The following is a 288,358-nucleotide window of genomic DNA, read 5'->3' on the forward strand; positions in this document are numbered from 1 at the left end:
ATACTATTGTCTGGTCAGATGAGACCAAAATTGAACAGTTTGGATGCCATAATACAAATAATGTTTGGAGGTCAAATGGCATGGCACATCACCCCAAATACACCATACCAACAGTGAAGTTTGGTGGTGGGAACATCATGGTGTGTGGCTGTGTTTCAGCATACGGTACTGGTAAACTTCATATCGTTGAAGGAAGGATGAATGGAAAAATGTACCAAGACATTCTTGATAAAAATCTGCTGCCATCTACTAGGACGATGAAGATGAAACGAGGGTGGACGTTTCAGAAAGACAATGATCCCAAACACAAAGCCAAAGAAACTCTCAATTGGTTTCAAAGAAAGTAAATAAAGCTGCTAGAATGGCCCAGCTAATCAACTGACTTGAATCCAATAGAAATCTATGGAAAGAACTAACTGTCAGAGTTCATAGCAGTGGCGGCCCATCAATAGGGGGAGCACGATTGTGAAAGTAGCCTTACCGTGTCGGGACACTGAGCTGATATGTGGGAAGCTTGACTGTTGAAAAGCTTCATTGGACACTCTTTGGAGTGTCCTTGAGGCGCAAGCCATGCGCCCAGAACCCTCCTCACTCTACATTGATTCCTACAGTTGCATGTTTTTGATTGGCAGGTCCGGAGGATTGTAGGCGGTGCTTTTCATGGAACTAGCCCTTCCAGTTTCCCAACACTCGTCACTCGGATGTTGGAAGCAGAGCACGGCTTGCCGGACCAGATGGGGTAAGCTAAGCAGCACCGTTGGTCTCCGTGCCGCCCAAAGGGTGAACCAATGCCATGATGAATGCTTATTCAATTTCCCACTGACAGCCACCGCCCGCCACTACGCTTCGCGCAGGCACACACTTCCCGCTTCTCTCCACCACATAAGTCTCTGTGGCAGGGTAGACTGGGCCCAGGCATGATCATGCGGCTGGAGGAGTAGTGTATGTGTAGAGATTGGCTGGCCCGGAGGAGAGAGAGAGCAGAGACTGAGACCTTACTACATCATCTGTCCTGTGGTGTATACAGCAATATTCAGCCATATTCCTCCTTCCTGTATATAGATATTCCTCCATCACCACTGTGACTGCAGATATACGTCATCTGTCCTGTTACTGTGTATATAGGACAGATGATGTATATCTGCAGTCAGTAATGATGGAGGAGGGTCTCCATATACAGGAAGGAAGGTGGGTGTATATATAGCTGTATACAGGACAGATGTATATCTGCAGTCAGTGATGATGGAGGAATGCCTCTATATACAGGAAGGAAGGTGGTTGTATATATAGCTGTATACAGGACAGGAAGAAAGGTGGGTATAGCTATGAAATATCAGGTTTCACTATCAGCAGCAAGGAAAACACAGGAGGAGAGAACACAGACTTTTATTTTATTGCTCCAGTTTAATTTTTATTAAAATGTATACATTACTTGCTGTGTCAAAAGAATACATCCAAAGTAAAATATACAGAAGGTATCACAATAGCAATTTGAATTGGTTGTAGTTGGTTTTCCAGCCTGTTATTTGTGCTAATGTTTCTTTATGTAAAAACAAACTATTGTGCTATGGGCTGAAAACCTAATTACAAAGCACAGTAATAGACAGAGCTATTAACAGTTAGAAGTAATAGCACACTGTGGGAAACAAGAAGAAAAAAAATCTTTAGTTGCCTCTTGATATTGCTACGCTTTGCTATACTGTATGTATCGGTCTTTTTAAATGTATGTATTGTACTACCATTGCATGTGGCGTCTACTACTTTTTCATCACTATGGCAGATGGTGGCATTAAACTATATGACCAGAAGTTGGCGGACACCCAACCATCACATCTATATAAGCTTGTTAGACACCCCATTCCAAAACCATGAGCATTAATTAAGAGAGTCACCCGATGATGTCAGTGTGCGACAAAGCCCCTTGTAATGTCACTGTCTGGGGCATGCTGGATTGATGACGTCATTGGGTGGCTCCACCCCTTACCTATATAAGAAGCATCGGGTGAAGGAGCAGGCAGTTGGCAGGGTGCCTTTGATGAGATTGAAGTTTTTTTGTTTGTTTTTTTGGGTCCAGCGGTGATTGATCATGGATCTACATCTGGGGACATTGTTTTTTATTTTTTAGTAATGGAATTGTCAAAAACTTGTGTACTGTCTTTATTCACGTTTTTGGTGAATGGGTAGGGGTACTATGTAGCCCATATTCATTTACATGGGAGGGGGGGCTGTGAACTTGGGGTTCCTTTTTAAAGAGGGCTTCCAGATTCTGATAAGCCACCTGCCTGCAGACCCCAAAACTACCGCCCAGGGTTGTGGGGAAGAGGCCCTTGTCACCCCACATTTTGAGGTCATGTGGGTTGGTATGGTTCAGGAGGGGTGGCACTCGCTTACCCCTCCCCCCTCCCTGACCTGCCGGGGTTGAATAGGATATGGTATGGATTTTGGGGCGGTCACACTTTATTTTTATTTTTTTTGGAGTGGGGCTCCCCTTAGAATCCATACCAGACCCGAAGGGGTGGGGCGGGGGCACACAGTTTTTTTTCTGACTTTGCTATTGCTGGTGTTCTGTTGATATGTACCCACCATCGAAAAGTGCCTGCACATGTGCAGAACGGAAGGGCACTCCAGCTGAGTTGCCATAGCGCTGAGTTGCCATAGTGCATGCACACATCGTAAGAGCCTTTTTTCGACGGGAGATATAATTTCTCGGGCACAATTTAACGCTATGCAAACAGCGAGGTAATACCGTATTTCTCATATTGTGCCTCGCTGTTGCACCGCGGGTTTACAGCGAGGCACAACGTGACATCTACGGTGTCCCTCCGCTCTTTGCATAAATTTCAATTGTGGTCGTGAAATGGTATCGGCCATTGAAAAAAACCTCCTACGATGTGCGCATGCGCTATGGAGATGTTACTTTTCGACGGAGGGCAAAAAAATAAATGGAACACCAGCATTCTCTTGTTTGTATTTCAGTTTTCAGCGGGGAAGCCCACTAACAGCTGATGAGTCATCGGTTGTTAACCACTTGCTTACTGGGCACTTAAACCCCCCTCCTGCCCAGACCAATTTTCAGCTTTCAGCGCTGATGCACTTTGAATGACAATTGTGCGGGCATACAACACTGTACCCAAATGAAATTTTTATCATTTTTTTCCCACAAATAGAGCTTTCTTTTGGTGGTATTTAATTACAGCTGGGAGTTTTATTTTTTGCTAAACAAACAAAAAAAGATGCAAAATAAAAAATAAATAAAAAATCATGTTTAATAGTTTGTTATAAAATTTTGCAAACAGGTCATTTTTCTCCTTCATTGAAGTGCGCTGATGAGGCGGCACTGATAGGCTGAACTGGTGGGCACTGATAGGCTGCACTGGTGGGCACTGATAGGCATAGTTAAGGCGGCACTAATAGGCACAGATAAGGTGGCACCAATAGGCACAAATAAGGCAGTACTGATGGGCACAGATAAGGCGGCACTGATGGGCAAAGATGGGCACAGATAAGATGGCACGGATGGGAGGCACGGATGGGTGGCACTAAGGGGCACTGATAGGTACCACTGATAGATGGGACTGCTGGGCACTGGTAGATGACACTGATGGGCACGGATATGTGGAACTGGGTGGCACTAAGGGGCACTGATAGGTACCACTGGGCACTGGTAGATGACACTGATGGGCACGGATATGTGGAACTGGGGAGCAGCACCGTTGTTGAGGCAGATTGTGGGCACTGATGGGTGGCACTGTGGGCACTGCTGGGTGGCACTATTGGCACTGCTGGGTGGCACTGATGGGGGCACTTATTTATTAATGAAGTGGCACTGGCAGGGGGCAGGTGGGCACTGGCATGGCTGGCCGTGATCGGGACTTATGTCCCGATCACGGCCGCCGGTGATCGGCTCTTTTTTTTTTCTCCTCGCGCTGTCAGCGAGAGGAGGAATAATAGCCGATTACCGGCTCCGTTGTATCACATGATCAGCTGTCATTGGCTGACCACTGATCACGTGATAATGGGTCGGGATAGACCCCTTGCTCGGATCCGTGACCAGGGGGTGCGCAGGCCGCTCGTGCACGGGATGACGTCAATAGACGTTGTCCCGGCAAAGGAGGTCCGCGCTGTAGCCGTCATTTGGCTATAGCGCGGATATCTAGTGGTTAAGGATGTGGCAGCTGGCGTCCTGGCCCACTCCTTAACAACCAGCTATTTTTCACACAGAATTTGAATAAAACTATTAAGCAAAACTAATATTATGAAATTTCAACAAAATTTGTTATTATTACACCCAATCTCTGAATAACCAAAAATGTCTCAGAATTTACAGATTGCACATGTCTAGTTGTGGCTAAGAGAATAGATTATCAAACTAAAGGTCATAACATGAAACAATCGATAAAGTCAATTATTGGTCCAGTTTTTTTTTTTGTTTGTTTTTTTAAAGTAGAATTTTATTTCTTTTCATACACAACAAAGAAAAACGACAAAAAAAACAAACAAACACAAAAACAAAAAACTGTATATGGAGCGAACATCGCTCAAACCATTGCACAATCTGGTAATCTGGTATACATGTAATGGATATGTGACACATTAAAGCTTAAATGTCTATTCTGCTTAATTGGAACTGATCAATGAACAAAGGGCTCCATTTAGACTTTCAAGGAGATGGTGGTACGGTACTTTCGGAGCTGACCCAAGAGCCCCAAATCTTAAGGAATTTTTTTGGGCATTCTCTGGCTTCATACGTCAACTTATATAATGGTATTGCATGGTTAACGGTAGTGATCCAAAAAGCTATAGTGGGTGAGGATTGAGACTTTAAGTGATACCCTTTATAAGCTAAAGGTGCAAGCTGCACTTTCAGGTAACTTTTTTTTAAAATGTAAAGCTTTTGTAAATGTAAAAAACTCATGAAACTAATAATAGCTTCTACATTGTTACAAAATTCTACTACTGCACTGCTGACAAATCTATCATTAGTTGTATTATGAATAAAGTGAATATTATTGGGACCTGTTTTTCCTTTTGAACAAATAACAAATGTAGACGTTGGTTAGCATTGCTTGACTAGACCATTGTGCAGGTAAATTTTGATGGCAAAAGAATTTTACAATGGTGAATGATGCAATGGCCATACTGGAGCCACCATGCTCAAAGCATATGATATACTGTGTGTCTTCAAGCTTGTATCAGGTCATGGTTTGCAAAGAGAATTTGCAAAGGCAATATACAAACTGTAATCCATTGTAGTTTACTGTAGTGCTACAATTGCACTTCGTGGGTTAACTGCTTGCTTAGTTTAGAAAACTGTGCAAAGAAGTTTGGTCTACCCAATCCTCCACTCTGCAGCCTTCTCCACACTGTTATGCCCTGTACACACGGTGGGACATTCCGACCACAAAATCTGTCGGATTTTTTCCGACAGATTTTGTCTGAAACTTGTGTTGCATACACATGGTCGCACAAAGTCCGTTCTGAATGAAGTGACGTACAACACGTACGTCGGGTCTATAAACGGGCCAGTAGCCAATAGTTTTCGTCTCTTAGTTTATTCTGACCATGCGTGGCACTTTGTCCGTCGAAATTGTCTACACACGATCGGAATTTATGCAATCTGATTTTCTTGTCTGAAAATTTTAGATCCTGCTCTCAAACTTTGTACGTCGGAAAACCTGGCAGAAAAATTCTGATAGAGCCCACACACGATCGGATTTTCCGACAACATAATCCGATCTGACTTTTTCCATCGGAATTTCCGACCCTGTGCACGGGGCATTAGACCAATTCTCTACTGCACTCTGACAGGGTGAGTCATCTCTCTTTCACAGGCTGTGCACAGATGGGGATCACATTGCAGCTTACCACGTGATGCCCCATTCCACACTGCATCTCCCTGATCCCCACTGTGAGTGCAGGGCTGAGACCTGTGAGACCCTCTGAGAAAAGCTGTCCTTGTAAACATAGAAGGCTTCTGTGTTTACAAGTGACAGTATTGAGAGAGTAGCAGAGGACAAGAGCCAGAGGTGGCGGCTGAAAAAAAAGCCCTGGATGCAAGGGCCACTTAAAAAGGCCTGGGGGCCGGGTTTGGCCTGCGGGCCTTGTGTTTGACACGTGTACACTAGGCACAACGAGCAAGAAAAACTTGCAGTGCGAGTGGAGTGCAGTGCAGAGTTTAGCTTTACCACTGCTGCTGGCTGAAGTTACTGCAAACTTGTAAAACTTCTTGCACTTAACGCTTTCCTATTGAAAAAGCCAGATAACATACGCATTCCATAGCACTAATGTACAGTATTTATAGATCTGTACACTTACTAAGTAACTACCGTATATACTCGAGTATAAGCCGAGATTTTCAGCCTCTTTTTTGAGGCTGAAAGTGCCCCCTCGGCTTATACTCGAGTCGCCGCTGTCTGACTGCTCGATCAGCGTATCGAGCAGACAGACGGCGGACATTAATTTTCAAAAGCCGCGCCTCCTTCTCCGCCTCCGCCTGTGATAGGCGGAACACTGAATTTCCCAGCAGTCAGTGTTCCGCCTATCACGGACATCCGCTCATTCTCATACTACGGACGAGTATGAGAGGATGTCTGTGATAGGCGGAACACAGGCTGCTGGGAAATTGAGTGTTCCGCCTATCACAGGCGGAGGCGGAATTTTGAATTGTAGAATGGCCGCCGAGAAGAGCGGCGATCCATCGGCACGGGACGGAGGAGGCACGGCACGGCACGGGACGGAGGAGACACGGGACGGAGGAGGCACGGCACGGGGGAGGCACGGCACGGGACGGAGGAGGCACGGCACGGGACGGAGGAGGCTCGGGACGACGGCGGCTCGGGACGGAGGCTTGGGACACAGGTAGGCTGGACACACACACAAGGCTGCACGGACACACACACACACACACACACACACACACACACACACACACACACACACACACACACACACACACACACACACACACACAGGGATGGATGGATGGATGGATGGATACACACACACACACACACAGGGATGGATGGATGGATGGATGGATACACACACACACACACACAGGGATGGATGGATGGATGGATGGATGGATACACACACACACACACACACACACACACACAGGGATGGATGGATGGATGGATACACACACAGGGATGGATGGATGGATGGACACACACACAGGGATGGATGGACGGACACACACACAGGGATGGACGGACACACAGGGATGGACAGCCATGTCTCACCCTCGGCTTATACACGAGTCAATAAGTTTTCCAGTTTTTTGGGGGTAAATTGGGGGCCTCGGCTTATACTCGGGGCGGCCTATACTCGAGTATATACGGTAAATATAATTACAGAAATGTACATAAAAGGCTTTCGCCACATAGCATTGATAGGATATTGGAATATTCAATCTGGCTGGGTCAACCACTCATATTGGCTTGGTCATTTAGTTATATTGGTGAAAAGTGAAAAGTAAGCCTTATGCCGCGTACACACGATCGGATTTTCCGACAACAAATGTCCGATGGGAGCTTGTTGTTTAGGCTCCATCGGAATTTTTTTGTACAAATTTCCGACAACAAAAATTTGAGAGCTAGTTCTCAAATCTTGCAAAAACAAAATCCGAAATTCCGATCGTGTGTACACAATTCCGACGCACAAAATTCCGCGCATGCTCGGAATTAAGCAGAAAAGCCGCACTTGAACTTTATTTTTCTCGGCTCATCATATGTGTTGTACGTCACCACATTCTTGACGATCGGAATTTCCAACAACATTTGTGCGATTGTGTGTATGCAAGACAAGCTTGAGCCAACATCCGTCGGAAAAAAATCCCAGGATTTCGTTGTCGGAATGTCCGATCGTGTGTACGCGGCACTAGAGTTCCCAGCTCCAGCCACTCCATCCATTACAAATAGAACTAATGAGTTCTTTCACTGGGGAAAAAAAAAGTTTAATGGAAATTCTGACTGGGAGATCTGGCCAAATGAGTCTAGACATAAATGACCAGTTGGTAATCTGGCCAATGACTGCCTACAAAAAAATATATTTTTGGTGTACCGAAGCCTTAGTATACCGTAGTTAAAAATGAATTACCGTATTTATCAGCATATAACATGCACTTTTTTCCCCTTAAAATCAGGGGAAAATCGCGGGTGCGTGTTATGCGCTGATCCTCCACCGTTTGGAGTCTCTGGAATCTCTTGATTCTTTGGGCTCTGACCACCTTATTTGCTTACTATCTGTTACCCAATTTCTATATTCTCATGAGCTTTATTTTGGGACTTTATAGATTTTGTGATCCTCCCATCTTCTTTTCCTTTGGGAGTGATTGGCCTCTATATTTTGCGGGTTCTTTATTACTACTCTTTTACCCACTGTACCTGTGTGTTTCGCCTGATCAACTAGCCCTCCCGTTTCCCAAAAATGTAGACCCTGGCTCCATTATTTTATTAGGTGAGTGGATATTATTAACAACACATGTTGAATGGTGCACTTTTGGTGATCTGGGTATATATTCATTTTTTTTCTCTCTCTCTTCCTCTATTCTGGTCGTTTGGCTTCTATCATCTGGTCATTTGGAATTTTTTATTATGTCACCTAGGTTGTTTTGTTTTCTATCACTTGGTCACCTTTTGGGCATTTCATCACTATGCTATACTGGCTGTGCACCCCACTACCTTAGGTTAACATCTCTAATCTATTATCATCTTGATGTCAGAGTTGGTCCGTTACAATCCCCGGCATTCGCCGCTGGGGGAATTTTGTGGGTCCTGTGATCAACTGCTTCTGGTTGTACTGATGAGCCGGCCTCCTTATTTATATCTGAATGTAACTTTATTGTGCTAATATGCTTCATATTTTGCTGTTTTCTTGTTCCATTTTACTGTATGCTATTTTTTCATCATTGATTTTGTAGATTTCCCTCCTGAAGAAGCGGTTGTGACCGCAAAACCGGTAGAGGAACTTCGTCATTCCACTTCTCAACATAAATCCTACGGGGAAACCCGCTAGAAATTGTTTTGTTCGTAGTGGATATGGTTTTATTTTGTTAAATGTTTACATGTCTGTATATACTTTTTGGTTGTTATTAAACTTTTGTACATTTTTTTTATTATATTTTATTGACATTTATTATCAAGTACCGAGATAGTCCATAAACTCCAGACAATCTTGTAGGTTTGGAAATGCCGGGTATAGTATCAGCAACTGCCCCGCCATTCCTATAACCTCCTGTTTACAAAAAATAGGTTGTGCTAGGGATGAATGAATTTCGAATTGAAGGACCATGCTATAAAATTCACGTCCAAATACTGTACAAGTTTATTCCAATAATAAAATGTTTACAGAGCAAATTAATTTTGTCTGCTATAACTAGAAAATAGACAAAAAGTATACATTATTGGAATAGCTAAAAACTAAATTAGGAACCAGTAAAGTTAAAATGAAGATAAAAGCATATGAAACTGTTATTAATAATGATAATAAAACCAAGTTATGTTTTACATTAAAGCATATTTTCATGTTTTGTGTTGCATTTAGCCCTGATGAAGGGCTACAGCCCCTAAAGTGTGTTGGCTCTGTAAACATTTTATCATTGGAATAAACTGGTGCTTTATTTTTAGATTCAGGTAATCATAGCTGTATGTGTTCAGATCGGGAATGTGATTGTCACTTCCTGTACATTTGACTGCTGTTGTCAAGTCCAGACATTAGGGAAAAGCTGTCTGGTAAAAATACCGACTGCAGAAAAAAAATATAAAAAGTGGTTCTCACCCTATGAAATAACTGAATTCCAATACGTTCTGCACTAATAGGGTCAGTCTACTGAAAAAATTGATTTTAGTCAAACATAGAAATTACAATCTTCACCGTGCTTTTGTGAGTACATAAAAAAAATAATTAGCTTATTCCAATCAACCCACTATACAAATATGGTTCCAACAAACCAATAAAGCAGCCGTATTAAAAATCCCTTAAAGTAAAATATTAATAAACCAGAACAAAAAATCCAGTTCAATACAGTGCTAAGTGCATATTATCCCTTTCTAAATGTGTCACAAAAAAAAAAAATTATATATATATATATATATATACATATACAGTGCCTTGAAAAACTTTTCATACCCCTTGACATTTTCCACATTTTGTTATGTTACAACCAAAAACATGATGTATTTTATTGGGTTTATATGTGATAGATCAACACAAAGTGGCACATAATTGTGAAGTGGAAGGAAAATGATACATGATTTTCAATTTTTTTTTACAACTAAACATCTCAAAAGTGTGGCGTGCTTTTGTATTCAACCCCCTTTACTCTGATACCCCTAACTAAAATCTTGTGGAACAATTCCCTTAAGAAGTCACCTAATGTGTAATTTAATCTCAGTATAAATAAAGCTGTTCTGTGAGGTTTGTTAGAGAACTTTAGTGAACAAACAGCATCATGAAACCATCACCAAAATGTTTTACAAATAAATAAGTGAAAAGTGTGACGTGAATTTGTAATCAGCCCCTTTCCTCTGATACCCCTAACTAAAATCTAGTGGAGCTAATTGCCTTCAGAAGTCACCTAATTAGTAAATAGTAAATAAATAAACCTGTGTGTAATTTAATCTCAGTATAAATACAGCTGCTCTGTGAAGCCCTCAGAGGTTTGTTGGAGAACTTTAGTGAACAAACAGCATCATGAAGGACAAGGAACACATCAGACAGGTCAGTGATAAAGTTGTGGAAAAGTTTAAAGCAGGGTTAGGTTATAAAAAAAAAATCCCAAGCTTTGAACATCTCACGTAACACTGTTTAAACCATTATCCAAAAATGGAAAGAGTATGGCACAACTGCAAACCTACCAAAACATGGCCGTCCACCTAAACTGAAAGGATGAGCAAGGAGAGCATTAATCAGAGAAGCAGCCAAGAGAGATGGTAACTCTGGAGGAGCTGCAGAGATCCACAGTTCAGGTGGGAGAATCTGTCCACAGGACAACTATTGGTCGTGCTCGCCACAAATCTGGCCTTTATGGAAGAGTGGCAAGAAGAAAGTCATTGTTGAAAGAAACCCATAAGAAGTCCTGTTTACAGTTTGTGAGAAACCATGTGGGGGACACAGCAAACATGTGGAAGAAGGTGCTCTGGTCAGATGAGACCAAAATTGAACTTTTTGGCCTAAAAGTGTATTGCCCAAAACAATTCTTCTCCTTCCATAGTGACCCAGAAAGGTCAGCAGGTTGGACACTCCTGGTGTACATAAATCCCATAAGAACTCAGTGTCCCAGATTGAGCTAAACTGATACAAAGTGATACAGTGTCCAAAAAAGTAAAAACAAATGTAGCCAGGTGCCTTTCTTCACTTCTGTGTGGTAGTGACCAAATAGCCACACTTTGAACTCTAAACTAAATACCACATAGTGTCCTCCACCCCTACTGATCTTCACTTACCTAAAGATATTGCCAACTTCCACAGTATGGCAATTGCATTTATAAGATCCTAAAAAAAAGATGAAAGCCACCTCTTCAATCACTGAGCTGTTTTTTGATCTTTTCATGTGATAAAGCAAATCCATTATACTCACATTTGTATTGTATAACAAAGAATCCAAAATATCCACAGCGGACCACAGCATGTAGCAAGCACTCCTGTCTGTATCTCACACACATCTGGCTGCACTGTGAAAACAGACACTGGCATGTAGACAGTTAAATGCCGCCGATCCACACAAAAAGCTTGGTTCTAATCGAATGCGTTTCATTGATCTGATGGCTTCTTCCCTCTGGTGAGTGCAGATACATGTGGAGGGCAGTTCATAGTGTTTGGTTTGGCATTTGAGCCATGGTTCACAGTATGGGGGGGGGGGCTTTGAAATCTTTCTACTTTAGCAAGATTTCAAAGACGCAGATCAGTGCGATTTTTCACCTAAAATTTCATTGTGGCTTGCAACTTCTTATACCAGAAGTCTATACAATTTGAAATGAAATCAGCAAAAGGTAGTGAGTGACAGCAATTTGAATGGTTCCATTGCCAACAATGGGGTGCGACTTGTCATGCGATTTGGAACTGTCAAATCACATGACAAATCACACTGGTGTGAACGGGGGCTGGAGGTGAATATTTGGTCACCACCACACATGATTAAAAAGAGAAGCTTTGCTACATATTTGTTTGGACACTGTATGACTTTGTATCAGTTTAGCTCATTCATGGGCAATGCTGAGTTCTTTGAGGATTTATGTACACATGGATTATTTCTATGAGGTTTGAAGTGATATATTAATAAAGGGATACCTATTCACTTTATTGAACTAGAGTATTTGTTTATTTATATTATAGTAAAACATACCCCTCAACCATACCATATCGATTATGACTTTCAAGGGATTTTAATAAAAATTTTAGGGTCCCACTAATTAAAAAAAAAGGAATGATCCCTTGCTCCATGCTGCCTGCATAATTCCAGTGCCAATATGACTGGGGCAAGCAGAAGCAGCAATCTCCTTAGATAAGTAACCCACCGACCACTGTTCAGCAGAATTTTTGCACATGGATCACCAATGCTGGGACACTGCTAAGACATTCTTCCTCCTACTGGCCACTGACATTGGGGCATTCTCTCCTCCAAATAACCACTGGGGCATTCTTTCCTCCCACTGATACCAACATTGGGGTATTCTCCTACTACCCTCTGACATTGAAGGATTCTTCGTTCTACTGACCACCAGTTTTGGATCAATCTTTCCTCCTATTGACTTTGGGATATTGTTTCTCCTACTAAAGCCCCATACACACTATCAGATTGTCTGCTGATTTTTTCCATCAGATTTACCAAAACCATATAATATGAGGTCAAACCTTAGGGGTTTCAATGTGTATGCAATTAGGCAGGCCCTTGTACTACATGGTTTTGGTAAACCTGAAGGAAAAAATCAGCAGACAATCTGATAGTGTGTATGGGGCTTTATAGACAACAGTGCATACTTTCCTCTCACGGGTGGTGGGACATACTTCCTCCTGCTGACCACCAGTGCAAGGACATTTTTTTACTGACATTCTTCTGCGCCCTCCTGATCACTGCACCCTGAATGCTGTACATTACACAGTCCTGACCCTGCACTCTATGATATACTCCATAAATTAGGATGTACATTATATAGTCCTGGCCATGGTGTTCATTGTCTTAACAGAAGCTGATTGCTCAGTGGCTTCCAACTGTTAGTTCCCTCTCTATATTCTGTTTGCATAAATGTGAACCACAAGAAGATGTTCATTTTTAAAGTGATCCTTTGAATTTAGGCTCTGTTGGGCTTCCACATTTGGAGTAATCCTTTTTTTTTTTTTTTTTAACCTCCATCTGGTGATCCTGCCAGTAACACACATCCTATGCTAGGATGACACTCCCTTACTTTATTAAATCTATGGAGGAATGGCTATGTCATTCTAGCCGGCTCTCCTGATTTGGACTAGAGAGCACCCTCCACCTTCTTTTCATGTTTATTACATGGTGGGTGTTTTTCAGTTTACAGAAGAGAAGCAATAAGAGCTGATAGCCGTTTTCAGCTGATAGGGGGCTGAAGTGCACTGTCAGCTGATGTCACAGAGGTGATCAAGGCTGGGGCAAGATCATGACAATAAAGTCAGGCTCCACCCACAACCTTGGAAGGGCACCTGGCTCAGCCTTTCAGTGAGCCACTGAGAGCATGAGCTGGCTGCTCCCTCCCCGTCCACAGCTCAGCGCTCCAGTGAGCATGTGGGGGGGGGGGGGCACAACAGAGAGCTGCTGACTGACAGTCACCAGCTGTTTGCTCAGGGGGCTCTGAGAACTGAGTGATCATCGATGTTTGATCGCTCGTTTCTCAGTGTTAGAGCGGACGGGGGACAGATTCAGCATTGGGGCGATGTTGTATCCATCTAGGTAAGTATGATTCGGGGAGAAAAAAAAAGGCCATCCTTCTCTTTTAATTTCAATGCACAGGATGTTACAAGCGCACTGGGTTTCTGGCAGGATCAACATGTTTTCATCAGTTGCAGTAACAAGGAGGAGGATTTTGTAGGGAACAAGCACAATAAAGTTTTGACTATTTCTCGCTACAGCATATTGCATTTAACCACTTCCGGACCTCTGCACTCTTAGAAATAGGAGGTATGGTTCTATACCGAGTGTAGTGGGTTAAAACAGCCTTTTTAAGTGTGATCTCCCTGCCATAATTCCCAACTTTGCTCTTATCCAATCCACCTGTGAGTTTTGGATGTTCCCACCAGGGGTGGACTGACCATTGGGCCACTCGGGCACTGCAGGGCCACTAGGGGGCCCCATCAGGGTTGCCAGCCTCAGTAAAACCAGGGACAGTATGTAAAAATCTGTGTTTATTTTTACATCTGTCTCTGAAATGTCCCTTACCGACATCCTTTTGGTCTAAAAATCCTGAGATTATAGCTGCCCCACCTCTCCAGTACCTTCTCAGCCAATAGAAACATGTCTGTGTATACTGTGTGTACATGTATGTGTATACTGTGTGATTGTATAGTGTGTGTGTATAGTTTGTGGCCCCATATTCTCCGATTGCCTGGGGGGCCCATAATCTCCTATTGCCCGGGGGCCCCATAATCTCCTATTGCCCAGGGGCCTCATGAGTCCGCCCGCCCCTGGTTCCCACCAACTTTTGTGTTTTCCAGATTCTCCTGTTATTATAAATAATAAAATCCAGCAGTGACAGTCAGAGTCCATCAAAATCACCATGGCAGGCGTGTAGAGGGCAAAGATCTCTCCAACAGAGTTCTCAAGAGTGAGAAGAAAGTATACATATATAACTAACGTTCTAGCACTAAAAGTGAAATGTCAATTTGGGTGAACTGGCCCTTTAAGAATTAAAAAGTCTTTACTAAATAAGGGTGATTGTGTGTGATTGTGTGTGATTGTGATTTGCAGTCGCTGTTATCCAGACCAGTCCACTGCTGTACATTCGTATCTGACAATAACACAATGGAAATCAGATGATATTGTACAGCTCTTCTTTTTCTTCTTTATAGAGGACACACAGGAAACACGCACACATAGTTACACCAATCAGCTGGAAAGCAGAAAAATGTAATGTCATTGTTATTTACATTGACTTGTCAATGTTCATATACATTAGAGCCCATAAGCAAACCAGGATTGCCCTAATAAAATAAATGAAATCAGTAATCCTGGTATAATCATAATAATTACTAATAAATAATAAAACTGATCTTTGCGCATATAGAAAAAGCACACATTATTGTAGCTGTGTCATACACCTGCTATTGGGGGGCTGCTTCTTCTTTCACTGTCCAGTCACTGGGTGTGGTGAAGTTCAACTCATAGGCATGCGCACAGGGTGTGTCGGATGTGCCTGGGCACATCCTAATCACCCCATGTGCATTAGTATTATCCAGGAGTAGCACCAGGTGGGTGGTTGGGGGTGCCAGTGGCAAGTGTAAATGCCCCATTATGTTAAAGTTTAGGTTTAACTTTAGGAACATGTTACACCTGTATTTGGGGTGTACAGTAATATACGCTCAATCAACTGTATCCCACCATCAGAGCACCCTTCCTGTGACAGCAGGTGGCGTTCATGTGTGTTTGATATTTGGGGTGTACACCCTAATGCAATAGGCTGCGTACACCTATGTGTACCAGGTTCCTTTCCTTCTAGTCGGGACTATGCTGCAAGGCAAAGCTGAGTAAATCTCAGGGCTGGCTGGACAGAAATACAAATCCTTTAGCAGGAACAACAGCTCCAATATATGGATTTCAATAAATGACTTCTAGCTCCTTGGGGTTCAGCTTTGACCTAATATTATTCAGCTTGCTATTTTAAAGTGGTTGTAAACCCTTAAAAACCACATTGACCTACGGGTAAGCCTAGATTAAGGCTTACCTGTAGGTCCAAGAAATATCTCCTAAACCTACACGGTTTAGGAGATATTTACAAAAAGACAGGCATTGCTGTCTACGGCGCATGCCGTTAGTGGCGGTATGCCGTTAGTGGCGGCTCCCGTGCGCATGTGTGGGAGTGACGTCATCACTGCTCCGGCACTGTGAGTGGCCGGAGAAGCTATACCTGGAAGAAGATGGACGATTTGTGCTACAGGGGACAGCGGTGATATCCCTGGCTCCTGTGTCAGGTAAGTGACACATAATACCTGCATTGCATAGTAGCCCATTATGCTTTACCTTTACCCATCAGGGTTTACTTCCTCTTTAATATGCTAAAATGATCATCTAAACCACTTCATCTAAAAATCTTCTGTCACTATTTTTACATTTGAACTAAAATGTTGCTGCTGATTCTCTGATCTGATCTGTCTGATGGAAAACAGACCCCTTGCAGTTCCCAATGACGTCAAACGCCTACAATGCACCTGTAGCTAGAGATCATGTCATTTGTTGGTAACACGATAAAGCTTGGAATGATGTTTTTATTCACAAAGGGCACAAGGTAATATTGAATTAAAACATAATATTTGGTAATGCCCTACCAATTCATGTAAAGTGTGACTTTTTTTTATAGGTCCACTATAATTTTATGGCTGATTGAAACTTTTTGATCCACTCCCCTCTGCAATTTTGGGCTGTTGCCCTGGTAAATATACAGTAGTCTTGATTTGTTATTCCCTTTCTTTTTTTTTTAATACATTTTCTGAATTAAAGTGGAATTTCACCTAAAAGGGGAAATTCTGCTTTTCCACCTCCTTCCCCTCTCCTCTTTAACTTTTGAACACTTTGTTGGGGGGGGGGAGTTGGAGACTGGCTAAGAACCGGCCCAGGTGAGGACATTGCTGGTTCCCTGGACAGGTAAGTGTCCTTTTATTAAAAGTCAGCAGTTACAGTTTTTGTAGCTTTTGACTTTTATTTTATTTTATTTTTTTGTGCGGGTGGGGGGAGACTGAAGATCCTCTTTAAAGAGGAACTTCAGTCTGCTCACATAATTTGTAATAAAAACATTTTTGACATTCTGAAGCTTCCCTCCAACCACTTTACATATTATTTTATATATGCTGTGATTCTGTACTTGCCAAATATTCTGCAGAAATCTCCCTCCACTGAGTCTGGCTGCAAACATTTTAACTGTGGGCAGCTGAAGTTGCTGCCTGATCACTTCCTGGATTCACACCTCCAGCTCTGCAGCTCTCATTGGCCCTGTTATGACTCATCCCCCTCCCTTTCTGGCAAACTCTCACGAGAGTGAGAGAGAGCTGTGCATGATGTCATAAGCCTAGACTTTTTACCAGACAAGTAACAGGAAGTGGGCTGTATAAGGTATTTACTGGCAGAAAAAAAATGTTTTACTATCCAAAATTAAAACAAAACAGGTGCAGATGATTTAACCACTTCCGGACCGCTGCATGCCAATATACATCCTAAGTTTGAAAAAGGAATATTGATGTTATGGCAGCAGCTAGCTGCCATAACCCCGGTGTCCTCTTTTTTGGCTGGCGGTCCGTTTTTTTTATTCAATTTTAGTGTTTAGTGTAAATATAAGATCACAGGTCTTTTTGACCCCAGATCTCATATCTAAGAGGTCCTGTCATGCTTTTTTTCTATTACAAGGGATGTTTACATTCCTTGTAATAGGATTAAAAGTGACACATTTATAAATGGTAAAATAAATAAGTAAAACATTTTTTTTTTCTAAAGGTGCCCTGTCCTGCCGAGCTCGCGCGCAGAAGCGAACGCACATATGAGAAGCGTCCCCATATGAAAAAGGTGTTCAAACCACACATGTGAGGTATCTCTGCGATTGGTAGAGTGAGAGCAATAATTCTAGCCCTAGACCTCCTCTATAACTCAAAACACGCAAGCTGTCGAATTTTTTAAACATCACCTATGGAGATTTTTAAGGGTAAAAGTTTGTCGCCATTCCACGAGGGGGAGCAATTTTGAAGGGTGATATGTTGGGTATCTTTTTACTCGGCGTAACATTATCTTTCACAATATAAAAAAAATTGGGATAATTTTACTATTGTCTTATTTTTTTTATTCAAAAAAGTGTATTTTTTAAAAAAAAGTGCAAGAGCAAATACGGTGTGACAGGAAGTATTGCAACGACCGTCATTTTATTCTCTAGGGTGTTAGAAAAAAATATATAATGTTTGGGGGTTCTTAGTCATTTTTTAACTTGTAAACAACAAATCTCAAAAAGAGGCTCCATCCTTAAGTGGTTGGAAAGATGAAAAAATGACTGAAGTTCCATTTTAAACTTTATATAGGTACACACTGTTATACTGCTTCATTTCCAGTAGGAGGAGCTGTTGTCATTCATTTCATTTCGACTGCAGTCTGGTTTTAAATTATTCAAACTCTGAATTCTAATTTAAGAAGCAGTTAAAGATAAAAAAAAAGTAACCTGAAATAATAATTTAGCAAAATGTTACTTTCTGTAATAACTAAATGAATCATTTAATTTTTAACTGTAACATATTTGGTTTAGAACTGATAGGGGGCAGAACTGCTGTGTGGCCAGGAATGGCCCGAGTTCCCAGTACCTGTATATGGTGCTTCCATTTCAGTTTCAGGCTCTACTGGGGAATACAGTCACTATTTGGGGTAACACTGAGCAAGTGCAAGATTATGCTACGGTGTTCCTATTTTATTTTTATTTTATTTTTATTGTCTAAAGTCATCAGTAAAATGATCGTCTTCTAACCAGAATTCTAGTTTCTTCTTTTGCTGTCACCAAAATTCTGATACGGCAGAGGTCCTGTAAAGCTGATATGACAGCAATATGCAAGAATATGATGTCAAAAGAAGTTCTATGATGAACTCCAGGCAGATATACAAGACACAGATTATAGCAGCTGTCTAATTGTTAATACATCATTAACCACTTCAATACCAGGCACTTATACACCTTCCTGCTCAGGACAATTTTGAGCTTTCAGCGCTGTCGCATTTTGAATGACAATTGCACGGTCATGCTACACTGTACCCAAACTAAATTTTTAATCGTTTTGTTCCCACAAATAGAGCTTTCTTTTGGTGGTATTTGATCACCTCTGTGGTTTTTATTTTTTGCTAAACAATTAAAAAAAGACAGAAAATTTTGAAAAAATAAAATTTTTGTTTTTGTCTCTGTTATAAAATGTTGTAAATAAGTATGTTTTCTCTTTCACTGATGGGCACTGATAAGGCGGCACTGACGGGCACTGATATGCAGCACTGATGGGCACTGGTAGATGGCACTGATATGCAGCACTGATGGGCATTGACAGGCAGCACTGGTGGGCACTCATGGGTGGCACAGGTGGGCACTGATGGGCACTGATAGGCGACACTGATGGGCACTGAAAGGATGAAAAGATGGGTACTTATGGTTGGCACTGATAGCCAACATTGCTGGGCACTGATAGGTGGCACTGCTGGGCACTGATGGGCATTGATACGTGGCACTGATGGGTACTGATACATGGCACTGATATGAGGCAATGATGGGCATCCCTGGTGGCACTGGCAGTGGTAGGAATTGGCAGGCAATCACTGCATTGATTGGCAGCTACCTGGGCACAGATGTGCATTTCCCTGGGGGTCTGGGGGGCATACCTGGTGGTCCAGTATGGTGACATCCCTGGTGGTCCTGGGCGGGATCCGAGGGGTGCTGCGCTGATAAACAATCAGCACAGACCCTCCGCCCCCGTCAAGAGAGCTGCCGATCGGCTCTCCTCTACATCGTGATTAGTCGTGATTGAACACGGCTGATCACGTGGTAAAGAGTCTCCGTCAGAGACTCAGTGTTGCGGGGTGTCAGACTGACAACCCGCAACAACGATCGCCGTGATGCATGCCCCCAGGTGGCGCGCAGCAGCTTAATGTCCCTAGAACGTCATATGACGCCCAGTCAGGGTATTGAAACCACTTTGCCACCATCATTCTACTATATGGCGGGTGGCAATTGGTTAAATGTATTTATTTATTTATTTTATTAAAGCAGTGCAAGTACTTAAATATGATCGGGTGTCTCTTGCAGTCTCATTACAGCAGGGCTGGAGTGTGAGAGGAAGAATCAAGGGACAAGGAATCGGTTTATGTACTCACAACAAGCATTTTGATAGGAGCAGAAAGCTTTGTGACAGAGAGATGAGCTTATCGCTGTGCTGCTTCTCTTTTTACTGTCCAGACACAGGAAGGGGGCAGGTTCAGGATGACCTGGGCTCAGAGGAAGTGGGTTGAATGATGCTGGCCCTCAGACTGAGGACATCTATCTATCAATAAACTTCCTCTCAGCCCAGATCATCCTGCACACTTCCTCCCTCTATGAGCCTGCGACTGGACAGCGAATGGCAGTGATGAACTCATTGCTGTCTCCTACTATTAGCATGGTTCTTGTCAGCACGTGAACTGATTGGTTCTTTGTGCTGCTGCTTTTTCTCACACTCCAGCCATGCTGTACAGGGAATGCAAGAGGCTGATACCAGGTTAAATTCACAAAGCTGCATTCATTTGTGTCTTTTATGGCTGCCTAATGTTCAGCCTTTAGCACATGGACTGCAGGAAACATAAATACAGAGCCTACTATTTTAAGGATTGGGTGGTACATATAAGCAAACCAGTAGTGGCAGGGTCACTTTAGGTACTTCTATATTAGCACACGTGACAACCATGTGCAAGAATTTTAGTATTTTTCCTTATACCCTCTCATAGAGTTCTGCTTCAATTTTAGTAAACATAGGAGGAGATCATACCTGGAAACAAGCAATGCCTATGGAAATCGCTCCGATTAACAGCAGATGTTCCTGAATAAACTTTTCCAGTCTGGTCATACATCCTCCCTGAAATTACAAAGAAAAACGTAGATAATCGCTGTTACCTTTACACAGCTTCCCTGTTAATGTTTCCTATGGCTTTTTAGTATCATAAAGAAGAACTCAAAGAGGATTTCCAGCCCCATCCCCCAAAAATGTAAAGTCAGCAGCTACAAACATTGTACAGTGCCTCGAGCCTAGGTTCACAATGCAGCGATTTGGCAAATCGCATGGCAAATGTCAAATCGCATGCCAAATCGGCGGCTATTGCCAGCAATGGCATTGTCCAAATCGGTGCGATGCCGCATCTGCAGTGCCGCACCGATTCCCAAAAGTAGTTTCTTTATTACTTTTGGTGACTTTGGGGCAGAAACCCACACAGATGTCTCTGAAATGACCCCCGAAGTCGCGACTGACATGCGGGAATGAAAGCGGGTGAGTACAGCTGGACTCGCGCAATTTAATTCCCGCTATCAGTGTGAACCTGGGCTCAAAAAGTATTCACACCCCTTGAAATTTTCCACATTTTGTCATGTTACAACCAAAAACGTAAATGTATTTTATTGAGATTTTATGTGATAGACCAACACAAAGTGGCACATAATTGTGAAGTGGAAGGAAAATGATAAATTGTTTTCAAAATGTTTTACAAATAAATATGTGAAAAGTGTGGCGTACATTTGTAATCAGTCTCTTTACTCCGATACCCCTAACTAAAATCTAGTGGAGCTAATTGCTTCCTTCAGTCTTAGTAAATAGTACAAAAAAAAACCTGTGTGTAATTTAATCTCAGTATAAATACAGCTGTTCTGTGAAGCCCTCCAAGGTTTGTCAGAGAACCTTAGTGAACAAACAGCCTCATGAAGGCCAAGGAACACACCAGACAGGCCAGGGATAAAGTTGTGGGGAAGTTTAAAGCAGGGTTATGTTATAAAAAAATATCCCAAGCTTTGAGCATCTCATGGAGCACTGTTCAATACATCATCTGTAAATGGAAAGAGTTTGGCACAACTGCAAACCTACCAAGACATGGCCACCCACCTAAACTGACAGGCTGAGCAAGGAGAGCATTAATCAGAGAAGCGGCCAAGAGGACCACTCTGGAGGAGCTACAGAGATCCACAGCTCAGGTGGGAGAATCTGTCCACAGGAAAAACTATTATGCCACGTACACACGATCAGAATTCTGGCCAGAAAAAGACAGATGAGAGCTTTTCATCGGAAAATGCGACCGTGTGTATGCTCTATTGGAATTTAGCTGTCCGAATTCCCGCCAGCCAAAAATTGAAGCATGTTCTCAATTTTCCCGAAGGAAATACTTTCTATTGGTAATTCCGATCGTGTGTATGAAATTCCGACACACCAAAAATCACGCATGCTCAGATTCAACTATGAGACAGAAGCTACTGGCTATTGAACTTCCTTTTTCTAGTCGTGTCGTACGTGTTGTACGTCACTGCGTTATAAACAATCGGAATTTGATGTGGCCGTGTGTAGGCAACACAGCTTGAGCTGAATTCCGTCGGAAACCATCAGAGTTTTTTCCGATGAGAATTCCGATCGTGTGTAAGTCATACACTCCACAAAACTGGCCTTTATGGAAGAGTCACAAGAAGAAAGCCATTGTTGAAAGAAAGCCATAAGAAATCCCATTTGCAGTTTGCGAGAAGCCATGTGGGGACACAGCGAACATGTGGAAGAAGGTGCTCTGCTCAGATGAGAACAAAATTGAACTTTTTGGCCTAAAAGTAACATTGGAAAACTAACACTGCACATCACCCTGAACACACCATCCCCACTGTGAAATATGGTGGTGGCAGCATCATTTTGTGGGCATGCTTTTCTTCAACGGGGACAGGGGAGCTGGTCAGAGTTGATGGGAAGATGGATGGGTCCAAATGTTAAGAAGAAAACCTGTTACAAAAAAAAAACTTGAGACTGGGTTGGAGGTTCACTTCTAGCAGTACAATGACCCTAAACATACATCAGAGCTACAATGAAATGGTTTCGATTAAAGTTGTCTCGATACCACTTTTTTAAGACCGAGTGCAAGTAGCGATACTTTTTAGTAAAGTAAGTACTCGGCGATGCCCAGTGGTCCATAAGGGCGCAGGGGGCTGTGCCCTCTCTCCAGCCACTCCCCTCTATGTAAAATGGATAGATTCATGCATTGCATGAATCTATCCATGGCCGCTGTAGACACCTCCTATTCAGGTGTCCGGCCCGTTTTCGGTTCGGTGAATTCCAGAGGCAGGGGGGGGGGGGGGGTGGATGTTTTTGAATGCATCTGATTATAGCCATAGGCTCTAATAGGCTTCAAAAAAGGTGAACTGCGAGCGCAAAGCATTATGTTCACAGTTCACCCAGGTGGGTCAGTAAAGCAAATTAATATTTGCTTTGCTAACACTGAACTGCCTCTCAGCCAATCAGGAGGCACAGATCTAATACTGTCACCTGATTGGCTGAAGGCACAGGTGCCCTGATTGGACGCCTAACATAACGGAAGAACAGGAGGACAGAAAGCCACGGAGGACACAGGAGCACGCTGCCATCATCTGCTGCATCTCCCACAGATCACCACTGTCATCCACCATCAGGATTGGGTAAGTGCGTGATGGCCGGACGGCAAGTGGGGGGGTCACAGTGACTGAATTTGATGGTCACACAGGCTACATATGATGGGCACACAGGTTACATATGATGGGCACACAAGCTGCATCTGATAGGCACATAAGCTGCATATGATGGGCACAGCAGCTACATATAATGGGCACAGAGGCTACATATGGGCACAGAGACTGCATATGATGGGCACAGGCGCTGCATATGAATAGCACAGTGGCTGCATTTTATGGGGCACGGTGGCTGCATTTTATGGGGCACAGTGTCTGCATTTGATGGGCACAGTGTCTGCATTTGATGGGCACAGTGGCTGCAATTGATGGCACAATGGCTGCATTTGATGGCACAATGGCTGCATTTGATGGCACAGTGGCTTAAATTTATGGGGCACAGTGGCTGCATTTAATGGGCACAGTGGCTTAATTTTATGGGCACAGTGGCTGCATTTGATGGGCACAGTGGCTGCAATTAATTGGCACAGCGGCTGCAATTAATGGGCACAATGGCTGCATGTTTGCGCCTCCACAAAATTTTTGAGCACCAGCCGCCACTGCCAATACCAATTGCCGATACTATTTTAATGTCACGTGACAATTTTCAAAGTAAAGTACAGATTAGGTAGCACTGATGAGCACTGATAGGATTAGGTGACACTGGTATGCAGCTCTGTAAAGCACTGACTGATGGCTGGGCACTGACTGATGGCTGGCACTGACTGATGGCAATGACAGGTGGCTGGCACTGATAGTTGACACTGGTAGGTGGCACTGACATGTGGCTGGCACTGATAGATGGCATTGACAAGTGTCTGGCACTTATGGGCATTGGGCACTGATAGGTGGAATTTTTGGGCATTGATGGGCAGGCACTGAAATGCAGCCAGGAATAAATGACGTGGGAGGAGAGGCTACCTGCAATGCCCATCTTGGTACTTCTTTCACTCGACCGCATAAAAGCAGCAGCGGCCATCTTGTTACACCCAGCCCGAACTATATGGGCTGAGTGTAACAAGATGTCCGCTGCTGGCTTACTGCAGCTGAATGCAGGGTGTACCAAGATGGGCACTGGAATGTCCAACTGATGACATCAGAGCATCCCTTCTGTTGTTTCACCCACTGACTTCCGGTTGCGCCACCGTTCCCAGGTATCGGATGAGGCATCGTGAGTAGGGATGAGCCGAACACCCCCCGGTTCGGTTCGCACCAGAACTTGCGAATGACCCCCGCGTTCGGTACGAACGTTAGAACCCCATTGAAGTCTATGGGACTCGAACGTTCGAATTGGAAAGTGCTAATTTTAACGGCTAATATGCAAGATAGTGTCCTAAAAAGGGTTTGGGGACCTGCCTCCTGCCTCAGGGGACATGGGTCACTGCAAAAAAAAGTTTTAAAAACTACCGTTTTGGCGGGAACACTGATTTTAATGACGATTAAAGTGAAAAAAAAAAAGTGAAATATTCCTTTAAATATGGTGCCTGGGGGGTGTCTGTAGTATGCCTGTGAAGTGCCACGTGTTTCCCGTGTTTAGAACAGTCCCTGCACAAAATGACATTAAACGGAAATAACACCATTTAAAACTGCTTGCGGTTCTAATGTTATATCTGGTTCGTGCAATATGGTTGAAAATCATTGAGAAACATGGCATGGGTAGCCCTCCCTGCCCATTACCAGCCTATTTGGGTCTTGTACGCATATTAAGGGGAACCCCGTACCCATATTAAAAAAAGGAAATGCGTGTGGCCCCCAGGCCCTATATACTCAGAACAGCAGTATACAGGCGGTGCAAACAAGACAGGGACTGTGTAGGTTTGTTGTGTTAAGTTGAATCTGTTTGTCATTTTCAACCGGTACATTTTTAAAGTGTAGCTCCAGTCAAAAAAACTATCTTTAAGCTTTTTGGAAAACATAGGGAAGGGTTATCACCCCTGTATAATTTGTTTTGTCGTCCATCTTTTTTCATCTCACTTGCTGCTGTCTCCTTGCGTTTGCAAGTAGGAGATGTTTGTAAGTTGGATGTTTGAAAGTAGGGGCCTGCCCTATATTATAGCGGTATGTACTGGGTACAGAGTACGCAGACAGCACGCACTATCTCCTAACACTACTGACTGCAAGCTCTATTATTAACCACTTGTTAGCCCAATGTTTGCATAAAGTGAAAGATGAAGTTATGCTGAGTAAATAGATATCAAACATGTCACTCTTCAAAATTGCACATGCCCGTGGAATGGCGCCAAACGTCGCTACTTAAAAAATCCCCATAGGCGACGCTTTAATTTTTTTTTTACTGGTTACATGTTTTGAGTTGCAGAGGAGGTCTAGGACTAGAATTATTGCTCTCGCTCTAACATTCTCGGCGATACCTCACATGTGTGGCACATGCGAGCACATGGGGACATGGGCGCTTTAATTTTTATTTTATTTTTTTATTGTTCATTTTACTTTATTTATTTTAGTTTGACATTTTTTTCCCCAAAAATATATTTTTGATCACTTTTATTCCTATTACAAGAAATGTAAACATCCCTTGTAATAGGAATATGGGGTGACAGGTCCTCTTTACAGTGAAATCTGGGGGTCAATATGACCCCACATCTCACCTCTAGGCTGGGAAGCCTGAAATAAAAAAATAAAAAAAGATTCTGGCTTTGATCGTACTGGCGAGTTAGTAGAAGCACCGGAGGGCGGTGAGGGGTGGGGGGCGTCTATGGCTGGGTATTTCAGGGTATCACCGAGTATGGCTGGGTATCTCTGAGTATGGCTGGGTATGGCAATTTATGGCAGGGTATTACAGAGTATTGGCGGGGTATTGGCGGGGTACTACAGAGTAATAGCAGGGTACTGCAGAGTATTGGGGGGTACTACAGAGTAATGGCAGGGTACTGCAGAGTATTGGGGGTACTGCAGAGTAATGGCGGGTACTGCAGAGTAATGGGGGTTACTGCAGAGTAATGGGGGGTACTGCAGAGTAATGGCAGGGTACTGCAGAGTATTGGGGGGTACTGCAGAGTAATGGGGGTTACTGCAGAGTAATGGGGGGTACTGCAGAGTAATGGGGGGTACTGCAGAGTAATGGCAGGGTACTGCAGAGTAATGGCAGGGTACTGCACTGCAGAGTAATGGCGGGGTACTGCAGAGTAATGGCGGGGTACTGCAGAGTAATGGCAGGGTACTGCAGAGTATGCACTGGTATTGCAGAGTATTGGCAGGGAATTGAGGGGTTAAATTCGGTGAGCAGCGATGTGGGCACTGCAGATGCAGCCCACATCGCTGCTGACACCGATCTCTTTCCCCTCCGCTGTACCGATCGGTACAGAGAGGGGAGGGAGGAACCGGCGTCATAACATGACGCCGGTTTGTTTCCAAGTGATCACTCCGTCATTTGACGGAGCAATCACGTGGTAAACGGCCGCTATGAGCGGCCGTTTACCGTGATCCGCGATGCGCCGGGTCCTGTGGACCCGGTGGTCACGGATGCTCTCGAGTGCGCACACCTCGGGGCACGCGAGAGCAGAATTCTGGGAGGCCGTTAATTAACGGCCTCTCAGAGATAAACAATCGCCCTGAAGCCGTTAATCGGCAATGGGCAGTTGTTAAGTGGTTAAAGCTAGATCACTAGCTATATAGGTGAGGTGAATATAGTGGTGTATACTGCAGTCAGGGCACAAACAACAACCACTACACAGCAGCAAGATAGGAAATCAGCCAAAAACGATTGGTGTGTACTGTGTTGAAGGTACACAGAACACCCACTGCTTCAGATGCTAAGTAACACACTACACGAGGCCGCCTCAAAGGCGGCCTTATATAGTGTGGGGCGTGCACTACACAGCCTGAGCTATGATTGGCCACAGGCAGGATGCCTGTGGCCAATCATGGCTCTCCTCGCTGCCGGCGCTGCGATTGGCCAAGCATGCGGGGTCACAGTGCATGCTTGGGCAATCATCGGGCAGCAATGCACTGCGCCAACGCAGTGCATTATGGTCCGCGCGCGTCACTCGAATTTTGACGCGAACGCCCAAAACGTTCGGAATTCGCCGAACGCACGAACAGCCAATGTTCGAGTCGAACGTACGTTCGACTCGAACACGAAGCTCATCCCTAATCGTGAGCATTTGTGCGAGCACAAGTACTTGCACAAATGCTTGGTATCGGTCCCGATACCGATACTAGTATCAGGACAACCCTAGTTTAGATCCAAGCATATTCAGGTGTTAGAATGGTCCAGTCAAAGTTCAGATCTAAATCCAATTGAGAATCTGTGGCAAGACTTGAAAATTACTGTTTACAAACGCTCTCCATCCAATCTGACAGAGCTTGAGCTATGTTACAAAGAAGAATGGACAAAAATTTCACTAGATGTGCAAAGCTGGTAGAGACATCCCCAAAAAGACGAGCGGTTATTTTTTTTTTTCTTAGCAGTATTTTTTCATGGGAGCAGTATTTTTTTCCTGGTTCAGGTCTACCCAGCTGTGATACACTTAAGGTCAAAAATTCCAACTACAGTACTCAGCAAGTGTAACCTTATCTGGTAATGAGAGAGTGGATCTGAAAGAAGTCCGTCCACCGTCTACAGACACCTTCTGTATCAGGCTAATTATTTAAATCGAACTGAAGCAAGAATATCAGTATGATAGCCAGGCAATTGACATTTTCTAAAGAAGTTTACCAATGGGCACCCCATATTCTTTCAGCAGATTTTCATTAAACAGCAAGTATGCAAGCAACATGTGTCAGATTTGCCTTTACTGCTTATAATAATAAATATAAAGAGTCCATGTCCCATAGGGAGAGTATGGTCTTGGCAATTACCTATTCCTGCAACTATAGTGTCTATGTTTGTAGAGGGTGGTTACCATTCTCCTTACCTCTACTCTGTATATATTAGAAGGGTGGTCTCTTCTCCCGCAGTCCGCAGTCATCGTTTTACAGCAGCTCTCTGGGACAATGTTTGCGCTGTTATTGGCCGTAATCACATATAAGCTGTACTTCCAGTCTTCATAACTGTTGCTGCCACAACACCTAAACTGGGGCACATAGAACAGAAGAGACACACTCAGTACTAACTCAGCACTGAAAATATATTTTGGTTTTCCTCAAACTTTCCGTTGATATGCTCCCAGGTCAGCTGGACCTGTTTAACTGGAAGTTAAAGTGTTATTAAAACACTCCATTTAAAAGTGATGTATATGTACAGTATGAAAAGTGCTGTGTAAATTGTCAGTGCTATATTCAGGTGCATCTCAAAAAATTTGAATATCATTAAAACGTTTATTTTTTTCAGTAATTCAATTCATAAAGTGAAACTCATATATTGTATAGATTCATTACACGCAGATATATTTCAAGCATTTCTTTCTTTTAATTTTGATGATTATGGCTTACAGCTAGTGAAAAAACAAAATTCAAAAAATTTGAATATTACATAAGAAAAAAAAAAAAGGATTTTTAATACTGAAATTTTGGCTTACTGAAAAGTATGTCTATATACAGTATACAGTGGTGTGAAAAAGTGTTTGCCCCCTTCCTCATTTCCTGTTCCTTTGCATGTTTGTCACACTTAAGTGTTTCGGAACATCAAACCAATTTAAACAATAGTCAAGGACAACACAAGTAAACACAAAATGCAATTTGTAAATGAAGGTGTTTATTATTAAAGGTGAAAAAAAATCCAAACCATCATGGCCCTGTGTGAAAAAGTGATTGCCCCCTAAACCTAATAACTGGTTGGGCCACCCTTAGCAGCAACAACTGCAACCAAGCGTTTGCGATAACGTGCAATGAGGCTTTTACAGCGTCCTGGAGGAATTTTGGCCCACTCATCTTTGCAGAATTGTCCTAATTCAGTTACATTAGAGGGTTTTCGAGCATGAACGGCCTTTTTAAGGTCATACCACAACATCTCAATAGGATTCAGGTCAGGACTTTGGCTAGGCCACTCCAAAGTCTTCATTTTGTTTTTCTTCAGCCATTCGGTGGTGGACTTGCTGGTGTGTTTAGGATCATTGTCCTGCTGCAGAACCCAAGTTCGTTTCAGCTTGAGTACACGAACAGATGGTCAGACATTCTCCTTCAGGATCTCTTGGTAGACAGCAGAATTCATAGTTCCTTTTATCACGGCAAGTCTTCCAGGTCCTGAAGCAGCAAAACAGCCCCAGACCATCACACTACCACCACCATATTTTACTGTTGGTATAATGTTCTTTTTATGAAATGCAGTGTTCCTTCTACGCCAGATATACTTGGACACACACCTTCCAAAGAGTTCCACTTTTGTCTCATCGGTCCACAGAATGTTGTCCCAAAAGTCTTGGGGATCATCAAGATGTGTTGTGGAGAAATTGAGATGAGCTTTGATGTTCTTTTTGCTCAGCAGTGGTTTTCTCCTTGGAACTCTGCCATGCAGGCCATTTTTGCCCAGTCTTTTCCTGATGGTGGAGGCATGAACGCTGACCTTAACTGAGGCAAGTGAGGCCTGCAGTTCCTTGGACGTTGTTGTGGGGTCTTTTGTGACCTCTTGGATGAGTCGTCGCTGCGCTCTTGGGGTAATTTTGGGCGGCCGGCCACTCCTGGGAAGGTTCACCACTGTTCCATGTCTTCGCCATTTGTGGATAATGGCTCTCACTGTGGTTCGCTGGATTCCCAAAGCTTTGGAAATGGCTTTATAACCCTTTCCAGACTGATAGATCTCAATTACCGTATTTTTCGGACTATAAGGCGCACGTAAAAGCCTAAATTTTCTCCCAAAAACGACCGTGCGCCTTATAGTCCGGTGCGCCTTATATATGACCTGTTGACATCGCTGGAGTTCTTTGTTAACAGTATCTGTCATCTTGACGTAAACCTTCGGACTATAAGGCGCACGTAAAAGCCTAAATTTTCTCCCAAAATCGACCGTGCGCCTTATAGTCCGATGCGCTTTATATATATGGAAATATCCATTTTATCAGCCGGTCGTTGCTAGTGCGCCTTATAATCCGGTGCGCCTTATAGTCCGATGCGCCTTATATATGGAAATATCCATTTTATCAGCCGGTCGTTGCTAGTGCGCCTTATAATCCGGTGCGCCTTATAGTCCGAAAAATACGGTACTTTCTTTCTCAATTGTTCCTGAATTTCTTTGGGTCTCGGCATGATGTGTAGCTTTTAAGGATCTTCTGGTGGACCTTACTGTGTCAAGCAGCTCCTATTTAAGTGATGCCTTGATTGTGAACAGGTGTGGCAATAATCAGGCCTGGGTGCGGCTAGAGAAATTGAACTCAGGTGTGGACAACCACAGTTATAGTATGTTTTAACAAGGGGGGCAATCACTTTTTCACACAGGGCCATGATGGTTTGGATTTTTTTTCACCTTTAATAATAAACACCTTCATTTACAAATTGCATTTTGTGTTTACTTGTGTTGTCCTTGACTATTGTTTAAATTGGTTTGATGTTCCGAAACACTTAAGTGTGACAAACATGCAAAGGAACAGGAAATGAGGAAGGGGGCAAACACTTTTTCACACCACTGTAGTATGCACTCAATACTTGGTTGGGGCTCCTTTTGCATAAATTACTAGACATGTGCATTCGTTTTCATCCGAATGCATTTTCGTCCGAATTTCATGTATTTTCGTTATCGTTTTGACAAGCGATAACAAAAGCACAGAATGCGAAAAACTAAAGATCCTACATAAATAAATGCTTTATTTTTGTTTTCGTTTTGACACAGTTTGATACAAATAGGAGATTCCACGTGACTCTAACAATAACAATCTGTGTTTATTGAACTTGTATCATAACAGTCCATTCATTCACACAGAGGCAACACGACTTCCAGCATGACTTTGGGAGGCAACTTGGGCACGACTTGAGTGTGAATCACAGCGCGACTTACAACACGACTTTAATGTAAAAAAAAAAACTGCATGGGTTCCCCATCAAGAGCATACCAGGCCCTTTGAGTCTGGTATGGATATTAAGGGGAACCCCGCACCAAAAAAAATGGTGTGGGGGTCCCACTCTTGAACTCCCATGCCACATGCCCTCAACATTGGGAGGTTGCTTTGAGGTAGCCCCTCAAAGCACCTTGTCCCCATGTTGATGAGGACAAGGGTCTCATCCCCACAACCCTGGCCGGTGGTTGTGGGGGTCTGTGGGCGGGGGGCTTATCGGAATCTGGAAGCCCCCTTTAACAAGGGGACCCCCAGATCCCGCCCCCCCGTGTAAAATGGTAAGGGGGTACAAAAGTACCCCTACCATTTCCCCAAAATAGTGACAAAAAAGTGTTAAAAATGACAGGAGACGGTCTTTGACAATACCTTTATCAAAGTCTCCTTTCATCTTCTTACTTCTGTTCTTCTTCCTTCTTCATCCTTCGGTTTCTTCCTCCATCTTCTTCTCCCTCTGATCCTCTTCTTCCTCCGATCCGCTTCTTCTTGGTCCGGTGTTCTTGTCCGGCATCTTCCTCCGCGGCGTCTCTTCTTGGTTCACGGGCTGCTCCACGCAATGGGAGGCTCCCGCTGTGTGACGCTTCTCTTCTTCTGACAGTTCTTTTATAACGGAGGGCGGGGCCACCCGGTGACTCTGCCCCCCTCTGACACACGGTTCCATGCGTCTAGTGTCTCCCATCTTCCTCTTGACAATACCCCATAGATTCTCTACAAGGTTTAGGTCAGTTGAGTTTGCTGGGCATTCAAGCACAGTGATACTATGAACATTAAACCAGGCACTTTTGGCAGTGTATGGTGCTAAGTCCTGCTGGAAAATTTAAATTAGTATCTCCTTAAAGCTGATCGGCAGAGGGAAGCATGAAGTGCTCTACAATTTCCTGGTAGAAGGCTGCGCTGACTTTGAACTTGATAAAACACAGTGGAGCAGCAGATAACATGGCTTCCCAAATCATCAGTGGTTGTGGAAACTTCACACTGGACCTCATGCAACTTGGATTCTGTGCCTCTCCACTATTCCTCCAGATTCCTGGACCTTGATTTTCAAATGAAATGCAAAATGTACTTTCATCTGAAAAGAGGACTTTGGACCAATGAACAATAATTCAGTCTTATTTTCCTTAGCACAGGTAAGACGTTGCTGACGTATCTGATTCAAGAGTGGCTTGACATAAGCCGTAGTTCACTCCTTGTGAATCTCCTCCAAATTCTTCAATGGCCTTTGCTTCACAATCGTCTTAAGGCTGTGATTATCCCTGTTGCTTGTGCACATTTTTCTACCACACTTTTTCTTTCCACTCAACTTTCCATTATTATGCTTGGATACAGCACTCCATGAACAGCCAGCTTCTTTAACAATGACATTTTGTGGCTTACCCTCCTTGTTGAAGGTTTCAATGACTGTCTTCTGGACAACTGTTAAGTCAGCAGTCTTCCCATAATTGAACCTTCTGAACTAGACTGAAAGACCATTTAAAGGCACAAGAAACCTTTACAGGTGTTTTGAGTTAATTAGCTGACTAGAGAATAGTTTACAATATTGACCTTTTTCGCAGTATTCTAATTTTCTGAGATACTAAATTTGGGGTTTTCACTAGCTGTAATGCATAATCATCAAAATTAAAAGAAAGAAATCCTTGAAATATATCACTCTGTAGTAATGAATCTATATGGATACTGGCCAATCCACAGACAACGTTCTTTTGTGACAAAATGTGCAGGGTGGGGCTTATGACGGTGACGTCATCACCCTATTCCTCTCAGGAGGTTGACAGACAAGCAAACCAGGATGTGAAGCAAAACTCGTGGGGACGCCGCGGTTTCACTCTAGGACATGCCACTCTTGATGCTTTTACTCTTGTAAGTGCAATCTACTTATACTATTAAAATTGATACTTAAAAGTACTGCACTATGGAAACATTTCTTTTGGTGGAAGGAAAGAAAACTGCTAGATTCCTCCATCAACACACTCAGTGTTGGTGGGGAATGCCTCCCACTGTGCTTCTGTATTCTGCCAGCAGGTGGCAAAGGTAGCATTCCCAAACCGTATGTGCAAAAGTTGAACAAAACTCTGGATAGCCGCACTCCGGATTGAGTAAAAAGTAAAGTGCTTTTATTTCTTCAAATGCAAGTACAAAATTCCATTGAACAACACATCACAACAAAGGGAAACAAAAAAATAGAACAAGATTGCTGATGCGTTTCACGCTACAAAGAGCGCTTACTCTTAGCTATGAGTAAGCGCTGTTTGTAGCGTGAAACGCGTCAGTATCATGTTCTATTTTTTTGTTTCCCTTTGCTGTGATGTGTTGTTCAATGGAATTTTGCACTTGCATTTGAAGAAATAAAGGCACTTTACTTTTTACTCAATCCGGAGTGCGGCTATCCAGAGTTTTGTTCAACTTTTGCACACTTGGCTTATGCAATCAGCCTGCACCTGGAACCCCCAACTACCTGGAGAGCTAGCAGCCTGTCAGTGGATTGACCTGGAGCGGTGAAATTTCTGTTCTCATTCCCAAACCATATGAAGAAAAATCCAACAGGCTGCCCTGTTGGATTTTTCGCCAGGCGTCAAGAGATCCTATTGGATGCCTAGTGCTGGGAGGAGCAGGCGTCCAATAGGATTGATCGAACATTCGGCCGGTCCCTGCTGAACCAGAGGAATTTCAATCCATGTATGGCTGACTTTAGCAGTGGACTTGCTGAGAGAGAAATTGGAGAGGAGAAGGAGTGGACAGCACTGGCAGAGAACTCCAGAAGAGGAGGTAAAACATCATTCTGTGCAATATTGTTGCACAAAGAACATAAGTTTAACATCTTTTTTTTTTTTTTAATTGTAAAAAAATGTTTTGCCTTTAATATCACTTTAAGAATGTATTATATTATAACATAATAATAATAATAATAATAATATAATAATAATAATAATAATATTATAATATTGTGCAGGGTTATATGGTGGATATGAATACTTTAGTGAAAAAATAGGCGGGTTTTAATAGTACTTTTTTATACCAGAACAAAATCATGGACCAGTAGAGATGCTACAAGTACATGCATTAAAAACCTCCACTTATAAAAATGAATTGTGAAAGTACTATAAAATTGTCTTATAAAATCAGGTCACATGATGATGAACTGCTGTTCCGAGCTCCAAGTATACTATTGCTTATGGCTATAACAAATGAGGACTGTAAACTTCTGACACTGAAAGGCTGGCTGTGTTTAAAGCTGGACTCCAGGCAAATAGCTAAATACAGAAAGAAAATGCATATACGGGAGCTAAAGGATTTTTATTTCTGTCCATCCAGTCCTGTAGCTAAAAAATATTTTCTTCTCTACAGCTTTAGTTACATTACTTATGTGTAATGAAGTATGTCCCAAGATGTGCAGGTTGCTGGATTCCATAGAAATCTTCACTTCAGACTTGTCCTCATCTTGCTGCTGTGCTTCTAGCGCTGTGGCGGTTAACAGTTTTTTTTTAAGCACCTGATTAGAGCCAGAAGCTCTAATAGGCTTCTCAATAGGGTGGGCTCCGGTCACAGAGGATGCGACCAGAGCCCACCCAGGTGTGTTGCAACAGCGAATGAATATTCACTGTTGCAACACTGATCCTCCTCCTGGCCAATCGTTAAGCAGGTATGAAACCCGTTTCCCGAATGGCCAAATCATCAGGCGATCCTATTGCACACCTAGCACCGGGAGGAGCAGAGAGGAGACAAACACACCATGGAAGCTGCTCCGGGAGAGGACACCGGAGCAGCTTTCCCCAAGCCTGCCACGCTTAAGGACAGGGCTGGAAGATGGCTGCATCAGCTCCAACCACCCACATCCAGGGTAAGGACAGCGGGTGGTGGCAGCGGGGGGTGTTAGTGACGTGCCGTGTCGTCGTGGCAGTTGTGCTAGTGCCACTCCACCAGCGGATTGTTTGCTGCCCTACCCCCCAAAAAAACACACCAGCCCCCATTAGGCAGAAGGGGGCATGAGGGGTGTGTCTCTATCAGATTATTTTTAGTGCAACTGAGCCTGGAGACCCAAAGCTGGAAACTCCCACAGCACCAGAAGCTGGCCATTAGGAAGAGGACAGGGTAGCCCTGCAGTTAAGCTATCTACAGAATACGGTAGACATGTACACTGCCGAAAAATTTGTTTTGTTTAGTTTTAGTTTTATTTGTTTGATTTTTGGTGTTTTGTTTAGTTTATCGGATCATTCGTTACTTCGTTACTATTGGTAACTTCAGATGCATTCATGTTCATTTTGTTCACCAATTCCCCTTACACATGATTGGACTATCCGCCGGACTCTCCAGAGGAGGTCCGCCGGACTTTCTGAATGAGCGGACTTGCCCACACATGACCACACATGAACAGACTTTTCCGACTAGGTCCAGCGGACAATCAGCGGACAATCCGCCGGACTTTTGGCGGAGGTCCGCCAGAATTTCCAAATGAACGGACTTGCCCACACACAAACTAAAGTCCATTCAGTCCATCGGCGATATTGACACCTTGCGAGCCCCGTCACCTGGCATGGATTTTAAGGGTAACCCCTACGCCGAAAAACGGCGTGGAGGTCCCCCCAAAGTCCATACCAGACCCTTATCAGAGCATGCAGCCCGGCCAGTCAGGAAAGGAGTGCCCCCCCTCCTGAACTGTTCCAGGCCACGTGCCCTCAACATGGGGGATGGGTGCTTTGGGGAAGGGTGGGCCCTGCGGCCCCCAAACCCCAAAGCACCTTGTCCCCATGTTGATGAGGACAAGGGCCTTTTCCCGTCAGCCCTGGCCGTTGGTTGTCGGGGTCTGCGGGCGGGGGGCTTATCAGAATCCAGGATATTAAAGGGGGCCCCCAGATCCCGACCCCCATCCTATGTGAATGAGTATGGGGTACATAATATCCCTACCCATTCACCTGGGGGGGAAAAGTGTCAATAAAAAAAATACACAGCACAGGTTTTTAAAGTAGTTTATTAGGCAGCTCCGGGGGTCTTCTTCCGACTTTGGGGGTCTTCTCGCCAGGCTCCTCCGCTATCTTCTGCTCTTTTGCCTCACTTTTGCTAGCGGAGGAGCCCAGCTTTGTTCCTATTTGTCGTCTTCTTCCAGCTCTTTTACTAGCATTGGCCCGGTCTTCTCGTTCATCATTGCCGTCGACGCCGCCATCTTTTTCTTCTTCTTCTCTTCTTCCGATGTTGAGATGACGCTCTCTCCCGATGTAATGCCGGGGACACGTTGCACGGCGACTTATATAGGCATAAGGGGCGGGGTCACCGAGTAATGTCACATGGTAACCCCGCCCATTATGACGTCACATGCACAGGGGATGCTGGGACTCTGACATCATAAGGGGCGGGGTCACCATATGACATCACACGGTGACCCCGCCCATATAAGTCGCCGCACAAGGTGTCCCTGGCATTACAGCGGGAGAGAGCGTTGTGTCAATATCGGAAGAAGAGAAGAAGAAGAAGATGGCGGCGGCAGCAATGACGAATGAGAAAACCGGGCCAATGCTAGTAAAAGAGCTGGAAGAAGATAGCGGAGGAGCCCGGCAGAAGAACGGGAGAAGAGGTCGGAAATCGCAGAGAAGTCGGAAGAAGACCCCTGGACAGCGACGACGAAGGAGAAAGCCAGGCTCCTTTGCTGGCAAAAGAGCAGAAGATAGCGGAGGAGCCCGGCGAGAAGACCTCCGAAGTCGGAAGAAGACCGCCGGAGCTGCCTAATAAACTACTTTAAAAACCTGTGTTGTGTGTTTTTTTATTGACACTTTTTCCCCCCAAGGTGAATGGGTAGGGGTAGGATGTACCCCTTATTAAAGGGGGCTTGCGGATTCCGATAAGCCCCCCGCCCGCAGACCCCGACAACCAACAGCCAGGGTTGTTCAGAAGAGGCCCTTGTCCTCATCGACATGGGGACAAGGTGCTTTGCGGTGGGGGGCCCCCCCTTCCCCAAAGCGCCCACCCCCCATGTTGAGGGCACGCGGCCTGGTACGGTTCAGGAGGGGGGGCGCTCACTCATCCCCACCCCCTTTCCTGACCGGCAGGGCTGCATGCTCGGATAAGGGTCTGGTATGGACTTTGGGGGGACTCCCGCCATTTTCTTGACATAGGGGTTACCCTTAAAACCCATACCAGGCGACGGGGCTCACAATGTGTCACTCTCGCCGATGGAAGCGGCGACATTGACTTCCTTCACTAGTCCCGTCGTACCTGAAGTCACATTCAAAATGAATGGACTTTAGTCCGTGTGTGGGCAAGTCCGTTCATTTGGAAAGTCCGGCGGACTAGCACACAGACGAGCGGATTGTCCGCCAGAAGAAAAAGTCCGCCGGAGCCCACACATAGTCGAATTGTCCGACGGATAGCTGCTATGGTGCAGAGACCTGACTAGTAACATGGCGCAGAGACCTGACTAGAATAATTGCTTACTTACCTATATTTTATTTTTATCTATTTTATATTTATATTTATCTAATATATAATATATATATATATATATATATATATATATATATATATATATATATATATATATATATATATATATATATATATACATTTTTTTTTCTTATATATAAAATGTATATTATATTTATAAAATATTTTATATTTTGTCTATAATTTAATAGTTTATAATAATAAAAAATGACAGTATAATAATAGTTAATAATTTAAATATAATTGAAAAATGAAATTATCCAAACGTAATCAATTTGGTAAACTCATAAGTTGAATAGTTTTCTGTTCTTTCAGATATTTGTATTTTTGTTCTTTCGGATTTTTGTTCATTCTCGTATGCATTAGTCAAAAGAGTCTTTTATTCATTCGGATGCTTCTGGATGAATGAATATGTCGAATTTCATCCGAAAACTAATTGCACATTTCTGGAATCCGGCAGCCTGCACATAAGTAATATAACAGATAAGTTGCCGCGTCATGGCAATGTAATGCCGCCAAAAACACTGTAGAGTGGCTGGTGCTTCTTCCCTTCAGTTGAAGTCTCCTGAGATTTTCATAGTCGCAAGTGCAGCCTGCCTCGTTCAACAAGCCTGCAGCCTACCCTCACTGCTTATGATTATACACATGTACGTTATGTGCATCAGGTCGATCAAGAACATTGCTGGTCACCATTTCTGCAGCAGGGCCTAGAGGAGCAGCACTGCCGGTGTTGTGACATATATAGTCCGGCCATCGAAAAGTGTCCGCCCCGTACTGCGCAGGTGCAGCACTTGCGCAGTACGGAGCAGAAGGAGATTTGGAAAATCGAAGATGAACGGCGCCTGCGCCGTGAGTTAAGGTGCAAACCCCACCATCCAAGTGGACATAGGGCTGCACATACTAGAGGGCCCCTTGCGGGCTCGCTTCGCTCGCCATGCTTCGCTCGCCACGCTTCGGGTACGGCCTCGCTTCGCTCGCCATGCTTCGGGTACGCCTCGCTTCGCTCGCCACGCTTCGGGTACGGCCTCTAGTTATGGTGGGGCTAGAACCTGGACTCACGGTGTAGGTGCCGTTCATCTTTGGCTATTTTCGGAATCTGCTTGTTCTGTGTACACTAGCGGACACTATCAGACGGGGGACACTATCCGACAGGACACCGGCTCCGCTCCACCTGTCAGCTGCACACCATGCTTACACACATGGATCACCAATCAGGATACAGAGAACACAACCTCTTATCAGACTACATACACTTTACTCATGTGCCATATGTGTGATCATTTTACTTGATTACTTATTTTAGTTACAATAAAAGATTTAACTGCACTAGGGCTGCGCTAACCTTTGTTACTTTATAACTTATCTTAGTACAATATAAACAGAAAAAAAACACTTACATCCTGTTGCAGATGGTCGATGGCATATGTGGCATCATTCATCCCCGGCTGTGCATAATTATTTATAATTGTCTTGTTAAGATTCTCTCTTAGTTCTTCACTTATCTGTATAATAGAGAAAAATCTGGTGATATATGGACCATTTGTATATGTACAGTAAAGGATAAAACAGTGCAAAGGGCAGAGATTGCGCTCCAAGTGCAGTAATACATAGTAAATAATGATATTTCAAGCCTTAGTGTATTGTTATAATTAAAATAAAAAAAACTTTCTGTGTGCAGCAGCCCCCCTAATACTTCCCTGAGCCCCATCTCGATCCAGCGATGTTGCATGAGAGGCTTGGCAGTCCAGACTCTCCCTCCTCATTGGCTGAGACAGCAGCAAAGATCCATTGGCTCCTGCTACTGTCAATCAAAGTCAGTGAGCCAGTGAGGAGAGAGATGGGAAGGGGCTGGGCCACAGCACTGTGTCTGAATGGATACACAAAGCAGCAGCTCGGCTCAGGTGCCCCCATAGTAAGCTGCTTGCTGTGGGGGCACTCAACAGGAGGGAGGGACGAGGAGTGCTGAAGAGGGACCCAAGAAGAGGAGGATAGGGCTGCTCTGTGCAAATGCACTTGCATAGAGCAAGTAAGTATAATATGTTTGTTATTTATAAAGGAGAAAAAAATTTAATTTTTATATCACTTTAAGTATTTACAAAATCTGAACTATCAGTAAAAGCAATTTAAAATAAGGCTTCATGCATTCTTGTATCTATAAGCATTGCAGAGAAATTGAAAGTGGATGTCCAGCTTACACCTAACTAGCCTTAAAACATTCCCCTCTCCCCTCCTAACACCTATGCTAACTATAGAGTAACAAATAGTGTAGCGTGTATTTGTTTGTTATAGCGCAGTGTTTTCCCTTTTAAATACTGTACCTATGCTAACTAACCTGTGTAAGAAAGATTCGGCTCCCCTCTGCCAGTCAACATGACTTAAGGAGTGAGCACCTGTGTTGCATTCTGGTCAAACGCTGTTAAACAGCTGTGTAAATAAGGGTCAACAATAAATAGGATAGGATAGACGGGTCCCTTGATAACGTGCATGCACACGAAACACGTCGGAAGTGGCCTACATGCTGACATCATCGTAGCCACATCCTTGGCCATCTTTGAGTATTACTTGGGCTCCTGCTGGTGAGTTTCTTTTGCACAGTGTCTGATCTCATTGGAGCCTACCACGCAATCAACACACAGGAGCATGACACCATTATACTTCATAACAACAGTTCAAGGCTTGTTACTACTTACCATCTGGTGAGTGTTTACATTGGTGGAGGTGTATCACTGTGGAAGATTATTCTTCAGCACTTTGGGTAAAGTGTGTTCAATGCTGGAATTTGTCTGATTTCTGGTGAGTAGTTTGGCATGTCACACTGACTAGTGTAGCAATTGTCTGAATTTATTGAAGATATTGTATAGCATATGTCACAGTTTCATCATTTGATCTTTTATTTACAGTATTTGACATATTTGACATAACAGGACTTTTGCTTTTCCAAGTGTACGCTGCACACTTTTTCCTATTACTGTCTGGAGGTTGTATATTTACCTTTTTTGTACCAGCTGCTATATAATCACTCAGTACTCGGTTTTACTTTGGTTTTAAGGGTCAACTATAGCATGGCCTTTTGATATATATAATCTATGCCATGTATAATACAATAGTGTCATCTAGAGGTTAAATTGGGAAATGTTTTACCCATAGAAAATGAATGTAAAGGAAGTAGTGAGATTGGGCCACAACCATGTAGGAATGTTTAAACTTTCTAAATAAAAGGCCAGCAACATAAGCTGAAGGGAGGACTCCATAATAACAAGGAAGGTCTGTGCCAGAGGGGACGTTACAGAACCAAAGGAGGAATTGCATCTGGAGATTGTGACAAAGTGACTTTTAGCATATTCCTACTGTACATAGTTACATAGTTGCATAGTAGGTGAGGTTGAAAAAAGACACAAGTCCAACCTATGTGTGTGATTATATGTCAGTATTACATTGTATATCCCTGTATGTTGTGGTTGTTCAGGTGCTTATCTAATAGTTTTTTAAACTATCAATGCTCCCAGCTAAAAAACCCCGCCTGTGTAAGGGAATTCCACATCCTTGCTGCTCTTACAGTAAAGAACCCTCTACGTAGTTTAAAGTTAAACCTTTTTTCTTCTAATTTTAATGAGTGTGTCTTGTTAAAGTTTTAACCCTATTGTGGGGTCACAAGTACGGTATTTATAAATTGAAATCATATCCCCTCTCAAGCGTCTCTTTTCCAGAGAGAATAAGTTCAGTGCTCGCAACCTTTCCTCATAACTAATATCATCCAGATCCTTTATTAGCTGAGTTGCCATTCTTTGTACTCGTTCCATTTCCAGTACATCCTTCCTGAGGACTGGTGCCCAGAACTGGACAGTATACTCTAGGTGCGGCCGGACCAGAGTCTTGTAGAGCAGGAGAATTATCATTTCATCTCTGGAGTTGATCCCCTTTTTAATGCATGCCACTATTCTGTTTTCTTTATGCAGGGCAGGACTTAGGGCTGTGGGGGCCGCTGGGCTTGAGTCACTTTCGGGCCCTACCTTCCATACATTACCGTATTTATCAGTGTATAACACGTAGCCCAAGTATAGGAGGGAATTTTAAGAAAAAAAAACTTTTAGGAGGGAAGTTTAAGGAAAAAACATTTAAATGCCCATTAATGCAGCCTTATCAGTGTCCATCTGCAGCCTTGCCCATCCATCTGTAGCCTTGTCCAGTGTCATTGCAGTCTTGAAGTTTAAAAATGGCGCCGCCTAGATACAGAGTTCTGTATATCTCGGCGGCTCTCGGGTCCTCTTGGCGGTGTAACGACATATTCAGTGACCCATCACAGTTTGCTACGTAAGTGGCGTTCCGTTGCCGCCACCTTGGTACACCTCACACTCGTCCACAGTAAGGATACACTAAGAAGGGGTTATGTTGTTACACCCACCGGAGTTTTGCATTTTACATGTATTTATAACAGTAAAGTCAATTTATATCGTGAAATACAGGACTTATAACTCCGTCTGACTACTTAGATCTTGAATTTTAAAAGCAGCGGCAACCCTGCCCATCTCACAGGTTTGCTAATGACAGAAATGTTCTGCTTTTAAAATTCAACATCTAAGTAGTCAGATGGAGTTGTAAGTCCTGTATTTCACTATATACTAACTTTAATGTTATAAATACGTCTAAAAACTCCGGTGGGTGTAACAACATGTCCGCTTTACCCCTTCTTAGTGCATCCTTACTGTGGACGAGTGTGGGGTGTAGCAAGATGGCAGAGAAGGAATGTCACTTCCATAGCAAACTGCGATGGGACGCCGAATATGTCCTTACAGTGGCTCTCAGGTCCTCTTGCAGTCCCGAGCAGAGCCGAGAGTAGCCGAGTGTACTTGGCTTGGCTCACAGTCACGCCCAGTCCCTGTGTTATGTCCATCATAGGGCGGGACTGGGCGTGACTGTAAGCGGAGCCGAGCCGAGTACACTCGGCTATGTATCTTGGCGAGGTCCGTGGGGCCCCCTAATGGGCGGGGCCCATGGGCTTGAGCCCAGTCAAGCCCAATGGTAAGTCCTGTCCTGGCTTTATGTAACATGTGCTGTATGTACTGTATATCTGTCAATCTTGTATTGTTCTCTGATAATTGTTAATAGTTTTTTATGTACAGTATTTTTGTTCAGTAAAGGACATTAATACACGACAGAGGTTTTCTATGCTTCCTTGCTTTACCGCAAAGTGACCTTAACAAACATAAAGCAAAACAGTGCTGTCAACAGATGGGCCATAGATGACATTATCACTCCAGGCTTTACTAGCCATTGTCAGAGTGCTCTCTCCTCTATCCTGCAGTTGACACTTGCTGACACATGGGGGCTGCAACACATGAACAGACCAGAAAGGCCTGAAAATAGTAAGTTTATACATCTTATTTACACCAATTAGTAAGTATAGGTGTTAGGAGGGGAGGGGACAATGCTATGAGCTGGAATTCCACTTCAAATATGAAGTTTATTCTCCTTATATAGTGTTTGCCTTTCCTGGTCCCCCCTGTAATGTGCTGCAATCCAAGTGAGGGAGCTGTATTGCCTTGGTCCGTTGGCAGCCATTAAATGAACGGCCCCACAACAAGCTAACGGACATAGCATGCATTGATATTCGTTGTGGTAATGTGTCCATTACCATAACACGCTGATTCATAAATTTGTGGCTGAGCCTCTTGGTTACATAATTAGGCCTCACCCACCATTACAGTCCTTACAGGACTCCACCTGTTTCTTCCCACCATGAAATATTGAATGGATGTTAATGGTGCATCCATTTCCAATATAGTGGAATGAGACAAGTGAGGGTCCTGGAGGTAGGAAAACAATATTCTCATCTTGCATCAGGGACAGTACCAAAATACATGCACACTTACCGTTTCATAGTATATATATGACAGGACACCTGCTGCAAGTTCGGCTGCATAGACTGAAATAAGAATGACCAAATACTGAAAGAGAAAAAAGGAAATACATTTTAGAATAAATATTGTTAAAGCTCAATTCCGATCAGACACAATATTTCACTAGCTTGTGCTCCAAGAAGAAAAGATCTTACTTATTCCTCACTCCCTCAACAGCCAACGCACTCTTTTGCTCTGGAAATGTGCACTGGCTCTTGATGTCTTCTTATACAATGCAGAACCTCTAGACGTGCATTGTATGTGATTTCTTCAGAGTGGGGACTGGTCAACATCAGGGAGGCAGCCTGCAGCAGTGAGCAATAAGATACGTTTTCTTCATACCTCCCATCAACTAAACAAGCTTCCAGGGGGAGAGGGGCACAAAATATTTAAAATATTTTAGAAGAGGAGATCCAGAGTATCCTTGGCCTCTGTCCCATTCTCCCTGTTTGCAAATGTCTCCTTTGATTGGCTTGGTGCTGAGAAGACACTTGGGCATGTGCACTCCCATCCAAGACCTGAGTCAAGCTGTGTGCATCCATAGATACACCACGCCCAGCCAGCCTGCTCCTTCTTCCTCCATTCTCCTAGCAATTAGAATGAGGAGGACAACATGGAGCTTATTGCTCCTCTGCCCTCAGTGTCTCTTGAAGGAAGTTCAGGGTGTGGAGCTGATCGATCTTGTAGCCAGCCATGGTGACAAGGACAGTAAGTACAAGGACAGTAAAAGAAACAATAGCTAGAACAAAGGGTAAAAGTGCATATGACTCAGAAAAAGACACCCTCACTACACTGCAGATTGCATTTCAGAGGGTGGTAAGGCAGTGGCATTTTTTTTTTGTTAGCCAAAGAGGGATTTTGCAATTAAATACTGCACTGGAACCTGCGAGTCAAATGTTTTGGTCATGGTTGCAATGAGATTCTTGTGACATCAATAGGCGACATTGACAGGCTGTGGCCCCATTAAACTCAACATACCAAGTAAAATTTCTCACTAACCTGAAGCAAAGCATCATGGCCCTTTCTGGCTGCATGTTATGTTTTAGGTGGGAAATCATGGGCCAGGAAAACTGTGGCTCAATCACCTGTTTTTACTGCCCACTTGCTGCCTGTCTTTAGGAGGCCTAAAAAACTACTCCTAAGAGTCCCATGAATGATTTTATTGGAATAGCATGGAATAGCAAGCTGTGTGACATCGCTAATCACCTGATTAGGGAAGTAGTATAGCATTTTATGTATATAGAATTGCATGAATTCCTATACTGCCTGAATTAGCAATGTGCTACTCAATCATGCTTCTTGCCACAGGCATGTGCAGGGGGTGTGCCAATAAACCAGAGCCCCTGTTTCCCAGGCCACACTGACACCATCAACTGCTCTACTGACACCGTCCATGTTTTTAAAATAAAATGTTTGTTTACATTTATTTCTAACTGTGTGTGTGTGTGTGTATATATGTGTATATATATATATATATATATATATATATATATATATATATATATATATATATATATATATATAAAATGTACAGTGGGTAAAATAAGTATTGAACACGTCACCATTTTCCTAGGTAAATATACTTCTAAAGGGGCTATTGACGTGAAATTTTTACCACATGTACGTAACAACCCATGCAATCCATACATACTAAGAAACCAAAATGAATAGGTTCAGAAATTAAGTTATGTGTACCGTATTTTTCGGACGATAAGGCGCACCGGATTATAAGGCGCACTAGCAACGACCGGCTAATATAATGGATATTTCCATATATAAGGCGCATCGGACTATAAGGCGCACTGGATTATAAGGCGCATTTAATGAAACACAACTCGGATGCGGTACTGTAAGTCAAATTTTATTCAACTCTTTAGCAATAACCATAAAATGGTCTATAACAATAACTCTTAACACTGTTCAATTAAATACAAAACCAGACACTCACTTTTTCACTTTATTCTTCAATAACTCTTAACACTGTTCAGTTACCGGTGAATACCGTACAAAACCAGACACTCACTTTTTCACTTTATTCTTCTCCCGCAAATCCATCAAATTCTTCATCTTCAGTGTCTGAGTTTAACAATTGGGCGATTTCGGCATCAAGCACGCCCGTATCCCTCTCATCATTCTCATCAGTATCCGAGTCAGGCTCGTTGCTGTCATCGGTACCGGTACTTAGCTGTTCAGTGATAATTCCGGACTTCTTGAAAGCTCGGATTACACTGGTGACTGATACCTTCGCCCAGGCATCCACGATCCACTGGCAGATAGTGGCGTAACTCGCCCGGCGTTGCCTCCCTGTGTTGGTGAATGTGTGTTCGCCTTCTGTCATCCAATGCTCCCACGCAGCTCGCAGTTTAACTTTAAACGACCTGTTGACACCTATATCTAGTGGCTGCAGTTCTTTGGTTAATCCACCCGGAATGATGGCAAGCACCGAATTAGTTTTCTTCACTTGGGCTTTGACAGTATCTGTCAGATGGGCGCGCATGGAGTCACAGACCAATAGGGATGGAGATTCGTGGAAAAAGCCACCCGGTCTCTTGACGTAAACCTCTCTCAGCCACTCACTCATCTTCTCCTCGTCCATCCAGCCCTTCGGGTTAGCCTTGATGATGATGCCAACCGGAAACTTTTCTTTTGGCAGAGTCTTCCTCTTGAAAATTACCATGGGTGGTAGTTTCTGGCCATTAGCCTGGCAACCGAGAACTACAGTGAAGGATGACTTTTCGTTTCCTGTAGTGCGTATAGATACCGTACTGGTCCCTGTTCTCTCGACAGTACGGTTTACAGGGATATCAAAGGTAAGGGGGACCTCGTCCATGTTGGTGATGTGCTCTGGTCGGATTTTCTGTTCATTGATCTTGTTCTTGCAGTAGGTATGGAAAATGGCCAGCTTTTCTTCGTAATCCTTTGGCAGTTGCTGTGACATAGTGGTTCTTGTGCGGATAGAGAGATTCCGCCTTTTCATGAAACGGAAGCACCAAGAGGGACCTCCTCGAAAGTCGTTGATCTCCATGTCGCGTGCGATCGCTGTTGCTTTGAGTCGAATAGAGACAGTAGAGACGCTTCTACCTGCGGTTCTCTGTTCAATAACCCACTGTTCAATTTTGTCCTCCAACCGTGGCCATCTTGCTTTGTTTCCTCGGAAACTCAGTTTGGTCTTCTTTACCTGGCGCAGGGCATCTTCTTGCTTCCTCCACTTTCGTACCATTGATTCATTAATGTTGAATTCTCTCGCAGCTACTCTATTTCCATGCTCTACTGCATGACTGATAGCCTTCAGTTTGAAATCCGCTTCGTAAGCATGTCTCTTAACAGGAGCCATTTTTGGGGCAGCGGGTATACCGTAGAAAATGAACGAATGAATGCGCACACCTCCTGACTAAGATGGCCGTAATGCCCAATCCAAGCAGTGCAGCTTCGTGAGCATTACGGCCATCTTAGTCAGGAGGTGTGCGCATTCATTCGTTCATTTTCTACGGTATACCCGCTGCCCCAAAAATGGCTCCTGTTAAGAGACATGCTTACGAAGCGGATTTCAAACTCATCGCTATCAGTCACGCAGTAGAACAACCTGAGAGGTTTACGGTACGTCAGTTTACGGTAAGAGACCGGGTGGCTTTTTCCACGAATCTCCATCCCTATTGATCTGTGACTCCATGCGCGCCCATCTGACAGATACTGTTAAAGCCCAAGTGAAGAAAACGAATTCGGTGCTTGCCATCATGTCAACAGGTCATATATAAGGCGCACCGGATTATAAGGCGCACGGTCGATTTTGTGAGAAAATTTAGGCTTTTACGTGCGCCTTATAGTCCGAAAAATACGGTAATAAAATGGAATGACACAGGGAAAAAGTATTGAACATGCTAACTGAAATGTATTTCAAGATGCCTCCTATATGGAGAAACTAGTCTCATGCATTGCTCAACTGTGATTTTGGCTCATTCTTCCACAAAAATAGTCTTCAAAGCTTGAAGGTTCTGTGGGCCTCTTCTATGAACTCCAATCGTTAGTTCTTTCCATAGATTTTCTATTGGATTCAAGTCAGGTGATTGGCTAGGCCATTCCAGCAGCTTTGTTTTCTTTCTTTGAAAACAATTGAGAGCTTCCTTGGCTTTGTGTTTTGGATCATTGTCTTGCTAAAATGTCCACCCTCGTTTCATCTTCACCATCCTGGTAGATTGCAGCAGATTTTTATCAAGAATGTCTTGGCACTTTTTTCCATTTTTTTAAACAATTATACTTGATAATTCTAGCTCTTTCTGAAGCTCTATACAATTGGTCCTTGGCTCTTGGACAACTCTTCTAATACTTCTTTTCACTCCTCTGTCAGAGGAGGACTGTCTCTGTCTGTTCTTACCACTTCCAGATTATGGCCCTAACAGTGCTCACTGGAACATTCAGAATTTCAGAAATCCTTCTGTTACCAATGCCATCAGTATGTTTTGCAACAAAAGGGTTTTAAAAGGTCTTAAAAGAGACCTTTGCTTTTACCCTTCATGAGATGTTTCTTGTGTGACACCTTAGTAACGAGACATCTTTTTATAGGCCACCAGTTGAGTGTGAATCAGGTGATAATATTTTCACAAGGGGCAGGATTGGTTTCTAATTACTGGTATATTTCAGCTGGTGTCTTGTCTTTCAGTGCCATTTTGTACCTCCCTTTCTTCATGTGTTCAGTACTTTTTCCCTGTGTCATTAACACATAACTTAATTTCTGAACTTTATTTGTTTTGGTTTCTTAGTACGTATGTATTGCATGGGTTGTTACCTACATGTGGTAAAAATTTCATGTCAGCGCCTTTAGAAATATGCTTACTTAGAAAAATGGTGACGTGCTCAATACTTATTTTAACCACTGTGTGTTTGTATATATATATGTATATATATATTTATATATATATATATATATATATATATATATATATATATATATATATATATATATATATACACATATATATATATATATAGTGTGGTTTGCAGTTGTATTCAGCCCCCCTCAATACTTTGTAGAACCACCTTTCGTTGCAATTGCAGCTGCAAGTCTGTATGCAACACACAGCGTGAGGAGAAAAAAAAAAAGCCGATCACCGGCGGCAGTGAGAGGGACTCCAGTCCCGATCACGGCGAGCTGGGGCCAGCTCATCAGTGCCCACCCGCCCCCTGCCAGTGCCACCTAAACTATGGGAAAAAGTGCCACCCATCAGTACCACCCATTAGTGCCCATAGTGCCACCCATCAGTGCCCACAGTGCCACCTATCAGTGCCCACAATCTGCCTCAACAACAGTGCTGCATCTCAGTGCCACATATCCGTGCCATCAGTGTCATCTACCAGTGCCCATCAGTGATGCCCATCAGTGCCACCAATCAGAGCCACCAATCAGTACCATCTATCAGTGCCCATCAGTCCCATCTATCAGTGGTACCTATCAGTGCCCATCCGTGACACCTATCCATGCCACCCATCAGTGCCACCCATCAGTGCCATCTTATCTGTGCCCATATTTGCCCATCAGTGCCGCCTTATCTGTGCCCATCAGATATCCATGCCACCCATCAGTGCCACCCATCAGTGCCATCTTATCTGTGCCCATCTTTGCCCATCAGTACTGCCTTATCTGTGCCTATCGGTGCCACCTTATCTGTGCCTATTAGTGCCGCCTTAACTGTGCCTATCAGTGCGCATTTAAAAAAAAAAATTACCTGTTTGCAAAATTGTATAACAAACTATTAAACATGATTCTTTTTTTTTTTTGCATCTTTTTTTGTTTGTTTAGCAAAAAATAAAACTCCCAGCTGTAATTACATACCACCAAAAGAAAGCTATATTTGTGGGAAAAAAATTACAAAACTTTAATTTGGGTACAGTGTTGTATGTCTGCACAATTGTCATTCAAAGTGCATCAGCGCTGAAAGCTGAAAATTGGTCTGGGCAGGAGGGAGGTTTAAGTGCCTAGTAAGCAAGTGGTTAAGAGAGTTATAAACTCATATGCCACGTACAGACGATTGGAATTGGAACCAAACCGTGGATTTATTTCTGATAGATGTTGGCTGAAGCTTGTCTTGTTTTCGGAAATTCCGATCGGCAAGAACGCGGTGACGTACAACATGTACGACGGGACTAGAAAAAGGAATTTCAATAGCCAATGCGCCACCCTTTGGGCTCCTTCTGCTAGTGTGTTTATCTCGTGTTAGTAGAAGACGATTCACGATTTTCAGCCTCGTGCTTTTCAGATCGTTACTGCTCTTCAGTTTGTGTTTGTGAGTTTGTATCTGTTTTTCAGTGCGTTCTTTTCTAGTTCTTATGTGTTTTTCAGTGTGTTCTTGTCCACTCGTTTCTGATTTTCAGGTCGCTCTTCTCAGACCTTTCTGATTTTTAGTGTGTTCTGTTAGTTTGTTTTAACCATTCAACCATTTTCTAACCATGTTTCAGGTACGTACTCGTTGTAGAGTTCGTGCTATGCGCATTCACATGTGTGTTAGAAAAGGGTTTTTGAACAAACCAACATATTTGTTAATAACATTTTTAGGTTTGACAGTACAAATAGCCTTTTGTTGTGTTAAACAGGCATGTTTAAAACCATAAAACATACACAACTCAGGAACTTGCAAAGTTCAACTTTGACAAAGTGAAGACAATATCAGAGATTAGTATGTGTCGATATTGCCTTCTTAAGATGGGGTGGTGTCACCCCTGTAAAAGCCAAATTTTGAAGATGTACACAAACTGCGAGTCAAAATGTGGATTTCCCTCTTGATCAACATGTGCTAGCTCCCATCTTGGAGGATCAATGGACGTGTTTCCGGGGCGCAACCCCTTCCTCTCATCTACTTTAGTTGCGAGGAAGGGGTTGCACCCCCAAAATGCATACATTGATATCCCATGATGGCAGATAGCACATGTTGACAAACTGTGTGCATCTTCAAAATTTGCCTTTTAAAATACTTTAAAACTTGATTAAAAAGAGAAATTTACACAACAAAACGGTACAATTTTTGTGTGTTTTAGATTCTGCCTAAAACATCAATGATGTTCTTCATTTTTTTTTTAACATCATTGATGTTTTCTTTTACCAGCTCTAAATCACGATTTCACACCATGATCTCCCTGATGAGGACGTGTGCACTGAGATTCTTCTTCCACAACATCCACATCGCCTAAAAATAAAAAACAACACCATATATTATAAATATGCAGGCATACATCTATTACCTGAAGCTGTGGTCTCAGACACTCACCTGTTGTGGTCACTATTTTGCCCACTTCATAAACCTTTCTTTCCTCCACATCCTGAGGTTGTGGTGTTGTGACTTCCCCTTTTTTAGGAGGTTGGGGATCCCTGGTGTCCTCTGATGTCCCAAGTCTTTTCTCCCCTATGTGAATAAAAAAAAGGTATACTTAGCACACAAATACTTGAGGACAGAATTAGGAATATGAAACATTGCTTGGAAGTGACGTACAATTGTCTGTTTTTGCAGAGTTCCAAGCTGAAGACATTATTTTGTTTCCCTTTCTAAAGCTAGAATACTTACCTGGTTTGTGCAAGTTTCACACATGGAGACACTCCTAGTATCCACTGGAGCACCTGTGTGTGACACCCTCAAAAGGGCGTTCTGGTGTCCCACACTAGTGCTCCTGCATCCAGATGTGTAAACAGCTGCTAAGTGTCCTCTCCTTACACTGAATCAAGTTTGCATTTTATTCTAGTGTCAGAGAGGTTACCTGACTGGATGGATGGCCGGCCGCTGTGGCGCACGCCGTTGTGCGCCGGCACGTGTTGGCACTTGTGTTCCTGTGCGCGTGGCTGTGCGTGCTCCTGTGGGCACACGTGCACGTGTGCTGGCTGACCCTGATGCGCATGTTGATGCACGGATGCACGCGCGGATGTGCGTTGGCGCGCGCATTTCTGTGGGCATCGGCGCGTGTGCTTCTGGGGACGCCGGTGCGCGTGCGGGTGTTTGGGCGTGCGTGTATGCAGGTTTGCGCGCGCCTGTGTGTGTTGGCGCACGCACGTGCGTGCTGTTTGGTGCCGGCTGGACTATTTGTCTGGCTGAACCCTTGTACCTTGCTGCCTGCACGTTGCTGAACTCGGTCTGTACCTGGACTCTCCTTACCGGCTCCTGCTCAGTACACGCTGCCTGCATTCCTGCTCTCCACCTTGCTGTCTGAAGACCCTTCTCTTCCAGCATCAAGACTCACCTACCAGGCTCTCATACTCCTCCGCACTCCTGAGCCACCTGTCTTCTCTACCAGGGGCCACGAGTCGAATACGTAAGGGAGACCACCCTCTGCCCAAGTGGACTCACTGGTCAGGTACGTAGGCTCTGATACTAGTTACAAACCCATCTAGACAACAAACTTCTTTTAAGAAATATAGGCATGAACAAATCTGCCAAAAACATCATATTAGTGAACAAACAATGTTTACTACGAACCATTACTGTGCCCATGAACCTGAAACTTGACATTTGAAACAACATTTTAAATTGTACAACAGTAAAGAAAAGCACATGGAGCAGCACAAAAGTAATAATAATAATAATAGGAACACACGACAAAATACATTTTTGCAGCACTCTCTTGATTCTTCTGTACTGATCCTGCTCCCTCAACTTGAGGTCTGAATATTGTTTCCTCAGTTGATCCTTGGATCGTCGTACCTCAAAATTCTTCTGCAGACTTTTCAGAACTTTAGCCATGATCTTGAACTTTCTCACATTTGGGTTTGGGTAAAGTCCATGCTTTCCATCATAGTTGGCCCTGTTCAAGATGTACACAATCTCCACCATCTTTACAAAGGACATATTTGAGGCCTTAAATCTCCTAGTTTGGGACGCTTGAGGCTCTGGGCTTTCGTCGTCCTCCTCATTGCTGCTCTACTTTGCATGCACTTGCTCTTTCTTCGTCATGTGCTCTCCCACTGCGCCGAAAGAGAAGGGGTGTGGAATATACTAGAAAGAATGTCAGAGGCAGATGGAGTTTCATGCATGTGCAGTGTATATAAAGCGTAGCATGCGTGCATCGCACGTACGATCTGTGAGCAGAGGACGGAGTAACGTAAGCACCAATCGTGCTAACGAAGGTACCATTTTAACTTGGAGCATCAGTGGCTTATACTACTTATAGATTGAGGCCTATATTGGGATACGATTAGAAGAGTTTAGCCTGACATTAAGGTTTGTCTTGTGTTGTGTCTTGCAGATAAAATGGATAGATTCAGTGATCATGACTTCCTCTCTAACTTCATTGATAAATACAGGGAGCTGCCCTGTCTCCCTTGTTATAGTAATAAAATAAAGAGGAAGGCAGCGCTGGATCACTTGCTGTAATTTGTGAAACTGGTGATTCACACACAACCATACCCTATTTGAAGTGCAAAATTGGTGGGCTGAGGAGCACATATAATAGGGGAAAAAAGGTCCAGGATTCCATGAGATCAGGAGCAGCAGCAGATGATGTTTATGTCCCCAGGCTCTGAGCCAGGTATGTTCAACATATTTCTTGTCCAAAAATGGAATGATGTTAACTAGATGTTAGTACTGATCACTAATTTCGGAATTAACAAAGTGATTTACATATCAATAGACAATAGTAGCCAAAAATTATTGGGACAAGAACAATAAAATGCTGGGGTCAGAATGATAGTCTTTTCTATTTGTTAGCATTCAATTTGCAACAGTCATGAGCTTGAAATTGTGTGTGATTGATGAACAAAGAACTAAAACTATGTCCCATTTTCATACAGAGGAAAGTCTCAGCCAGGAAGAGGCCGTGGAAAGTCTCAGCCAGGAGGAGGCTGTGGAAAGTCACAGCCAGGAGGAGGCAGAGGTAAGTGGCAGCCAGGAGGTGGCTGTGCCCAGTAGCCTGACCGAATCCCAGGTTCCTCCCCTCTGCCTTCCAACAAAAAGTACCAGGAAGGGGAGGAACATGGAGGAGTCAGCGCTTTCTTTGATTCGGGAGGCTACAGCGGCTCTCAGAACCACCCCCAATATTCAAGATGCCTATGCCTCCATGGTAGCCAGCAAAATGCAGGAAATGGAGGTGGGCCAATGCCTCATTTGTGAGCAAGTAATCTATCTGGCCCTAAATAAGGGGTTGAGGGGTGAACTCACAAGCAAAATCCACCCGTGTGAGTTGGACCATCCTCCTCCTTCTCCACCTCCTCCCACAACTCCAACACCAGAGCCACAGCCCAGAAGCAAGTGTGGAAGGAAGCCTGCAAGGACGTCTTGAGAGTGATGGCCTGGATTTGGTCTGGTCTGGCAAAAGACCCAGGCTGTTGTAAGACCACAGCCTTGGGACATATGTCATCTGCTGCTGTTCCTGATCTCTCAGAGTCCTGGACTGGATTGTGCTCCCTAATAAATGGACTCCTTAGGCTACCAATTTTGCCTGTCAAATAACTGATGTGTGCCCTGGGGTACAAAGGCTTTGCCAATTTCCCCAGTTTATCCAGCATTGCCTTCCTCTTTATTTTGTTATGACCCCTAATAAATGTCTATTTTTTTAGCAAATACTTGGCTATGTGTTTTAGTTGAAAAAATTTGTTTGACAGTTTGCTTGTGAGTAGGCAGGTACATTTCAAAAACACAATGTCAAATTAACAAGGGACACCAACACCAACCAATCTCCTTGAGGTAAAAAAATACAAGATGATAATGGTGTTGGTAACTTGACACACAAAACGAGAAAAAATATTATGGAAATCAATAGAAAAAAAAAATCAGGAGTTCTTGACCAAAAAAAAAGTAGATCACTAGAAAAAATAAACATTATTATGAAAATCTGGTGACGAGAAATCAATTTGTCAGAACTCTGTGTGAATATCAGCAGCAAAGCAACTTCATTATTCTAGCATTATAAAGAAGAAGAAAATGTGCTGCATTAAAAGATTAAAAACTTTGCAGCGTGACGAATGTGCTATCTCCATTACCAATGCTAGTTTTACCAGACCGAGCGCTTCCGTCTCGTAATTGATTCAGAGCATGCGTGAAATTTTGTGCGTCGGAACTGTCTACAAACTCTAGGAATTTACGACAACGGATTTTGTTTTTGTAAAAATTGAGATCCAGCTCTCAAATTTTGGTTGACAGAAATTCCGACAGTTGGTTCCGACGGTTGGAATTTCCGACAACAAGCTCACATCGAACATTTGTTGTCGGAAATTTCCGATCGTGTGTGTACGTGGCAATAGAGTTACAGCAGTTTTGGATCTGTCAGGTATAATAAGCATGAAAGTGAAACTCAAATATACTCTTTATATAACAAATCTCTCCTAGGCTGGGTTCAGTCTAGGAGAGATTTGCTATATAAAGAGTATATTTGAGTTTAACTTTCATGCTTGTTATACCTGATGAAGGATCCTGACAGATCCAAAACTGTTGTAACTTTATAGCCCCATACACACTATCAGATTTTCTGCTGATTTTTGTCTTCAGATTGATCAAAACCATGTAGTACAAGGGCCTGCCTGATTGCATACACATTGAAACTCCTAAGGTTGACCTCATATTATATGGTTTTAGTAAATCTGAAAAAAATCAGCAGAAAATCTGATAGTGTGTATGGGGCTTATGAGTTTATACATATACACAAATGCATGTGTGTTTGAGCTTTGGGGTGCACACCCTAATGCAATAGGCTGCACACAACTATGCTTCTTGTTATTATTTGAGAGCTGTTTCAGCCAATGAGGGAGTGACTACTATTAGACAAAGTCACTGTTGCATTTTGGTGGGCAGCTTGCCTCTCTCCTGCAGCATTTGTACCTACAGTATTTCCAGACACTCCATCATAAGCATTTGTGTACAGTAAATATCATTGTAGGACTGCTGACAATGGACCAACAAAACTATTTAAATACATTTTTATTACAAATTTAAATTTTCTGTTTACAAGGAAGTCTCCGCTTACCTTGCCTAATTAACAAATTTTTTTTTCTACAATGTGACAAGACAATGTGACCAAACAAGAGCTGGCTATAGATGTAACAAAATTTCACAGTGCAGCATATCACACGATTCCCTGATTTATCTTAGATTAAAGTGCCACTTGATTCCTCGTAGAGGGTTTATATGTATAGAACACAATCTAGCCGACACAGTCTGTTTTAACAGCAGACAAAATACAAAATGGGAGCAGATGAGTTCTTATTTGTGCACAAAACAAAGTGGCATGGTGCATTAGACTGAGAAAAAGACAGCTTGCTGTCAGGCTGCTATCATGAAAAATTTTCTTGGACAGTTTCCCCAAACTGAATTTGGCCCACACCTTAGCTCATCCCCACTATGGGGAAATACTGTATATACTTTTTTTAAGGCAACTTTATTAATTATAAAATCAAGCAAGAAAGAGAGTACAAATCTGAGCAAACATTGTTCACATAGCTGTAATATAATAAGAAATAATTGTCCATAAAATACATCATGAATACCTAATAAAGGACTAGAATCATAATATAGACATGACAGAGTAGAATAGATTCCGAATCCAAGAACTATTGTCTCAACATATACTGTAGGGAAGACCTAAGATTAGTAGTGTAACGCTACCCCCGTGAGAGCTGCTTACTGAATCTGTACCCCACTGGTTTCCCCGACTTTGCAAGTCCTCCAACGCCTCTGACACCCTGGGTTCAGACATTGTTGGTGATTACCAAGATAATTAGAAACAAGCATTGGTTCAACAAAACATAGCAGACACCCAGTAAGAAAGGCACCACATCCCAAAAATATTACATGAGTAAAAGGAAAACAAAGACGAAGGGATTTTCACGGTGCAACAATAAATTGGATTACAACATACTTGTTAGACGAAATATAAAAAAATGGTTTGTTAATGAATTTTAACTTTGATTCCAATAAACATTTGATATATAATTTTATATTTCGTCTAACAAGTATGTTATAATCCAATTTATTGTTGCACCATGAAAATCCCTTCGTCTTTGTTTTCCTTTTACTCAAGATAATTAGAGACACACACACAATTTAAGTGAAACAGTTGAGCCTTGTTTTACTGCAGTGTTAGAAACATTAGATTCCAGCAACATAAACTTAGCCCGTGATAAAGTCTTACTATGGCAAGTGATAACGATGATATAAGACAGTAGGATAGAAACAGTAAATGATTACAGGATATAAAGATTACTCACGCAATACTCTATTTAGTTGGAATGAGGAATGTGTTCATGTCAAACCACTCCCTACTGTACCTCAACACCACAGTCCCAGAAAAGACAGAAGGATATAACACGGTACTTAATTTGATTTGAATAATTAAACCTTTGAGTATTTAAACTCGCACCATTAGCAAATAGAGTCCTGGGTGAAAATACTTACCCTTATAGCACTAGCTGCTTTAACCACTTCAGCCCCGGAAGATTTGGCTGCTGAATAACTGGGCCATTTTTTTGCGATTCGGCACTGAGTCGCTTTAACTGACAATTGCGCTGTCATGCAACGCTGCACCCAAACAAAATTAACGTCCTTTTTTTCCCCACAAATAGAGCTTTCTTTTGGTGGTATTTGTTCACCTCTGCTGTTTTTATTTTTTGCGATATAAACAATTTTGAAAAAAACACAATATTTTGTACATTTTCCTATAATCAATATACCCATTTTTTTTTTTAAAAAGCAGATTTTTTTCTTATTTTAGGTCAATATGTACTCTCCTACATATTTTTGGTAAAAAAAAGTTGCAATAATTATATATTGATGGGTTTGCACAAAAGTTATAGCGTCTACAAAATATGGGATAGATTTATAGCATTTTTATTATTATTATCTTTTTTACTAGTAATGACGGCGATCTGCGATTTCTATCGTGGCTGCGACATTATGGCGGACACATCGGACAATTTTGACAAATTTTTGGGACCATTGGCATTTATACAGTGATCAGTGATTACCTTAAAAATGTCACTGGCAGTGAAGGGGTTAACACTAGGGGGCGATCAAGGGGTTAATTGTGTTCCCTGGGAGGTGATTCTAACTGAAGGGGGAGGGGACTGACTAGAGGAAGTGACGGATCATGGTTCCTAGATAATAGGAACACACGATCTGTCACTCCTCTCAGAAAAGAACAGGGCAGTGTGTGTTTCCACACACTCATCCCTGTTCTGTGTCTCTTGCTCATGATTGCTTGTGGCCGGCAGTCATTGCAACCTTTGGCCACAAGTATCGGCACCCCCACCTGCTATTCCGATCCCGTGAGCTGATGTATAGCTACGACGGTTCACGGGATCACGCCGACCTGCCGCAGTATAATGATGGCAGCTCGTCACCAAGTGGTTAATCCCTTTGTGGAGGGAGATATGTTGTAGTCCCTGAGAGGACAGAAAACCTTCAACAAGCTTTTTAGTGATGAACTTCAGGTATCCTGGTAATCAGAAGGAGGTGAAGTAGCCCGGTGATGCCTGTGGAAAAAGGGATGCTGTTGCTGCTCAGCAAAGTGTAAGTGTAGCACCAGGCCCTACAGGCTTAGGCAAAAGTACAAGACAATGGTGTCTGCATGCAGTGTCTCTTGCTGTATCAGAATGAGCAAGTGGTTATGACGAAGGCCTTATATACTGAAACACATCAACCTTTCTTATCTGCATTTGGTCACTGTGGCTTGTTAATAAATACTAAATTTTTTAAGAGCAATAACCGGAGTGGGGATAATCTTTTCCTCATTTCCCTACTCAGCCAACGACTGTGGATCAAGCACCTGGGAGCTCTGAATTCTATGTGATGTATGGGTAGTAGCACTGACTTTTTTGTTTATATCCAGAATGAGCAAGTGCCCGCTCACCAGTCCCAATGATTCTTGGTATTGAAAAGTGGCACGGGATTCCGCAATAGGCTACTGAGAGCCTGGCACAAGGGACAGTGCTGCCCTTTGACACATCGCGCTGCAGCTGTGCTGGACCTGGAGCGGACATGTAAAGAGCAGCCTCCAGGCAGCTGCTGGAGGGTCAGGCGTAGCTGGCAGTGGATGCTACTGCACCTGCACGTGATGACTCTCTCTCTCTATCTGTAGCACAGGCCGCAGCTCGGACACAGCACACACTTACACAGAGTAATTTGCCTGCAGTTCCAGGCCAGGAGTCCAAACAGAGCAATCCCACCCTCACACAGGCTTTTCTGTTTCAATATGTTTATTAAGTTTTTGGGTAAACAAGAAAATATAGCAAGCTTGTTGAATGCCCACACAGGGGCTTGAGACATGTTAAAATTACCACTGAACAATATCATTCACAATTATCACATAACACAGTGAGAGTAGGGGATGGTATAAAAAAAATGACTACTGTATAAAGTTCCCTGTCCCCAAAATCATCGCCGAAGGGGAGGCTCTTCTCCAGCAACCACCCTCCATAGGAGGCAATGGTAGGAGTCAGAATAATGAGAAACCAGAAAGAAAAGCGAGAAGAGCAAGAAGGCAGAGAGGAGTGGGTCAGAGATAGGAGAGGGGGGAAAGGAACGGGAGATCTCGGATGCGGGCGCCTCACAGAAGGGAGTCAGACAAGGCCCAAACAGGATGCTTGAAGTGTGGGAAACTCATAAGAGATCCATGGTTCCCAGATTTTGAGAAATTTGGCATGGGAATCATTCACAATGCTGGACATTCGTTTCTGAAGTAACATAGCAGTCATACGTGTCCTCACCCCTTGGAAATCTACTCGTTGGGTCTTCCAGGCTTGAGCTATAGTTTGTTTAGCCACTATGAAGAGGTAAGTGGCCAGCTTCTGCTGAGGAGCGAACAAACCAGGTATTGGATAATGTAGTAGGGCTTGCCTGGCATCCCTTCGGACTTTTAGATGGAAGAGTCACACAGGCTTTTTATCACCTCGCCCAGCATCCTGTTCTCCTCCCCCAGCTGACTGGTATTTGCAGTCCAGCTGAATGCAAAACTTGGCTCCCTAGACTACATGTCCCAAGATGCTTTGCTACACTCTTAGAACTCAATCATTCTAACTTCAGGATGTGATGACACACAGTCCAGGCTGACCACTAGGTGAGAGCAGCTTCACAGTAGCAATCCTGCATAGTGTCATCTGACAGTGCAGGCAATACTAGCCAGCACCTGGCTACAGCAGTAATAAAAAAGTATTCTTAGGATGTGAGCCATAATAATGTATATTTAAATGAAATGTTTTGTACCTGGACTTAAGCTTTAAAAGACAATAAGATTAGACAGCCAACCGAAATGAACAACAATATACTGTATATGCATGAATCATCCAGATCTATTAATGGTAAATTAACAGATTGGATTCCTGTGCGTTTTAATGCTGTGTTCTGAGAGGAGCTGTGTGTGTCTGGTACCTTATTCGGAGGAAGGAATCGCAGGGCTCCTGGTTTGGATGAGTGGGATCAGTCTGTGACAGCGGAACTTACTTTCAAAGAACCAGAATCGGCTTATTGCAAAGGCACCTGCAGTGATAAAAGAGCCACTTGTGGTATATTTAGCTCTCTGCGAGTATAGTTAATCATGAAATTCAATTTTGCATAATCTAAGAGAAGAGAGCAGTACCCGGGCTGACAAAACAACATCAGAACGTGCAATTATCATCTGTTAAATCACTTTTTTTCCTTTGTATTATCTGCTTCTTTGATGGAAAAATCACTGCATTCAAAAGTCACATTTAAAAAAAGAAAACCAGAATGAAACCTTGGTTAATTTAAAAGGAGGAATTAAAGGACCTCTCTGGGGAAATATGTAAAACACCCTTTAGTTCCCTTATGCTCTAATTATTCAATTTTGTCATTATAATTACTTGAACTGTGTTACCAAACTCCAGCTAATTTTAGTCAGGCTTGCAGTCAGATTACGTTTCATAGTCAGACTGAAAAATTCTATTGAGTTAAACTAAAAAGACAAAAATAAATTAAATAAAAGCCGCATCCTCAGAACCCCAAACCCGCAGTTTATCCTGAGTAAATCAATAAACTGTTATCTTTTACACATCATCCAGTTTCCTCCACCACTCCTTTCCATAAAGAAAAAAATGTCCTAAAATTTAGTTCATAGTAGTGGTTCGTGTAATTCCGCATACACACGATCGAATTGTCCGGCGGACTAGGTCTGCCGGACCACAGTACGCCGGACAATTCGATCGTGTGTGGGCTCCAGCGGACTTTTTCATCGTAAAGTCCGGCGGACTTAGAAAGTAGTTTTGACTCAAAATTTGTCTGCCGGACTTGGCTTTCAGCGGCCAATCCGTTTGTCTAGTGTGCTAGTCCTGCAGACTAAGAATGACGCATGCTCTGAAGCAAGTACGAGAAGGAAGCTATTGGCTACTGGCTATTGAACTTCCTTTTTCTAGTCCCACCGTACGTGCTGTACGTCACCACGTTAGAAATCACCGGACTTTCGGAGCGTCCGTGTGTGGCCAAGTCCATTCGTTATAAAGTCCGGCGGATTGTTTGCCGGATTGTTTGCCGGACCAATTCCGCCGGACAATTCGATCATGTGTACGCGGCATAACATTGTCTACAAACTGTATCTCCCAGAAGGCAATGCTCTTACATTGCTTTGTTGGGCAGCTCAGGAACAAGAGTGAAGGTGAATCTAGGATGCATCTTGAAGTTTGAAGTAAAAAACAGGTTCCTCAGATTGGGACTTTAAACGGACCACAAACAGTATAGTAAAAATATAAATAAATTTATTGAACATTGATACCAATCAACAACATAGGAGTGGGAATAAAAGCAACAAACACATATGTTGGGAACAGAAATGAAAACAGCTGAGAAGAAAGCACAAAACCTGTCAGACAGACAGAACGTCCAATGCGTTTCGAAAAAACTAAATGCAGATCTTCTTCAGGGACCGAGGGCTTACGAGTTCTAAATCTGTAGCTTATATCTATGATAACAGAATACATATCAACAGAAATATATATGGACGCACAAATCTGTAGCATCTGACATTTCAGATATGAATAGAAAACTATACATACATTTTAAAGCAAAAACAATAAAATCACAGCTGAGCATATTGACCCCAAATGTTGATGCTCCACCCATACAGAGAGAAATCAGAACTCAATAATGAAAAGAGAGCTATGTCCCTCAGAGCAGCGCACAGGCATCAGACCAGGGAGATGGCGACAGCCAATGATCCACATAGAACGGAGTAGTCCGACTACAAAGTTTGTGGTATATCTATGTAGATAAATAGATAGATCCACCAATTAGTTCAGATATAATATCCAGAACTGTTTGGCACAAAATAGTGTTCATAAAATAAAATAAATGAACAGGAACTACATATCCAGCAACCAAAACATCATACCTATATTGGCAATGACTCTAGAGGAAAAATATAGTCCTTGTTCCCCATAAACACGAATCGAGTCAGTATGGAGTAGAATCTGTGTCTGGGATCCAAACATCAGGTTATATGTGGTTACATGAGTCTACCTGATGGCTGGACAGGCCCTATTGATCTAAAAATAGCCACAAGGAAAGACTATTAGTTATAGAAAAACTGTAACTCATGGCGCCATTAGACTTGCGGTACAATGACCTTCAAGTTAGATAAATTGGAATAGCAGGCCATGGCATCTAAACCCCATGTTAAGCTTACCTTATAGTTGAGATGGAATGGTGTGGCTGTTTGTGTCTGCCAGACCTGTTTGTGTCCTGGCAGACCTGTTTGTGTCCTGTCGTTGATTGGTATCAATGTTCAATAAATTTATATATATTTTTACTATAATACTGTTTGTGGTCCGTTTAAAGTTCCAATCTGAGGAATCAGTTTTTTGCTCTATGTATTAGGGATGTGATCCACATTCAGTATAGTCAGTTAGTTTCAGCAAAGAGCCTATGTATTTCTTGAAGCCTGAATTTACAGAGTTATAAGTACCACTTGTGATGCTGTTCTTGTCAAAAATACAAGCCAGAAGTTTGTATTTCCCATGTGTCCAATGGCCAAAAAAATGCAGCATCAATTACATTGGGTTAGGGTAGATATCATTCTATTCATAACCACTTGTAGTAATGCTAACAGCAGCTGGCAGCATGATGGCACATCTTCTGTAGTCCAGAAGACTATAAGAGGTGTGTCTTTGCTGACCCGGGACTTCAGGACGAGTTTGGGTAATGATGGGTGTCATCCACCCAAGAAGTGGCATGGTAGCAGCATAGGATTGGGCAATTATAGCGGTGCACAGGATCACACGACATCCATCACCATCCTATTCCTGCAACAGTGGATGGAAAATGGAGCCATGTAGTGACCAGGGCAGTCACCAGAAATTACACCGCTTACACCGCTTTAGGCCTGGCCCCCCGGGGCCTGACAGCCAACATTCCCCAGGGCCTGCCCACTGGCCTTCCCACCGAATCCGACCACTGGCTATCTAAGTCCTTCGGTGCACCCACTTTTATTTTAACACTCTTATCCCAATGTATTCCCATACCCACCCTGAATTATCCACATTCCTCTCCAGGAGAGGGATGAATGATTCAGGGCGGGGATTGGGGATACATTGTGGAGAGGGATGGATGATTCTGGGTAGGGATGAGCATGATGGAATTCGGTGGTGGCTGGTGCTCTATCGGTAGGGGGGGCAGGAGACGGACCTGAACCCCCCACCCCCCATTTCTCCAGCACGCCACCACCTGCCGGTCACCACCCCCCACCCCCACCCCGGCTCTCCTACCCTGTATTGGAGATAAAGGTTACCAGATGAGGTCGGCGCCAGGTGGGGGTGGATTGTTGAGGTGTCATAGGGGCTATCAGTGTGTGCACCTCTCTTCCGCAGCAAGAGGAGGAGCTAACAGCACTCTGCATGGAGGGACCCGAGGATCAGACTTGGTGGATGGTGGGTCAGTCTCTCGTTCCTCAGACGTGTGTCTCCTCCCTCCTCAGATTGCTTCTCCTTTTGACTAAATGGGAAATGGGTCTCACGACCCACTTCCTGATTGGCTGGGAGGAGAATCAGTGTTACAATAGTGAATAATCATTCTCTATTCTCACACAACTGGGTAGGCTTTGGACACAGTGCTCTGCGCCATGAGCCCACCCTATTTTGAAGCCTATTAGGGCCTCTGGCTCTAATCACATGCTTCAAAATCCCCCATTGGAATTCATGCGTCCGGCTCCCTGCATGTAGATTAGAGGGCAGGATGCATGGATGGGGGGGAGGTGCCACTAATGTAAGGACTGCCACTGAGAATTACATCATGAAAATGGATGAGGATGATTCTGGGTGGGGATGAGAGTTACATTGTGAAGAGCCTCTCCACAATGTAACTCTTATCCCCACTCAAAATCATCCTCATCCATTTTCACTGGTCCACTCCAATCTACAACACAGCAGAACGCCACTGCACGCTGGGGACTTACCCTCCACGCTGCTCTCTGTCTTTCACCTGTAATGCATGCATCTGAGAGGGCTGTGTCCACTCCCACCACTGACGAGTCTGACCACATCCCATTCCCAAGTTCCACCCCGCACACAATCACAATAATAATAGTAACCTAGCAGCAGCAGGCTCCACCTCAACAGTGAAGGAAGCAGAGCGAGTGCAGGATCACTTTTGGGGAGGAGGCGGGGACATGGGGAAAATAAATCAGGCGGCGGCTTCTTGTGCATGTATGTGACATTCTCTATTGCAGGCGCCACGCGGCCAGCGGCTGCCTGCTGTGCTAGTCTAACAGTTTAATTCTTTAAGCTGCTGTATGAGGGTGCGGGCTGTCCCTGGGCCCAGCAGGCCCCTTGGAACGCTCGGGCCCCTTACAATTGTATTGCCTGTACCCCCCTGATGGTGGCCCTGGTAGTGACATAGGTGCTGCTCTCTGCAACATTATCTTGTGAGCTCAGTGTGGTTTGATGGTACACCCAAGGAGACGGCCACAGAAGGAGACATCCACAGTATGTAGCCTGCATGATGCTGGACCTCATTAAACCTGGAGTAGGATCAGTTCTGGACCACGGAGGAAGGCATGTGATGCAAAGCATGGGGAAGCACAGGAGCATGGAGAGGATATGTACTGCTCTAAAAAATATATTTAACATAGTACAAAGGTGAGCACAGAGGGGAGAGAAGAAAAAATTGGCACAATAGTTTGGCAAAATAATTTTTTTTTTTCAAATATCAGATCGAAAAAAAATAAGCACAAGCAAATTGCACAATTTTGTGTTCTGTCTCAAATCTTCCTTTAACAAAGGGAACATAGCATTATTATGCATAAATTATCTAATGTTGGCATATATTATCTCCTAATTGTCCTTTTTTTAATGATTTAAATATGTAAATTGCTCTGTAGGTATTTGTCACAACAACAGCATCCAAAATTAAAACTTTCTAAAAACAGATTGCGTGTGGTCTAGGGAACCGGCCCCTTAAAAAGTCTTGATGAGATTAGTAAGGAGGACATATTAAAGTTTTTTTTGTAACTTTACACTCCCGGGGAATCAGTGTGTCTTTTAATGCGAATTTTATCTTCCATAATTAGGGCTTCAATTTAGAGCCTCTTTTGTCGCTCATTTTTTCTAGGCAATTAGAAAATCAATTAATTTTAAGGCTGGTTGTTGCAGCTTTTCTGTCTCTTCTCATGTTTCTTGTTAATGTCTTCCACTGGTAAAAGCATTAAACAAAATAGACAGCAACAAAAACATATTCCTAACCACTGTATCCGTACAATAGCAGTTTACAGTGGCTTTGCCATGTTTAACCACTTGCCGACCAGCTAACTAGTTGTACTGCGGCAACATGGCTCAGCTGCGAGAATCGCCGTCATGTTCCGTCGCTTCTATTTGTAGTCACTAGGGGTGATGCGAGTTGCGATGACCATCAGGCTCCTCTGATCACTCGTGACATGCCGAGAACTGGGATCTCTGTGTGTAAACACAGAGATCCCGATTCTCTGAGGGCCGAAGAGACAGATCCTGTGTTCATACAAAGTATGAACACCGATCTATCTCTTCCCCTAGCAATTCCCATCCTCCCTTCAGATAGAACACATAGCAGGGAACACAGTTAACCCCTTGATTGCCCCCTAGTGTTAACCCCTTCACTGCCAGTGACATTTTTACAGTAATCAATGCATTTTTATAGCACTAATCACTGTATAAATGGCAATGGTTCCAAAAATGTGTCAAAATTGTCCGATGTGTCCACCATAATGTCGAAGTCCAGATAAAAATCGCAGATCGCCGCCATTACTAGTAATTTTTATTGTAGACACTATAACTTTTGCGCACACCAATCAATGTACTCTGAGAAACTGAAAAAATTAGCTTTTTTAAAAAAAAAATGGGGATATTTATTTTACCAAAAACTATAAAATATTGTGTTTTTTTCAAAATTGCCGCTTTTTTTTTGTTTATAGCACAAAAAATAAAAACCGGAGAGATGATCATATACAACCAAAAGAAAGCTATATTTGTGAGAAAAAAAGGACGTCAATTTTGTATGGGTACAACGTTGCACGACCGCGCAATTGTCGGTTAAAGCGACGCAGTGCTGAATCGCAAAAAATGGCCTGTTCATTTAGCAGCCAAATCTTTCGGGGCTAAGGTTAAAAAAAAAAAATTGAATAAAAAGTTTCCTGGAGTGGATGATTTTTTATAATTAACTATACTGCTGACCATTCTGATACACTTCTGGGTGTGTTAGAAGCCTGCTATCCCACTGCAATTTTGGTTCCATCTGCCAGCCCCTAGGTCACTACATGATAGATCACTTACATAGAGGCCAGTGGAATGAACCAAAGCATGCCATGGGGGGCAGAAGCATTCAACAAACCCAGAAGTGGTGGATTTTATTTAAATGACTGTAGCTCTTCAAGACAGTGACAATTCCAAGAAGTTAAAAAAAAAAAATGATTGAGCTGGTTCATACTGATGCTGGGAGCTCCACCCAAATGGGGAAGCTCTGCTTGTTTGCACCCTCTCCACTGCCACATTTGGCACTTTTTGGGAGGGAGCGGGGAGCAGGTACCTGGTTTTGACAGGAACTCACTCCCACTTCCGGCTCAGATAGCTGTGAACTGAGCCAAAAGTTCACCCCCCCCCCTCCTTCCCCTCCTTCCTCCAAAGCCTTCTGGGACACATCACAGATCCCAGAAAACGGTGGAACCATTCACAAGGCACCGCCCGATTTGTGCATGCCTAGTAGGAAACAGGCTGTGAAGCAGTAGGGCTTCAATTCTTCTTTCCCTTACTAGAGATGCCAACGCCTGCACCTGAAGTTGATTGTAGAATCAGCTCAGGTGAGGACATTGCGGGATCCCTGGACAGGTAAGTGTTCTGTCATGGTCGTTCCCGAGATCCAGCGGCCCATGGAAGACCTATCCACAGAATTGGTCCGTTGAGCGCTAATAGGTCTTCCTTGGCGCGCGTTAGCGCAAACGGACGCACGCGGGTGCGAGCAGGTACGAACGGGCGCACGCGGGTGCGTGAGGTTGCGAACGTGCGCACGCGGGGTCACGAACGGTTGCACGGTTTCACGTGGGCGCGCGCGGGCACGCCGTGCGACCGTTCTTGGCGCCCAGAGGGCTTTTTAAGAGATCCGTTCTAGTGGCCCGGTGCTGTTCTGTCTACAGCGTTCCTGTGAGTTACCTCTGCTAACCTGATTGTTCCTGCCTCTGATCTACCCGGCTTGTTCCTGATTACTCCTGCTTGCTGCCAGCCTTGACCCTCGGACTTCCTGACCACGCTTCTGCCTTCTCCTTCGGTACTTCTGCTGCCTGCCCGTTGACGACCCGGCCTGTGTTTGACCCTGCTGTTGCCTGCTGATCCAGTTTGCCTTCTGTGACCACTGTCGTCAGTTGCCGCCTGCCGGTCGCTCCAGTCTGCCTTCTGTGACCGCTGCTGCCTGTTGCCCGCCTGCCAGCCGTTCCTGTACTATCTCCTGCACCTGCTGCCAGCCGCTGACTGCTCACCAGCTGTTCCAGAACCACCTGCCTGCACCCGCTGCTGTCTGACGCCAGCTCCAGGGCCAAACCCACCATCACGGACTTGGCACTTGTGCCCTCTGACCTCTAGAGTCCCTGTTCCCACTCTCAGGGGATCTCGAGCCAGAGGCTTACGAGAGGCCGCTCCCTGCACTCCGGGCTCCTTCCACCAGGTACGTGACATGTTCTTATATTAAGAGTCAGCAGCTACAGTATTTGTAGCTGCTGACTTTTATTTTTTTCTGAAGAAGCCTCTTTAAACTGTATAAAGAGCATAAGCTTTTATATTTTTATTCAATATACTACAGTAGAATAAGTTCTTCTTTGTTTCAGACTCTCATTATATGCATGGATGCTGCTTCAAAGGCTACAGGATGGGAGATCCACTACTGTATCCCATCCTGCTAAAGCTGCAGGATGGGATATTTTCAATCAGATAATGACTGGTGGTGGTGAATGGTAGCTGAAGTAAGATCAAAAGAGGTCTGCATGCTTTCAGGGTTAGGTTATAAAAAAATATCCAAATCTTTGATGATCCCTAGGAGCACCATCAAATCTATCATAGCCAAATGGAAAGGACATGGCGTAACAGCAAACCTGCCAAGAGACAGCTGCTCACCAAAACTCATGGACTGGACAAGGAGGGCATTAATCAGAGAGGCAGCACAGAGACCTAAGGTAACCCTGGAGGAGCTGCAGAGTTCCACAGCAGAGACTGGAGTATATGGGCATGTGGGAGACTCCCAAAATGTATGGAGGAAGTTGCTCTGATCTCATGAGACTAAAATTGAACTTTTTGCCCATCAAAGAAAACGCTATGTCTGGCGCAAATCCAACACATCACATCACCCAAAGAACACAATCCCCACAGTGAAACATGGTGGTGGCAGCATCATGCTGTGGGGCTGTTTTTCAGCAGGTGGGACAGGGAAACTGGTCAGAGTTGAGGAAAAGATGAATGGTGCTAAATACAGGGATATTTTCGAGAAAAACCTGTACCACTCTGTGTGTGATTTGAGGCTAGGATGGAGGTTCTCCTTCCAGTAGGACAATGACTCCTAACACACTGCTAAAGCAACACTTGAGTGGTTTAGGGGGAAACATGTAAATGTGTTGGAATAGCCTAGTCAAAGCCTAGACCTCAATTCAATATAAAGTCTGTGGTCAGACTTAAAGATTGCTGTTCACAAGCGCAAGTAATCTAACTTGAAGCAGCTGGAGCAGTTTTGCAAGGAGGAATGGGCAAAAATCCCAGTGGTAAGATGTGGCAAGCTCATAGAGACTTATCCAAAGCGACTTGGAAGTGTGATAGCCGCAAAAGGTGGCTCTACAAAGTATTGACTTTAGGGGGGTGAATAGTTATGCACATTGACTTTTTCTGTTATTTTGTCCTATTTGTTGTTTGCTTCACAATAATAAAAAAAAAAATCTTCAAAGTCGTGGACATGTTCTGTAAATTAAATGCTGCAAATCTTCAAACAATCCAAGTTAATTCCAGGTTGTGAGACAACAAAACACGAAAAATGCTAAGGGGGGGGGGGGGGGGTGAATATTTTTGCAAGGCACTGTATTTTTTAGAACAGTAAAAAAAAAACTGACGCAGACCACAAATGTAGGGGTCGAAATGCATTGGGGTATTACTGTGCATCCCATGATGTAATGTCATTTGTAATAACTATTCTCATGATGTACAATGTTACCATCAATTTTGCTTACCTTGATTTTATGTCACCAACCAGAGCTCATATTTTAAATTCTTTTGTAACATTTGGATTTTTCCACGAAATAAAGTAATACATTTTTTGCAAATATATACTTTGTGTACTTTGCTGCTTAAAAACCCAGTGGGGAACCTTTCCATGTCTCCAAAGCTAAAGCTGCCCATAGATGGAAATAAATCCAGCGGTTTCAGAGTCTGGCCCAATTTCTCGTTCAAAAGTTTTTATTTTATGTTAAAATAAATTACATGTACAGAATATAAGACAAATTATGTGATATCAGAAATAAAAAGTAGACATATTGAAGTACGGATAATACAAAGCAAAGAAGAATTTCAAGATATTCTCGTGGGAATGACAATAAATAGCCTTATATATTTTAGAATTTGAAAACATTCTTATAGCTGAGTTTTAAACATTTTAATCCCAAGAAAATATAAATATGTCTAAAAGAAAATATATGATTTTAAAGTTTTGACCATAACTTCTAAAGTATGTTTATAGTAAGTATTATATAGTAAGGGAAGAACATAAAAGGTATATAGGAGGGGAAGGGGAGGGAATAATTCTCCGGAGGAGGTTTTATGTATCAGCTAATGTTGTAATTCTATAAAAAAATCTTAATCACCATAACAATAAAACTCGGTTGTCAATATTATCTGACGTATAATATTTAATCCAAGGTTTCCATATTATATCAAACTTTGTCATCTGGTTTTTATCTATAGCGTCCATTTTAGCATGGATGAAAGATTGATTCATTCTACGTTTGGTTTCTGCAATATTCACCACATCTGTTTTCCACGCATTGTCTATAGTCTGCTTTGCGGCTATCAGGAGTGTAGGAACTAATTTGAATTGTTTCTGATTCAGAAAGGCTAGTTTTAAATTAAGGAGAGCTATAATTGGGTCTGGAAAAATTGGACGATCAAAAAATTTTGTAATTATCAGAAATATATTTTTCCAAAATGATTGTACAATTGAGCAATGCCACCAGGTATGTATATAGGAACCTTTTTCTGGACAGCCACAAAAGCAGAGGCCAGTTTTGTCTGTTGAGAATTTGGCGATTCTCGCAGGAACCAAATACCAGCGTGTGAGAACTTTATATGATGATTCAGACGCCAATATATTTATAGAAGAAGATTTTGTGAAATACCATATGTTGGACCAAGACCTAGAATCGATCGTACAATCCAAATCTTTTTCCCACTTGAGTCTGGCCCAATTTCAAACCTTCTATGGCCGCGTACACACGCGCGGACTGTTGGCCCAACTTTGTCCGTCCAACAGTTTGAGCGAACAGTCCGCTCAAACTTAGCATGGACGGACATGGCCACATACGACGGACGAACAGTTTGCTGAAACCGTGCACGATGACGTGAACGGCACGTACGACGGGACGAAAAATACGACGTCCTATACACTGCAATGCAACCTTCCGACGTGGAAATCCTTTCTGAGCATGCGCGAGACTTAGTTGGCCGAACAAGCCTACACACGAGCGAACAGTCCGCTGAAACCTTGTTTCAGCGGACAGTTTTTCGGAATTTCCGTAAGACCTTGTTCGGCCAACTGTCCGCTGAAACTGTCCGCTGAAGCCCCACACACGAGCGGACTGTCCGCCCAAACACTGTTCAGCGGACAAGGTTGGGCCAACAGTCCGCGCGTGTGTACGCGGCCTATGGCTGTTCCCGCTCGACAGAACTTGACCCAACGACTGTTGGAAACCTTTCTCGATCAGCCAACTGCAGCCACTGATCAGTGTATTCTGACAGCGGAGGAGTCCCACTGTCAAAATACAATAGCACGGAGGGGTTATTCCTCCATCTATCCTGCAGGTATGGATGGGGTAATCCATTCTGGGTTATTTTCCGATTGCAAAAAAAAAAACAGGCATCCATGCCAAGCCTTTAAAAGCCTAAAACACTTGTATGCAATTTGAGATAATTGTGTTTTTAAAATACTAGAAGGCTGCTGTAAAACAGCAGTACTGGATACACAGTTATACCTGAGGCATACAGAAATGATTTGCATGGCTCTGCCCACTATCCTAAAATTAGGAATATTACTTCTTTGTGAGGATGGAAGTGAGATATACAGATACCTTCTGTTTTATTAGGATATTACATTGCTCTGCAGAGATCTTAAAGCCCAGATCTGCCGAAGACAAAAAAGTTAATGCAATTCTGCATGGTGGATGTTTAAGTAAGCCAAAGACCACTTTCATTTATCCATGTACTTAATATTGTAAATAAATATTCCCAGTAGAAAATCCCCTTTGTATAAAAAAAAAGAAAAAACAGTTTCTACTGGATTAAGAACTGCTATTTCTAATGCAAAGATAACTTTGTTAATTAACAAAAGCTCGCCCTTGACCCACATGGGGCTGGAACGCTGCCTCTGTACCCTGGGCATGTCCCTGTGTTACCTGTAGGAGTTAAACCATTAATATAAAACACGTTGTGTTCTTAATGGTTCTTTTATTCCCGCTCTGCCTATTTATGATTTGTCTACACTTCTTAAACCTTCACAAATTAGTCCCACAGGGCTATAGAAAATCCTGAGGACCCTGACAGGGTCTGGCTTGCAGGGTACTAATAATCCCTTAAACAACAGAATTTACTTCCTCATGGTTGCTCTGTGTCCAGCGGAGAAACAAGCGTGTACATCACACTCTGCTGCTCATTAACTGCAAATATTGAGAAGTTTTTGTTCCTCTTTTCAAATTAGAGAACCGGTTGCCATCAATTATTATTTTCTCATGCTGCACTGTCAGAGGCTGCCCACGCCATATATTATGCAGTTTTTTGTTTGCGATATATTATGCATTAATCATCCTCTAACCCTTTGAGTGAAAAAAACTTAAAAGGGTTAATGGCACAGGAACTCTAGCCAAACCTTCAGTGTTTAAGATGATTTAGTGGACAACATTTTCCTGCTGATTGGTTTTCATTCAATTTCTTTCTTGGCTCTCACCTTCTGCACCTGCCTTTCCCGCTAAGCTCTGTCCCTATGTTTGCTGGGCTCTAATTTTCTGTATGGTGTCTATTTTGAGCCTATATTAAAGTGTATGAATTTTGTTTGAGATGGTGTGGGGAATGATTAAGACCCATATCTGGTTCTTTTTTCTTGTCTGTGTCCCATTGGTGAGGTTTCCCTTTACTTTATGTCCTACAAAGACAGCGAGAAGTGAGAGGACATTTCTCCAAAGCAAGGGGAAAGCCTCTCTAAGGCTGGGTTCACATCTGTGTTGCTCTGCAGGCTGTGATATGCTCAGGTATGCCTCCTGAAAAGGTCCCTGCAGCTATTCAGAAATCGTAGCCCGCACGGGAACTGTAAGCGCAGTGTGGTTCCCAGAAAGGGTGTGATTTCCAGTGTATGCAGCGTACGTTAGGATTTTTTTATTTTATTTCGTCTTTTATTGAAAGTTTTATAAATATACAAACATGAATCATCACATTACCTCTTAACGTTTTTCATTTATACTACATATAACAATTTACTCCCTATTATCCCACCCTTCCTCTTCCTTTGATCTGTTGTCCTCTTATATTTCTACCTTAACCTATTTCTATCATTGCCTGCAAATATTTTTCTGTCGTTTTAAACATTCTCCATTTTTCCCAGATTGCCCTGTAATTTTCATTCTGTCCCTGCTCTGTACTGCACAGATACTCCATATTATTAATATAGTCTACTTTCCGTAGCCACTCTTTAATACTTGGCTTCTTAGCACACAGCCATTTTTTAGGAATGAGAGCTTTTGCTGCGTTAAGCAGGAACGGGACTAGAGTTTTTTTTTTATATTGTTTCTTTGTTTTGATTGTTCAATGGAACAGACAGTTCCAAGGGTATTGAGGGATCCTCTCTCCAGTTATTATCTCTGTGTGTTCTAATATACCTCGCCAGTATTCTTTTATCTCTGGGCATTCCCGCCATATGTGAAAAATGTTGTCCCTTGTTGGTTATAGTCCCTCCAGCATTGTGGTGGATTTTATGTATTTTTTCTGGTGTCAGATGCCACAGTAGCATGCACTTATAATTTACCTCTATGGAGGTTATATCGGATACATAGTTGTATACTGCACTTATCATTCGCGTTTCATCTACTTTTAAACCCATGTCCTGTTCCCATTTTTCTATGAAGGGTAGGGCCCCTTGCCCCTCTAATTCTGTTAATATTTCATATATTTATGATACACCATGTTTTTCTGAGTTTTTTGAATTGCAAAGCTTTTCCATTGGTAATAATTCTCACTCCTCTCTGATAGGTTGGGGGATTGTGTTTACAAAGTTTAATTTGTAGGTACTCCCATTCTTTAAAAAAAAAACCCTGTTTCTTTATTAGATGCTGCTTTGTCACAATATCCCCTTGTGATGTCATGTCTTAATTGTGCATTACCCATTTGTTTCCCCAATTGTGTTCCATTTCCTGGTGAAAAAAAATTTGTGACTGCAAGTGGGATTAATGGAGAGTTATATTTCCATTTTTCTTTATGATAAAGTGCATCCCATATTTTGAGTACTATGTTAGGATTATGGCACCAGCATGCATCGCCTGTGTTTGTGCGGGTGGTTGCAGCTGCACGTATAGGCGCAGACCCACAGCAGGAACTACCCACACAAGTGTGAACTTATCCTTAACCATATTTCAACAGAATAGGTTTCCCCATTGCAAGCTTTTCCCTCTCCTGTTTCTTTGAATAGAGAGAAGTTCCCAGTTAGAACACAGACAGCAATACAAACTTTTTGGAATCATGTTTTTTTTTTATTGGTATTGCCATTCAATAATTTTGCAGTGGTGTCTGTACTGAGTGTCTGCTTTCCAGGCTGGCAGCTTCTACATACTAAAGGGTGACCACGGTGTGTTCTACTGCTTAGTGTGGTCAGTTTTTGATAGGAAAACAAAGGGACTGGCAGGAACACCAGAAATTTCACACAAAGGAAACAGGATTATTTCTCATACATGTACAGAAGGCACATATCAAGAATATGAAGTGTTGGGCTAACAAACGCTTTAAAGCTAGGAAACAATGTATAAGCACTGAATTCAGGATACAATGTATATGGTATTTTGACCAATAAAGTGATGAAGTGTTTAAACCAGTTGATGATGAACCAAGTGCTTCATAACTTTACTGGTGGGTGCAGGGCCGGATTAAGAATATCATGGGCCTGGTACTGAGGATTTTGGTGGGCCTTTTTATAAAATAAATAAATAAATAAAAATGGCATGGAAAGAATCAAGAACACCATCTTGTTGTCTGAGGGGAGTCAGTCACCACAAGGCAGGAGAAGAGACTGGACTCAGGGGAGAGGTGTTGCCTTCCAGATCTGTCCACCACGTTGTTCCAAGCATCCGCCGCCGGTCGGGAACATCCAGCCTGAGATGGGATCCTAGGTGTATATCCAGGCTCACCTGCACTGATGGCATTAAACGTTCCAGTGTGAGGTGACCAGTCGGGTTATCAGAAGAGCCTGCCTGTTCCGAGAACGTTTGTTTTGGCCGAAGGATTGGTGAGAGGGCACTTGCCCAGTTGCAGGAAACAAGGACACTGCACAAAGACAGTGTTACTTCATTTTGTCCACCCTTGCCAGAACCTGGGTCTCATTGACACCCTGTTAACCATTTCAGCCCCAGAAGGTTTTACCCCCTTTCTGACCAGAGAACTTTTTACAATTTGCACTGCGTCGCTTTAACTGGTAATTATGTGGTTATGCAATGCTGTACCCAAACAAAATTTGTGTCCTTTTTTTCCCATAAATAGAGCTTTCTTTTGGTGCTATTTGATCACCTCTGCGGTTTTTATTGTTTGCGCTATACACAAAATAGAGAGCCAATTTTGAAAAAAATATATATTTTTTACTTTTTGCTATGATAAATATCCCCAATAAAAAAAAAAAAAAAAGAATTTCTTCATCAGTTTAGGCCAATATATATGTTTCTACATTTTTTTTTTTTACTAGTAATGGCAGTGATTTGCAATTTTTAGCAGTATTGCGACATTGCAAAGGACAGATCGTACACTTTTGACACATTTTTGGGAGCACTGACATTCATACAGTGATCAGTGCTATAAAAACGCACTGATTACTGTGTAAATGACACTGGTAGGGAAGGGGTTAACACTAGGGGGCAATCAATGGGTTAAATGTGTGTTCCCTCAGTGTGTTCTAACTGTATGGGGATAGAACTGAATAGGAGAGGAGACATATCGCTGTTTTTACATAGTAGGAACAAACATGTTTCTTCTCCTCTGACAACACAGGGATTGTGTGTCTACACACACAAATCCCCATGCTGGCATTCGTGCACGCGATCACGTGTGGCCGGCAGCGATTGTGTCTGCCGGACACGTGCATCGGTCCTCCGCCGCGCAGCGTGCGCACGCTCCTCCGGCGGCACGTGTGCTCCCTCTGGCGGCTCTTAAAGGAACCCCGCACCTGTACGGGGTTTCACGCAGGGGAGCCATTCTGACCCCCGAATATAGAAGTGAGCCGGTTGGGAACCGGTTAAACAGTCAGTGTCTGCCTTGCTATCCGTATACACTTACACTTTGTCAAGCAGAAATGTAATTGCACCAACTAAAGTGGCTAGCTGAAGATACAAGGCCTCATCCTTATTCTAAGGGATTGAAGGTGCTGGTGCCATACGGGCATGCACACACATACTCAGGGCTCTGTATATGTAGTGTGTCTGTGGGATAGTCTAACGTGGGAGTTACACCACTGACCACTGAATTGGGTACAGTGTTTGTAGTTGGGCCTGTGGTGTCAGGGGACAGAAAAGAGAGTTCTGACATAAGAGAAGGTCATTCTTCTGCTCTCCTCCTGCCTGGACTCATTGAGTCCAATTTGAGTAGAGGTAACCAATCGGGTATAGATTGCCATATTTATTGCTATTAAAGTCTTTGCCTCTGCTCTTGGGGTTATTCGCTGTTGTGGGATCCTCTAGAAGCAGCTTGATAAAATATATTGGGTTATATTGCTCTTGATCTCAGTGATGGCTCCCAAACAAAATTGATGTCCTTTTTTCCCACAAATAGAGCTTTCTTTTGGTGGTATTTAATCACCTCTGCGTTTTTTATTTTTTGCGCTATAAACAAAAATAGAGTGACAATTTTTTACTTTTTGCTATAATAAATATCTCCAAAAAATATATAAAAAACTTTTTTTTTCCTCAGTTTAAGCCCATACGTATTCTTTTACATATTTTTGGTAAAAAAACCGCAATAAGCGGTTATTGATTGGTTTGCGCAAAAGTTATAGCGTCTACAAAATAGGGGTTAGTTTTATGGCATTTTTATTAATATTTTTTTTTTACTAGTAATGGCGGCGATCTGTGATTTTTATCATAACTGCGACATTATGGCAGACAAGTAGTGTAGCCAAGGATGAGGATGACGTCAGTGTGCAGTTTCGATTTTATGTTAATAATGATCAACAAGTATTTATTAGATTTATAAAGCATATAAAACAAAATGCTTTCAATGGTATATTTGACAAAAATTAGGCAAATAAGAGAAGTTCACTGTTAGGGTTTATATGCACCTTAAAGTGGTTGTAATTACTTAAATATACCCAGTGAAGTTACTGGCCTCAGATGAGACACAGAGATGACACAATTCCGCCTACAAAAGTTGTACCTGTTTATATACATTATTCTCTACTCTACATATGTTCAAAGTCCAGAATTTATAAAGCTTGTCTGAAAGTTCAGAAAAAGGGGGCGGGGAGCTGAAGTCACACTCTGCAGAGCTCAGTTAGAAGAGCTCTGAGAGCTGATTGGAGGAAAGAGACACACCCCCTTCACACAGCATACAGGAATAGAGCTGAGGCTGTCAAACAAAGACAGAAATTACACTTTAGTGCTCTTAATTGAGACAAGCACACACTATAGTGGGATATGCTTTGTTCATATTTCATGTCTGAGGTTTACAGACACTTTTTAAGTAAAGGCACTGGAGACTGCCTAGCACAGGTAGGTGTTCATTTTTCATTTTTTTTTATTCCTGGGTACACTTTAAGAAAAATTCCACTCTGCAATTTTGTTACGAAGAAATAGCTCTTGTCAGGGGTTACTGTAACATGTACCTGCTCTATGTGGACAGATGCCTGGAGCATTTGGTTCAGAATAATATGTGTATCTGGTGTGAGTGGGGTTCTGAGTGGCAGTTCTGCTCTGTTCTATTTTGAGAATTGGAATTTGCGTCGGTCTTTCTTTGTGCCCTACTTTCTGTTCTTCTACCTGTAATAGCAACACTGAATTTCCTTTCCCATTAAAATGTAAGATGCTGACATCTATTAAAGGGATTTCCCATCTTCACAAAATGAAGGTTAATTGCCTTTTTATTGCTTTCCTATAACTTTTGCTGAATGCACTGCATTATTTCTAACTCTGTGATTTGGCCATGTACTATATTTCACCATGGATTTCCAAATTTCTCATAAAAAAAAAAAGTTTTTGGCCAGGATCTAATGCTGGTCATATGGCACATATTTATTTTAAAGGGTAAGTTCACCTTTGTACACTTTTTTTTCTATATTGCAGCTCTCTTATGCACCAATATAGCATTCATTTACTTTTTTTGCAAAAATATCAAAGCTTTCCATTAAACCTACAGTCACTTACTTTTCTTGTCCTAATCCACCTTTCCAGATGTTTCCATTAGTAATGTCTCCTGATCAGACTATAGGTCATGACACAGGAAGGAGTTGACCAGCTGACCTCATTAGCACACACCCTGCATCATCCACCCTCCCACTCTAAGCTGCACATTTTTTAAATAAAATGCAATCAATCAGTGATCACCCTTCTCATTAAATATACAATCAGATCGCATAGTGCATGCTCATCTTTATACAAGTACATAGGAGGGAGTGGACAGAAATATTCAACTGTCAAGCCCCATTCACAACTCTGCATAGCGGGAACTCACATTCCCACACGCATTTTTTTTTCCCGCGAGGGGGGAGGAGTTTCAGCATTTTCACTCGTCACACATAAGGCAGCCTATCCACCTGAATGGACTGCCCTACACACACACAGCAATCTCCCCAAAAAAGCTTCAGAACTTTTTTTAGAGTGGAGCTTGGTGTGCGTTTTTTACTGCGATTTTTTTTGTGCAGCGCATTTCTGAAATGCAAGGAAATGCACAGATATGAATGGAGTCTCATTATTATTGAGCCTCCAATTTCACTTTCATGCCCGATTCACATCTAGCATAGTGAACAATTTGGGCTGTTCGCGGCAAATTCGAAAAGCCGGAACACCCTATACAAGTCTATGGGAGAAATCTAAAGTACTAATTTTAAAGGGTAATATGCAGGTTACTATGTTTGTCAAAGGTGGTAGTCACGGCGCACACCTGCTGCTACTTATGCTAATTACAAGTATTCGCTAATCAATTTGTTATATGTGTACCCAGTTTTGTGTGAATATGTGAAAAAACCCCGGTCTGTTTGTATTCACCGCCGCTATGCACGAGTGGATACACCTTAGGCCACGCCCTACGCGTTTCGTAATCGGACGTCGTCTGGAGCCCGATGACGAAACGCGTAGGGCGTGGCCTAAGGTGTATCCACTCGTGCATAGCGGCGGCGGCGGTGAATACAAACAGACCGAGATTTATATTGGATTACTTGAAATGCCGGTTTTTATTCTACACTATGTGAGTAGTTTTTTAATAAACAATTAAATAAAATTTTATATACTGGATCACACTATGTTTGCCCCATCTTACTTTTTATGAGGAAATCCCTGGATACCTAACCGGACCAGCTAAACATAGCGACACAGGGGCTCACACTGTGAAGGAACATTAACCCCATAAGGGGATGGGGAGCTGGTGAGTGCGGATTACTGCCTTTTACACCACAATCGCACCGGTTGCTATCCAGGAATCTTGAAGCACATTGTCACTTTTGCTTAAGAAGAATTTGTGTTTAAGAAGAACTTTTATTTGATTTTATTGGAGTTTTATTGAAACTTTATTGTTTATGGTATTCTGACGTTGGACTTTTTACATATATTTAATATTTTTTAGCTTTTTTCTCAACTCTTTTTCTGCATGTCTCCACTTAGCGATTTTATAATCACATAAAGAGTGTAATTACATTTTGACATTTTAAACAAGCAAGTAGTACCTTTTGGCTTTCCAGCATTTTTTCAGGTATTTTTTGGAGCACTACGCACTTTTTAATGAGCACTTTGTAATTAATGTTTTGCACTATACACTTCTCTAACAGTATTTATATCAGTATTTTTTAGGAGTATTGTGCACTTTACCAAAATATTGTGCACCAGGCACGGAATAATTTCAATACCTTCGCCCATATTGTTAGTGATTTTATTGGTTATCACGCATATATATCTGTCACATTTTTTATTATTATTATTTTTATTATTATCATTTTTTCACTTTTTCACATATTCACACAAAACTGGGTACACATATAACAAATTGATTAGCGAATACTTGGAATTAGCATAAGTAGCAGCAGGTGTGCGCCGTGACTACCACCTTTGACATACATTTACGCCATTCACCTTTTGGGTGATTTAAAAGGTAGTGGCAGCCCCTGTTTTTCACCACTAGTGTCAGGGAATTATTAGACCAGACTGTGTGGACTGCACAGAGGAAACCCAGAATGCATGTGAGTGAAATAACAAGTGTTTATTATAAATAAAAGGAAAGTGAAAACATACAGTACACTACCAACCACAACAGCAGGAAATATATATATATATATATATATATATATATATATATATATATACAATAAATGGGAACTACCGGAAACGTCAATGAAAGCCAGGCCGAGGTCATACACCGGGGAATCAGTAGATGGGTAAGGACGGATGGATGGGCACAGGATAGGAAAGGCACAGGTCAGGTAGATACAGGGTTCAGGGTTCAGGTTCAGGTTCAGCAGTCAGGGCACATACAGAGAGCGATACCAAGGCAAAGCATGTTAGAGCTTGCTGGGTATATATAAGACTACTGATGATTACCCTCACGTAACAGCTGATCGGAGCAGATGCTGTCTGCTCCACACTGCCGGAGTACACCCGCTGGTGAGCGCCGGTACTACAGTCCAGGGATCCAATAGTGCCACCAAGAGGTAGGTCCTCTTGTTACAGGCCCTGGGTGTTAGAAGACACCCGCTGGTGGACACTGGTACTGCAATCCAAAAGATCAACAGCGCCACCAACGGGTGGACCTTTTCATGACAGTACCCCCCCTCAAAGGAGCGGCCTCCAGACGCTCCAACTAGGTGTAATTGTCCCAGGTTAATGGTCTCAAACCACACCATGGATGAGGGCACGTCAAGCTGGGTACCGGGCACTTCAAATCGGACAGCGGGCACATCCGGGCAGACAGCGGGCACATCCGGGCAGACAGCGGGCACCGACTCCGCAGACTGGGTAGCGGACACCGAAACTTCTGGCTGAGACATGAGCACTTCAGACTGGAACACCAGTATCCAAGCATCAGGCTGGGAAGCTGGAACATCAGGCTGGAAATACGGCACATCAGACTGGGAGGCAGAGACATCAGGCTGGCAAGCCGGAACGTCAGGCTGGCAAGCAGGAGCGTCAGGCTGGCAAGCAGGAGCGTCAGGCTGGCAAGCAAAGACATCAGGCTGGCACGCTGGAACATCAGGCTGGCAAGCAAAGACATCAGGCTGACAAGCAAGGGCATCAAGCTGGCAGGCAGAGACATCAATCTGGGAAGCTGGAACATCAGACTGGAGAGCTGGAACATCAGACTGGAGAGCTGGAACATCAGACTGGAGAGCTGGAACATCAGACTGGAAAGCTGGAACATCAGACTGGGAAGCTGGAACTTCAGACTGGGAAGCTGGCACATCAGACTGGGAAGCTGGCACATCAGACTGGGAAGCTGGCACATCAGACTGGGAAGCTAGCACATCAGACTGGGAAGCTGGCACTTCAGACTGGGAAGCTGGCACTTCAGACTGGGAAGCTGGCAGCAGGACATCAGACTGGAGGGCTGACACGTCGGACTGGAAGGCAGACAGTAGGACATCAGGCTGGACGGCTGGCGGCACGACATCAGACTGGAAGGCTGGCGGCACGACATCAGACTGGAAGGCTGGCGGCACGACATCAGACTGGAAGGCTGGCGGCACGACATCAGACTGGAAGGCTGGCGGCACGACATCAGACTGGAAGGCTGGTGGCACGACATCAGACTGGAAGGCAGGCGGCACGACATCAGACTGGAAGGCAGGCGGCACGACATCAGACTGGAAGGCAGGCAGCACGACATCAGACTGGAAGGCTGTCACGTTGGACTGGAAGGTAGGCAGCAGGACATCAGACTGGAAGGCTGTCACGTTGGACTGGAAGGTAGGCAGCAGGACATCAGGCTGGGTAGCCGGGACGTCAGGCTGGGTAGCCGGGACGTCAGGCTGGGTAGCCGGGACGTCAGGCTGGGTAGCAGAAACTGGGACGTCAGGCTGGGTAGCAGAAACTGGGACGTCAGGCTGGGTAGCAGAAACTGGGACGTCAGGCTGGGTAGCTGGCACTGGGTTGGTTGGTGCGGAGGCGGGTTGGGTTACTGGCAGGATTGTGCGGGTCGGAAAGAACTTTCGTTTCTTTTTTGACTTAGCCACTGCAGCTTTGTAGGAAGGTGCAGGGCTGTAAGAAAAGAAAGTATCTGGGCAAAAGGAAGACCAAGGAACAGTGGCAGGAGGAGGGTTTTGTGGGACTGTTACAGGTGGAGAAGAGGCAGGTGGATTGAAGGCAGGATGGGTGCAACACTTGGTGACAGGATAATAGTATTTGGTAGGAAGTGGAGTAGACTGGGCTATAGCTGAGGTTGCCATAGGCAATGGGGAGATAGATACTTGGGAAGGCAGGTGATTAATGACAGGGCTGGAAGGTTGTGGCTTGGCTAAACGCAGGAGATCTGACCATGCTTGTAGTACAGGTTGAACAAACACTGATTCACACACAGCCTGACTAACCAGAGATTGCACTGAATAGATGCAATCAGACAACACCTGCTGTGGACAAGAGGAATAACATTCCATGAAATAGGCTGGATCATCCTCTGAGGCTCGGTTCACACAGGACGCGGCACGACTTGCAGCGCCGCGACCTGCCGCGACCTCAGCGGCGACTTGCAAAACGACTTCTGTATAGAAATCAATGCAAGTCGCCTGAAGTCGCCGCCAAAGTAGTACAGGAACCTTTTTTCTAAGTCGGAGCGACTCGAGTCGCTCCTATTAGAACGGTTCCGTAGTACAGAACGGGGGAGACTTGTCAGGCGGCGAAGTCGTCTGGACAAGTCGCCCCTGTGTGGACCGAGCCTAACAACCATACCAGAGATTCAACTTGGCCCAAATTGAAGGGGGGAGAAAAATCATCACTTCCTTTGGGATAACATGACAGGGCTGGCTTTGCACATAATTGGATTAACCAGTTGCCGACCGCCGCACGCCGATGTACGTCGGTGCAATGGCACGGGCAGGCATAAGGACATACATGTACGTCCCTTGCCTCCCGCGGGTCGGGGGCCCGATCGGGCCCCCGCCCGGTGCCTGCGGTGGTCGGTATTCGTTCGGGAGCGATCCCGGACGAGGGGACGGCCATTCATTCATGGCCACCCCCTCGCGATCGCTCCCGACGAATAGAAATCCCCGGTGACATCACTTCCTCTCCTGTAATGTAAACACAGGAGAGGAAGTGATGTATTCTCTCCTCCGTGTCGGTATTTTTCGTTCCGACACGGAGGAGAGCGGATCAGTAAGTTGCACCAACACTCTACACACACAGTAGAACATGCCAGGCACACTCACACCCCCCCTTTACCCCCCGATCACCCCCCCAATTACCCCTGCCCCCCAGTCACAGTGACACCAATGTCATTTTTTTTTTTTTTTTTTTTTTTTTCCATTGGTGTCATTTGTGACTGTAATAACTGTTAGGGCAGTTAGAGTTAGCCCCCTTTAGTTCTAATGTACCCCCCTAACCCCCCCAATAAAGATTTAACCCCGTGATCACCCCCCGTCGCCAGTGTCACTAAGGCTGGGTTCACATTGCAGCGGTTTATGAGAACGAATGTGATTCGCACCGCACTGCAGTGCAAATCACATCCGATCTCTGTGCGATTCGAGTTCAGCCATTCGCCGCACCCGCCACACCCGCCGCACCCGCCGCAAATTCGCACGGGACCCTTTTTTTGGCCCGCAGCAGAATCGGATCGCATGGGTGTTCACACCATGCGATCCGAGTTTGCAGATCGCACTGCGATATGCGAACTGATCTGTGGGTGTCAGTAACATTTCACTGACACTCCCAGCAGTTCGCATAGGGCAGTGTGAACTGCCGCCGGGAGGCATGCGATGCGGGAACCCGCCGTGGATTCGCGGCGTTTCCGCATCGCTCCAGTGTGAACCCAGCCTAATAAGCGATCATTTTTCTGATCGCCGTATTAGTGTCACAGGTGACGCTAGTTAGGCAGGTAGGTATTTAGGTTCGCCGCAGCTTTTTATAGCGCCAGGGACCCCCATATACTACCGCATAAAGCCCCCTGATTGCCCCCTAGTTAACCCTTTCACCAGTGATCACCATATAACTGTTACAGGTGACGCTGGTTGGTTAGTTATTTTTTTATAGTTTCAGGGCACCCGCCATTTATTACCTAATAAAGGTTTAACCCCCTGATCACCCGGCGGGTGTCATTTGTGACTAATAACTGTTAGGGCAGTTAGGGTTAGCCCCCTTTAGTTCTAAGGTACCCCCCTAACCCCCCCAATAAAGGTTTAACCCCGTGATCACCCCCCGTCGCCAGTGTCACTAAGGCTGGGTTCACATTGCAGCGGTTTATGAGAACGGATGTGATTCGCACCGCACTGCAGTGCAAATCACATCCGATCTCTGTGCGATTCGAGTTCAGCCATTCGCCGCACCCGCCGCACCCGCCGCAAATTTGCACGGGACCCTTTTTTTGGCCCGCAGCAGAATCGGATCGCATGGGTGTTCACACCATGCGATCCGAGTTTGCAGATCGCACTGCGATATGCGAACTGATCTGGGGGTGTCAGTAACATTTCACTGACACTCCGAGCAGTTCGCATAGGGCAGTGTGAACTGCCGCCGGGAGGCATGCGATGCGGGAACCCGCCGCGCATTCGTGGCGTTCCCGCATCGCTCCAGTGTGAACCCAGCCTAATAAGCGATCGTTTTTCTGATCGCTGTATTAGTGTCACAGGTGACGCTAGTTAGGCAGGTAGGTATTTAGGTTCGCTGCAGCTTTTTATAGCGCCAGGGACCCCCATATACTACCGCATAAAGCCCCCTAATTGCCCCCTAGTTAACCCTTTCACCAGTGATCACCATATAACTGTTACAGGTGACGCTGGTTGGTTAGTTATTTTTTTATAGTTTCAGGGAACCCGCCATTTATTACCTAGTCTCACTAGTGTACCCCTAAATTTAGGGGTGTCTACTTTCCAAAATGGGGTCATTTGGGGGGGGTTTGTGCCATCTTGGCATTTTATGGCCTTCAAACTGTAACGCCCTTAGAAAGCCTGAAGGCGGTGCTTGGTTTTCGGGGCCCCGTACGCGGCTAGGCTCCCAAAAAGTCCCACATATGTGGTATCCCCATACTCAGGAGAAGCAGCAGAATTTATTTTGGGGTGTCATTTCACATATGCCCATGGCATGCGTGAGCAATATATCATTTAGTGACAACTTTGTGAAAAAAAAAAAAAAAAAAAAAAAGTTTGTAATTTTCCCGCAACTTGTGGCAAAATATAAAATATTCCATGGACTCAACATGCCTCTCAGCAAATAGCTTGGGGTGTCTACTTTCTAAAATGGGGTCATTTGTGGGGTTTTTGTGCCATCTTGGCATTTTATGGCCTTCAAAACTGTAATAGGTAGTGAGACGTGAACTCAAAAATTTACGCCCTTAGAAAGCCTGAAGGCGGTGCTTGGTTTTCGGGGCCCCGTACGCGGCTAGGCTCCCAAAAAGTCCCACATATGTGGTATCCCCATACTCAGGAGAAGCAGCAGAATTTATTTTGGGGTGTCATTTCACATACGCCCATAGCATGTGTGAGCAATATATCATTTAGTGACAACTTTGTGTAAAAAAAAAAAAAAATTTTTTTTTTTGTCATTATTCAATCGCTTGAGGCAAAAAAATAAAATATTCAATGGGCTCAACATGCCTCTTATCAATTTCCTTAGGGGGTCTACTTTCCAAAATGGGGTCATTTGGGGGGGTTTTGTACTGCCCTGCCATTTTAGCACCTCAAGAAATGAGATAGGCAGTCGTAAACTAAAAGCTGCGTAAATTCCAGAAAACGTACCTTAGTTTGTAGATGTGACAACTTTTGCGCAAACCAATAAATATACAATTATTGACTTTTTTTTTACCAAAGACATGTGGCTGAATACATTTTGGCCTAAATGTATGACTAAAATTGAGTTTATTGGATTTTTCTAATAACAAAAAGTAGAAAATATCATTTTTTTTCAAAATTTGCGGTCTTTTTACGTTTATATCGCAAAAAATAAAAATCGCAGAGGCAATCAAATACCATCAAAAGAAAGCTCTATTTGTGGGAAGAAAAGGACGCAAATTTTGTTTGGGTACAACATTGCATGACCGCGCAATTACCAGTTAAAGCAGCGCAGTGCCAAAGTGTAAAAAGACCTCTGGTCATTTACCAGCAAAATGGTCCGGTCTGAAAGTGGTTAAGGGCTGCACATCCTCAAATGACATGTAGCCCTGATCCACCAGGGAATGAGCTGATCGGATGGTTTCCATCAGCTGGTCACTAGTACACCCTTTTAGAAACTGGCGACAATATTCACCATCCTCTTCTGCCAGCAGGGAATAATACGAGATTTCATTGAAATCCATATTGGCCGACTAACAGGTCAGGTTCCTCAATGCAGCCACGTCTGGTCAGGGAGGCCTTGGTATACTGTCAGGGAACTATTAGACCAGACTGTGTGGACTGCACAGAGGAAACCCAGAATGCATGTGAGTGAAATAACAAGTGTTTATTATAAATAAAAGGAAAGTGAAAACATACAGTACACTACCAACCACAACAGCAGGAAATATATATATATATATATATATATATATATATATATATATATATACAATAAATGGGAACTACCGGAGACGTCAATGAAAGCCAGGCCGAGGTCATACACCGGGGAATCAGTAGATGGGTAAGGACGGATGGATGGGCACAGGATAGGAAAGGGACAGGTCAGGTAGATACAGGGTACAGGGTTCAGGGTTCAGGGTTCAGGGTTCAGGGCACATACAGAGAGCGATGCCAAGGCAAAGCATGTTAGAGCTTGCCGGGTATATATAAGACTACTGATGATTACCCTCACGTAACAGCTTATCGGAGCAGATGCTGTCTGCTCCACACTGCCGGAGTACACCCGCTGGTGAGCGCCGGTACTACAGTCCAGGGATCCAATAGTGCCACCAAGAGGTAGGTCCTCTTGTTACAGGCCCTGGGTGTTAGAAGACACCCGCTGGTGGACACTGGTACTGCAATCCAAAAGGTCAACAGCGCCACCAACGGGTGGACCTTTTCATGACAACTAGGGTATCTGTTTGGTATATTGCATTCATTTTTTTCAATTTATTTTATTTTTCATTTCATTTCATCTTAATTTAATTATTCTTGACTTCACTGCGTTTTGGGAGTTCACTTATTAGTGTATTTTTTTCAATATATCTAGGGTCCATAGCGCACCTTTACCCCTTCGTTTCTCTTTTCAATATGCAAGTTACTGTCCTAAAAAGTGTTTGGGGACCTGAGTCCTACCCCAGGGGACATGGATCAATGCAAAAAAAAGTTTTAAAAACGGCCGTTTTTTCAGGAGCAGTGATTTTAATAATGATTAAAGTGAAACAATAAAAGTGTAATATTCCTTTAAATGTCATACCTGGGGGGTGTCTATAGTATGCCTGTGAAGGGGCGCATGTTTCCCGTGCTTAGAACTGTCCCTGCACAAAGTGTCATTTGTGCAGGAAAAAAAGTCTTTTAAAATCACTTGCAGCTATATTGTCGGCTCCCGTAATACAGACAACACTCAATGAGTGCTCTCTGTATTAGCCGACAATTCATTCATTCATTGATAAAAAAGAAAAGAAAAAAAAAGTGTGTAACCTGCGTTACATCAGAGGGGGCGGGGTCACCCATACCTCACTGGGGAACCCCATAGCTTTCCTCACCAGCGTCAGAGGGGGCGGGGTCAGGTGACGGTTGGCCCCACCCTCCTAATATAACGTCAGCGCTGGGATCCCCGCAGTGTCTCCGCAGTGGAGACAGAAGACGCATGTATGGACAGCGCTGGACTGAGAGATCCCCCGTCGCTGGATATGATCATCCATCTCTGGACCCCGGAGATCCGTCGCTGGATAGCAAGAGTGGATTAGCACCGTTGGAATCTTTTTTTTATTTTTAATAAAGGAATTTTTCAAAAGTGTGTTTGTCTTATTTAACCATTTTTACACTTTCTTTGTATAATGGTAAGGGTACTTTTGTACCCCCTTACCATTTCAAACGGGGGGGCCGGGATCTGGGGGTCCCCTTGTTAAAGGGGGCTTCCAGATTCTGATAAGCCCCCCGCTCACAGATCCCCACAACCACCGCTCGGGGTTGTGGGGATGAGGTCCTTGTCCCCATCAACATGGGGACAAGGTGCTTTGAGGGGTCACAGACCCCCAAAGCATCCTCCCAATGTTGAGGGCATGTGGCCTGGTACGGTTCAGGAGGGAGGGGGGCCGCTCTCTCGTCCCCCCTCTTTTCCTGCGTGCTCGGATAAAGGGTCTGGTATGGATTTTTGGGGGGACTCCCACGTCAAATTTTTTTTTTTATTTGATGCGGGGTTCCCCTTAATATCCATACCAGACCTAAAGGGTCTGGTATGGATATTTAGGGGGACCCCCACGTCCAATTTTTTTTTAATTTGACACGGGGTTCCCCTTAATATCCATATCAGACCTGAAGGGCCTGGTAATTGAATTTAGGGAAACCTCCACACTTTTCACCAATTCATCAATGAATGAATGAATTGTCGGCTAATACAGAGAGCACTCATTGAGTGTTGTCTGTATTACGGGGAGCCGACAATATAGCCGCAAGTGATTTTAAAAGACTTTTTTTCCTGCACAAATGACACTTTGTGCAGGGACAGTTCTAAGCACGGGAAACATGCGCCCCTTCACAGGCATGCTATAGACACCCCCCAGGTACCACATTTGAAGGAATATTACACTTTTATTGTTTCACTTTAATCATTATTAAAATCACTGCACCTGACAAAACTTCAGTTTTTAAAACTTTTTTTTGCATAGATCCATGTCCCCTGGGGCAAGACCCAGGTCCCCAAACACTTTTTAGGACAGTAACTTGCATATTAGCCTTTAAAATTAGCACTTTGGATTGTGAACGTTCGGAGTCCCATAGACTTTAATAGGGTTCTAAAGTTCACACGAAGTTTAGGTCTGTTCGCAGGTTCTGGTGTGAACCGAACAGGGGGGTGTTCGGCTCATCCCTAATCATTACTAATGGAAACGTGGATTAGGACAAGAAGAGCAAGTGATCTAGGTTTAATGGAAAGCTTTAATATTTTTGCAAAAAAAGTACATGAATGCTATATTGGTGCATAGAGGAGCTGAAATTTAGAGAAAAAAAAGTGTACTTAAGGGTGTCCTGGCCCTAGCCATCTTTCCTCCATAAATATAAAAAAAGGACTGTTAAGAGAAAGAACCTCTTTTACATCCAAGAAGTGTCTGGCGCCCAATAACTTTGTTCACCTTGCACCTACTATGCTTCACATCCCATCAGGATGTCAGCTATCTTTGGTTCTGAAGATTCTCATTAGACTGGACAAGGCCGAAGACCTTGCTACACATAGATGCATGACGGTAAAAAACCTTGTGCCTTTACAACCACTGTAAATTGATTGTATGGAATTGCACAGAGCGACCCAGAACATCCTCTTCTTGGATTCCCCGCTGGCTCTCCTGGCTCTTCCTCTTCTCAGTGGTACCCCAAAGGAAAATGTTTGCTATGGGGCCCCACCTGTGTGCTCTCTCTTGAGCCCCGCTGTCTGCATTTGTAGACACAGTCATTGAGACTCAGCCCCATGCCCTGCTCCCTCATCACTGACTTTCATTAATGTTAATTTTGGCAAAAAAAATTTGATTTTGTTTTAGTCTTAGTCTTAGGACTAAAATGGCATTTTAGTTTTAGTCCCATTTTAGTCTTCTGCAATTTGTTTTAGTTTTCGTCGTATTTAGTAGACTAAATCCCCGTGACATTTTAGTCGACTAAAACTCATTTTAGTCATCTAAAATCAAATGGGTGTAGTTAAATTGTAATGCATTATTTAAGAATTTCTCTATTTCCAAACTCATTATATACTGCTGAAATGAAAAATCAAATATGTTGTTTATGTTATTGAGGTATGAACATGCACTACAGACCAATGTTAATTTTGACGTCAAATTTCAATTTGGTTTTAGTCTTATGCCGCATACACTGGGCTGGAATTTCCGATGGAAACAGTCCGATGGGAGCTTTTCATTGGATTTTCCGTCTGTGTGTATGCCCATCGGTCTTTTTCTGTCGGCATTTCCGACGGACTTTAGATTGAGAGCCTGTTCTTAATTTTTCCGACGGAAAACCTTTCTTTTGGATTTTCCGATCGTCTGTATGCAATTCCGACACGCAAAATTCCAACACATGCTCGGAAACAATTTGACGCATGCTCTGAAGCATTAAACTTCCCTTTTTATAGTGCCGTCGAACGTGTTGTATGTTGCAGTGTTATTGACTGTTGGAATTTGGTGTGACAGTGTGTAGGCAAGACAGTTTCAGCGAAATTCCTTCGGAATTCCGATCGGAAAACCATCAGAGCTTTTTCCGACGAGAATTACGATTGTGTGTACGCGGCAAAAATCTTTTGACTAAAATGGCATTTTAGTTTTAGTCCCATTTTAGTCTTTTGACTAAAATGCAGTTTTTGGTCATATTTTAGTCATCTCAATTATTTTAGTTTTAGTCGTATTTTAGTCGACTAAAATGGTATTAAGTTAGTCGACTAAAATGTTTTAGTCGGTTTTAGTTGACGAAAATAACACTGGCTTTCATTGACTGCAGCAGGAGCCAATGCTGCCTCAACAAAGCCTGAAAGGGGTATGAGTGGGAGGGGGACACTTACTGTATGCCTAAGTATTTTTGACCTTAATGCAAGGAATGCATTAACCACTTATCCTCTGGAAGATTTACCCCCTTCATGACCAGGCCATTTTTTGCTATGCGGCACTGTGCTTCTTTAATCACTTCAATACAGGGCATTTATACAGCTTCCTTACCAGACCAATTTTTAGCTTTCAGCGCTCTTACACTTTGAATGCCAGTTACTCAGTCATGCAACACTGTACCCAAACAAATTTTTTATCATTTTTTTCATACAAATAGAGCTTTCTTTTTGTGGTATTTATTCACCACTGGGTTTTTTATTTTTTGCGGCATAAGTGAAAAAATAACGAAAATTTTGAAAAAAAAACACTTATTTTTAGTTTCTATGATAAAATTTTGCAAATAAGTCATTTTTGTTCATAAATTTGGGCCAAAATTTAAACGGCTACATCTCTTTGGTAAAAATAAACCAAATTAGTGGATATTATTTAGTCTCTTTGAAAGTTATAGAGTCTACAAGCTATGGTGCAAATCAAATCATTGAAAATTGATCACATCTGATCACACCTGATGCACTGACGGCCTATCTCATTTCTTGAGGCTCTGAAATGTCAGGAAAGTACAAATACCCCCCAAATGACCCCTTTTTGAAAAGTAGACAGTCCAAGGTATTTAGTAAGAGGCATGGTGAGTTTTTTGAAGTTGTAATTTTTTCCCACAATTCTTGGGAAAAAGAAGAATGTTTTTTTTTTTTTTTTTTACAAAATTGTCAAAATAACAAGTTATTTCTCATACACAGCATATGCATACTTCCAATTACACCCCAAAATACATTCTGCAACTCTTCCCGAGTATGGCGATACCACATGTGTGGGACTTTTACAAAGGCTGGCCACACAGAGAAGTCCAAAATGCAGGGAGCACCGTCAGGGGTTCTAGGAGCATAAATGACGCCTCTAATTTCGACCTATTACATTTGTGAAGGCCCTGGAGCACCAGGACAGTAGACTTACTCACAAAATTACCCCATTTTGGAAAGCAAACACCCCAACGTATATTCTATGAGGCATAATGAGTCTTTTGAACAGTTAATTTTTTTCCACAAGTCTTTTCGGAAAACGTGGAAAGAAAATGAAAACATATTTTTCTTTTTACACAAAGTGGTCAGTTTATAAGATATTTCTAACTCAATGCATGAAGCAAAAATTTAGGGCTGTTACTGATCAAAAATTTTGTGTTCGATTAATCGATATTTTTTTAAATCAATTAATCGACTAATTTCGATTAATTATAACGCACATACAGATCCAACTACTTTTAGCTGATCTCCTTGCATTGCAACTCTGCATAAGTCAGTGGTAAATGTGGTATACACTATACATAATCAACTGACACTACTTAGTTTTCACAATCCATGACTTAACTTCACAGTTCACACAAACGTTTTAAATTCAAAATGTAGCACTGACGTAAGTAATTTTTTTTTCCACAGTAGCGTGACAATCCCTCTACCTCTGGTCTAACGAATCGCTCTCACCTCATGGCATGGACCCCTGTGCAAACAGGTGGTCATGCATGCGGGTATCAAAAGGGTTAACACGGACCATAAACTTCTCTCACAATCTCAGGTCGTGGGTAGAAAGAAAAGATCAAAGTGCTCACCGCTTAAGAATAAGATTAAATTTTTGTGTTCAAACACAAACTACTCACATAAAGATGATAAAAACACAGCATGTAAAGCCGACAATCGTGTTAGTTCCATAGGGCAGCAGCGGGGGGCGTCATACGTAGCTCCTCTCCCGGACACGTTGCGTTCAATCAGAAACTTCAACGTCACCGGATCACTGGTGATGTCCCCGGATTTCCGGCGGAATTCCCTGAAGACCGGGGAAGTCGGCGGAGAGCTGAGTACCAGTCAAAAGAATTTTGATCGATCAAAAAAAAATTGATCGATCAAAAAAATGTATGATTAATAGAGGAATTAATCTTTAATTTTCACAGCCCTACAAAAATTACACCCCAAAATACATTCTGCTACTCATCCTGAGTATGGCAATACAACATGTGTGTGACTTTTTTACACAGCGTGTCCACATACAAAGGCCCAACATGCAGGGAGCGCCATCAGGTGTTCTAGGAGCATAAATGACACCTCTAATTTCCTAACGACCTATTACATTTGTGAAGGCCCTGGAGCACCAGGACAAATGAATAACCCATAAAATGACCCCATTTTGGAAAACAAACACCCAAAAGTATATTCTATGAAGCATTATGAGTCTTTTGAGTGGTACATTTTTTTACACAAGTCTTCAGAAAACGTGAAAAGAAAATTAAAATCTTTTTTTTTTTTACACAAAGTTGTCCATTTATAAGATATTTCTAACACATAGCATGTATATAGCAAAAATTACACCCCAAAACACATTCTGCTACTTCTCTTGAGTATTGCGATACCACATGTGTGAGACTTTAACACAGCCTGGCCATATACAGAGGTCCAACATGAAAGTGGTACCTTCAGGCGGTCTTGGAGCACCAGGACAATAGAATTACCCACAAAATGACCCCATTTTGGAAAGCAAACACCCCAATGTGTATTCTATGAGGCATGGGCTGCAAATAGGTACTCGGGTACTCTGACGGGCTGGTGACAGGTACTCTGTTACTCCGATGGGCTGGTGACAGGTACTCGGGTACTTCGATGGGCTGGAGACAGGTACTCGGGTACTCCGACTGGCTGGTGGCAGGTATTCAGGTACTCTGACAGGCTGGTGACAGGTACTTGGGTACTCCGACGGGCTGGTGACAGGAACTTGGGTACTCCGATGGGCTGGTGACAGGCATTCGGGTACTCAGATGAACTGTGACAGGTACTCGGGTACTCAGATGAACTGTGACAGGTACTTGGGTACTCAGATGAACTGTGACAGGTACTCAGGTACTCAGATGGGCTGTGACAGGTACTCAGGTACTCGGGTACTCAGATGGACTGTGACAGGTACTCAGGTACTCAGATGGGCTGTAACAGGTACTCAGATGGGCTGTGACAGGTACTCAGATGGGCTGTGACAGGTACTCGGGTACTCAGATGGCTTGTGACAGTTACTCAGGTACTCAGATGGGCTGGGACAGGTACTCGGGTACTCAGATGGGCTGGGACATGTACTCAGGTGGGCTAGGACAGGTACTCAGGAACTCGGGTACTCAGATGGGCTGGGACAGGTACTCGGGTACTCAGATGGGCTGACAGGTGCTCAGGTACTCGGATACTCAGATGGACTGTGACAGGTACTCGGGTACTCAGATGGGCTGACAGGTACTCAGGTACTCGGGTACTCAGATGGGCTGACAGGTACTCGGGTACTCAGATGGGCTGACAGGTACTCGGGTACTCAGATGGGCTGACAGGTACTCAGGTACTCGGGTACTCAGATGGGCTGACAGATACTCAGGTACTCAGATGGGCTGGGACAGGTACTAGGGTACTCAGATGGGCTGGGCATGGTACTCGGGTACACAGATGGGCTGGGACAGGTACTCAGGTACTCAGATGGGCTGCCAGGTAATCGGGTACTCAGATGGGCTGTGATGGGTGATGACAGGTACTTTGATGGGTGATGACGGGTACTTTGATGGGTGGTGACAGGTACTTTGATGGGTGATGACAGGTACTTTGATGGGTGGTTACAGGTCCTCTTTATTGGGGAGGGGGGGGTAATCAGTGTGGTTGGTGTGTACACTGAACAGTAACGGGATGTTACCACAATCTCCTCCTCACACACGATCAGTGTGTGAGGAGGAGAAACCGGTAACATCTCGTTACCGCGGTTTGTTTACATTCTGTGACCGGCTGTGATTGGACACAGCCGGTCACGTGGTAAAGAGCCAATTTCATTGGCTCTTTACTGCGATCGGGGTTGGTCTGTGTCAGGGTGACAAGCCGCATCCCCGATCGGCACTCTGCATTCGCCCTATAACGGCACAGTACATGTGACCGGCTGTGATTGGACATGGTCGGTCACATGTATCAGGGATCAGGCTAAATACTGAGGCCGTCATATGACTTCCACCCAGGATGGGAGATCCCATCTGTGGCCGTCATATGTCTATGGCCGGGTATTGAAGTGGTTAACCGACAGTTGCGGGGTCATGCAACACTGTAGCCAAAGAAATGTTTATTTTCCACACAAATAGAGCTTTCTTTTGGTGGTATTTGATCACCTCTGGGTTTTTTTTGTGTATTATATGAAAGAAAAAAGACTGACAATTGTGTAAAAAAACAATGTTTTTTACTTTCTGCTGTAAAACATATCCCATACAAAAATAATCTCTTAAAGTAGTAGTTAACTCTCTGCTTTTATTTTTACCTAAAGGTGAGCTTATAATAAAGCTTGCCTGTAGGTAAAATTAATATCTCCTAAACGTGCACCGTCAGGAGATATTGTAGTGAGCAGCATCCGGCAAATGTGCTCTGAAGGAAAGGCATACCCATGCCATTCCTTCAGAGCTGTATGCCACAACCAAGGTTATAAAAAAATATCCCAAGCTTTGAACATCTCACAGGAGCACTGTTCAATAGTGATGGACGAACTTCCGACGGGACGTTTCCCGAACGCGGCCGATAGTTCGCGAACCGGAACGTTCGCGGCAGGCCCCATTGACTTCAATGGGAGGCGAACTTTGCAAACCTACAGGTCAAATTTGCAGCCACAAAATAATTAATAGCTGTGCAAACATAGTCCCACCACATGGCCAAAGACATAACACATGTATGAGGTGAATCTGGGATCGACAACTACAAGCATTCTTTTTTTATATGGGAAATTGTTGTGACAATTCAGGACTGTGGAGCGCATGAAGGCAATGGAGGAGAGGGAAGGTCAGGGACCAGGGTAGGCAAAGAAGAGGGTGCAGGAGATGATCACCAGCAGCGTGACATACAGCAATGACACCTGCACCGTGATAGAGTCATCTGACAGCAGCACCGTGATAGAGAGCACTGACATCAGCAGCGTGACATACAGCAATGACACCTGCACCGTAATAGAGTGATCTGACAACAGCACCGTGATAGAGAGCACTGACATCAGAAGCGTGACATAAAGCACTCACACCAGCACCGTGATATACAGCACTGACAGCAGCACCGTGATAGAGAGCACTGACATCAGCAGCGTGACATAAAGCACTCACACCAGCACCGTGATATACAGCACTGACAGCAGCACCATGATAGAGAGCACTGACATCAGCAGCGTGACATAAAGCACTCACACCAGCACCGTGATATACAGCACTGACAGCAGCACCGTGATAGAGAGCACTGACATCAGCACCGTGATATACAGCACTGACACCTGCACCGTAAGCAGCCCCAGGAGGAAGTCAGCATAGCACAGGGATGGTGTGAGCCCCTCATAATGAGCATAGCACAGGGATGGTGGGAGCCCCTCATAATGAGCATAGCACAGGGATGGTGGGAGCACCTCAAAATATGCACAGCAGAGGTACAGCCCCAGGAGGAAGTCAGCACAGCACAGGGATGGTGGGAGCCCCTCATAATAAGCAGCCCCAGTAGAAATATGACACCGCTCAACCTCTTCAAAGAGGAGGGTACGGGCATATAGTACGGTGTGCTTTTTTTGGACAAGGAAGTGAGCCAAATGAAGAAATAAGGTCTCTGTGCTCGATTAAAAAAATTGTTTATAGACATATACATGGTCTACTGGTCACATGTGTTGAATTCCTCCGAGATCCATGCCTCATTCATTTTTAGAAATGTGAGGTAGTTAACACTGTCGTGAGCTAGGCGAGTACGCTTATCGGTCACGATCCCCCCTGCTGCGCTGAACGTCCTTTCGGTCAGGACACTGGATGAGGGGCAAGCCAACAGTTCGATTGCAAATTGGGCAAGCTCTGGCCAGAGGTCAAGCCTGCCCACCCAGTAGTCCAGGGGTTCATCACTCCTCAGAGCGTCCACATCGGCCGTTAACCCGATGTAGTCGGACACCTGGCGGTCTAGGCGTTCCCTGATGCTGGATCCGGATGACACCTGACGATGGGTCGGCTGAAAGAATGACCTCATATCCGAAGTCACCAACACATCTTCAAACCGGCCTCTTCTTGCAGGCGTTGTTGGATTGGTACCCGCAACTCCTTCTCTGGGAGTGGGAATTGCTCCTCTGCCAGCGCACGCAAAAGCAGAATGCAGCATTTCTCAAAGCAAGGCCTGGAAGTGCTGCATTCTGACAGCCCTCTGTGACGGCGGTAACATTTCCGCCATTTTGTGTTTGTACCGGGGGTCTAAGTACGTTGCCACCCAGTACTGGTCCTTGACCCTTATGCTTTTTATACGGGGGTCCCTATTAAAACACTGGAGCATGAAGGCCCCCATTTGCACTAAAGTGGAAGCGGTGTGGTGGCCTGGCTCCTACTCATCATCCAGGATAATGTCGTCCTCTTCATTCTCCTCTCCCCATCCATGCACAACAGGGATCCCAGAAAGGTTTAAAGCATGCTCTTCTTGCTCCTCCTCATCCGCCCCGGCACCATCCTCCTCTGACTTCTCTTCAGACTCCTGTTGTTCACTTGTCTCAGATAGAGTAGCCACCCCTGGGAATTCATCCAGCATTGCGACTTCCTCATCTTCCCGCTCCTGCTCCTCCACAGCTTGATCAATGACACGACGCAATGCACGCTCCATAAAGAAGGCATAAGGTACCATGTCACTGATGGCGCCATGGCTGCGACTGACCAGTTTGGTGATCTCCTCAAATAGGCGCAGAAGTCTGCATGCGTCGCGCATGAGCAGCCACTGGCGCGGTGAAAAAAAACCATCTCCCCAGAACCGGTTCTGCCGCAGAGTTCATACAGGTAGATGTTAACTGCACGTTTCTGCTGGAGCAGCCTATCAAGCATATAGAAGGTTGAGTTCCATCGCGTCGGGCAATTGCAAATAAGACGTATAACCAGCAGATTGTGTCGCCGCTGAATGTCAGCAAGGCGAGCCATGGCCGTGTAAGATCTTCTGAAATGGGCCGAGATTTTCCTTGCCTGCCGCAAGATGTCCTGGACCCCAGGGTATTTGGCAAGGAATCGCTGCACGACCAAGTTTAAGACGTGTGTCATGCATGGCACGTGCGTGATTTTGCCCTGTTTCAATGCGCTAAGCAGATTGGCACCGTTGTCACACACCACTTTACCAGCTGTCAAATTGAGGGGTGTTAGCTACTGATCTGCCTGTGAACGCAAAGCTGAAAGGAGTGCCGGGCCAGTGTGGCTCTTGGCTTCCAGGCACAACAGACGCAGCACGGCATGGCAACGTCTCACCTGGCATGTCGAATAGGTTCTGGGGAGCTTGGGCGGCGCAGCGGAAGAGACGCTAGCAGCGGAAAAGGAGGAGTCAGCTGAGGAGGAGAGGGAGGAGGATGGAGTAGGAGGAGGAGGAGAAGAAGAGTCAGGCCTGCATGCAATCCGTGGCGGTAAAACCAAATCTACACGGGTGCCACGGGTTACATGCTTGACGACCGTCAGAAGGTTCACCCAGTGGGCAGTAAAAGTGATATACCTTCCCTGCCCGTGTTTGCTAGACCACGTGTCTGTGGTCAGATGTATCTTGGCACCGACACTGTGTGCCAGAGATACATTCACTTGCTGCTGAACATGGCCATATAGCTCTGGGATGCCCTTCTCTGAGAAATACTTCCTTCCTGGGACCTTCCATTGTGGTGTTCCAATGGCCACAAATTTGCGAAAGGCTTCCGAGTCCACCAGTTTATATGGCAGTAGTTGGCGGGCTATGAGTTCTGACAAGCCAGCCGTCAACCGTTGGGCAAGAGGGTTATCCGGCGTCATAATTTTTTTACGCTCGAACATTAGGCCCATGGAAGCCTGCCTTTTTGCAGAAAAACGTGAGCTTGGCGTGATGGAAGGTGGAGTGGAGGACAATTGTGAGGAGAGAGGAGAAGGAGAAGTAGAAGACGAGGCTGGATGGTGAGAGCCTGCAGTGTGGCTTTGTGTGTTCCGTTGCTCCCACTCGGCTCGGTGATGGCTGCTCATGTGCCTTCTTAAGGCGGTCGTCCCTAGGTGAGTGTTGGGCTTACCGCGACTAATGCGTTGACTGCAAAGATTGCAGATGGCAACGCTATTGTCAGCAGCGGACACGTTAAAAAAAGCCCACACTGCGGAGCCATGTGCCGGTGTCCTGGGAGCGCCAGATGTGACCGTACATGGTCAATGACTCGCTCCTGATACATTTGCAGTCTGCTTTGTCCCTCCTGTGCAATGTAAGTTATTGCTGCTTCTCCTCCCTATCTGCTGGTCCATATCTCCCTCTGAACTCCCCTCCTCTTCCTCTCTTGTGGGCACCCATGTGACATCACTAGACACGTCATCATCAACGTCACCTTCCCCACCGCTATAAGTAGAGATCTCGGAGTAGGCAGCAACACTGGGGACCAACCTCCTCCTTGGGCTGATCTGGGTACTGTCGTCAGACTGCTGAGTAGCGGTTGTTGCTACCTCCTCTTCCTGATCCAATACCAAGAGTGGCTGCGCATCAGAAATGTCCCCTTGATATGGATCGGAAAATAATTCCTGTGACTCAAGCGAAAGGTATGTGGTGGTGGTGGTGGTGGTGGTGTTGTTGGTGGTAGTGTCTTTTGGGGGTGCACATAGCAGAGAGTGAAGAAGAGGGTGCAGATCGAGAGGATGAGGAGGGTGCAGAAGAGTAAGGCTGAGCGAGCCACTCAACCAAGTCTGGTGCGTCCTTTAAAGTAATTGAACGCACCTTCTGCAACTTCCCACTTTGGCTCAAGCCTGTTGCTCCTGCCCTACCCCTACCACCTCTGCGGAAGGGCCTGCCTCTTCCTCTGCCTGTCATTTTTTAAATGACCCTGTGACAAAACTCTCAGTCCCTATACCGATGAAGGACTGCTGCAGTATAGGGCAGCGGTCAGCAGTAGTGCACCTCAACCCTATGTATTGTGGACCGATACCAGTCCTTATAGAATGGCAGACTGTACCTCACTCAACCCTATGTACTGTAGTACCCTATACCTTACCAGTCCTTATAAGGACCTTTGTGGACCAAGTAGGTTGTGTGTGAGTGATTAGCAGACTGTACGTCAGTCCCTATACCGATGAAGGACTGCTGCAGTATAGGGCAGCGGTCAGCAGTAGTGAACCTCAACCCTATGTATTGTGGACTGATACCAGTCCTTCTAGAATAGCAGACTGTACCTCACTCAACCCTATGTACTGTAGCACCCTAGACAGACCAAGTTACCAGTCCTTATAAGGACTTTTGTGGACCAAGTAGGTTGTGTGTGAGTGATTAGCAGACTGTACGTCAGTCCCTATACCGATGAAGGACTGCTGCAGTATAGGGCAGCGGTCAGCAGTAGTGCACCTCAACCCTATGTATTGTGGACCGATACCAGTCCTTATAGAATGGCAGACTGTACCTCACTCAACCCTATGTACTGTAGCACCCTAGACAGATCAAGTTACCAGTCCTTATAAGGAGCTTTGTGGAACAAGTGGGTTGTGAATGATTAGCAGACTGCAGCAGAAGGGCAGCAGTCAAGTATAATATTCTTTCTACATTTGGAAGAAAGAATATTATACGTGTACAAGCCTATTACCATACCACTGATACCAGTCCTGAAAAGAACCTTTGTGGAACTAATAGTAACAGCTACTGATTAAACTGACCCTCACTGCCTCACACACTGCTTCCTGCCTGACCCTATATAAACTGAAAAAACAAAGGCTACTGGAACAATAACTGGTATAGCACTTTTGTGGACCTGATAGTAACAGCTAATGATGATGACTAAACTGACTGTCCCTACAGCAGACACACCGTCCTGTCCCTTTCTCTAAACTGACAAAAGACACTCAGGCTGCTGCAACAATCACTAGCACAGCACTGCCTATCCTGAACTACACCTAACACCTATACCAGTCCTGAAAATAACTTTTGTGTACCAAATAGCTAGCGATTTGGGTCACTGTAATCTCTCCCTGCTCCACACAGCAACCTCTCCCTATAGTGACAGAAGAAAGAATGTAAAATGGCCGGATCGGGTGTATTTATAGGTTAGGGGGAATGTCCAAGTGTCCATGTGCTGTAATGTCTCAATTGGCTGTCCTGTACCCCATGATGGATGTGTCATCATAGGTCAAAGTTCTTTTACACAGTAAACGCCGAAGTCCGCCGGGCGAACGGCGCCAATAGTCCGCCGAACGGGCGGACCGCGAGCAGCCGAAATTCGCCGCGAAACGACCGCCGGGCGAACCGTTCGGCCATCACTACTGTTCAATCATCTGAAAATTGAAAGAGTGTGGCACAACTGCAAACCTACCAAGACATGGCCGTCTACCTAAACTGACAGGCCAGGCAAGAAGAGCAGTAATCAGAGAAGCGGCCAAGAGGTCCATGGTAACTCTGGAGGAGCTTCATAGATCCACATATCAGGTGAGAGAATCTGTCTACAGGAAAACCTATAGTTGTGCACTCCACAAATCTGACCTTAATGGAAGAGTGGCAAGAAGAAAGCCATAGTTGAAAGTGTGCGAGAAGCCATGCGTGGGACACAGCAAACATGTGGAAGAAGGTGCTCTGGTCAGATGAGACCAAAATTGAACTTTTTGGCCTAAAAGCAAAACGCTATGTGTGGCAGAAAACTCTGCACATCACCCTAAATACACCATCCCCACCCTGATACATGGTGGTGGCAGCATGTTGTGGGGATGCTTTTCTTCAGCAAGGACAGGGAAGCTGGTCAGGGTTGATGGGAAGATAGATGGAGCCAAATACAGGGCAGTCTTATAAGAAAACCTGTTATGCCCCATACACACGATCAGAAATTCTGTCAGAAAAAACTTGGATGGTTTTTCAGATGGAATTACGCTCAAGCTTGGCTTGCATACACACGGTCACACAAAAGTTCTCTAAACTTTCGACCGTCAAGAACGCGGTGACGTACAATACTATGATGAACCGAGAAAATTAAGTTCAATGCTTCTGAGCATGTGTCAAATTGTAACCGAGTATGCGTAGGAATTTTGCGTGTCGGAATTTCCGATCTGAACTTTATCCGACTGAAAAATTGAGAACCTGCTCTCAATCTTTTGCTGGTGGGAATTCCGCCAGCAAAAGTCCGATAGAGCATACACACAGTCCCAATTTCCGACCAAAAGCTCACATCAGACTTTTCCTGGCAGAATTTCCGATCGTGTGTATGGGCATTACTCTAGTTTTCAGTGTTTAACAATAGTTCATACTTTTCATTACTTTTTCTTAATTGTATCACGTCTTGGCTATAAATGTTTTTTTTGGCATTTAAAGTGATCTATAAATGTAACTACCAATGCGTGTGATTGCATTCGTTTAAATATGTAATTTGTTATAACAGATGCTATCCTTATTATAGTAATTCACAATCCCCCACACAATGGAATCGAACAGTGTGCTTGGGCATACAAGCCCTACATGTCATCATTTCAATGTGTTCATATTTCTTTGATTGCAGAATTCACCTACTGTACATCCTGTATACAACGGCACATACACGCACATATATGTCTCAACTTTGTGAGATGGGAAAAGGAGGCGCCACTTACTACACAAAAAAATTGAAGTAAAGGATATACTCCTCACCAGACACTTTTATGTAGATTATGCCACCAGGTGACATAGCCAGGTGTCCCTGCCCTTTACCTATATAAGAAATGTCAGACGACAGTAGGCAGCCATATAGGAATATATATTTTGGAATTGCTCGAACACTCAAACATTTTGGAAGGGGGTCACAGAATGTATCTCAGAAGTAACTGCCATTCCTATACAGCCCACAATAGAAGTGTGCCTTTTGGGACTGGTAGACAATCTAGCCCCAAAGAGAGTAACTCGTACCCTGCTGACTATCCTAATATATTATGCTAGGAAAATGATAGTGCTCTCATGGAAAAAGCCCAAACCCTTTCTTGGAGTTGCTAAATGGGATTCTTCTGTTGATATACTGACACCTCTTTCCCATCGTTTTTCTTTTTTCTTTTTATTGACTCGGGGGTTTTTTTTCGGGCCACATTAGGTCTCCGGGACTTATTACTAGCACACTTGCTCCCCCTTTTTTCTTTTTTTTTTTTTTTTGTAAATCTCAAGCTACTCAGAGATTGTTATTCTGTAGCCTATTCTGGGATTTTTATTAACGTACTCATTACAAACCTTTATGTTGGGATAAAAATTTTTCTTTCTTAAAGTATGATATTCCTTTCATAGGTGTAATTCACATGGACCCAATGCAACGTCTCATGGGCATTTTCCTTAGCTAGAGAGTACACATAACTTACCAACCAGGCTTTGTATGTTACCCCAGACCTGTCTTGGGTATTCAGTGAGCTGCTCAATTAAGTGGGGGACCATTTGTTTTCATTCCATCCCCTTCACTAATATGCGCTGTGGTCCCTGTGGATTACCCCTCCCCCCAGTTTTTAACTGTTACCGAAACTGGGGGAAACTATGATTCCTGTTTTCATGATTTATGTTGTGCTCAGAAGCCCCTCTTTACATTGGGTCCTCTACTACCAGGAAACAAAGAGATCTATTTAATTTTTTGAGGATCACTCAGATGCTTACTGGATACCCGGGGTAAGGGGTGACTTGGTAAGCATAAATGAATCCAACTGTGTCCTATTTTAGATTACTGACATCATGGTTAGCATCTACCATTGTAAGAGTCTTGTGTTACGACACCTCCTCTATTTCCCATTAGGATGTGGTCATTTTCACGCTCTCCCCTTATTCTTAATGGGGGGGTCACAAACATGCAATTTAAGTTTCGTGCTGAGTCTTTTTTTTTTTGATTTTTTTTTTGAGCCCGGTCTATCATTTCCCCTACAACTCTGCTATTACTATCTCCATAGGAGTATTGCTAATGATAGGTCCTTGATTCGTCCTCGAGACTATTCTAGTTCAATTTGGGAAAGAGCTAGTTTTGCTTTATTGCCACAAGTTACCTGTTTAGTATGACAATAATACTTTAGTTTGAAATTGAAGTTTATTATCGGTTTAGTTCTGATGTTGTGTAAACCTTCTTCCATGTTTTGCTCCATTTCATGGGTTTTTATTTCTATCTCTCAATACCTCTTCGCCTTGAAAATGTTCTATGCATGATTGCGTCAATTAGAGTTTCCAGATAAACTTTACTAGGCCTCAGGTCTGCACCCTTTATCCTCAATCCTGTTTTGCCTCTCCTACTCGTGCCTGCAGACGAAGTGTCTTTTATACTGACTAGATCCATTAGCCGATATACACTCCTTTTTTTTTTTTTTTCTTTTTTGGGTGTTTCCTCTAACTGTTTTGACAAGATTCTAGACTGTTGTTAGGTAGCTTACATTTTTCACACCTCCATTTTTAGCATTCATACCCTTCCCTCCGTTCAGCTGTCAGCATTTCTTAATCTTGTATTTACTCTCCTCAATAACCCAGACGACGTTTCACACAGAGATATTTTGTTCAGCCATACCACATTTACTTCCATTAGTTCTTGGAATATCTCACACCTGTCTAGGTTTAGTCCTTTGCATTATATTTGCTGCATCGGACACAGCGAGCTGGTTCTCGCTACAAACCTCCGAGAAATCGATTACTTCACTAGTCTCGACTGCACTTCTATATAATCTACGGGTGTAAGATCTTTCGAGACTAGTACTCCCCCCCCTTCTTTTGACCCTTTTACCCCCCGGATTCCTTTGTCCCCTTTTTTCTCCTAGTGTTTTTCTTTCACAACGTAGTATAAACTCCTTTGGCTAGTCATTTCGTCGACCCCTGTCATTATATTTCTAGGGTGTTCTATCGCGTCTCTCGCATATCTGAAGATAGAATGGACTCCCCTTCATACAAGACACATTCCAAGGCGCTCTCGCTGAGACTGGTCTCCATTAATGTCAAAGGTCTTAACTTACCGGAAAAGAGATCCCAGTTCCTGCGAGAATGCCATAAATTGAAAGCGAATATAATATTTGCACAGGAAACACATTTTCTGACAGACAAAACTCCTAAGCTGTCGGATAAAAATTTTCCCGCGGTTTTTCATTCGACGAATAGTCACTCCAAAACAAAAGGTGTGTCGACCCTTATCTCTAAAAACACACCCTTTCAACTACTAGATTCACTAAGCGACACTGAAGGGAGATACTTATTTCTTAAAGGGACCATTCACTCCAAACCAATCACAATTGCTAATATATATTCTCCCAACACAAAACAAGTTACTTTTTTTCGTTCTATCTGTGATCTTTTGTCTTCCTTCTCATCGGGCATCCTCATTCTCGGGGGGGATTTCAACGTCCCCCTGAATCCTATCTTAGATTCTTCCTCTGGTTCCTCAGCCTTGCCATACAAAGCTTTGAAACAAATAAAATTGCAACTCCAAAACATCCTGTTACATGATTCCTGGAGAACGCTGAATCCACAGGGAAAAGATTATACATATTTCTCCCCTACTCATCAAAAATACTCTCGAATTGATTATTTTTTTATCTCACAACCTGACCTACCCCTCTTGACTAAGGCCACAATAGAACCTATGACATTTTCTGACCATCATCCAATATCCATTCTTCTGGAATTTCCCGAAACTGTAACCAAATCTAAAACGTGGAGACTTAATTCTGCCTTGCTCAAGGACCCAATCAACGTGGCAAGCATAAAAACTTGTCTTACAGACTATTTCAGACTTAATGAAATCCCTGACACCTCCACACTATTCCAATGGGAAGCCCATAAAGCTGTAATCCGAGGGGAATTTATCAAATTATCCTCTCTTCTTAAAAGAGAACGCCAGGCCAAAATAGAAACACTTATGTCCCAAATTCGCGTGTTGGAAGCCACGCACAAACAAACACTTGCAATACAGACCTATCAATCCCTGACACAAATCAGGAAACAATTATTAGAAGAACTTAACCTGAAGATCAGGAGACAATATGTCTTAAGAAATAAACTCTTTTATGAAAAGGGTAATAAAGTTGGCTCTCTTCTGGCTAGAGCAGTGCAAAGTAAGAAACTCAACTCAACTGTACATCATATTACTGATAACCAGGGTAAAGCTTACAATTCCAATGAAGATATAGCCCAAAAATTCGAAGAATATTACCAAACGCTTTATAACATTCCCTCTAGGCCCACTAAGCCCAGTAGTTTGGAGGTGAGACAGCATAAGATTAACGAATTTCTCTCCAAATTTGGCCCTAAGCGTATTTCTCAGGAAAATGCCCAAAAGCTGAATACTCCCTTATCCGAAGAAGAATTCGATAAAGCAATCAAAGAGATGAAAGTAGGGAAGGCACCTGGCCCAGACGGTCTTCCTTTGACATATTACAAAACATTTACAGACATACTTAGACCCCGCTTTCTCCTAGCATATAAATCCTTCGCCTCCACTTCCCATGCCCCCCCTCATATGCTTGAAGCACACATCACAGTAATACCGAAAGAGGACAAAGATCCTTCCCTGGTCACGAATTACCGCCCCATTTCACTCATTAACGTGGATGTCAAGATTTATGCTAAAATTCTAGCGAATCGCTTGTTGCCGCTTCTCCCGTCTTTGATCTCTTTAGATCAAGTAGGATTTATCCCAGGACGGGAAGGTAGGGATAACACTATTAAAGCGCTTAACATCCACCATTGGCTGACCTCAACCAAAAAACAAGGATTCTTTCTTTCCCTGGACGCCGAGAAGGCGTTTGACAGGGTGGCCTGGGATTACATGGACTCGGTCCTCAAAGCAATAGGACTGCCGGACTTATTTATCTCATATGTTCGGGCTCTGTACTCCCAACCGACCGCCAGAGTGCGGGTCAATGGCCACCTGTCAAACGCCTTCCGGCTTCACAATGGTACGAGACAGGGTTGTCCCCTCTCACCTTTACTTTTTGTCCTCACTCTCGAACCCCTTCTCAATAAACTAAAATTGAATCCAGATATTAATGGCGTTTCAATCAATAACCGCATTTATAAATTAGCAGCTTTTGCGGATGACATTCTTCTTTTCTTAACCAACCCGCATATCTCCATCCCCAATCTTCTTTCCGACTTGGAGATGTTCCAATCCATCTCCAATCTTAAAATAAATTACTCCAAATCCATTGCCCTGAATGTAACTCTCCCCGCAGAGATGGTAACGCAATGTAAAGCAAATTTCCCCTTTAATTGGGCTGAACACTCAATCACTTATTTGGGAATTAAAATTCCGACGTCCCTCTCCAATCTCTTTAAGGAAAACTTTCTCCCAACTTTGCAAAACACCAAATCAGACCTTAAGAACTGGAGAGCTCTACAAGTGTCCTGGTTCGGTAGAGCCGCACTCCTTAAAATGACTATTCTTCCACGCTTCCTTTACTTAGTACAAACGATTCCGATCAATATTCCCTCGTCCTTTTTCCATTCTTTCCGTCAAGTATGTTCCGCTTTTATATGGCAAAATAAAAGGCCAAGAATAAGTTTTACACGCCTTACCCTTCCAAAAACCAAAGGTGGAATTGCCCTTCCTGACCTACGTCGATACTATTGGGCCACACATCTTGCCAGGATTGTAGACTGGAATGTTCATCAAAATGTAAAAGATTGGGTACCTCTAGAACACTTTGTCTCTACACAAAATCTTCGATCACTGCCCTGGATAAATCCACGCCATATATCGATACAGCACAAGCAACATCCGCTGATTGGGCCCACACTGTCTGTTATTCACAAGGCATTGAAAACATTATATCCGCACCCATGGCTGAGTCCTCTTACCCCACTGAGAAACAATCCCGATTTTCCACCAGGCAAGAGTCCTATTTATCTGGCCAACTCCTGGCCCCACACAGATCTTACTGCTAGGCAATTCTTTGACAGGAGAAAGAATTTCAGATCATTGGCTGATTTGAATACCACGGCTTCCCCTACCCACATCTCCGACTGGACGTATAGACAACTACAACACTTCTTGACTGGACGACATAATATAGACTATTGGACAAGAGATCTGAACACCCTAGAAAGCCTTTGTACACAACACGAACCACAAAGACATCTCATCTCCATCCTGTACACATATCTCTTCATGGGCGATTCAGCGTTCTCCAGCAAGCCTTACTCCTCATGGGAGCAAGATCTAGCTATCAAACTTTCTGATTCTGAGTGGGAAACCATTTGTACTTATATTCTCAAAGGATCCCTTAATGTAGCGGTTCAGGAAGGAGGATACAAAATTCTCTCCAAATGGTATAGAACCCCTTCCCTGCTTCACAAATTCTCAGATAATAATTCCAACTTATGCTGGCGCTGTGGCAAGGCGGAAGGGACCATGCTTCACATTTGGTGGTCGTGTTCCGCCCTTCAGAATTTCTGGAGATCTGTCCATGACACCATAATTGCTGTAACATCCCAATCCAATAATTTTTCCCCTGCTTCCTACCTACTTCACTACACCAAAATCCCCAGGACACGCTACTTTAAATCACTCAATATGATCATGATTAACACGGCGCAACAATGCATCCCATGTCATTGGCGATCCTCTACAGTACCAACCATAGCGGAATGGTTCCGTAGATTAACCACTTCAGATCCGCGCTATTGCCAAATGACGGCATTAGCGCGGACCTACATTTTCAGGACTACGTCTATTGACGTCGTCCTGGTTACGAGCGGCCTGCGCGCCCCCTGAGGGGCGCGCGCGGCGCGCTCTGTGATCGGCGAGTCCGTGAGACTCGCCTGATCACCGATCCGTGTAAGGGGTCGATCCCGACCCCTTATCACGTGATCAGCTGTCAGCCAATGACAGCTGATCATGTGATAGAACGGAGCCGGTAATCGGCTATTATTCCTCCTCGCGCTGACAGCGCGAGGAGAGAAAAAAAAAGCCGATCACCGGCGGCCGTGATCGGGACATCAGTCCCGATCACGGCCATCAATACAAGGGACCACCTGCCACCTGCCTGTGCCCACCTGCCTCCCGCAGTGCCATCCTGAAGTAAAATAAAAGAAAAAGTAAGTGCCCCCCGTCAGTGCCCCCTGTCAGTGCCCATAGTGCCCACAGTGCCACCCACAGTGCCACCCACAGTGCCACCCACAGTGCCACCCCACAGTGCCACCCACAGTGCCACCCAATCTGCCTCAAAGGTGCTGCACCCCAGTGCCGCCCATCAGTGCCCAGCAGTGCCGCCCATCAGTGCCCAGCAGTGCCGCCCATCAGTGCCCAGCAGTGCCACCTATCAGAGCCACCTATCAGTGCCACCTATCAGTGCCCATCAGTCCCATCTATCTGTGGCACCTATTAGTGCCCATCCGTGCCACCCATCCGTGCCACTTATCCGTGCCACCCATCCGTGCCATCTTATCTGTGCCCATCTTTGCCCATCAGTGCCGCCTTATCTGTGCCTATTAGTGCCGCCTTAACTATGCCTATCAGTGCCCACCAGTGCAGCCCATCAGTGCCCACCAATGCAGCCCATCTGTGCCCACCAATGCAGCCCATCAGTGCCCACCAATGCAGCCTATCAGTGCCGCCTAATCAGCGCACTTCAATGAAGGAGAAAAATGACCCGTTTGCAAAATTTTAAAACAAACTATTAAAACATGATTTTTTTTTATTTTTTTTTTGCATCTTTTTTTGTTTGTTTAGCAAAAAATAAAACTCCGAGCTGTAACTAAATACCACCAAAAGAAAGCTCTATTTGTGGGAAAAAAATGATAAAAATTTCATTTGGGTACAGTGTTGTATGCCCGCGCAATTGTCACTCAAAGTGCATCAGCGCTGAAAGCTGAAAATTGGTCTGGGACTGAGGGGGGTTTAAGTGCCCAGTAAGCAAGTGGTTAAATAACACCGAAACCATTGAAGAACTAATTAGCATATCCAATGACACAGTCACAAAATTTTCAGAAATATGGCAGGACTGGCGCCGTTTCAAACTTACTGACGCTTACTCCTCACAATTTGGTTAAATAATTCTCATACACTAGATTATACCCTTCTCAGTGTCTCCCCTACCCTTTAAATTTTATCTTTTCCACCCTTCCTTTCCCCCTTAATATGTATATCTGCTTGATCTGTTTTCCCATTCGATGGCTCAGAATATCTTAGTTTTCCCTCCTTTCTAGTTAATGCACCTTTAAGGTTGATTCTAGATTCAACTATATCAGTAACTAAGAGCTTTAATGTGATTCTTTCCACGGTTGGAAATTGGTTAAATTCTGGAGTAAGCTGTTAATCTATTAACTGTTTATCTACGCTTTAATGCCTTAGTGTGCCATGTATATTCTGATGCTATACTTACTCCATTGTTTGTATTTCTCTGTATGACTACTTTACCTTAATAAAAATTTTGTGGAAAAAAAAAAGAAAAAGCCCAGTCCTCCAGCTGTATCAGCGTGGAAGGGTGTGGTTAATAGGGCTGCACCTTTATATAAGGCCACATACATTAGTTGGGGCATACCGCAGAAATTTGATAAAGTGTGGGGGAGTTGGATGAATAGTGAAACTACGGTAGCGTGTTGAGTGGCACCTAGTAGCATGCACGTATAGTAGGTAATTGACAGACATATTGTACCATTGACTGTTACTAAAAACAGGTGGCCTTATTATTACTGTGTAATCTTCACTGAGTGACGGTCTGGATGGAAGGCGGAGAGAGTCAATGCTGAAGTAATGTAAATAGTTTAATTGTATGTGTGGCCCGTTGGGTCTTGTGTATACTTGTTGTGTTAAAAGCAATAAATAAAACTTAAAAAAAAAAAAAAAAATATGTAGAAGAATACATATTGGCCTAAACTGAGGGAAAAAAATGTTTTGTTATATATTTTTGGGGGAAATTTATTATAGCAAAAAGTAAAAAATAATAATAATTTTTTCAAAATTGTCGCTCTGTTTTTGTTTATAGCACAAACAATAAAAACCACAAAGGCCATCAAATACCACCAAAAGAAAGCTCTATTTGTGGGAAAAAAGGACGTCAATTTTGTTTGGATATAATGTCGCACGACAGCGCAATTGTCAGTTAAAGCGATGCAGTGCCCAATCGCAAAAAAGTGCTCTGGTACGGAAGGGGGTAAATTCTTCTGGGGCTGAAGTGGTTAAATAATACATTTATTTTGGGAAACTTGCACATTGGACTGTAACAGGGAACAAGGGTCAGCTTCAGAAGCCTGCAGAGCACATCTGCTGACAGAAGACAAAAGCAGTGGGATGTGCTTATAACTGTTTTGATGCTTTCTCTTGAATTTTAGGACATGGCTGCAGTCTCTGGCAGGAGTGTCTGGATTACAAAACTAGCTAACCAGAGCTGGAAACCTTTTGGCAGGTAATAAGAATTTTTTGCATATGTCTTTTTGACTGTTTGTCTGAAGTTTAGCTTTAAATAAAAGTAATAATTCCGAAAATATATTTATTTGAAGCACATCTCAGAGTGACTGATTGCCTTTTCAGATTTCATGCACAGCTACTTTGTCTCCAGTATTTATCTGTGTTCAATAACATAGGCTTCATCTCCAGGGTCGCTTCAATTGAGCTGGATCCCTGCTACGCTTCCTGCACAGTTGTCTCATTTCTCAGAAAGGAAAGATTTTTATTCACTTATATAATAAACAAAGATTGTTGACACATCCTATTTTTGGACTGTGCTAGATCTTGGGTGCAGTTATTTGTCATTACAATGGTCTGTGTGCTAGGTAATTAGACCAGCAAAAAAAAAAACGCTTGGTGAACAATATAATGTTTATTTTTTGCAATTGTTTTTCAAACACTTCAAGTTTTGAGTTTGTATTCTTATTTTGTAAGAAATGTTATTTTCTTATTTTGTAAAAAATTCTTGTGTACAGAATTCAATTTTTTTTTTTCGATCACAATGTGCCGCAGTGGACCTTGGAAGTGAAATATGAAAGCTGAACTCCAGCAGCCATATAAAATTCCATTAAATAAAGTAATGTAATCTTAAAAAAAACAAAAACTAAAACATTCAATGCAGTTTTAAATATATTTGATATGACTGTGTGAAACTGACTTTATATTATTTCCCTCTAATCTTCTGCATAGCCTGACCCAGACTTAAAGTGATTGTAAAGCTTAAAGTGACACTAAAGTTTTTTTGTTTTTTTAAAATAAACAATTCAATTAATTTAATTAATTAATCTACACCCTAGATATCCCCCCCCCCCCACACTGTACCCCGCACTGTAACCATATACCATCAGATACCCCTTGTATTGTGACCCCACTACATCCCTGATACCCCCTACACTGCGGCCTCTCTACATCCCTGATACCTCTAGCACTATAGCCACCCAAGCTATCCCAAGAATTGCTAACCCTATACACCCCAGATCCCCTCTCAGGATTGTTTTCTCCCATACACCCTTGATATCCCCCAGCACCATTACTCCATCCATGTAGTACCTCCTTTTCCAGTGGAGATACAGTGCATGTAAACTTTTGGCTCCCCAAAAGCCAGCCCCCCCTTCTATTGTGCCCCATCCCCTCAGTTTAATAAGGGGCCCCCCTGAAAAGCATTAAACTACTGCGAGGTCTCAGATGCTGGCAATTGACTGTGCGCGGATGAGGGAACTCCTAGACTCGTCCTCGAGGTATCATATGACACACCCAAAGGGAGACTGGGGATGCAGAAGTTTTCCTACTTATGTGCCATGCTGAATCTGAGGTCTGGTAAGTGGGGAGGCATACATTTTCTGTTTTGGGAGGAGAAAGTGAGAATTCTAGCCTGGGGGAGTTAAGGAAAGGGGGTGGGTTTGCTTTTGGAGAAAGGGGGATTTTCTTGTAGAGACGTTTACAAGGGGTGGTTAATGCCAGGGATTTGCTTCTGGGGGGGAGTTTGATTGGATGAAGAGAGATTTTCTTCATAATTAGGAATCTTTGCAGGGGGAGATAGTGTTGACTGAGGGAAATATTTTTGCTTTGGGGGGTCAGTTTAGAAACAGGGGGGTTTAATTTTTGGAGGAGGGAGATATTTTACAGTGGGAATCTTTGCTTGGGGAGGGAGAGTTCTTAGGAGGGAGAGGGGGATTGCTTTCCTTTAAAATAATTTTTTTTTTTTTAATTATACTTACCTAGGTGGATGGAGCATTGATCCAATGTTGCATCTGTCCCCAGCTGCTTCTAAGATCAACAACAGAGCAATTAAAGACCACTGATCACTCAGTTCTCTGCCTTTAATGAGCAAAGAGTGGTGACTGTCAGTCCCTGGGCCTGTCCCCCCCCCCCCAAGCTCACTGGAATTCCAGGCTGTGGGGGGGGGGGGGGGCAGGAGCAGCTGGCTCAGGGTCTCCGAGGCTCACTGAGAGGCTGAGTGAGCTACTGGTCCAGGCATCTGGGTGAGTCCTGACTTTAAAGTTAGGATCATTCCACAGCCTGGACCTGCTGAGCGATATCAGCTGACAGCGGGCAATAGCTGGCTGTTGGCTAAAAATGGATCACAAAAGTGCAGAACGAACTGCACTCCTACCCAGGAGAAGTACAACCAAGCGGTATGCCGTTCCTTCAGAGTGCATGCACCGTTGACATCACCAGCTGCTTTCCATGTAAATATCTCCTAAACACCACGTTTAGGAGATATTCACTGTACCTACAGGTAAGAGTTATTATAGGCTTACTTGTAGGTACAAGTTCAAAAGCTGGGTTTATTTAGTCTTTACTAAGACTAAATAAAAGCAAACCATATTGACCAGCTGCAAAGGGCACCATCTTGTGGAAGGCAGTGCACAATTTTTTTTTTCCATCTCTTAAAACATTTCATAAACTTTCTTAGGACACTGTTTTTTAAGGTTTAAATAAATCACTAAATTTACTATAAGTTGCCCATTGCACCTGCTCCACTTGTACAGTAAGGTTAGCTAACATCCAGTCTTGGGTATCATTCATATATCATACATGACCATGGTACAGCAAGTGTACTACAAATTCCTGCTCCAAGGATCTCAGATGTTCCAACCTCTGCTCAGCCTGTACCCTGAGTGATGGGCTGAAAAAAGCCAAGGCTGTCTGCTGCTGTAAACATATATTCACATATATCTGCACATCCAGTGGTTACCTGCAGGTAGGTATACATTTTTGCCCTTGGATAAAAGCTCTCTGCATCCAGGGTCAGAAATTTGTCCCTAACAGCAGGTAACCACTGTGACCCATGGTTTCTTAGTGTGTCGCTCAGGCTCAATCAATGTGGGAAGTAATGTAGATGATACCGAATGTGCTGCAGGAGTGTCTGCAAGGGATGGAGCTCATCCCAGCTCCTATAGTCAAGGAAGGGAAGAGAGAAAAAAAATCCCTGGTGCCGCACATCCACGGAGTCTTATGGTAATGTAGTAGTAATGGGAGAGACTACCTCAGTCCGGGTTCCCACCAGGCCACATCCCAATGTGTTTTTCTTTGTCCCCTGGAGCTTAAATATGGGAGACACTAAATGTCAAAATACACGTTAACAGCAATTGCTCTTTTCAGCCCATCACTCAGGGGAACAGACTGAGCAGCTGACAAAAATTGGAACATCTGGGATCCTGGCTGTAGGTATTCATGGTATGTTTGCCATTCCATGGCCATTTAGAACATATGAATGAGATCTAAAGCCTGGTCATGGTAAGCTTTTTTTAGTTCAACCCAGTGGGCTGAACAAAAAAAAAAATCTAGGGAGCTTAGGAGGAGCTCGCTCTATTAATGAGTACACTAGCACACCACAACTCCCCCAACATAAAAGTGTAAATTATGCTTTTAAGTTTTAAAGACCTGAAACCCCCCCAGGAAAAAAAATTATCTAAGGCCCTGCTCCCCTGCTCAGGAGATTTCTGATATGCCGTGCCAGTAACTAAAGTGCTTGTTTAATTGGTGAAGGAGCTAAAGTTGTCCATCGTAAAAAACCTAGATGAGGATAAACCCAGTGGAAATTCTGGGTAACCCATGATTGGAGAAAATGGGCCAGAGGTTGAAGAGATCCCGAATTTTCAAATGGTGGAATTCCAAACTTTTAATAAAGATAATGTTAGAGGTGAAAATGTTTGTCTAAAGGGGTGAAAATTCAGGCTTAATCCATGGAAGAGCGATCAAGGGAGCGGATGTTATATTCTGCTCAATAGTTACCCACTGTTTTGATTTACCGTGATTAGGGATGAGCCGAACATCCCCCCTAGTATGGTTCACACCAGAACCTGCGAACGAACCGAAAGTTCGCATGAACGTTCAAAATCAAAAGTGCTAATTTTAAAGGCTAATATGCAAGTTATTGTCCTTAAAAGGGTTTGGGGATCCGGGTCCTGCCCCAGTGGACATGTATCAATGCAAAAAAAGTTTTAAAAACTGCAGTTTTTTCGGAAGCAGTGATTTTAATAATGCTTAAAGTGAAAAAAAGTGAAATATTCCTTTAAATATTGTACTTGGGGGGTGTCTATAGTATGCCTGTAAAGTGGTGCGTGTTTCCCCGTGTTTAGAACAGTCCTTGCACAAAATGATAATTTTAAAGGAATAAAAGTCATTTAAAACTACTTGCGGCTTTAATTTAATGTCTGGTCACGGCAATATGGATGAATTAAAAAAAGGAAAGGTGTGGTGCTCCCAGGCCCTATATACTATGAACAGCAGTATACAGGAGGTGCAAACAAGACAGGGACTGTAGGTTTGTTGTTAAGTAGAATCTGTTTGTAATTTTTAAAATGTAGCTCCAGGCAAAAAAATCTATTTTTAAGCTTCTTGGAAAACATAGGGAAGGGTTATCACCCCTGTAACATTTTTTTTTTTTTGCTGTCTGTGCACCTCTTCAGAAGATTTCACCTCACTTTCTGTCCCAATGACAAATGTTTTTTCATTCAACAGCTGGGCATATGGATGGCTGGGAGTGAACTTCTTTAGGTGGTGCAGCAGCTGGGGCAGGGAAGTTTGTCTGGTACAATCTGACGTCGGTGTACCGATAGCAGATTGCCCGCAAGTACTTGGCTGTGACACACCTAATTCTACACCTTCATTCCTCTCAGTGCAGGTTTCAGAGAGGACTGAAGGTATAGTAGGGTTGGAGATCACAGCTGATGAGGAGCAAGGAGAGGTCTGCTTTGATCTTTGGTGTGGGTCTTTTAGGTACGCTTTCCAACGAACTGCATGACAGGTCGACATATGTCTGGTCAAGCATGTGGTGACCAAGCGGCTGATGTTTTGGCCACGCGAGATACACTTGAGACATATGTCCCAAATAGCAGCGGTGCAATCTGATGCACTCATCTCAAAAGAGAACTTTTGGAATAACACCAAAGAACTTTTGGAATAACACGCAGAGAGAGCAGCGCCCTGCACACGCAGAGCTCTGTGGTGTGATGCAGTCGGTGTGCTGCCCTTAAGCTGGTCCCTGGAGGGCATCCTGCTTGATTGGAGATGTACCTCCTCCTCCTCTCTCCTATCAGGTACCCATGTAGAGTCAGTGACCTCATCATCCCCTCCCTCCTCATCACTGGAGCAAACCAGGCAGTATGCTGCAGCTGGGGGAACATGACTGCCAGATTGCTGTCCTTTTTGGGCACCCCCTCTCTCTGGGCTCATGTTACTGCCTTCCTCTACCTGGGTACCATCATCAGAGCCTTCAAAATGCTGGGCATCCTCCTGGAGAATGTACCCAACACTGTGGTCAAACAGTTCGGGGGACTCCTCAGGAGGACAAGGTGGGGCTAGGGAAAGAGTGACTGATGCCATTGAGCCGAGGGAAGAGGCTGCGTTGGCAGCTGCTTTGCCAAAGTACCCTGAGCCTGGGTGAGAGAGTATGAGGAGGATTAAGACAGCTTGGTCATCCACTCTACCAAGTCTTCGGCATGTTGCGGCTCAACGCGGCTAGCTGCCGAAAAAAAGGGCAAGCGTGTCCCATGGGCACGTGCTGATGAGGATGCACCATGCCCATGACTAGCACTGTTGCATCTACACACAGAGCCTGCTTGCCCTCTTTATTGGCTCATGACTGTCTGTCTCTCCTTGATGGCCTTCCAGACATACAAATGGCCTGCAGGAAGATGTAGCTGCACAAAGCTGGGACGTATATATATATATATATATATATATATATATATATATATATATATATATATATATATTGATTATACTGCAGCTAGCAGAATCAACTGTGTGCCTGTAGTATTATTAGTATGAGAACACCGGCAATTGTATTGAGGTAAAGCTTTAGGTGCACACTGTGCAAAGGACACTAAAACAAAATACTGCAGATCCCTGCCTGTATTTGTATGAGAACACCGGCAATTGTATTGAGGTAAAGCTTTAGGTGCACACTATGCCAAGGACACTAAAACAAAATACTGCAGCTCCCTGCCTGTATTTCTATGAGAACACCGGCAAATTGTATTCAGGTAAAGCTTTAGGTGCACACTGTGCAAAGGACACTAAAACAAAATACTGCAGCTCCCTGCCTGTATTTGTATGAGAACACCGGCAATTGTATTCAGGTAAAGCTTTAGGTGCACACTATGCCAAGGACACAAAAAAAAATACTGCAGCTCCCTGCCTGTATTTGTATGAGAACACCGGCAAATTGTATTCAGGTAAAGCTTTAGGTGCACACTGTGCAAAGGACACTAAAACAAAATACTGCAGCTCCCTGCCTGTATTTGTATGAGAACACCGGCAATTGTATTCAGGTAAAGCTTTAGGTGCACACTGTGCAAAGAACACTAAAACAAAATACTGCAGCTCCCTGCCTGTATTTGTATGAGAACACCGGCAATTGTATTCAGGTAAAGCTTTAGGTGCACACTGTGCAAAGAACACAGTACACTAAGTGAAAATAGTGCAGCTCCCTGCCTGTCAGTATATTATGAAGAGAATAACAGGAACGGATCTAGCTAAACTGAATACAGTGTATAAATATATATACAATACACCTGGAAAACATATATATCCTTTACACACTGTAACTGAACCTGACTCACCTGCCTACTCTAAACAGCTCAAATTAAATGACACTGTTTCTCTCTCTCTCTGTTTGTCTTTAATCACTGCCGCAACACACTACACAAGGCCGCCATGCAGGCGGCCTTATATAGTGTGGTGCGTGTACTAAACCCCCTGAGACATAATTGGTCAAAACCACCCTGGCTTTGGCCAATAATGGCTCTCCCTTTTTTCTGTGCTATGATTGGCCAAAGCATGCGGGCCATAGTGCATACTTGGCTAATCAGCAGTCAGCAATGCACTGCGATGCCGCAGTGAATTATGGGCTGTGACGCACCACTCGAATTTGGCGCAAATGGCCTACAATGTTTGGAATTCGGTGAACGGCCGAACAGACGATATTTGAGTCAAACATGGGTTCGACTTGAACACGAAGCACATCCCTAACTGTGATAAAGCCAATCCACTATTCTAGTCAGTATGCATGCTATATAGTATAATTCCATATGCGGTAAATCCACTCCCCCGTCTGTTTTTTGCTTTACTAGAATGTCATAGCGGAGTCTAGCTGTCGAGTTGGGCCAGAGATATCTTAATAGGCTTGATCGCAATAAACGGAAGAGCGCTCTTGGGAGTGTTATAGATAGCATTTGATACAAATATAAAAAACGAGGTAAGATATCCATCTTGTATATAGCCATTCTCCCTAACCAGGAGTGTTTCCCCCTCTCTGAGCTGAAGTTGGCTAGTCACAGGGTTCAGCATAGGCAAGTAGTTCAATTCATAGATCTCATCCTCTGTAGAGGCGATATTGACGCCTAAATATTTAAGAGAGTGAAGTTCCCACTGAAATGGGAAGTTGGATTCCAATGTTTCTTTCTCGCTTGACAGTAGTGTAATATTAACCACTTGCTGCCCGCCCTATAACAAAATGTCGGTGGCAAAGTGGTTTCATAATCCTGACCGGACGTCATATGACGTGATCAGGATTTTGAGCCGCTGCACGCCCCCGGGGGCACGCATCGCGGCGATCGTTGTTGCGGGGTGTCAGTCTGACACCCTGCAACTACGATCTCGGTAAAGAGTCTCCGACGGAGACTCTTTACCACGTGATCAGCCGTGTCCAATCACTCCTTTAACGGGGGGGGGTCTGTGCTGATCGATTATCAGCGCAGCCCCCCCCCCCCCCGAGGATGCCCACACTGGACCACCAGGGACGCCACCAGACCACCAGGGATGCCCAGGACAAGGTATGCCACCCTAGACCACCAGGGATTCCAGTCAGTGCCACAATGGATGCCAATCAGTGCCCATAATGGATGCCAATCAGTGCCCACAATGGGCATCACTGATTGGCATGCATTATTGTTTGGCACTGATTGGCATCCATTAGTACAGTATATTATAATACAATGCCGCCTATCAGTTCCCATCTGTGCCGCCTATCAGTGCCCATCTGTGCCACCTATCAGTGCCCATCCATGCCCATCCGTGCCGCCCATCCATGGCAATCCGTGCCAGCTATCAGCCTATCAGTGCCAATTTGTGCCCCCTAGGAGTGCCCATCCGTGTCGCCCATCAGTGCCACCCATCAGTGCCGCCTATCAGTGCCCATCAGTGCTGCTCATCAGTGCCACTTCATTCATGCCACCTCATCGTTGCCCATCAGTGCCGCCTTAAGGAGAAAACTTACTTATTTACAAAGTTTTGAAACTGAAACAAAAAAAAAAATTTTTTTCAAAATTTTCTGTATTTTTTTATTTGTTTAGCAAAAAATAAAAACCGTAGAGGTGATCAAATACCACCAAAAGAAAGCTCTATTTGTGGGAAAAAAATTATAAAAATTTCATTTGGGTACAGTGTAGCATGACGCGCAATTGTCACTCAAAGTGCGACAGCGCTGAAAGCTCAAAATTGGTCTGGGCAGGAAGGTGTTTAAGTGCCCTGTATTGAAGTGGTTAAGACATCTGGATATCGTAACATTTACTTTAAAATTGCTATGAAATACAAACTGTTCTAGTTCATACAATATGCTTGGAAAAGCTATTCTTGGGTTGGATATGTATATAAGTAAATCATCGGCAAAAATGCTTAATTTATAAGAGCTATTGCCCACCTGAATTCCTTGAATAGGTAGAATACACCGAAGAGCCATAGCCAGATTTTCCATAGCTAAGATGTTCAAGTGTGGTGATAACGGACAACCCTGTCATGTCCCATTAGAGGTATTAATGTGTCGGGACAATATCCCATTAACCCTTATCTTCGCTGAAGGAGTAGAGTATAGAGCCATTATTTTTTGTATAAATTCTATCGGGAGACCTACTTGTTTGAAAGATGCTATCATAAATCTCCAATCCAGGTGGTCAAAAGCCTTCTCCGCATTTAGTTAAAGAAGACAGAGTGGTGTCTTGGTTTTCCGGGCATATTGTATCAGAAAGCTTGTATTTAAAATATGGTCCCTTGCTTCTCGATTTGGGACAAACCCCACCTGGTCTAGGCTTATTAAGAAGGGATTACCATTTGTAGGCACATAGCTAAGATTTTTGCAAAAAAAGTTAGGTCCATGTTCAGAGGGATGTAGGGTATATATATATATAGGGTACTATAGCTAGTACATTGAGTAGGATCCTTTTCTGTTTGGGCAATAACAGTAATTTGTACCTCCTGTGTTTGCTTAGTAAATGGACAGTCTTTTTTTTTTATCATATAGGTTACAAAGAATAGGGCCAAGGACATTGCAATACTGTTTATAAAAAACTCCCAGGAACCCATCTGGTCCAGGGCATTTACCTTGTTTTAGGGATTTTATGGCCTGATTAATTTCTTCTAGTGAAAAATGGGTCAAGAGACCCTTTGCCTCTTCCTTTGTTTTATATGGTAAAGCTGTATGTTTAATATAATCAGAAAGTTGTGTGTCATTAAAACTGTCTGAATTTGATATATTTGTGTCTCTTAAAGTGGAGGGCCACACTAAAAAACAAAATTACATTAAAATGTTCCAAAAAATATGATTTTTTTTTTTAAACTTACCAGAAATGCCTGTTGCTAGGCAGATCGCCCTAATCCGCCTCTTCCTATTCCTCTGTGATCTTCGGTCTTCTCCTTCTCACGCTGTTTTCTGGGGAATGGGGCGTGGTGTGTTCTGGGAACTGTATGTGTCCCAGAACACAGCGCTCCCCATTCACAAAGCGCTGCGTGACTCGTGCATGCGCAGTAGGAAACAGGCAGTGAAGCCGCAAGGCTCCACTTCCTGTTTCCCTTAAATAGAATGGCGGTGCCGGGACATGTGTCAGCCGACATCGCGGGTACCCTGGACAGGTAAGTGTGCTTATTAAAAGTCAGCAGCTACAGTGTTTGTAGCTGCTGACTTAAAAAAAAAAAAAAGCTGGCCCTCCCCTTTAAATTATACATTAAAGATTAATAATTATGGAAGGTAGATTCTATTTGTTCTGAAGCGTGCACAAGACATCGCTGCAGACATCGAACCTTTGAGATATAGTACCTAGATTGTTTTTTAGAAATCGAGTGTGCTAAGGCCTTGCTGCACTTGTTACGATGCTCATAAAGAACTTGCTGTGCGCATTCCCTATACTTCAAAAAAGGCTCAATCAAGCAGGGAACGTAATTCAGCACACTTTGGTTGGAGAAGTTGAAAAATAGAGACATATACATTTAGTTTATGTTTTATTTCTAATTTGTGTATTTCCTTAAGTAGAGAAGTTATTATAAATGCCCTTTCTCCCTTCATTCTAGTGCCATGTGAGATCAAAACTCCCCTCAATACTTCCCACTTTATAGTGGATGCCGTTTCATCATCCCTGTGATCTATTAGAAAATATTAAACTGTCTTTGCTATTGCTTGCTTTGTTATTGAGTCTTTCAGTAAATTCTAGTTTAATGTCCAAGTTGATTTAGATAAACATGTATTCGGAAGTTTCACTGAATAAGCTTATATTGATTGGTTTGCGCATAAGTTATAGCGTCTACAAAATAGGGGAAAGATTTAGGGACATTTTTATTGTTTATACTGGTAATGGTAGCGAGCTGCGATTTTTAGCGGGATTGTGGAAGAAAAATCTGACCCTAAGTGACACGTTTTGGTGACCAGTGACACCAATACAGTGATCAGTGCTATAAAAATGCACTGATCACTGTATAAATGGCACTGGCAAGGAAGGGGTTAAAACTAGGGGCGATCAAGGGGTTAACTGTGTTCCTTGGGAGGTCTTTCTAACTGTATGGGGGGATGGGCTGCCTGGGAGAAGAGAGAGATCGCTGTTCCTGATCACTAGGAATAGCCGATCTCTCTCTCCTCCCCTTTAAGAACAGATCCTAATTCTGGCTCTCTATTCCAGGACTGGAGTCCGCCGGACCCGTTGGCGAGCTCCAGCGTGCACACGCTCGAAGTCGGTCAGAAAGTGGTTAAGTTATAGTCTTTATGAGATTTTTGCTTGTATTTTAGTCTTTTGACTAATTTGCCATTTTAGTTTAAGTCGTATTTTAGTCACCCGAATTGTTTTCGTTTTAGTCATATTTTAGTTGACTAAAATCTCCAGTACAGTTTAGTCTACTAAAATCAAATGGGTTTAGTTAAATTGTAATGCATTTCTCTAGAATTGCCAAACTCATTATACTCTCCTGGAGTAAAAATCTAATAACATGTTATTATTTATGGTATTAAGGTTTGAACATGCACTACAGACACAGACACTTGTTAAACAGAAGTGCAATTTTAAAATATAAATCCCCCCCAAAAAATGTAAACTTTATAAGGCTGCAATGCCATTTCACATATTACCTAAATATATTACCAACATTATATATTAGGGGAAAAAAATAAGAAAAGCCTTTTCTTAATTATTTTTTTCTTTCAGCGGTGTAGTAGATGCCCCCTACTTATTCTTATGTGGTAGTGCAGTGTTAATGCAGTGACACCAAATTTCAATTTACCATATTTATCGGCGTATAACACGCACCCCAAGTTTAGGGGTGAATTTTAAGGAAAAAACTTTTAGGAGGGAAGTTTAAGGGAAAAAAAAACCCCTTACATTTAAATGCCCATCAATGCAGCCTTGTCAGTGTTCATCTGCAGCCTTGTCCATCATTGCACCCTTGTCAGTGTCATTTGCAGCCTTGTCAGTTTCATGTTCAGCTTTGCCGTTTAAAAATGGCGCCGCTGAGATACAGATCTGGATGTCCTGTGTATCTCGCGCTCGGTAGCTCTCGGCAGCCGGTCTCGGCCTTTCTCGGGAATTTAGTGGGTGAACATATTTTAGTCAATGTAATTAACACTTCGCACAGAAAGTGCTAATGACGATATGTGGCCCTTGGACTGCAGGTTGGACACTGGGGGATTGGGGAATAGTTAAAGTTTTTTTGCCATCAGATCCCCATTAAAGGGATTTCCCTTCACTTCCTGTGCTGTTGTAATGTCTTCAAAGTGAGGGAAGATCCCCTCTTAGGCCTTATTCACATGGGGCATAGTAAAGCTTTCCCCCATAGAGGGCCATGTTTACCCACGTGGTTTCATGCATCCCCATGTAGGCAGTCGGGATATAGGGATATAGCGGCTGCATGGACACAGTCACTGCCCTGAATCTGAAATCCAAGAGGGTGCATGGCCCCGAAAGCAGATAGTGTGGGTCAACACAACACTCCACGGATGTATGCTTTAGTAAACCCCATGTGAACGAGGCCTTGGGCAGTTGTCACTAGAGCAGAGGTATCATCACTGGAAGAGTTCCTCTCCCACTTCTTGTTCTAGTGACAACTTAAAATTTTGCATCTTCCCATCACTTTTGCATTATTGGCTAACCACGTTAAAACAGTGGTTAACCAACAATGCATTTTCATATTGGACTATATCACCCACTTCTGCTCTGGTTCAATTATTATAGCAGACACTACTTACAAACAATAGACAGGCTTTTTTTTCCCGAATCACGGCACAGCATCCTAGGAATCCCGTTACCATGACCACACCTCCAGCAAATAGCAGAATGTATGCGGATATTGAGAGAGTACTGTAGGCAAGGAAAGATATATAACTGCTTTTCTCCAGCAAGGTCCACAATCCCATTGCGATGACAGCGGCACCACCAATCTGCGCAAGAGAGAGAGAGAGAGAGAGACACAAGTTACCAAAAGCTTTGCCACTAAAGTGCTGTCTACTGAATCTTTCTCAGTTCTGAAGTTTCACTTTCACTTACAGGTCTCCTCTCCAACCCCCACCATGTGAATGGACGGTTTAAGAGAATCAGCACCCTGATTAGCTTTTTTCACTCTCACTCTGCTTTCTCCTCCAATCAGTATGCCCTTTTCTCTGCAACACACCTTACAAGATCCTCGTACTGCTTCTTTCTCTCCAAGTCAAAGCTCTGCTGTACAGGAAGTGCAGGAGGCTGGTAGCAAGTGGTATTCAAGTATTTACAATGCTTGCATTTAAAAAAATTAAGAAAATATTAAGTAAATTATAATAACAAAAATAATTAAAAAAAAGTATTGGTCTATAAGTTACTCATATATGATTGCATTTATAATTTGTATGTAGTTGTTAGTAGCGCAGAAAGCTTTTATATACAAACGTATTAGGGTGATTTATGTCTATACGTTGTGGGAAATCATGGGACATGCTTAGATGCATTGAAGTATTAATTTTGCATAGCACCCCAGCACACTATATTGCCTAAAGTATTGGGACACCTGCCTTTATACATAGTTACAAAGGTTGAATAAAGACACCAGCCCATCCAGAGTGAGTATCTACAATTGTCCCTATCCCTGTACATTGCAAACTCACATCGGTCCCTACCCTCAAGGAGCCCACAATCCAAGGTCTCCTTTCATATACTAGGGCCAATTTTGAACAGAAGCCAATTAACCTACTAGCATGTCTTTGGAGTGTGGGAGAAAACCAGAAGTACACTGAAGAAACCCACACAGGCACAGGCAGAACATGCAAACTCCAGGCAGTGTGGTGGTTGGGATTCAAACCAGCAACCCTGCAGGTAGTGTCATGGTTGGGATTCGAACCAGCAACCCTTTTTACTGCTAGGTAGGAGTGCTACCCAATACACCACTGTACCACCCTCAAACATGATTTGTAGGTATCCAGTAGGTTTAAATGTAGCAAAGAAAATCTGAGACAAGTATTACAGAGCATGGTACCACATCCAATGGTAATTGAACAAAAAACAGGAAAAAGAAAAAAAAGAGGAAAAAATAACTTTAAAGATTGCCATTAGAGTCCCGAAATAAGAAAGAAAAATGGCCTCAAATTATAATAAAAATATATTAAATTTATTATAATCACATTAAAACACATGAAGGCCACATGAAAATCGCATGGCTGGCCTAGAAGTAGATTACAAAGTAGTCCTAGAAGGTCCCTTCTGGCTGAAGGCCACACATACGAGAGCACAGTGCTGACATTGATCTCGTATGTGTGGCCTTCAGCCAGAAGGGACCTTCTAGGACTACTTTGTAATCTACTTCTAGGCCAGCCATGCGATTTTCATATATCAGCATTATATCTGTTCTTATACATGGGACAGTGTTTTTTTCCAAATATGTTCACGTTTTTTTCTTATATCATGTGTTTTTAATATGATTATAATAAATTAAATATATTTTTATTATATATATTATATATATATATATATATATATATATATATATATATATAATTTGAGAACCTTTTTCTTTCCTATTTCAGGACTCTAGTGGCAACATTTAAAGTCCCTTTTCCTCTTTTTTTCTTTTTCCTGTTTGTTTGAAATGTAGCAAAGACCTGCTTTCTGAACACGTGAATCCTCTTCACTTTTAGGGTCATCCTCTCGGTTTGCTTTGGATTTATTACCCACCGTGGTTATATTAAAACTGTAGGGGCTGTTTATAATCAACTGCTAATTTTCCCACAAATAGAGCAAAAATTAGCATAACTACTCGGCATATAATTAATGAGCTGAACTCAGTCCCAGTTAAAGTAGGTCAGAACTGGATATAGGGAGGAAAATGGATTTCTGCCCACTTGTACTGCCCGCTGCCTTTATTTCCACCTCGAAAACATTCAAATTTTTCCTCAAAATATTCCTATATATGAGATGTATTCAGCTATAATAATTGCAACCTTTATAGTACAATCTATAAAGAATGTTCTTGCAGCTATAGGCAGACTTACACATCCTTCTTATTTTGGATTATGCCATTTGCATTCAGGCCTATCTACAAATCCCCTCAAGCTATGTCTTTTCCCATGACACATTAAATATACATAAACATGTAAGCGCTATCTGATTGAAGAGATTCAAAGTAATATATTATTGAGCAAATATATATTACTGACTTACATATGCTACATAGAAATAAACTCCCTTCTGATTAAAGATGAATGGTGTTATAGCGGAACTCAAGGTTTGATAATAAAAAAGAAAAAAATATCCTCCAGGTATCCATGTATTTACATTTGCAAGGATTATGGGGACATTATTGCAGATTTGTACCTGCTTTTGTCCCAGAGATAATGATGGAGGCCGTATTAGCCCTTTCTACAACTGTCTGCTAAAGTGTATCTATAGCCAGAGCTTTGTCTGAGTTTCAGATATAGTAGGAAAAGGTTAAGACTAAGGAAGGTTGGTGTTCATATTTGAGAAAATGCTAAATTCATCCCGGATATCATAGATTCCACTCTGAGAAGCTAGAACAAACATCCATAATGTTTGAGTGCATAGAATTTGGCACAAAAAATGCACTAAAAGCCACATGGTGTACATGATTATATGCGCATAGAGGCAATATATCGTCAACAAAATGACACAGAAAGTCCCTCACAGCTGTGGGGGTATATATTAATAAAAAAAAAAATAGAAAAAAATGGAGTGGGGTTCCCATTGATATTTGAACCAGGCCAGGGATGCAGCCTGGGCTAAGTTTGTATGTCTCAAAAAAGGAGGTGGGGTTAAAGTAAAATGGGGGCCTATGGTAGAATTTGGAAGCTCCCGTTATTATAAGAGTGCAACTGCCTAGGAAGTTGTATATGGAGTTGTATGGGCTATAGGGGTACCTCATCCTTTGTAATATTTTAAAAGATAGGACTGATGTAACAGAGTTTAACGGTACCAGTGAAGGACATCAAAGCAAAAATAATACTAAATATCTTTATTACAAATTAGTTAAAAAATATTTTACAGGTAAAATCAATTCAGAATTGTATGGTTCCAATCAATTTGACCTCTAATCAGAATCTCTGTTTTTAGTCAAGAATGTAAGGCCCTGAGGAAGCACAGATGTGAAACGTGTCGACCTCTTGACACTGTACTAACAGAGATCAATTACATAATAATGGCCAATCAAATTGATTGGAGCCATACAATTCTGGATGGATTTTACCTGTAAAATGTTTTTTTTAACTAATTTGTAGTAAAGACAATTAGTATTATTTTTGTTTTCGATGTCCTTCACTGGTACGGTTAAAGTCTGTTACATCAGTCCTATTTTTTAAAATGCCTAGGAAGTTGTTTCTTTCTTCCTTTTGTGTCTGGGATAGGAGGTGAAGAGAAAACCTCCACAAGGGGCAGGGCTGCCAATAAGGGTGTACCACTGGTCCTCTTTTATGACCAGCAGAGGGTCCAGGCAGCAGGGGGAATCAGATGCGGGCAGGTATCGGTCTGGTGGGTGAGTTGTTACTAAAGCCAATCCCCTATATGACTCTCTCTCTAGCATTTGAAGGCTGGCTTCTCCTCCTCTCCCTTCAGTTGGCTTTTAGCTGCTATGTTTTTAGTGCAAATATTGTTTTGATATTTGGGGGGCTCTGTCAGGTAGGCTGTACGGAGAGGAGCGGAGAGCTGACAGGGCGGTCCCCACACAGTGTGCAGGGACCGCCCTGCCATTCGCCGGCTCAGCAGGTATAAACAGAGCGATCCCCGCTGAGCAAGCGGATCATCACAGGGCGGATCATTACGGATCCGTCCCGTGTGAAAGGGGCTTAAGAGAAGGAAAAGAGAAAGAAACCTCCACTAGTGCTGTATGTTTAGACCAGATATGTAAATTTATTAAACAACTAAGGGTGGTCTCTTACAATGTAACAGTTTAAACAAGCAGAGTAAAAAATCGTAACAGGTCAGCGTCACAACGCCTTCTCACATGTCCTTTGTGACAAACGTCTGTCTCAGCCAAACCCTACGCGTTACGGCCGGGTGCCTTTATCTGGGGAGCCTGATTGGTTGGATGGGCAGTGTTTATATGGTGTAAAACCGGAAGTAGGTAGAAGGGCATAGACTGCCAAACAGCACCAATTGGGAGGCTTGCCAGGGATGTGAGCAAGCTGCAAGCTACAGCCACACAGCACTGGTGGGAACCATGATCTGTATGCAATTGGTCCCTAATCTCGAACAAATGAGTCATAGAGGGGGGAGGGTAGGGGAGAGGGAAAGGCAGGAGGAAAACGAATAGTAGGAAACAGCGAGTGAAGAAGGAAGAAAGAGATAAACTAGTATAGCCAGGGGTGGACAACCAGAAGAAACGTCATACGACATCAAGCTAGAGACAGGGCCTACCCCTGTCCTACAAAGACGTCTTGTAGCTCGGATGACTCCCATCATTCATATGTATCCAGTTCACATGCCAAAAGGGACTCCATCCCCCCAATGTGATCCATCTCTGTAACCCACTCAAAGAAGGAACTTTGATTGTGCGCTAATGCCGTGGAATATTCGTTCTTGAAGCCATCAAACAATAACAAGAACATATTGTGCTATCTCAAACACAGTGAACAAATTAATTATAATAAAAATTTAGATATATCCGCAAACAAAGCAATATAAAAATATATTATACATATGCAGAGTCCAAAAGTTAAATAAATATAAATATCCAGCAAAAATTGTGATAAAAGTGATCACATCCACCCATGTAAATGGTTAAGAGATGAAGGTGTCTAAAAGTAGAGTTGAAAGGTCCTCTGCCAGGCAATATCCTATAGGCTTACCAGAGCCAAAGATTCCTATGAGCCCTCTGGGGTAGATGTGCATTCTGACCTGCCTGTCACCAGAAGGTCATGACTATCTGGTAAGCCTATAGGATATTACCTGGTGAAAGACCTTTCAACTTTCCTTTGAGACACTTTCCTCTCTTAACCGTTTGTGTGCATGGATGTGATCACTTTCATCACAATTTCTGCTGGATATTTATATTTTCACTTTTAGACTTTACACGTGTATAATATATTATTATTTATATATCACATCAATTGTTTTCAGATATATCTGAATTTTGAATACAATTAACTTTTTTATATTTTGTATGTATTTTGTAACGATGTCTAAGGAGGCCTTTTTTGACACATTTAAAAAAGAGCACGGTAGCACAGTGACTTGTGGAGTGGAACATTCGCCCCTGCAACAATGATGTAAAGTCATAGGATCAAATCCCAAAAATCGTGGATAGGGGGCATTCCTGCCATAAACCTGGTGGAATGGAATCGACAGCATAGGTCCAAAAAGGAACAGTGTCGGACATCAGTAACAATGTGAGATAAGTTTAAAATTTGTCTCTTGGGCCTTAGTCGCTAGAGACAAATGGTGAGTAAGAGCTAACGACTTCTCCTAGTCCTCTGCTGTGAGTTACACGTTGAGGTTGGACGTCCATTAAATCATATATTCTGGAAGATCAAAATGTAGTTTTGCAAGAAGGGCCTTGTACACCACTGAGAGGACATGTTTAGGTGGAGACTAAAATATGGAAGCCCATTGCTTGGAATGAGAATGATGGAATCAGTTCACCAACCTGGTGAGGACTGCTGCAGCATGGTAATGGTATGAATCAGGTGCAAACACTCCTCCCCTTGCTTTAGGGAGGGACAGGATCGTTCTGTACCATGCCAGATTTATATTGCTGTCTGTGCCCTTGTTAGGGAGATTCACCCTCTCTATTTGTCCTGTTTACCATTATCACCAAAGGTGAATGTGAAAGAAAATCACAATATTGGGTTATTACCAAAAGAGCAATAGAGAGGAAATCTTCCAATGAAGATCTTAGTTCTGGTTCTGACCCTGGTTACAACAAAGGTTGCCTTCACTTTGGAGGGATTTCTCCTCACTTCCTGTTTTGGCTATGGGACAGAAAGTGAAGGGAAATCTCCCAAAGTGAAATGGATGTGCCAGGGGTTATAATTCTCCCTTAGTCTATCCAAATAAAAAAATCTACTTTAACCCTCCTTGTTTTATCTGAAACTCAAAAAGCACACTTAGCCCTTGTACACATGATCAGACATTCCGGCAACCAAATCCGACGGATTTTGTCCGAAACTGTTGCTTACACACGGTCGGACAAAGTTTTCGCAAAATCCAATCGTACATAACGTGATGACGTTATTTCGTTAGAACGGGACTACGTTCAGGCTAGTAGCCAATAGCTTTGGTCTAGGAATTTGATCTGAGCATGCGTGGCACTTTGTCCATCAGAGTAGGCTACACATGATCGGAGTATGTCCGATCGGAGCATTTTGTCGGAAAATTTTACCGGCAAGTTGGAAAAGTTGGTCCGTCGGATATTCCGACGGAAATGGAGACCACACACAGTCGGAATATCCGACAAAACGGTCCAATAGGACACATTCCATCGGAATCTCCGACCGTGTGTACAAGGGCTAAGACATACACAGACCTTAAGTGGTAGTGCCTGCCTTAACAGTCACCACCTGATCAGTCTCAGTGTTGTAATATGGAGGGGGGAGGAGACATTTTTAAGGCTAGTTTTAGTTTCCACTTTAAAGCGGAACGTCACTGAAAATTGAAAGTTCTGCTCTTCCTCCTCCTCCCTCCCTCCTCTGACAATAATGAAAACATTTTTCTTGGGGGGGGGGGAGCGGGTACCTAGTTTTGACAGGTACTTTCTCCCAATTCAGATGGAAGTTTAGTAGCCCCCATCCCTGCCTACAAACTTCTGGGACACGCCACAGGTTCCAGGAGGATGTGGGACCATTCACAGAGCACAGCGTGGCTCATACATGCCCAGTGGGAAGCCAGCTGTGAAGCTGCAGGAAGTCACAGCCAGCTTCCCCCAGTCACCATGGCGGTGTCAGGGACTCAAAACTGGAGAGGGAGTGGCCTGGGTGAAGACAGAGCTAGATCCTTGGACTGGTAAATGTCTGGTAATTAAAAGTCAGCGGCTGCAGTATTTGTAGCTGCTTACTTGAATTTTTTGTACGCTATGTGCCTCAGAAAGTGTGCTGGATTTGTCCATCTTTACAAACCCTTATAAATCCTTTGATAGGTAAGATCATTCACAAGTATATTTTTGCAGGTTGCCTGGAGTCTAGACAAATACAGTCCATAATACATTACATTCTTGCATGATAAACATTGGGAAATTTTAAATACTTACAACCCCAGGAGAAAATAACTTTTCAGGCTATAATTTTACTTTGAAAATGCTAAATATTTCTGTCTCTCTTGCCTACATGCTATTTAAAATGCAGAGAGCAATGTGCTCGGATTCCAAGCGTAAAATTCTTTATCTTTTAAAATATTCCTGTTTGTGAGCTAGTAAAGATCCGAGGCAGCAATCCTGTTTTTAAAAAGTATCAACTGTAATAGTGTTTTAATGAGGATATTAAAGAGGACCTGTACTGTGGAAACCCAGCCAGAAAGGCAAATACTGTATAGGGCAAAGTACCAGTCACCAGTATTACCTGTATGTTCCCTGCAGTTGGTCTTTCCCCCATACCATGCCTTTCTTTGCACTGGGTTTCTGTGTGAAGAAGACAGCTATCTTTGCTTCCTCGTGTCAGGTTATCTGATGACTGGTGGGAAAATATTCAAGCAGCAGGTGAGAGGTGGAGGAAGCACAGATCCACAGAATGAATAAAGCAGATGCAGGGAGATCCTTGCACTGCAAATCTTCAGGTACAGCTTCCTCTCTGGCAAGGAGAACAGTGGGCAGCAGAGTAGTGACATCACCAAATTGCATTCCAAAAAGGGACTTGTTACCCTATATACAGTGCATCTGAAAAGTATTCACAGCGCCTTACTTTTTCCACAAGGTTGAATAAAGACACCACCTGGAGGAAACCCACACAGGTAGAACATGCAAACTCCAGGCAGGTAGTGTCATGGTTGGGATTTGACCCGGTGACCCATTTTACTGGTAGGCGAGAGGGCTACCCACTACACCACTGTGCCACCCTAACATCATGTTATGTTATGTTATGTTATGTTATGTTATGTTGTTTGCCTTATTCCAAAATTGATTATTATTATTATTATTATTTATTATTATTGATTAATTGATTAAATTCATTATTTTCCTCAAAATTCTACAAGCATTCTACAAACAATACCCCATGTTGAAAATGTCCAAAAAAAAATTTAAATCTTTGCAAATTTATAAAACATTTATAAAAAAAAAAAAAAAAAAATCTACAGTCAATATAAAAAGTCTACACACCCCTGTTAAAATGTCAGGTTTCTGTGATGTAAAAAAATGAGACAATGATAAATAATTTCAGAACTTTTTCCACCTTTAATGTGATATATAAACTGTACAACTCAATTGAAAAACAAACTGAAATCTTTTAGGTGGAGGGAAGTAAAACTAAAAAACTAAAATAATATGGTTACATAAGTGTACACACCCTTAAACTTTGTTGTAGCACCTTTTGATTTTATTACAGCACTCAGTATTTTTGGGTATGAGTCTATCAGCATGGCACATCTTAAATTGAAAATATTTGCCCCCTCTTCTTTACAAAACACTCAAAATTTGATTGTAAGGGCATCTCCTGTGCACAGCCCTCTTCAGATCACCCCATAAATTTTCTATTGAATTCAGGTCTGGGCTCTGGCTGAGCCATTCCAAAACGTGAATCTTCTTCTGGTGAGGTCATTCCTTTGTTGATTTGGATGTATGCTTTGGGCCATTGTCATGCTGAAAGATATAGTTCCTATTCGTGTTCAGCTTTCTAGCAGAAGCTTGAAGTTTTTTTGCCAATATTGACTGGTATTTGAAACTGTTCATAATTCCCTTGACTAAAGACCCTATTCCAGCTGAACAAAAACAGCCCCAACGCATGATGCTGCCAACACCATGCTTCACTGTGGGTATGGTGTTCTTTTGTTGATGTGCAGTGCTGTTTTTGCACCAAACATATCTTTTGAAATTATAGCCAAAAAGTTCAACCCTGGTTTCATCAGACCATAACACATTTCCCCACATGCTTTTGGGAGACTTCAGATGTTTTTTTGCAAAATTTAGCCGGCCTTGGATGTTTTTCTTCGGAAGAAAAGGCCTCTGTCTTGCCACTTTACCCCATAGCCCAGACTTATGAAGAATACGGGAGATTGTTGTCACATGTACCATACAGCCAATACTAGCCAGATATTTCTGCAGCTCCTTTAGCCTGAGTTCACACTTATGCGAACAATGACATGGCGTGTGATTCGCACCTGCACTGAGGTGCTGATTGCATACGATGTCTATGCAATGTGAGTTCAGCCATACAGTTTTATGGCTGAACTTGCATTGGATTTGCAGGAAAATAGTGCAGGGACTTTTTTTTCCTACACTGGAATCGGTGAGAACACCCATGTGAACTGATTCCTGTGCAAGTTCACAGTTCGCAATGTGATCTGTGAAACGATCTGGGGGTGTCATTAACATTGTAATGACACCCGCAGTGGTTCGCAGAGGGCAGTGTGAACTGCCTGTGGGACAGATGCGATGCGGGAACCGGCGATGTAATTGTGCTGGCTCCCGCTTCGTATATGTGTCAACCTAGGCTTAGTGTTGCTGTAGGCCTATTGGCAGCCTCCCTAACCAATATTCTTCTCTTCTTTTCATCAATTTTGGGGGGACGTCCAGTTCTTGGTAATGTCACTGTTGTGCCATATTTTCTCCACTTGATGACTGTCTTCACTGTGTTCCATGGTATATCTAATACCTTGAAAATTCTTTTGTACCCTTCTCCTGACTGATACCTTTTAAAAATGAGATCCCTCTGATGCTTTGGAAGCTCTCTGTGGACCATGGCTTTTGCTGTAGGATGCGACTAAGAAAATGTCAGGAGGAGTGCACATGTGCGGGAGTTCTGGGATGGACGCCTGAACTCGGAGCTCCGTGCAACCCCGGACCAACAAGCCGCACAGCAATAGACCCTAGATACCGGGGACGAGGGGGACCCCCTCCCAAAATATCGTAGCACGAATCTGCATGCTCCACTCCGGTGCCAGGCACAGTTTGGAGCTAGAATTCTCCATCTCCACCCTGTGCGCGTGTACCAAGATGGCCGCCGCTGTGGCAGTGATGTCTCAGCCTCAGGCCTCACTTTCCAAAGCAACGCCAGAAAACAGGCAAGTCTTGGCCCCAGCTCATTTGAACTTCCCCCCGGGGACACAGGGCAGTGGCTAGCACACTTATTCTCACTCTTCTGCATCCACAGAGTCCCTCCTGAGTCACTCCTTCAGGGACCAAGCCTACTCACAGGCTGGACCAGCAGACTCTCCCCACACGGGGTTTCCTCCTCATGGCGCCACAGACCCAGGTCACTCCTTCAATGCAGCAGATCTATACCTAAAACTGTCTACACTCCTAGAGAATGGGCTAGCCTCCACAGCTGCCAAAATAACAGGGGAAATTAAAGCAGACCTCTAGACTATAGGATCCAGAATGGATATCATAGAAGGAAAGCTGGATCAAACCACTGCCGTCACACATCAGAATTTTGACCTCATTCAAACCCTCCATAACGAACTGGATACAGCCCTGACCCGCATAGATGACCTTGAGAACAGATCCAGGAGATACAACTTCAGGATTAGAGGTCTGCCTGAATCAATTTTGGATGTGAAGACAGCTACATAAGATCTTATGAAGTCCCTGATCTCCAACATTCCCACGCCACATCTGGAGCTTGACCGGGCTCATAGAGCACTGGGCCCCTCTCGTAAAGACGGTTCCCCCAGGGACATCATAGCAAAGCCCCACTTCTATGCGGTCAAGGAGGCGGTAATGAAACAAGCCCGCACAATGCCACAGGTGGTTTGCCAGGGTCACCCGGTGCAAATTTTCGCAGATCTCTCCCCCTCCACCATACAGCGCAGACGATCCTTGAAACCTCTGCTGAGAGCGCTGTCACAGAAGGAGGCTAAATATCGATGGGCCTTTCCTTTTGTTGTGAAATTCACTTACAAAGGACAAAACCTTGCGTTTTCCACCTTCACCATGGGTCCAAACAAACGTCCACCTCCTAATAGCCCGCAAAATCTCCTTTGGAACAAGCACAAGACCAGAAGATCGTTGCACAAAGGTCCTCCCTGAGTCCTGGGATGGTGCTAGTTTTGATTCCAAGCTTGCCTGATGCACCTGCATCTGACTCACCCATTTTTTTTCTAGGTCACTGACTCTCATAAGACTCTAGGAGTACTTTCCTCTGGTGATATACATCTGCCCGTTGGCAGTCTTGGCCCTGTCCCTCGATTGTGCCTATGGTGTCCCCGGAGGGGAACCTTTTTCCCTTTTTTCCTTTTTTTAAAATATTTTTTTATTACCCCATTCAGAAAACACGGGACTAAATACTCTCATTTTTCTGGGGAGAAGGGAAATGGGTCTACACCATTTAGGCTCATAGATGGTTTGCTCCCCCCATCCCCCCCTGTTTAGATGAGGGATCGGGGGAAAATAATTCGAGACAGTCAAGGGGGTCTCTAGAACCCATTAAGCTCCAACAGTTACCAATTGTTCTTACCTTTTTGTTTTGTATGTTGCTCTAAGAGCTTTTTGAATATTTGGGGCTCCCTGGTCCGGGGTGGCTCCCATGTGCCTCCTCCTATCCCTTGAACTCCAGCTGGTCTTCGGGGGATAGGGTCTCCAAGGTGTTTCACCTGGAGTTTTCGAAAATTTCCAATAAAGTCTCACAAATTCACGTGAGATTGTCCTTAGGATCTTTTCTCTCCCGTGGGGTCCGCTTACCCCTCGTGGGGAAGACTTCCTTCTGTCTTTTCCTGTATTTCTCTCTTTCTCTCCTTTCTATCCTCTTTGGAGCATCGCCTGACAGTGTTATTTTTTGTAGCTACCTCCACTGGCCAGGTGGGCAGTCCTACAGACGCAAGAAGATGTGATACCAGCACTGATATCGTTGACACAGGGTGGCAGAAGGCTTCAAGGGTAAGTGACGGTAGAGATCGCAGCACACCTGACCTCTGGTTCCATGGCTGAACATACTCTGAAGACCCCCTGGACACATAATTTCCAGGGGCTATATTCTCCCCTTAAACGAAGGAAACTATTTAACACATACAAATCCTCCAACCTGGACATAGTAATGATACAAGAAACCCACTTCCCGATTCGGTACATTCCCAAATTTCTCCATTCTCATTTCCCTAATTTCTATATGGCCAGTGCAGCCAATAAGTCCAAGGGCGTGGCCATTCTCCTGGCAAAATCATGCAAATTTACCTGGATAGCTGATAAAAGGGATCCAGTCGGCAGATTTATTCTAGTAAAGGGTACGATCGAGGGCCATCTTTACTCACTAATATCTTACTATACTCCCAACAGAGGTCAAGCGTCCTTTTTTTAAACATCTTTTCGAAACACTTGCCCCTTTGCTGGAGGGTACGGTCATATTTGGGGGAGACTCTAACGCAGCATTTGACCAGGGTCTGGACAAAACGAAACCCCCCTCAGCCCAACTAACAAGGCCAACTAAGGAAAGCCTGAAAATAGCGAAACTCATACATACCCAGGGCCTGTCTGATGTTTGGAGAGAACTAAATCCTGCTAAGCGCAACTACACTCATTTCTCGCATCCTCACAACTCTTCATCATTTACTAATCCCACATCATTCGATCCCTCTAGTTGTAAAATACCACATCAAGGACACTATCTTGTCGGATCACTCCTTGGTGATCATGTCTATACAGACTCAGGGCGTGAGGCCGGGTCAGAGACACTGGAGGCTGAAAGAATCTATTCTCTCTGTTACCATGTTGGACAAGGCCCTAAAGGAATATTTCCTTTTAAATAATGTAGGTGGAATAGCAGCAGAAACTCTGTGGGCATCTCACAAGACCTTTATCAGAGGGGAAATCATTAGGATGTCGGCCCAGATCAAAAGGGAGAGAGCGATGGACATAGAGAACCTGGAAGAGGCATATGCACAGCTTAAAGCCCAACACAAATTGAACCCATCCACCAATATGGTGGCACAATTAGATAAAGCTAGGCTGGAGCTCAACTTAGCGCTTACAGCCAAAGCAGAAAAACAAATCAGATGGAGCAGGAATAGACACCCATGGAGACAAGATGGGCTCCATGCTGGCAAATAAGTTATCTCCCCGAATTAAATCATACACCATGCCCAAGATCAGAATCCCAGGGCACGGTCTCACCTATTTTACTATTTACTATTTTAGAGCGTTGGGGTTTCGGCACACGTTTTTTGGGCATTATACCCAACGGCACACATCAAACTTCAAGGATGTTACTCCAAGTCCATCAAGATACAGAAAGGCACTTGGCAGGGTTGTCCCTTGTCCCCCCTCTTTTTTGCGATAGCTATCGTGACATTGGCCATCGCAATTCGCCAAAACCCAAATATACAGGGGGTCTCCTGTGGATCCCAAACACATAAATGTGGCCTTTTTGCGGACGACATTATGCTATTTGTCATCTCCCCCATCGCCTCTCTTCCGAACCTTTGTAAAACCTTAGAAGACTTTGCAACAATTTCAGGATTACAGGTTAACTACACCAAATCCCAAGCACTGAACATCTCCCTTCAGAACGAAACAGTGGCCCTTTTAAAACAAGCCTTCAAGTTCACTTGGAGCGATTCTTCCATCAAGTACCTGGGCATCAACCTGACAGCTAGGACAGAATCCCTCTATGCACATAACTACCCTCCTCTATACCGGAAACTAGTGACAGATATAAACACCTGGTCAAAAAACAACATGTCCTGGTTAGGGAGGGTGAATTCCATAAAAATAACATTGCTTCCACGGCTACTATATCTATTTCGCTCCTTCCCCATATCTATACGGAAAGATCACATCAAATCATTCCAAATTACTGAAATTTACCTGGGGAAAGGCAGGTTATAGGAGACCACAAAAAGTACTATACCTACATAGGAAAAAGGGGGATTTGGGCTTACCCCACCTTTACAAGTACTACCAAGCTGCTAGATTGGCCCAGCTGTCCGTAGTTTACACCAGACTTGAAAAACCTGATTGGGTACACATAGAGAGGCAAGCGGTACCTAGATTTACTCTAGATTTCCTACTTTGGAGTCCTCCGAAAGACAGTCCTCCAATTTTAGCCCCTACCCTATCCCACTCCTTCGCACTCTGGGATAGGCTAAGAAACTCAAATGCGTTAGTCTCTTTCTTCAGGCCCCTATCTCACCTGTTTAATAACCCAAAATTTCCCCCTGGGAGTAACGTCCTTGCATTCAAATAGTGGTTAGATAAGGGACTGTACCGAATTGCCCATTTCTTCACAGCAGTGGGCCCCTTCACCCTTGCTCACTGTGTAAAAACATTGGATTTATGTAACAGAATGATTCCAGTTTAAACAAATCGTACACTTTCTTCATTCTCTCTGGAAGGAAAAACCTCTTCCACCAAGGTTTACTGATTACGAGTTATGGTGTGGCCAGGCTGAGAGCCAGAGGGGGGATATCGGTTATCTATGCGTCACTTAACTTTACGACCTCCAAGGAAGCATTTATGCAAGCCTGGGAATCCGACTTTCATTTCCAGTGGGATCTGGACAAGTGGCAGATCGCCTTTTCAAATCCTTTAAAGGTATTATCAATACTGCACTGATGGAGGCAAGCTTGAAAGTGATTTCACTGTGGTATTACACCCCATCCAGACTTGCTTTGATCTACCCAGCGGCCGATCCTCTCTGTTTCAGAAGATGCAAACACGTTGGCACAATAGCCCACATTTGGTGGGAATGCCCAAGAATACGTTCCTTCTGGAAAATCATTTTTAATTTAATTGATAAGCCGGTCGGAGATCAGATTCCCAAAACCCCCAATGATTTCCCTCTTAAATGATCAAATCCCACTGCTTTCCAAACCATCTAAGAGGTTAATCCAATTTATAATGCTAGGAGCTAAAATCACTGTAGCTAGGGCTTGGAAGCAACCGACAGTTTCATTTTCTGCAGCTAAAAAGATAATATCATGGATAATGGCGCAAGAAAAGCTCTCTAGAATACTACTAAATAGACATGTGCAGAGTAAAATATTTCGTTTCGGAATTTCGTTTTCGTCCGAAAACTTAATTTATTTATTTACTCCCGAAATTCGTTTTTATTTATTTCGTTTTTCGTTCAAAAATTGCATTCGTCCGAAAATCCACATGAATTACGGTCGAATCTGTCTTGGAAGGCTTATGGTGTCTGTCGAATGTATAAAGAAGATTCGATGGAGCTAACTATATAGCATACTTTAGAACCCTATTAAAGTCTATGGGACTCCAACGTTCAAAATCTAAAGTGCTAATTTTAAAGGCTAATTTGCAAGTTACTGTCCTAAAAAGTGTTTGGGGACCCGGGTCCTGCCCCAGGGGACATGTATCAATGCAAAAAAAAGTTTTAAAAACTGCAGTTTTTTCGGGAGCAGTGATTTTAATAATGATTAAAGTGAAACAATAAAAGTGTAATATTCCTTTAAATTTCGTAGGGGGGGGGGGGGTTGTCTATAGTATGCCTGTGAAGGGGCGCATGTTTCTGGTGCTTAGAATTGTCCCTGCACAAAGTGTCATTTATGCAGGAAAAAAAGTCCTTTAAAATCACTCGCAGCTATTATGAATTGTCGGCTCCGTAATACAGAGAACACTCATTGAAAGTCATTGATAAAAAAATAAATAAATAAATAAATAAAAAAGCGTGGGGGTCCCCCAAATTCAATTACCAGGCCCTTCAGGTCTGGTATGGATATTAAGGGGAACCCTGCCTCAAATTTAAGAAAAAATTTGACGTGGGGTTCCCCCTAAATATCCATAACCAGACCCTTCAGGTCTGGTATGGATATTAAGGGGAACCCCGCGTCAAATTTAAAAAAAAATTGACGTGGGGTTCCCCCTAAAAATCCATACCAGACCCTTTATCCGAGCACGCAACCTGGCAGGCCGCAGGAAAAAAGGGGGGGACGAGAGAGCGGCCCCCCCTCCCTCCTGAACCGTACCAGGCCACATGCCCTCAACATTGGGAGGATGCTTTGGGGGTCCGTGACCCCTCAAAGCACCTTGTCCCCATGTTGATGAGGACAAGGGCCTCATCCCCACAACCCTGGCCAGTGGTTGTGGAGGTCTGTGGGCGGGGGGCTTATCAGAATCTGGAAGCCCCCTTTAACAAGGGGACCCCCAGATCCCGGCCCCCCCCTGTTTGAAATGGTAAGGGGGTACAAAAGTACCCCTACCATTTCACAAAGAAAGTGTAAAAAATGTTTAAATAAAACAAACACACTTTTGAAAAATTCCTTTATTAAAAATAAAAAAATAAAAAAAAGATTCCAGCGGCGGTAATCCACTCTTGCTATCCAGCGACGGACGATCATCTCTCCAGCGATGTCTCATCTCATCCAGCGCAGCGATCCTCCATCCTTCTTCTGTCTCCTCCACGGAGACACTGCAGGCATTCCGGCGGCTGACGTTTCTTATATACGGAGGGCGGGGCCACCCGTCACCTGACCCCGCCCCCCTCCGACGCAAGGGGAAACCCGGAGTTCCCCGTGACGTATGGGTGACCCCGCCCCCCTCTGATGTAACGGAAACCTGCCTGTGTTACATCAGAGGGGTGCGGGTCACCCCTACGTCACAGGGAACCCCGGGTTTCCCCTTGCGTCAGAGGGGGGCGGGGTCAGGTGACGGGTGGCCCCGCCCTCCGTATATAAGAAACGTCAGCCGCCGGAATGCCTGCAGTGTCTCCGTGGAGGAGACAGAAGAAGGATGTATTCGCTGCGCTGGATGACATGAGACATCGCTGGAGAGATGACCGTCCGTCGCTGGATAGCAAGAGTGGATTACCACCGCTGGAATCTTTTTTTTATTTTTTTATTTCTAATAAAGGAATTTTTCAAAAGTGTGTTTGTTTTATTTAACCATTTTTTACACTTTCTTTGTGAAATGGTAGGGGTACTTTTGTACCCCCTTACCATTTCAAACAGGGGGGGGGCCGGGATCTGGGGGTCCCCTTGTTAAAGGGGGCTTCCAGATTCTGATAAGCCCCCCGCCCGCAGACCCCCACAACCACCGGCCAGGGTTGTGGGGATGAGGCCCTTGTCCTCATCAACATGGGGAAAAGGTGCTTTGAGGGGTCACAGACCCCCAAAGCATCCTCCCAATGTTGAGGGCATGTGGCCTGGTACGGTTCAGGAGGGAGGGGGGGGCGCTCTCTCGTCCCCCCCTCTTTTCCTGCGGCCTGCCAGGTTGCGTGCTCGGATAAAGGGTCTGGTATGGATTTTTAGGGGGAACCCCACGTCAATTTTTTTTTTAATTTGATGCGGGGTTCCCCTTAATATCCATACCAGACCTGAAGGGTCTGGTTATGGATATTTAGGGGGAACCCCACGTCAAATTTTTTCTTACATTTGAGGCAGGGTTCCCCTTAATATCCATACCAGACCTGAAGGGCCTGGTAATTGAATTTGGGGGACCCCCACGCTTTTTTATTTATTTATTTATTTATTATTTTATCAATGACTTTCAATGAGTGTTCTCTGTATTACGGAGCCGACAATTCATAATAGCTGCGAGTGATTTTAAAGGACTTTTTTTCCTGCATAAATGACACTTTGTGCAGGGACAATTCTAAGCACGGGAAACATGCGCCCCTTCACAGGCATATTATAGACAACCCCCCCCCTACCAAATTTAAAGGAATATTAGGCCACGTACACACGCGGGGACTGTTCGCCCAACTTTGTCCGCTGAACAGTGTTTCGGCGGACAGTCCGCCCGTGTGTGGGCTTTCAGCGGACAGTTTCAGCGAACAGTCCGCTGAACAAGGTTTTTCGGAATTTCCGAAAAACTGTCCGCTGAAACCTTGTTTCAGCGAACAGTCCCCTCGTGTGTAGGCTTGTTCGTCAAACTAAGTTCCGCGCATACTCAGAAAGAATTTACAGGGCGGAAGCGCTCGGTCTTGTAAAACTAGTGTTCGTATTGCAGCTAGCATATTCGTCATGCTGCTAATTTTGTGTTTTTTTTAATATAGCCCGTTCTTTTCTTCTTCGTAATGCAAGAAAAGTGAAGTAGCTTTGCTGCTTATATTCACACAGAGTTATACTACATGTTTTTATTCATCCTCATCCTATGATTAATCTTCCAATTATAGCAAAAATATATTCCCAATTTATATATAAAAAAAAAAAACCAACCCAAAAAAAATAAATAAAAAATATATATATATATATATATATATATATATATATATATATATATATTTCAGAAAAAAAAAAAGAATTTATCTATTACTATATATTTTTGGAACTACCATTGTCAAATTTTTTTTTTTTTTTTTTAAGATAGACACATTATATATATATATATATATATATATATATATATATATATATATATATATATATATATATATATATATATATATATATATATATATATATATATATATTTATTTATTTATTTATTTCAGAAAAAAAAAAAATATCTATTACTATATATTTTTGGAACTACTATTGTTTTTTTTTTTTGTTTTGTTTTTTTGGGTGGGGGGTTTGAAACAAGATGGACTTGCATTTTTTTGGGCCAAGCAGGACTATGCAAGTAGAGATAGATAGATAGATAGATAGATAGATAGATAGATAGATAGATAGATAGATAGATAGATAGATAGATAGATAGATAGATAGATAGATAGATACCCAAACCAGCATTTTAGCCTACACATGATTGCATGTTCAAAATCAGCAGAGCTTCCCCTCATTTCAAATGTTAAGCCTCAAATTTACAGCGAATGCACTTCCAAGTGCACTTGCAGTGCTTTAAAAATTGCACTTGAAGTTAGCATATTTACATGAACATGTGTTTTGTAAATAACCCCCAGAGTCTTTTGACATGTATCTGCCTACTCACAAATAAACTTTGTTTTTTTAACCCAAAATTATACAAAAATATTGATAAAAAAAAATAAAAATAAAACATACAAGATTTTTTTGCAATAATAAATTTTTATTTTTCCTCAGAACCAAAAAAACAAAACAAAAGGGAGGCAACACTGGAGACAATTTTGTTTGTGAAGCCTTTTGTCCCCCAGGCACACATCAAGTGAGTGGACACCAAAATTCCGAACCTGCGTAGCATGTACATAGGGAGCACAACCAGGTCCTAGAATCCCAAAGACCAGGAACAGCAGCAGATGAGATCTATGTCCCCAGACTGTGGTACTACAACAGCCTGCGTCTTCTTTCAGAGCAGACTGAAGCCAGGCAGTCACTTGCGACTCTTCCGTCTAGCCTTCCCTCCACGCTTCGCTGGAGGCTGTGCCTCTGGTGGTGGAGTTGTGGTAGGAGGAGGAGGAGGAGGAGGAGGAGGAGGAGCAGTAGGGTCTGTTTTGTAGAGCTTAGTGGTGGGTGTGAGCTCACCCTTCAGACCCAGTTGTATGGCATCAAAAAAGATTGCCTCACACATGTTTCTTTGGGGTTTGTCCATTTCTTGGAGCTTGCTAGCCAGATAAGTGGCATAGGCCTCCTCAGGATTGGGGGGGTTTGGACAAAATCTGTGTGGCTCGCTGTATCAGCACCAAGGACTCCTCCTCTGTACGGCACATCCTCCTGGGCCTTTTGCTGGCTAGGCGGAGGGGAGGGACCTGGCTCTCAGTCCTACTCCTGCTGGGCCCAGCTAGCTCCTGCGTGTGGCTGGTCCCGGCCTCCTCCTCCATACCACTGGTCCCGGCCTCCTCCTGGGTGAGCTCATCCTGTGTAAAAAAACAAAGCAATCAATAACTAAAATATGTCTATATTTAGAAATCATCAATCACTAACAATTTTACAGTTCTCACTTGCAAATACATTTGTCTTGAAATACAAAAGGCTATCATTTTGACACCATCATTTTTCCATCAGTTCATTAAGATTTGAGCCACATTTGTGTAAACTACTGTATCCTTCTATCTAATTTAATTTGTGATGAAATCCTAGATTTGGAAGCAATTCAAACATTGAACTTGACATCATTAATATTTGAGCAATCCAAACGTTAGAAACTAAAATATACCTGGCTCCAGCTGGGCGCATCAACCTCGTCCAGCAAGGAAGGGTCTGGATCTTCCAGGGATGGCTCACCTGAGGCAGAGGGAAGGGTGGAGGAACGGGTAGACGGAAGAGTCGAAAGTGACGGCCTGGCTTCTGACGTGTCATGAAGAAAACGCAGCCTGTCATAATACCACAGCCTAGGTACATAGACCTGACCTGCTGCTGATCCTGATGTTTGGGACTCTAGGATCTTTCTTTGCTCCCGCCTATACGCGCTACGCAGGTTCTTAATTTTGTTGTTCACAAAATTAGTGTCTGCCTGGGGGACTCGGGTTTTCACAAACGCCAAAACTGTCTCCAGTGTCTTCTTCCGGGCAGCACGGATTGGATATTGGGGGTGTTTTGTATCCCACAGATTGCTGTGGGACTCCACTAAATCTAGAAAGGTGGAGAGGAAGGCCTCCTCTTTAAAGGGGTCTGCAGTATACTTTTGCATTTTCTGAAAAAAAAAAAAAAAAAAAAACCAAAAAAAAAAAAAAAAAAAAGTCAGACCAAATGCACACTATATTGTGACAATGTAGGCGAGACACACACTACTACACACGCTACCCCCCCCCCCCCACACACACACACACACTACCCCTCCCACATACACACTACCCCTCCCACACACACACACACAAACACTCCCCCCCCACACACACACTCTACACACACTACTGCCCCCCCCCCCCACACACACACACACACACACACACACACACACACACACACACACACACACACACACACACACACACACACACACACTAGCCCCACCCCCTATACACCCACCCCCACACTACCACACAAAACACCAAGCCCACTCAACCACCAACCCACATAGAAATCAATTAAACATCAATAAGAATAAAATTCAATATGCATATCCCTAACGCAGGCTTTAAATTAACCGAAAATAAAATGATAACTATCTTACCGTCGCGTGTAGCACTCGCTGCTCCCGTTCGGACAAGCGTACGGCCTCGTGGTAACGCTTTATATACGGCGCATGCGCTCAGGCTCCGCCTGCGTCGCCCGCCCCTGACGTTCCTTGCGACCGTGTTTCCCCGCCCCTTTTACCCTCCTTCCGCTGTGGGTGTATGAGAGTAGAAAATGGCGGATGCAAGTTCAATTAGCAGCGTGAGCAGCGCGGAGGAAAGCCATGGGCCCCATGCTTCAGGAGCAAGGAGGAGATACAAGGCCACCAATATGGCCTTCGAAGAGATGGTGGAGATGGTGGCTATCCTTAAAAGGGAGGACTATGATGGGGAACATGGCCCTTAACCAAAACCGAATATCAGGAAAAGCGCCATCTTGGACGAGGTGGTCACAGCCTTGGAGACAAAATTTGGGGTACGGAGAGGAAAGGACCAGCTGCGGAAAAGATGGTCGGACATCAAGTCCAGGGAGCCGGACCAATATGACCGCATCAAAAAGGTCCTGAAAAAAAGTGAGTAAACTCCGCGTTTCTCGTGACTGTCGGACATAATCGTTTGATTTGATCGTAATCGTTCGTGTAGATAGTGTATGTAAAACTGGTGGATTTGATCGTAATAGTTCATGTAGATAGTGACTGAAACTGGCGGATTTATATTAATCGTTCGTGTAGGCGTTGTAAATCTGGCGGATTAGATCGTAATCGTTCGTGTAGGTAGTTTATGAAAATATGGCGCATATGGTTGTTCGTATATGTGGGCGTAAATAGCATGAATTTGTGTATGGTGTAAATTTATCTGGTGTTGGATTAGATTTTAATTAGTTTTTTTTTTTTTTTTTTTTTTTTTTTTTTGTATTGTTCATGATAAACTGAATTGTCACGCTCAGTTTATAGGATATACATTTTAAATAAAGTTTCATAAATTTATTCAGTGCAATGTAGACTCAATTAAAAAAATGAGATAGATAGATAGATAAAATGCTGGTTCAACATCTGGACTAGGAAACTTTTATAAGTGTAGTTTGGGCCTTCATAGAACATTTTTGACATAATCACACACAGGTACTCCAGGCGTTGATTCGAGTGTGTCCGTCTGTGAAACTTGGACAAAAGATATACAGTATCACAGTTTGGTTAAAGGCTAGGTTCACATTGCTGCAATGTACGAGATCAAATGTGATTTGCACCGCACTGCAGTGCAAATCACATGTGATCTCTGTGTGATGCGATTTCAGCCATGCATGTAGTATGGCTGAATTTACATCACATCCGGACCAAACTTGTACATGGCCCTTTTTTTAGTCCACAGCCAAATCGGATCACATGGGTGTTCACACCATGTGGTCCGATTCCTGTCCGAGTTTAAAGATTGCACTGTGAAATGAGAACTAATTTGGAGGTGTCAATAAAACTTTACACTGATACTCCCAGCAGGTCACATAGGGCAGTGCGAACTCCGCATGCGATGCATGAAACCACAGTAGATTTGCAGCGTTCACACATCGCAGCAGTCTGAACACAGCCTAACTAAAAAAAAAAGTCATTTTAAGGATGTATTAAACTAGGATCTTGTAATAACCAGCTAATAATTTTACACCACTTCAAACCAATGTTTCATATTCAAATTTCTGAACTCAAATATCACTATGCTTAAAAGTATTTTTTTTTTTTTTTTTTCATTCTCATAGGGAAACAAAGACTCAGACAAGAGGCGGAGCAGCCCAGGACCCCCCGACCTCGCCAGCCTGATTGGGCAATTAGCCCCAGCCCCAGCCCCAGCCCCAGCCCCGTGTCGGTGATGGAGCCATCCAGCCCTGCGTCAGTATTGGAGCTGCCCAGCCCAGTGTCCTCGAGGGAGCAGCCAAGCTCGGTATCCTCCGCTGGACCAAGCTCCGTAGCTCCACTGGATGAGCCCAGCCCAGGGCTAGATGTGGAGGAGGAAGAGCAGGTGGAGATACACACCCCACAAAGTGAAAGTGAGTGTCTGACAACCCAGCTTAAGGTAAACAATTAATGGCTGTATATTTTAACCAATTTTTTATCTACACATGTTTTTAGGTGATGATCTGGTGGTGGTAGGAGAAGCTGCGGAGCCCTTTTCAGCGGACAGTGCCCAGAGGCTGATAGGGCAGATCATGGCCTGGAATGCCAGGATCGACTTAATGGAGAGCAACATCCAGGCCATGCAACAACAAATCCTGGCCACGCAACAACGAATCCAGGGCATTCAGCAACAGCTGGTCCCTATGAGGCAGGAAATGAAGGACATGATCGATGTTTTAGGGAGAATCTAAGCCCCTTTTCCCCTAAAACACAATCGATCATGTCCTTCATTTCCTTGCCAAAAAGTTTTTAAGGTTTTTAGTTGATTTTTAGAGGCCAAATTTTGAAGATGCACACGGTGTGTCAACATGTGCTATGTGCCATCAGAGGATCGCAATGGACGCATTTGGTGTTTGCAAACCCTTCCTCCTTCTAGTATGAGAGAGGAAGGGATTGCACACACCAAACACGTCCATTGATCACTCATGATGGTACATAGCACATGTTGACATTACCAATTTTTGGTGTGCATCTTCAAAATTTGGCTTTACCCCTTGTTTTATGTAAATAGTTAAAAATCTGATTTTATTATTTTAAATTTTTGTGATAATTGCATTTTTGATATATTTATATATTTCTATGTTTACCAAAAAAAAAAATAAAAAAAAAAAAAATAATAATTTATAAAAACAAAAAAAAAATATATAAAAAAAATTATTTTTTAAAAACCAATTTCACAAAAAAAAAAAAAAAAAAAAGAATTAAAAAAAAAAAACACAAAAAAAAAAAAGATCTAAATAAGAGGCACTGGTTTGAATGTGCACTATTAAAAAATCAAAAGAAAAAAAAAAATATGTGTGTGTCTACTTCTTTCAATACTCAATACCAGTTTGGAAAGTCATTTTGTGTTTTCTGTCACAAAGGGCCTTATTTCCTATTGTCAAAAACCACTTTGCTATACAAATGCACTAGGACAGGAATATGCAATTAGTGGAAATCCAGCTGTTGCAGAACTACAAGTCCCATGAAGCATAGCAAGACTGACAGCCACAAGCATGAGACCCAGAGGCATGATTGACTTGTAGTTTTGCACCAGCCGGAGGTTGGCCAATTGCATATCCCTGAATTAGGTCAATGTAGGATACAAGCAACGTGAAAAGCAAACAAGAACCAAACTTAAAAATTTGAACAGACAAGACATATTTCAAGAAAAAGATTTTTTTTATTGGTCAGCTGGCATTGGAATAGCCCCCCTACCATTAAAATAGCTGACATAGCGGTCACGCACCTCACGTGCTGTTTGGGGGGCTAAGCCAGGAAGGGCATGATCCAGCCCTGTCAGTTCTGGAAGCCTGAGTCCGGCCTCAGGCCCAATAGGCTGCAGGTACTGGTTACCAGAAAATTTCCTTAAAAAATTGTGAAGAATGCAGCAGCACAGAATAACATAGTTGAGTTTATATTCTGCCAGGTTGATGGCTGTCAGCAACAGACGGAACCGGCTGGCCATAATGCCAAAGGCACTCTCCACAACCCTTCTTGCTCTGGCCAGCCGGTAATTAAAAATCCTCCTCTCCGGGGTGAGGGTCCTTTGGGGGAAGGGTCTCATGAGATGTTCACTCAGACCAAACGCTTCATCAGCCAGAAAAACAAACGGGAGCCCCTCCACATTTTCGGCATCTGGTGGCAAGTCCAGGCCACCAGTGGTAAGACGGTGGCAGAACTCGGTCTGCCTAAAGACTCCTCCGTCAGACATCCGGCCGTTCTTCCCCACATCCACATAAAGGAAGTCACATTGTGCCGACACCACCGCCATTAGCACCACACTATGGAACCCCTTATAATTCCAATAGTAGGACCCCGAATGGGGTGGGGGCACAATCCTCACATGTTTCCCGTCGATGGCCCCTCCGCAGTTGGGGAAGTCCCAACGGGCAGCGAACTGGGAAGCCACAGTCTGCCATTCCTGTGGCGTTGAAGGAAGCTGAAACCAAAAAAAAAAAAAAAATTAGTCATTAAATAAAAACAATTCATAACAAAGAAAATTCAAAAACATTTTGGAACAACAGTTAAACAGAAATCTTGCTAATTTGTTTTCTGCCAAGAAAAAAAAAAAAGTAGGCGGACCAATTCACAGATTAATCAGCCCTCTGATGGACCAGAGGACATAAATTAGGTGGGTAAGTGGGGGGGGGGGACTAATTACTAAGTATACAACACATGAACCAAATTTGAGTGGGGTGGGGACTAATTACTAAGTATACAACACATGAACCAAATTTGAGTGGGGTGGGGACTAATTACTAAGTATACAACACATGAACCAAATTTGAGTGGGGTGGGAACTAATTACTAAGTATACAACACATGAACCAAATTTGAGTGGGGGGAATAATTAATGAGTTGACAATCCATATCTCTCTCTATATATCTCTCTCTATATATCTCTCTCTATATCTCTCTCTCTCTCTCCACACAGGGTGTATACACAAAAAAGGTAAAAAGCTAAAAAAAAAAATGACACAAAAAAAAAAAAACACATTTAAAGAAAAAAAAAATGACACAAAACAAAAAAACATTTAAAGAAAAAAAAAAGACGCCAAAAAATAAAAATAAAAAAGTAGGCGGACCAATTCACAGATTAATCAGCCCTCTGATGGACCAGGGGACATAAATTAGGTGGGTAAGTGGGGTGGGGGGGGACTAATTACTAAGTATACAACACATGAAACAAATTTGAGTGGGGGGAATAATTAAATGAATGAGTTGACAATCCATATCTCTATCTATATATCTATCTATCTCTCTCTATCTATCTATATCTATATATCTCTCTCTATATATCTATATATCTCTCTCTCTCTCTCTCTATATCTCTCTCTCTATATCTCTCTCTATATCTCTCTCTCTATATCTCTCTCTCTCTCTATATCTCTCTCTCTATATCTCTCTCTCTCTCTATATCTCTCTCTCTATATCTATATATCTCTCTCTCTATATCTCTCTCTCTATATCTCTCTCTCTATATCTCTCTCTCTATATCTATATATCTCTCTCTCTATATATCTCTCTCTCTATATATCTCTCTCTCTCTATATCTCTCTCTCTCTATATCTCTCTCTCTATATCTCTCTCTCTATATCTCTCTCTCTATATCTCTCTCTCTATATCTATATATCTATCTCTCTCTCTCTCTATCTCTCTCTCTCTATCTCTCTCTCTCTATCTCTCTCTCTCTATCTATCTCTCTCTATCTATCTCTCTCTCTCCCCACACACAGGATGTATACACAAAAAAGGTAAAAAGCTAAAAAAAATGACACAAAAAAATAAATAAAAAACATTTAAAGAAAAAAAATGACACCAAAAAAAAAAAAAAAAGTGCATGCATTCATATAAAGGGGACATTCACATCATATTCCTGTCATGGATATTAAAAGTCATGATGAAATTAATACAAACATACAATGCAATATTAAAATAACAAACTTACCTTAATATATTCCTTCTGCAGGACCCGAATAATGGCAGAACAGGTCTCTGGAATAATGATCCCCAGAGCCTGGGGGGAGATGCCTGTCGAGAACTTGAGGTCCTGAAGGCTTCTCCCTGTCGCCAAGTAGCGCAACGTGGCGACGAGCCTCTGCTCCGGAGTGATGGCTTGCCGCATGCAGGTATCCTGCCTGCTGATATAAGGGGTCAGCAAAGCCAGCAGACGGTGAAAAACGGGGTCCGTCATCCTGAGATAATTCCTGAAATCATCAGGATTATTCTCACGGATCTCACGGAGTAAAGACATATGAGAGAATTGGTCACGCTGGCGCAACCAATTCTTTGTCCATGAACTCCTCCTCACCCTGTTCACAGACTGGGCTCGGGTCAAAGTATTAACCCCAACACCAAGCCCCCATATAGCACGAACTCGTTCCCGAGTACGTCCACACTCCATGGCTTTGAAACGGTCGGCTGGACAGACAAGCTCAACTGAACGCACTGAAGAACAGCCAGACCTATGAAGAACGACCTGAAACCCAGAAACGAGCGGACCAGAAGCGCCTAATAACAGGTACAACTGATCCACGCGTACCGAAAGACAGATACAAACCTCACAGGTAGACTGCGCCGCAGTGAACGGACAAATTAAGCTGGAGTCTGAAAAGCGCGAATCGTCTCTAACCAAACTTCTACTAACGCAAAGTCAGCAGAAGGAGCCCAAAGGGTGCTTTGCTGTGCCTTGGACCTCCTATTTCTAGTCCCGTCGTACGTGACATATGTCATCGCGCACGGTTTCAGCAAACTGTTCGTCCGTCGTGTGTGGCCATGTCCGTCCATGCTAATTTTGAGCGGACTGTTTGCCGAAACTGTTTGACGGACAAAGTTGGGCGAACAGTCCCCGCGTGTGTACGCGGCCTTACACTTTTATTGTTTCACTTTAATCATTATTAAAATCACTGCTCCCGAAAAAACGGCCGTTTTTAAAACTTTTTTTTGCATTGATCCATGTCCCCTGGGGCAGGACCCGGGTCCCCAAACACTTGCAGAATCTTTTCTCTCTGTCAAATCTTTTTTCTCTGTCGAATATTTTCTCTATATAATCTTGGACTAATAGAGGTAAGGTTAAGCACATTCGACCACAGGTTCTATAGACACAGATTGTTGTCAGAGTCATGTCGAATCTCCTATTCTATATCGAACTGTTGTAACAATGAAAACGAAAATAAAGCATTTATTTATGTCGGATCTTTCGTTTTTCGGATTTTGTGCTTTCGTTATCGTTTGTCAAAACGAAAACGAAAATAGCTGAAATTCGGACGAAAATGCATTCGGACGAAAACGAATGCACATGTCTACTACTAAATACAACAGAAACATTTGAAATAATAGGGGCCCAAAAGGTCAGAGTTTCCTTGAGATCCCCACCACGGCCAGAATAACTCCTCTTCTGAGCATTAGGCGATGCTCTTTCTTCTTTCTTTCTTAGCTCAGCTCGCTCTGAGCCTTATTGCTATCCCTTTTTCTCCTCTCCTCTATCCAAGTTTATTCTCATTTAGAAGTCAACTATTTAAGGTCCTTTGGTAGAGTCTGAATATGCGTTTACGTGCTCATTACTTTGTGGCTGTAGTTTAGGATGATTGGGGGTTGGTGTCTCGGTTTACGCCTCTTCCTGGAGGAGGTGGTCTGGGGGGAGGGTCGGGGGCCCCCCATCTGGCACAGATTGCTCCCACTCGGGGTGCCGGTGGATGTGGGTCCTTCTCCTAAACTCTATCAGCTTTACAGACGGGATACCAACAGTTGATCCTCCCCTTAGATCTGGATTTGACCCGCGGTCTGGACTCTTTCAGCCATAAATGAGGGAAGCATCAAGGACTCTTTCCATACTTCAATGTTTATTTCTGTATGACTTATGCTATATGTATAATCTATGCATTTTGGAATAAAAAAAATTTGAAATCAAGAAAATGCCAGGAAAGACCTACTAGAATAGCTGAACTTTATTTGAGGTTACTCAGAGGCACTTTAAATGATGGCAGGTGTGTACTGACTCCTATTTAACATGAGTTTGAATGTGATTGCTTAATTCTGAACACAGCTACATCCCCAGTTATAAGAGGGTGTGCACACTTATGCAACAACATTATTTTACATTTTTATTATTACTCCCCCCAGAAGATTTCAGTTTGTTTTTCAATTGAGTTGTACAGTTTATAGGTCACATTACAGGTGGAAAAAGAAACCTGACATTTTAACAGAGGTGTATAGACCACTGTACATAAGTATTCACAGCCTTTGCGCAATACTTTGTGTACACACCTTTGGCACCAATTACAGCCTCAAGTCTTTTTGAGTATGATGCTAAAAGCATGGCACACCTATTCTTGCACAGTATCTCCTATTCTTCGTTGCAGGACCTCTCAAGCTCCATCAAGTAGGATGGGGAGTGTCGGTGCACAGCAATTTTCAGATCAATTGGGTTCAAGTCTGGGCCACTCAAGTTCATTCACAGAGTTGTCCCATAGCTACTCCTTTGTTATCTTGGCTGTGTGCTTAGGGTCGTTGTCCTGTTGGAAGGTGAACCTTTTCCCCAGTCTGAGGTCCAGAGCGCCCTGGAGCAGGTTTTCATCAAGGATGTCTCTGTAAATTGCTGCTTTCATCTTCCCCTCATTCCTGTCTAGTCTCCCAGTTCCTGCCACTGCAAAACATCCCCACAGCATGATGTTGCCACCGCCATGCTGCACTGAAGGGATTGTATTGGCAAGGTGATGAGTGTAGCCTGGTGCCTTTTGACAAACTCCAGGTGGACTGACATTTGCCGTTTACTGAGGAGTGGCTTCCATCTGGCCACTCTATCATACAGGCCAGATTGATGGAGAGCTGCAAAGATGATTGTCCTAGAAGGTTCTCCTCTCTTCACAAAGAAACGCTGAAGCTCTGTCAGAGTGACCATCGTGTTCTTGGTCACCTCCCTAACTAAGGCCCTTCTCCCCTATCGTTTTTTGTTTCATTTTTTTTTAATGTGCAAAGATTTCAAACAAACTTCTTTCACATTGTCATTATCAGGGCCGTCTTTAAGGCAGGGCAAAAGGGGCAGCTGCCCTGGGCCCTGTCCTTGTTGTGGGGCCCAAATCAGTTGCCTCATACTTCCCAACTATCCCAGTTTAAATTCCCTTTTCCCTTGAAGTTTTAGTCCTGTGCTGTGTCCCGATATCTCAGTGTGAAGTGCTACTACTAATGCTGCCCAGCTCTGCCCTATTGTTGTGTACAGATGACTCACATGCAGACCCTGTGTTTACATGAAAATAACTGGGAATCATATGTAAATAGCAGCGGCATTCATAAGTAAATAGCTGTGGCCGACGGCATTGATATGTAAATAAAGGCGGCATTCATATGTATATCATGCCCCCCTGCAGTAAGGAGATGATGTGCTGTAACCTCTAGCAACCAACCAGTGAGCAATATTACTGTACAGTAATCTCTAGCAACCAATTAACAAGCAAAAATAATTTGCTGTAACCTCTAGCAACTAATCAGTGAGCTGTAATGTGTGCTATAACCTATAGCAACCAGTCAGTAAGCAGTATTGATATGCTGTAACCGCTGGCAACCAATCACAATTGCTGCCTGATCTGATATAGTAAACAGATTTTAAGTCTAGCTGCTGTTTATTGTATGTCTCAGAGCAGGGGGAGAGTGAAATTGCATGGGGGGGGGGGGGGGGGGCAAGAAAATTTTTGCCCAGGGTCCAATCAATATTAAAGAAGGCCCTGGTCATTATGGGGTATTGCTTGTAGAATTTTCAGGAAAAAAATGGATTTAATCAATTTTGGAATAAGGCTGTAACATAACAAAATGTGGAAAAGGTAAAGCACTGTGAATACTTTCTGAATGCACTGTATAACACACATGCATCCGCTTATAGAAGAGACATGCCCCCTGCAGGCTGATTTTAAATCTGAGGAGTTGTAAAATCTCTGCCTGAAAACAGATGTAGGTTAATTACACCAGCGTAAGGAAAATATTTTTTTAAAAGAATAAGTAAACTAACCACTTCACGCCAATATACATTGGCACAATGGCAGCCGTGGGCAAATGGGAGTACCTGTACTCCCCCTTTAATTGGCGGGGCTAGTGGGCCACCGCATACAGTGTGACCGTGCCCGCAGGACCTGTGGACTCGATGTCCGCCGGTCTCCCGGCATTCATGCCACGGAGCTGCAGAACGGGGAGATGCCTATGTAAACATGACATTTCCCTGTTCTGCCTAGTGACATGACAGAGATCACTGCTCCCTGTCATCAGGAACAGTGATCGCTGTCATGTCAGTGGTGGCCCATCCCCCCACAGTTAGAATCACTCCATAGGACACACAACTCCTTGATCGCCCCCTAGTGTTTAACCCCTTCCCTGCCAGTGTCATTTACACAGTAATCAGTGCATTTTTATAGCACTGATCGCTGTATAAATGACAATGGTCCCAAAATAGTGTCAAAAGTTTCCGATCTGTCCCCCATAATGTCGCAGTCACGATAAAAATTGCAGATCACTGCCATTTCTAAAAAAAAAAAAAAAATAATAATAAAAAAGCCATCAATCTCTCCCCTATTTTGTAGATGCTATAACTTTTGCGCAAACCGATTAATATACGCTTTTCCCATTTTTTTTGACCAAAAATATGTAGAAGAAGAATACATATTGGCCTAAAACATTTTTTTTATATATGTTTTTAGGGAATATTTATTAAAGCAAAAAGTAAAAAAATATTGCTTTTTTTTTCAAAATTGTCGCTCTGTTTATAGTGAAAAAAATAAAAATCACAGAGGTGATCAATTACCACCAAAAGAAAGCTCTATTTGTGGGAAAAAAAGGACATCAATTTTCTTTGGGTACAAGGTCACATGACCGCGCAATTGTCAGTTAAAGCGACAGTGCCGAATCGCAAAAAGTGCTCTGGTCAGGAAGGGGCTAAAATCTTCCGGGGCTGAAGCTGTTAAAGACTGTTTTTAGATATTTTTCTGGATGTATTTCCTAAATTAGAGCTTCATCTAAATCTCTTCCAGCGTGGACAGAGTGGTGAAGGGTTGAATAGAAGGAAGATCAGGTTGCATAGACTATTCTGTCCCACTTTCGTGTATTTTTTGTGTCTTGTATTAAACTGCATGAGGTTATCATTTTTCTGTAGATGCTGACATCTAGTGGCAGTTTTGGGCCACTACAACATGTCTACTAATGTAATTGCGGTATCTTCCTTTCTCCTTCCCTCCTGTTTAGTGCTAGTTAGTTTAGTCCTAGCTAGACCCTCCCCACTTCCTCCATGTTCCCTCAGTCAGTGTTAGTACTTCACAGACAGAGAAAGGGCATAGGAACGTTATTGGCTTCTTACACCTCAAAAGACTGGAAAAACATTCTCTGTACAGCAATTAGCTGAAGTAAAATTGTGTTGGGATTCAACTTCTGCATCTTACTGAAGAGCTAAGCTGCCTGTGGATGGCGCTAATTCAGCAGATGGCCATACTGTCTGAACAGACTGAGTTAAAAGAGGTATGTCAATGCATACAATGGCATCTGAAATAGAACACATATTGCTTGCTGAATGGTTTAGGCCTGGTTCACACTAGTGCGATTTCAGATGCGACTCAAGTCACAAAATCACATGACAATGGAAATTGCATTTGTTTTAAAAGGTGCCCATTCACATCAATGGGACACCATGTGGTTCCTGTACCATTTTGGTGCATTTTACCATGCAATTTGGCCCCATAGAACATGCAAACCACATCCAAAATTCATCCAAAGTCACACTATACAATCACACTGCAAATTGTGTCAAAATCACATCACAGTAGTGTGAACCAAGGCTTAGAATATTGGCACACCCCCCTTCCTCTTTCCTGGCAGAGATGGGACATCTAGATTAGTATGTGCTGGGCGTTCATTCAGCAGAATGAATGTCACAACATTTACCAAAAATCAATCTACTAATCTTTTAAAGACAATCTGTCTTTTTGTAGCAGACAAAATGCGAAAGTGTAAACGCCCAGAGGCAATTCCATCAGAGGCTTCTCAGTCAGGTATTCTGCTTGATAATAGATTATTTTGAAACTCACCCAAAAGAAGAAGTTGAAGAGGAATAAGAGATATTTTAGGCAGATTGATCCTCTCTCATCTTTCTCCTCATCCTGTTCATGTCCCATCGCTGCAAAATCTAAAAATAAACAGTTTATAGTTTACTAACTGCTCCAATGAATTTATAGGCATCTGGTAAATAACTTATTGATTTCCCTTCTTCCACAGATCTGTAAATATCTATGCAGGACAAAAATCATTTCTCATAACTAACAGCGAACACTGGGAGGACATATAAAAAGTGAGGAGCTAGCAAACGTAAAAATGATGGAGACAATAGCCAATCAGAAACCAGGATATACATTTCTACCAAAATAGATTACAGATAGGAATAATTTGGTTTACTTCTCTATATGTTTCCTATGTGGGCTATATTGTTGATCTATCACTTACTAGTTTTTCTTAATTCTTATTCAAAGTCTTACCAAAGTACATGATACAATAGAAGACAATGCAGAAACACCAAGTCCGTGGGGTGACCCCAACATAATTTAGACGCATAACAAAAGCAACATGCTATATATATTTATATAGTCCCAAAATACCAACCAAGCCGCTCTCTTTCGGTCCTCCCAAGACCTCCTGCTCTCTAGCTTCTTTGTCACCTTTTCCCATGCTCACCTCCAGGATTTCTCTGGAGCTTCTCCCATTCTTTGGAACTCCCTACCCCAATCTGTCCAACTATCCCCTAATCTATCCATCTTTAGATAATCCCTGAAAACCCTTTCCTTTACCGAAACCTATCTTGCTTTTAACTAATACACTGTTTTACTTCCTCCATCAGCTCATCCCTCATAGCTAATACCTTTTGTCTCAATTGACCCTCCCTTTTAAAATTGTAAGCTCTAATGAGCAGGGCCCTCTGATTCCTCTTGTACCTCTACGCAAACTGTTGGTGCTATATAAATTGTGTATAATAATAATAATAATAATAATATGTAAATATAAAATAATATTCATACATGGTTGCAGATATAGATCATAGTAAGAAGAACCATGTAGGGTCAACCTCACTCAAGAAGTCCCAATACGACAGAAGGGTACGTTTCTCACTTTACTGAATTCTGCAGTTCTGAATTTCCACTGGTCAGGATATTACCAGGGGGTTGGGGAGTAGGAGGGGACGGGGGTTGACAGGGGAGTGAGAAAGGAGATTAAACTTTTTCCAATGTCCACCTAACCACTTTTCCCCTGGACCCTGTTCCCTCACATATGTCATCCTCTGGCTCTATCCTTCACTCTCTAACTCACATCTTCAATCTCTCCCTCTCTTCTGGCATATTCTTCAACTCCCTAAAACATACACTAGTCACCTCTATACATAAAAAGCCCTCATTGGACCCCACCAATCTTAACAACCTATGCCCCATCTCTTTGCTCCCTTTTTTGTCTCCTGGACCTCTCTACTACCTTAGCCACAGTGGACCACCCCCTTTTCCTCAAAAAACTCAACGCCTTTGATCTCCATAACTGTACTCTTCTCTGGTTCTCATCCCACTTATCCAACTGTACCTTTAGCGTTACTTACTTTTCTACTTCCACCTCTCTTACTTTCTCTGTCAGGGTCCCACAAGGTTCTGTTCTTGGACCTCTCCTATTCTCGATCTACACCTTTGCCCTGGGTCAGTTAATAGCATATGATGGCTTCCAATACCATTTGTACTCTGAAGCGACCCAAATTTACCTCTCCACCCCTCAACTCACTCCTTCGGTCTCCTCACACATCACTATTTTACAGACATACTGTATCAGCCTGGATGTCTCATAAAGAGTACCTGTCACCACCTATTAATGTCACAAGGGATGTTTACATTTTTTTTAAAACAATTTATTAAATTTAAATAAAATAAAATAAATAAAAACATTTTTAAAGCACCCGCCGTCCCCGTGAGCTCGCAAAGCAAAGAAAACGCATATGGAAGTCGCGCCCGCATATGTAAACAGTGTTCAAATCACACATGTGAGGTATCGCCGCGATCGTCAGAGTGAGAGCAGTAATTCTAGCACTGGACCTCCTCTGTAACTCTAACCTGGTAAAAAAATTTTAAAGCGCCACCTATTGAGATTTTTAGGTACCGTAGTTGGTCGTCATTCCACGAGTGCGTGCAATTTTAAAGCGTGACATGTTTGGTATCTATTTACTCGGCGTAACATTATCTTTCACATTATGCAAAAAAATTGGGTTAATTTTACTGTTTAGTCTTTTTTAAATTCATGAACGTGTCCCTTTTCCCAAATAGTTGCGTTTAAAACACCGCTGCGCAAATACCGTGTGACATAAAATATTGCACCAATCGCCGTTTTATTCTAAATATATATATATATATATATAATGTTTGGGGGTTCCAAGTAATTTTCTAGCAAAAAATATGGATTTTAACTTATAAACACCAAATGCCAAAAATAGGCTTAGTCATGAAAGGGCTATAGAGAGGCTGATGTAAATGAGCATATCTCCGTTTACACCCACCTGCATCTGATCCAGTTCAGGCCGCTAAAAACTGACGGATGGATATTTCATTCCCCATCCATCTAGTAGTTCGGATCGGATTGGATGGTATCCGATGGAAATGGATAGGTGGTCTGTTTCCATTGAATGCCTTGTCCATGACCAAATGAGTCGCTACCTCATGGACAACAACTTTCTCGACCCCCTACAGTCTGGCTTCCGCCCACAACATTCTACTGAAATTGCCCTACTAAAACTCACCAATGACCTACTAACTGCTAAAACCAACGGCCACTACTCCATACTCATACTTTTAGACCTCTCTGATGCCTTTCACACAGTTGACCACCTGCTCCTCCTCAGCAAATTACACTCCCTTGGCCTCCGTGATTCTGCTTTATCCTGGTTCTCCTCCTACCTATCTTAGCGCACTTTCAGTATCACAACTCCGTCTACTCCGCTCCCCTTCCTCTTTATGTTGGGGTACCCCAAGGCTTTGTCCTTGGGCCCCTCCTATTCTTGCTCTATACCTCTTCCCTGGGCCAGTTGATAACCTCCCATGGTTTCCAATACCACCTCTATGCCGACGACACCCAGATCTATCTCTCTACTCAACTCACCCCCTCAATCTCCTCACGGATCTCAAACTTACTGAATGACATATCGGTATGGATGTCACACCACTTCCTCAAACTCAATCTTTCTAAAACTGAGCTTGTTATATTTCCTCCTTCACAATCCCCCCGTGACTTTACCATTAATATCAACAACACAACCATTGATTCCTCCACACATACCAGGGTCCTGGGTGTAATCCTCAACTCTGACCTCTCCTTCAGCCCCCATATCCAATCACTGGCTAAATCCTGGCGCCTTCACCTCCGCAATATCTCCAGGATTCGACCCTTCCTGTCTAATGACACCACAAAGCAACTCATTCACTCCTTGATTATTTCCCACCTTGACTACTGCAACTCTCTCCTTAATGGCCTACCCTTAAGCAGACTATCCCCCCTTCAGTCTATTATGAATGCTGCTGCTAGACTAATACACCTCACTAATCGATCTGTGACTGCCGCCCCTCTCTGCCAATCCCTTCACTGGCTTCCCCTACCCCACTGCATAAAATTCAAAATGCTAACCATAACATACAAAGCCATCCACAACATTGCCCCCATCTACATCACCAACCTCATCTGCAGATATCGCCCAAATCGTCACCTCCATTCCTCCCAGGAACTCCTGCTCTCTGGCTCGCTTCTTACCTCTTCCCATGCTCGCCTTCAGGACTTCTCCACAGCCTCTCCCATCCTCTGAAACTCCCTTCCCTAGTCTGTCCAATCAGCCCCTACCCTGTCCACCTTTAGAAGAACCCTGAAAACTCATTTATTCAGGGAAGCCTATCCCACGCCCACTTAACAACTACTGTCCCCGAGCCACCCCCATCAAATCATTCTCTGCAGCTATTACCTTTTGTACCACCCCCCCCCCCCTTTAGAATGTAAGCCCTATGAGCAGGGCCACCCCCACCCCCCCCCCCATACATTGTAAAGCACTGTGTAAACTGTTGGCGCTATATAAATCGTGTATAATAATAACAATAAATAATAATCTGACTGCCCAATAGAGAACAGCAGGCTGTGTCCGTGACCACTCTGCATCAGCAGAGAGGATGCAGACCTGTTATCTGCGTGCTCAGCAGGGATCAGCAGACAGATCCCCCGCTGAGCAGGCTGATCTGCTTGACAGAGTCCACTCCATGTCTTACCAGGAGCGGCCGGTCAATTAGGGGTGCTGGGGCAGAGCCCCCTGCAGGGCAATGGACTCATATGTTTGTATACGTTTTTTTATTTTTTAAGCCACCTGATTAGCACCTGAGGCTCTAATTGACTTGAAAAAGGTTGGGCTCTGGGCGCAGAACCCACCCACTTGTGTCTATTGTATTCCAGCTTCTCCTCCCAGCCAATCAGAACAAGAAGCGCATTGGACAAGCTGGAAGGAGAAGCTGAGGAGGTTGTGGAGGGGCAAGTGTGGGCAGACCTGGGGGGGTGCTGTCCCTCCAAAAAGTTGCTTATTTTTTTTGGGGGGTGGTCTTTGGTGAGATATCAGAGGTCAAAACAGACCCCCATATCTCTTTTTTGAGACAGAGAAAAGGAACGGAAGATAGTCCCTTTCTCTGTAGCACTTTACTTATATGAATGAGGAATCTGTATTGAGATTTCTCATTCATTCATAAACGGACAGTCTGATACATAGTAACACTCACATTTTACTATGTACTATTACTATGTACTATGTATCAGCTGTCAGTGGACATATAGGAGCAATCTATAGTAATCATTGAATATGCCCACTGTACTACAGGGGGGGCTAGTAAACACATGTTTACCAAGCTTCCCCAAGCCCCAACTTCACCCCAACCTGCACTGCTCACCCCCGCCCCCTACCCCACACGCTCTCAGAATGACAGCTCGCCAAAGCTCACTGCGGTCAGCAGCTCCAGGTGGTGGGACGGGAAGGAGGGATACCGCTCTGAGCAGGGATGGATTGGGGGTGCAGGGCCAGTACAGGGGGTAATCTGACTGGAGGGGGGACACATCTGGATCCATCCCAAGCCCCATGCAGCACCTGAAGTGGCAGGGAAGGGATCCTGGCTTATGATGGTAGCTACGGGGGATCCAGTTTGTGGGGGTCGGATTGGGTGTGGAGGGGGGTAATCAATACTGGGGGGAAGAAGAGGGGTGAAGGGGATAGGAAAGGAGAGTGGGGGGAGTAGTTCTAGATGAAAGTTAGTGCTGAGAGGTGGAGTGGCAGGGGAAATAGAAGCGGAGGCATGGGTGGGGGGAGCGGTCATATTTGAGGTTAATAACTCTGATCAGTGAGTTGTAATCTGCTGATCGGAGTTGACAAAAATTAAATTTTTTCCTTTAGAATTGTCATTTTGCTGCGGCACTGTAAAGCACATCAGACAGATGTGCCACGTTACAGGCAGACAAAGGGGACCCCCCAGGCACAATATTTAAAGGAATATTTATGTTTATTTTGTTTCACTTTAAGCATTATTACAATTACTGCTCCTGAAATAAACTGTAGTTTTGAAAACTTTTTTTTGCATTGATACATGTCCTCTGGGGCAGTACCCGGGTCCCCATACACTTTTTTATGCCAATAACTTGCATATAAGCCTTTAAAATTAGCACTTTTGATTTTGTGTCCCATAGACTTTAATAGGGTTGGCATGTTCCTACAAATTATTTGCCTGTTCGCATTTACTGGTGCGAACCGAGCTAAAGGGGTGTTCGGCCCATCCCTAGTCTTCAGCATATAAGTGGTTTATGTTTTGTTTTTCTTTTCTCTGGGCCCTAAATCTATATTGTGTAGTTTAATCTCAATCTCCTTATACTGATTGCTGGATATGCCTTTATATAAATTCTCAGAAATCTTTTATTAAGGTCTTCATGTTATATAGTTTAACCACTTTCAGACCGGACCATTTTGCTGGTAAATGACCAGAGGTCTTTTTACACTTTGGCACTGCGCTGCTTTAACTGGTAATTGCGCGGTCATGCAATGTTGTACCCAAACAAAATTTGCGTCCTTTTCTTCCCACAAATAGAGCTTTCTTTTGATGGTATTTGATTGCCTCTGCGATTTTTATTTTTTGCGATATAAACGTAAAAAGACCGCAAATTTTGAAAAAAAATGATATTTTCTACTTTTTGTTATTAGAAAAATCCAATAAACTCAATTTTAGTCATACATTTAGGCCAAAATGTATTCAGCCACATGTCTTTGGTAAAAAAAAAGTCAATAATTGTATATTTATTGGTTTGCGCAAAAGTTGTCACATCTACAAACTAAGGTACGTTTTCTGGAATTTACGCAGCTTTTAGTTTACGACTGCCTATCTCATTTCTTGAGGTGCTAAAATGGCAGGGCAGTACAAAACCCCCCCAAATGACCCCATTTTGGAAAGTAGACCCCCTAAGGAAATTGATAAGAGGCATGTTGAGCCCATTGAATATTTTATTTTTTTGCCTCAAGCGATTGAATTTTTTTTTACACAAAGTTGTCACTAAATGATATATTGCTCACACATGCTATGGGCGTATGTGAAATGACACCCCAAAATAAATTCTGCTGCTTCTCCTGAGTACGGGGATACCACATATGTGGGACTTTTTGGGAGCCTAGCCGCGTACGGGGCCCCGAATCCAAGCACCGCCTTCAGGCTTTCTAAGGGCGTAAATTTTTGAGTTCACTTCTCACTACCTATTACAGTTTTGAAGGCCATAAAATGCCAAGATGGCACAAAACCCCCACAAATGACCCCATTTTAGAAAGTAGACACCCCAAGCTATTTGCTGAGAGGCATGTTGAGTTCATGGAATATTTTATATTTTGCCACAAGTTGCGGGAAAATTACAAACTTTTTTTTTTTTTTTTTTTTTCACAAAGTTGTCACTAAATGATATATTGCTCACACATGCCATGGGCATATGTGAAATGACACCCCAAAATAAATTCTGCTGCTTCTCCTGAGTACGGGGATACCACATATGTGGGACTTTTTGGGAGCCTAGCCGCGTACGGGGCCCCGAAAACCAAGCACCGCCTTCAGGCTTTCTAAGGGCGTAAATTTTTGAGTTCACTTCTCACTACCTATTACAGTTTTGAAGGCCATAAAATGCCAAGATGGCACAAAACACCCACAAATGACCCCATTTTAGAAAGTAGACACCCCAAGCTATTTGCTGAGAGGCATGTTGAGTCCATGGAATATTTTATATTTTGCCACAAGTTGCGGGAAAATTACAAACTTTTTTTTTTTTCACAAAGTTGTCACTAAATGATATATTGCTCACGCATGCCATGGGCATATGTGAAATGACACCCCAAAATAAATTCTGCTGCTTCTCCTGAGTACAGGGATACCACATATGTGGGACTTTTTGGGAGCCTAGCCGCGTACGGGGCCCCGAAAACCAAGCACCGCCTTCAGGCTTTCTAAGGGCGTTACAGTTTTGAAGGCCATAAAATGCCAAGATGGCACAAACCCCCCCCAAATGACCCCATTTTGGAAAGTAGACACCCCTAAATTTAGGGGTACACTAGTGAGACTAGGTAATAAATGGCGGGTGCCCTGAAACTATAAAAAAATAACTAACCAACCAGCGTCACCTGTAACAGTTATATGGTGATCACTGGTGAAAGGGTTAACTAGGGGGCAATCAGGGGGCTTTATGCGGTAGTATATGGGGGTCCCTGGCGCTATAAAAAGCTGCGGCGAACCTAAATACCTACCTGCCTAACTAGCGTCACCTGTGACACTAATACAGCGATCAGAAAAACGATCGCTTATTAGGCTGGGTTCACACTGGAGCGATGCGGGAACGCCACGAATGCGCGGCGGGTTCCCGCATCGCATGCCTCCCGGCGGCAGTTCACACTGCCCTATGCGAACTGCTGGGAGTGTCAGTGAAATGTTACTGACACCCCCAGATCAGTTCGCATATCGCAGTGCGATCTGCAAACTCGGATCGCATGGTGTGAACACCCATGCGATCCGATTCTGCTGCGGGCCAAAAAAAGGGTCCCGTGCGAATTTGCGGCGGGTGCGGCGAATGGCTGAACTCGAATCGCACAGAGATCGGATGTGATTTGCACTGCAGTGCGGTGCGAATCACATCCGTTCTCAAACCGCTGCAATGTGAACCCAGCCTTAGTGACACTGGCGACGGGGGGTGATCACGGGGTTAAACCTTTATTGGGGGGGTTAGGGGGGTACCTTAGAACTAAAGGGGGCTAACCCTAACTGCCCTAACAGTTATTAGTCACAAATGACACCCGCCGGGTGATCAGGGGGTTAAACTTTTATTAGGTAATAAATGGCGGGTGCCCTGAAACTATAAAAAAATAACTAACCAACCAGCGTCACCTGTAACAGTTATATGGTGATCACAGGTGAAAGGGTTAACTAGGGGGCAATCAGGGGGCTTTATGCGGTAGTATATGGGGGTCCCTGGCGCTATAAAAAGCTGCGGCGAACCTAAATACCTACCTGCCTAACTAGCGTCACCTGTGACACTAATACGGCGATCAGAAAAATGATCGCTTATTAGGCTGGGTTCACACTGGAGCGATGCGGAAACGCCGCGAATCCGCGGCGGGTTCCCGCATCGCATGCCTCCCGGCGGCAGTTCACACTGCCCTATGCGAACTGCTGGGAGTGTCAGTGAAATGTTACTGACACCCCCAGATCAGTTCGCATATCGCAGTGCGATCTGCAAACTCGGATCGCATGGTGTGAACACCCATGCGATCCGATTCTGCTGCGGACCAAAAAAAGGGTCCCGTGCGAATTTGCGGCGGGTGCGGCGGGTGTGGCGGGTGCGGCGGGTGCGGCGAATGGCTGAACTCGAATCGCACAGAGATCGGATGTGATTTGCACTGCAGTGCGGTGCGAATCACATTCGTTCTCATAAACCGCTGCAATGTGAACCCAGCCTTAGTGACACTGGCGACGGGGGGTGATCACGGGGTTAAACCTTTATTGGGGGGGTTAGGGGGGCACATTAGAACTAAAGGGGGCTAACTCTATCTGCCCTAACAGTTATTACAGTCACAAATGACACCAATGCAAAAAAAAAAAAAAAAAATGACATTGGTGTCACTGTGACTGGGGGGCAGGGGTAATTGGGGGGGTGATCGGGGGGTAAAGGGGGGTGTGAGTGTGCCTGGCATGTTCTACTGTGTGTGTAGAGTGTTGGTGCAACTCACCGATCCGCTCTCCTCCGTGTCGGAACGAAAAATACCGACACGGAGGAGAGAATACATCACTTCCTCTCCTGTGTTTACATTACAGGAGAGGAAGTGATGTCACCGGGGATTTCCATTCGTCGAGAGCGATCGCGAGGGGGTGGCCATGAATGAATGGCCGCCCCCTCATCCCGGATCGCTCTCGAAGGAATGCCGACCGCCGCAGGCACCGGGGGGGGCCCGATCGGGCCCCCCACCCGCGGGCAGGCAGGGACTTATATATACGCCCATATGCCTGCCCGTGCCATTCTGCCGACGTATATCGTCGTGCGGCGGTCGGCAAGTGGTTAAATACCATGTCATAGATATATTATTTATCATTGTAAAAGAACATTTTCGACTCTTCTTTCTTTGTTTCCCAATTTTTAGCATTAGGGTTTGCTTTGCTTATTAATAAAGTCACTGGCCACCATTTCAATGCTGACATAATCACATTGGCTTTTCGTAGAAACAAAACCATGTGCATTTTTTTAAAGCTAATTTTGCCTGAAAAGGTATATGCAAGGTTTGACTGGTCCAAGGGAAGTTATATTCATAATTACATTGGTCTAATCTGGAGGGATCCTTCGGACTTCGGGTCACTGGAGCTGAGGTAAGTATTACAGACTTTAGTTCCACTTTAAATCATTTAAGTTTAAGTGAAATACGTGTTCACTTTAAAGTGGCTGTAAGGGTTTTACATATATCCAGTGAAGTGACTGGCGTCAGGTGATACACAGAGAAGAAACAAATCCTCCTACATACATTGTATCTGTTTATCTGCAGTGTTCTGATCCATTCAAAGTGCTGAATTATAAATCTTGTCCAAGGGTTCCGAAAAAAAAAGTGACAGAGCGCTGAAATCACACACTGCAGAGATGAGTCAAGAGAGATCTGAGAGCTGATTGGAAAGAAGAGACACAACCCCCTCCACACAGCCCACAGGAACAGAGCGGATGCTGTCAATCAGCTGGAGCTCCCTCCCTTGTCACCATTTTTCTATTATGCCCCGTACACACGAGAGGGATTAAGTCTGACAGACCTCCAAAGGAGTTCCGCCGGAGTTCCGCCGGAGTTCCGACGGAGTTCTGGCGGACTTTTCGACCGAACGGACTTGACCACACACCATCACACCAAACTCCGACGGAGTCGAACGTGATGACGTACGACTGGATTCGACGTAGGAAGTTCCTAGACAGTAGCCAATAGCTGCCCTAGCGTCGGTTTTAGTCCGTCGGAGTAGCACACACACGAGCGGATTTTTCAAAGGGGACCGGGTCCGGCGGAGTTCCGTCGGGAAAATTTAAAGCATGCTTCATTTCTAAAGTCCGTCAGACTTTAGCTTCGCTAAAGTCCGTTGCAGCCCACACACGATCGGATAGTCCGCCGGACTCAGTCCGTCGGAGTTTGGATGTCGAAAAGTCCGCTCGTGTGTACGGGGCATTAGTGTCAGGAAATAGCATCAGAAGGGATTCATGCAGATAGCAGAGATACACTTAAAAACAAGACTTAGTGCTTTTAGTAGAGACAGGTACACACTCTAGAGGGATATGCTTTGTTCATATTTCATGTCTGAGGTTTACAACCACTTTAACCACTTAAGGACCAGCCGTCGCAGTTATACTGCGGCAGGTTGGCTCCCCTGGGCAAATCGCAGTAGCTGCACGCTGGCTGCTGCCGGCGGCAGGTGCGTGCCTGCGGCGCAATGACAAAGCCAATGCTCGTTCCCGGAGGCTGCAATGTTTGCCAGGCACTAGCAATTGCTCCTGAGAAAGACAGAATGGAGGTGTGTCAATGTAAACAGACAGAGCTCCATGCTGTCAGGGGAGAGGAGACAGATCTGCTGTTCATACTGGTTATGAACAGCGATCGGTCTCCTCCTCCAGGCAGTCCCATCCCCCACAGTTAGAAACACTCCCTAGGACACACATTTAACAGATGATCGCCCCCTAGTGTTAACACCTTCCATCCGAATGACATTTATACAGTAGTCAGTAGCTATTTTTAGCTCTGAACGCTGTATAAATGTCAATCAAATGTCAATGTCAGGTCCCAAAAAAGTGTCAAAAGTGTCCGATCTGTCCACCGAAATGTCGCGGTCCTGTTAAAAATCACTGATCACCGCCATTACTAGTAAAAAAATAAATATAAAAATGCCATAAATCTATCCCCTATTTTGTAGACGCTATAACTTTTGCTCAAACCAATGAATATACGCTTATTGTGATTTTTTTTTACCAAAAATATGTAGAAGAATACATATCGGTCTAAACTGAGTAAGAAATTATTATTTTTTTTTTTTTAAATAGGGATTAGGGATATTTATTATAGCAAATAGTAAGAGAAAAAAAAATACAGAATGTATAAGAGCAAAAAAAGTGCACACTTCTCAGTTGTATTCTTCTAAGGACTACAGGACCCCACCCACCTATGTTATAGACAAGAGGACAGCATGTGTTTCCAGTAGTCCTGTCTTGTTTCTGTTGGCCTCATAGAATAGGCTGGGCAAATGTTGTCACATTAGGACAGGGAGAGTGATACTTGCAGAATCACCAGGTGAAAATAAGGAAAAAAGAGCCCCCAAAAAAGAACTCTAATGCAACCACCACATCTAAGGATTGGTAAACTGGAAATATTACGAGTCTATTAGACATTGCAGCTAATAGATGTCCCCAAAAAGTTGACTTGTCACCTTCCCATGCTATCCCATAGGGGGCTTTTTAGCTCCCTTATGATAGCAATAAAGTTACATTTAAAAAAAAGTGTAAAAAAAAAAAAATACATTATAATAAAGCAAATCAAAATGTATATAAAAAATTTAATTAAATGCACCCCTGCCCCCCAGTGCATACATGTTAGGTCTGCATGTGTACGTAAAAAGAGATTGTACTACACATGTGAGCTATTGTCGTGCATGTCATGAGTGAGGACAATAATTCTAGGGCCATAAACCATGGTTAACACAAAACTGATGACCTGAAAATGCTTTTAAAGCATCACTCATGAAAAATATACGTACCGTAGTTTTTTTGCTATTTCATTTCATGGGCACAGGTAACTTTGAACCTTGGCATGTTTTGAATCTATTTGATACACTTCTGTATATTTTACCAAAAAATGGGTATAATATTGTATTTGTGTGTTTTAAAATCTGCCACCATTTTATTCCAGAGGGCCTCTGCTTTCAGAAAAGATACAACTGCATGGTGTGTCTATGTAATTTTCTAGCAAAACAGTGCTAATTTTAACATGTAAACGTAATGTAGTAAACACATTTCTCCAAATGCAAAGTGTTTAAAGTATAACTTCACCCCCCCCCCCCCCCTCCCCATTATCAGTTGCATACATTGAAAAAAAAATTGCAAATCTCACTGTAGAGTATTGAAACTGGCATATAGATTCCGCTCACTTCCTATTTCCTGCAGCCAATAGCTATTTAGTGAGCGAGGATATCATGCTATGCGTACATGATCCGTGTTGGTGCGGAAATATAATTAAATTGGTTGTGACAGAAGTGAGCCAATCTATTTATCAAATAAACTTCTGCTGGGAGGGAAGAGTTCTATTCACCAACAGTGTACACAATGCCCCCATACAGGAAGCCATGTTTGAAGTGTTATGTAGTGCTAATATGCCCAGGTTCTTCCAAATAACAATTCATGCTTAGCCTAGGGGATTTCTTTCTAGTATTTTTTGCTGAGGAATTTTAACAGGACAGGGGTTTAGAGTCTCAGGATACTCCAAAATTGAATTAGCAATCAATGGGAGGACAAACTTCTGAAACTTCAATAGCAGCTTTTCTGGAGTTAGCAGGGAATGGTCAGTATATCTAGGACCCCCACCACAGCAGTCCATAAAAACACTTCTGGCATTTAGTTCCCTTATGGCACTCACACAACTATCAGTCCCCAACAAGGTCTTTACTCACAGTGTCACAGGAACTGCCTGCCACCCAGCATCTGCAGGTAGATCCTAAGTGAGGGAGATTAACTAGCTCCTTCTCCAGACCCAGGACTTCAGTGCAGTGCCCACTAGCAAATGTAATCCTCAGGCAATTTTCCCCAGGCCATCAGCCCAGACTGCAGTTTCTTGTCTCAGTAAAGCTGCTTCTGGGAGCAGCAGCCCTAGAACTGGAACCTTCCCTGGAGGGAGAAGAACACTCAACTCAGGCTTACCGCACATTTATCACCTCCCCAGCCTCTTTCTGGGTGCCTCATTCAAGGGATTGGCTGGGGCATGATAAAAATTCAACTAATCGTTTGAATCTCCAAGTCCCATGCTCTGGAAACTTCTCTCAGAGGCAGGGGAGAATAATCAAACTCTCAGCTCAGGAAACTCTGAACAGACCAAAACAATCAATGACTGTTCCACTCACTACAGTAGAGCCAAAAAACAAAATGTAATCCTAGTAGCCTAACTAGAGGAGGGCACTACATCTATACCTTTCAAAAGGTCAAGGCTAGCAGTAGATGAGGTCATAGTTATTATATTAAAGTGATACTAAAGGATCGTTTTTAATTTTTTTTAAATAACAAACGTCATACTTATCTCCACTGTGCAGCTCGTTTTGCACAGAGTGGCCCCAAACATCCATTTCTGGGGTCCCTCGACGGCTCTGGAGGCTCCTCCCCACATTATATAACCCCCTTGGAGAAGTGCTCTCCGAGTGGGTTACTTTGCGGGAGTTCTCCTGAGTCCAGCATTCGGCGTCCATAGAGGCCAAATGCAGGACTTGACCCCGCCCCCCGGAGCCCACGTCATTGGATTTGATTGACAGCAGCGGGAGCCATTGGCTGCACTGCTATCAATCTATCCAATCAAGAGCCGGGAACACGTGGAGAGAGGGACAGTGGGGACATGCCGATGGAAATTCTGGGCTCAGGTAAGTAAAACGGGGGAGCTAGGGGGCCAGTGACTGCAAGGTGTATGTTCACCTTAATGCATTGGATGCATTAAGGTGAAAAAACACGAGGGTTTACAACCACTTTAAATTACAAAACTGTTTGTGCAGTAATTGTATATGTTATATCAATGTTTTAACAAAAGTGGAGCTACCCTTTAACTGTTATTAATAATGGAGTTAAATTTGGCCTTTCACTTCCAAAATTACTTAATGTTCCAGCTTGGTGGAAGTGAATTATCCAAAGGCCTTTTAAACTAATTTATAATTCATCAACCTGATCAATATATGAGACATGTTGCAGGATTCTCTCAACTGTACAAGTTTAAAGGAAAAGTATTCTAAGAGGAAGGTTTAGGCTGCCATTGCCAACCTCCTCATTGCTTGGCTGTTTTATTGACCCTCCAATTTCAGAACATCTTGAGTCACTGACTTATGACAAGTATGCATATCAGGAAAACCCTTATCTGCATATTTTTTATGGATCAGTGCCTCAAAGTGTTGAATGATGGGTGTAGGGACATGTCGCTATTCTGCACTTTGACAGACGCCTATTGCGCGAAACAACATACCCATACGTAGTTTTGTGCATGAGAGACTGCGGGCATGTTCCCACTTTGCAGCAGGGAAGACCAGTGCACAGGTTCGGTGGCCCCAATGTCCACCGGCCACTTGCGATGGCTCCTCAGAAAGGCAGAACGCGATCTGCCAATGTAAACAAAGCAGATCCCCATTCTGACAGGAGAGTACAGTGACATTGTCTGTTCCTAGTGATCAGGAACAGCGATCTCTCCATAATCCCAGTCAGTCCACAGTTAGAAACACCTCCCATGGAACACATTTAACTACTTGATATAAATCAAGCGCACCTCTACACCCATCCAAAGTACTCTGTGGAGCATCTTTTCCTATACTATCAGAGAGGGAGCATCCATAGACCTTGACAAGGAACACCTATACCAGACCTTAATTGGGTACCGACCCCCTTGAAGGGCAACTGAGCCCATAGTGCTTGAATAAATAGCAGACCATTTACTGGTTCAGCTCTGTCATGCACATGGGATTCAAGGTGTCAAAGACAAAAGGACTTCATTGTATGCCAGATAGTATTTTCAGAAAGATGGTAGCCTCCACGTTTCTCTCAAGACAGGTTTCTTTTAAGAAGGCGAAGATTAAAAAAGAATGCATTTTGGAATTCGTTTTTTGTAAGACCCCTTTTACACTGGGGCGGTTTTCAGGCACTTTAGTGTTGGAAATAGTCTCTGCTAAGCTCCTTAAACCCATATTTAACACTCCCAAAATGCCCTTTGGAATGAATGTCCATTGGAATGAACAACACAGGAGCTTTAAACATCTTCTTTGGGGTTAAAAGTGTCCCGTTAGTGGCTAGGGTTGCCTCCTCATCCCTTTAAACGCAAACACATATTAATTACACAGGTTCTGTGTCTGTGGTAAGGTGGTAATTAAACTCACTTGTTGTCTTATCTGCATTTAATTAGCCTCAGAACCTGTGTAATTCATTTGTGCGTTGGGTTTAAAGGGATGAGGTGGCAACCAATTAGCATCCGAAAAAGCGTGGCTTAAAGTGACAGTAAAGCTTAGTTTTTTTAAATAACAAACATATCATACTTACCTCCACTGTGCAGCTCTTTTTGCACAGAGTGGCCCCGAACATCCTCTTCTGGGGTCCCTCAGTGGCTCTCGCTGCTCCTCCCCGCATTAGATAACCCCCCTGGGAGAAGCGATCTCCCGAGGGGTTACATTGCTGGCACGCTCCCGAGTCACTAATTCGTCTTCCATAGAAGCCAAATGTATGACTCGGCCCCGCCCCCTGGATCATTGGATTTGATTGACAGCAGCGGGAGCCAGTGGCTGTGCTGCTATCAATCCATCCAATCAGGACCCGAGACACCGGCTTTTGCTGGTGTGCTCATCCCCGGGACGAGATAGAGGGGGTACAGGTAAGTAAAACAGGGGGGAGGGGGGTTACAGGAGGCTTACACCTCAAAGAGTGGTAAAACCCCACTAATACGAGCGGTGCTTTACTGCGAACGCGCCCGCAGCCCCAGTGTGAAATGGGTCTAAAGGAGAAGTATGGGATAGACTAAATAATTATCAAATAAGAGCATAATCATGAATCAGCTGTTCTTTCCTCCTTACTATTATTTTTCCAGCACAGGCACTTCATCTGTCGTGTACATCCCAGTAACGATCTGTTTGTGATTTAAAAGCTTAGAGAGAGTGGTTACAACTTCAGAAATTCACCCTTTCTTTTTGTCCCTCTTCCACTGGGATGCTTGACAAGTTTGCTATCTATTTACACGACAAAACCTCATCTTTATATTTTACCAAAAATGGGGTCATATATGGTGCTTGTGTGCATTAAAATAAACTTTAGAGTATTTTTTTTTACTGAAAATATGGATTTGATAAACCATTGTGTTACAATAAACTGAGCTAAAAAAATAACTACTACTATTATTCTCCAGGGTCTCTGCTTTCAGGAAATATATACTGTGTTGGACTTGTGATGCACGGGTGTCCGCAGAACTTTTTTCAGGGGGGGGGGGCTTAATTTTAGGGTCTCCCATGCACCGCCCCTTTTCAACAATGTCATTATCACATTATCATGGTCAGAGACTGCAGACGTAATACAGTCCCTAGGATAAGTAATGGATAACGGTCAATAGGCCCTTTTACCAGACTCAGCAAAACTACAGTAGTGATCCCTCCAGCTCACTCTGGGTTCCCCGGGGGTGACTCTAGTCAGTAGTGTAGCATGTCTGTACCTGATAGTGGCTCAGTCTTTCTCTCTCTAGTGGTGCTGGGCAGCGTGGCTCTCTCTGGTGGCGCTGGGCAGCTTGGCTCTGTCTCTCTGGCTTCCGCCCAGCACAGTCCTCATTCTTTGTCCTGTAGCACTCTCTCCCTCAGCTTTTTTCCAGGTTGCAGTCTCTCAAGCTCTCTCTTGATCGAGCTGTAGCCTCCTCCCTGTGGAAAATGGGGCCACCAATCTTTGGGACTACATGTCCCATGATGCTCTCCTCTCCTAGTCACCTTTGATTGGCCCTCATTTATGGCCAATAGGGAAGGAACGGACCAGGCAGGAAGGTGGGCGGGGAACCTGGTGAGAGCAGCTGCCTCTTCTCCCTGATAGGAGAAAGGGGGGACGAGCAGGGGAAACCTCTGACAGCCCGCAGCTCACCTTTTTTCTGACACAGCGCCGCTGAGTTCTCTCCTGGACAGAGCAGGGAAAAGAGCCCGAAGTCACACTACACTGATGGGGGGGCTTGACAGCACCTTGATGGTGTTACCCCACTGGCTGGTGGCACCCGGGTGCGGGCTGCCCGCACCCCGATAGCGACACAACTGTACTGAATTGAAGATCTGATCCCTGATTACAGAGGGGGGGCACTTGACCCACCTTGCCCCTACCTGCGTACGCCCATGTTATGATGCAATCTAAAGGCCTAAAATGTGCATTTTAACATGTGCAAGAAAAATCAGCATCTGGCAGCGAAGGGGTTAAACTGACATAAAATAACAAGCATCGGGTAAGTAGTCTTCCTTTTTTGGGTGGCAGCACAAAGCCCCCCTGCACTTTATATGCACTTGCACATCACCCTCACGAGTAAGCTGTTCTCCAATTTTGGAGGGGAGCACAGGGTCCCCACTCACATGCAACCTTTGGACCTGCTAGAGACAGGCTCACCACTTGCTGGGCTCAATCAGAAAGGTATGAAGAAGTCCGCCATTGGACTATACACGTGGGATTAAAGTCATCATGCTTAGATTAAGCATGGCGTGAGGGAGCAGCTGGTTAGCCAGGCTAGTGTCGTTCACGTGGGGGCTTTTCATTTATTCATGCTTCTAAAAAACTGATGCATGAGTATTTTTATACCTGATTCCTTTAAAAACTGTCAGTGAGCACTATAAGAGGCTTTATTTTTGATGTGACTTCTAAGTGGATGAGGCACCCCTTTGAGCTGCTTTACCTGTGGGAGCTTTGTGGAGGAGGCAATTATCTTCATATTATGATCCCAGGAGGGTATACGTGCGTTTGCTGACCTCTGTGTAACCTGACCCGTCAGTACCTTAAAGTGAGAATTTTAGAGTGATATGGGAGAGGAGTTCACCACATGAGGATTGTTTTCTTCACAAGAAGAGTGTTTCTGCATGAATTGCACTTTGGATTTCATTGAGTGTTTACATAGATTGCACAGCGTATGGTCACATAGAATGCACAGAGGACTTTTGTGTGTGTTCATATTGTGGCACATATTTTCATGATTATTATTGCACTGTGATTTTAGATTTTATATTCTCCCTGGATATATTAATTGCCTTTTTCTGTATATTTGGATTGATTGTGCTTCCTGTGTTTGTCTTAGTGGGTTTTTACTGCATCTGACCCCATGGTCCCGTGTGCTCTAAAAGGGATGGAGACCCAGACCCTGAGGGTTCTTTTTGCTGTTCTGTCGATTTGATTCTGGCCGTTTCATTTTGGCCAGACCCGTTTGCTGCCATTGCCGAAGTCTGGATTCCTAGTGACATGCCGAGTTCTGAATTCCCCAGCAGTGTTAATTTTGTCAACGAAAACCTTTTCATCAAAATTTTTATCAGCACCCTTTTTACAGTGACAAAAACAAAAAGTACACCACATTCATCCATTGATGAAAACTATGATGAAAATCAATCCCTTTTTCGTTAACGAAACGAAAATGGGAGGGAGGGATGTTTTACAGTTTCCACTGAGCTCCATGCTTAGCAGTTATCACTGTGCAGCATCACAGACCTCCTCAAACAATCGTCCAGAGCAGCACCGTGCATTACAGACCTCTCGATGAGAGTCCTGACTCACGACCATCCAGAGTAGAGCACATTACAGGCCTCCCCTCAGACCACCGCCAGAGCAATGTGTGCATTACAGATTGCCTCTTACTACCAAAATGCAGAGCACTGTGCATTACAGGCCTCCCCTCAGAAACACGCCAGAGCACTGTGTGCATTACAGATCTCCTCTTACCACCGACATGCAGAGCACTATACATTACAGGCCTCCCCTCAGACCCCTGCCAGAGCATTGTGTGCATTACAGATCACCTCTTACCGCCAACATGCAGAGCACTGTGCATTACAGGCCTCCCCTCAGACCACCATCCAGCACTGTGCAGCATTACAGGCCTCTCAGACCACCATCCCAGAACACTATGCATGCATAACTCATCCCTGGAGCATGTGGGTGATGGATTTCATTGGCCATCTGAAGAGTATAATTCAATCCTTGTGTTGGTAGACTGTCTCACCACAATGGCACACTTCCTTTCAACAAAGGGTATCCCCTTCAGCTTCTGCCACTGCCAATATCATTCCCAGGGAAATTGTGACAATGTAAATTGGGTAGAGAATGACATTGTTTCAGAAAGAAAAGTCCAATTCACTTGAAATTTTTGTCAGGAAATGTGCAGCAAATTGAAGATCTAGTCCTCCCTGTCAATTGCTTACCATCCTCAAACAAACGCTCACACTTAGAAAATGAACCTCAGATTACCTCAGATACTTGTCCATGTTATAGGACAATTGGACCTTGTTAATCCTTTTGGCCAAACTCAACCAAATTACGTGACCACTTCCCAGGCTATGTTCTATCACCATATATAGATACCATCCTGCTACCCTACCAAACTGTTCCTCTGAATTTTCTGTCCCCAAAAAGACCATGTTGCACCCCTAGACTCTAAGCCAGGGTTTCTCAACCAGGGTTCCTCCAGAGGTTGCTAGGTGTTCCTCGAGCCATAAGTATTTTTTGCTTCTCAGATAAATTCCAACTGACACCATTGATCTTTTTAGCTATCTGTAAGGGGGTAATTCTTCCAAATGACTACAAATGTAAGGAGCATTCCTCCCACTCACCATCACACTGACATTTATCATGAATTGCAGATATTTAGAATTAAATATGTATGTAGAATTTCTAGCAGGGGTTCCCTGAGACCAGAAAGTCATTTCAATGGCAGTGTTATTTTGGTGTAAAATATAGATTTCGTTTTAGTAATAGTCTTTTCACTAAAATGTAGTTTTAGTTGTATTTTAGCCATCTGAATTGTTTTAGTTTTAGTCGTATTTTAGTCTACTAAAATTCGCAGTACATTTTTGTTGACTAAAATCACCAGTACATTTTTGTAGACTAGAAACTCCAGTACATTTTAGTTGACTAAAATCGAATGGGTGTAGTTAAAGTGTAATGCATTATTAAGGCTCAGTTCACACTGGAACCAGCTGCGGATCGCACAAGAACACTGTGTGTCCCCATTCTCAGGTTCAGGGACTAATCAGGGATTCGGCCCTGAAACAGCACTAAAGAAGCACAGTAGTGTAGTGCACTCTGCAGCCGCCCCAGAGATATGTGAACCGGCTGAATAGAGTGCCGGTCACATTCTCCTGCTATATGAATAGGATTCGGGGAAACCCGCATCAAATTCGCATAGGTGAACCAAGCCTAGAATTTTCAAACTCAATATATACTCCTGGAGTAAAAATCAAATAATATGTTATTATTTAGGGTATTGAAGTTTAAACATCCCTCCCCCACATTTTCGTTCTGTTTAAATTAGTTGATGAAAATTGGAATTGATTTTCGTCATTATTTTCCTTTCATTTTTGTCACTAGAAACATGCCACTGACAAAAATTATGATGAAAACATTTTCGTCAACTAAATGAATACAGTTCAAGGGTTCCTCTGTGTTGAAATGTTGAGAAAGGCCGCTCTACTAAATTAACTGCAGAGGTTCCTTTCTCAAGCTCAGTCCAGGGATCAGGGCTGTTTAGAAGGGAAAAAAAGGGTATTGCTTTTCTGAGGATCTAGCTTTTGACAAATAATCTAAAACTACATTGTCCCTACAAGAACTGTGTTCCAAGTTCATTAGCTCATTTCCAATTCAAAAGATTGTCAATTCTGTAGCAGTTAAGCAGGCCCACGGGGAAGTGACATTTGCAAGCAGGTGAGTGTTCCACTGTCTGCACGTGTCCTCCGTAGAGATCCTGCTGTTTGGGAGTTATCGTCAGTGACATGACCGTTAGTGCTACAAGGCCTTCATGCAAAGACCCAAGACAGTTTTTCATGAAGAAGCGGACATCGGCAGGTTTTATTTGTAGTGCTACTTTGAAGCAGCAAAGAAAGGAATTTATGATTCAAGATGAAATAGAACAATAAATCTCTCTCATTGCTTCTGTTTTGCACTGCCATGTGGTGCAGAAAGATTGATTATTCACCCCAGCGCTCTTAAAATATTGTCTAGCAAACAAAAACTACTCATTTGATTCACAAATAATGCTTGGTAAAACAAATCCAAAGCTCTTGCTTGATAGAATTGCTGATTTTTGCAGAGGTCCATTTATTATTATACAAGTTCGCTTCTGGGTTGTGAGGTTTCTTTTAAAGTGTTTGTTAAGCCACAATTATAACATAGCTCCCAACTGTCCCTGATTTGGAGGGACTGTCCCTCATTCTTCCTCATTTGTCCCTCATTTTGGTCTGATCTATATAATTGTATATAAAATGCACTTTTTATCTATGAGAAAGTTTTTTTTTTACAGAGCTAAACCTTCTGATTTCTAAATTCCTAAATTTCTGCATTTGTAAATTCCAAAAGCCAATATAAAGGAATAGTAGTGGTGAAAAAAAAGCACGTGTGGATTTAACCAGTCTTGTTTTCTTTTACAATTCTCCTTTAAAGGGGGGGGGGGGGGGGGGTGTCCTTTGCCTGCATTTTGCTAATAAATGTCCTTCATTCTCATCTCAAAAAGTTGGGAGGTATGTTATGAGTCACTGGCATCCCCTCTATTATACTCAGGCATAGCACACTGTATATGTGTTTTGTAAAAAAAGGGCTTGTAAATACTTACTTAGAGCTATCTTCAGGCCGGTCACGTGACCCTTGGCCGCTTTTCAGCTCCGATACATGGCTACTGCAGGAGGGGTCAAGATCTCCCTCTGACGTCAGTCAGGGAGATCATGTGGCATCTCAACCCCTTCCACAGAAGCCTTGTCTCTGAGCTGTAAAGCGCCCGTGAGTCACGTGACTGGCCTGAAGCTAGCTCTAAATAGGTATTTACAAGCCTCGTTTTTAGAAAACACATATACAGTGTATTATGCCTGAGTATAATAGGTGCTGCCAGTGACCATTTAAAATTTTTGGATTAGTAATAATAGCGGCGGGGGGCAGGAGGGGTGGAGACGGAGACACACAACAAGGAGCTGACAGGCGGATAGGAGGAGGGGATGAGGGGGAGAGATTAGAGTAGAGCAGGGCTGCGGATGATGCAGATACATCTCAGACAACGATGGTCAGGGCTCAGTAGTCCTGATTTTCGTGGTCAGCACAGAGAGGGGGATACAGGAAGTGACAGGTTCAGGCAAGTTTTTTTTACAGTTTAGAGGGGGGCAGATTACACAGCAAAAGCACTGGGCTATTTGATCTGCTTTAAGGGACCAGGATATCTATTTTTTGGGGGGTTAACAAACACTTTCATTTTAAAGTAGAAACAAGATCAATACAATGTGCAAGGGCCCTCCTGCCTCTTCTGAACATTAGTGTAATTACAAATGCAGTGTTTAGAAGTGCTTTCCCTGAGAAGGTTGGGTGTAAGCACTGATCCAGTTGCATAGACTTAGGGCAGCCTGTAATTAACCTAAGGATATATTGACAGGCAGCTCATAAATGTCTATATAGCTGACTAGTGCTTTTGCAGCATTATACAACTGTACGTTAGAACGTTTGAGTGCTGCGGACCTGCAGGCTGCCACAATATTAGCTTCTCATCTACAGATGTATATGAAACCGTTCTAGTATCTTACTATCCCCCAAACAGCAGCACTCAGACTGGCAGAAAGGAAGAGAGCCAGTGCTAGATGCCAGTCAGACTCTGTTACTGCACATGGCCTGAGCTCCTGAGGGCAGAGCAGAGAGATGACATAAAATGGTAATGGGATCTTTTTTTTTTTTCTACCTACAGGTAAGCTTATAATAAAGCTTACTTGTAGGTAAAATGAATATAATTGTGCACCGTTAAAAAGAAATTCTACTGAATAGCAGCCGGTGGCGCCACCGGTGCATACGCTCTGTAGGAGCGACATACACTTGCCGTTCCTTCAGAGCTGTGTGCCGCAGCCAAGACTCCCATGCAGGGGAGTGATGTCTTTGCTCTTCAGCTAGTCAGATGTCCGGAGTCCCTGAACCCACAAGGAGAAGATGGAAGTCTCTGCAGCGGTGACAGCGTGCCACTGGAGGGCTTCATTTTAAGGTAAGTCTTTCAGAATGTGTTAGAATGCGGTGCATTCTAGCATATTATGATATTGCCTTGCAGGTGGAAACATTTTTTTTTCTTAGATTTTTTACTGTTTTAATTAGCTTGCTGCTAGTCCCTTACCATCCATACAGCAGAATGTGGGGTTGGTTTACTAAAACTGAAGAGTGCAAAACCTGGGGCAGCTGTGTATGATAGCCAATCAGCTTCCATGTTTTTTTTTGTCAGTTAAATTAAACAAGCTGAAGTTAGAAGCCGATTGGCTACCATGTACAGCTGCACCAGATCTTGCCCTCTCCAGTTTTAGTAAATCAACCCTTGAGTGTATGTTTTGATCAACATTCTTTAGCTAGACAATACAGCACTAGTGCTGAAAATACTATATAAATATAGATATACTGTATAAGTACAAACATAGGGGGGGCATTAGTGCCAGGTGTGCCCAACGCCACAATTCCCCTGCAGATGTGCCACATTCTCTGCATTAAGGAAAAAACTATCTGGATTTACTGCATTTAGTTCTCCCCCACTTATACTTACCTGAGCCAAATCTCAATCTATCGATGTACACAAGAACAGCGGCTCTGTCTGCTCTCTCCTTTTCATGGGCATAGATAAGGGGGGGGGGGCGGGGATGTCTGAACCCCCAGAGCAGAGTTGTGTTTTTGAAAAAAGGGAGCTTTGCACTCATCCCCATCCAGTTTGTAATTGTCAATGGATGGGAACAAGGCAAGCTCCTGTGTCGATTCAGCTGCTGCCACTGTCATCCTCCTCCCTCCATTCTCCAGGCCTCATTAGATCTCAACTCAGCTTGGCTCGAGCTGGGGGGCAGGATGCTCCACTGACGGACGGCTTGGCTTGGGTGGGGCGCTCCGTTGACGGACGGCTCGGCTTGGCTCAGGTGGGGGGGGGGGGGTTGGGGGGCGATGCACTCTGCTGACCCTGACATGACATAAAGGTGCCTTTTAATAAAAGATTTGAAATGTACTGCAAGCAGGAGGAGCGGGAGGACAAGGGTATCAATTCCTAGCTTCAGTGCCCTGGACTGCACCAGAAAATTAAGGTCAGTGCATGACAGATCCACGCCACAGTCAGACTGCCCTGCCATCTGCTAAAAAGAATCAGCAGGGAGTCACTGATGTAAGAGGAGAGTAGGGACCCTAAGATATGGGTAATCAATCTGCAGTCTCTGATTATCTCCTGCAGTCCGTCGCTGTCTCTGATTATCGCCTGTAGTCCATCTCCAGTCTCTGGTTATCTCCTGTAATCTGTCCACAGTCTCTGATCATCTCCTGTAGGCCGTCCACAGTCTCTGGTTATCTCTTGTTTTTCCGTCTACAGTCTCTGATTATCTTCTGTAGTCTGTCCGCAGTCTCTGATTATCTTCTGTAGTCCATCTGCAGTCTCTGGTTATCTCCTGTAGTCCATCTGCAATCTCTGATTATCTCCTGTAGTCTATCTGTAGTCTCTGGTTATCTCCTGTAGTCCATCTGCAGTCTCTGATTATCTCCTGTAATCCGCCCACAGTCTCTGATTATCTCCTGTAGTCCGTCTGCAGTCTCTGATTATCTCCTGTTATCCAGCCACAGTCTCTTATTATCTCCTGTATTCCATCCGCAGTCTCTCTCCCTCTTCTCTTAAGCCACTTCCACAATACATTTTTGGCCACACCTGTTTTTTTGCAGCACGCAGTCATTTTCTCCCTGGTATACCCCTCATTTTCAAGTTCAAAAGTTCAGGGGTATGTTTGTATGTATGAACTCTGCACATTACCACTTCTCTTGCCTGAGTATGCTGGGATAACAAAAAATCAGTGAGTGTGCTGCCTTCCACAAGATGGTGCCCTTTGTACCTGCCCAGTAATATTGGCTATTACAATGCACCACCCTGTGATAGGCAATGGCTGAGAGCACTGACTGATTAAATCCTGTGATGAAGAAGCCGGGGGTAGGGATGGCCGAACTGTTCGCCCGGCGGTCGTTTCGCGGCAAATTTTGCGTGTTCACGATTCGTGCGATCGGCGGACTATTGCTACTGTTCGCGCGGCGGACATATGTGTTTACAGTGTGAAAGAACTTTGACCCATGATGACACATCCATCACGGGGTACAGGACAGCCAATTGAGACATTTCAGCACATGGAGAATTGGACATTCCCCCTACCTTATAAATAGACCTGATCTGGCGGCCATTTTACATTCTGCCTTATTTCAGTGTAGGGACAGGGCGGTGTGTGGAGCAGGGAGGGACTGTAGTGACACAAATCGCTAGCTATTAGGTCCACAAAAGTCCTTTTAAGGACTGGTATGGTATAGGTGTAGTACAGTATATAGGGTTGAGTGCACTGCTGTGCTGGTGATTGCAGCAGCCTGTCGTTTGTCAGTGTAGAGAGGGACAGGACGCTGTGTGCAGCAGGGACAGTCAGTTTAATAACTAGCTATTACTATTAGGTCCACAAAGGTCCTTTTAAGGACTGGTATAGGTGTACAGTAAATAGGGTTGTACACGTATAATATACTTTCTTCTTAGTATATAGTATATACTATATAATATTATGCTTGACTCCTTCCCTATTCTGCAGCAGTCCTTTATCAGTGTAGGGACTGAGGCACAGTCTGCAAATCACTAGCTACTTGGTCCACAAAGGTCCTTGTAAGGACTGGTATAGGTGTACAATATATAGGTTGTGGTGCACTGCTGCAGATTGCTGCGCTATTCTGCAGCAGTCCTTTATCAGTGTAGGGACTGAGGTACAGTCTGCAAATCACTAGCTACTTGGTCCACAAAGGTCCTTGTAAGGACTGGTATAGGTGTACTATTTGGAGGGTCGGGGTGCACTGCTGCAGATTGCTGCCCTATTCTGCAGCAGTCCTTTATCAGTGTAGGGACTGAGGTACAGTCTGCAAATCACTATCTATTAGGTCCACAAAGGTCCTTGTAAGGACTGGTATTGGTGTACTATTTGGAGGGTTGTGGTGCACTGCTGCAGATTACTGCCCTATTCTGCAGCAGTCCTTTATCAGTGTAGGGACTGAGGTACAGTCTGCAAACCACTAGCTACTTGGTCCACAAAGGTCCTTGTAAGGACTGGTATAGGTGTACTATTTGGAGGGTTGTGGTGTACTGCTGCAGATTGCTGCCCTATTCTGCAGCAGTCCTTTATCAGTGTAGGGACTGAGGTACAGTCTGCAAATCACTAGCTACTTGGTCCACAAAGGTCCTTGTAAGGACTGGTATAGGTGTACTATGTGGAGGGTTGTGGTGCACTGCTGCAGATTGCTGCCCTATTCTGCAGCAGTCCTTTATCAGTGTAGGGACTGAGGTACAGTCTGCAAATCACTAGCTACTTGGTCCACAAAGGTCCTTGTAAGGACTGGTATAGGTGTACAATAGATAGGGTTGTGTTCCACTGCTGCAGATTACTGCCCTATTCTGCAGCAGTCCTTTATCAGTGTAGGGACTGAGGTACAGTCTGCAAACCACTAGCTACTTGGTCCACAAAGGTCCTTGTAAGGACTGGTATAGGTGTACTATTTGGAGGGTTGTGGCGCACTGCTGCAGATTTCTGCCCTATTCTGCAGCAATGCTTTATCAGTGTAGGGACTGAGGTACAGTCTGCAAATCACTAGCTACTTGGTCCAGAAAGGTCCTTGTAAGGACTGGTATAGGTGTACTATTTGGTGTGTAATACACGTATAAAATACTTGCACATATAGAAAGCATAGTATTCTATTCTGCAGCAGTCAGTGCTCTATATCACGGTGCTGGTGTCAGTGCTCTATATCACGGTGCTTGTGTCAGTGCTCTATATCACATTGCTGGTGTCAGTGCACTCTATCACGGTGCTGGTGTCAGTGCTCTATACCATGGTGCTGGTGTCAGTGCTCTATATATCACGGTGCTGGTGTCAGTGCACTCTATCACAGTGCTGGTGTCAGTGCACTATATCACGGTGCTGGTGTCAGTGCTCTATATATCACAGTGCTGGTGTCAGTGCACTCTATCACGGTGCTGGTGTCAGTGCACTCTATCACTGTGCTGGTGTCAGTGCTCTATATCACGGTGCTGGTGTCAGTGCTCTCTATCACGGTGCTGGTGTGCTGTCAGTGCACTCTATCATGGTGCTGGTGTCAGTGCTCTATATCACGGTGCTGGTGTCAGTGCTCTATATCGCAGTGCTGGTGTCAGTGCTCTATATCACATTGCTGGTGTCAGTGCACTCTATCACGGTGCTGGTGTCAGTGCTCTATATCACGGTGCTGGTGTCAGTGCTCTATATCACGGTACTGGTGTCAGTGCACTCTATCACGGTGCTGGTGGCAGTGCTCTATATCACGGTGCTGGTGTCAGTGCTCTATATCACGGTGCTGGTGTCAGTGCACTCTATCACAGAGCTGGTGTCAGTGCACTCTATCACAGTGCTGGTGTCAGTGCTCTATATCACGGTGCTGGTGTCAGAGCTCTATATCACGGTGCTGGTGTCAGTGCACTCTATCACAGTGCTGGTGTCAGTGCTCTATATCACGGTGCTGGTGTCAGTGCACTCTATCATGGTGCTGGTGTCAGTGCTCTATATCACGGTGCTGGTGTCAGTGCACTCTATCACGGTGCTGGTGTCAGTGCTCTATATCATGGTGCTAGTGATCATCTCCTGCACCCTCGTCATAGCCTACCCTGACCTTTCCTCTCCTCCATTGCCTTCATGCGCTCCTGAGTCCTGAATTGTCAAAATTTCACATATAAAAAAAGAATGCTTGTAGTTGTCGATCCCAGATTCACTTCATACATGTGTTATGTCAGTGGCCATGTGGTGGGACTATGTGTGTACAGCTAGTAATTATTTTGTGGCTGGAAATATGACCTGTAGGTTTTTAAAGTTCGCCTGCCATTGAAGTCAATGGGGCCCGCCGCGAACTTCGTTGTTCGCGAACTTTCGGCCGCGTTTGCAAAACATCCCGTCGGAAGTTCGTCCATCTCCAGCCGGGGGAGGGGGGGTTGAAATATCATACCTGTAGGTGTGCCACCATAGGAAGGAGGATTCAGGAGCAGTGGCGGGGGACCCAAAAAGAGGAGGATCGGGACTGCTCTGTGCAAAACCATTGCACAGAACAGGTAAGTATTACATGTTTGTTAATAAAAAATCCCTTTTATAATTACTTTAAGAATACATACATGAATAGATTTTTTTAACCAACTTGGTGTCATTTTAACCCATTCCTGTAAAGACCAGAAGTTTAGGAAAGCAGCACTGAGAGTAAAGAAGCCATCAGCATTAAAGTGGTTGTAAAACCTTACAAACCACTTTGACCTACAGGTAAGCCTAGATTAAGGCTTACTTGTAGGTCCAAGAAATATCTCCTAAACCTATACGGTTTAGGAGATATTTACCCGAAGACAGCCACCGCTGGGCAGGCCGCAGATCGCGGCGACATGCCGCGAGTGTCGGCTCCTGTGCGCATGCGCGAGAGTGACGCCGTACGCCGTAAGCGTCATCATTCCAGTCTCCTAATTGTAAACACGGAAGGGACGTCATAACATCACTTCCTGTTTACTCGGCTGCCAATGGCGCTGGATTTTAAAAAATATACAGTATTTAGAATCGTCGTTTTCAGCGATCTAAATACTTTGAAGTGTAAAGGAGGGATCGAGGGTCTTTTAGACCCCCGATCCCTCCATAAAGTGTACCTGTCACCACCTATTACTGTCAAAAGGGATGTTTACATTCCTTGTGACAGCAATAAAAATGATAATTTTTTTTTTTTTCAAAAAAATTTATTAATTTTAAAATCATACGGAAGTCGTGCCCGCATATGTAAACGATGTTCAAATCACACATGTGAGGTATCACCGCGATCGTCAGAGCGAGAGCAATAATTCTAGCACTAGACCTTCTCTGTAACTCTAACCTGGTAACCGGATTTTTTTTTTTAAAGTGTCGCCTATTGAGATTTTTAGGTACCGTAGTTTGTCGTCATTCCACGAGTGTGTGCAATTATCAAGTGTGATATGTTTGGTATCTATTTACTCGGCGTAACATTATCTTTGACATTATGCAAAAAAATTGGGCTAATTTTATTGTTTAGTTATTTTCTTAATTCATTAAAGTGTCACTTTTCCCAAAAAGTTGCGTTTAAAACACCGCTGCGCAAATACCGCGTGACATAAAATATTGCAACAATCGCCGTTTTATTCTCTAGAGTCTCTGCTAAAAAAATATAATGTTTGAGGGTTCTAAGTAATTTTCTAGCAAAAAATATGGATTTTAGCTTGTAAACACCAAATGTCAAAAATAGGCTTATTCATGCTATGCATACTAGCTCATTATGCCTTTGCCTTACAGGGTGTGTTTTTTATTTTATAATTTTTTTGCCTTTACTTCCTCTTTAACCACCTCAATACAGTGCAGTTACACCCCCTTCCTGACCAGACCAATTTTCAGCTTTCAGCGCTCTCACAGTTTGAATGACAATTACTCAGTCATCCAACACTGTATCCATATGAAACTTGCGTCCTTTTTTCCACACAAATAGAGCTTTCTTTTAGTGGTATTTAATCACTAGTGGGTTTTTTATTTTTTGTGCTATAAATAAAATAAAACGTAAATTTTGTGAAAAAAATGCCTTTTTCTTGGTTTTTGTCATAAATTTTTGCTAATTAGTAATTTTTCTTCATAAATTTTGGCTAAAATTTATACTGCTACATATCTTTGGTAAAAATAACCCACATTTGTATATATTATTTGGTCTTTGTGAAAGTTATAGTCTACAAACTATGGTGCCAATCACTGAAAATTGATCACTTCTGATGAGGCCTTCAGTACATCAGGTGTATCTCATTTCTTGAGACACTAACAAGTCAGGGAAGTACAAATACCCCCCAAATGACCCCTTTTTACAAAGTAGACATTCCAAGGTATTAAGTAAGTAGCATGGTGAGTTTTTTTAAGTAGTCATTTTTTCCCACAATTCTTTGCAAAATTAAGATTTTTTTTTTTTTTTTTTTACTAAATTGTCATATTATCAGGTTATTTCTCACACACAGCATATGCATACAACAAATTACACCCCAAAATACATTCTGCTACTTATCCCGAGTACGGCGATACCACATGTGTGAGACTTTTACACAGCCTGGCCACATACAGAGCACCAACATTGATGTAGTACCTTCAGACGTTCTACGAGCAAAAATGACGCATCTCATTTCTCAACCACCCATTACACTTTTGAAGTCCCTGGAGTACCAGGACAATGGAATTTCCCATAAAATGACCCCATTTTGGAAAGCAGACACCCCAACGTATAATCTGTGAGGTATAATGAGTCTTTTGAATGGTTAATTTTTTTCCAGAAGTTTTTGGAATATGTGGAAAAAAATTAAAACACATTTTTTTTTTTACACAAAATTGTCAATTTATAAGATATTTCTAACACATAGCATGTATATAGCAAAAATTACACCCCAAAATACATTCTGCTACTCTTCCCGAGTACGGTGATACCACGTGTGTGAGACTTTTACACAGCCTGGCCACATACAGAGCACTAACATTGATGTAGTACCTTCAGACGTTCTACGAGCAAAAATTACGCATCTCGTTTCTCAACCCCCTATTACACTTTTGAAGGCCCTGGAGTACCAGGACAATGGAATTTCCCATAAAATGACCCCATTTTGGAAAGAAAACACCCCAACGTATAATCTGTGAGGCATAATGAGTCTTTTGAATGGTTCATTTTTTTCCAGAAGTTTTTGGAATATGTGGAAAAAAATTAAAACGCATTTTTTTTTACACAAAATTGTCAATTTATAAGATATTTCTAACACATAGCATGTATATAGCAAAAATTACACCCCAAAATACATTCTGCTACTCCTCCCGAGTATGGCGATACCACATGTGTAGGACTTTTACACAGCCTGGCCACATAGAGAGGCCGAACATTGAAGTAGTACGTTCAGGCATTCTAGGAGCATAAATGACACATCTCATTTCATTCCTACCCATCACACTTTTGAAGGTCCTGGACCACCAGGACAGTGAAATTACCCACAAAATGACCCCATTTTGGAAAGCAAACACCCCAACGTATATTCTATGAGACATGGGCTGCAAATAGGTACTCGGGTACTCTGATGGGCTGGAGATAGGTACTCGGGTACTCTGATGGCCTGGTGACAGGTACTCGGCTACTCTCATGGCCTGGTGACAGGTACTCGGGTACTCTGATGGCCTGGTGACAGGTACTCGGGTACTCTGATGGCCTGGTGACAGGTACTCGGGTACTCTGATGGCCTGGTGACAGGTACTCGGGTACTCTGATGGCCTGGTGACAGGTACTCAGGTACTCTGATGGCCTGGTGACAGGTACTCGGGTACTCTGATGGACGGTGACAGGTACTGATGGACGGTGACAGATACTCGGGTACTCTGATGGACTGTGACAGGTACTCGGGTACTCTGATGGACTGTGACAGGTACTCGGGTACCCTGATGTGCCGTGACAGGTACTCGGGTACCCTGATGTGCCGTGACAGGTACTCGGGTACCCTGATGTGCCGTGACAGGTACTCGGGTACCCTGATGTGCCGTGACAGGTACTCGGGTACCCTGATGTGCCGTGACGGGTACTCAGATGGGCCGGGACCGGTACTCGGGTACTCAGATGGGCCGGGACAGGTACTCTGGTACTCAGATGGGCCGGGACAGGTACTCGGGTACTCAGATGGGCCGGGACAGGTACTCGGGTACTCAGATGGGCCGGGACAGGTACTCGGGTACTCAGATGGGCCGGGACAGGTACTCGGGTACTCAGATGGGCCGGGACAGGTACTCAGATGGGCCGGGACAGGTACTCGGGTACTCAGATGGGCCGGGACAGGTACTCGGGTACTCAGATGGGCCGGGACAGGTACTCGGGTACTCTGATGGGCTGGGACAGGTACTCGGGTACTCTGATGGGCTGGGAGAGGTACTCGGGTACTCTGATGGGCTGGGACAGGTACTCGGGTACTCTGATGGGCTGGGAGAGGTACTCGGGTACTCTGATGGGCTGGGAGAGGTACTCGGGTACTCTGATGGGCTGGGACAGGTACTCAAATACTCTGATAGACTGTGACAGGTACTCCAATGGACTGTGATTGACAGATACTATGAGGGGTGGTGACAGGTCCTCTTTATTGGGGGGGGGGGCAATCAGTGTGATTGGTGTACACTGTATGCGGTAACGAGATGTTACCGCAATCTCCTCCTCACACACGATCGGTGTGTGAGGAGGAGAACCCGGTAACATCCCGTTACCGCGGTTTGTTTACATTTTAGTGATCGGCTGTGAAAGGATCACAGCCGATCACGTGGGTAAACAGCCGGCCAATGGCTGTTTACCAGCGTCGGTGACGAGCAGTGTTCCCGGGGAACACGCCGCCACCGACGTGCACGCGCAGCGTGCTCGCGATCGCGCGCATGCGCCGTGCACGTTCGGGGTGTGACCATCTGTGATCGGCCGTGACTTCATCACGCCCGATCACGTGGTAAACAGCCATAACGAATGGCTGTTCACCCCCTTCGGTGGCGAGCGGTGTCTCCGTGACACGCCGCCACCGAAGAAACAGGGATGCGCGCGCACGATCGCGCGCATTCCCTGTTTAAACGGGAGGACGTCATATGACGTCCTCCCGCCACAATAGGTGCGCCGCCTGGCCGTCATTTGACGGCCGGTGGTCAGCATCCAGTTAAAGTGGTTGTAAACCTTTTTGTTTGTCTTTTATCTATGGGTAAGCCTAGAATAAGGCTTACCTATATATATAGTGGAAATATCTCCTAAACGTGCGCCGTTTAGGAGATATTTCACTTGTAGTGCGCCAATGTTGTCATTGCGCATGCTCTGTGAAGAAACAGACCACCGCGCCGTTCCTTCCCCCAGCGCGTGCCGTGACTGATGGCTCCCGCTCGCATGCGCGAGAGTGACGTCACGTGTCTCCGGACAGTCACAGAGTCTGAGTCCGTGGCCCCATGGAAGGAAGAGGGGCGAAGAGGGACGCAGACTGCACAGGGGACAGCGTGGGCTTCATTTGCAGGTAAGTGTCATATAATGGGCTAGTATGCAATGCAATGCTTTTAATTTGCAGGCATTTTGGGGAGCAAAAAGTTGAAAACAAATACAGGCATACCCCACTTTTAAGTACGCAATGGGGTTTATTTACTAAAGCTGAAAAGTGCAAAATCAGGCTCACTTCTGCATAGAAACCAATGAGCTTCTAACCCCAGCTTGTTCAATTAAGCTTTGGTAATAAAACCTGGAAGCTCATTCATTTCTATGCAGAAGTGAGCCTGATTTTGCACTTTTCAGCTTTAGTAAATAAACCCCATTGCGTACTTAAAAGTGGGGTATGCCTATAGTTTACTAAGGAATGCTTATTTTACTGAGCTCATAAAAAAACTCTAATTTAATGTGGTTATAAAGGTAAAAGGTTTTTTTTTTTTTTTTTTTTTAAACTTAATGCATTCTCTATCATAAGTAAAAGCCTTTGAGCCCAATCTTGATCCAGCACTGTGTCTGTCTGGAGCAGCTCTTCTCCCCCCTTGCTCGTGGGAGCCATTGGCTTCTGCTGCTGTCAGTGAAATCCTGTGAGGAAGGAGCCGGGACGGGGCTGAGCCGCTCTGTGTGTCTATAGATGCATACAGCACAGCTCAGGATGGAGCCTGCGCAAGTGTCCCCATAGCAAGTGGCTTGTTATTGGAGCACTCAGAGAAGAGAAGCCAAGATCGCCAGTGAGGAACCCCAGAAGAGAACGTTGAGGGCCAATCTGTGTAAGTATCAAATGTTTATTATTTTCAGAAACAAAAAAAAAGAATCTTTACAACCACTTTAATGTTAATCTCTGATCTGCGTAACAGTCAAAATAATGTGAATGTATTTCATGTTGCAATTTTGTTCTCTTTCCAAAGAGTATTCGTGATTATTTACGGCGCTAATACACAGCAGAATAGAACAAAGCCTCCAGTGACCTGAATTTGCTTCATCTTCTGTGCTTAAATTACCTCCTTCTTATTCAATGAAAGGAAACTATAACACACAGACAGGAGAGAGCACTTTCAATTCAGAGTTCCTCTTTCCAGCAGAATTACCCCATCTGTGCACAATCCCAATTCATCTTCAGCTAAATTGCAATTTTAATAAGTCGTGAACCCAATAAGTGTTTTCTGCCTGATGGAATACCTCCTGGCAAGGTGAGACCATCCTCAAAGCTGTGTTAGATGTTAAAGCTGAAATGTAATCTGCCCACTCCCATCACCAGGCTAATGACATTTTTACATACAACTAGGGATGAGCTTCCTGTTCGAGTCGAACATACGTTCGACTCGAACATTGGCTGTTCGTCCGTTCGGCGAAGTCCGAACATTTTGGTCCGTTCGCGTCAAATTCGTGTGGCGCTCACGGCCCACAATGCACTGCGATGGCGCAGTGCATTGCTGGCTCATGATTGGCCAAGCATGCACTGTGACCCCGCATGCTTGGCCAATCGCAGCGCCAGCAGCGAGGAGAGCCATGATTGGCCACAGGCAGGATGCCTGTGGCCAATCATAGCTCAGGCTGTGTAGTGCACGCCCCACACTATATAAGGCCGCCAGCGCGGCGGCCTTGTGTAGTGTGTTGGCGTCTGAAGCAGTGGGTGTTCTGTGTACCTTCAACACAGTACACACCGATCGTTTTCGGCCGATTTTCGATCTTGCTGTTGTGTAGTGGTTATTGTCTGCGTGCCCTGACCGCAGTAAACACCGCTATATTCACCTCACCTATATAGCTAGTGATCTATCTTTTATAATAGAGCTTGCAGTCAGTAGTGTTAGGAGATAGTGCGTGCTGTCTGCGTGCTCTGTACCCAGTACATACCGCTATATCCACCTACATAGCTGTTCTCTATTTGAGCCCACTTGCCATCTGCAGGAGTTATTGGAAGCTGTGTGTGCTTCCAGCACAGCACAGTATACATCTGTATATACCCCTTTATCTCTGGTGTTCTATAATAAAGGCATCTGCAGGAGTTAGTGGGTGTTCTGTGTACCTTCAACACAGTACACACCGATCGTTTTCGGACGATTTTTGATCTTGCTGTTGTGTAGTGGTTGTTGTCTGCGTGCCCTGACCGCAGTATACACCGCTATATTCACCTCACCTATATAGCTAGTGATCTATCTTTTATAATAGAGCTTGCAGTCAGTAGTGTTAGGAAATAGTGCGTGCTGTCTGCGTGCTCTGTACCCAGTACATACCGCTATATCCACCTACATAGCTCTTCTCTATTTGAGACCACTTGCCATCTGCAGGAGTTATTGGAAGTTGTGTGTGCCTCCAGCACAGCACAGTATACATCTGTATATACCCCTTTATCTCTGGTGTTCTATAATAAAGGCATCTGCAGGAGTTAGTGGGTGTTGTGTGCCTCTAGCACAATATACACTACCCAACTGCTTTTTTACCCAACTCCCTTCAGGCCATTACCATGTCTGGAAGGCCAGCAAGGAGAGGCAGACAGGCGCGAGCCGATAAAAGAGGGCAAGCAGGCTCTGTGTCTAGAGACAACAGTGCTGGTCGTGGACGCGGTGCATTGTCATCAGCACGTGGCCATGGGACACGCTTGTCCTTCTTTTCGGCAGCTGGACATGTTGAACCGCAACATGCCAACGACTTGGTAGAGTGGATGACCAAGCCCTCTTCATCCTCCTCATCCTCTCTCACCCAGTCTCAGGGTACTAGCAAAGCAGCTGCCAACGCATCGTCTTCCCTCCTCTCAATGTCATCATCAGTGACTCCTTCCCTAGACCCACCACGTCCTCCTGAGGAGTCTCCTGAACTCTTTGAGCACAGTGTTGGGTACATGCTCCAGGAGGATGCCCAGTGTTTTGTGGGCTCTGATGATGACACTCAGCTAGAGGAAGGCAGTAGCGTGAGTGCAGAGAGAGGGGATGCTCAAGAAGGACATCAATCTGGCAGTCATGTTCCACAAGCTGCAGCATACTACCAGGTTTGCTACAGCGATGAAGAGGGAGGGGATGATGAGGGCACTGACTCCACGTGGGTGCCTGGAAGGAGAGAGGAGGAGGAGGAGGAGGCACATGTCCAACGAGGCAGGATGCCCTCCGGGGGCCAGCTTAGGGGCAGCACACCGTCTGAATCACACCGCAGAGCTCCGCCTGTGCAGAGCGCTGCCTCTGCGCGTTATTCTAAAAGTTCTTTGGTGTGGGCCTTTTTTGAGACGAGTGCATCAGATCGCACCGCTGCTATTTGCAACATATGTCTCAAGCGTATCTCACGTGGCCAAAACATCAGCCGCTTGGGCACCACATGCTTGACCAGACATATGTTGACCTGCCATGCAGCTCGTTGGCAAGCGTACCTCAAAGACCCACACCAAAGAACAAAGCGGACCTCTCCTTGCTCCTCCTCAGCTGGCATCTCCAACCCCACTAGACCTTCAGTCCTCTCTGAAACCTGCTCTGAGAGGAATGAAGGTGTAGAATTAGGTGTGTCACAGCCAAGTGCTTCCGGGAACTCTGCTAGCGGTACACCCACGTCCGATTATAGCAGGCAAATGTCCCTGCCCCAGCTGCTGGACCGGCGAAAGAAGTTCACTCCCAGCCATCCACATGCCCAGCAGTTGAATGCTAGCTTGGCTAAATTGCTAGCACTTCAACTGCTGCCTTTTCAGTTGGTAGACTCGGCCCCCTTCCGTGAGTTTGTACAATGTGCGGTTCCTCAGTGGCAGGTCCCCAAACGCCATTTTCTCATGGAAGGCGATTCCGGGTCTCTACTGGCATGTGGAAGGCAATGTCCTTGCCTCGCTGGACAGGGCGGTCAGCGGTAAGGTGCATATTACCGCTGACTCATGGTCCAGCAGGCATGGACAGGGACGTTACCTGTCTTTCACGGCCCATTGGGTCACTCTTCTGGCAGCTGGGAAGGATGCAGGACAAGGTGTGGAGGTTGTTCCGCCACCACGCCTCCAAAATGCTACTATTGGTTGTGACACACCTCTCTCCTCCACCCCCTCCTCTTCCTCCATGGCCTCTTCCAGTGCTCTGTCCTCAGAACCAGCGGTGCTCCGTAGGCGTTCCAGGGGCTACGCAAGTATGCAGGCAAAACGATGCCATGCCGTGCTTGCGCTGGTTTGTTTGGGGGACAGGAGCCACACTGGGGCGGATGTTTTGTCAGCTCTGCAGGGGCAGGCCGAGAGGTGGTTGACGCCACGCCAGCTTAAGCCAGGAATGGTGGTTTGCGACAATGGCACCAACCTCCTCTCCGCCCTCTGACAGGGACAACTGACCCATGTGCCCTGTGTAGCTCACGTCCTTAACCTGGTGGTGCAGCGGTTCTTGGGCAGGTACCCCGGCTTACAGGATGTCCTGAAGCAGGCCAGGAAAGTCTGTGTGCATTTCCGCCGATCATTTAATGCCTGTGCTCGGCTGGCTGAGCTCCAAAAGGAGTTGAACCTGCCCAAGAACCGCCTTATATGTGACATGCCCACCAGATGGAACTCAACATTGGCCATGCTGCAGTGGCTGCACACGCAGCAGAGGGCCATCAATGAGTACCTGTGCGACTATGGCACCAGCACAGGGTCAGGGGAGCTCGGTTTTTTCTCACCACACCAGTGGGGCATCATCAGGGATGCATGCACTGTCCTGTCACCATTTGAGGAGGCCACAAGGATGGTGAGCAGTGACAGTGCATGCATCAGTGACACTATACCTCTTGTCCACCTCTTGGAGCATACGCTGCGTGGAATAATGGACAGGGCACTTGAGGCAGAACAGAGGCAGGAAGAGGAGGACTTCCTTGCCTCTTAAGGCCCCCTTTATCCAGACAGTGTTCCTGCTGTGCCACCCATCACACAGGAAGAGGATGAGGAGGAGGAGGAGGAAGAGGAGGAGGAGGATGATTATGTCAGCATGGAGGTGGAGGCTGGCACTCAGCATCAGCATTAGCAGCAGCAGCAGCAGTCTTGTAGGGATGATTTACAGTCCCAAGAAACACGTGGACTTGTACGTGGCTGGGAGGAGGTAGCTGCGGATCATGTTGTCCTTAGTGACCCAGAGGACTCCGGACCGAATGCCTCAGCTAACCTACGCTGCATGGCCTCCCTGATCCTGCAAAGCCTGCGGAAGGATCCTCGTATTCTTCGGATCAAGGAGAGGGACCATTACTGGCTGGCCACTCTCCTTGATCCACGGTACAAGGGTAAGGTTGCCGACCTTATCTTGCCATCGCAGAGGGAGCAGAGGATGAGACATCTCCGGGAGGCCTTGCAGAAAGGTCTGTGCAACGCGTTCCCAGAGACTGGGAGGTTACAAACTCCTGGTCCTGGACAACGTGTTGCTGAGGCATCGGTCAGAAGGAGCGGTGGAGAAGGTGGCCGTCTGACTGATGCTTTCAGACAATTTTTTAGTCCGCAGCCCCAAGGTATGATCGGTTCCAGCACCCATCGCCAGCGTCTGATTTACATGGTGCAGGAATACCTAGGGGCAAGGTCAGACTTGGACACCTTTCCCACCGAAAATCCTCTGGCTTACTGGGTCTTGAGGATGGATCACTGGCCAGAGCTTGCACAGTATGCAATTGAGCTACTGGCCTGTCCTGCATCCAGCGTTCTTTCGGAACGCACCTTCAGTGCCGCTGGTGGCTTTGTTACCGATCACAGGGTGCGCCTGTCCACCGAATCAGTTGATCGACTGACCTTCATCAAGATGAATCAGTCTTGGATCACCCACAGCTACCAAGCACCTGAAGCTGATGTAACAGAATAATTTTTTTTGAAATATCACATCCCTTCAAGACTGCCTATGCTGATGCTGAGTGACTGTCCTGTTATGTTGATTGTCTATCCTCTTCCTCCTCCGCTGATATGTTGGAAGAACATTTCTGGTTCTGGGTGATGCCATCAGCCCAATTTTTCTGCCCCTGTTTAACAGGGGCGTTTAAGTACAATTTTTGATGCAATGCTTTGCAGCAGGGCTAATTCCTGCAATCAAACAAGAGTATATGGGAGAGGTTGCAGTGTGGTGGCACCAGCACCAGTGCCTAAGGCCCAATTTTATTGCCCCTGTTTAACAGGGGCGTTTAAGTACAATTTTTGATGCAATGCTTTGCAGCAGGGCTAATTCCTGCAATAAAACTAGAGTATATGGCAGAGGTTGCAGTGTGGTGGCACCAGCACCAGTGCCTAAGGCCCAATTTTATTGCCCCTGTTTAACAGGGGCGTTTAATTACAATTGTTGATGCAATGCTTTGCAGCAGGGCTAATTCCTGCAATAAAACTAGAGTATATGGCAGAGGTTGCAGTGTGGTGGCACCAGCACCAGTCCCTAAGGCCCAATTTTTCTGCCCCTGTTTAACAGGGGCGTTTAAGTACAATGTTTGATGCAATGCTTTGCAGCAGGGCTAATTCCTGCAATAAAACTAGAGTATATGGAAGAGGTTGCAGTGTGGTGGCACCAGCAGCAGTGCCTAAGGCCAAATTTTTCTGCCCCTGTTTAACAGGGACATGTAATTACAATTCTTGATATAATATTTCACAGGAGGGCCCCTTCCTGTGCCCACCCAGAGTAACGGTGAGGACTTATAGTGTTGTGGCACCAGCACCACAACCATCAAAGGTCAATTTTTCTACCACTGTTCAACAATGGCATGTAATTACAATTCTTGATATAATCGTTCACAGCAGGGCGCTCCAGCGCCCACCAAGAGTCACTTTGAGGGCTTACAATGTTGTGGCAAAACCAACACCTTGTTCCGCCATTTCTGCAGAGCATATAGGGCAGGCCCCTACTTTCAAACATCCAATTTACAAACATCTCCTACTTGCAAACGGAAGGAGACAACAGCAAGTGAGATGAAAAAAGATGGACAACAAAACAAATTATACAGGGGTGATAATCCTTCCCTATGTTTTCCAAAAAGCTTAAAAATAGTTTTTTTGACTGGAGCTACACTTTAAAAATGTACCAGTTGAAAATGACAAACAGATTCAACTTAACACAACAAACCTACACAGTCCCTGTCTTGTTTGCACCGCCTGTATACTGCTGTTCTGAGTATATAGGGCCTGGGGGTCACACGCATTTCCTTTTTTTAATATGGGTACGGGGTTCCCCTTAATATGCGTACAAGACCCAAATAGGCTGGTAATGGGCAGGGAGGGCTACCCATGCCATGTTTCTCAATGATTTTCAACCATATTGCAGGAACCAGATATAACATTAAAACCGCAAGCAGTTTTAAATGGTGTTATTTCCGTTTAATGTCATTTTGTGCAGGGACTGTTCTAAACACGGGAAACACGTGGCACTTCACAGGCATACTACAGACATCCCCCAGGCACCATATTTAAAGGAATATTTCACTTTTTTTTTTCACTTTAATCGTCATTAAAATCAGTGCTCCCGCCAAAACGGCAGTTTTTAAAACTTTTTTTTGCAGTGACCCATGTCCCCTGAGGCAGGAGGCAGGTCCCCAAACCCTTTTTAGGACACTATCTTGCATATTAGCTGTTAAAATTAGCACTTTCCAATTCGAACGTTCGAGTCCCATAGACTTCAATGGGGTTCTAACGTTCGTACCGAACGCGGGGGTCGTTCGCAAGTTCTGGTGCGAACCGAACCGGGGGGTGTTCGGCTCATCCCTACTCCTAAACCTTGTGGACAGCCTTCCCAGAAGAGTTGAAGCTGTTATAACTGCAGAGGGTGGGCCAACTCAATACTGAACCCTACGAAGTAAGACTGGGATGCCATTAAAGTTCTTGTATGTGGGCTGGCGTCCCAATACTTTTGCTAATATAGTGTATCTCACTCTATCCCATCATGGATGTGATTGAGGGTATTTTTTCGGCTAGGCAAGGCAATATTCACTAGCTGAGGGAGAAAAAAAAAAAAACCTAGGAGATGTGCAGGGGTTGATTTACTATAGGCAAATAGGCTGTTAACTTTGCAAGGGAATTTCTTCAGTTTAGTGAATGAGGGGAAAGGCTGCTGACTTATATTATCCAAACAAGTGCAAGAAAAAATACTGTTTTTTTAAAATGTATTTTATTCTTCTTTTTTTTTCTTGCACATTATTGGGTATTTTTTTCAATTTAAATAATTTAAATAATAATTAAATAACAATAATAAATAATAATAATAATAATAATATCAATAATAATAATAATAATAATAAATAATAATAATAATAATTAAATAATTAAATAACAATTTAAATAATAATTAAGGTAAAATTCCATTGCAAAGTGAACAGAATTTTAGAATTTTTGCCTTTCCATATTCAACCTTATAGAATACAGATGAATTGAGATTTACCCAGTGGCCACTTTTCATAGTGGGATGATTGAAAGGTGTAGTAAGATCATCTCCTGTTTGTTGGAAATGCTTTGGTGTTGATTTAGTAAAGGCAAATAAACTGTTTTGTTTGTGCAGTTTGATTTTACAAGGAAATTATTACTACAGTTTAGTGAATAAGGTAAAGTTCTACTGCCTTCCACCTTCTAAACATGTGCAGGTAAGCAAAAATGCTGTTTCCATTTTTTCTTGTATGTGATTGGATGTTCTTTGCAAGCGCTGGGACGATTTCCCATTCAAAGTGCAACTTCCCTTGCAAAGTTAAAAATCTTTTTGATTTTAGTAAATAAAGCCTATTGAGTCTTTATATTGCTTTTCACTTGTCCCCTGCGGTCTCCTATCTTCTTCTGGATATGTGGGGGGTTAAACACACATGGATGGCATATGTGATTTTATATTGGCTGTTCTTCAAATGGTTATACACTATTGATTATTCCCCATGTTCTCCTGAATAAGTGAATACGGTTCACGATATGCATTGAGAATACTGTACAGTCTAATCAGTAATTGCTTCCACGTTGCTTAAGATGAACTGACATATTTACTGTACATCAATAATGGGACCTGGGAAAGATGGTCCTGCAAGATAGGATTGTAATTCTATCAGCGTTTATTTTTTTATCAGGTTTTAAATTATTATTAATAAGATATAGGGCTGCAACTGATCGATTAGTGGTGCATAATTTACCGTATTTATCGTCGTATAACACACACTTTTTTTACCCTGGAAATAGAGGGTAAACCGTGTCTGCGTGTTACCAATATCAGTTTTATTACCAACGGGGGCGGGGATCGGGTGATCGCCCTAAGTGCCACCCATTGTGAGGGTGTCAGGCCGGGTGCCCTGCCTCTCCTGGCTGCGGGACAATATTGTCAGTATACTTTAAAGTTCAAAAAATATTACTGCCAGCCCTTTGTCATATACCACTCCTCCTGTGTAATGCTCAATGTAAATCAAAGCCTCTAAATCCCTCAATTAACGCAGCTCATAATGTCTGCTCTCCTCCTCCCGCTCCTCCTCGAGTGTAGCTTTTGATTGGAGGAGGAGAGCAGTCACATGACCATCAATGAAAGAGCATAGCAGTCACAAGACCGGGTCCGGCATTAATTATGGTATTTAGAAGCTTTAATTTACAATGAGAGTGACACAGAAGGAGAGGTGTATGAGAAGGGGCTGACAGTGGCGTTTTCTCAACTTAAGAGTATGCGGGCAGCGCTGTCCCAGGAGACTGGGGGTCTCCTGGGAGTGCATGGGGGGCTTTATAATGAAAGGGGCCTGTGTGTTATGCATGGGGCAGTGTACTATTCAGGGGGATGTGTGTTGTGCAGGGGGCTGTGTACTATGCAGGGGGCTGTGTACTATGCAGGGGCTGTGTACTATGCAGGGGGCTGTGAACTATGCAGGGGGCTGTGTACTATGCAGGGGGCTGTGTACTATGCAGGGGGCTGTGTACTATGCAGGGGGCTGTGAACTATGCAGGGGGCTGTGAACTATGCAGGGGGCTGTGTGTTGTGCAGGGGGCTGTATACTATGCAGGGGGCTGTGAACTATGCGGGGGGCTGTGTGTTGTGCAGGGGACTGTGTACTATGCAGGGGGCTGTGTGTTGTGCAGGGGGCTGTGTACTATGCAGGGGCTGTGTACTATGCACGGGGCTGTGAACTATGTAGGGGGCTGTGTGTTGTGCAGGGGGCTGTGTACTATGCAGGGGGCTGTGTACTATGCAGGGGGCTGTGTACTATGCAGGGGGCTGTGAACTATGCAGGGGGCTGTGAACTATGCAGGGGGCTGTGTGTTGTGCAGGGGGCTGTGTACTATGCAGGGGGCTGTGAACTATGCAGGGGGCTGTGTACTATGCACGGGGCTGTGAACTATGCAGGGGGCTGTGTGTTGTGCAGGGGGCTGTGTACTATGCAGGGGGCTGTGTGTTGTGCAGGGGGCTGTGTACTATGCAGGGAGCTGTGTGTTGTGCAGGGGGCTGTGTACTATGCAGGGGGCTGTGTGTTGCGCAGGGGGCTGTGTACTATGCAGGGGGCTGTGTGTTGTGCAGGGGGTTGTGGAAAGTTTTTTTGAAACTTTCCTCTTAAAGTTAAGGTGCGTGTTATACACCTGTGGCATGTTATACGCCGATAAATACGGTAGTTAATATGTAAAGTATAAAAAAAGGCAATTTATTCTTAAATATATATATGCCATGGTAAATATAAATAATCAACTATATGGTTAGGGAGCAAAATCTCTAATCCACTCTGAGAATAACAGAAAGAAGAGATATATACTATATATACTATTAGAGGTTGAATCTGGTAAATATCAGACTCAGATCGAATTTTTTATTTAAAGAAAAAAATAAATTAAAGACGGTTTTGCCGATTTTCAGACATAACTGTAATATATTATATGCTGGCCATACAAAAACAATGTCTTCCTTCAAATAAAGTTATTTTAAGAACGTTTGTTTCATTTTCTAATCGTTAGTGGGGTCAAATCGATGTTCTTTTTGACCACAGTGATGGGAAAATTTGAAGGAGCAGCATAGAAAACGTCTTGGTCAAAGGAGTTTTCAGACAGTGTATGTGGTTTTTGTTCAGAAATTACATTCATTTTAAAACTGAATGTTAAAAGCAAGTGAAATTTTCAAATTACGTTCATTCGTTAAGCGAATGTACAAAGATTTTTCGTTTGAATATTCTCGTTTGAAAATCGATATGTGTATGACCTGCATAAGGCTCGGTTCAGACCTATGCAGTTTACTTCTGATCCGTTTCCACACTGCTTTTTGCATTTTTGCACACGCAATTTTGCTGTGATTTGCTTTTCGCATTATTTATGCTTTTTTTTGGCAAATTTGTTGTTGGGCAGATAAAAAAAAGCTAATTTCTGCAAAAACGCCCTACATGCAGCTTCTCCATTGAAGTCTACTGAAACAAGAAAAGCACCGTTTTGCGTTAAAAGAAGTCCTTGACACTTTACAAATATGCAGCAGCTGAAAAAAGCATAGATGTAAACATAGGAAACCTTGTTAAATTAACTTTAGCGTGTTTTTGAAAAAAAGCACCAAAAAACGCATAGGTATGAACCAGGACCAAAACGTTTAGCAGTAGCAGCCGCATGCTTTTTTTTGTATCATGGGGTTTTTGGGTCATCATGGGGTTAAAAAAAATTGAATGCATGAGAGCCTGAGACGGCTGCTTCCCACCCCTCCACAGCTCAGTGCTCCAGTAAGTGAGGAGGAGCAGAGAGGAGAGCTGCTGACCGTCAAGCAGCAGCTCTCCATTTAGGGATCTGTGTGGACCGAGCCATCGGCAGTGTTCGATCGCTCTGTTCTCAGTGCAGAGGCACTGGAGGACAGATACAGCATCGGACCGATGCTGCATCCACCTAAGTAAGTATAAATGGGCAAAAAAGAAAAAAAATAGCCCTGTACTTCTCTTTTAAGTTACAAAATCTAACAAAAACTTTTCTTTCTTTGTGTAACTTTACCAAAACACTAGCTTATGGTAACGCTTTATCAGTCCCTTAAAATACATTGAAGTTACAAACATGTACAATAAAACATATCAATCTAACAATTAAAAGGTTAAAACCAACCTGACATAATCATAGACAATTTAAACAGAACACTTGATTGAAATAGTCAATGAAATCCACACATCACACTGATTATTAGATCAAGATGCGGCTGAAGTTATATGCAAAATAATTTCCTGCAAATGTTGAGTTCAGCCCCCCACCTCCTTGGCCATTTTGTTGGTCTCTGGCCAGCTTAACTGGCCAATAGGGATGTTAACCACTACAATACAGGGCACTTTCGCCCCCTTCCTTCCCAGCCCAATTTTCAGATTTCAGCACTCTCGCAATTTCAATGACAATTTCGCAGTCATGCTATGCTGTACCTAAATTTAATTGTTATCATTTTGTTTGCACAAATAGAGCTTTATTTTGGTGTAATTTATTAACGTAAGTTTTTTATTTTTTGCAATACAAGCGAAAAAAGAGCGGAAATTTGGAAAAAAAACATTTTCTTCTTTCTATTTTAAAAGAAATCCAACAAAATCGAATTTTGGCATAAATTTAAGCCAAAATGTATTCTGCTACATGTCTTTGGTAAAAAAAAAATTGGTTAAGTGTTTAATAATTGGTTTGTGTGATCACGGACATATGTACGCAAATGATCATGTACATGTGTGTGCAGGTGATCACGGACATATGTCTGCAGATAATCATTGGGACATGTGATTTTAGTGGGACATATGTGGCGACATGTGTTTTTATTATTGGGGCATGTGTTTTTATTATTTGGGGACATGTGTGTTGTGGGGACATTGTGTTTATACTGTGTGGGGACATTGTGTTTTCACTAGACTGGTGATCAGTGAGTAAAAAGCTGTAAAAAACAGCTCATACTCACTGATCATCAGCCAACTGCAGCGATCTGCTCTCCTCTCCTCAGTGACGACTTCCGTGTAAGGAGAGAAGCCGATTGCCTAGAAACCGGCTGTTTGTTTACATCACATAATGGCCGTGATTGGACATGGCCATCATGTGATCAGGAGGGCCAATCACAGAGCCCTCCTGCAGATCCGAGATGCGTCGTGTCCGGGTGATCCCCCTACCTCTGATGGACATTCAGGAACATCCACTCAGAAGTAGAGAGCTCCCACCCGGTCATATATGTACATTAGCCGGGTGGGAAGTAGTTAAAGTGTCTCTAGAGGCAGAAGGTTTTTTTTTCATCTTAATGTATTCTATGCTTTAAGATAAAAAACCGTCTGTGTGCTGCAGACCCAATAAATTTACCTGAGCCCCATCTCGATCCAGAAATGTTGCATGAGAGCCTCGGCTGTCCAGTACTCTCCCTCCTTATTGGCAGAGACAGAAGTGGGAGCCATTGGTGACCACTGCTTTCAATCAAATCAGTGAGCCAATGAGGAGAGAGAGGGGGCAGATCCAAGTTGTAGCTCCATGTCTGAATGGACACATAGAGTAGCGGCTAGGCTCTGGTGCCCCCATATAAAACTGCTTGCTGTGGGGGTACTCGGTTGAGGGGAGGTACCAGGTGTGCCGGCAGGGGGCCGGAGAAGAGGAGGATCTAGGCTACTGCACCAAATAATATGAGGTCAAACTTTAGGAGTTTCAATTTGTATGCAGTCAGGCAGGCCCTTGCACTACATAGTTTTAGTAAGTCTAAAGACAAAAATCTGCAGAAAATCTGATAGTGTGTATGGGGCTTTACATGTTTGTTATTTTTAAACAAAAAAAACAAGACTTTAATATCACTTAAAGGGACAAGGTAAAGTAATGGCGCGTACACACGACCATTTTTTCTGTCAAAATAAACTCTGAAATGATACCGTCTGACTTTTTCTGCTGGAAAGTCCGACCGTGTATACATGGCATTAGGCTTAGTTTACATTTGCAGTTGGGTGGTGGTAAAAATAGGTACTTGAGTCCTGTTTTTAATAGCCCATTCCCCCACTTAAGCTGCAATGACAGCCAGACAGGGGTGTACTTTTTCCATGGCCACGGAACTTTGTGACGCAGCAAAATTACCCCCCTTTCGCATTCCCCAACAGTACTCTCTGCCTTTTGGCTAAGATCAAGTGTAATATCTCTTCTTATCAGTGTCCAGTAGGGGTGCTGTGCCACCATGCTGGACTTTGGGCAGCAATGGCTGGCTGTATAGTGTTCCTGCTGGTATGATGGGGGGGCATCTGAAGAAGCTGGAACAGAAACCGGGGCATCCACGAGATATGGGGCACTGGAGTAATTCCCCTGGGAAGTCTGGAGGGGCCCCCTGATCTGAATGAATCTACCTGGTCTGGCCGTGGGCTGGGAAGGCAGAGAATCCGCGGTGTCAGTGTACCCTGGGTTTGGGAAACCAACAGTGCGAAATAGCACATGGCCATGGCACTAAAGCTTCTTCTGCACTGCGCTCCTTTGGACTAGGCCTTTTGGCTAAGTGTGGGGCAATATTTGTTACCAGGTCACAGGGCCTAGCCTATGCATTAGCACGGGCACTTATTTTTTCTTCATGTTTTCCCTGGCTCTTTTGTATGTGTTTCTTTCTCACTGGACAGGGGGTGTGGGTCTTTGTGGCTACGCTGAAGTCTAGGGAGAGGATGTGTAGCTATTCCGTCCTCCTCTGAATTGTGGAGTCTCTCTTCTGTGGAGTCCCTCACCTGTACTCGAGGACATGGATCTGCCAGTTTGTTTGGCTGGGTGGATGAAGCTTAGCCTTGCCCCTGTCAGGAGCCTTGCACCCTGGGGGGGGGGGGGGGGGGCAGGGTCACTGGCGGGGTCAGGGTCACTGGCAGCTGGTGCTCAAAATGTTTTTGGGGGTGCAAAAAAACTGAAAAATTCAGAAAAAAACATCAATTGCAGCCTCACTGTGCCCATCAAATGCAGCCACTGTGCCCATCATTTGCAGCCACTGTGCCCATCAAACGCCGCCACTGTGCCCAAAAAATTGCAGCCACTGTGCCTATCAAATGCTGCCACTGTGCCCATCAAATGCAGCCACTATGCCCGTCAATTGCAATTGCAGCCACTGTGCCCATCAAACGCTGTCACTCTACCCATCAAACGCAGCCACTGTGCCCATCAGTTGCTGCCACTGTGCCATCAAATGCATCCACTGTGCCCATCAAATGCAGCCACTTTACCCATCGAATCCTACCACTGTGTCATCAAATGCTGCCACTGTGCCATCGAATGTCTCCACTTTGCCCCCCCCCCCGCGCCTGTTTGCCATCTGCCCGGCTCTTTCCCTGTCTTGGTGGGGCAGCGAGTGACATCGACAAGTGGTGTCCTCCATACGTCTCCTCCCGTCCTCTCCTCCAATCACAGTGCCTGTCATTTCAGCCAATCAGGTGACAGGTAACAAACCTGAGCACCTGATTGGCGGAGAGGCAGTTCACCTTTTTTTGGCGCCTATTAGAGTCTATGGCGCTAATCAAGTGCTTCAAAAACACCCCCGCTGCTGTAATTCAGGCGCCTGGTCATAGAGGAGGTGGCTGGAGAGATGGTGCACACTTTGGGGGCTGACTAGAGACACTCCCTTAAGTGCACTTTTTTGTGTGTGTTTTTCAACATTCACTTTTGTACAATTAGCTGTTTAAGTTTTAGTGCACAACTACTGAGGAAAAAAAAAAACACCGTACCGACGGCAAACGTGACATATTCAAGTGAATGGGGCTGCACCACAAATACCAGAGTAAGTAACTTGTTTGGCTGTCAAAGAGAAAAAACAAGCAGTATTGCCTCCTGAATGCTTGTTAACCAGTCTGAGAAAAGCGATCCACCCCAAATCACTCTTCAAAAAGTAACGCGTGTTAAGCCCTTTTGGGGTTTGGAGAAAAAAAGTTATTATTTTCACATTTTGACATCAGGTTGCCTATGTCTCTGGATTTATTTGTATATATGGGCATGCAGGAAAGCTCATGCTTATACATTTTTCACCATATGCTCAGTTTGATTTTTCCTGGTTTACGACATGTTTACTATAAATAATACAACAAACAAAAATGAATATGAAATAAAACATAAGGTATTTATTATGCATTCTATATTTACTTTCAGTGAAAAAAAAAAAACACAGGAAGCACAAATATAGCCTTCATTTACACAAAACACATTTGTTAACAGGCTGTGCATTGACGTGTTTTTGACACAATGGGGGTTATTTACGAAAGGCAAATCCACTTTGCACTACGAGTGCAAACTACACGTGCAAAGGGCACTTAACCTCCCTGGCGGTACCATTATTTCGGATTTTAGGTGCTAAAAGCGGTACCATTATTTTGCATGAAAATTTGGCGTTTTATATTGTAGTCCTGCAATTCTTAGGAATAACTCTCTTAAATCTGTCCAAACCAGAGTCTAGCAGACATCCCGGGTATGATAAAGTTTGAAAAATTAAATCATAAATTATAATATAAGAAATAATTATAAATAATTGTACCAAATAATAATATAACAATAATAAAAATTATTCAATAATGTAATCACATCAAAAACACAGAAATTTGCTCAGTTGCAGAATTGTCACTGTCATTACTTTTCAGTATTTGATGACGAATCTCCCCACAAATCGCTATCGCTCAATTCTGCGAGTGATTCCAATTTATTATCGCTGTTTTCTAGCTGCTCTAAAATCATTTTTGATGTACAGTGACAGTTTTGGTTGCTATGGACAATCTCCAGTTTCCAGGTATAAAGAACAGCTTTTATTATATAAAACTACATGCAGGACACTGGGCAGACCACTAGGGACAACGGGGATGTGAAATGTTTACATACAGCAATGTAATCTGTAAGATTACATTATACTGTATGTATACTGTGTGTTTCACTTTTTGAATTTGGCGCCGATCTCCGTGCCCGTGCGTCGCAACGCTCGCAGGGCATGGAGATCGCCGATGTGATAGATCGAGCGAGACACGGCTCGCTCGTACAGCGGGGAGACGACGCTGGATCCGAGGGAGAAGGTGAGTATTCCTCCTCCTGGATCCAGCGATGCAGTCCCGAGTCTGACTCGGGGATACCGCTAATGGTATAAAAAATCCACCCCGAGTCAGACTCGGGAAAACCGTCAGGGGGGTTAAAATTGCACTGAAAGTGCACTTGGAAGTAAAGTCACAGTAGATCTGAGGGGGACATGCAAGGAAAATAAAAAACAGCATTTTAGCTTGCACATGATTGGATGATAAAATCAGCAGAGCTTCCCCTCATTTCAGTTCTACCCCTCAGATTTACAGCGACTGCACTTCCAAGTGCACTTTCAGTGCCATTTCAAATGCACTTTTTTGCCTTTCGTAAATAACCCCCATTGAGTTACACATTCATTTTAATTGATTTCAGTGGCAAAGTTCAGGTCAACACACCAAGCCATGCAATGTAAATCAGTCCCAAAGATGCGAATTAAAAATGTTTTAAAAAAAAGTCATTCCTAACATCCACCCAGCAAGCATCATTCAATCTTCTGACAGCTCTAAACTTGAAAGTTACAAACAAATACAGATATGAATCATCTCCCTGGTATATTGCAGCAATACGTATGCCTGTCCGCAGGGAACACCACTCTTAGTAAATCTATATATTATGTGTTACATATTAACAAAAAGCCTAAAACAGTAAAGCCATCCAATAAAACACATAAAAGGCCCCACAATGTAGAATATAATGATGCACTTACCCTTTACTTGTGCTTACTATAGAAGCAGGCGACAGTTGCATGTATTCTCTGCGGCAGCCGAGCTAAACGCGGTCTAATCAATGGTGTTTTTCTGTTTCTTTTTTTTCTCTGAGAGCCCGTGGTTGCACTAAGCATGAGACAGCAGCTTTTAACGAGCATGTCTCATCATTAAGCTGACTGAGGCAGATCCTGTGGTATTATAATACTTTCAAAGAACAGTGGAGAAGGTTAAATCAACTTCACTTAAGCACCTATCAACTTTTTGATATTACATGTCATGCCAGTTGGGTACTGAACCATTGTAACATTTCAATCTTAGCGACTATAAGACACCAGTACATCCAGTTCAACCTGTGGTGTGTGTCTGTGCATGTGGTTATGTCAATTGTAAAGCATATATCCTTGTATGTTGTGATTGTTAAGATGCTCATCTAATAGTTAAAACTATCAACGTAATAGAAAGGAGTAGGGATGGGCTGAACACCACCCTAAACCACCCCCCCGGTTTGGTTCGCACCAGAATACCGCAAACAGGCAAAAAGTTCTAGTGAACATGCAAACCCTTTTAAAGTCTATGGGACACGAACCATGAAAAATCAAAAGTGCTAATTTTAAAGGCTTGTATGCAAGTTATTCCCATAAAAAGTGTTTGAGGACCCGGATACTGCCCCAGAGGACATGTATCAATGTAAAAAAAAAATTAAAACAATCTTTTTTGTGGAGCAGTGGAGCTTTTTTGAGGAGCAGTGATTTTAATAATGCTTAACCACATGTCGATAGGCGCACACCGATATACGTCGGCAGAAGGGCACGGACAGGCAGATGGGTGTACAGGTAGGTCCCTTTAAATTTGCCGCTGTGCTATCGCATGCGCACCACCGCCGCACATCGGTCGGGACCTCCATGAGTCTGATCGCGGATACGCGCGATCTCCTCATGGGGAGGAAGAACGGGGAGATGCTAATGTAAACAAGCTGTCATGGTTTTGCAATAGAGTTTGTCTGCTTACCTGTTTCCATGTGTTCATCTCTAGAGACTAGCCGACCCTCACCTGACTGCTTTTGTAATCCATCCTCTGGCATGACTACACCCTAGCTCCTATCAGAGAACTCTGTATTAACCTGTGCACTGCAGGCCAACCCTGCTGATCAACCTTTGTGTGTTAGCTTCCTGTTACCTGCCGTGTGCTCTGCTGTTGTTCCGTTACCGACTTTGGCGTGAACTTGACTATCCCTGTTTGCCTGTGATCCTGACCTTTTGGCGTGTCCCTGACTATTCCTGTCTGCTTGTGGCCCCGACCTTGGCTTTGTCCCTCACCATCCCTATCCTTCTGTTGCCTACTGTGGGTGTGAGCTGGGGGACCCTGGGGGTCGCGACCTGGAGCCAGTTGCAGCCAAGTCCATCCTCACCACTAGAGGCTCTGGTGAACACCTGCTAGCTCTTAGACTCCGCGCCCCAGGGAATCTTACGCTCTAACCCCGGTGGGATCCATCTTGGTGTTCTAGCGGCCCTGCCTTCCTATCACCTTGACCCCCGTCCGCAGCAGTCAGCCGTAGGGTCCACAACCTTGTGGTGCACTCCTGATCCCTACGGTGTGCATCTGTCACCTGGCCTCAAGGTGACCTGACACAAGCATCTCCACGTCCTGCCTAGTGACAGTGTCACTGATCTCTGCTCCCTATGATCGGAGCAGAGATCAATGACAATTCATACACAGCCATGACCCCCCCACAGTTAGAAACACTCCCCAGGGCTCACTTAACCCCTACACCACCACCTGCATTTGTATAGCACTGATTGCTGTATAAATGACAATGGTCCCAAAAATGTGTCAAAAATGTCCGATGTGTCTGCCATAATGACGCAGTCATGATAAAAATCACTGATCGCCACCATTACCAGTAATTTTTTTTTTTTATAAAAATGCCATAAAACTATCCCCTATTTTGTAAATGCTATAACTTTTGCGCAAACCAATCAATAATCGCTTATTGCGTTTTTTTTTACCAAAAATATGTAGAAGAATTTGTATCAGTCTAAACTGAGGAAAACATTTTTTTTATATTTTTGGGGGATATTTATTATAGCAGAATGTAAAAAATAATGCGTTTTTTCAAAATTGTCACTCTTTTTTTGTTTATAGCGCAAACAATAAAACTGCAGGGGTGATCAAATACCACCAAAAGAAAGCTCTATTTGTGGGAAAAAAAGGACGTCAATTTTGTTTGGGAGCCACGTCGCACGACCGCGCAATTGTCAGTTAAATCGACAATTGAATCACAAAAAGTGCTCTAGTCTTTGGCCTGCAAAATGGTCCAGGGCTTAAGTGGTTAAAGTGAAGAAATAAAAATGAAATCGTGCCTGGGGGATCCCTTTGATCTGCCTGTAAAGTTGCGCATCTGTGCGATGTGTAGAACATGCTGCAGCAATAATGACATTTCTAAAAGAAAAAATGTCATTTAAATTTTGCCAAGGCTATAATGTATTGCTGGCTCCCCTCATTTCTGGTATGCATATTAAGGGTAACTCTAAGCCAAACATTTTTAAAAAATATGTGCATTGCCCCCCCCCCCCCCCCCAAAATCCATACCCTTACCCATATCTGAGCAGGCAGCCTGGCAGGTCAGGTTAAGGGGAAGTGGGGTAAGTGACCACCGCCCATTCTGAACCATACCAGGCCACAAGCCCTCAACATGGGGGGTAGGTGCTTTGGGGCAGGGGGTGCTCTGCGCCCCCCACCTCAAAGCACCATGTTGATGGGGAGAAGAGCCTCTTCCTGACAACCCTGGCCATTGGTTGTCGGGGTCTGTGGGCGAGGGGCTTATCAGAATATGGAAACCCCCTTTAACCCCCAGATCCTCTCCCCCCATGTGAATGGGTATCGGTACATTGTACACCTACCCATTTACCAAAAAAAGTAAAAATTACAAGAGACAGTTTGGCAATTCCTTTATTTAAAAAAAACTAAAGTGTCCCGCGATGTACATCCATCATCAATCACATTGCCCAACGGACCCGAAAAGCAGAAAAAAATGAAAAAACTCTACCTCCTTCCAGCACATCAAACTATACAAAGCATAAAGTAGCAAAAAACCTCTTCCAGGTAACTTCAAATCCTATGTGTGTCAGTAATCTGCTCATTCAAGCATGAAACTGTCTCCTCCACCATCCTGGCCCTCCCTTACATGTGACGACACAGGGCTAATTACGTGTCTTCCTCAGGGGGATCTCCTTTTAGCACACGCAAGAGTTACAAATGGTCTCTCAGACTACACTAACCAGGCGGCCTTGCAGCTGGTGGTGGAGGGCATTTATTGCATCAGGGGACAGCCCTCCCCAGAAAACACACCCCGCAGGCAGGACAACCATCAGAAATTTTTGGGCCCCTTACACAGCTTTAGACCTGGGCCCCCCCAAGCATGACCACCAACATTCCCCAGGGCTTGCCTATGGGCCATCCTACTGAATCCGCACATCGGCCACTTCACCTGTATGAATCTCCGAATAACAGTCACTGGCCAATCCCCAGACGACGTCCTATCATGATGAAACGCGTAGGTAGGAGCCCGTGGCGGTGACATCATTACGTTTGTTATGCAGAGTTTGATGGGACACAGTTAGGAGGCAGGAGGAAGCGAGAGGAGATGCCGCGATCTTTGATTTTACATGATTGTACCACGCTCTACGTGGATGAATAATCCTGTAAGTGCAATTAGTTTACATTATTAAACCCTTTTAAGAAATACTACACCATGGGAGCCATTTCTGTTTTTGTCTCATGAGCTATACAGTCTTATCTTCAGTGGTGGAAGTCGCTATAGGTTGTGGGGGAGACCTGAATTTTTTTCCCTGTGCTTGGTGAGACTATCTTTACAGTAGTCATCTGCAGCTGGTAAGAGGCTTTAATACTCACTTGGGTGTGAATTATCCTGGATGCGGGACTTTTTCACCGATGATTTGTTTGGAGTAGCACTTGCACATTATAGACTTTTGTTTAATATTCTAAGACATTATTAATGCACTGCTTTGAATTGGGTCTTTTTAGCGATTGGTTTATCAATTTTATACACATTTATCACTTATTTGGATATTTTTTTTTTGTGACTGCTTTAGTTTTTCTCCACTAGAGTTTTTTCACCACAATTTTTTTTATATAAATATATATTTTTATATTCATTTCTAAAATAAATATTGTTTTATTTCACTGTATGCAATGTCATTTTGAATGCCTCAGTGGAATTTTCCTGCTTTTATGCCATAGTATTAAGATTTTGTTTTCATCATTGTCTCCTCACATACTACTAATTAGCGCTGCATCTACATTTTTTATTTAACAGCATAACAGTGGCATATTGCAGGGTTGGCTGCTTCCTGGCTTCAGAAAGGATGCAGTCACGGTCACTATAATCCAAGAACTGAACCAAAAAGGGGCAAGGAGTGACCCTGGTGTGGGGCAGCCCACAGGAACCTGGTGCACCCGTCCAGCTACATACATGGCAGATACTTCGGAGAGGTTCAGGAGATCTTTAAAGAAGACTTTCACAAAATCCGCTGGATTGGTCCCTCAGCCCCCTGAGGGAGGCCAAGCACCCAGATGTTATTGCGACGCAGTCGGTTCTCAGCATCATAAGATTTCACCACTAAGAGTGTAACTGATCTGCATGAGGACCAGTGCAGTGAGATGGCCCCTGATTTTATTGAGATAATTTCTGATAAGATTGCACTCCTCTGCAAGATGATCAATGTGGACCAAAAGTGATCACCACCAGAATCAATGAAGTATCCGTTGTCAGCTGCAGGCCAAGCGGGGGAGTCTGCTGCAGCACCTACCTCCCCGTCTGCCAGGAGTACTTGAAGTTTCTTCACCAAAAGGGTATCGGCACCCAGAGAAGAAGCTTAAGCTTGGGCGTGCTGTTTGGGCTTCATGTGGCGGACCGCTGTGCCGAGGGGAGCCTCCAGGATTGAAACGGTGGGATAGGGGAACCTGAAAAGCTGAATAAGCAGCAGGATAACGGCAATATGGTGGGAGTTTCACACAGGCATATCGGCTCAGATATTCATCCAGCCATGCCCCCAGACAGCAGCTTCTTAAGAATACTGATGGATATAAAACGATAAGAAAGAGGAGAGAGGGGAAGCGCACTGCTTTCAGTGTAGTATTAATAAAAGGCAATGTACACAAAATCTAAGAGATGCACTCACATGAAGATTGTGTATCACAGACATTACTCAGTGTGTCCAGCAGGCAGCGACCTTCTGATGGTACTCGAAGGCGATGTATAGAGGGTTGATAGAGAACTGTTTTAGGTGAATGGTCTCATCAGTGGATGTAAAAATACAGTGGCAAAGACACAAAAAAGAGAGTGGGTTTCTCTAAGTGTAGTATTATTTATTAGATGAAAAGTTAGAGGTTGTAAACCCTAAAAAAAAAAAGAAACCTGTAAGACAAAGACATAATGAGCTAGTATGTACCACATACTAGCTCAATATGAAATAATTACTTTAGAAGGAAGCCCTTCAGTGGCGCTCGCACACTGCTGAGACGGCTGACATCTTTCCCGGTGTTTCTTCTGGATTCGCAGGCTCCAGCGGTGGGATTGGCTGAAGCCGCAATGATGTCACTCCTGTGTATGTGCGCAGGAGCCACCAGTCACGGCACTGGGCCCTGAAGAGAAACAGCACGGGCAGCCATTTCTTCAGAGCGCATGTTCCAATGGCAGCGGCGTATATAGTAAATATCTCCTAAACAGTGCAAGTTTAGGAGATATTTATAGTACCTACAGGTAAATCTTAAATAGATAAAAAGAGTAACGCGCTTAGGACAAAACAAGGTGAAGGCTGCAGCCTCCCCAGGACCCCCCCCCCCCCCCCGTAGGGGAACTTTTAAGGATAAAAATAAACAGAAAAGGGGGATAGGTGGCACTACCTGTATAATGAAGAGTGATCTAGTAGGTCACTCTTTACCCATTTCACAGTAAGGTTAAATCATAGTGGTAAATTAAACCACCTTAACCTGTCGCAGAGGGTATCACTGGATGTCCCATCCACCTATGTGGATAACATTGTTAGCCCAAGTCCGAGGGCTCAACCTATAGTGGGGGGCCAACCCCTAACACTAAATAAATAATTAATTCAAAAACACAGAAATGGTAAATATAAACAAAGTGTTGCATATACCCAAATAAAGTGAACTCCTACAAGCGCACTGTGTGTAAATCCAGACTCTAAAAGAGATATATCCAAACAAAAAGTGTCCAAAAAAATATGTATTAATATATTACAAAAATCAATTGAAAGTCCCAGAAAAATCAAGAACATGGCAGGCAAAAAAATGCAAAAATCGCACCAAAAAAACAAAAAATTTAAAAAGGAAAAAAACACCAAAAAAATCACATCAGTTGCAAAAGACACATACATGCATCCATTTCAATATGAAAACAGAGTTCATGCTTTAGTGAATTGTTGCAGGAGACTTTGAGTGCTCACACGAACTTGGCTGGTGACTTGCGTGCTCCCCCTCTTAGGTCCCCACTCACCAGCTCCTGTAACCCCTACAGGGGTAATCCGCATGTATATCCACAATGTAGACCGATATTCACAGGTGTAGGCTTCTGCAATCCCACTGACGACTCTGAAGTCTCCAGACAGCACCAGGTCTAATTGGATATATTCCTCATAAAAAGGAAGGAGGATTGGCTCCCATAGGGTAGTATTCAAAAAATTGTTTTATTAAAAAAGTATTTTTTTTAAAACAAAAAGAGTAAACAATAAAAAGCATAGACAAAAACAGAGTCCATACAGCATAGGTGTTTCTATCCAAAACTACTCTATCTGATGGTTAGCATAAGGAGCCCTAGCATGTGAGTGAACGGCGCACGTTCCAACTGCGTTTTGTCATAGACGTCTTCAACGGCGGTATCTTATTATAGTGATGCAAAAAAGACGCCACTGCCCCATCTATAGCTGGCCATCGCAGTAAGCAGCATTGGAAAGCTACATAAGATATAAACAGGGTCATGGATAAATCCAAGGGAAAAAAACAAGCTTACTTACCAACCACAGACTGCACAGAGCCTCGCCACGGCACCCTGGTATATGTGGCACCTAACACTAACTTATAAGTGTCCCCACAGTGGAGGCACATGCATTCTGATGGATAGGTGAGGACAGGTGGACTGAAGGGGAGCCCACCTCTTCTTAAAGGTACAGGAGCACACTGAGCACCCAGCATGTAGCTCAATGGCTGCAAATGTGTCAGTGCATTGCCTGACCAGTATAAATGACAGTGATACAAAAAAGATGCCACTGCCCCATCTATAGCTGGCCATAGCAATAAGCAGCATTAGAAGGCTACATAATATATAAACAGGGCCAAGGTTAAATCCTAGGGGAAAAAAACAATCATTGGAAAAGCATGCATAAGCCACAGAGCTTTCCAATGGCAACCTGGTATCTGTGGTACCTAACACTAACTTATAAGTGTCCCCACCAGATACCAGGGTACTGTGGCGAGCCTCTGTGGCTTACACATGCATTCGCAAATATGTGCAGACTAAGCCCCTGCTTTTAACGCATACTGTTAGACAGGTTTAATGTTTTCTGCAAGCTGGTTGGTAAGTAAACTTGGGTTTTTTTTTCCCTTGGATTTATCCTTGGCCCTGTTTATAAGCCTTATTATTAGGATCAGTCCTGGATGGTCAAAGGGGAAGAATTTGCCAGGAAACTCTATTGTCTCTCATAGGATGAGAACCAAGAAGAACCCACACTGGTGTGTATGATTGGAGGAAACTGTGGATAGCAAGAAAGCAAGATTGCTTCCTATTGTACCATATTTTTACATTTACTGATGAGACCACCCACTAGGAGCAGTTCTCTATCCACTCTCCATTTTCCTCCATTCCATTTCTCTCTCCTCTTCCTTGTTTTCTGTTTTTACACTGTAGTAGAATTTCATATTAGCCAATGTACGGTAGTTCATATTATTCATATTCATTTACATATGATTTATTGATAATATAATTATTGTTCATATTATTATTCATAATTATTATTCATATTAATATTAGTGTATCAGTAGTGGAAATATCATCAATATTATTATTAGTTCAATATTAAGAAAAGTTATACATTTATAGGGGTTAATACAATAATATTTATAATATATAATAGTTCATTGTAAGTTATTAAGTCAACTGCTTAGAAGAGAAACACTTTGACAGCAGTTGAACTATAGTCTGATAAGATAACATTCCTTAAAGGTAATAAATAAACATTGTCAAGAATAAGTGATAAATTAAAAAGTAATTATGTGTATTATGGGAAAGTTATGTATAGTAATTTAGTTTGACGGGGTCAAAAAGGTCTGCTTGTGTCCTCATTAAAACTGTTAAAATGCATTAACTTTAGGACATATAACACATAAGGTGGGGTTATTGCAAGTTAATTTTCCCAAAGTCGTAAATCTGTTATCCTTGAGTTGGTGAAGTCTTATCAGGACAAGGAGAGTTTGATTTACCATGACTGGGGGCCATATTGTCTCTATACAAGTATTTTAGTGGGTAAAGCCATAGACAAAAACAGTTATCAATTATTTTAATAAACATGTAGGAATTCTGGGAATTAATAAGTATGTCTGGTTGTATGACAAGTGTCAGATTTATGGTTAGTTACATTGATGTAGATCTTAGCAACTAGGGATGAGCCAAACACCCCCAGGTTCGGTTTGCACCAGAACTTTCGAACGGACCAAAAACGAATGCGAACTTTAGAACCCCCATTGAAGTCTATGGGACTCGAACGTTTGAAATAAAAAGTGCTAATTTTAATGTCTAATATGCAAGATATTGTCCTAAAAAAGGGTTTGCGGACCTGGCTCCTGCCCCAGGGGACATGGGTCAATGCCTAAAATGTTTTTAAAAACTGACGTTTTTTTGGGAGCACTTATTTTAATGATGATTAAAGTGCAAAAAAAGTAAAATATTCCTTTAAATGTCATGCCTGGGGGGTGTCTATAGTATGCCTGGGAAGTGGCACGCGTTTCCCGTGTTTAGAACAGTCCCTGCACAAAATGACCTTTAACGGAAAAAAAGTAATTTAAAACTGCTTGTGGTTTTAATGTAATATCTGGTTCCGGCAATATGGACGAAAATCATTGAGAAAAATGGCATAGGTATCCCCCATGCCCATTACCAGCCCCTTTGGGTCTTGTACGGATATTAAGGGCAACCCCGTACCCATATTAAAAAAAGGGAAGACCTTATATACTCAGAACAGGAGTATATAGGCAGTGCAAACAAGACAGGGACTGTGTAGGTTTGTTGTGTTAAGTAATATCTGTTTGTAATTTTGAACTGGTACATTTTTAAAGTGTAGCTCCAGTCAAAAAATCTATTTTTAAGCTTTTTGGAAAACATAGGGAAGGCTTATCACCCCTGTATAATTTGTTTTGCCGTCCGTCTTTTTTCATCTCACTTCCTGTTGTCTCCTTCCGTTTGCAAGTAGGAGATTTGGAGGTTTGTAAGTTGGATGTTTGAAAGTAGGGGCCTGCCCTATATGCTATGCAGAAATGGTGGAACAAGGTGTTGGTGTTGCCACAACACTGTAAGCCCTCAAAGTGACTCTTGGTGGGCGCTGGAGCGCCCTGCTGTGAACGATTATATCAAGAATTGTAATTACATGCCATTTTTGAACAGTGGTAGAAAAAATGGGCCTTTGGTGGTTGTGGTGGTGATGCTGGTGCCACAACACTATAAGTCCTCACAGTTACTCTCGGTGGGCACAGGAATGGGCCCTGCTGTGAAATATTATATCAAGAATTGTAATTACATGCCCCTGTTAAACAGGGGATGAAAAATTGGGCCTTAGGCACTGCATGCTGGTGCCACAACACTGCAACCTCTACCAGATACTCTAGTTGGAGTGCAGGAATGAGCCCTGCTGCAAAGCATTGCATCAGAAATTGTATTACATGTCCCTGTTAAACAGGGGCTGAAAAATTGGGCCTATACACTGCAACCTATACCATATACTCTAGTTGGAGTGCAGGAATGAGCCCTGCTACAAAGCATTGCATCAAAAATTTTAATTACATGCCCCTGTTAAACAGGGGCTGAAAAATTGGGCCTTAGGCACTGGTGCTGGTGCCACGACACTACAACCTTTCAAATATACTCTATTTGTAGTGCAGGAATGAGCCCTGCTGCAAAGCATTGCATCAAAAATTGTAATTACACGGCCCTGTTAAACAGGGGCTGAAAAATTGGGCCTTAGGCACTGGTGCTGGTGCCACGACACTGCAACCTCTCCCATATACTCTATTTGTAGTGCATGAATGAGCCCTGCTGCAATGCATTGCATCAAAAATTGTAATTACATGCCCCTGTTAAACAGGGGCTGAAAAATTGGGCTGGTGGCATCACCCAGAACCAAAAATGTTCTTCCAATATATCAGCGGAGGAGGAAGAGAATAGACAGTCAACATAACAGGACAGTCACTCAGCATCAGCATAGGCAGTCTTGAAGAGATGTGATATTTCAAAAAAAATTATTCGGTTACATCAGCTTCAGGTGCTTGGTAGCTGGTGGTGATCCAAGACTGATTCATCTTTATGAAGGTCAGTCAATCAACCGAGTCGGTGGACAGGCACACCCTGTGATCGGTTACAAATCCACCAGCAGCACTGAAGGTGCGTTCCGATAGAACGCTGGATGCAGGACAGGCCAGTAGCTCAATTGCATACTGTACAAGCTCTGGCCAGTGATCCATCCTCAAGACCCAGTAAGCCAGAGAATTTTCGGTGGGAAAGGTGTCCAAGTCTGACCTTGCCCCTAGGTATTCCTGCACCATGTAAACCAGACACTGGCAATGGTTGCTGGAACCGAACATACCTTGGGGCTGCGGACTAAAAAATTGTCTGAAAGCATCGGTCAGACGGCCCCCTTCTCCACCGCTCCTTCTGACCAAAGCCTCAGCAACACGTTGTCCAGGACCAGGAGTTTGTAACCTCCCAGTCTCTGGGAACGCGTTGCACAGACCTTTCTGCAAGGCTTCCCGGAGATGTCTCATCCTCTGCTCCCTCTGCGATGGCAAGATAAGGTCGGCAACCTTACCCTTGTGCCGTGGATCAAGGAGAGTGGCCAGCCAGTAATGGTCCCTCTCCTTGATCCGAAGAATACAAGGTTCCTTCCGCAGGCTTTGCAGGATCAGGGAGGCCATGCAGCGTAGGTTAGCTGAGGCATTCGATCTGGAGTCCTCTGGGTCGCTAAGGACAACATGATCTGCAGCCACCTCCTCCCAGTCACGTAGAAGTCCATGGGTTTCTTGGGACTGTAAATCATCCCTACAAGACTGCTGCTGCTGCTGATGCTGAGTGCCAGGCTCCACCTTCATGCTGACACAATCCTCCTCCTCCTCTTCCTGTGTGATGGGTGGGACAGCAGGAACACTGTCTGGATAAAGGGGGCCTTGATTGGCTAGGAAGTCCTCCTCTTCCTGCCTCTGTTCTGCCTCAAGTGTCCTGTCCATTATTCCACGCAGCGTATGCTCCAACAGGTGGACAAGAGGTACAGTGTCACTGATGCATGCACTGTCACTGCTCACCATCCGTGTGGCCTCCTCAAATGGTGACAGGACAGTGCATGCATCCCTGATCATGCCCCACTGGCATAGTGAGAAAAAACCGAGCTCCCCTGACCCTGTCCTGGTGCCGTAGTTGCACAGGTACTCATTGATGGCCCTCTGCTGTGTGTGCAGCCGCTGCAGCATGGCCAACGTTGAGTTCCACCTGGTGGGCATGTCACATATAAGGCAGGCCTTGGGCAGGTTCAACTCCTTTTGGAGCTCAGCCAGCCGAGCACTGGCATTAAATGACCGGCGGAAATGCACACAGACTTTCCTGGCCTACTTTAGGACATCCTGCACATGGGTCAGTTGTCCCTGTCGGAGGGTGGAGAGGAGGTTGGTGCCATTGTCCCAAACCACCATTCCAGGCTTAAGCTGGCGTGGCGTCAACCACCTCTCAGCCTGCCCCTGCAGAGCTGACAAAATAGACCAATGGAAGACCAAGAAAAATATCAGACAGAACAGCTCGCAGGATTGTGAGAATTCAAAACCCACGTTTGACTGCACGATCCCTCCAGAAAGATCTGGCAGACACTGGAGTTGTGGTACACTATTCCACTATAAAGAGATACTTGTACAAATATGGTCTTCATGGAAGAGTCATCAGAAGAATACCTTTTCTATGTCCTCACCACAAAAATCAGCATTTGAACTTTGCAAATGAACATATAGACAAGCCTGAGGCATTGAGATATAATTTACCTGCCCACCTTTAATACTTTAATACAATGGTATATGTGCTCAATGTATTAGTTTAAAGTCCTTGTAATTTATACTCTGCATACGTATAACACCCATATGTACTTATTCATATTCTTTCAACAAAAAATATTTTTATTCTATTTCTCTTAGTTTTTAATATAAGCGGCATCATCCTGAAGAAGCTCATAGGAGCGAAACATGTAGAAAACAGCAGCATTATCTTATGTGTAGGATTGGTAACATCTCGTGGTTTTATGATTTGCACCTCTCCTGTATATATTCAATGAATTTACTTCTTGATGATTATATGTCTTTTGTCTAATTCTTTTTTAATTTTGTGTAATAATAATAAAAATATTGTTCATTTTTATATGGGTATTTTCTTTGATTGATTCCACTTGGGTACCATCTAGATTGTAAGCTCTAACGAGCAGGGCCCTCTGATCCCTCCTGTATTGATTTGTATTGTAAGTGTACTGTCTGCCCTCATATTGTAAAGCGCTGCGCAAACTGTTGGCGCTATATAAATCCTGAATAATAATAATAATAATAATTTAAAAGTCCCGGGGGTTGGTTACCCTCCAGCCCCGTTCTGCTCCCCCCCCCCCCTATTTTCTTCATTTTTTGTTATATACAATATTGGGATGTGGTACCCCTTTGAAACTATTTTTTGATCGCTTCATCTTTATATGTTTCTTTGTTAAGCATGGGGGTGGATCAATCCTGCTTTGGGGTTGTATTGCAGCCAGTGGCACAGGGAACATTTCATGAGTAGAAGGAAAAATGGATTCAATAAAATTTCAGCAAATTTTGGATGGTAACTTGATGCCATCTGTGAAAAAGCTGAAGTTAAAGAGAGGATGGCTTCTACAAATGGATAATGATCCTAAACACACCTCAAAATCCATGGGGGATTACATCAAGAGGTGTAAACTGAAGGTTTTGCCATGGCCTTCACAATTTCCTGACCTCAACATTATTGAAAATCTATGGATAGACCTTAAAAGAGCAGTGCGTGACAGACAGCTCAGAAATTTAAAAGAACTGGAACACTTTTGTAAGGAAAAATGGGCAAAGATACCTCAAACAAGAATTGAAAGACTCTTGGCTGGCTACAAAAAGCGTTTACAAGCTGTGATACTTGCCAAAGGGGGGCAGTACAAGATATTAACTCTGCAGGGTGCCCAAACTTTTGCAGACGCCATTTTTTTGTTTTCTGTAATTTTGAAAGTGTAAATGATGGAAATAAAATCTAACTTTTTTTGACATATTATAAGAATGTCTAATCTGTAATTTGATGCCATTTGGAGACTTTTCCATCTTTCCTTGGCTTCATTAGGCACATTAATACACATTTTTACCTGGGGTGCCCAAACTTTCGATTCCCACTGTATAAATAAATGAATGCTCAAGTATGTGTTTTTCATCTTACAAAACGCTGCTGCTAGGTGAGAAGGCATTCAGTAGAGCTAAACTATAGGATTGTATAGTTAAAAACTTTAGGAAATATAACACATAAGGTGCTGTTATTGCAAATTATTGCAAAGTTGGAAATCTGTTATCCTTGAGTTGGTGAAGTATTTTCAGGACAAGGAGGGTTTGATTTATCATGACTGGGTGCCATATTGTCTCTATATAAGTATTTTAATGGGTAAAGTCATAGACAAAAACAGTTATAAATAATTTTAATAATCATGTAGGAATTCTGGGAATTAATACGTTTGTCTGGTTTTATGATGGTTTTAAGTGTCAGATTTATGGTTAGATACATTGAGGTAGTTCTTAGCAACCAATCATGTTGTACCTAATATGCTTGCATTGTAAGAAACTGTATAAATTAGACCTGCCTCTTGTAATACTTTGAACATAAACCTGCATGTTCCCAGCTGTTGTTAATAAACCTGCATCATTGAAGTCCTGCCTGGTTTGAGTCATCATTATTCTACTTAAGTTGGTGGCCCGTATGGGGACAGCATCACATCAAATCCGATCTTGCATAACTCCATGCTGGTGAGGCACTAAGCTCAACACAATATTGCACAATTTATTTCAGATTAGCAGACACCTATTATTGAAAGTTCTGCATTGTGTTGTACCGTGTTTTGCTAGCACTAGGAGGGGAAGGTGGTTGTTGTTGGGGTATCGCTGTCCACTAGGCAGATATTTGTAATAGCAGGTTGAGTTTTTTCAACTGTAAGTGTCTTAAGGTGCATTGTACAGGATGAGATACCTTGGATGTATTTTTTTTAAAGGGGTACGCCCTGTACCTCTTTGTATAAACCTAGGTTTTACATGCGTGTTGGTTCCCCAGACTGCAAAATTTAGTCTGGATGAGGTTTTGGGGATTTAAAGACCCCTGGAGAACCTACGTTTACATGCATGTTGATTCCCTAGATGACAAAATGTAGTCTAGATGAGGTTTTGGGGATTTAAAGACCCCGGGAGAACCTATGCTTACATGCTTGTTGGATCCCTAAACTGCAAATTTTGGTCTGGATGAGGTTTTGGGGATTTAAAGACCCCTAGAGAACCTAGGTTTTTCATGCATGTCAGTTCTCAAGACTGCAAAATTTAGTCTGGGTGAGATTTTGGGGATTTAAAGACCCCTGGAGAACCTACGTTTTACATGCATGTTGGTTACCTTGACTGCAAAATTTAGTCTGGAAGAGGTACTTTGGGTTTGACCCCTCGATGAACCTAAATTGGTTCCCTAGACTTATAATGAATCTGGATGAGGTTTTGGGGTAATTTGTGACCCCCTGGATAACCTATATTGGTTCCCTAAACTGGCAAGTCCAGTTTGGAAGAGGTTCTTAGGTTGCCTAAATTTTACATGCATGTTGGTTTCCTGGATTGGCAATCAGTCTAGAGGAGGCTTTGGGTTTATCAGACCCCTGGAAAGCCTAAATTAAATATTTTTTTAGGATGAGTATTGATATGTAGTTACTAGTTGAAAAAGGTACCTTTTTATTGTCTGTGAAAAGATAACATAGAGCATAAAAGTTGTGGTGTAAAACAATGCTCATGAGTTTAGAAATGTCAGGAAAGTTAAGTCCTGACAGGTAAATAAGATAAAGGCTTTGGAGCTCTATTTGTTAACAAAGTTAAAAAGTATGTATCATCTTTGTAATATAGGCGTATATATGTTTATATGTATCTGTTATAATGGTCTTTGTTGCAGGGGTACTAACTGAGTTACAATCAGGTGGAGATATTCCTGATCACTGTGGCAAGCGGTTTTTCGTGTCTTGAGACAAGAATTTTTGTAAGGAGACGTATGTGCGTACGGTGCCTATTGGCTTTACTCTGAGCACTGCTGTCCTTAAGAAATTACTGACTAACCTGTCAGTTTTAATCATTCTGTGAATACTTGTATATTTATATATAGTCAGGCATTTGTGTTCATATGTATGAATACTTTGCTAGGTGGAGTGACTGTGTATTGCTATATGGAAAAAGAAGATAATGAAATTTTGTTAATAAATGTTCACAAATCTAAGTTAATTTCTTTGTAATCTTTTTAGACTGTTAGGGAATATTGTATGTGTAATTAATGGAGGGAGACTGATCATCTACCAAATTAGGTTAGAATAAGTCTGTAGTGGTTGTAAAGATGTTGGTGTGGAAGGACACTTTGGGGATTATTTACAAAAGGAAAATTAACTTTGCTTTACAGGTGTGCTGCAAGTGCACTTGAAAGTGCACTTGGAAACGCAGTCACTATAAATCTAAGAGGTAGATCTGAAATTAGTGGAAGCTCTGCTGATTTTATCATCCAATCATGTGCAAGCTAAAATGCTGTTTTTTATTTTTCTTGCATGTCCCCCTCAGATTTACAGCGACTTTACTTCCAAGTGCACTTGCAGTGCAAAGTGGATTTGCCCTGTAAATATCCCCCTGTGTGTAAGTTCTATGAGTGAATTGCAAGTATGCTGCTGATGCTGAATTCTGCATAGTGTATGATGAATCTGGAAATGGTATGTATCTGCCATACAAATACAATTAGAATTTTCAGTTTCATATCTTTGATTTTGTGACACTTGTTATTAGTATTTGATAGGAGGGTTTATATTTATATGAGTTAAAAGTGTTGTTGTGTGTGTGTGTTTTTTTATGAGGTGTAAATGTGAATGATTGTATGTGATACTATAGAGAAAATTGATGTCGCGCTACTCTTACTCTATTATAAGAGAGGGGCTATTACACCTTCTCCTCTCCAATTACTAGGTGAATCTAGAAAGATGTAAAGGGCAAATACAATATATGATGTACAATATGCTCTTAGTGGTTCTATATGACTACCGTATATACTCGAGTATAGGCCGACCCGAATATAAGCCGAGGCCCCCAATTTACCCCCAAAAAAACTGGCAAACTTATTGACTCGTGTATAAGCCGAGGGTGAGACATGCCTGTCCATCCCTGTGTGTGTGTCCGTCCATCCCTGTGTGTCCGTCCATCCCTGTGTGTCCGTCCATCCCTGTGTGTCCGTCCATCCATCCCTGTGTGTGTGTGTCCATCCATCCATCCATCCCTGTGTGTGTGTGTCTCCATCCATCCATCCATCCATCCCTGTGTGTGTGTGTCTCCATCCATCCATCCATCCATCCCTGTGTGTGTGTGTCTCCATCCATCCATCCATCCCTGTGTGTGTGTGTGTATCCATCCATCCCTGTGTGTGTGTGTGTCTCCATCCATCCATCCGTGTGTGTGTGTCTCCATCCGTGTGTGTGTGTGTGTGTGTGTGTGTGTGTGTGTGTGTGTGTGTGTGTGTGTGTGTGTGTGTGTGTGTCCAGCCTACCTGCACCTACACCCGCAGCAGATCGCAAAACGCAGTGCGGAAATGAATAGGGTTTGCAGTGTTAGCTGCATGGCAATATAGTGTGAACCAGGGCTGAGGACCCATTCACTTTGGCAGGGAAAAGGGAATAGTTGAGTCGCAGATTTATTCCCGCTGGCCACCCACACAGAGAAGACCATCCAGCAGCCACTTTGCGTCATAGCCACGACAAAAATCCCATCATGTTTAGTGGGCAGTACAGGTGTGTGTGTGTGTGTGTGTGTGTGTGTGTGTGTGTGTGTGTGTGTGTGTGTGTGTGTGTGTGTCCAGCCTACCTGTGTCCCGAGCCTTTGTCCCGAGCCTCCGTCCCGTGTCGTGCCTTGCCTTCGTCCCGTCCCGTCCCGTCCCGTCCCGTGCCGTGCCTTGCCTTGCCTCCGTCCCGTGCCCTCTTCGTCGGCGGCCATTGTAAAATTCAAAAGCCGCGCCTCCTCCTTCGCCTGTGATAGGCGGAACACTGAATTTCCCAGCAGCCTGTGTTCCGCCTATCACGGACGTCGTATCATCCTCGTCCGTAGTACGAGGATGAGACGATGCCCGTGATAGGCGGAACACAGGCTGCTGGGAAATTCAGTGTTCCGCCTATCACAGGCGAAGGCGGAGCCGGAGGCGCGGCTTTTGAATCATAGAATGGCCGCTGTCTGTCTGCTCGACACGCTGATCGAGCGGGCAGACAGCGATGACTCGAGTATAAGCCGAGGGGGGCACTTTCAGCCTCAAAAAAGAGGCTGAAAATCTCGGCTTATACTCGAGTATATACGGTAAATTGATTGCAATTAACATAAAGTGCCAAAGTGAAGGTAAAGTGCAACTCTATAAGGCTATAAACACAACTACAAAGGTGCTAGCACCTAATGTGTTGTGTGTATATGGGCTCCCAGGGGTATATTAGTGTTGGATATTATCACATTGAACTCAGATATTGAGAAAAAGGAAAATTAAAAATAAAACAAATAAACATAAGTAAACACATTACAGGGACAGCCTATGCATATACCACTTTAGGTGATAAATGATGTGTGTTTTCAATCTATATTGAGGTAATACCAATTCCCCGTGAATAAAAGTGCCAAGTGCTCAAACAGTGCAGCTGATTCAATACACTGAACAGAAAAAAACAGGAAACACCTACTTAGAATCATATATCAACTGGTATAGATTAATGTTCTAAACAATAGTGATATGAAAACAGTATTAAATATAATGAAATATGTCAATAGAGTGCCAAAAATCCATATAAAGTGCACAGTGACAACCAGTGAACACCCTATAGAGGTGTTAACCCACAATAGTTTTGAATGTATAAACAAATATTATAAACAATAGTGCTATATAGCAGTCTAGAGTGTATAAGTGAAGTGCCAAAAATATAAAGTGCACAGTGGCAAACTGTAAACACCCTACAGAGGTGTTAGCACATATGATATTAAAAGATCAAAAGGAATGTATCAATGTAAAGTATTTAGTATCAAACTCAAAATTGAAGTCTCATAAAGAGCAAAGAAAGATATATATATATATATATCAAACAGGGAAACATTGGTAAATCAACTCCAAAGATGAATTGTGCATATAAGACTCCAATGGTAAGTGAACAGTCTAATATACTGACCAAAAAATGAAAATGGGTCCGGTGTATTAAAAATGTAAAAGCCCGGAACTAATATAATGTAAACAGTATATGATAAAATAGACTATAAAACAAAATAAGTAAACACACTACAGAGCTAGTGGGAAGCAGAGTATAAAAATATATAAAGTGGAAACCAAAGTTCAAAATTGGGAGAGAAAAAAACGTCTCTTAAAGTGCTTGTGCTTTTCTGTGACAACCAGTGTGCATATGAATCCAATAGCCACTTCCCAGTGTACTTTTCACTGTGTCCACACGCTTAAGTAATGGCCCCTTACCTCAAGGCAAGGAGACAAAAGCATATAAGTGAGGGTCCCTCTAAGGCTCCTCTGTCTGGGTCCACACTTCTCCTTCACTTTTCTTTATAAAAACACACATGGTCACAGCACAGGTGCATGTCCCTTTAAGGCTCCTCTCTCCAACTCCACTCTCCTCCTTTAGTTTATCTCCATAAAGAAAACAGGTCTCTTTAAACAGCTTATATCAAATGAGCAGCGAACTCGTGCAGTGTAAAACAGCATAAAACGTCCTTCCCTGTCCCTATGCGTGATGTCACACCACATGACTTCATCAGGGGATATATGATATCATATGTGCTAACACCTCTGTAGGGTGTTTACAGTTTGCCACTGTGCACTTTATATTTTTGGCACTTCACTTATACACTCTAGACTGCTATATAGCACTATTGTTTATAATATTTGTTTATACATTCAAAACTATTGTGGGTTAACACCTCTATAGGGTGTTCACTGGTTGTCACTGTGCACTTTATATGGATTTTTGGCACTCTATTGACATATTTCATTATATTTAATACTGTTTTCATATCACTATTGTTTAGAACATTAATCTATACCAGTTGATATATGATTCTAAGTAGGTGTTTCCTGTTTTTTCTGTTTAGTGTATTGAATCAGCTGCACTGTTTGAGCACTTGGCACTTTTATTCACGGGGAATTGGTATTACCTCAATATAGATTAAAAAAACACATCATTTATCACCTAAAGTGGTATATGCATAGGCTGTCTCTGTAGTGTGTTTACTTATGTTTGTTTTATTTTTATTTTGCCTTTTTCTCAATATCTGAGTTCAATGTGATAATATCCAACACTAATATACCCCTGGGAGTCCATATACACACAACACACTAGGTGCTAGCACCTTTGTAGTTGTGTTTATAGCCTTATAGAGTTGCACTTTACATTTACTTTGGCACTTTATGTTATTTGCAATAAATTTTTAGGTCATATAGAACCACTAAGAGCATATTGTACATCATATATTGTATTTGCCCTTTACATCTTTCTAGATTCACCTAGTAATTGGAGAGGAGAAGGTGTAATAGCCCCTCTCTTACAATAGAGTAAGAATAGCACGACATCAATTTTCTCTATAATATTCTCTCTATCGGATACGGTTCGGTCCATATCGGTGTATGCAGCTATTCTTAAAGATAGTTTTCTTCTAGGAGCAGCGCAGGAATAACCATTTACTATTAATGATTGTATGTGACTTTCATAGAAAGGCTAGAGATTGATACATCTATGGTGACTGATTGACTTTAGCGTCAAAGTTAAAAATGTTATTGGCAGTGAGTGAGTGTGTGTGTGGAAGGCATGATTCATTAATCTTTTTTATATTCTTTTGAATATGTACTTCAGTTAGATAGCGCCATGAATGGGCTTAGGGAGTTAGAAGTTATTTAAACTGTAGAAAAAAGAAAATTGTTCATTTTAGGTAATTTATGACACAAAGTTCACCCATTTTTTTTTGTATCTAGCATGCTGCTTCTGGAAGGAAATATATGTAGGTAATCATAGGCTCTTAAACTGAAAAGAGGGTTTGTTTTGTTTTATAGTCATTAGGCCCCTCTTGCTGAAATACTGCAATAGGCAGATAGTTCAATGTGACATAAATAATAATGAAGTTTATAGTCACAAGAATATGAGACGTTTTGATGGTGCAGATGACTGTAATGATCTCTCACCTGACTGGATGCTTAGATACAATTTGTGTATATATCTTATTGTTGTAGCTCTCCAAATACTATCTGTTGTGAAACCACAAGTCCCAGCATAGCTTGAATCCGTAGATAAATTCAATGCTGCTAATGTAATTAATTGCATGCTTAACCACTTGAGACCCGCGCTATAGCCGAATGACGGCTACAGCGCGGATCTCCTTTTCCGGGACTACGTCTATTGACGTAGTCCCGTGCACGAGCGGCCTGCGCGCCCCCTGAGGGGCGCGCGCGGCGCGCTCTGGGATCGGCGAGTCTATGAGACTCGCCTGATCACCGATCCATGCAAGGGGTCGATCCCGACCCCTTATCACATGATCAGCTGTCAGCCAATGACAGCTGATCATGTGATATAATGGAGCCGGTAATCGGCTATTATTCCTCCTCGCGCTGTCAGCGCGAGGAGAAAAAAAAAAGCCGATCACCGGCGGCCGTGATCGGGACATCAGTCCCGATCACGGCCAGCCCTGCTAGTGCCCATCTGCCCCCTGCCAGTGCCCACCTGACCCCTGCCAGTGCCACATTAATAAAAAGTAAGTGCCCCCCGTCAGTGCCACCCAGCAGTGCCCACAGTGCCACCCAGCAGTGCCCACAGTGCCACCCAGCAGTGCCCACAATCTGCCTCAACAAAGGTGCTGCACCCCAGTGCCACATATCCGTGCCCATCGGTGTCATCTACCAGTGCCCAGCAGTGCCGCCCATCAGTGCCCAGCAGTGCCACCTATCAGAGCCACCTATCAGTGCCACCTATCAGTGCCCATCAGTCCCATCTATCAGTGGTACCTATCAGTGCCCATCCGTGCCACCCATCCGTGCCACCCATCTGTGCCCCCATCCATGCCATCTTATCTGTGCTCATCTTTGCCCATCAGTGCCGCCTTATCTGTGCCCATCGGTGCCGCCTTATCTGTGCCTATTAGTGCCGCCTTAACTATGCCTATCAGTGCCCACCAGTGCAGCCTATCAGTGCCCACCAATGCAGCCTATCAGTGCCGCCTCATCAGCGCACTTCAATGAAGGAGAAAAATGACCCATTTGCAAAATTTTATAATAAACTATTAAACATGATTTTTTTTTTTTTTTGTATATTTTTTTTGTTTGTTTAGCAAAAAATAAAACTCCGAGCTGTAATTAAATACCACCAAAAGAAAGCTCTATTTGTGGGAAAAACATGATAAAAATTTCATTTGGGTACAGTGTTGTATGCCCACGCAATTGTCATTCAAAGTGCATCAGCGCTGAAAGCTGAAAATTGGTCTGGGCAGGAGGGGGGTTTAAGTGCCCAGTAAGCAAGTGGTTAAAAAAGATTTTTACAGTTGTAAGTTTTACATGTTAAACAATGCATTTCCTTCATTGTGTGTGTAGGAGAATAGGAGGTATAGCCACCATTCTATAAATAGCTGTCTGCACGTAAGGGCAAAAACAACATTAAATCACTTTTGTGACAGTTTTTTCTCAGTACTCTGTATCTTTCTAAGGGGCACGTTTAGGGAGTTATGTCTGGTGACTTTAGACAGAAACTTGATGAGCTGAGTAGAAAATCTCAGAATACTTTCTTATTCCTAAACATTTGTTCATTTTTTATTTTTTATGCTTCTAAAAAGGAAAATGTCTATCATGGGAATAGGTCCCCATTTTATTAGAATATAAATTGTAGATTATAATAGGTATTCTGCCTTTTATATTATGGACTGCATTAGTGAAAGGTGCATTTTAGATTTAGTGTATCACTCTTATAGGGAGGGTGCTTATTCTCCCTTTTGCTTTTGTTGTTTATTTTGTCATGTCCCTATCTTAGTGTACATTATTATGTATACTGTCACCTTTATATATTTGCCTACTTAGTAGTTTTAACAAATATAGTAATGGAGTTTATTTGGTAAAAGGGAACTCCAAATTTATATTTGATTCTTATTCTCTAAAAAGAATAGTGAAGAGTGTTGCATGGTAAATACAATGCTATCATACTATTATGTGTGCTATACGTAGCACATACAGGAGGGTGAGTTAGATAATTAGTCTTAATTTTTAATACTAGGTTGTAAGCTCTGGTGAGCAAGGTCCCTTATTGGTATTGGCTATAACTTATTTCGTCCTATCTGATTACAATATTTAGTAATCATCAGGCCGATTATTAGTTTGACTAAAGTAATAATTTGTTTCTTTATTCCAAGAGCAGCCAGCACGTTTTCATATGTAACGTTATACTTTGTAAAATTTCACACCTTTTTTTGATACTTCTTCCAGATAAGTAGGGACATAGTAATGCACATTTTCTTAAACTCTTCACACTGAACAGACTGTGCAAGTGACCCTGTAATTTTATTTGCTTTCTTTTTAATTATGAACATTACCACAATGTAATTTCAGAAAATGTAGTTCTACAAAGTCTATTTAGTGTGCTTGCATATAGACTTTATTGCAATGAAAGAAACAAAGCTGTAGCTATAGATATATTTTAACCACTTCCCTACCAGCCCATAATAATATGACGCCCGCAGATGGGATCTCCGATCCTGGGCGGGCGTCATACAACGTCCTCCCATTCCCGGCTGGCGGCGCGCACGCTCGTGATGTCGCTCGGGACCCGGTGTGCGTGCCCAGAGGCCACGATGTCCGCCGCGCACCCGCGATTGCCCGGGAACACAGCAGGACCGTGGATCTGTGTGTGTAAACACACAGATCCACGACCTGTCAGAGGAGAGGAGACCGATGGTGTGTTCCCAGTAGGGGTGCAACGGATAAAAAAACTCACGGAACGGATCATTCCTCGGATCAGAGTCACAGATCGGATTATTTTTCAGATCAGCAAATAATAATTGAATTTGCAAAAACCTGTGAAAATTCCACCGCTATATAGTCCCCACTGTAATATCCACAATCTCCCTCACAGTAATATTGGCTGAGCATGGCTGGGTATGGCTGAGCATGGCTGGGTATTGCAGAGTATGGCTGGGTATGGCTGAGTATAGCAGAGTATGGCAGAGTATTGGCAGAGTATGGCAGAGTATTGGCAGGGTATGGTAGGGTATTGGCAGAGTATGGCAGAGTATTGGCAGTGTATTGGCAGAGTATTGGCAGGGTATGGGTAGAGTATTGGCAGGGTATAGGCAGAGTATTGGCAGGGTATGGCAGAGTATTGGCAGAGTATTGGCAGGGTATGGCAGAGTATTGGCAGGGTATGGCAGAGTATTGGCAGGGTATTGCTGGGTATTGGCAGGGTATTGCAGAGTAGGCTGTCAAAGAGCAGCGCTGTGGGCACTACAGATGCAGCCCACAGCGCTGCATCCATCCGATCTCTCCCCCTCCACTGTACAGATCAGTACAGAGAGGGGAGAGAGGAACCAGCGTCATGACATTTGTTTACAAGTGAAATGTCAAATGACGGAGCGATCACATTGTATTGTCCAATATGTCCGTCACAATGTCGCAGTCACAAAAAAATTGCAGATCGCTGCCATTACTAATAAAAAAAAAAAATGCCATAAATCTATCCCCTATTTTGTAGACGCAATAACTTTTGTGAAAACCAATCAATATACGCTTATTGCAATTTTTTTACCAAAAATATGTAGAAGACTACGTATCGGCCTAAACTGAGGAAAAAATGTATTTTTTTTTTTTTTAATTTAATATTTATTAAAGCAAAAAGTAAAAAATATTGTGTTTTTTACTAAATTGTCACTCTTCTTTTGTTTATAGTTTAAAAAATAAAAACCGCAGAGGTGATCAAATACCACCAAAAGAAAGCTCTATTTGTGGGGAAAAAAATTACGTCAATTTTGTTTGGGTGCAATGTTGCACGACTGTGCAATTGTCAGTTAAAACAACGCAGTGCCGAATCGCAAAAAGTGCTCTGGTAAGAAAGGAGGTAAAATCTTCCGGGGCTGAAGTGGTAAATAAATGTCTGCTCCTTTTTAAAGTAAATCAAAGTTTTTCATATGGTCATGCAAATGTACAGCACTGATATCAGATAATTGTACCCATTTTTTTATAAAAAAATCTGTTCCATTATGTTCTATGCTTGGCATAGATGATAGAACCTTGTGTCCACACTCATTTTCATTGGTGGACAGGATGTATGCGCTGTTGTAGACCAAATGAAATACAATTTACTGGGCCATATGAAATTTCGGATTGATTTTGTCACTAATTTTAGGAATTTTAGACGCAAATGATAGTTGCTTAGTATTAATGCTGTACAGTGGGAGATAAAATATTCATGTGTTTAAAAGGATTAACTAAATTGGTGTAGATTGGTTTCTAAACAGATCCTTGTTTTAGATGTGATCTCTTGTTCCAATCAAAGCCACTAAAGGAATGTATGTCAGTAACTCTTGACGACTGCAAGTACATTAAAGATAATAAAAGGAAGTGGAAGAATTTACAATTCAAGTGTGCATTTAAATTCACATTTGTGACAGTGACATTTTCCGTTTCTATAGTAGTTACAGTCTGAGTGAGATTAGAAGGAGTGTTATTCACATAAGTGCAAGTAGAATGCATACAAGACACTGTTGCAGAAAAAGACAGTATTTCAGTATTGGACAATTCTAAATAATTGTATATGATACTCTGTAAAGCAACTACCATTGCTTTGATTGTTATATATGTCATAAGTATTATTCCTGTGAACACCTTAAAGTGGAACTTTGGTCAGTAAATTAATTCCTACTGGGTCACTTGAGGCTGACCCCTTTTGCAGGTATAGCTTTGAAACACAGTAAAAAAAAAAAAAAAACTATACTGTTTAAAATCCACTGTCTCACCCTGCTCTGCACATGCTCAGTTGTGCTCTATTTTTTTGCACTGATTAAAATCTAGAGGCCAGTCTGCTGACAACATGAAATTCTACTGCTGCTCAAAGGTTCTGGGCTTCAGTAAAATGGCCGCATAATAATTAATGCAAAATGCATTTTTCTTGCTAGCAAACATTATTTTTATCACATTTTTATGAGTAGAGTTTCACTTTGAGAAAATGTTCAATCATTATAAAGAATTTTTATTTTTATTTTAAATGATAAAACTAAGTGGGGAGGTGTTATGTAATGAGTATGACATTTCACTAAGAATGTATGGTATTGATGCTTTATAAGATATGTTATGTTATTTATATCTTGATATTTGCATGATGTGGGCCAAGAACTTTCATTTATATGTTGGGGGATACGTATAAAAAAAAAAAAAAAAAAATTTAAAAAGCAAGATATATGTGATGATCTGCCCCATGGATATCCGCTTGCACAGCGGGGATCGCCGGAGTGATCTCCGCCGAGCAGGAATATGACAGGTCTGTCTCTGCACACTGCGCAGGGACGGACCTGTCACAGCTTCGCTCTCCCCTATGGGAGATCGGGTGACGACAGACCGCAGTGTCCGCCGTCCCCCGATCCGATCCAATGATGGATGGAAAAATAGCTTTTTCCTCCGTCACACTTTTTTGGATTGGAGCGGCTGGGATGTCAGCAGACATATCACCGCTGACATCCAACGCTTCATAGAGCTCTATGGAGCATCCGTTCAGGTCCACCTGGAAAACTGACAGGTGGACCTGAATGTATCGTCCATGTGAAAGGACCCTAAAGAATTAAAACTAAAGAAATATTTGGACTGACTATATTGACCTATGATATGACCAGGGTAATAGTGACTGGTAGGTGGAGTCAAGGTTAAGAAATTATAAGAATTTAAAATGTATTGTATGGGAAATAGTATTGGCTGGAAACTGGGAAATAAAATGTAAAAGTATAATCTATATAAAATACTTCATACTGAAAACATGTACTAATAATGTTGAGGAATATTCTAAGAATATTGTATTATGATAAAACTATATAGATACATGTATCTTATTTTAGCGGCTGTTGTAGAAGTAAAAGGAATGCACTAAATTAAGTTATTAGATAAATGATAGTGTAGGAGCCATTGCTTTGTAGGTTGCCCTGAAATGATTGCCAGAGGCCTATTGTATCCTGACACTGACTATTTCTTATTTTTTACAACTATAATTTTGAAGTGTATTTTATATCCAGACAAATATCGGGTGATCGCAGAAGACATGATGCAACTTGTTACAAATGTTAATTGCTACAAAGGAAGGATTTCATGCAATAAAGGAGGAACTGGAAAATCTGAGACTTGTATCTTTGCAGAACAGGTATGCACTGAACTTGTGTCTTACAGCATCCAAAGCAGCTTGTGCTATGATACTGGACCAGCAAATGATGATGAAGAAGATCTCTCCATAAACATCAAGCATTTGGCTAAGCTGAAAAAACCTATGCAGGAAAAGGCAGGGACTGAGTCTGCTGAATGATCCCTGGAACCACATATTTGGCTTTCATTCACTAGATATCACTAGACAAACGGATTGTTCCTCTTCCCTGTTATCCTTGATGTGATGTTGCTGAGTAACTGTTGTCTGTTGCAAGAAGTTTGTGGCAAGGATGATCACGATGCCACTGAGACTGACTGTAATAGAATGTATAAACAACTGTGACTCCATCTTAAAGATTGTCTTCCATTTTACACAGGGCCCTCTTTAAGGCAGGGCAAAAGGGGCAGCTGCCCTGGGCCCTGTCATTGTTGTGGGGCCAAAAGCAGCTGCCTCATACTTGCCAACTATCCCAGTGTAAATTCCCTTGTCCCTTGAAGTTTTAGTCCTGTACTGTGTCCTGATATATCAGTGTGAAGTGATGGTACTAATGCTGCCCAGTTCTGCCTTATTGTTGTGTACAGATGACTCACCTGCAGACCCCCTGTTTACATGTAAATAACCGGCATTCATATGTAAATATTGGCAGCATTACTAAGTAAATAGATGCGGCTGGCAGCATTGATATGTAAATAAAGGTGGCATTCATATGTGTATCATGCTCCCCTGCAGTGAGGAAATGATGTACTGTAACCTCTAGAAACCAATCAGTGAGCAGTATTACTTAACAGTAATCTCTAGCAACCAATTAACAAGCAGAAATCATTTGCTGTAACCTATAGCAACTAATCAGTGAGCCGTAATGTGTGCTGTAACCTCTAGCAACCAGTCATTAAGCAGTAATGATATGCTGTAACCACTGGCAACCAATCGCAATTGCTGTCTGATCTGATACAGAAAACTGATTTTAACTGCTATTTATTGTATGTCTCAGAGCAGGTGGAGAGCAAAATTGCATGGGGGGGGCCCAAGAATTTTTTTGCCCGGGGTCCAATCTATATTAAAGACGGCCTTGATTTTACATACAGTAGAAGTGAACATTTTGCTTGTGTTTGTGTTTTTTTTTACTTTTTGCATAGAACGGAACCCTATGACATTGTAGTTAAGCCGAATTTGTGTCAGCAAAAGTTATTAGCTATTTTTTGTTATCTAGCCAAGCAGCCTGTTGTATAAGCAAAATCATCAACTAGTTCTTGTTAAACTAAATTCAGCAGTTTTAATCATGATAAGAAAATACTGAGTTTTTTATAAACTTTTAGAAACATATGCATTAAAACACAGCTCCTCCCTTCTTTCTTTTGCATATAAGCCACTGTGGTATTCAGTAAAAATCAGAGATCTTATGAACACACACGCTTGTTTCCCTATGTCTTATTTGGTCCCTCACGAATAGGGGGTCACTGAAGCTCTTCCTGCATTACCTGAAGTACACCTGGGTGGTGTATTACCTCTATCACTGAAAACTATCCGTACCACATATGGAAAATGTATAAAGAATTATTGTGCTAATCTGCAAGATAACAAAAAAGAGCAGCTACATACGAATGGTGACTGGAGACTGAAAGGATACTAAAGGGCATAAATGACAAGTGTTCATAACAAATATTATGTGAAAAAATGTTAATAAATAAACATCAACATATGACAATCAAGCTAACAAAACGTAAGTCCGTAAAAGGAAATATTAAAAAAAATTAACTCAAAAAAGAGTCAGTCTCAATAATCAATAGGTCTGCCACAAAGATGGTGGTGCATATTAAACCAGGAAATGATTAGTGGATCTCTGAAGGAATGACATTGATGATGGGTAAAAAAAGATGGGTACTCTTACCGGAGCCAATGGACCTACGTGTCAGCGACACCAGGTTGAACGAGCATAAATGGATGTAATCACGATCATGCAGAAACAGTGCAGCAGGTCCCCAGGAGTCCCTCAATCGTTATGGAATAATCCATGGTGACGTCAGGGAATCCAGTCTTCTCTTGATGGAATCAGGAGGATGGAAGAAAGGCCACCAAACAATGAATCACTGACCGGAGATTCAAACCAGCTCATAGGCAGGTATTATGTAAAACAAAAGGAAGAATGCTTCCAATGGTGTAGGTCAAAAAAAGATGGCCATTTATTTGCATAAAAACCACATACAAGTAAAACAAAAAACCAGCGATCACAATATATAAAAAAGGCAATATGGTGAGTGGAGAAACCAGGCCCTACACGTTTCATCCAAAAAGGACTTCTACTGGGGCATCTAACAGCTCCCCCATATTTCACATGTATAAATAGATACCCTGAAAACTTAAACCAATCACAGACCTCCATCAATAATCGATGAGAATAAGCTCTGTGATGGGGGGGGGGGGCTGGTCACCTTAAGGACCATGCTCACACCCCCCAGCAAGGGCCAATCAAACACTGAGAAACAAATCCTAAAATTAATTAAAAAGAGCCCCGGAAGTAAATATATAAATATACCATGTGGCGCCTGTATAAAAAAGCCAGTGAAAATGGGTACAAAGCCACATGATGAACGTCGACAAATTGGGAGCGGCCATACTGCATCAACCATCCTGGCCCGGCCAATCCCGAGTCAAGTGGCAACAATGAACTGAACGAAGCGGATGGTGTCAGCCCCAGAACGAGGCTTGGTCACGTCGTCCCAACCGGAAGTGGCGTCAATCAACAACGCGCGTCCGCAAGTGCCTCACAACGAGGCCTAAAGCAGAAATACGAAAGCAGAAGTGACATCACGTCCAGAGAAAAACAAAACACCTATAATGGAATGCAACGTCCAACTCATGTCAATGCCCACCTAATGATGAGGCTTGGAGCAATGGCACGCAGATGGGACGTCACATCCCAAATAAATCCAATGCCGGCTGTAACTATTGCTCCGCCTTTGTCGGCTGGGCGAATGATCAAATTCTTCTGTTTGCACAATGATTTGAGTCCCTTTTTGATCTTAGGATCTAAATATGTTTATTTAATGGGCAACACATCTAAATCGCGCAATAAGAGGTTCCAAAAAACACTAATAGCCGGTGCCATGGTCCCTGGAGGGTTAAATAGAGACGGGTTTAAAAGACCCATATGTGTATAACCATCATTACTACCAGGAACAGTATTAGAAGGAAAAGAAAGAAATACTGAATACTTCATTTAGGAAAACATTTCTGATTATCAATAAACGTAGAAAATTTATTGAGTGTCTTAGGGGGGGAACATATTTTAATCCCTTGTCTAACAGCGATTTTTCTTCATCTGTCAAAATCACTGAACGTAAATTGAAGATGCCAGAGCAGGTTAGGTCCATTTTCTTTTTGCTTTGGACCCTCCACCCGCCTCTGGTACCTCTCTTCTTACAGGGCTCCCCAGGTAGTCTTATGTCAACACGGGAAAACCTGACTGGTAAGAAGGCCCAGTTTGATTCTGATTATAGTGATAGGGTGACCGAGAAAACAGAGCTTCTTCCCTATCTACATAACCATTAGAGCCGGTTCACACAGGGGCGACTCAGATCCGACTTCAGGTCGCCCCTAGTCGCCTCAGGTCGGACAACATGTAAAAATCAATGTAAGTGAATGAGAGCCGTCTTAATGCACACTACTGAAGTCGCTCCGACTTCAGAAAAGGTTCCTGTACTACTTCAATCCGACTTGTAGGCGACTGGTGCCCATTGATTTCAATGGAGGTAGCCTCCAAGTCGGATCTCCGTCTATACGGAGGCGACTCTCACAGAATTATCAGCTCTCAAGGGGGAACTCCACGCCAAATTTATTTAAAAAAATTGGCGTGGGTTCCCCCACCGAGAGCATACCAGGCCCTTAGGTATGGTATGGATTTTAAGGGGAACCAACTACGCCGGAAAAACGGCGCGGGGGTCCCCCCCAGATCCATACCAGACCCTTATCCGAGCACGCTACCCGGCCGGCCAGGAAAAGGGGTGGGGACAAGCGAGCGCCCCCCCCTCCTGAGCCGTACCAGGCCACGTGCCCTCAACATGGGGGGTGCCTTGGGGAAGGGGGGCCGTGCGCCCCCCCACCCCAAAGCACCAACGGCCAGGGTTGTCGGGAAGAGGCCCTTGTCCTCATCAACATGGGGACAAGGTGCTTTGGGGTGGGGGGGGGGCGCGGGCCTCCCTTCCCCAAGGCACCCCCCATGTTGAGGGGGGAGGCGCTCGCTCGTCCCCACCCCCTTTCCTGGCCGGCCGGGTAGCGTGCTCGGATAAGGGTCTGGTATGGATCTGAGGGGGACCCCCACGCCATTTTTTTCGGCGTAGAGAGTTCCCCTTAAAATCCATACCAGACCTAAGGGCCTGGTATGCTCTAGGAGGGGGAACCCATGCCGTTTTCTTTTAAATTTGGTGTGGAGTTCCCCCTTGAGAGCTCATTCTCTGATTGGCCACGGCAAAATTTGCCTGGCCTTGGGCAACCTAAAGTTGCATTGTAAGTCGCCCCCAAGTCGTGCCCAAGTCGGGTTGAAGTCGTGTCCACGTTGCCTCCAAAAGTCGCGTTGAAAGTCGTGTTGCCCCTGTGTGAACTGACCCTCAGAATCTTGGTATGTTACTCTCGGTCCCTTTGCTTATAAAGGAAGGAATCGATTGTAAGTATGAATGGGTGTCCAGGGCATGTATTTATTATTTTTTATTTTCATTTCTATTTTTATTTTTATAATTTTTTTATTTTCTATTTTTAATTTTTTCTTTTTCATTTCTATTATTTTCATTATTCATTATTTTTTATAATTTACAGATTGATTTCTTTTAATTTGTGGATAGACATATCCACAATGGAAAACCAAGAACTTACCACTTGATTGGGTCACCGTGACTTCAGGGCACCTGAAAATCGTTTGTTAATTTCATCGCTAAAGGATGGTTCTCATGAGTTAACAGCACATTGGGGGATGTTGAGTTGCCAGCTCTCCTTGTGGACTGAAAGGTTTTATATAGGCTTATGGATTACCAAGAAAGCAGTGCTGAATATTTGAGTTTTTACGCGATGATGGGACATCTTCTTCTTCTGTATATGGGAAGAGTTTCAGGCAAATGTAAAAGCTCCCATTTAGTCATGGGGATTTATTCAAATCTGAGGTTTGAAGCCACATTTGACTATTTTCAGAGGAACGTCATCCACATATTTGTGATTAAAAGGACACTTGTCAATTTGCCAATTCCAGTGCCTACCCACCAGCCAACTTAGACTTACTAATTTATGCCCTTTCATCAACTTCTTGCTCTGTTAGAGCTCTTGCTTTATTGCTCTAATAGGGCATACCCATTATTTCTAGATATGGATGAAATAGTGACCTCCGTCATGTGACAGTGCTTGCACCTGATTGACCAATAACTAGGCCCAAAACTGTCATGTGTGTGGATGGCGAAGCTTACCCAGGGTGGACTCCTGGAGCAGGGAGTATGGATCAGTGGGTATACCTTGCTGAGGATGGGTATGGGGGGGGGGGGGGGGGGCGGAGACTAGAAGACATAGTCACAAAAGAAATATGTAAATAAAAGCCCTGACTGCAATATATGGTTTCTAGCTAAACACACCTCCTCCTATAGGGATGAATGGTAATGCGTGTGAATCTTGTGCTTGAGGCATTAAAGTGATTGTAAAGTCTCATTTTTTTCTCTAAAAATAACAAACATCTTATACTTACCTGCTCTGTGTAGTGGTTTTGCACAGGGCAGCCTGGATCCTACTATTCTGGGGTCCCTCTTTGGCTCTCCTGTCCTCTCCCTTGAATGCCCTAACAACAAGCAGCTTGGTATGTGGTCACCCGAGCCGAGTCACAGTTCCTTGTGTCAATTCAGTCACAGAGCCCCGGTTTGGCCCGCCCCCTCTGTCTCCTGATTGGCTAACTGACTTTGATTGGCAGCAGTGGGAGGCAATCACACCGCTGCTGTGGCCAAGCCAATCAGGTGGAGTGTCCCAGACGGCAAAGTAACTCGTGGGCATCGCTGGAGAGAGATGGGGCACAGGTAAGTATTAGAGGGTGCTGGGGGGGGCTTCTGCACACAGAAGGTTTTTTTATCTCAATGCATAGAATGCATTAAGATAAAAAAAAAACTTCTGAATTTACAAACAATTTAAAAACACACCACAAAAAAAGACAGAGGTGTTAAAGTAGCCCAATGACCTATAATTGCCTATTAGTAAACATTATTGATTTAAAAAAAATATTTTAAACATTTTTTTTTTAATATTCTGATGTTCAAAAATATTGGAAGAATCAGCTAAAAGTAGAAGAATAAGCTAGCACATTCATCGTGGACAAACATACTTATACATATATTACTGGTCAGGTTTAAAGTCTTGTTCGACTTTTCGCATACTGTCCTGCACCTCCTGTAGCCCAGGACCACAACAAATGCCTTTGGGATGGCTAGAGGGAGAAGCTCAGGGTTGTTCTCTGATCTCCTCTGCTGTGTGTGAAGCTGGAAGTGCCCAGGTTTGGGCTTTTCTGGTTTGAGGACCAGTTCACATGGTTCAGAAAAGGTTTGTTCCTTGCAAGACAGGTGCCAATTAAGGCCTCATACACAGTGAGCATTAAAAAGTTGCTTTTATTGGCATTTGAATTTTGTTTCTGCCTCATATCATTCCTCCATGTTAGCCTATGTGTGCATGCACACAGAGAAGTTTAGAGGCAGAGGAAAAACCTCACTGCCAGAGCATCCAGGAGCAACAGCGGTTAGGAAGAAAATATATTGACATGCCTAAAAGCACGTAAAGGTGTCTAAACCTGCATTAACGCCAGGTGCGTCATTATTACATTATTATTTTAGCCATATAAATAAATTAACGCTCAAGTACATGTTTTTTCTGCCAAAACGCTGCTGCTAGGAGGGAAGGCATTCAGTAGAGCTGGGCAAATGCCCTGTGTGCATGGGGCCTAATTATTAATGGTACTCCAAATGCATCTAACAAACAAAGCAAGTTTGCAGCCACTAAACCACAAGGTACTGCAAGACGATGAGGTTTGGAGTGGTGCGATCTGAAAAAGTCGTGCTTACACTGCTTTTTTCAACTTTACAATACGTTTGGCAATTCTGTGCTTGACCAGCTGTAGAGGACAAGGGAGACATTAAGGCATCTAATAGACCCCTGATGTCTCTATAAAGAGAACCTGTCATCTACCCAATACAAATGCAACCCCAAGTATAAGGCACAGGTGTGCATGTAAACAGTAATTGGGCCAAAGATGTTAAATATTGTTGTAAATAGCATGAAAGCAATAAATCTAGGGCCCTCATTTACAGTGAACTTGAAACTGATGAGCTGCCAAGGCATGTAAACACCACCTGGTGATAAATTTGAGCATTGTTTTTTTGTCATTTTGCGGGAACGCACAAGTTTGAGGTTTGGTATCTACTTGCTTAACACTGCCTCATGTTTTAACTTTGAACTAAAAATTAGGGTTCAATGGCATTTGTATGCAGCAAAATGTATTTTACTATTTTTTTCCTTAAAAAAATATATATTTCCTATACAGCTATGCAAATATCATGGGAAAACAAAAAATTGCAGATACTGTCTTCTTATTCTTTAGAGCCTCTGTGTTCAGAAAATAGATGATGTTCCGGGGGTTTAAGTGATTTTATAGACAAAGACCCAGATTGCAAGGACAACTCCCCACACATTTATGACAGTGTTGAATTGTACAGGGCCAAACACACGATCAGACTTTTTGACAACAAACATGCAAATTAGCTGTTTTGGAGCAACGTCCGACCGTGTGTACGCTCCATTGGACAAACTTTTTTGGTTTTCATCAGACTTTTGTTGGCTGTGCGAACGGACAAACTTTCCGGCAACAAAAGTCAGATGGAGCAAAGTCTGATCGTGTGTACAGAAAACCATAGGACTTTTGTACAAAGTACAAACAGGCATGCTCAGAACCAATGCAAAAGATCAGACAGCAATACAGAAGTTGACCAAAGGTGGCGGTAAAAAGCAAAAAAAACCACGTGATTTGGTGAAAGTTGGCTGAAAAAGTCCTGCTGTGTGTATGCAATACAAGTTCAGGGCCGACGCCCTTTGTACAAAAATCCAAGGGAAAGTTTGTACAAAGTCCTATCGTGTGTATGAGGCTTTAGTCTGTTAACCTGCTGAACATTTTCAATAGCAAGTTGTACACATGCAGAGCATTTGAAGCACAAATTCTAGTTGACACTTTTCCAATTTTTAGAAAATTTGCATGGCAAGTTTCTAGCAAGAGCAAAGTTGCAGTGGGGAGTCTACAGCAAGAGCTCTGCAAGTCTACAGCATGAAAATACAGCGCCTGTGGTGGGATGACTGTTGCACAACATAACTGAACCAGAACTTGCAACAGACTTGCAGAATGTTTGCAAAGAAAGTTGATCTGGAGTCATGCAATGCTGACTTGCTGCAATTGTGCAGCAAACTTATGAAGCCTGGCGAGTCTAGCAATAGCTTAGCAAGTCATTTTCAAACTTGCAGCTCAATTGCTTGCTATGTGGGAATGTGGGTTTCAAAGTGAAATTGAACTAAAAACAAAAATAAAAAACAGATATATAGGATTTTTATGACAAAAAAGACCCTATTGCTCTCTTTTGTCACAATTGCGTCTTCCTGCCTGTCAGTGTTTATGTACACTGAGCGCAACGTACAATTACGGTATTGCTCTGTGTGGTGGTGATGTGATTCCTGTGCCCATGAGCAGAGTGACATCATCACACCCTGGCCAGTCAAGCAGCCAAAGAGTCTGAACCTGGAAAGAAAGACAAAGGGAACATAGAAGCGCCTATGGCAGCTGAGAACACTGATTCCGCAGCATTGGGAGGGGATCGCTTGGCAGGTAAGTCTTTCATAATGTGCTAATATGCATACTAATACATTATGGCATAAAGTTGCCCTGGGCCAGTTTTAATTTTTGACTCCACCTGATCATATATGCAAAAAAAATAAAAAATACAAAGTGCTTCAGAACTGTAACTGGTTAAAAGACATCAATTGGCTTACTTTATAAAAGAAATAGCTGGGGACAGAACAGCAGAAACGAAAATCCTAAGGAATGTATCATATTTATTCATTTATATAAAAATGGCAAACCCCAAATACACAAGCTACAACTAGGGAGAGATTTGCTGCTGTTTTTGTAAAATTTAAATATAGAATGGAGGTCCAGTGACTGACAATCAGGGCTGGACTGGCTTACCGGGATATGAAGCTTCCGTGCAGTCCTCCCCTCCCTTCTCCTGGTGTGTAACACACACACAGTCGCGATCTCCGCCATGTCATGGAGCTGGGTCTGAATTGTTCTGTGGTGCTGTAAGAAAGTTCCGCCTCCTAGACCGGCTTCTGTGATTGACAGAATACTAATCCAATGAGGCATTGAATCAGTGTGACATGTGTAACAGGAGGTGGGACTTTCTTACAGTGGCAGCCCGGGCAGGCAGTTTGCTGCATTTGGTGAGCACTGCACTGGTGGGCTGCATTTGGTGGGCACTGCACTGGTAGGTTGCATTTGGTTGGCACTGCGCTGGTGGGCTGCATTTGATGGGCACTGCATTTGGTTGGCACTGCACTAGTGGGCACTGCACTGGTTGGCTGCATTTGGTGGGCACTGATAAGGCTGCATTTGGTGGGCACTGATAAGGCTGCATTTGGTAGGCTCCGATGAGGCTGCATTTGGTAGGCACTGATGAGGCTGCATTTGGTGGGCACTGATAAGCTGCATTTGAAGACACTGATGAGATTGCATTTGATGGGTACTAGTAGGCTGCATTTGATGGGCACTGGTAGGCTGCATTTGATGGGCACTGGTGAGGCTGCATTTGATGGACACTGCTGAGGCTGCATTGATGCATTGATCTTTTTCACCTGAGAGGAGATGAGCATCAGTGCCGCCAAGCCAGTCTAAAGGGGGGTCAGTGATGTAAGGGGGTTTCCCCATTATATCAGTAACCCCCCTCCTTATATTAGTGTATTTTTTCTGCGGAAAGGGGTCTCTGATCACCAGAGTACCCCCCACATTCCAAGAGTCCCTAGGGTCCCCCTTGATGATTGCTACACTTTTAACACTTTTTGCTTATATATATATATATATATATATATATATATATATATATATATATATATATACATACATATACACACACACATATATATAAAGCCCTATGTGCTTTCATATCTGTCTTATTTATATATAATTCACTCTTCAAATGTGCTTTAAAATGCATGTTTTTCCCTTTTATGAATAAGAAAATTACATAAGGCTGTTGGGCTGGTATAAAAAATGCTATGGGGCTGGTATGAAATGTCTTCCAGGGCTGATTTTCATTCCCAGTCCGGCCCTGCTGACAATGTTACTGTTATCTGGCACATCAAATCATTTTTTTTCACTTTGATCTCAGGTTCAGTAATGCAGAGAATCCTGTTTCATGAACAAGAAGGCATTCTTTGCACTTGAGGGATAGAGGTTTCACTTCTGCATATGGAAAGGCTTCTTTACAGTAAGATATGTAAAAATGGGAAAACAAATTCTCAAGAGATAGTTCTAGCCAACTCTGCACATTGCTTCAAATAATGACTGGATATATTACTTGATGAGCAAAATATAACTGGCTATTAATATTTATACAATTTATTTTAATATAATTTAATATTTATAAGAAATAACATAGAAGATTGTTAATCAAGGGAGTACCAGAATGCCTTAAGGTATAGGAAAGAAATTCCTTTCCCTGTTGGAATTAAATTGTATCATACTTTATATGTGTTTTTTTTTCTTCTCTGGATCAACTGCAGGTTTACGGTTCTGAGTTCTAAGGATGAATGTTCGTCATTATTTTTTTTGTCTTTTGTTTGACCTTGATAGACAAGTGTCTTTTTTTTCAACCTGACTAACTACGTGGCAGTCCCATAGCCCCATCATTTGCTTCCCTCCAAGGACTATACCCCTCATTTATAACTAATAGTCTAAGTAGACTATTAGAAGTGACAAAATAAAATAATCTCATTTATCACACAAAATATATTGTATTGCTCTAATGCAATGTGTGAGCTTGTTATATTGTGGGTTTAATGCAAATAACACTCAGAATTTTGTTATTTTTTTTACATTGCATTGAGAATGTAGAGGATGCAAAATCGCTTTCAGTAATTAGAATGACACCGATAAAAATAAAAATGATCAGAAAACAAATGAGCTCAGCTTAATGAAGTTTGAATACTTTAATAAAAAAATAAAAAAACCCACACCCCTGTGCTTACATCCTAAAGAAGCTCTCTTTATGAAAGCGGTTATTCATCTCCCATACCTAACCTTTATTGCTGAATTGATTGACCTACATTTACGGAAGTGGGGACAAGATCGGTGTAATCTATAAGCCCTTGTACACACGGTCGGAGATTCTGACGGAATGTGTCCTATCGGACCATTTTGTCGGATATTCCGACTGTGTGTGGTCTGCATCGGACTGTTTCCGTCGGAATATCCGACGGACCAAGTTTTCCAACTTGCCGGTAAAATTTTCCGACAAAATGCTCCTATCGAACATACTCCAATCATGTGTAGCCTACTCTGACGGACAAAGTGCCACGCATGCTCAGATCAAATTCCTAGACCAAAGCCATTGGCTGCTAGCCTGAACGTAGTCCCGTCGTAACAAAATAACATCATCACGTTATGTACAATCGGATTTTCCGACAACTTAGTCCGACCGTGTGTATGCAACATCACTTCCGGACCTCTTCCAGAATTAATCCGTCGGAATTACTCGGACGGATTTGGTTGTCGGAATCTCTGACCGCGTGTACAAGGGCTTAGAGAGCTTTTCCTAAACCCATGAGGTAAGTGCACTGAGAGCACTTTATTGGATTCACAACGCACCCCAATCACCACAATTGGGAGTGAATGGACACAAGATTTTGGATTTCCTATTTTTTGGCACAGAATTTGTTTGCACTTCATAAGATTTGCATTTTGCACATATTTATTTGTTAGCACTTTATCTTTGCCTGCAGCGGAGTGCACTTTATGAATTCACCCTACCACTGAACTATATTGGATGCATTACAGGATTATTACCAGTAGGAGTGCACTTTGGACATTGGACTATTGGATGCACTTTATTGTTTATGCACTTTAATTATTGAGCACGTTTAAATTAATGTTTTTTGATGCACATATGGTAAATTATTATTATTATTATATTTTGTGTAGTAAACAGATCACAAAGGTCATGCACTAAGTCACGTACATTTATGTATATTACTTTTCAGTCTTTATGTGATTGGTGATCACTTTTGATTTGGCAGCATTTCCACATAAACTTTTTGATTTATTGTAGTTGTATAGTAGTGCAGACGTCCTCTTTTATTTATTACTTTAAAGAAATTACCTGTTACACTTGTAGCGCCCTGGAGTTTAGTCAGGAAGCTCCTCACCAAATTCCTTACCGGGGGTAGCTACCATAGTTCAATAGTTAGTGGTCCATTGATTTCTGTGTTTCCGTGTTTGTTGTACTTTTCTCTTCTACCACTAGGTGACCAGGCACTTGGTGGTACTAGATATGAGAAGGACAACTCAAGGTCACGTTATGGTATCTTAGCCAATGAGCAGGGGTTCTCTTGAATCCCTTGGCCTGCTGGGAGAGCCTATATATTTGGGTGGAGTCAGGTGATCTATGTTCTGTGCCACCCGGATTGCCATCTGGGTGGATGTGTGTCGTCTGCTATGGGCTGCTAGGCCAGAGATTGAGCCTATCCCGGGGGCATCTGGCCGCCAGGCTGTGTGAGGGCCTATCCAGAAGTAAGAGGGCAGTGCAGGGTTGGGACTGCAGCTTGCAGTCCAACCAAAAGTAACAGTTCTGCCAGCCGGAGAACCTGTCGTGGTCAGAGGTAGAAGGGAAGCTGTCACCACCAACCACCTTTACCAAGGGCTACAGTGAGTAACTGAAGCAAGTACCAGAGCAGCATTCTCACCAAATGGGCATGGTGAAGAATCGAGAAACTTCAGGTGGTGTTCAAGTCAGGGACCCAACCAGTGGAGGTGACACTTGCAGAGCAGCCTTGTATGTCAAGCTAGGGAACGAGCTGGTCAGCAGGGGTAAAGCTTGAAATTATCCAAAGTGTCAAGCTAGGGACCCAGCAGGGAAGCGTGGGTGACGCTTGAGGGAGATACCACCGCAAAAACTTTGAGGAGCTCATGGGATTCAGAGTCAATGAATCAGAGAGTCCAGTGAGAGACTAGGAGCTCAAGGGGCTGAAGAACTACAAGTAGAAGTTGTAGTAATACTGGGAGAACTGTTTTGTTTGAATTAGGAACTGTTAAGTACTGTAACCATAGGGGACAGCAAACCTGCACGTGCAGAAGTGGCACCTTGCTGGGGCCTTTCCCTGTATAGTTGTCCGCCTATTGAAGCCTTGGAGTCTGCCTATTGAAATTGCAACTACTTAAGGGTATCCTCGCCCTAACCCTCTTTCCCTTGCAAAATATAAAAGGACTAGTAAAATAAATAAAACCTCTTTTGCATCCAAGAAGTGTCTGGCGCCCAATGACTTTTACCACTTCTGCACCCACTATGCCTCACAACCCACTACATATTTAAGGATGTCAGCGGTCCGTGGCCTCAAAGGTTCTTATTAGACTGGAAGAAGTTAGAAATTCTGAAGCACACTGATGGTCAGAATAGCACTACTTACACTGGTGATCAGTTAAAGAGATATTCTTTTACACCGGTGGTTAGGGCAAAAGTGCCCCTTTACATTGATAGCCAGTAGAGAAATCCAATGCTGATTGTCACTCGAAGGAAAGCCACCTTATAATGGTGGTCAGTGGGACAAGGGCCTTATTAGTGGGAAAAAATGCACCCCTTACAGATAGGTAAAAAAGATAATTGGAGTCAGTGGTAGCTTATCTAAGAGTAAAAAACTGCTCATCACTCAGTGAACCCCTAGCAACCTCTGGAGGAACTTCATAAATGCCATAGTTAGGTTGTGGATAACTAAGTGATGCAAATGCTGCTGTTTTTTGACAAGTTGCTGTAACATAACGTGGAGCTACAAAGAAGAAGTGCTCAGTTCCATTTTTCCATGAAAAAGTTGAGGTTTGCCAATAAACTTAGCTGTTTATATCCATGGATCTACTGATCACTTTGATGTGCAATTTTCACTGAAGGTAACCCCTGCTTATGCATTTATTCATTTATTTTTTGAATTGTTCAAATGTATGTCAGCTTTACTTTAAATGAATTTCTGCACGTCTAACTTAGCTGTGAATGGCACACAGTATAATACAAATCTTTTATGTAATTTTGTTCTGTTCTCTTAAAGCACTGCATGACAGAGTCTGCTGAACCTTTTTTGACTATGAAGTTCAAAGCTGTATAAAATGAGAAAAGACCGCTGTGCTTCCATAACTTTTTAACCACACTGCGAATTCGATAAAATGGTTTATCTTTAACGTTGCGCTGACCCAGAAAATGACTTATAACAGACAAAATGTATTTTAAAGACCCCCATGCGTTAGTCCCACAAAGTTCATTTACTTTCAACATCTTTAGATTTTGGTTCGAAATGTGAAGAAAGTCTTTCAAATGTAATAAAATGGATCCAGATTTTAGATTACCAGTTAATATTGTTAACCCTTCTAACTAAAAGTGTAGCACTGTGGCCTTACAGTGCTGGGTTTCTGAATGAAATTTCTACTATAATTAATATTTGTATGGAGGTTGCTGGCTCTCTGCATGTGATTTTCCTAGCTGTCCAGGAACCTGTAATTCAAAACATACTGATAGGTGTGTACCATATGGCCAAAGGTTTGTGGTCAACTGTTTATTACATCTCTATACAGTATATCTTTTGGGCATTGTATTTCAAAGCCACGGGCATTAATAAAGAGTTGCGGCTAGAACAGTCTGCACTCTTCTGGAAAGGATTTCCACAAGATCTTGAGGTGTGCCTGTGGGCATTTGTGCCCTCTTAGCCAAAGGAAGGGTAATTTGTGAGGGTAAGTAGTGATTTTGGATGAGAAGACCTGGCTTGGCAATGGCTTTCTAAGGCCCCTCTCGCATGGGGCAGGCTCTGGCAGGAGCAGGGGTGGACTGACAACTCATTGCCCCCGAGCAATAGGAGATTATGGGACCCCCAGGCAATCCGAGTTTATGGAGCCACACAGTATACACACACAATCACACACAATCACACAGTATACACATACATGTACACACAGTATACACAGACATGTCTATTGGCTGAGAAGGTACCGGAGAGGTGGGGCAGCTATAATCTTGGGATTTTTAGACCAAAAGGATGTCGGTAAGGGACATTTCAGAGACAGATGTAAAAAAAAATACAGATTTTTACATACTGTCCCTGGTTTTACTGAGGCTGGCAACCCTGATGGGGCCCCCTAGTGGCTCGGGGCCCTCGGGCAGTGCCCAAGTGGCCCAATGGTCAGTCTGCCCCTAGCCAGGAGTCTGCCTGCTCAGCAGGGAAATGTCTGCTGACCCCCCTGCCGAGAAGGCTGATGGCTTATCCTACGCTTATGCAGACTGCACACAGACAGCCTACTCTCCTCTATGGGCGGTTGGATGTAAACAGACCGCCTGTCTGTTTACACCCGATGGCCATCTGGTCCGATCCAATAGGCAGATGGGGATCCCCAACCATCAGTTTTAAGTGGACAGGAACAGATCGGATGTCGGCAGGTGTCAAGAGATACCCGCCACTCCATAGAGGGTAATGGATGGTCCGATCAGGTTCGCCTAAGAAACTGATGGGTAGACCCGATCGGTCCACCATTGTGCATTGGTTGTAAGGCTTTTAAAATTTTAGGTGCATCTATTCAGTGAAACGAATTATCACTCAAGCACTAAACACGCCTAACACTTACAGTAGGCCCATTTAGACATGTTGAGACACATTTAGCAGCATCAAGCATTTTTTCTGCAAAAACTCTGCTGCTACTGGACACAGTGGTAGTGTGTTTTTTTTTTCCTGCTTTTAAAGGCCCCTGCCACTAAACGCTGCTAAAAACCTATGTGGATACATAGGCTAACATGTAGGGGAATATAGAAGCAGGGAAAAAAAAACATGGCAAAATATCCAGTGTGCAATAGGGTTAATTCATCACAAACCATTTAGTAGGATTGAGATCAGAACTCTGTGCAAGCCAGACAGGTTGCTCGACACCAAACTATGTCTTCAGCGCCATGAATAAAGCAGTACAGCTGGCCCTCCTGTACTGGGCCTCATCAGTTCAAAAGGAGGGAAGGGCACCTCCCGAGCACGAGGGATCCTCTTACGGTTCCCCCTGCAGCTCTACTGGCTTCTCTCCCCTTTCTCTCTCTCTCTTTCTGCACTGCTGGGGGGAATCGGTATCTATGTCCCCACCAAACTGCTATCCTGGCCCCCCCTGTGTGCCCCCATTCTCTGTAGCCCTGCTGGCTTCCCTCCTCTCCCCACCCACAGGCAGCTGCTGCAGGCACACAGACGGATCAGTTTCAGCATAGAGAGAGGGTGCTGGTAATGTAATGTCCAATTTATCAGCCCTTACCAATGTACCAATTGCTCCTGTGTTCATTGATTAGTGAAGTCTAGTAAACTGTGTTTACTATACTTCGGTTTTTGAATGAACAAGAAGCTGCTCATCCTACAGCACTTCTCATTCATTCACTGTCCAGTGTAGGTGAGACTGCAGATAAAGAGACTAGGTAATCTCTGTACTCAGTGCCCTTCTGAGACATCAGAGGTATGTTTAGATGCCTAACATTTCACCCCCCAACAGGGCTGGTAAAAGAAATGTAAAAGAAAAAAAAATGAAAAAAAAGTAAAAAAAAAAAGAATACAATTCTAAAAAAAAAGTCATCAAATATTCTAAAAATAATGAAAGAAAAACTAAAGGCCCATTGTGCTGAAGAGCGGTCAGTATTTGGATTACTCTTCAGAGAGTGAGAGGTACTATATATCACTTCCTTATTGCCTGCTTTATCCCCACACTATCACATGTGCTTTTGCATATGGTTGTGAGGCACCTACAGAACATCGCTATTCACTTGAATGGGTCTTGTTCAATGGGGGTATCATTTCTGCTATGGCTGCAAATCATAGTATTGTGGCTGTGGCATGTGAACACCCCTAGCCACTAGGTATAGCGGTTGGTAGGTGGTTAAAGCACAGCTCAACCATGGGGTTCCCCCTCCCCAACCTTGTGTGAAGTGCCTTAAGGTCTCATTCACACAGGTACTGTGGCATGCCTCCCAATGAAAAGTTTGCGTCTGCTTCCGAGAATACATTCAGAATATAACAACATAACACCAATGGATTAAAAAAAACAAGAAATGCTCCAAGAACAAAGCTACTTCCTCAAATGAGCACCCAGCTAAAACCAATGTTTTATCACCATATGTATTTTTATATTTGTGGTTTGTCTTGTTGACATATCTCTTAATCTTTAATGGAATTGTATAAAAATCTTGAGAAGCGGAAATATTAAACAGAAAGTATTGAACCCGGTGTCAACGTATTACTTCAGAGTGTGCATGCTTTTATATTCAATCTTATCAGGGGTAGATATAATAATATCTGACTTTTGTTCTGATCCAAAACACCATATTTTACTCTATGGGAAAGCAGCTGCTGTACGAACACAGCCACAGGTCCTAATTTGACAGGAGTGCAGGTGTGGGTGTGTCGCCCTAAATGCACACTGTCTGTGTTCAGGGCCGTAGACCTGCACCCACATGCCTGTCAGATTATGAGCTGTGGCTGTGTTCATACAGCTGTTGCTTCCCCATAGCGTAACCTGAGGGTTGAAAGCTCACAGTTTTCTAAATTGTCTTTGTATATAGTAGGATTCATAGCAACCTTTAATGGAAACACCTGTAATAAAAAAAATTTAGAAGGATGTCCATACACTTTTGGTCATTATAGTGGGTTTGTAGCGGATAGACCATAGCGGCATTGCGCTTTTGATTCAAGGTTCTGATCCCTTAAGCCTTTTGCTGCCAGAGCCGTTTTTGTGGTTTTTGCACACGGTTAAAAAATCATTTTAGGCCTGAAGATTACACAAAACCCACAAATATTATGCATTTTCTGAAAGCAGATACCCTAGAGAATAAAATAGTGGTAGTTCCAATTTTGTATGTCACACGATATTACCACAAACAAATTACCCACATTTTTGCTAAAATATAAAAGACGAGGTTGCACTGAGTAAATAGATACTTAACATGCCAAACCTTAAATTTTTGTGCACCCGTGGAAATGGTGTCAAACTTCAGATAAAACTACCATATATTTTCTATAAGCGGCAATATGTAAAATGTGTTTTGCAATCTACGTTTTCCCCGACGCATGCGTTTATGCTTGTGTGTGTGTGTACATGTGTGGGTGGAGGGGTTAAAAAATTTGGGGGGGTTATGTGCTTTTAAAAAATATTTTTTTTTACTTAACTTTTCTTTATCATACATCACGGAACACAGAGCAGCCATATTAATTACTATGTGGGTTATACGCCACCTATAGGTGAATGGACACTGGCAGATCAATCAAACAGGAAGTCCTCCATTATATAACCCCTCCTACACAAGAAATACCTCAGTTTTTTTCACCAGTGTCTATAAGGTGGTGGTGACTGATGTAATACATGTGCTCTTGGAGCATACTTGGAGGTCTGGAACGGTTCTATTAACAATCATGGACTTCAATCGGATCCATTTGAAAAAGCTGTCAGCCAAAATTAATGGTACCTGAGCCTCATTTGGACAGGAGAAATCCCTTGAGGTTTGCCTGTAAGGCAGCTTTACGGCGCTGGACCCTGCATAATGGAAACCTGTGTGGTGTTTGTTCTGACCAAGGTGTTTTCCTGCTGGGTGCTATACAGGTCCAGGAGAATGGATGCCACATTAAGGGGGACCAAGGGCCTGAAGGTCTTTTATGAAAATACCTGCTGTAATGGTTGAAGGTTGGACTTCTGTTATGTTCAAAGTTCTGCAGCATGAATGGTAAGTTTACAGTTTCTCTTTTTTTTTTAAGATCTGACTGTCTAGTCTTCTCTCAGTGGCCACTGGGGGCAGTGTGCTGTTTAAGCATGCTCTGTGTACTTCTTAGGAGAGTGGGCTGCTGTTTCTCCTCCAGCCACCAGAGGGCGCAAGCTTGCTCATTATGACCTATTTCTATATAGACAGGAAGTGGAGGGGCGGCCACATTTACCATGTGGATGGCAGGTTCAGCTGGACCTCTTGAGACATAGCAATAGCCCATGGATACTAATGAAATGGGAGTTTTTACTATGGGAGAAATGCGTGGCCAGACAAGTCATGATTATATACTGCATACTTACTGCTTAATCCAGTGGGCCTGTACAACTGTCAAACCCCAAACACATGATCGGAAAATTGGCCAGCAAAAGACTGATGAGAGCTTTTGGTCGGAAAATGCAATCGTGTGTATGCTCCATCTGACTTTTGCTTTTGGTCGGAGAAAGTTCCTATCCAAAAATGTGTTTGTGTGTATGCAATTGTGACGCTCAAAAACTCACACATGCTCAGATTCAACTACGAGACTGAAGCTATTGGCTACTGGCTATTGTACTTCCTTTTTCTAGTCCTGTCATACGTGTTGTATGTCACCGCGTTCTTGCCAGTCCGAATTTGGTGTGGCCGTGTGTATGCAAAACAGCTTGAGTGAAATCCCATCGGAATTCCATCGGGAAAGCCATCAGAGCTTTTTCCGACCAAATTCCAATTGTGTGTATGCGGCATTAATCATTACACTGTAAGGTGTTGCGTCTCCAGAACAATGTAGATTTGGTCTGCAGGAGCTTACTTTTAGGCTGCTCTGAAGCAGAAAAAAGGCTGCATGGAATGCATATGTGCTTGGCTAATCCTGCTAAACTAGTATGGGGCCAAGTGCACTTGGGCAGGTGCAGCATAATATACCATATTTATTAGCATATAACACGCACCCCAAGTTTAGGAGGGAATGTAAAACAAAAAAACTTTTAGGAGGGAAGTTTAAGGAAAAAAAACTTACATTTAAATGCCCATCAATGCAGCCTTGTCAGTGTCATTTGCAGCCTTGCATTGCAGCCTTGTCAGTCATTTGCAGCCTTGCATTGCAGCCTTGTCAGTTATTTGCAGCCATGCCAGTCCATTGCAGCCATGTCAGTCATTTGCAGCCTTGTCAGTGTGTTTGTCATTTAAAAATGGCACCGCCGAGATACAGAGCAGATGTCCTGTGTCTCTCGGCGGAGCTCTGTAGTTCTCGATGGCTTTCGGGTATTTTCGGCCGCACTCGGCCGTTCTCGGCTATTTTCGGCCACACTCGGCCATTCTCGGAGGCTTTCGGCTTTCCGAAATCCACGAGTGTGGCCGAGAACGGCCGAAGATAGCCGAGAACAGCCGAGTGTGACCGAAAATACCCGGAAGCCACAGAGAACGGCAGAAACGGGTAGCAAAAGCGGGGGATCGGCGTATAACACGCACCCCCCGATTTCCCCCTGATTTTAGGGGGGAAAAAGTGCGTGTTATACGCCGATAAATACAGTACATGCTTGCAAACTTGTTGCTTAAACACATGCTTGAATAAACACGTTTTGACTATATGTTGCATAGATACATGTGACATAAGCACATGATTGAAAGAACGTGAGCATTGTTGCACTTTAAGGAGTTGTGTCTCTAGATTAGCATGCATTTGGTCTGCTGGAGCTTAGGCTGTTTGAAGCAGCATAGAGGCTGCATTGGATGCCTATGTACTTGGCTAATCCTGTAAAACTAGTATGAGCCCAGATGCAGTTGAGCAGGTGCAGCATAGTATACATGTTTCATAATGCTTGCTTACTTGCATAGGCACATGTTTGCACAGACATGTGCTCGCTTGCATAGGCGCTTGTTGTGTAGATTCAGATTTTCATAGGTACCTGTTTGCATAGACATATGTACATAAATTTGTATGCATGTTGCATAGATATACACGTTTGCATGGATGTATGTTGTGTACACGCATTTCTGCGTGGATACATGTTTGCGTAAACTTATGTTGCAAAGGGCATGTTTACATAGATACATGTTTGCATAGACACATGTTTGCGTAAATGCATGTTGCATAGATACATGTGTAGCGCCGACTCCTGAAGAGCTATGTGTTTTTCTATATTTAATGTTCCTAGAACTGCAATTTGGTTTTGAGTTTAATTATTCCAAATGATGGTTTCAGTACCAGTCTAGCTGGATTGCACTGTGTTCTGCTTGGCCATAGGTGGCGCTGTCATCACTGGCAGGTGTGAGAAGGCAGTTCAGCTGGGCACATTGAGTACCATTTCTTCTCGGAACCATCCCAGTGGGTGTATTTTCCTGCTGTGCATTCTGGGAGAGGGTACTTAAGAGACTGAGATCACGTGCTTCTGGATTCCGGGCCAGAAGAGCTTTCTGTCTGTTTGGTCCTGGTCCTCCTGACTAGTCCCCATGGCCATCATGGCCTGGGGTGCGGCATGGATGGCTTATTTGCCTTGGGATACATACATATGTGCTTATTTGCCTTGAACTGCCTACATAAATGCATGAACGGCAAGAATACTTATATACCTGCATGTTTGCATACCTAGGTACCTACATAATGGCATGCCTGGGTACATGCATACTTACATACCTAAGGAGACCGCCTGGGAATAACAGATGCTGTAAGCTTTTCCCCACCTGTGTGAGGGAGGCATCTGTGGCTGCTGTGTTTTGAGTGTATCTCAGGCCAGAAGATCTTAGGGCAGTCTCTGAGGTAGTTTGCTCCATCTTTAGCAGAAGCTTGGTAGGTTAGTTATACCTCTTTGGGCCTTCTGGGTCTGCCACAGAGTAGTTTTGCCTTGAATTTGACTCTTGGAGCAGAAGGTATGGGCTCATTATTAAACAAAAAAAAAACGTAAGCAGGTAACAGTCCCAAAACCAAATGGAGACATAAGGTCTAGTGTAGATTATAAACCGCTGGATATCCTTCTGCTTTAGTGTTGACTATTTAGTGTTGACCTCTCTGTGGGAGGTAGATTTTGGGGTCCATAGTCATCAATGATGCATATCTTCATGTGCTGTTTTTCCAGGCTTATCAAGGGTTTCAATGCAAAGTTGTCTTTTTTTATTTTTGTGACTCTGCTGTTCGGGCTGGCTACAGCTCCATGGGTTCACAAAGCTCTAAGCCCCGCTGCTGGACTTGCTTAAAACGCAGGGTTGCCAATCTCAGTAAACCTCAATAATCTTTGTTCAGGAAGCAGTCGGTTCCAGTTTTTCCTTCAATACATTTCTACGTAAGTCCTACTCCAGGTCTTTTGTAGATGAACATCCTCTCTGTCTGGAACATGAGCATTGGGCCGGAGAAATTATTCTCGGTATTGCAGAGCTCAAATTGGTGGTTGATGGTTCGGAATCTAGAAAAGGTAAAATTATTCTTTCAGGAGTTTGGAAGATAATAACCACCAGTGTTAGTCTCTCCAGTTGTTTTGAAGGTGACTACAGTTCAGTGGACTTGATCTCCACAGGAGAGAATACTGCCCTGCAATATCTTGAAACTTTTGGCCACTACACCAGGTTCTGGATTAATGAACAAATCAGTTGTAGATTCAATCCAACAATGCCTCTACAGTGGCATATATTAGGTAAACCACATTCTGTCTGGGGCAGAACAACAGATGCTGTCTCTGTCACAGTACATATTCCAGGTATAGAGAAATGACAGGGGGTTTCCAGTCATCAGCAACTAATGCCAGCACCCTGCGGTCCCTGCTTCTTGAGACATTTTTTGTTAATCTGTGTTAGACGTTTTTGAGTTAATTAATATTAACAACAGAGAGTACAGAGAGGAGTGGTTTTGCTGAGTAGGTACATCTATTTTTGAGTTACTATGTCAGGACAATGGGTGGAGTTATGCTACTTATCTTTAGACTGAACCATATTAGGTATATATGCAAATATGGGTGTTATTAGGATATGCTGACATAACATCATGAAAGAGTATAAGAATGGAGTTGGATTATGGAGAGTTAGGAAAGATGTGGGAAGAGAAAGAACTCTACACTTTGGAGAATGTAGATCAAATGCCCCTTTCCTCCTTCTGAGGGTATCATCATGCCATATGTTACCAGATGTCAGTCTTGTCTTTGCTTATCTTTCTGAACAATAAAACAACTATTGTTGAAGTATTGAACAAACAAAGGATTCTTCTATTTCTACTCCTGAAAGTATGTTGGAAATGCCTTGGATGAAGACATACATATCTCCGCTACACACCCTTTAGGAGAAGGGATACCGATTCACATATTACACAAAGACTTTGCTATTCATTCAGAAACGCCCCCGTGAGTATAGTAGAATACTAGAGTAAAATGAATTTCATTAGGAAGTGTTGTGTATGTAGAGTTTCTACTACCTACTCACTTTCTTTCAATGGCAAGCCAGTCCAACTGGTCAATTTTTTTCCCTACTCCTTGACAAAGGGGGGAGATGAACACAAATTTCATGATTGATCAAGTCACGGGAAAAAACAATCAAAGAACCTAGAAGGAGGCATTTGTGTCAGATGTGGACAACGGTCCTTAAAAGTCGAGGGTGAGTTTTTTCTCTCTTTGTTTTCTCACCTCTCTGTACACAGAAAAAAAAAAAAGATACAGCCTACGAAGTTGATTGACAAGGCCAGTTGGACGGTATACTTCAAGTTATTTTTGGAAAATCCAGGACTTTGTGAAGACGTAATTTAGTTACGTTTGTGAAGATATCTGCCAAGGTTAGTTCCTAAGAAGGTGAGATAGTCTCACATAAGAAAATATTGGGTTGTTACCCAAGAAGAAAAAAGTGTTCAAATAGGAACAAAGACTTCACGTTATTTGAAAAAGTCGCCATTGTAGGTACAGAGGAAAATGTACATTTTGGGTGAGCTAATATGGAAGTCGGATTTTGATGTTTGAAGATGGAAGGTCCAAGCACAAAGGCAAAGAATAGATCAACAGGCAAGACACGGCAGCACGCTACAGCACACAATTCAAGGAACAAGGCAAAATGCTACAAGAAAAGAAGAAAAAGAAAGAAAAAGCAACAAACAACTAAGTTAAAAGGACACTATTCATCTCTTGTTTTATTTTAAGTGCACACAGGACTATCATACTAACAAGGGGTGAGTGTGTTTGTTTAAATGAAAGAGTAACATGGGAATGGTTAACATCTCTAGGCTCAGAAGTAAGTCTCAGTACGATCAGGAAATTTATATATTTCATATGTATGGAATATAGGAATACATGCAGTAGTAAGGTAATTAATTATGCCAGAGTGTAAAGAAGTTCTTTTAAGGAAATTAAGTTTAATGCTGCATGTATATGTTTATGAATATTTAAGCCCTGAACAAAGTTTTCAGAGAAAAAAATATTGATTAAGATTGTGGAAAAACTGTATGAAATTGAGATAATGGAAAAAAACACGATGTTTAGTGTTTTACAAAAATCCTACAGATTTGATTGCAGTAAATAATAAGTTAATAAGTTAAGGATTGAGCAATTTTTAAAAAAAAAATTCCAAACTTGGATTTGGTTATTAAATTAAAAGTAGTAAATTGTTCTAATTTACTTAAGGTTACTCAGAGAAAATATTAAAATATGAAAGTTTTTGTTCAATCTAAAAAAATGTAAAAATAATTATTGTTAAAAGTTTTTGTAAATTGGTATTTCTGGTAAAAGTAAGGACTTTTGTTGTGGGAGGAGTTTTCTCTGGGAAATGGCCAATCGCAGGTCATGGGCAGGACCCAATCTGTGAGTTTCACGAGATTGTCTTCTAAACAATTTTTACAAAAACATTATTATAATCAGGAAAGTCATATAACATAGTGTACATGATTTCTCGCAGATGTACAAACAAAATATGTTTAAAAAGTGATAAAAAGGTTAAACATTTTAAAAAACGAGAAACGAGATTGTTACTAAATTGTACAGTGTAGGGTGGTAGCCAAGACTGTCAGTAACAGATCATTCTCTGAAGAGTATGTGACATGTGAGGAGTGTATTACCAACAGAGAGATGCAGATCAAGTTACAGACTGGTCAGACATGCCATGACATTTTTCACTTTTATGGATCAAAGCACAATACATTTTTGTGTTAAATTTTCCAGATACTTGGAAGAGGGTTCACTGATGAGGAAAAATATATATTTAAAAAGGTATTATTACTTACTAAAGGTAATTGTTTTTAAAAAATAAGATTTTTTTAGGCCTTATTAACTTTTTTCGAGAGTTCATTGAGATTTTTGCAGGCAAAGTATCTGTCTGAGTACATTTTAATGAATTATATATATATATATATATATATATATATATATATATATATATATATATATATATAATTACTGTAGGGCAAATATTTTTTTAATAACAACAGCTCAGTAAGTAGCATTACAGAAGTAAACAGTTTTACAGAGGGTATGGTCATGTCATTTATCCAAGACAGAACGTTCGTCTAAAACAAAACAACATTTTGGTTGAAAGGAAGCAGCATTAGGTTAGGGTGAAAGATGAAGCAGGGTACACTGTAGAGCCATTTGTACATGAGTTATCGTCCTCCGTGGTCCGAGTGGTTTGGCCCCTGTATTGGGTCAAGTGTAAAATATTAATTTGCTCTTACGCTCACGGGTCTGCAGTGTACCAGAGAGTGGCGTGGGAGAAAGTTCATTGAAATCATCGCCTTTGAGAATAGCTTATTCAATCTGGGATGGGTCTGGGTTGGATGTCGTACTTCTTTATGGGAATGATGGGCATCAGGGAGGATATAGAAAGGGTAATGGATTGACAAGGGGTGGGTAGGGAGATGGTGGCGGTTAGGAGCAGGGGGGAATGGAATGGGTGCCATCTCTCTCTCCCTCCGCAGGGGTAAAGTGCGCAGGGGACAGACATGGGTTGGTGTATTCAGAGATCGGGAAATACCAATTATGGAGTACGTATTAAGAATCTAGGATGGTAGAGGGTAAGGGACTGTCATCTTAGGGTGGGGTTTCTTCCGTGGGGTTAGTTTGTCGCGTCATGGGGGCTGTCAAGTTAAAGCGGAGCTCCACCCTAAAGTGGAACTTCCGCTCATTGGAACCCTCCCCCCCTCCGGCGCCACAATTGGCACCTTTCAGGGGGGAGAGGGGTGCAGGTACCTGTACAGTACAGGTATCTGCACCCACTTCCAGCGTAGATCCTGCAGAAGCTACGCCCCTTTCCGCAGAATCTACGCCCCATTCTGAAGGTCCCCCGCTGTCTCCTGGGAAACACAGTGATCCCAGAGACAGCGGGGACCATCCTTATTGCGCAGCGCGACTCGCGCATGCGTAGTAGGGAACCGAGAAATGAAGCCGCAAGGCTCCACTTCCTGATTCCTATACCCAAGATGGCGGCGGCAGCACCCGAGAGACGATCGAGAGATCGGCATCGGGTGCCGACATCGCGGGCGCGCTGGGCGGGTAAGTGTCCTTATTTTAAAAGTCACCAGCTGCAGTATTTGTTGCTGCTGACTTAAAAAAAAAAAACGGTGGAACTCCCGCTTTAATTAATATTTTAAGTGATAAAAGTTTCTGAAAATATATGTAAGTTATATGTACAGTAATAAGTAATGGTCTCTGAAGGTCACAGAACAACAGAGAGCACAGAGAGGAATGGTTTTGCTGAGTAGGTACATCTAATTTTGAGTTACTATGTCAGGACAATGGGTGGAGTTATGCTACTTATCTTTAGACTGAACCATATTAGGTATATATGCAAATATGGGTGTTATTAGGATATGCTGACATAACATCATGAAAGAGTATAAGAATGGAGTTGGATTATGGAGAGTTAGGAAAGAGGTGGGAAGAGAAAGAACTCTACACTTTGAAGAATGTAGATCAAATGCCCCTTTCCTCCTTCTGAGGGTATCATCATGCCATATGTTGCCAGATGTCAGTCTTGTCTTTGCCTATCTTTCTGAACAATAAAACAACTATTGTTGAAGTATTGAACAAACAAAGAATTCTTCAATTTCTACTCCTGAAAGTACTTTGGAAATTCCTTGGATGAAGACATACATATCTCCGCTACACACCCTTTAGGAGAAGGGATACTGATTCACATATTACACAAAGACTTTGCTATTCATTCAGAAATGCCCCTGTGAGTATAGTAGAATACTAAAGTAAAATGTATTTTATTAGGAAGTGTTGTGTATGTAGAGTTTCTACTACCTACTCACTTTCTTTCAATCTGCCAATGTTGGGGAACTCTGCAGATGGATGTACTGGATTCCAAGTAGGGATGGCCGAATGGTTCACCCGGCGCCCGGCGGGCGGCCGTTCGCCCGGCGGACTTCCGTGTTTACTGTGTAAAAGAACTTTGACCTATGATGACACATCCATCATGGGGTACAGGACAGCCAATTGAGACATTACAGCACATGGACACTTGGACATTCCCCCTAACTTATAAATAGACCCAATCCGGCGGCCATTTTACATTCTTTTTACTGTCACTATAGGGAGAGGTTGCTGTGTGGAGCAGGGAGAGACTGCAGTGACCCAAATCGCTAGCTATTTGGTCCACAAAAGTTGTTTTAAGGACTGGTATGGTATAGGTGTTAGGTGTAGTTCAGGATATAGGTTTGAGGCACTGCTATTCAAGTCATTGTTGCTGCAGCCTGTCTTTTGTCAGTGTAGAAAGAGGGACAGGACGCTGTGTGCAGTAGGGACAGTCAGTTTAATCATTAGCTGTTACTATTAGGTCCACAAAAGTCCTTTTCAGGACTGGTATGGTAAAGTAGTACAGGATATAGTTTTGAGTGCTATTCAAGTTATTGTTCCAGCAGCCTGTGTTTTGTCAGTTTAACCTCCTCGCGCCCACCCTATAGCCGAATGGCGGCCGTAGAGCAGGCGCTTTCGTCTGGGTGGCCATCCCTGGACGTCCTAATGTTTACTTCCGCAATGCGCGCCGCCGCGGGCGCGCATCGGGGAAGTTCTGTGTTTGCCGTGTCCCTCGGGGACAGGCAAACACAGATCGCTGTAAACGGCCAATCACAGCGGCCGTTTACAGCGCGATCGCCGCGTCCAATGGGAGAACTCATATGTAAACATATGAGATCATCTCTCAGCGCCGCTCTCCCTCCTCACACAGACAGAGTGTGAGAGGGGAGAGATGAACGGCTGCAGCGGCCGTCAGTGTAAAAAAAAAAAAAAAAAAGTTAAAAAAAGTGCCATCCTCCCCCAGTGCCATCCTGCCCCAGTGCTATCCTGCCCCAGTGCCATCCTGCCCCAGTGCTATCCTGCCCCAGTGCCATCCGCCCCAGTGCTACCTGCCCCCAGTGCCACCTGCCCCCAGTGCCACCTGCCCCCAGTGCCAACTGTTAGTGCTATCTGTCCCCAGTGCCACCTGTTGTCAGTGCCATTTGTCCCCAGTGCCATCTGTCATCAGTGCCACGTGTCATCAGTGCCACAAAGTGCCATCTGTCATCAGTGCCACGTATTAGTGCCATCTGTCATCAGTGCCACGTATCAGTGCCATTTGTCATCAGTGCCACCTGTCAGTGTCACGTGCCATCTGTTGTCAGTGTCACGTGTCATCAATGCCACTTATCAGTGCCATCTGTCATCAGTGTCACGCGTCATCGGTGCCACGTATTAGTGCCATCTGTCATCGGTGGCACGTATTAGTACCATGTATTAGTGCCATCTGGCATCAGTGCCACGTATTAGTGCCACTTGTCTTCAGTGCCACGTATTAGTGACACGTGTCATCAGTGCCACGTATAAGTGCCATGTGTCATCAGTGCCACATATTAGTGCCATCTGTCATCAGTGCCACATATTAGTGCCATCTGTCATCAGTGCCACGTATAAGTGTCATCATTGCCACGTATCAGTGCCATCTGTCATCAGTGTCACGTGTCATTGTCCTGGTGCTTCAAAAGTGTAATAAGTAGTCAACAAATTAGATGTGTAATTTATGCTCCTAGAACACATGATGGTGCTCCCTGCATGTTGGGGCTCTCTATGTGGCCAGGCTGTGAAAAGGTCCCACACACGGGGTATTGTAATACTCAGGAGGAGTAGCAGAATGTTTTTGGGGTGTCATTTGTGGTATACACATGCCATGTGAGAGAAATAACCTATTACAATGACAATTTTGTGGAGAAAAATAAAAAAATTAAAAATCTTAATTTTGCAAAGAATTGTGGGAAAAAAATTACAACATCAAAAACCTCACTATGCCTCTTACTAAATACCTTGCAATGTCTACTTTCCAAAAAGGGGTCATTTGGGGGGCATTTGTACTTTCCTGACTTGTTCGGGTCACAAGAAGCGATATAGGCCACCAGTACATCAGATGTGATCAATTTTGTGCGATTCGCACCACAGCTTGTAGACTCTTTAACTTTCACAAAGACCAAATAATATCCACTAATTTGGGTTATTTTTACCAAAGATATGTAGCAGTATAAATTGTGGCCAAAATTTATGAAGAAAAATTAATAATTTGCATAATTCTGTCACAGAAACAAAGAAATGTGCGTTTTTTTTCAAAATTTTCGGTCTTTTTTCATTTATAGCGCAAAAAATAAAAACCCCAGAGGTGATCAAATACCACCAAAAGAAAGCTCTATTTGTGGGAAAAAAAGGGCAAAAAATTCATTTGGGTACAGTGTTGCATGACTGAGTAATTGTCATTCAAAGTGTGAGAGCACCGAAAGCTGAAAATTGGTCTGGGCAGGAAGGGTGTTTAAGTGCCCAGTAAGCAAGTGGTTAAATAGGGACAGGCAGGAAGCTGTGTGTGGCAGTGAGGGACAGTCAGTTTATTAAGTAGCTGTTACTATTAGGTCCACAAAGGTTCTTTTCAGGACTGGTATGGTAATAGGCTTGTACACGTATCATATTCTTTCTTCCAAATATAGAAAGAATATTATACTTGACTGCTGCCTTTCAATATATAGGGTTGAGGTGCACTACTGCTGACTGCTGCCCTATACTGCAGCAGTCCTTTATCAGTATAGGGGCTGAGGTACAGTCTGCTAATCATTCACAGCCTACTTGTTCCACAAAGGTCCTTATAAGGACTGGTAAGGTATAGGGTACTACAGTACATAGGGTTGAGTGAGGTAGTCTGCTATTCCTTAAGGACTGGTATAGGACCACAATATATAGGGTTGAGGTGCACTACTGCTGCCCTATACTGCAGCAGTCCTTTATCAGTATAAGGAATGAGGTACAGTCTGCTAATCATTCACAACCTACTAGTTCCACAAAGGTCCTTATAAGGACTGGTAAGGTATAGAGTACTACAGTACATAGGGTTGAGCGAGGTACAGTCTGCTATTCCTTAAGGACTGGTATAGGTCCACAATATATAGGGTTGAGGTGCACTACTGCTGACTGCTGCCCTATACTGCAGCAGTCCTTTATCAGTATAGGGACTGAGGCACACGTCTAAACTTGGTCGTGCAGCGATTCGTTGTCAAATACCCTGGGGTCCAGGATATCTTGCGGCAGGCAAGGAAAATCTCGGCCCATTTCAGAAAATCTTACACGGCCATGGCTCGCCTTGCTGACATTCAACGGCGACACAATCTGCCAGTCGACGTCTGTCTTATTTGCGATTGCCCGACGCGATGGAACTCAACCTTCTATATGCTTGATAGGCTGCTCCAGCAGAAACGTGCATTTAACGTCTACCTGTATGAACTCTGCAGCAGAACAGGTTCTGGGGAGCTGGGGGTTTTTTCACTGCGCCAGTGGGTGCTCATGCGCGACGCATGCAGACCTCTGCAGCCATTTGAGGAGATCACCAAACTGGTCAGTCGCACCCATGGCGCCATCAGTGACATGGTACCTTATGCCTTCTTTATGGAGCGTGCATTGTGTCGTGTCATTGATCAAGCTGTGGAGGAGCAGGAGCAGGAAGATGAGGAAGTCGCAATGCTGGATGAATTCCCAGGGGGGGGCTACTCTATCTGAGACAAGTGAACAACAGGAGTCTGAAGAGGAGTCAGAGGAGGATGGTGCTGGGATGGATGAGGAGGAGCAAGAAGAGCATGCTTTAAACCTTTCTGGGATCCCTGTTGTTGTGTGTGGATGGGGAGAGGAGAATGAAGAGGACGACATTATCCTGGATGATGAGCAGGAGCCAGGCCACCACACCGCTTCCAGTTTAGTGCAAATGGGGGCCTTCATGCTCCAGTGTTTTAATAGGGACCCCCGTATAAAAAGCATAAGGGTCAAGAACCAGTACTGGGTGGCAATGTACTTAGACCCCTGGTACAAACACAAAATGGCGGAAATGTTACCGCCGTCACAGAGGGCTGTCAGAATGGAGCACTTCCAGGCCTTGCTTCGAGAAATGCTGCATTCTGCTTTTGCGTGCGCTGGCAGAGGAGCAATTCCCACTCCCAGAGGAGTTGCGGGTACCAATCCAACAGCGCCTGCAAGAAGAGGCCGGTTTGAAGATGTGTTGGTGACTTCTGATATGAGGTCATTCTTTCAGCCGACCCATCGACAGGTGTCATCAGGATCCAGTATCAGGGAACGCCTAGACCGTCAGGTGTCCGACTACATCGGGTTAACGGCCGATGTTTACGCTCTGAGGAGTGATGAACCCCTGGACTACTGGGTGGGCAGGCTTGACCTCTGGCCAGAGCTTGCCCAATTTGCAATCGAACTGTTGGCTTGCCCCTCATCCAGTGTCCTGTCCGAAAGGACGTTCAGCGCAGCAGGGGGGATCGTGACCGATAAGCGTACTCGCCTAGCTCACGACAGTGTTAACTACCTCACATTTCTAAAAATGAATGAGGCATGGATATCGGAGGAATTCAACACATGTGATCAGTAGACCATGTACAGTGGTGTGAAAAAGTGTTTGCCCCCTTCCTCATTTCCTGTTCCTTTGCATGTTTGTCACACTTAAGTGTTTCGGAACATCAAACCAATTTAAACAATAGTCAAGGACAACACAAGTAAACACAAAATGCAATTTGTAAATGAAGGTGTTTATTATTAAAGGTGAAAAAAAATCCAAACCATCATGGCCCTGTGTGAAAAAGTGATTGCCCCCCTTGTTAAAACATACTATAACTGTGGTTGTCCACACCTGAGTTCAATTTCTCTAGCCACACCCAGGCCTGATTATTGCCACACCTGTTCACAATCAAGGCATCACTTAAATAGGAGCTGCTTGACACAGTAAGGTCCACCAGAAGATCCTTAAAAGCTACACATCATGCCGAGACCCAAAGAAATTCAGGAACAATTGAGAAAGAAAGTAATTGAGATCTATCAGTCTGGAAAGGGTTATAAAGCCATTTCCAAAGCTTTGGGAATCCAGCGAACCACAGTGAGAGCCATTATCCACAAATGGCGAAGACATGGAACAGTGGTGAACCTTCCCAGGAGTGGCCGGCCGCCCAAAATTACCCCAAGAGCGCAGCGACGACTCATCCAAGAGGTCACAAAAGACCCCACAACAACGTCCAAGGAACTGCAGGCCTCACTTGCCTCAGTTAAGGTCAGCGTTCATGCCTCCACCATCAGGAAAAGACTGGGCAAAAATGGCCTGCATGGCAGAGTTCCAAGGAGAAAACCACTGATGAGCAAAAAGAACATCAAAGCTCGTCTCAATTTCTCCACAACACATCTTGATGATCCCCAAGACTTTTGGGACAACATTCTGTGGACCGATGAGACAAAAGTGGAACTCTTTGGAAGGTGTGTGTCCAAGTATATCTGGCGTAGAAGGAACACTGCATTTCATAAAAAGAACATTATACCAACAGTAAAATATGGTGGTGGTAGTGTGATGGTCTGGGGTTGTTTTGCTGCTTCAGGACCTGGAAGACTTGCTGTGATAAAAGGAACTATGAATTCTGCTGTCTACCAAGAGATCCTGAAGGAGAATGTCCGACCATCTGTTCGTGTACTCAAGCTGAAACGAACTTGGGTTCTGCAGCAGGACAATGATCCTAAACACACCAGCAAGTCCACCACCGAATGGCTGAAGAAAAACAAAATGAAGACTTTGGAGTGGCCTAGCCAAACTCCTGACCTGAATCCTATTGAGATGTTGTGGTATGACCTTAAAAAGGCCGCTCATGCTCGAAAACCCTCTAATGTAACTGAATTAGGACAATTCTGCAAAGATGAGTGGGCCAAAATTCCTCCAGGACGCTGTAAAAGCCTCATTGCACGTTATCGCAAACGCTTGGTTGCAGTTGTTGCTGCTAAGGGTGGCCCAACCAGTTATTAGGTTTAGGGGGCAATCACTTTTTCACACAGGGCCATGATGGTTTGGATTTTTTTTCACCTTTAATAATAAACACCTTCATTTACAAATTGCATTTTGTGTTTACTTGTGTTGTCCTTGACTATTGTTTAAATTGGTTTGATGTTCCGAAACACTTAAGTGTGACAATCATGCAAAGGAACAGGAAATGAGGAAGGGGGCAAACACTTTTTCACACCACTGTATATGTCTATAAACGATTTTTTTAATCGAGCACACAGACCTTCTTTCTTCATTTGGCTCACTTCCTTGTCCAAAAAAAGCACACCGTACTATATGCCCGTACCCTCCTGTTTGAAGAGGTTGAGCGGTGTCATATTTCTACTGGGGCTGCTTATTATAAGGGGCTCCCACCATCCCTGTGCTGTGCTGACTTCCTCCTGGGGCTGCTTATTATGAGGGGCTCCCACCATCCCTGTGCTGTGCTGACTTCCTCCTGGGGCTGCTTATTATGAGGGGCTCCCACCATCCCTGTGCTATGCTGACATCCTGCTGGGGCTGCTTATTATGAGTGGCTCCCACCATCCCTGTGCTGTGCTGACTTCCTCCTGGGGCTGCTTATTATGAGGGGCTCCCACCATCCCTGTGCTATGCTGACATCCTCCTGGGGCTGCTTATTATGAGGGGCTCCCACCATCCCTGTGCTATGCTGACATCCTCCTGGGGCTGATTATTATGAGGGGCTCCCACCATCCCTGTGCTAAGCTGACATCCTCCTGGGGCTGCTTATTATGAGGGGCTCCCACCATCCCTGTGCTGTGCTGACTTCCTCCTGGGGCTGTACCTCTGCTGTGCATATTATGAGGGGCTCCCACCATCCCTGTGCTATGCTCATTATGAGGGGCTCCCACCATCCCTGTGCTATGCTGACTTCCTCCTGGGGCTGCTTATGGTGCAGGTGTCAGTGCTGTATATCACGGTGCTGGTGTCAGTGCTGTATATCACGGTGCTGGTGTCAGTGCTTTATGTCACGCTGCTGATGTCAGTGCTCTCTATCATGGTGCTGGTGTCAGATCACTCTATCACGGTGCAGGTGTCATTGCTGTATGTCACGCTGCTGATGTCAGTGCTCTCTATTACGGTGCTGGTGTCAGATCACTCTATCACGGTGCAGGTGTCATTGCTGTATGTCACGCTGCTGATGTCAGTGCTGTATATCACGGTGCTGGTGTCAGTGCTGTATATCACGGTGCTGGTGTCAGATCACTCTATCACGGTGCAGGTGTCATTGCTGTATGTCACGCTGCTGGTGATCATCTCCTGCACCCTCTTCTTTGCCTACCCTGACCTTCCCTCTCCTCCATTGCCTTCATGCGCTCCACAGTCCTGAATTGTCACAATTTCACATATAAAAAAAGAATGCTTGTAGTTGTCGATCCCAGATTCACCTCGTACATGTGTCATGTCATTGGCCATGTGGTGGGACTATGTTTGCACAGCTAGTAATTATTTTGTGGCTGAAAATTTGACCTGTAGGTTTGCAAAGTTCGCCTCCCATTGAAGTCAATGGGGCCCGCCGCGAACGTTACGGTTCGCGAACTATCGGCCGCGTTCACGGTCCGCGTTCACGAAACGTCCCGTCGGAAGTTCGTCCATCACTAATTCCAAGTTCTACAACAAGTTGGAGAGGTTGTGTCTGGCACGAGAGTCCCACTGGCAATAGGGGTAGATGCACTAGCAACAGCTTAGCGACCAGTTCTCCCTAATTAATGTCTTTCCTCTGTTTCAACTACTGCAGCATCTTTTGAGTGCAGGAGGTGGTAACACCAATAATAGTGTTAGTCAAATAAGCCCAGGAGGGCTTGGTACACTGACATAGCCTTGGACACTTCCAGTCCATCTGGACCTAATGGTCTTGGGTCCTGTTATCTCCACACTGTTGAGCACCTGGAAGCCGGCTTCAGGGAGCTTCAATTACAGGACTTGGAAATATTTTTTGCCTGGGGTGAAACCAGGTAGAGACACCCGCAGATACAGTATATGTGAGTGGGAGTTTTTTTCCTTTCTCCAATCAGTAGTGGGAAGGAGATTGGCTTTAAGTACAATTAGGGGTCAGATTTACCCCATCCTTTTTTTCCAGAGGCTGTTATTTCTCACTCCTTGATTCATACGTCACACAGGGTGTAAATCAGACAGTTCCGCCTGTCAAGCCACTCTTGTGTCCTTGGGACTTGAATTTGCTCTTGACAGTCCTTGCGGAGGCCGCCTTTTGGTGCCCTTTGGCACCTTTTGAACCAATGGTTAGTCCTTGACTCGGAAGATGGCTTCTTTGGTTGATATCACTTCAGCAAGTGGAGTGTCAGAGCTGATGGCTCTCTCATGCAAGGAGCCGTTCTTGGTCTTACATCATAAAGTGATGTAGCGTCCTCATCCATCTTTATTGCCTAGAGTGGTTTCTAGTCTTCACTTGAATAAGGACAGTGTCTTGCATTCCTTTCTAATCCTCAGTTAGAGTTAGATTGCTGCATACTCCTGGAGGTACTGTAGTTCAGGTGATCAGGATTTACTTGAATTGTCAGCGCAGGTCAGGAATCCTGGTTTGTGCTGCCAGCAGAGCCCACAAAGGGCAGGAGGCTTCCAAGTTAACTATTTTTTTCATTGGATCTGCCAGTTAATTACTCAAGCCAATGGCCACCCCACCACTTTTTAATGAAAGTGCTCGCTACCAGGTGTGTGGGGGCATCTTAGGCCATCCGCTATCAAGTGTCAGTGGCCCTGATTTTTAAGGCCACTACATGGTCTTTGTTTCCCACATTCACAGGATTTTACCAGATGGATATTAAAGCGATGAAGGATACTGCTTTGGCCATAGTATGTTACGGGCGGAAGAATAAGTCATTCTCAGGTGCCAGTTTCTATGAATGTGTCTCCCTCCCCTCAATGGCATTGTTTTAGGACCTCCCACATAGTAATTATTATGTCTGCCCTGTGTCCCATGATGTAAGATAAAGAAAATTGGATTTTTCCTACAACTTACCTGTAAAATCCTTTATTTGGAGTAGATCATGGGACACAGGTGTCCCTCCCCTCTTTTTGTGATATTCATTGCTTTGCTACAAAACTAAGGTGCTTCCTGTGCAGGAGGGGTTATATAGGGGAGGACTTCCTCTTTGATTGATCTGCCAGTGTCCATTCACCTATAGGAATAATCCACATAGTAATTATTATGGCTGCTCTGTGTCCTGTGATGTACTCCAAAAAAAGGATAGGGAGTCCCCTATGTATTATTTTGGTGGCAGGTTCACCTTTATTGAGATATGCAGGGGTCTAAAAGACCCTGGATGTCTCCCCTGTACTACACTAAATGTTTTGCAATGCAGATCGCATTACAAAACATTATTTCCTGGCTAAGATAGCCAGAGACACAGATAGCTTGACCCAGAAATGACGTCAAAGATTCCGCTTTCCAGGTCACAAGAAGAGGGGGAAGAGAGCGGACGTTTGTTTGCTCATCTCCTTCCCCCCCAGCCACCTGCGTGCCCCCAGATGGGTAAGTGTAGCCCAGTAAGCATGGCGGTGGCACCTGTACTGGGGGTGTGTGAGACCATTCGGGTGGCAGGAGTCTGCCTGTCAGTTTCACACACAATCCCGGTGGCTGTAGCAGCCACAAGGCGTCTGTAAGATGTATGGACCCGGCGACAAAAGGGTTAATAGAGCAAGCAGCCAGGCACAACTTATTTTCAGCCAAATGTATCCAAACTCACTCAGTCCTTACACAGTGATTATGCAATTAGTGAGGCCCAGAGAAAAAAAAATAGCGTATGGCAGACATGACGGTGTGAAGAGGAGAGCAAGTCAGGAAGGGGTTAACAGTTGAGTTTTTGATTATAGGAAGGGGCTTACCTGATTGGGGGGTTATCTTGTGGCTGGGCAGGGTCTGTCAGCTTAACTACTTGCTGAGCGCCGGCAGTCAAATGACGGCCAGGCGGCGCACATATTGTGGCGGGAGGCCATCATATGACGGCCTCCAGTTAAAAACAGGGAATGCGCACGATCGTGCGCGCACATCCATGTTTCTTCGGTAGCGGCGTGTGTCACGGAGACACCGCTCGCCACTGAAGGGGGTGAACAGCCATTGGTTATGGCTGTTTACCATGTGATCAGCCGGGATGAAGTCACAGCCGATCACAGATGGTCACACCCCCACTGTGCATGGCGCATGCGCGGGATCGCGAGCACGCTGCGCATGCACGGCAGTGATGGCGTGTTCCCCGGGAACACTGCTCATCACCCACGTGATCGGCTGTGATCCTTTCACAGCCGATCACTAAAATGTAAACAAACCGTGGTAACGAGATGTTACCGGGTTTTCCTCCTCACACACCGATCGTGTGTGAGGAGCAGATTGCGGTAACATCTCGTTACCGCCTACAGTGTACACCAATCACACTGATTGCCCCCCCAATAAAGAGGACCTGTCACCACCCCTCATAGTACCTGTCAATCATAGTCCATCAGAGTACCTGTCACAGTCCATCAGAGTATTTCAGTACCTGTCACAGCCCATTAGAGTTCCCAAGTACCTGTCCCAGTCCATCTGAGTACCCGAGTACCTGTCACAGTTCATCTAAGTACCTGTAATAGACCATCAGAGTACCCGAGTACCTGTCACGGCATATCAGAGTACCTGAGTACCTGTCACAGCCCATCAGAGTACCCGAGTACTGTCACGGTCCATCAGAGTACCCGAGTACCTGTCACGGTCCATCAGAAGACCTGAGTACCTGTCACAGTCCATCAGAGTACCCTAGTACCTGTCACAGCCCATCAGAGTACCCGAGTACCTGTCACGGCACATCAGAGTACCCAAGTACGTGTCACGGCCCATCAGAGTACCCGAGTACCTGTCACGGTCCATCAGGTTACCAGAGTACCTGTCACGGTCCATCAGAGTACCCGAGTACCTGTCACAGTCCATCAGAGTACCCGAGTACCTGTCACGGTCCATCAGGGTACCCGAGTACCTGTCACGGTCCATCATGGTACTCGAGTATCTGTCACGGTCCATCAGAGTACCCGAGTATCTATCACGGTCCATCAGAGTACCCGAGTACCTGTCACAGCCCATCAAAGTACCCAAGTACCTGTCACAGCCCATCAAAGTACCCGAGTAGCTGTCACAGCCCATCAAAGTACCCGAGTACTTGTCACGATTCATCCGAGTACCGGGGTACCTGTCACAGCCCATCAGAGTACCCGAGTACCTGTCACAGCCCATCTGAGTACCCGAGTACCTGTCCCAGTCCATCTGAGTACCCGAGTACCTGTCACAGTTCATCTGAGTACCTGAGTACCTGCGAGCAGGAGATTGTGGTAACATCTCGTTATCACCTACAGTGTACACCAATCACACTGATTGCCCCCCCCCAATAAAGAGGACCTGTCACCACCCCCATAGTACCTGTCAATAGCAGTCCATCAGAGTACCTGTCACAGTCCATCAAAGTATTTGAGTACCTATCACAGTCCATCAGAGTACCCGAGTACCTGTCACAGTTCATCTGAGTACCTGTCCCAGCCCATTAGAGTAACCGAGTACCTGTCACGGCACATCAGAGTACCTGAGTACCTGTCACGGTCCATCAGAGTACCCAAGTACCTGTTACGGTCCATCAGAAGACCCGAGTACCTGTCATATTCCATCAGAGTACCCGAGTACCTGTCACAGTACATCAGAGTACCTGAGTACCTGTCACGGCACATCAGAGTACCTGAGTACCTGTCACGGCACATCAGAGTACCCGAGTACCTGTCACGGCACATCAGAGTACCCGAGTACCTGTCACGGTCCATCAGAGTACCCGAGTAGCTGTCACGGTCCATCAGAGTACCCGAGTACCTGTCAGGGTCCATCAGGGTACCCGAGTACCTGTCACGGTCCATCAGAGTACCCGAGTACCTGTCACGGTCCATCAGAGTACCCGAGTACCTGTCATGGTCCATCAGGGTACCCGAGTACCTGTCACGGTCCATCATGGTACCCGAGTATCTGTCACGGTCCATCAGAGTACCCGAGTACCTGTCACGGTCCATCAGAGTACCTGAGTATCTGTCACGGTCCGTCAGAGTACCCGAGTACCTGTCACAGCCCATCAAAGTACCCGAGTAGCTATCACAGCCCATCAAAGTACCCGAGTACCTGTCACGATTCATCCGAGTACCCGGGTACCTGTCACAGCCCATCAGAGTACCCGAGTACCTGTCACAGCCCATCTGAGTACCCGAGTACCTGTCCCAGTCCATCTGAGTACCCGAGTACCTGTCACAGTTCATCTGAGTACCTGAGTACCTGTCCCAGTCCATCTGAGTATCCGTCACAGTTCATCTGAGTACCTGAGTACCTGTCCCAGTTCATCTGAGTACCTGAGTACCTGTCACAGTTCATCTTAGTACCCGAAAAAATTAAATGTTCAAAAGACTCATTATGCCTCACAGATTATATGTTGGGGTGTTTGCTTTCCAAAATGGGGTCATTTTATGGGAAATTTCATTGTCCTGGTACTCCAGGGCCTTCAAAAGTGTAATAGGTGGTTGAGAAATGAGATGCGTAATTTTTGCTCGTAGAATGTCTGAAGGTACTACATCAATGTTGGTGCTCTGTATGTGGCCAGGCTGTGTAAAAGTCTCACATATGTGGTATCGCCGTACTCGGGAAGAGTAGCAGAATGTATTTTGGGGTGTAATTTGTTGTATGCATATGCTGTGTGTGAGAAATAACCTGATATTATGTCAATTTTGTAAAAAAAAAATAATAATAAAAAAAAATCTTCATTTTGCAAAGAATTGTGGGAAAAAATGACAACTTAAAAAAACTCACCATGCTACTTACTTAATACCTTGGAATGTCTACTTTGTAGAAAGGGGTCATTTTGGGGGGTATTTGTACTTTCCTGACTTGTTAGTGTCTCAAGAAATGAGATGCACCTGATGTACTGAAGGCCTGATCAGATGTGATACATTTTCAGCGATTGGCACCATAGTTTGTAGACTCTATAACTTTCACAAAGACCAAATAATATACACTAATGTGGGTTATTTTTACCAAAGATATGTAGCAGTATAAATTATGGGCAAACTGTATGAAGAAAAATTACTAATTAGCAAAAATGTATGACAGAAACAAAGAAAAAGGTATTTTTTTCACAAAATTTACGTTTTATTTATAGCTAAAAAAAAAACAACCCACTGGTGATTAAATACCACTAAAAGAAAGTTATATTTGTGTGGAAAAAAGTATGCAAGTTTCATATGGGTACAGTGTTGCATGACCGAGTAATTGTCATTCAAACTGTGAGAGCGCTGAAAGCTGAAAATTGGTCTGGTCAGGAAGGGGATGTAAGTGCACTGTATTGAGGTGGTTAAGGAGGGGTGGTTTAGCCCTGGTGCCCAGTGGAGCTTGGCAGACGCAGGAAACAGCTTTCTGCCCACCCTCCCTGTCATGGTCATTTTCCTCATCAGAAACAGTGGGATTACTGGATGTCATGGCAGCTGGGCGGTTGTTGGTCTTTGCTGGCAGGGGAAATTTAGGATAAGCAAATGGTTTAGGACCCATCAGTGGCATGTGTCCCTCCAGTTAATGATGGTGCATTTGGAATATGGTAATGGCTGCACTGCAGATAGTGTGTTGTCTCCGAGCCAGTGTGTTGCGGCTGGAGGCTTATTATGGTAAAAGGTCCCGCAGTGTATAATTGGAAAATTTTTGTGACTGATCTGTTTCTGTGTTAAGGAATGTTTCACCTTTATGTAAATTTACATTTAACTGTTAATAAATAGGCTGCTATAGCCATTTTTCACTCCATTTGTTGTGCGGTGTCCATTATTTGTATAGGTAACAAAAGGGGATGGGGTAGAGTTGTTTATGGCCTGGCAGCCATACGTTAAGGTTGGGGACATCTGTTCTACACTGGTCAAATGTCTTTTTTTTTTTTTTTGATTTTATTGTTTTGTGGAACTAGGATAGGGATTGGGAAAAGCTTTGGGATGCCCAGAACTAAACAACTTGAATGAGGACACTATCTTGAAGCAGTTAAGCAAAATACGCAGGGTCTCCCTCCACAAAAAAAAGTAGCACAATGTTTTAAGCACAGGGGTCTTCTCCTCTCTAAGGCAAAACCCTGACAGTAAGTCTGGAACGATCTCTCTATGAAGAAAGGGTTGTACAGGCAACAGTCTCTCTCTTAAAAATTCTCTAAGGCCTACACACTGTGACCCCAGCAGACTGAAGACCTCATCATTTCTCCCAGAAAGATCCCCTCTGGGTGTTGCCTTGAATGTTCCTATGACTTTAAGGTTGGTCCTATGCAGGGGCGGTGCCAAGTGGGTGCTTGAGCACCCCCAAAAATATTGCTAGCACCCCTATCCTTGCAACCAGGGCTGCCCATAGACTATAGGCAGTATTCCGCCGCCAGATCAGGCTCCATCAGGTTGCCTAGATAATCGTCAGGAGCCGCCTCTGACAGCCTCCTATGACTGCCAGCCCATAGAGACTCTCTCTCCAGCTGCAGCTTCTCTAAAGGCTGATGGAGATGGTAGGCAGGGAGGAGGTGTGGCCAACTTCTTCCACATACACAGGTGGCCACTGTACTGAGGAGGAGAGGACTGGGAGGAGGAGTACAGTTGGCAGCCCAGGAGTTTCCAGTCATGTGGAAAGTGCTGACAGGGGAGAGGCTTTTCTCCTGAACAAATTCTCTTCATCTGTAAGGCTCCCTGCCACTCCATACTGTCCCCACTTCATACTGCTCACTGCCCCCCACTAAATACTGCTCACTGTTCCCACTCCATTCTGTCCCACCGCATACTGCTCACTGCTGCCACTACTCACTGCCCCCGTGCCATACTGTTCTTACACAATACTGCCCCCATTACATACTGATCACTGCCCCCACTACATAGCGTTCACTGCCCCCACTGCCCCTCACTCCATACTGCTCACTGACCCCACTACATACTGCTCACTTCTCCCACTATGCACTGTTCCCACGCCATACTGCCCCCATTACATTTTTCCCCACTGCATACTGCTCACTGCCCCCCACTGCATACTGTTTACTGCCCCTAAATCCATACTGCTCACTGCCCCCACTCCATACTGCTCACTGCCACCACTACATATTGCTCACTGCCCACACTATGCACTGTTCCCACTTCATACTGCTCCCACTCTGTAATGTCCCCACTCCATACTGTCCCCATTGCATTTTGCCCCACTGAATACCGCTCACTGCCCACACTACATACTGCTCCCACTGCCCCTCATTTAATACTGCCCTCACTCTATACTGCCCCCACTCTGTAGTTCCCCCTGCCCCCAGAGTGCTCATTGCCCCCACTACATACTGCTCCTACTATGTACTACCCCCACTACATACTGCTCAATGTCCTCACTACATACTGCCCCACTGCATACTTTACCACTACATGCTGCTGACTGCCCCCGTTTCCTACTACGTAGTTCCCCCACTACATATACTGCTTACTGACCCCACTACATACTGCTCACTGCTCCCACTACATACTACCCTTACTACATATACTGCTCGCTGCCCCCACTGTATACTGCTCACTGCCCCACTACATATACTGCTCACTGCCCTACTACATACTGCCCCCAATACATGCTGATCACTGCCCCCCATTGCACACTGCTCCCACTGCACACTGGCCCCACTGCATAATGCTCACTGTGCCCACTCCATATTTGGCAGTAAAAATTGTCTCGGGTGAGGACACACCTGAATTTGTGGACAGGTAAGTGCCCTAATATTAAAAGTCAGCAGCTACATACAGTATTTGTAGCTGCTGACTTTTATTTTTTTCTGAAGGAGCCTGGAGCTCCGATTTAAGGTTTCTCCTAAGCCTTGGAAGGTTTGACAGCATTTCCAGGCTGGGTCACTCTCCTGCTGGCAAAGGACCCTGACAGCAGTATATAGCCCCCTACTGGCCATTCTTCTCGACTAGGGATTGGCTGAAGCTGTATCCATTGCCAACTCAGACTCTGCCCTCTCCTGTTCACTATGTTTCCAGAAGATTCTATAAAGACAGCCTGCAGCTGCAGAACTCAGGAAAAACACAATCATATCTCCATCTCTAAGGCCCCTTTCACACTGGGGCGGTTTTCAGGCGCTACAGCGCTAAAAATAGCGACTGTGTAGCTCTTGAAAAAACCGACCCCTGTCACTCCAGTGTGAAAGATGGAGGGCTTTCACACTGGAGCGGTGCGCTAGCAGGACAGTGAAAAAAGTCCTGCTAGCCGCATCTTTGGAGCGGTGAAAGGAGCGGTGTATTCACCGCTCCTAAACCGCTCCTACCCATTGAAATCAATGGGGCAGCGCGGCTATACCGCCGGCAAAGCGCTGCTGCAGCGGCGTTTTGAGGGAGGATTGAACCCTTTTTTGGCTGCTAGCGGGGGTTAAAACCACCCCGCTAGCGGTCGCAGACTGCTGCTAAAACGACGGTAAAGTGCCGCTAAAAATAGCGGCGCTTTACCGCCGATGCCCCCACCGCCCCAGTGTGAAAGGGGCCTAACAGCAGAGAAAAATACCTAAATTTGCCTCACATCTAGTACCTGAACTTGGAGGGTGCTACAGGTGTAATGGTCAGGTGTCAACTTTCTCTCATATAGTGTAAGCATACCTCCTAACTTTCTGAGATGTAAATGAGGGACACCAGTTTTCAAAAGTATGTAGGCACCCCCCCCCCCCACATTTAAAGGAGAATTGTACAAAAAAATTGGTTAACCACTTCCCATCCTGCCTATAGTAATATGACGCCTGCAAGGTGGCTCTACCATCCCAGGTGAGTGTCATATGACAGCTCGGATTTTCAGCGATATAAGGAGCACGCATGTGCTCCCCCCGCCATGTCACTCAGGAGCCAATTGGCTTGTGGCCACGATGTCCCCCGGGCACCCGTGATTGCTCGTGATAGAGCAGGAATGTGGAGCTGTGTGTGTAAACACACAGATCCACATCCTATCATGAAGGGAGACAGATCGTGTGTTCATACCAAGTATGAACACCGATTGGTCACCTCCCATAGTCAGTCCCATTCCCCCCACAGTTAGAACACACCTAGGGAACATATGTAACCCCTTGATCGCCTCCTAGTGTTAACCCCTTCCCTGCCAGTGACATTTACACAGTAATCAGTGCAAATTTGTAGCACTGATTGCTGTATGAATGTAAGTGGCCCCAAAATAGTGTCAAAAGTGTCCGATCTGTCTGCTGCAATGCCGCAGTCCTGATAAAAATTGCAGATCGCCGCCATTACTATTAAATAAAAATACAGTAAAATAAAAAAAAAAATGACTTATTTTGTAGGCGCTATAACTTTTGCGCAAACCAATCAATATATGCTTATTGTGATTTTTTTTTACCAAAAATATGTAGAGGAATACATATCGGCCTAAAATGAGGAAAAATTCATTTTTTTTTTTTTTTTAATTTGGGATATTTATTATAGCAAAAGGTAAAACATTTTTTTTTTTTAAATTGTCGTTTTTTGTTTATAGCACAAAAAATAAAAACCACAGAGGTGATCAAATACCACCAAAAGAAAGCTCTATTTGTGGGGACAAAATTATTACAATTTTATTTGGGTACAGTGTTGCATGACCGCGCAATTGTCATTCAAAATGTTAAAGCGCTGAAAGCTGAAAATTGGCCTGGGCAGGAAGGGGGTTAAAATGCCCTTTACTGAAGTGGTTAAACCCACAATTGCTTTTTTACCACTACTATTCCATTATACTGGCTTTTGGAATTTAAAAATGTAGCAATTTAGAAATTGGATAAAAGGTTTCGTACTAAGAAACCCTTTATTGATAGATAAGTAGTGCATTTTATATACAACTATATAGATCAGACCAAAATGAGAGTCAAATAAGGAGGAAAGAGAAACAGAGGCACATTGTTCTGAATGAGGGACAATCCCTCAAAATTAGGACAGCTGTGAGCTACAGTATCTCACTAAAGTGAGTTCACCCCTCACATTTTTTTTGTAAATATTTTATCTTTTCATGTGACAACACTGAAGAAATTACACTTGGCTACAATGTAAAGTAGTGAGTGTACAGCTTGTATAACAGTGTCAATTTGTTGTTCCCTCACAATAGCTCAACACATAGCCATTAATGTCCAAATTGGGCCCAATTAGCCATTTTTCCTCTTTGGTGTCATGTGACTCGTTAGTGTTACAAGGTCTCAGGTGTGAATGGGGAGCAGGTGTGTTAAATTTGGTGTTCGCTCTCATAACATCGTATACAGTGCCTTGCAAAAGTATTCACTCCCCTTGGGTTTTTAGCTATTTTGTTACATTACAGCCTTTAGTTCAATGTTTTTTTAATTTGAATTATATGTGATGGATCAGAACACAATAGTATAAGTTGGTGAAGTAAAATTAGTTAAAATATATACATAAAATTTTTTTTCAGAAATTAAAAACTAATAATTGGCATTTAAGTATCTATTCACCCCCTTTGTTATCAAGCCCATAAAAAGCTCTGGTGCAACCAATTGCCTTCAGTAGTCACATAATTAGTGAAATGATATCCACCTTTGTGCAATCTAAGTGTCATGATCTGTCATTACATATACACACCTTTTTAAAAGGCCCCCAGAGGCTGCAACACCTAAGCAAGAGGCACCATTAACCAAGCAATGCTATGAAGATCAAGGAACTCTCCAAACAAGTAAGGGACAATGTTGTTGAGAAGTTCAAGTCAGGGTTAGGTTATAAAAAAATCCAAATCTTTGATGATCCCTAGGAGCACCATCAAATCGATCATAACCAAATGGAAAGAACATGGCTCAACAGCAAACCTGGCAAGAGACGGCCGCACACTAAAACTCATGAACCGGGCAAGGAGGGCAAAAACAAAATGGCACATTTTGAGTTTGTGCAAAGGCATGTGAGAGACTCCCAAAATGTATGGAGGAATGTGCTCTGGTCTAATGAGACTATACACCTACTACTGTACTATACTATACACCTACTACTATACTTCTGCAGCGCCCCCTGCCCATTGAAATCAATGGGCAGCTGCATTTTGCAGGCGCATTTAACCCTTTTTCGGCCCCGCTAGTGGCCAAAAATTGCAGCGAAAACAACGATAAAACGCCGCTAAAAATAGCGACGCTTTACTGCCGACGCCCTCAACTCCCCAGTGTGAAAGTAGCCTTAGTGTTAAGCCTTGTAAACAGGATTGGATTTTCCGAAGACAGAACGTCAAACTTTTGTCCAAAAAGGCGTTGGCCTGGAACTTGTTTTGCATACAAACGGCAAGGAATTGTCGGCCAACAAACACGAATGTAGTGACGTACTAGACGTACTACGAGCTGATAAAGAGGATGTTCATGTCATGCGCCACCCTTTGGGCTCCTTCTGCTAATTTTGTGTTAGTAGAAGTTTGGTGAGTGTTGATTCGTGCTTTCCATTTCGCGCTTTTCATTTCGTGTTGTTCAGTTAATTCCTAAATGGCCGTTCGTCAACCAGACATGTTGTGGAATCGGAGGAGATAACGTGTTATTTATTATTGGCCTTGGAGTTATTGCTTTGACCCAAGTCCAGTCCAGGAACAGGAAGAGGAAGAGGAGGAGGAGGATTTCTTGAAAGAAAATGTGGTTGCTTATTAATCATGACCAATTATGTCATATGACTTTGCTGCAGGAGCGCCAGGAGAATAACCCGGATGATTTTCAGAATTATCTCTGGATGACGGACCCTGCTTTCACCAACTCTTGGTATTGTTGACCCCCTATATTAAGAAGCAGGACACATGCATGAGGCTTTTAGTTTATTTTTTGGTTGAATAATGATTTGTTTTGCTATATTTTTTATATTTTTGGATGTATAAGTTATTGATTTATGGCATTTTGATTTATTTTACTGTATTTTTTTTACTAGTAATGGTGGCGATCTGTGATTTTTATCAGGACTGCGTCATTGCAGCAGACAAATCGGACACTTTTGTCTAGCATGTCTAATTGTATTTGTTTTCTTTTTCTAATGCATAATAAGAAAAATTATGGAGAATAATACTTGGCTATGTGTTTTACTTCAAATGACAGTTTGGGAGTAGACAGTTCATTTTACAATGTTTTTTTTTTAAATGTAACAAGGGACACCAACATAGTTGTATCATTGATCTTAAAAACTACGGAATAATGGTGTTGTGGTAACTTGTCCCAAAAAAAAAACAAGCATAATAATATTATTCTTGATATCACTAGAAAATAAAAGCCTTTAAAATATGTTTGGCAGAACTCCATCAGTATCACCAGCAAAGCAGCTTCATTATTATTCCAATAAAGAAGAAGAGAATGTGTGCTGCATTTCGAGATTTCATAATTTGCTGCATCACGAATGTCAATTCTCCATTACAAACACTAGTTTACAAGACCGACCGCTTCTGGCTCGTTATTGAATTGGGTCAAATCAATAACTTCAAGACCAATAATAAATAACACGTTATCTCCTCCGATTCCACAACATGTCTGGTTGACGAACGGCCGTTCAGAAATTAACTGAACAACACGAAATGAAAAGCTCCACTAGTACATCACTATGTTCGTGTTTGTTGGCCGACAATTGTGTACTGTTTGTATGCAAGACAAAATCCAAGCACATGCCCTTTGGACAAAAGTCTGACGCTTTGTCTGCAGAAAATCCAATCATGTGTACGAGGCTTAAGTATGGCCAAACTAAAACCACCCTGTGCTAAGGGTGACAACCATGCTGGGTGATTTACATAACAAACCTGTTGGTTGAAAACAGACCTAAGTGCAGGCTCAGGCCATAATAAAAAAAAATATTAGGTTGGGTTCAGAAAATCAAAAACTGTTGTGCTAACGCTATTTACATTTTTACAGCCTGCATCGTATATGTAATTCTTTATTTTGCCCATAGTTCTACTTTATTGCAATGCACATGGAGGGCTTTTGCATTTACCTGTTTTGGATTTGCATTAGTTCCTTATAATTATAAAACACATTTGCAATAGCCACAAGAGGGGATTAAAAGCACTGTCTATATATATATTGTGTTCACAATACAGTCGGCATTTTTAAAAGGCATTGTCCCAATGTAATTTTCAAGATCCACTTAACTAATGTAAAGTAGAAATTGTGCCAATAACTCATTTTGTTTATGACTTCTTTCTCATATCATGCCAAATTTCACCCATAGATCAATACACAGACAGGAAAATGGATGTAGTAGGTTGCAGGGAAAAACCTTTGGAGGCTGTTAGGAGTAGAGAGATTTTATATTGGTCCCCAAGAGGTTTCATTCAATAAACCACCTACAGCCAAATGCATCCTTTCCGAGATTAAAGCTGCTATGTACACCAATAATTTGTTTATTTTGTTAATTTATAAAGCACCAACACGCTCTGGAGTTTTATTGAGTACATAGATCATGTATACATTAGCACCTTAGTTTTCAATTGACTCTACCATAGTCTTTCAGATGTGCAAAGCAGCTACTAGGACTGGAAGCCAACTGAATCCTCAGTCTCTTTTTGGGTCACCCAAAAGAACCTACAGAAGCATTGAGAATATAATTCACGACGATAGTTTCCCAGGTGTGAATCAAACCCAAGAACCTAGAGATACAAGGCCAAAAAAAAAAAAATACCCTAGGGGCCCATTCAAACCTCTCCAGTGCAGTGCATTGTGGGAATGCACATGTTAAAACATAACTGCAAATGCCTTAAAACACGTTATGTATATGGATGTGTGTTGCAGTGATAATCATTGTTAAATGAATAGATCAGGGCGCCAAATTAGTATGAGATAAAAACAACACTTTTGATTTAAGGCTCACTTACATATAAACATCCTGTGTACAGCTCATGTGGCTGGTGCTTTAGGGCACAGGCAGGCAGATGGAGTGTCAGCAGTGTCTCAAGCCTTCATTCACTCCACTAACAGGAGACAGAGACAAGCAGGAGGAGGTGGGCTGCAAAGCATTTCTGAGGTCCCATCTCATTTTTCAAGCTGACCCACCCCATCCCACTGTCTTGTCAATGGTATGAGTGAATGCCTTCTGTAAATGGAGTAGCTGGGCGGAATGGGCAGGCATTGTTGGGCACGCTTGATGAATACCTGACACAGTTCCCACAATTCTATTAACCCCCACCACACTGGAAGATTAAGGGGCAGGGTTCAGGGGTCATTGGAGAAGAAAGATTTCACCTAAACAAGGACAGCAGCACATTATGCTGACACTCATCATATTATTGATAAATAATGTCTTTTGTGCCTATTTTTCATTTAATTTTTAACTAAAGCTAGGCTTTAATGTCACCCCACCTGATTAACCCAAAGTACCTCAGATTCACATGCTTTGCAGTGCACAGAATTTTTCTGATATTTTTAGTCTGTTCTGGTGTGTTGGTGACTCATTCATGGGAATGGACTTAAGGGAATGTATGTTACCACAAACAAAATGCATGCAGGCATTACATCAGAATAGACAAGACTGAATGGGCCCTTAAAAGAGAAGTATGGGATTTTTTTTTCCCCATATTTATACTTACCTAGGTGGATGCAGCATTGGTGCTGTTGTGTTACACTATGTGTTTTATTATCGCTCTGTTCCCTCTGTCTATCTGAACGCTCTCCTACACCATAGTTCTGTATATTCCTCTCCTCTTCCTGTCTCTTATTCATTGTGCTCAGCATACCATCATGCTGTAACATCTTTCCATGTGGCTTACAACACCAACTTTGTTCTACCTATGAATATCCATCATTAAATGGAACATTCAAAAGGATTCATCGTCTGTCTCTCCATACAGTGAGTTTGTGCTGCCCCAACGGGGCATAGAATTTATATATATATTGTTTTCCTAACCATTTTCTATGGACTTTTAAATTTAATTCACATGCTGCCATCTAGTGAACTTTTATGGTAATGCACTTGTGTTCTCAAGCTTATTTTTTCCCCTTATGTTATGACATACTTCCTTTGTATGTAATGCTCCACCCTTCTTCCTGTGTTTTGTACTTCCTGTGTTTTGTACTTCCTGTGTCATCAATGGAGTAACAAGCCTCATGTAGCAGCCACATGTATTCTACACTGTAAGCTACAGACAATATCATCTTTTGAATGCACAATACCACAACCTGTTCATCTGTTTGTATCCTGTCATTTGCTGTAATCTGATGTTCAGAATAAAGCATCTATGGATGGAAATCGGTATTGGTGAGTTCAAACTATTTGATGAGGATTGTCCACAGTGATTATATCTGCTTATACTGGACAGGCATAGAGGTCTCACAAGGGATAGATAGCTTCACAACAATCAGAGTCAGAATAGAGTTTATTCATTGAGTTAAGCTGTCTGAATTGATGCAAGGGATAAATAGAACACCAGGTCGCGTAAGCCCTATATGAAGCTGGAGATTAAGTTTATGGCCTTGTAGTTGAGTCAGAACAGTAGAAAAATTGAGTTCACAGCCTAATTACAAGATTTCTGCATGACCGTACAGCTACAGACAAGATTTACTGCCCTCATTGCAAGAAAAAATAAGAGAGCAGCAGTGTGAGCCTAATAACCTGAGTCCAGGCTGCATGGTGTCATATTACAGCACACACAGCCTGCCTGCTTATTACTCATTATCACGTCATTATCTGCCATGAGTTACAACTACCGGTACTCTGAATGTGAACACACAGCAACCTCAGCACAAGATCCTGAGCCAACTGAGTTACCTAAATGCTCAGTTAAACCAACTTGGAAAATAATGCAGAATTTTGAAGCTTTGAGAACTGAATTGTCAAACAGCTTGAAATTATTTTGGGAGAAGATTGTTTTTGAAATCGAATAGTGTCTATTGAACGTAAAATACTGACACTAGAGGGCACCATAAAACAACTTTCTGCCTCATATGAGCTCTATCAGTTTACCAGTGACAAGTTCATTAATGTCTCACAAATAATGAACACAGAAGGTTCTCTTAAGGAATTAAAGAGCTTCAAGGTTCTTAATCTAGAAAGAGACAGTTTTATCCAGCAAACCAAATTAAAGGCAGAAGCAACGATAGAGCTGCTACAGGACACTTCAACTCACAGATCTGTTTCCACCAGACGTTCTAAAAAGTCTTCAAGATCCCATAGTTCAAGATACTCAGCACTCTGAGCAACTTATTAGTGCCCGCTCTAAAGCGAAAGCCAGCAAGGTGCAGGTCGCATATGCAGAAAAGAGCAAGAGAGCAGAGTTGGAAGCTCAGACAGCACATCAAAGAGCAACAATAGAAATCTTAAATGAACAGTGTAAACATGATGCAGTTATGGCAAAGCTAAGGGTCCTATAGCAAGCTATCAGTGAAGACGAAGGTGCAAGTGAGAAAGACAGCATGAACCTAAACATAGCAGATATGGAAGATCCCCTCAAATGCACTAAAGGCTATGTTCTAAGCCACTGCAGTATACACTCCATCGTCTCCAATGCTCCTGACAACATGGAGACTCCTACACAGCTTCAAGTTAAAGAGGTTCCAGCAAATTCCTGCACGCAAAATCACTCTAATGAATTTCCTGCCTGCCTACCTAATCTCCCTTCTTATGTCTCAGAGCATCAGAGCAAGCTGCAAGCAAGTCATCAATTTCCGGTCATCGGAACAGCCTTGAATCAATGTACCACCTGAAAGCATCTACTGCACCATATTTCCCCATGTCCTTTAACAACAATGTCAAAGATAGTGCAATCATGTCAGCAATATCTGGCATAAAGGCAGAGACAACTGAGACAGCAGAGTCTGTGAGGTACATACTTCACAGGGAGCTCACAAAAACTGGTCTTACAAGTTTTGATGACCAACCTGAGAACTACAGAAGTTGGAAATGTGCTTTTAGAACTGCAATCAGTGATCTTGGCCTTATAGCTGCTGAAGAATTGGATCTACTGATCAGATGGCTTGGTCCTCTTTCGACTAGAGCAAAGTTATGGTAGCCCAGAAGCTATAGAAAATGTCTTGTTCATGCGTCTGGGAACTTTCCCAAAGATATCTGGTAAGGACAACAAGGAATTCCAGAGACTGAGTGACCTTCTCTTTGAGCTTCAGCTAGCCAAGGCAGACCCAAAACTACCTGGACTCAGTTACCTTGACACTGCAAGAGGGGTAAACCCAATAGTCTCCAAGCTCCTGTATGGTTTACAAGAAAAATGGTCTGCACTAGGGTCATTATACAAAAAAGAGAACAAGGTTTCCTTCTTTTTATTCTCTTTCTTGTGCAAATTCTTCAGGAAAATTGCAAAGTACAAGAATGATCCAAGTTTTTCCTACAGTGAGTACAGTCTCTTCTCATCTTTTCCTAAGAATACCAGTCTTCAGGGCAACTATAGAAGCCGTAGAGGCCCAGTATCTGTGAAAAAGACTGACATCCTTCCCACTCCTACCACAGTTGTGGCCATGAACAGAGTAGGAAGATTGAAAACCTTAACAGAGAGTGTCCCATTCACAAGAAGCCACACCCCCTCAAAAAATGTATTGGCTTTAGAAAAAAGTTTCTTGGAGAGCGTAAGGAGCTTTTAAAGACATGTAATGACTGGAATGTGTCCATCAAGTGCATAGAGTGTGGCTCTGAAGAACATGTGCAAGCCATCCATCCACTTGAGCCCAGCTCCACACAACCTGCTAACTCTCCTCCCAGGTTAATGCATGGCGGGGAGAATACAGAGTCAGACCAAGTGCCTAATGCTACCATAATTTCTTCAACCTGCACTGAAGTTAGTGGGGAAGACCGATAAGTCCTGTGCTAAAATATGCTTGGTGAACATATACCACAAGGATCAACCAGAAAATACTCTAAAGGCTCTAAAGGCAATAGATCACTTGCAAAATCAGAACTGTTTAATCTATTTGAAATAAAGAAGAAGGGCTCATGGACTCATGGCATCTTCTCTCAAAGGTAACTTGCAATTACCCCAACCTACACTTGTTGAGTGCAATCAGATACCTGCTAACAGGGAATGCATCCCTAGTCCAGCTGCTGCTTTCCACCACCCTTACTTGAAGGTAAAAGCAAATGAGATACCGCCGCTTGACAAAGATGCTCAGATCCTTCTTCTGTTAGGAAGAAACATTCTAAGAGTTCACAAGGTAAACAGACAAGTCAGTGGACCCCCAGATGCCCCATTTGCCCAGGGTTGGATCATCAAAGGCATTGTCTGTATAGGCAAAATGAAGAGACCTACCAACATTTCATCATTCAAGACAAATGTTCTGCCAAATGGCCCAAACACTTACTTTGAGCCATGCCCACATCACTACTGGGTGAAAGATAAGATAGCCAGCCATGAATGGCAGCATGGTATCTCAGGTTACACAAGCCCTTTCTCCTGCCACAATGACGGCTTTGGCTCTACAGTGTTTAATACAACCAGTGAAGATGACGTAATGGCTCCTTCAATGGAAGACAAAGAATTCATCAAGGTAATGGACAATGAGTTCTTTCAAGAAGTTATTTCAAGATGACTCCAATAACAGGGTAGCACCCCTATCTTTTCATCTCCCAAGAGAGAGATTGCCAAACAACTTGCAGCAGGCCAACCGCAGATTCTCTTCCTTAAAGCAAAACTTAAGCAGTAAACCAGATATGCAAAAGCACTTTGTAGACTTTATGCCAAATATATTTGACAGAGATCATGCAGAGCCTGCACCCCCATTAAAGGAGGGAGAAGATAGCTGATACCTTCCATTCTTTTGTGTGTATCACCCATGAAAA

The 288,358-nt window shown here is 43.5% G+C and overlaps 1 protein-coding gene across 1 annotated transcript; it reads right to left on the bottom strand.

Annotated features, from left to right (window-relative positions):
- Positions 1-12,940: 12,940 nt before the first annotated feature.
- On the bottom strand, positions 12,941-156,377 carry LOC143960175 (tetraspanin-11-like). Its single transcript, XM_077468494.1, has 7 exons — positions 156,285-156,377; positions 123,354-123,545; positions 43,615-43,689; positions 39,142-39,246; positions 28,250-28,408; positions 20,704-20,790; positions 12,941-15,071 (listed from the first exon to the last, which is right to left on the bottom strand). The coding sequence occupies exons 1-7, from the start codon at positions 156,369-156,371 to the stop codon at positions 14,991-14,993; spliced, it is 786 nt and encodes a 261-aa protein (XP_077324620.1). The 5' UTR covers positions 156,372-156,377; the 3' UTR covers positions 12,941-14,990.
- Between the last annotated feature and the right edge of the window lie 131,981 nt (positions 156,378-288,358).

The sequence above is a fragment of the Lithobates pipiens genome, unplaced genomic scaffold, assembly GCF_037356315.1.
Source record: "Lithobates pipiens isolate NorthernLeopardFrog02 unplaced genomic scaffold, aLitPip1_a1.2 Scaffold_8, whole genome shotgun sequence".
Taxonomy (NCBI): domain Eukaryota; kingdom Metazoa; phylum Chordata; class Amphibia; order Anura; family Ranidae; genus Lithobates; species Lithobates pipiens.

Excerpts from the sequence above, each read along its gene's own strand:
- LOC143960175 (XM_077468494.1), bottom strand. The coding sequence starts at position 156,371 with ATGGGACATGAACAGGATGAGGAGAAAGATGAGAGAGGATCAATCTGC. Across the intron at positions 39,247-43,614 it reads CATATATATACTATGAAACG|ATAAGTGAAGAACTAAGAGA; the intron begins GTAAGTGTGCAT and ends TCTATTATACAG. Across the intron at positions 28,409-39,141 it reads TCGACCATCTGCAACAGGAT|TTTAGGTGTTGTGGCAGCAA; the intron begins GTAAGTGTTTTT and ends TATGTGCCCCAG.